Source organism: Bos indicus x Bos taurus, chromosome 12, assembly GCF_003369695.1.
Source record: "Bos indicus x Bos taurus breed Angus x Brahman F1 hybrid chromosome 12, Bos_hybrid_MaternalHap_v2.0, whole genome shotgun sequence".
NCBI classification, from domain to species: Eukaryota; Metazoa; Chordata; class Mammalia; order Artiodactyla; family Bovidae; genus Bos; species Bos indicus x Bos taurus.
The window spans coordinates 16,302,247-16,585,431 of record NC_040087.1 but is presented as its reverse complement, the minus strand read 5'-3'; the positions used below and the strand labels follow the sequence as shown (position 1 = coordinate 16,585,431).

Below are 283,185 nucleotides of genomic sequence, written 5' to 3'. Positions count from 1 at the left end.
TAAAATATACTCAAAAATAAAGGCAGTTTTGTGAATCTATTGCTATATCTGCTAAAGAGAGTTGCCTGAAACCTCCCAAGTGATCGGGCTGGGAGCTCCAGGTACCATCCAGGTATTTTGAGAGTACAAAGCCTGTGCTTCTGGAGCTCAGTCACAAGAGCTAGGACCCTCCCGGTTGAGTTAGATTTATGGTGATGGTCCAGTTTCTAGTTATCTGTAGCAGACAAATGCTCCATGTTTCGTCACCATATCTGGTCCCACCTGTGGGTACACCTGCCTGTGAGTACAGATATATAGGTGTACCCAAAGACATTCATCGGTACCTACACACACACATATTTTCACACAAGCTAGTTTCAAGAATTATTTAAAGTAGAAATGCAATACCATTGAATTACAGGAAAGTTGCTCTGATTCATCATTTCACCTCTGAATGTAGGGGAAAGGGAAGTAGGAATAGCAATGATCTTTTCCAGGTATTTCCAGCTCCATGTATTGAGAACCTATCTTGTGCCTGGCAGTAAGTTGTTTGCTTGGCTTGCTTCACCTGATGGAATCATCACAAGCCTACAGGTATGTATTGTTATTCCCTCTTTTTTTCAGATGGAGAAACTGAGATTCAGAGAGGTTAGTAACATGCCTTGAGGTCACACAGCTGGCAACAAAAGTGATGAGTGCAAGCCTGGGTCATCTGACTCTGAAGCAGAAACTGTCCCCTGCTCAATTTGGTGTAGGAGAAAGAACACTGGACTTAGAACCAAAAGATGCGTGTTCCCATCTTAGCTCTCTGTGCACTGATTATTTGAACCTGGACAGGTCATTCCCTGTGCCTCAATTTCATTGTCTCTAAAATGGAACTGCCAGTACTTGTCTTGGCTAACTAACCATGTTGCTTAAATGAGATCATGGCTATGGCTGCGCTTGATAACCTATGAAACACTATATAAATGTTGTAGATGTGTTGTTATTAAAAAGAAAAAAAGCCTCTATACATTATTAGCCATCAGAGAAAATTCTAGACAAAACTGGGGGCTAAGCAACATTATTATTCAACAGCTTCTACTATCCTTTCTCTGAATGCTTCTTATTTTTGACAACTATTTGTTTCTGTTTTGTTCTTACCGTAGTGGAGAATTCCCTTCACTGGTTTTCTTCTATTTACATCAAAACTTACTTATGTTATGCACCATTCCCTCTAGTTTCTCCTCTTTTCTGGAGCGCTAGTAAATAATTCTAGCAAGAGATTTGGGCTTCCCACGTGGCTCAGTGGTTAAGGAATCCACCTGCCAATGCAGGAGATGTAGGTTTGATGCCAGGGTGAGGAAGATCCCCTGGAGGAGAAAATGGCAACCCACTCCAGTTTTCTTGCCTGGGAAATCCCTTATACAGAGGAGCCCGGCGGGCTACAGTCCATGGGATTGCAAAGAGTCAGACATGACTGAGCAACTATAAACAACAACAAATAAGCAACTCAAGCTGATAACTCACTGTCTCTCACAGATCCCTTCAGCTGCCTACCATGAGGATAAACCAAAGGCAAAAATTTTTAACACTAGAGAGACAAGTTAGGAAGAAATCTGAGGGCAAGAAACATCCTCCCTGCTGCTGCTGCTAAGTCACTTCAGTCGTGTCCAACTCTCTGCCACCCCATAGACAGCAGCCCACCAGGCCCTGCCGTCCCTGGTATTCTCCAGGCAAGAACACTGGAGTGGGTTGCCATTTCTTCCTCCAATGCATGAAAGTGAAAAGTGAAAGTGAAGTCACTCAGTCGTGTCTGACTCTTAGTGATCCCATGGACTGCAGCCTACCAGGCTCCTCCATCCATGGGATTTTTCAGGCAAGAGTACTGGAGTGGGTTGCCATTGTCTTCTCCGAAACATCCTCCCGGTATTACTCAAATGATCCACAGAAAAACAGGTGCCTTCAGACACTCCATAATTTATATAAAGTTTTATAACTTAACGCTGACCTTTAATCCACAGTAACAACAGTGATTTTGAAAGAAACATCTGTGACTTTAACGATGTCATTCTAAAATGAGGACATTATAATATTACTAAGCTTTCTCTGAATGGATATTTTCCCCCGGTTGTTGAAAACAATTTGCACAACGTGAGAGTTGCATGTTAAGTTTTACTTGGGACAAAATGGACTGCAGCCCAGGGTACCGCATTTCAGATAGACATGAGAAACCGCTCCAAGGAGGTGAGGGGAAGAGTTAGGATGTACAGGAGTTTTGCAACAAAGGGCAGGTAGCTGGGAACATCAAAAAATTACTGTTAAATAAAGAAAGCAGATATGTCAAGTTAAGGAATTTAGCACTTTTCTATGTATTGGAAGATGCAAGAGTCTGGGCTCACTGAAATCCTTCCTTTGGTACACACCTCAGCTATCTGGGGCCAGTATCCTGTGCTTGCACATCTGAAATTTCCTCAGGGCTCAACATAGGGAGTGGCTGCAGCCTGATGGCTGCTAGATGGCTTATATTCTTTCCTTCCTGAGTTTCTTCAGGGCTCACCAGCGCACGGTAGAAGGCTGCAATCACTGATGACGATAACACCCTTGTTTATTGACATGGCAGAAAATATTCCTTTTCTCACAGTAAATATGCAATAGAACAGAACTTCTTTGTTAATTTTTATCATTTTTTAAATGATAAATGTTATCATTTTGCAGACAGTTTGCAAAAACAAATAGCTTTCCCATTTTCCCTTAGTGGCACTCCCATCATCTCGGTTCCATTATTTGTTTTTGATATTTAACACCAGATGTCCACCTAAGCCAACAATGTTACTGGGAGTTTTCACATCCAGTTGGAACCTCAGGATTTGCTGTGATTCCACTGGAGCAGAAGACTGAGTGAGACAGAAAACCTACATCTGCTGCTAATGTCTGACCTTGGTCTTAGTTGAAGCCTCTTTTCCCTCAAGTGTATAATGAATACTTAGAGTCAATGATCTTTGCAGAGTCTAAGGCTATGCTTCTCTGAGTGCTAGGGAGTCCAGTCAAGGCTTTGATGAACCAAGGCATAACTTCCTGTGCACAGAATATTCTGGAACCCACAATTCACACATTTTCTTAAATTCTTTATATTAATTTCAAATAAAAGACAGCTTTAACTTTTATATGGGGATCTTATGAGAAAAATCAAGCTGTTAATGATTTCAGGAGTTTCTAAGATATGAGACCAAGAGTCTGATATCAATAGGAAGGATTTCTGCTGTGGCATTTTTCTCAAAGTCAGCCCCTCTTTTGTAGTTACTAGCTGTTTTAAGATACCAAGTTACTCTTTTAAACAGCCCCCAGGCTCCCTGAAGAACAAATGTTCCCACTATTCAAGTCCTTGAAGGGTTAAAATTCAATGTCCAAACAGATGTAGAATGCACAATGCAGAGAAAGCTCTCTTTTTAAAAGCTAGATTTTTGTTGAAAATGAGCCAAGGTCATTTAAGTTTTTATTTATAATTAAGATTATGAGGCCTTAAAAGTGTGCTTATTCTGGCTTCTAGAGAAGAGTACGATTTGTACTTCCTTCTTACATTGATTTCAGATATTGAAAGGTAATAATATGCTATTATTCAAATGATCTTGTCTTAGTTGAGGTGGCCCCAAGTGCAGAGCTGCGACAAGGACTGGGATGCAAGTTGTTTATGTGCGAAATGATGCCAGGAAGCAGAAAGAAATAAGGAAGATATAAAAGTCTAATTAAGGGTATGGTATCAAGGAAACTATAGACAATTAGAACCCAATTCCACCAGCAGTAGGAGACAACTTGGAACTCTGCAATGCAGGCAACTGAAATCAAAGGTGAGCCAAAGACACCTGATCAAGATCTTACTTATGTGTTTTATTCAGTTTATTCATGGTCAGCTTCCCTGGTGGCTCAGCTGGTAAAGAATCCGCCTATAATGCGGGAGACCTGGGTTCGAGCCCTGGGTTGGGAAGATCCCCTGGAGAAGGGAAAGGCTACCCACTCTAGTATTCTGGCCTGGAGTATTTCTCGGACTATGTAGTCCATGAGGTTGCAAAGAGTCAGACACGACTGAGCAGCTTTCATTTTCAAAAATCATTATGCTTCCTCAATAGAAAATGGTATCATTATAGTCAATGACAATTTTTAAATAAAGATATCTTCATACTACATGATCACATCTAAATTTATTCCTGAGACCCTCCAACCAGCATGCATGTTTCATACAGAATCGATCTCAGAAGCACGCTGCAGATAACTCTTTTCAACTCTGCCAAGACAGTTATGGACAGTCATCATCATTCCTACAGGAGCTGTAGAAGATGTAAAAAAAAAAAAAAAAAAGTAATCTACAGTCTGGATATGTAAAAGAGAAATTCTTTGTATAAGTTACATTTGTTTAGCCCAATGTTTTGTATGAGTTCTATTTATTTAGCCTAAGTGATCAATCTAAAGTATTGAAATGGAAAGAACAGAAAGAAACATAGTCAATATATTTAAGAGCTAGAGGAGCCTAGACACCATGAGGTTCAGGCTCTTTATTAGCGGAAGTGGTGATGAAGAGTCAGAAAATTTAAGTAAATTATCCAAGGTCACCTGACCTAGTAGCATCCAAGTCAGCTATGGGATTCAGGCCTCCCAGTCTCTACTTTTCTCCTTATACGAACAATGGATCTAAGAAGGGTCCATTAGTTAATGGACTATGTGCCTTATTTGGTCATACCACTGAATATATATTCAAGTCAAGTTCAGATACCAGTGTTGCAAACTCACTTACTCTCTCAACAGGTTTATTAGTGAGGTCTACTATGAATGTTATACCTAAGACATCACTAAGTATGAGAAGACTAGGAATGGAATTACTTAAAAAAAAATAATAGAAATAAGACATTTCAAGAGGAATTATAAAATTATGTCTTCTTTATAAAATTTATGTTGATTTTGTGGAACTTACTAACTTGGTCAAAAATTGGCCTAGATAACATGTGGATAACTTGACCTAGCTACCCAGGGATGCCTCTCATGAGACTGCATCTGACAGAGGTCCCCTGAAGCAATGCTACCACCATTGGCAAAAGTGTTAAGAACAGCATTTGGAAATTAGTTTTAAAGGGAAAAAAATTAAAATTGGACAAAATGTTCAATATCACTATCTGCAGTTTCCACTACTAAAATCTACATCAGAAGACCCATGGTTCACAATAGAGTATATATAAAAAAAAAAAAAGAATATCCAAAAGATGGGAATCAAGTCAACATAGAAAAGCAAATGAAGAAGAATTTTTTTTAAATAAAAGGGAAAAAATTTTAAACTATGATAAAAATTAAAACTAATTTGCTCAGCATGCACACATTTAATAATTTGAAGTTGCCCCTTTGACCTCTAAAATGAGATATATAAGTATTTAATTTCCAAAAATGAGATGATGGTTTTTTTCTAAATTAGCAGGAAAACAGAAAATAGTTATTCATGAATGATTTGAGTATGACACATTTAGGAAAACTAAACATTTTCAAGAAAGAAGAGTGATTTGCATGAAAATGTATGTTATACTTCAGATCAGATCAGTCGCTCAGTCATGTCCGACTCTTTGTGATCCCATGAATCACAGCATGCCAGGCCTCCCTGTCCATCACCAACTCTCGGAGTTCACTGAGACTCATGTCCATCGAGTCAATGATGCCATCCAGCCATCTCATCCTCTGTCGTCCCCTTCTCCTCCTGCCCCCAATCCCTCCCAGCATCAGAGTCTTTTTTTTTTTTTTTTGGCTCCTCTCCCCCCAGAGTCTTTTCCAATGAGTCAACTCTTCGCATGAGGTGGCCAAAGTACTGGAGTTTCACCTTTAGCATTATTCCTTCCAAAGAGATCCCAGGACTGATCTTCAGAATGGACTGGTTGGATCTCCTTGCAGTCCAAGGGACTCTCAAGAGTCTTCTCCAACACCACAGTTCAAAAGCATCAATTCTTTGGCACTCAGCCTTCTTCACAGTCCAACTCTCACATCCATACATGACCACAGGAAAAACCATAGCCTTGACTAGATGAACCTTTGTTGGCAAAGTAATGTCTCTGCTTTTGAATATGCTATCTAGGTTGGTCATAACTTTCCTTCCAAGGAGTAAGCATCTTTTAATTTCATGGCTGCAGTCACCATCTGTAGTGATTTTGGAGCCCAGAAAAATAAATTCTGACACTGTTTCCACTGTTTCCCCATCTATTTCCCATGAAGTAGTGGGACCGGATGCCATGATCTTCGTTTTCTGAATGTTGAGCTTTAAGCCAACTTTTTCTTAGCCTTCAAATATAATCACCAGAGGACTCAACTATGGTTAATTCATCCCTGCAATTGTCTGAAGTAGAAAGTGGAAGCTATTACTCACAGTTGGTCCTCTACCCATTCACCAGATAGATCAGACCGAGTCCAAAAACCCATTAAGACCACTCAAAAGGAGTTCAAATCATAATCATGATGCAAATAGCAAGTTATCTCAATTTATATTAAGTATATAAATAAAATATTGAAGCTATGGGTGTACTTATCTAATGTTCTTTAAGAAATTTGTTTTAATGCCTTTGAAAGACAAAACTATTTTCCCCTTGGAGAAGAATACTTTTTACTTAAATTTAGTAACAGCTTCTGTTGCTCATGGCTTTGAGCAGTCCTACTTGGTTCTAAGAATCCAGATAAAGTACAAGTACCCACTTATAGGTAGATAGGTAGGTGTGTCTATAAATGATAAATTAGCAATGTTTTGACATTTGGGGGGGAAACAATGAAATTAAACCCAGAACCTTCAGCCTACCTTCCTTATTATAGGAGAGAAAAGCAGAAAGAAGATACAGATGTAAATATTTATTTACATTCTGACGACCATCTGTTTATCTCATCATAACCAATGAGGAAACTGAGTCTGAGAGGGAAATTAGCTCAATTTCACCAAACTAAGGAGCAGAATTCAAGAGCAGATCTGTATGACTTAAGTTTGTACTGTTTCCTGTTTCTACTATGCCGAAGATCAGAAAACATTTTCAGTAAAGAGTCGAATAGTATATATTTTAGGTTGTGTAGGCCATATAAACTGTCATGGCCATTCAACTCTGCTGTTGCAATGTGAAAGCAGCCACAGACAATAAGCAAACGAGAGGATGAGGCCCTCTTCCAGAAAGACTGTATTTACAGAAACAGGGTGGGTCCAGACAAATCCCATTGGCCATGGTTAGCCAATCTCTGAATTACACCATTCAAGAACAATAAAAGCAATTACATTTAATACTATGGGCTTTCTTGCTGGCTCAGTGATAAAGAATCCACCTGCCTAGGCAGGAGATGTGGGATCAATCCCTGAGTCAGGAAGATCCCCTGGAGAAGAAAATGGCAACTCACTCCAGATTCTTGCCTGGGAAATCCCATGGACAGAGGAGCCTGGTTCATGGGGTTGCAAGAGTTCGACATGACTTAGCGAATGAAAGACAACAGCAATACAGACTACAAACTTCATAACTATGTATTTGAGCCCTAATTGAAAGCCAAGTATTGTGTTATGTCTTTAATATATCATTTTATTTAATTCTCATAAGATAAAAACTATATGCTTAATACTACCATCATCTGCATTTTGTGTATAAGGAAACTGGAGATTAAGTGACATGCCCCAGCTCATACAGAGTAACTAACAGAGTCAGATTTTGAATCAATATTCATATTCTCAGTTATTTGCTCTATTTCTTCCCTAATTCAAAAATGCAAGAGTGGGAATTCCCTGGTTGTCCAGTACTTAGGGCTCTGTGCTTTCACTGCAGGGAGCATGGGTTCAGTCCCTCGTTGAGGAACTAAGATCTCACATGCCACACAGCACAGCCAAAAAAATAAAGTAAAATAAAAACTTAAAAAAAAAATACAGGAGCACATCACCATCAGGCCTGAATCTGCCTGGCCTAAGTTAAACTGAAAAATGAAGCTTAACAGAATTCTAATCTTGAGACTTTAAGCAAGCTCTGGGAGTTGGTGATGGACAGGGAAGCCTGGCATGCTGCAATCCATGGGGTTGCAAACAGTCAGACATGACTGAGTAACTGAACTAAACTGAACTGAGCCTTGAGAAGGCACAGTTTTTCCCAAAGTATCTAACTTACGATACAGGTTAAATTAGACTTTGCTGAATAAACATAATTTTAACCCATAAGGACAGTTCACCATCAACAAGATTAATTCTCTCTATAAATGATGGTTCTTGATTTTACATGATACAATCGTGATAGGTGGATTATTGTTTGTTCTCTTGGTTCATCTTCATGCCCACAAAATATAACATTAAGTTCCTCTTAAAGGGGAAAACAAATAAACCCTATGCCTTTTATTCAGTAAAACTATACCCCAAAATAACTTTCTTATATATCCATTCTATTTCTTGCACTAACAAATAAAACCTGAAGAGGGAAGATACTATTTAAAATGAGTGTTAGGCCTGCTAATTTGTTGAAAAATCTCCATCAAGTTCCTCCATCAATAAAGGAGTTTATGGTCAGGATACACACAGGAATGAGCAAGCAGGAATCACTGATGTCTAAGAGGCCCCACAGAAGCCCAGAAAGAAAAGCACAGCCAGCTCTGTACCAAACCTAGGGCTGCCTGAGGTCACACAGGGCCGAGTTCCCCACACCTCCATGGGATTCAGCTGCTCTCTCCCAGGCCGTTCCTCTCTGTGCCCCTCTTCCTTCTCCAGCTCCTACACTGACTTCCTTCACTTTCTCCTTCCTTTTCACATCCTCACTCATGGTCTACCATGACCGCGTTTGTCTTCTACACCTGCCACTCATTACTTAGTCTTTTCCATACTCCTCTGTTCGGATTTCTAAGAGAGGGTGAGTGGGTTGCTTGAGGGTCTCACTGTCAGGGCAGAGATTTTGTTCCAAGCTTCTCTTATAGCCTTCTCACCAGAGTTTGGCCAGATGCCCCAATCCAACCAGCTGTGGTGGGTGGTGCAGAGTGTTTCCCTGCTGGATCCCTGGACAAAAGAAAAGTTTTCACACAAGGATCTAACAAATGTCAGTACTGTGTCTGGTCAAAACCTTCTCCAAAAAAAAAGAGAGAACCTATTGACTCTGCTAAGGGTTGTTGTCTCTTTCAAATAGCACTGACTCAGTGATGCCATCCAACCATCTCATCCTCTGTCGCCTAATCTATAACAACAGAACATTCACACTTTAAAGAAAGTCATCAAAAACTGAGCCAGCCAAGTTTTCTTTAATGGCACAATCTGCAAAAAGAGTCATTGCTAAAAATATACAGAAGCTTAAATGTGAAGTTCAGGAAATACAATGGAAAGGAGATAAACTAAGCTCAATGATGCTTCTCCAACCACGGAGAATCATGGGGATCATGATTTGATGACCTCAACAAGCAATCATAGTGCATTGTGATTAAAATAGCCATGTTACAATCCAAAGAAAATTAGGCAATTCAGGAGGGAAAATCTGCCAAGCCTCAGGAAGGAGAAAGTCATTTAGTGTCTGAATTAGAAACATTCATGTCATTGGGGTGACATAGTCCTCCAACCATCTAGTCCCCTGATGTTTTGAAGAATTACCTAGGAAAGGAAAGGCATAAAATGATACACAGAACTGCAGCCCTCAGCCAGATACCAAATTTACACCTGTGAGTAGAGAAGAGCATGGATGTGATTATCTATAAACCCAAACTCTGAGGAAAAATGAGAGAATTAACTATAGGACATTAGTGAAAACAAGCTAATAAAATATTTCCCACTGCCATGCAGCAAGAATTGTTTGAGGTTGAGAATTAAGAACTCCTCAGGTTCACAAAAACAAGAATTTATATAACAGAGCTTGGGAATCTTGTGTTAGTGAATTTTGCAATGATTTAAAGTGCATGGGAAGCTATTAAGGGAAAAGTGAAAGTGAAGTCGCTCAGTCACATCTGACTCTTTGCGACCCCATGGACTGTAGCCTACAAGGCTCCTCTGTCCATGGAATTTTCCAGACAAGAATACTGGAGTGGGTTTTTATTTCCTTCTCCAGGGGATCTTTCCAACCCAGGAATCGAACCTGGGTCTCCCGCACTGCAGGCAGACGCTTTACCATCTGAGCCACCAGAGACTGAAGAAGGGAAGGTTATATTTTAAATTGAATGCTAAAAGATTTAGGAAAATGCTTGAATTTCATAGGCTTGAGAGTTACACAGATATTGCTTCCAAGTCTGCCTCTGCAGCGAATACACTGGAAAAATGAAAAAAAAAAAATGAAAGAATCATTTAACCTCTGTAAGCCTCATCTGTTAAATGGAGATGATAATGTCTTGTGGCGTTGTGAGAATTAGAGGTAGAGCCTTGAACAGGATTTTGCCTATTGCAGAACATGTGATGTCATGAACATTACTAGCTAAAGAGCAAGAGGTAACTGCTTGTTAGGAAGACCTACCTGACTATATCCCGCAGAAAGGGGGACAGAAATGAAGCTGAAGGTACCTCTAGAACTAACAAACTATGGGACTTCCCTGGTGATCCAGGGGCTAAGACTCCACGCTCCCGATGCAGGGGGCCCGGGTTTGATTCCCTGCTCAGGGATTTAGATCCCACATGCTGCAGCTAAGATCCAGTGCAGCCAAACAAAAATACGTTTAAAAACCTTAGGCAAAATTTCCACGAGGTCTGACAGCCTGTCAAACTAATCTATCCCCTTGTTGTTTTCCCTTGGTGTTCATATAATAGGGTGAGTTATCAAGGAAAAGAAAACCAACCTACTGTAATTTGGGGTTCTTTCAACAATGTGGACTTAAAAAGAAGGCATCTCCTTTTCTTACCTGCATCTGTCTCTAAAGGTCTGAGGCTCCTTTCCAGAGGGGGCTGGTCCACAGGGCTGCTTAAGCCACTGAGGCATGTCACATCAGATGCAGAGAGGCTGGGATCCAACACTTTAAACTGCAGTTGCGGGTGAGGGCCTATGCCAAGGTTTCCCTGAGACTCGGGGAACTAAAGGGATGAGCGCTCGTACAAGCGAGAAGAAGTAAGGCCTCTATCAGGCTGCGGCTGAAGGGCAGAGAACAGAAGACCAGGCGCCTTGATGAAAGAATCGCAGGCCTGATGCTGACATGGGGGGAGAGAACCTCCCAGCCGGCCTCCACTGCACAGCGCAGACACGAGCATCTTGCGGTTTCTGAAATTGAGGATTCTTGTTCCCAGGCATCAGTGACAACACTGGACTCTCACCAGCCTCTGACAGGGGAAATCAGGCACAGATTTCTTTTCGAAAAATAGGTGATTTTTTTTTCCTCCAGTGTCATTGTATAAGGCCTTCCCAGGTGGCGCTAGTGGTAAGGAACTTGCCTGCCAATGCAGGAGACCTAAGAGTCACAGCCTCCATCCCTGAGTCGGGAGGATCCCCTGGAGGAGAGCATGGCAACCCACTCTAGTGTTCTTGCCTGGAGAATCCCATGGGCAGAGGAGCCTGGCAGGCTATAGATCATTGGGTCGCAAAGAGTCGGACACTACTGAAGCTGTTTAGCATGCATGCAGGATTGGACCCAGGAATTTAAAGTTTGTATAAGAACTTGTTTCTTCAACAATTAGTCCTTGAGATACTTTTCAGAAAATACTGACCTGAAAGTAAGACTGCACAACAGTTAGTGAAAGTGAAAGTGAAGTCCGCTCAGTCGTGTCTGACTCTTTGCAACCCCGTGGCCTGCAGCCCGCCAGGCTCCTCCGTCCATGGGATTCTCCAGGCAAGAATCCTGGAGTGGGTTGCCATTTCCTTCTCCAGGGATCTTCCTGACCCAGGGATCGAACTTGGGTCTCCCGCACTGCAGGCAGACGCTTTAACCTCTGAGCCACCAGCACAACAGTTAACCATTCCTTCAATTACCTGTTAAAAACACACTGAGGTACTGCGTTAGATGCTAAGAATACAGAGATGATGGAGGCATGGTCCCTGCCCTCAGGAAGACCAGAGCCTAGTTGGAAACACAGACAGGTAAATAAAATCCGCAAGAGTTTCATCAGAGCTACGCAAGCATCTATCTAACACACTGGTGATGTGAAGGAGTGCTAGACTCTAATTCAGGAGGGCTGAGAAACTTTCACTGATGACATGTTTCATCTGCATCATAAACGGTACAGATGAATTCACCAAGCTGACCTCAAGGAAGGGCACTTAAATATTAGAGGAGCCCAAAGGTGGGAAAGTAAGGAAGTTCAGTGAACTGTAAGTCTTACACTGAGAGTGAAGGGAAGAGAGAAGCAACAGAAAGTGAGTGGAACTGTACAGATGGGGGTTGGGCCAAAGACACCCAAATGAAGTGAAGGGAAGTGAGAGTGGCTCAGTCGTGTCCGACTCTTTGTGACCCCATGGACTCTACAGTCTATGAAATTCTCCAGGCCAGACTACTTGAGTGGGTAGTCTTTCCCTTCTCCAGGGGATCATCCCAACCCAAGGATTGAACCCAGGTCTCCCACATTGCAGGTGGATTCTTTACCAGCTGAGCCACAAGAGAAGCCCAAGAATACTGGAGTGGGTAGCCTATCCCTTCTTTGGGGGATCTTCCTGACCCAGGAATCAAACCAGGGTCTCCTGCATTGCAGGTGGATTCTTTACCAACTGAGCTATCAGGGAAGCCCACTAACCAACTGAGCTATCAGGGACACCCTAAATTGGAAACTTTCACGTTGGGAATCTCTCCAGCGGTCAGTGGGGAGCCGTTGATGAATTAGTGAGATAAAATGTAATCAAATTTGCAACTCTGATCACTCAGGTCCCAGTGGGAGACCCAGCAGAGTTGAAGGTGGAGGCTCTGATGGTTGCAACTATATAGCCCAGGGCTTTATCGAAAGCAGTGGTAGCAGAGGTGAAGAAACACAAAATGTGGAAATTGTTTGCTAATAAAAGGGATGAAGTAAAGATGGGAGAACTGTAGCTCCAAGCCCTCAGGAAACCTTTATATAACAGGCTCACCACCTTTTAACCTGAATTCCAAAATTCTTTATCCTCAATTCTAAAGTCCTAAAGTTCTGGACATTAAAAAATAATTCTTAATAACAGATTTTGTAGCAATACCTGACCTGATCTAAAGTCTTTTGTGGCAAAATCTACCCTGAGTTGAAATGAGGTGGCATAATTTTTAGTTATCTGCTTGGTGTGACTATTCATATGTTTCACTGCAGAAATTTAAAGTATGTGATTCCTGAGAGCTGGTCTAAAACCTGTTGGAGATGTATGTTATGGAACATATTGGGTCCAGATCACCTTTCCAAAACCAAAACAGTCTAAATTCATAAATACTAGCAGCAGAGAGAAGACACCCAAAGACGTATCTATAAATATAGTGGAGAGAGAAAAAGAAAAAATTCATTTTGGGTTTGGGTTTAGGATAATAAAGATTATCACTATCCAGAATGACAAAGAAGGAGCCCCCCAAATTAAGGAATGTTCTATAGGAGTTTAAGAATTTTCCGATTCAAATTATTCATTTTTTATAACAGTGTTTAAAGGCACCATTATACATATCTAGAAATCTATGTGTCTGGCATATCTAAAACCTCTTCCAAAGCAGTTAAGTGAGAACAAACGCCATGCCTTCAAATCACTGTAGTGCTTTAGAGCTTATCAAGCAATTTCCTATAATTATTACACTGAATCCTCTGAACTGCAATGTATTTTTGTATACATGTGCTCACATTTAGCTAAATCTCAATTTTAAAAAAATCTTTCAGTTTATTTTTACATATTTTATGCTTCAAAAAATATATTCAATACCAGAAAAGCCTCTGTGCAGAGAAAAGCTTAATATTCTAGGGAAAAGAGTCCACAGAGCCACATGCATTCTAATTAGTTGTACTTGCATATCAATGTGAAAAATGTGGAAATATATACCGAATTTATCAAATAATACAGCACTATGGGATTGCTGTTGAAAGAAGGTAGGGGGGCAGCCTACACCCCTCTCCCTTCAAGCATTCTAACAGTATGCTTTGACCACTATTTTCTTTTCAATCAATAAACTTTTCTCCATTCTAAAAATAATGCACCACAATCTATAATCATACATCTGTTACCCTCAATTGTACTTACATTTCAGTCTCCTGAGTGAAAGCGAAAAGTGTTAGCTGCTTAGTCGTGTATGACTCTTTGCAGTCCCCCTGGACTGTAGCCCACCAGGCTCCTCCGTCCATGGAGTTCTTCAGGCAAGAATACTGGATTGGGTAGCCATTCCCTTCTCGAGGGGATTGAACCCGGGTCTCCTGCATTACAGGCCGATTCTTTACTGTCTGAGTCACCAGGGAAGCCCAATCAATCTCTTGAGGCAATAACAAATTTAACTGTTCCATTCTTGATTACATTGTCCTTTCTAATGCTTTATTTATCAAATGGTTCCATGGCACTATGCAGTGCCCTTGCTAACTGTAAATGCCAACTATTTCTCTTGGTTAATGTGCATCTCTGCAAAGCTCATGTTAAAATGACATTGTTGGTTGTTTTTTAGTCACTAAGTCCTGTCTGACCCTTTGCAACTCCATTTGGACTGTAGATTGCCAGGCTCCTCTGTCCGTGAAATTCTCCAGGCAACAATACTGGAGTGGATATTTCTTTCTCCAGGGGATCTTTCCGACCCAGGGATCAAACCTGCATTAGTAGGTGGATTCTTTACCGCTGAGCCACCTGGGAAGCCATGTTGCCTAAATGAAAAGAAACGTATCCTTAGTAAAAGCTGTCAGTCTTACCCACAACCTTTAAAACACTTAAGCAAGTAACTTAAGGCTATATTGTTGTTGTAAAACATTCAAATTCATAGCCACACACACAGCCAAATGGAAAGGCTCCTTTACAAAAGTTGAGGCTCTCCTACTTCTCGCCATTGATAATATTAATAGTTTGGTAAGTCATTTCACCATCTGCACCCTTTCCTATGCTCAGGTAGTTCAAAGGCAGAATTCAGTTGTTTTTCATATATAGTTTTCCTTTTATTATATATTTAATAAATATTATATTGTTATATAAATATATTATATAAATATTATATATTTAATAAAAGGAAAGGTACAAAGACGAGGAAAAGGAGGAAAAAGTACAAAGCTACAAAGGAAACTGATTCATTAATGATTGAATTCATGGCTGTGATGCTTGACCACTCATCAGCTAGCAATCCTTGATTAATCATCTCAGTACTATGGTAGATGCTAAGCAACACAAAGAAACATCAAGATGAGTTTGAGATGAGGGAATGTGACAAAATGTTCATTTTCATCTAAAATAGAAAAACAAGTGGAGAGTTATGTGGCACACACTTTCAGCAGTACAAGGCCATCTTTCCCTTTAGTCATAGTCCTTGATTCAACTATGAATGAACAGAACTTTTAAATAAATGATATATCTGTTTCACAGCTAAGCACATATCCACTCCCTATAATTTGTTCATAGTTAGCACACTTTAGTAGTGCTAATAGACCAGACTAATAGACCAGAACTTAATGAGCGAACAACATGAGGCATTGAAGACTTTGCATTAAATCATAAGGATAACAAGAGATGAGGGTCTGTGGGCCAGTGGTAGGCTGAATTCAGCAGGACCTGGGTGGAGGTCTGGCAAGACTGGGGTTCGTGAAGAGGCGATAATAGGACATCATAGGCAGGAGAAACAGAAGTGTGAAAAAGAAAATGATCACAACAGGAATGAGGGACACTGAAAAAGTCAGTTTGGCTACAGAACAGGGCTTAATACAAAGCAGTAGAAAATGAAGTTGCAAAAGCTAGACACAGGCATTTGGACTTGATGTGATAAGAATAGGGAGCTGTGCCAGATTTTTTTCTCATTTTATTTGGAAAATTTTCAAACATCAAAACTCAAAGAGCTGTATGCTAAACACCCTATATGCATCGTGTGGATTCTATAATTTACATGTCAGTATGTTTGCTTTATCCCTATCTAATCACTCCTGCATTAATCATTCCTATTAATCCATCTTGTGTTTTGAGAATTTTTAAAAATGTGGTAGATTTATTCTTCCAGATGAGTCTTGAATCATTTCCCAAGTTCCACAAGAATACTCTTGGAATTTTGATAGGCATTACACAAAACTTGTCAATAAATTTGAAAGGAATTTACATGTTTAATTACCTGGTTTTCTTTTCCGGAAAATACTCTCAGTAACGTTTTGTGTTTAGCATTTTGTATTTTCCGCTTGCATGGAAGTGGAAATTTGCCAATTTATGATTACACTTATTCTTAGTTGTTTAAATGGTGATGTGACTATCTTTCCCCCAGCTACCACCATCTTATGTTTCTAATTGGTGGCCCAGATCTTTCATCTCTTTTTCCTTCTTTTACCCAGACTTGGCTCATCTTGTATGTTTCTCTTATCCAAGACTCCATTATAACCTGAGCTCACAGTGCCAGGTTCAGGGCTGAGATCAGACGGAAAGACTATACTCACAAACTAGCATTCTTCTCGACAGTCCATCTAAGTTACTCATAAGAAAAGACATCTTTCTCAGTAATTATTGACTCTTTTGCTAACCTAATATACAAAAGAACAATTTATTCAGAAAAAGTTAAAGAGTCAAGGGAGTAAAAGACTTGGCAGCTGACAAAATTTCATAACCGCTTTCAATAATTGGTAGTATTCATTTCCTGAATCAACCATGTATTTTCTTTTGAGAGAGAATAAAAATCTGGGATATACATGTGGGTTATTTAAAAGCAAAGATAAAAGAGAGGGTATGTGAGAACATGTTCATTTTCATCTAAAATAGAAAAGCAAGTGGAGAGCTACATGGCATATACTTTAAGCAGCACAAGGTCGTCTTTAGTCACAGTCCTTGATTCAACTATAAGTGAGCAGAACTTTTAAACAAATGATGTATGTGCTTTATAGCTAAACACAGAATCTAAATGTTTTCATTGTGCTTTAAAATTAATTTTACAGTAAATATATTCAGGTATTTCAAAAATCAAATGAATATAATTAGGAATCTCATTGCTTCCTGTTCCCTCATATCCTCTATAATTTATTTACAGTTAGTACACTTTAGTAGATTTGTGCATTCTCCTAGTATTTCTTTCAGTTCAGTTCAGTTCAGTCGCTCAGTTGTGTCCGACTCTTTGAGACCCCATGAATCGCAGTGGGCCAGGCCTCCCTGTCCATCACCAACTCCCGGAGTTCACTCAGACTCACGTCCATCGAGTCAGTGATGCCATCCAGCCATCTCATCCTCTGTCGTCCCCTTCTCATCCTGACCCCAATCCCTCCCAGCATCAGAGTCTTTTCCAATGAGTCAACTCTTCGCATGAGGTGGCCAAAGTACTGGAGTTTCAGCTTCAGCATCATTCCTTCCAAAGAAATCCCAGGGCTGATCTCCTTCAGAATGGACTGGTTGGATCTCCTTGCAGTCCAAGGGACTCTCAAGAGTCTTCTCCAACACCACAGTTCAAAAGCATCAATTCTTCGGCACTCAGCCTTCTTCACAGTCCAACTCTCCCATCCATACATGACCACAGGAAAAACCATAGTCTTGACTAGACGGACCTTTGTTGGCAAAGTAATGTCTCTGCTTTTGAATATGCTATCTAGGTTGGTCATAGCTTTTCTTCCAAGGAGTAAGCATCTTTTAATTTCATGGCTGCAGTCACCATCTTACACACATACAAATGCCTATTTGTAATTTTTCACTTTAATACAAAAGCTAGCATACTACATTCATTGATCATTGATCTATGCTTGTTTTTTCTTTGGACTTAGAGGTCATTTTACATTTGTACAAAAAGAATTTTGTCATTCTTATAGCAGGCTGCATAGTATCCCATTTTGTGATGTACCAAAGTATATTTAACCAGTCCTTAACTGATGGAGATTTAGGTTGTTTCTTTTGTTTTGGTGTTATAAACAATGCTGCAATTAATGTGGATGTATAATATTTCACATATTTGTAGTCATATCATGGGGTTTATAGTGTATGTACTGTAGATAAAATAATAATAATGAGTTAAAAGGAAGAGGAGTGGAAAGATGGAACAATACTGGTTACAAAATTCTCACTTTTTTTTTCATGAAATGGCATAATATTAAATCAAGGTAGATTGTGATAAATTGAGAATATATATTGTGATTCCTAGAGAAGCCACTTAAAAAATATAAAGGTAAAACTGAAGAGCCAATAGAGAAACATTGACCAAACACTGAAAATGGAATACTGAAAAATATTTAACAAATCCAAAAAATATCTATAAAGAAGAATTAGAAAAATAAAAAAAACAGATAGGACAAACAGAAAATAAATAGCTAAAGACCAAAATCCAATAATATCAATACTTACATTAAATATATATAGACTAAACATCCCAGTTACTTTATAATGATAAATTATAATAATAATACCAAAAAGATATAATAATAAAGGTTTCCATGCTTAATATCAGGGTTTCAAAATACATGAAGCTAAAACTGACAGAACTAAAGGAAAAAACAGGCAATTCCACAATCATAGATATGTACTTTAACACTTTTTTCTGAATAATTAATAGGACACATTTAAGACCAGACAAAAATTAGTAAAGATGTGTCATATCTGAGCAACATTATCCACTAACTTGACTGCATGAATATTTAGAAACCATATAATCTACAACCACATGATACATATCATTTTCTTTTTTTTTTTTTTTGAAGCCGTCTGGACCTGGGCTTTTGTTTGCTGGAAGATTTTTGATTACAGTTTCAATTTCCGTGCTTGTGATGGGTCTGTTAAGGTTTTCTATTTCTTCCTGGTCGAGTTTTGGAAAGTTGTACTTTTCTAAGAATTTGTCCATTTCTTCCTCATTGTCCATTTTATTGGCATATAATTGTTGATAATAGTCTCTTATGATCCTTTGTATTTCTGTGTTGTCTGTTGTGATCTCTCCATTTTCGTTTCTAATTTTATTGATTTGATTTTTCTCCCTTTGTTTCTTGATGAGTCTGGCTAATGGTTTATCAATTTTATTTATCCTTTCAAAGAACCAGCTTTTGGCTTTGTTGATTTTTGCTATGGTCTCTTTTGTTTCTTTTGCATTTATTTCTGCTCTAATTTTTAAGATTTCTTTCCTTCTACTAACCCTGGGGTTCTTCATTTCTTCCTTTTCTAGTTGCTTTAGGTGTAGAGTTAGGTTATTTATTTGACTTTTTTCTTGTTTCTTGAGGTGTGCCTGTATTGCTATGAACTTTCCCCTTAGGACTGCTTTTACTGTGTCCCACAGGTTTTGGGTTGTTGTGTTTTCATTTTCATTCGTTTCTATGCAAATTTTGATTTCTTTTTTGATTTCTTCTGTGATTTGTTGGTTATTCAGCAGGGTGTTGTTCATCCTCCATATGTTGGAATTTTTAATAGTTTTTCTCCTGTAACTGAGATCTAATCTTACTGCATTGTGGTCAGAAAAGATGCTTGGAATGATTTCTATTTTTTTGAATTTACCAAGGCTAGCTTTATGGCCCAGGATGTGATCTATCCTGGAGAAGGTTCCATGTGCGCTTGAGAAAAAGGTGAAATTCATTGTTTTGGGATGAAATGTCCTATAGATATCAATTAGGTCTAACTGGTCTATTGTATCGTTTAAAGTTTGTGTTTCCTTGTTAATTTTCTGTTTAGTTGATCTATCCATAGGTGTGAATGGGGTATTAAAGTCTCCCACTATTATTGTGTTATTGTTAATTTCTCCTTTCATACTTGTTAGCATTTGTCTTACATACTGCGGTGCTCCCGTGTTGGGTGCATATATATTTATAATTGTTATATCTTCTTCTTGGATTGATCCTTTGATCATTATGTAGTGACCTTCTTTGTCTCTTTTCACAGCCTTTGTTTTAAAGTCTATTTTATCTGATATGAGTATTGCTACTCCTGCTTTCTTTTGGTCCCTATTTGCATGGAAAATCTTTTTCCAGCCCTTCACTTTCAGTCTGTACGTGTCCCCTGTTTTGAGGTGGGTCTCTTGTAGACAACATATGTAGGGGTCTTGTTTTTGTATCCATTCAGCCAGTCTTTGTCTTTTGGTTGGGGCATTCAACCCATTTATGTTTAAGGTAATTACTGATAAGTATGATCCCGTTGCCATTTACTTTATTGTTTGGGGTTCGAATTTAAACACCATTTTTGTGTTTCCTGTCTAGAGAATATCCTTTAGTATTTGTTGGAGAGCTGGTTTGGTGGTGCAGAATTCTCTCAGCTTTTGCTTGTCTGAGAAGCTTTTGATTTCTCCTTCATACTTGAATGAGATCCTTGCTGGGTACAATAATCTGGGCTGTAGGTTATTTTCTTTCATCATTTTAAGTATGTCTTGCCATTCCCTCCTGGCTTGAAGAGTTTCTATTGAAAGATCAGCTGTTATCCTTATGGGAATTCCCTTGTGTGTTATTTGTTGTTTTTCCCTTGCTGCTTTTAATATTTGTTCTTTGTGTTTGATCTTTGTTAATTTGATTAGTATGTGTCTTGGGGTGTTTCGCCTTGGGTTTATCCTGTTTGGGATTCTCTGGGTTTCTTGGACTTGGGTGATTATTTCCTTACCCATTTTAGGGAAGTTTTCAACTATTATCTCCTCAAGTATTTTCTCATGGTCTTTCTTTTTGTCTTCTTCTTCTGGAACCCCTATGATTCGAATGTTGTAGCGTTTAATATTGTCCTGGAGGTCTCTGAGATTGTCCTCATTTCTTTTAATTCGTTTTTCTTTTATTCTCTCTGATTCATTTATTTCTACCATTCTATCTTCTAATTCACTAATCCTATCTTCTGCCTCTGTTATTCTACTATTTGTTGCCTCCAGAGTGTTTTTAATTTCATTTATTGCATTATTCATTATATATTGACTCTTTTTTATTTCTTCTAGGTCCTTGTTAAACCTTCCTTGCATCTTCTCAATCCTTGTCTCCAAGCTATTTATCTGTGATTCCATTTTAATTTCAAGATTTTGGATCAATTTCACTATCATTATTCGGAATTCTTTATCAGGTAGATTCCCTATCTCTTCCTCTTTTGTTTGGTTTGGTGGGCATTTATCCTGTTCCTTTATCTGCTGGGTATTCCTCTGTCTCTTCATCTTGTTTAAATTGCTGAGTTTGGGGTGTCCTTTCTGTATTCTGGCAGTTTGTGGAGTTCTCTTTATTGTGGCTTTTCCTCGCTGTGTGTGGGTTTGTACAGGTGGCTTGTCAAGGTTTCCTGGTTAGGGAAGCTTGTGTCGGTGTTCTGATGGGTGGAGCTGTATTTCTTCTCTTTGTTCAGTCGCGCTGTGGGGAGGGAGGGAGGGATGCTGCAAACAAATAACACTGGCGTGCGCTCGCAGTGCCTCAGCCACACTGGGTCTGCCCCCGCTCACGGCGCGTGTAGCCTCCCTGCCCACACTGCTCGGGCTCTAGGTTGTTCCGCCGGGAACAATCCGAGGCTGGCCCTGGGTTGCATGTACCTCCCAGGTCCAAGCAGCTCAGGTTCAGGCACTCGGGTAGTCCTCAGAGGCGCAGACTCAGTTGGGCCTGAGTTTTGTGCTCTTCCCAGGTCCGAGCAGCTCAAGTGATGAGGTGTTTGGCGAGCGCCAATGCTGCGACTTATCGCCTCCCCGCCACTCGGTTATCTGGGTGTAAAACCGGCGCACCTTCTCAGGCAGATGTTAACCATCCAGACCCCCAAAAAGTTTTAGTTAGCAAAGAAGCCTGCTTACAGTTTTATAGATAATGTCTCTCTGGGGCTGCGATTGCCCACTTCCGGCTCTGGCTGCCTGTCACCGGAGGGGGAAGGTCTGCAGCTGGCTATCTCTGTTCAGTCCTTTGTTCCATGCATGGGCCTGGCAGTCTTAGGTTAGGGCTGGCTTTTCGCGTGGTAGATATCCCACAGTCTGGTTTGCTAGCCCAAATTATTTCGCTCAGATACCGCTCAGGGTATTCAGGCCAGATTCTTACTCTAAGCGATGCAGCCCACGCTGCGCCTCCCTGCCCAGCCCCCGCTTGCTAATGGCGCGTGCAGGCGTCTGCGCTGCTTCTCTGCTGGGGGAGTTACCGTAGGACTCGCAATCTTCGAGTTTTAATTGTGTATTTATTTTTTCTTCCTGTTATGTTGCCCTCTGTGCTTCCAAAGCTCAGCACAGATTTGGCAGTGAGAAGGTTTCCTGGTGTTTGGAAACTTCTCTCTTTTTAAGACTCCCTTCCCGGGACGGAACTCCGTCCCTCCCTCTTTTGTCTCTTTTTTTGTCTTTTATATTTTTTCCTACCTCCTTTCGAAGAGTTGGATTGCTTTTCTGGGTGCCTGATGTCCTCTGCCGGCATTCAGAAGTTGTTTTGTGGAATTTACTTGACGTTTAAATGCTCTTTTGATGAATTTGTGGGGGAGAAAGTGTTCTCCCCGTCCTACTCCTCCGCCATCTTGGCTCCTCCCTCGATACATATCATTTTCAAGGGCAGATGGAACATTTATGAAGATAGACACTATGCTGGGTCATAAAAGTATCTCAATACATTTCAAAAGATTGAAGTCTTTCACAGTATGGTCTCTGACTACAAGGGAATTAAATCGGAAATCAATGACAATAGAGAGAGAAGATGGAAAGGAGAATTACAAGTATGGAAAGATTATAATGGGGTCTCATTCAATAGGAACATGACCAATAGGAAACTAGATTGATATTCCCCAAACTGTGTTCCAGACAACACAAATCTATCAGAATGCTCTAAGACAAAAACAGTAGTGTATCACCAAGTGGGAGTTTCATAATTCATACCTTAAAGATTCCTTAAATCTTTAGTACCTTAAAGATTCAATGAAGTCCTTCATTTAGCCTAGCATTCTCATATTTAATCCTAGAAACATGAATCTAAATAAAATTCTAAGGAGTTAGAATTTCTCAGTGTCATTTGGAGAAATGTGGGGCCAGATTTATAAAGAAAGTCTGTTCATTAATCAAGCTTTGTCAAGTGATGATAAAATTTAAAGTGAGATAAAAATTGTTATGTAAGCTCTGACTTCACCTAAGTATATTCCTGAAACATCCTAGCCTATGATTTTATATAACTAGTTTATGGAAATTCCAAAAATTTGTCAGCTTTGCAAGAACAGTCTTTTGTATATCAGGTTATCCAAATATAACAATAAAATTATCACTGTTTTCCTGACCATTTCTAGTAAGTTCAAAATGGTCCTGGCTTTTCTTCAATTCTTTCATTTTGAATCAAGTTTCACTCTATAAAAATCTCTCCTATTCACATATTTTATTCTCTGATTATTCTTATTCTCCACTGACTCCTTTTTTTCAGAGTTTTTAAAACAGTGCTCTTCTTCACTTGTTGATTCCAACAAAAACATTTTTAGAACATTGTAAAGGGCACATTACCCCCCTACTCACAAGGTAAATTTCTATAGTGCTTGCATAACATTTCTGACTTACATGTTCTAGGTTAATTTAGTTGGAGGAAGACTGGAAAAAAACCAGAATTTAAAAGAATCAAGAGATACTAGCTATGTCTTCTTAAATCCAGCTGAGTTAGTCTGGGCTGAAAGCAACAGTCATTTACACTCTGGATTTCATTCTGTGGGACTGATGTTGCCTTTCTTGAAGACCCTGGTCTGCTTCAAGCTAACACATAGTACTAGAAAGATAAAATTCTAAACACAGTAATGTTTCAAAAATACAGAATCGGAAACAGATTATTTCAGAATGTCAATCTAAGGATGCTAGATCTATCACCGTGATAAATGCAAAATATTAAAATGTGCAGTTGTAACTGACATATATACACTACCATGTGTAGAAGAGATAGCTAGTGGGAATCTTCTGTATAGTTCAGGAAGCTTAGCTCTGGGCTCTGGGATGACCTAGAGGGGTGGGATGGGGGTAGGGTGGGAGGGACATTCAAGAGGGAGGGGACATATGTATGCATATGGTTGATCCACTAAATTGTAGAGCAGAAACTAACACAACATTGTAAAGCAATTATATTCCAATAAAATTGTCTTAAAAACTCTTCTACACTAGTTCTGTGTTGTAAAAGAATCCATTAGATGTTTTATTAAATACAGTTTATGAAATCAAAATTAGATCAAGCCTAAAATAAAGACTTTGATTACTTCCAGATTTCTATATTCTTTTGCTAGGCACAGAAAGGTGAAGAGCAAAATAACTCACACCCTAACTTTTAAATTGCTCTGAGCTCATAGTATTACGAAAATTAATACATAACTAGCCCAACCTCCAAATCATCTATATGATTAAAGATGTAATTTTTATCAACTGATTTAAAACCTGAACTTCCCTCTCCATCATCTAAAAGTTATTGAGGGTATATTAGTTGTAGCAAGAGCCAAACATTCCAAAAAAGAGACAGAAATAAAAATTAAGTAGAAGAAAACAAAATTTGTATTTATAAAAAAATTGATTAAAGAACGTGATAGTAGTTCAGTAAAACTTAGTTATGAACATCCTAAAAAACAGGCCAAAGAAGGAAATACAAAGCATAGCACCTATTAATGGACAGAAGTAGAGTAGTTTACTGGGGAAAGCAAATTTTTATTCAGACCCCTAGTGCTAAGAGAAACACTTTTGGGAGACTGTGTAAGAGGGTATTAAACTGCTTTATAAATATTATAAAACCATCTCAAATGTTACATGTTTTCATTTCAGCTATCTAAGAAAATGATGCCAAAACATCATTCTGAAACGTAACTATAGTAGTGCAGTCTAGGTATTGAGTTTTCTAATTTTTTTAAACACATGGTACTCATCAAAGAGACACTGCATTCATCAAAACATCTCCTTCATGCAGAATTACAACTAGACAGTTAATCTATGTGATTTCTGAATTCACATTGGGAATGTGTAGTGAAATGTGCTTCAGGTTGCACGCTATAAAATGCAAAGTGCCCCTCTGGTGAAGAACATTGCCTAACGAAAAGAGCATAAAGAGATGGAACACATAGATGGGAATGTAAAATGGCATAAGTGTTTGATATTTAGGCAATACATATCAGGAGGCTTAGGGGTTCCCTGGTGGCTCAGAAGGTAAAGAATCTGCCTGCAATCTGGGAGACCCAGGTTTGATCCCTGGATGTGAAGATTCCCTGGAGTAGGAAATGGCAACCCACTCCAGTATTCTTGCCTGGAGAATCCCCATGGACAGAGTAGCCTGGCGGGCTACAGTCCTTGGGGTTGCAAAGGGTCAGACACGACTGAGCAACTAACACTTTCACTTTCACTTCACATCAGGAGGCTTAAAAAGGAGAATAAATTTCGACGCAGAGATTCCATTTCTAAGATTCTGTCCTTAGGAAACAAGAAAGTCGCAGGGACTCCCCTGGTGCTCCAGTGGCTAAAACTCTGCTCCCAATTCCGCAGACCCGGGTTTGAGAGAACTAGATTCCACATGCCACAACTAAGACCCAGCATTGCCAGATAAATAAATTTCATTTTTTAAAAGTGGGCAAATTTCTTACAAAATATACATCATCAAGTTCTTTATAGTAACAAAAAATCAAGAACAATCTAAACATGCAATGAGAGTGGTAAAATACATTGTATGGAAAATTAGTCATCCATTAAAAACTCCTTCATAGAAAAATATTTTTTTCTTGGAAATATGTTCAAATATAAGTTAGTGTTAGAAAAGGGATAAGGAAATAGTTTCTTTCATGTGCTGAAGGCTGCATAAATTTGGTGAACTCTTATAGGAGTGTTATGAAGTATACTTATCAAAATTCTAAATGTGCATGCCCTATTTGTGGGAAACACTCTGCAGGAATCCTTGCTGTGTGCACACAGATATACGTATGTACATCTTTGTGTTGTGTTGTTGTAATGAACAAAACCATAGACAGTCTACATGTTTGTAACAGGTGTGGTGGTTTTAAAACACACCCACAAATTCTTTGGCTCTTCTCCCATCAAGAGGTGGGTCTAGATTCCCCTCTCCTGAAATCAAGGAAGGCTTGTGACTACTATTCAACACAGAAAAGGCTGTGCAGTTTCTGCCTGATTCTCTTGGGACTCTCAGCATTAGCGCCCTCAGATACCACGTAAAAAGTCCAACTACACTCTCGTTGTCATACTGTAAGGAAGTCAGACCACATGCGGAGGTAGGTGCTTTAAAGAGCCAAAATCAAGCAACAGGCATGTACGTAAAAATGTCTACTGATGATTTCACCCTAGTTACTGAGTCACCTCAGTTCTTAGTTCTCCCCAGCTGAGGCCCCAGACATCATGTATCAGAGACAAGACATCCCCACTGTGCTCTGTCTGAATTCCTAACCCACAGAGAGAGTGCATAAAAATGGTATTTCATATGACTAAGTTTTAGAGTCATGTTTATGCAGTATTGATAGCCAGAGCAAAAAGGCACGGGTTGAATAAAATATGGTATGTCCACAGAATGAAGCACTCTGCTGCTGCTGCTGCTAAGTCACTTCAGTCATGTCAGACTCTGTGCAACCCCATGCGCAGCAGCCCACCAGGCTCCTCTGTTCACGGGATACTCCAGGCAAGAATACTGGAGTGGGTTGCCATTCCCTTCTCCCATGAAGCACTATACTGCTGTTAAAAAGAAAAGATGAAGTAATTTTAGAACAATCATATGATATGACCCTAGTCTGTTTTTTATTTATTTTTATTTTTTTCCAATTTTATTGAGGTATAATTGGTCACTATGACCAATTTGTGAAAGGGAGAAATAAACACTGCACGTGAGTCTGATGAGCTTTCTAGAAACCAATTTTGCAGTATATCTCAAGAATACTAAAAACCTTAAAAGAGTTGACTCAATAATCCCTCTGGTAGGAATATATTTTAAATTTCCATTTAAAAATTCATACATAAATCTAAGTATTGTTCTTTGGAAAGACCACCTAAGAAGAATCATCTCTGAATGAAAAAACAAAGCTAAATGAGAATGAACACGAACGGTACTAACAAGGGGGAAAGTATGATAAACACAGGCATGGAGATTTTTATTTTTAAAATGAAAACACTGCAAAAAATATAAAATCTGGATAAAAGAGATTAACTTTTTGGAAAACATAAATTATCAAAATTTACCTGAAAGGAATTTTAAAATCTAAACAATCATGTTAGAAAGTGGAAAAAGGTTTCACTACTGCTTCCAAAAATTCATCAATCAGGCACAAAAGCTTTGCAGGCAAATGTTTTCAAACTTTAAATGATCGGATGACCTAGCAGAAAAATTGAATGAAATTCTCTCTTAAACAGTAGGATTATTGGTAATTTTATTTTTATTAATTTTTATATTTGTAAGTGCTCTTTTCAAATATATTCTTGTATCATTAATATAATTAATACTGTATATTTTAATGCAATTAAAATTTATTAAACATTGGGATGAAAAGAAATGAAATCATGAAAGCGGAAATATGTCCTTTTTACTTTATGAAACCTTTGAAATCAGTGAAAGACAAGTAAAATGAAAGTGGTATCAATTTGGGGATGTTGAGATAGTTAAGAAGAGAGGAAAACAGAAATGTAGCCTGCCTCTTAAGGCGAAGCTCCAGGACAGGCAGATCGGCCTCTTTCTCAGAAAGATTGGGGCTATGCTTCAGTCTGTGTGAGCATGCCCTGGGGTGGTGGTCTGCTGCTCTGACCTCCAGAGACAGGTGGTCAGTGGGCACGCCCTGGGCTGCAATCACAAACCCCAGGGCTCTAGATGTGTGCAGAAGCTCCCTTCCGGGAGATTCTGCCACTGTGGACTGTGTCAGGAAGAGCTGGAAAACAGTGCCCTCCACACCCCCCAGAAAACGAAAGAAGTCCAAAGTTAAAAATAAAAATGGCACCCACCAGCTTTAGTAAGACAGAGGAACAGCATGCAAATGGCCCCTGCCAGCACCCCTTCCCAGGAGAGCATCTCGACAGGCCTTGCCCTCCCCACTACCCCCAAGCCAACCTGCGATATTTTAAGATTAGCAAATAAATCTCTTTCACATAAAGTCTGAAAACTTTTCAACCACCGGGTGCTTCTGCCCTGAGCCCTGGAGCAGTTTAGCCCAAACATGCCCGCCCTTTGGAGGCTGCTTCTCAGCTCGCACAGCCTTTTGGGTCTCGTGGTTTTCAAAGCCAGACGATTCAGGGGGGCTCATTTCTTAGATGCAGGTCTTAAAGGTTGGAGTGCCTAAAGCAGGAGATGAACACTCTCTCCCACACAGAAACTCAGATTCTGTAAGGTCAGGTTTTGCGAGGTCCCTCCAGATTGTGGGCTGCCACGCACGAGTGGGATTTAGGGCGAGACTCTGTCTCAGCCTTTCCTACCTGCCTGGACATGTGCTGATGTGAAGGAGTTGCTCAGATAATTTTCAGGTCATTTTCAGAGTGAACTGTACCCTCAGTAGCTGTAGACTAAGTGTGTCCCTCGGAGGAAGTGAGTTGAAGCTTTTTCTATTCTGTCATTTGAACTGCCTTCCAGGACTCATTTTCCATAACTGGAAGTCTGGAAAGTCTAGGAATCTGGATGCTTTTGCTCATCCCCAACCCTCCATCCCCGAACCTGCACCCTCCCTGCTCCCCTCCACCACCTCTGGCAACCATCAATCTGTTTTTAATATCCAGGAGCTCTTGGTTTGTTTTTGTTTTTTTTTTTAAGATCTGACATATAAATGAAATCATTCACTATTTGTCTTTCTCTGTCTGATATATTCATTTAGCATAATGCCCTCGGGTTCATTTACCTTGTACCAACTGATATTTTCCTCTTTTTTAAGACTGAATAACATTCCATTGTGCGTATATACATAAAAATCTCACATCTTTTTCATCCATTCATCCATCAATGGATGCTTAGGATGCTTCAATGTCTTGGCTATTCTAAATAATGCCGCAATGAATGTGGTGGGTCCATACATATATCTCTTCAAATTACATATTATAAAATTATATATATATAGTATTAAAGAAGAAACAAATTTATTGAAGCTATAAATTATAGCTGTATTCATGTTGAGTAAAAGGTATTTCAAATTTCACTTGTGGTTATCATCACACTGTATCAACCCAAGAACCTTTCAATAGAAGACTTCATGTCACAGTTCTTAGGCTAGTCTGCACCCCACAGCAATCAATTTATCAAATAAATACCCTTAACTCTCCCCAAATATTTCCTATCAATTTTAAATAACTTGCAAGTTTGGGTATTCTATTTTAGTTGTGAAACTCAGTTTGAAGAAAATTCCCTTTTCAGTAATTTATATTAAAAAATAGTAGAAAGTAAACTGAAATTTTCATTTCAATGGTTTCTCAGAATATAAACATCATTTTGATTAAATAAATACTATCTTCAGCCTGAATTCCACTGGATCCACAGCTCCTCAGATTAGTTCAATCCACAGCTGACTATGGCCAAACGGGCCTGAGCCACTGGAAAATTGCTGACGGGTAATCTCCTGTGTGGCATCTATACTTATAACAACAGTTCCAATTACCACTCTTTCGTGAGCAACAGTTCACCTACCACTGCTTTCAGACATCATTTGCACTGAGTGCCTAGTGTAAAACGGAAATACGGGGGCCCTTTCAAAACTCATTAACAATGTGGCATAGCAATCAATTATACTAAGCGCAGGTCCCTTTTGACGTCCTGTTCCACTGGGCATGTTGCATGCCCCAAAAGCCAGCCTTGTCTTTTAGAAGATGTCATTAAAATTTCTCAGTCTAACTATTGGCTAAAAAAACTTTTTTTAAGCTTTTTATGTAATCATATTTAATTTCTTCAATGGGCAAAGTACACTAATGATCAATTTGGTTAAAACAAACAAGCAACAGAAAGAGAAGGTCAAGCAAGTATTTGTTGTTAAGTCAGCAACCAGCAACTTTTGTTGCTCAATTCATCTAACATTGAGAGAAGGGAGAAAACAGGACACTGGCGAAGCTCCTTCTATGTTTCCAGCACAGATTTTTTAAATGGCTCCGATTTCACTCCAGCAACCAAGTAGGTGAACTGGAAAGATGGGGATGGTGGGGGGCTATGGACTTGAAGTTATCTCCTGGTTTCTAAAAAAACTTCAAAAGATCACATGAAAACATTTTACACGAGTTAAGTGGGGGCCAGAGTTCAGGTTCACTCAAGCCTGGGCATTATCCTGCGTCCTCCGGGACGAGTCTGGAGGGAGGGAGTCGGGGAGGGTGGGGATAGGGGGAAAGGCCTGTCCTTGACGTGGGGGGCGTCTTATCTTACGACAGGGGGCTGCGGGCTAAGTTGCTTCAGTCGTGTCTGATTCTTTACGAACCCATGGACTGTATGGAGCCAGCCAGGCTCCTCTGTCCATGTGATTCTCCAGGCAAGCATACTGGAGTGGGTTGCCACGCCCTCCTCCACTGGCTCTTCCTGACCCAGGGATCGAACCCTCGTCTCTTACGTCTCCTGCATAGGCAGGCCGGTTCTTTCCCACTAGCGCCCATCTGGCAAGTCCTGGAAAGGGAAAAGCGGCTCACAAGCGCTGTGGGAGGGGCAAGTCTGAGGGAAGGGGCGGGGACAGGGGCGAGGCTTTAGGGCGGGGCCAAAGGGAGGGCGGGGCTGAAAAGAGACTCCGGAAACAGGACCCCAGGGTGGGGGGGCCCGGAGGGGGCTGGGCCGAGGCGGTGGCTCCCGCGGCCATATTTAGGCCGGGCACATCCCTTCAGGTGCAGCTGCTTTTCCCGCCGCCACCGTAGGTGAGCCTGGTTTTGGGCAGAGGCCTGGTTGTCCTCGGGCCGCCGGGGTCTCGTGTTGCACGGGTGATACTGGGGGTTCCGGTGGGGACGGACTCTCCTGAGCCCTTGCGGCGGGTCGCGTGTGTGCGATCGCGGAGAACGCGGCCCGTGGGCTTGGCCGCAGAGAGCCGGAGCTGGAAGCCGAGGGAGGGGCGCTGGCCGGAGGACTTTGTACCCAGGCTCGGCGCCTTGTCCCAAACCCCTGTTCCCCACTAAGCCCCCAAGAATTGTAACTCCGGGCGCTCGGGCCTGCAGTCTCTTTCTTTGAGCAGCTGCTTGTTTCTCAAGGGCCCACTGCGTTTCCGTAGCTGTTTCTGTGTGAAATTGATGTGCACCCCACTCATGGAGGAAGCAGACCCTAGACGTTCGCAGTCCCCACGGGAGGGGGAACCCGCTTCTCTGCACGCAGTTGCAAGCTCTTGGGAAGTCCGATCGTGTTGTAAATGCGCTGTCAGAATTGTCTCGGAGCGTGGAGGTCATCTCTAATGGGGTGGTCAGGGGGACGACATTTGCACGGACCTTGGAGGGCATTGGAGGTTGCAGAAATAATAGTGTGAGTAATCATAGCCAGCAGCGTTGTAAGTGCATGAATTAACAACCCTATCGCATTGGTCCTATTAATATCCCCATTTTATAGATGGGGAAATGAGGCATAGAAAGTTTGCCCCCAGACACTACCACGGCCAGAATACTACCAGGAAGTGGTACCTAGAGAAGCCAGAATTTGAACCTGGAGCGTCTGGCTCCACAACCTGCTTTAAAATCACTGTACCATGGCCCCCAGTAGAAACATCCAGACTATACTAGACTGATTGAACTTGACTAAAATAAACAAGCCCAGAAAAATAGTGTGGGACCATTGAAGACAATTTAAGTTGTCTGGAGTTCATGAATGCTCTTTTTTCCCCCAGGGTGGATTAAAAATTCTGTGGGCAAGCCATGTGAATTTTTATGAAGGAAAAGAGATTATGATTAGTACACAGTTAATAATATGACCGAAGTATATATGGCGTTTTATTCATCCTGCTCTTTTTGTCAGTTCATAGTCTGAATTTTGTGAACTTTTAATTGAATCAAACTTGAAAAAAATCGTATAGTTAATGCCAATGTCTTCTACTTCAGTGACATACTGGTTTTCAGCTACTGGCCTGATAGTTGGGTGGGATTAACTCTCTACACCTGTAGCAGGATCCTGGCTGTGGGCCAGCATTTGTCATCTGCTAGTTAATGTGAGCAAGCTAACCATGTTTTCAAATGGACAGACTATACTTAACACTATACAACTTAACACTATTGAACTATGCACTTAAAAATGGTTAAGACAGAAGACTTTATGTTTTTATCACAGTTTTAAAATAAAATTAAAAATACATTTAAATGATGAGTGATTCCAAGTAGACCATGTTAGACCTGACTGTGACTTGTGTAGGGCTCCACTGAGCAGTAAGGTAAATGGATTAAAGCCCTAGGCCTCTACTCAGGATCAGTTTTAGTGAGACATAAAAGAAGAAAACAGAGTAGGAAGCTAAGTTTTAATTTCTTGTATATAATTAGGATGGTAGTAATGGGAATTCAAAGAGGGGATTACGTTAAGACATTACAAACAGAATTGGGTAAGATGGGCATAGATGAAAAGAGAGCAGAAAGAGGAATAGAAAAACGTGATTTGAAGGTAGGAGATTGAACTTAACTTCAGCTGTGTTGAGTTTTGCTAGCCAGAGGCACATCAGGTGAGATGGGTTCAACAGGAAATTTAAATTCTGGCACCAGTGTTTGAGAACGATTGAGTGGAGAGAGGCAGATTTATATTCTTTCACACAAAAAATAGTTGAAACTTTGGGGATGGGAGTTAAGGAAAGAATGTAAACAAAAAAGGAAAGGAAGATGGGAGGAGAAACAAAGAATGGAAGAGAGCTCAGATCCTGTAATTTCGTTGAGGAAAAGAATTTTTACGAAGAAGTGCTGGAGAGCAGTGCCATAATTGGGTGATGTTGGGGAGACCTGTGCAGATCATTTAGAGCCAGTGGGGTGGGGACACATTGCAGCCAGAGAAATGGATCAAAGTCCATGAGAGAATGGGAATGGAAATCCAGGTAGAGATAGGTAGAAAACTTTTGATGCTCAGGAGAAGAATGAAAGAATGGGTAAAATACAAAGAATACAGATTTCTGGAGATAGATAACATTTAGCCTCAATGAGTAAAGGGAACAAAAGTAAAATCTGACAGTTTGGCCTTTTGGAGGAGTACATGCTTTGTGAATAAAGACACCTTTCTCTTTAATAGTGTTTACCTAATCGGCGTTCCATGTGTTGATACCATGCAGTGAGAGAACCTTTTTCTCTGAAGATTATTGAGGTACATTTCATTGACTTTCTAAGAAGATTGGCACTGTGGGTTTTTTTTTTGGGGGGGAGGGGGGTTGGTTTTTGTTTTGAGGTTTCAGAGAGGGGTGTTTTTATTATTCTGTCGCACTCTGTAATTTCATTTCTCCCCAAGATCTCTTCCTAGAACTGAAGTGAAGCGTCTGTCAGACAAATGTCGCTTCGTGTGCATCGCTGCACACATTTCTGTTGTTCCTGTGTTGCCCTCACTTCACCATCTTTCATAAGCCTAGTCAGTTTTCTCACCAGGTCATGTTTTCTAGCCAGTCAGCCCAGTGTCCTTAAGTTCTCATCTCTTCGCTGCTTTATCCTCCCTGCATGACAAGTTTGACCTGCAACTCAGGTGGATTTAGGCTTCCTCTTATCTTCCTCTGCTTTTCTAGTCTCCATTCCTGTTTTCATCACTCTCAGCAGTTGATCATATCTCATACTTTCAAATTACGATTTAAAACTTTTTTTCTGTTTATTTAAAAAGAAAAAAGAAAGAAAATAAAAAAACCTTTCTTCATTGGAATCTTATTCCAGGAAAAGTTTTTAACCAAACACGAGGCCTTGTGGCAAAGTAGATATTAAGGTTACTTAGACTATGGGCCTAGGTAAAGCGACGATGCTGTTCTGTCAGCTGGCCTTCCCATTCTGCCACACCCAGGGTGGATGGTCATCTACCTTAAGAAAGGAAGATAACTCTACTGAGAATGTATAGTGGAACTGTTACCTTTGTTGTAAAAAGTATGTCCCATTTATACATCATTTGGTCTTTTTTTCAGGATCATCTACCCTTTGGTACAGACCAAAAAGCAAGTAGTAATTGGACAGGTACATTAAACTTTATTTTTGATACATTACTTTTGAACTTGAATATAAATCTAGTAACTTGGCTTAAAATATGCTGTGTTTAGCTTAGGAAAATTTTAGTGAAAAGTGTAATCGCCTAGTATATCATATATTGAAGTATATCATATCTAGTTCTTAGCTTATGTCTTGATTTTTTTATTGAGCCTTTTTTCTTAATTCATAATTGAAGACAGTTTCTAAAATGGGTGGTTAGGGGGAAAAAGAACTTTAAAAGGTTTTAAAAAAAATTCATTCTACCAATTTAAAAAACAGTATTTTCACTTTGTCTTCTTTGCCCAAATGGAAAGTACTTGATTTTGAATTTTAATTAAAAGCATTCAAAGAGTAGAAGAAATAGACCAGTGATGAGTTACTAAAATAGGTGAATAGCAAAGTATAAAAACAATAGAGGTAAAGATTAAGTTAATTTTAAAAACGTTCACATAATTGGTAGCTAGAAGTTTAAAAATGTATTCATTAATTCAACAAATAATTTTTAGATATCTTTCATGTACTAGATATATGCTCGGTGTACCATGTTTTGGGAAAGCAGATATAGTCCCTGCTAGGTCTAAAAAATAGAAATTCCTTGCAGAATAATTCCACCAGGTAAATTTTATTCTTTGATCTCATGTGCATATATTTTAAAAGTGTATTTCTGTCTCTTAATTCATTGTTTAAGATAGAGTAGTGAACAAGAATGGCTGGTTAATATTCAGTAACTAATAACATCATTTTTTTCTAAAATTGGCCTTTTGAAGATTAAAAGCATAAACCTTTGAATAGAAGGTAATTCCTCTGTGTGTAATTGTAATACCCTAATGCTATCAAATTGTCAATCTTTTCTGGGGGAAAAAAAAAGTTTTTTTTAAGAGTATTTAGAAACCCTCTGGTGAGGCAGGAAAGCAGAGCAGCAGAGGGGCTCTGAGGTCAGACTCTCTGGGTCACACCCCAGATTTCCAGCGTGAAGCTCAGTGTTTGGATTTATCGAGGAGATTACCTAAAGGTAAGGTTGAAACTAATCTTTTGCAAAGACATTTCCCAAATAAGCTTTCCAAGATTATTTTTACATGTCTTTTTAGAGTAACTGTAGCACCACAGCTGGACTAGCACGCAGTAGAGCCTTTCACGGAGAGACCACCAGAGTGGTAATACCGGTTCCTGGGGTCCGAGGATTTTTATATTTAGTGTGTATGATTTACTGATTTATAATAAGGAGAGAAAGGGAATCCTTCCTTGAGAAATACAAATCAGAATCAGTCTGGTTTTTCTTTGCTCAATGGGTGCTTAACCATACATAAAAGATGGTCTTCCAGTTTTTTGTGGGGGTTTTTATTGGTATTATTATTAAAAATTAATAATGTGTGGTATTTTAACATTTAAGTTTAAAATTATTCATGAAAACTTTAAGATGTTTTGGAGAGAAAAGAATTAACCAAACTTCAAAAATTTTTTCTGTCAAATTCCATAGACTGAGGAGACTGGTAGGCTACAGTCCATGGGGTCGCAAAGAGTCGGACACGACTGAGCGATTTTACTTTCACTTTTAATTCACTTAGGACAGCCGTATGTTTTACTTGCTGGTTTGTTTTAAAAGGTGAAATGTTGATCTGAAAGTTGTACAGCACTTTCTCTGAAATACTCCGCTAGGATGAGTAATTTGACCTGGTTTAATGTATAGGAAAGTGCCTGTGCTGTAAGTGTTGAATACATGTTCTTTCTTACTATTATCAAAACCATTACTGTTACATCATTTTCCTCCCATTTTCTTACCAGCCATAATCAGTCATACCAGTGACTCTTTTGTTACAGTTGACAGCAAACTATTAACAATGTTTAATCTTCTTAGCTAAAGTAATCAGTTAATAACTTATTTGTATTCTCTCGCTTTCTTAAAGGAACTTGGGGCAGTCCACAGACATACACACCATGAAGCTTGTTAATAAGTAATGACATACCAGAGTACTTAAGTTTTCTAAAGTGAATATAACAACTCTAAGTGTACCTAATAAACTTAGTCACTTTCATAATACTATTTATCAGAAAATTAGCATGTGAAAAAAATTCGAGGTGGCAGACAGCCATATGTTTAGATACTTTATCTGAAAGCAGTTCTGTTGCAAATTTTTTAAGAGCTAATTCTCTGGAGATTGATGAGGTCCCTCTTCACTAGTAGGGGAAGAATGGCCCTGAAACAGGTTTCCAGCAGCAAGTGCTTTGGTGGACTGCAGAAAGTTTTTGAACATGACAGGTAAGTACAAAGAGGATACAATTTTAGATCTCTCTCTGCTTCCACCTACTTAAATCTTTAAATAAGCCCATGAAAGATCACGGTTGCATGAATAACTGTTCACATAGAAAACCTGTGGTTTTTATCAAATTTATCTTACCTAGTTTTGACATTGGTGATAGTAATAAGATATTTACTTGTAAATTACATATAAATTTCATATTTATACAAAAAGAGAATTAAGGATGTGGTCCATTTCAGTGTCTGTGAGCAAACATGTAGTTTAAGATCTTTAGATTTGTTATTTCATACATTTCTTTAGAAACAATTTTTCTTTTAAAAATTTTCGTGCTATATTGAGGGTATTACATTTATTCTTTTAATTCATTCTTCTCCAGATGACTGTGTACCATGTACAGCATAAGCTCAGGTTGATTAGTATGCTAAATTGGCCCTGTTCTTTCTTCAAGGGCTAGGGGCTATACCCTAAAATGTTGATGAGATCACTTATTCTGGACGTTAAATCACTTGTTTTACATTTCTTTGTGACTAATGAGGGGCAATTTTTTTTTTGATGTCTGTTAAAATTATAGTGTTGAACTGAAGTGCAAAATGAAATTTGCTGTCTATTTACCACCAAAGGCAGAAACTGGAAAATGCCCTGTGCTATATTGGCTGTCTGGTAAGTGTTATGCATTTGAGTTTTGTAAAGGGGTTTCTTTTTCTTTTTTCCTGGCTTATCTTACTCTTCCATCTTGACTTTTTGGTGTGTTTTCTTAACCATCTATAAAAAACTTTAGGAGCCTATAGTCTGCTCTTACTTTATCCTGAGAACAGTTTCAAACCTACTGAATTACATTTCTTTTATTACTTCTTTTTCATGTCTGTGTTGTTATTGTGTAATTGCTAAGTCATGTTGGACTCTTTTGCGACCCCATAGACTGTAGCCCTCCAGGCTCCTCTGTCCATGGGATCTCTGGGCAAGAATTCTGGAGTGGATTGCCATTTCCTTTTCCAGAGGATCTTCTCGACCTAGGGATCAAACCTGTGTCTCCTGCATTGGCAGGTTGATTCTTTACCACTGAGCCAACCAGGGAAATCTACTTCTTTTTCAGTTAGACCACATAATTTAGCAGAAAATATAAAGTTCTAGACTCATTGGCAAAAGCTTAGAAAACTTATTTAGTTTGTGCCTAAACCAAACATTTCTTAGAGTCTTTACCACTCAAATAGAACAATGTTAGGTAAAAGCAGGATACCTGTGATATGGTAATTAGAAACCACAGACAAGTAACTTCTTACAGCATTCTCTAGAATGTTTGAATTGGACCCGGATCTTCTCTGGCAACAGTCTGGAACATCCCAGAAGACTTCTTCTTAAACACTGGTGAATATCAGACTATCCAGTGGATTGTGAGAGCTCTTTCACAAGATCCTGGCACTTCATCTTTAGAAGCAAACATTTTAAGAGACTCATAGAAAACCAAATTATGTCATAGAGTTGTATTGTTGTTTCTTTAAAATTGCTTCTTATGACTTTGATTTACTAAATCCTCCCTTAATGTATGTTTTCTCACCAAATTATCAGTCTTTGAGAACTATGTTTCATTTTAAAAGGTAAAAATTAAGTACCTACATAATTTTAACTCAGCTTCACTTTCACTTTTCACTTTCCTGCATTGGAGAAGGAAATGGCAACCCACTCCAGTGTTCTTGCCTGGAGAATCCCAGGGATGGGGGAGCCTGCTGGGCTGCCATCTATGGGGGTCACACAGAGTCAGACACGACTGAAGCGACTTAGCAGCAGTAGCAGTTCTCTTCTTAGTACACTGAGAAATTCAAAGATGATTAGTCTAAATTTTATTGCTGAGAACTACTTGTATATAAAAATATCTTAGTATTATGATGACCATAATATTATCTCACTGTGAACATTTATGCTTTGATGCAGGAATAGTATTAACATACTTGATAACACGCCATTGGGATTGTCATAGCATTTGGTTTATGCACCATATTGCCATTCTACAGTTTGAAAAATTCTGAATTCCCAAACACATCTAGTCCAGAGGATTTCTGTAATTGAAATTGTAGTCCATGACTTTGAAAAGGCAGCTAAAGGATCATTTAACCTAAGACAATTCTTAGATTGATACTGTTACAAATTTTATGAGAAGAGAAACTTTAGTGTCTTTTTCAGCATGATTTCTTTAAAAAAAAAAAAAAACAAAAAAAAACCTTTTTAATAGTAAGTAAGGAGATCAGTCCTGGGTGTTCATTGGAAGGACTGATGTTGAAGCTGAAACTCCAATACTTTGGCCACCTGATGCAAAGAGCTGACTCATTGGAAAAGACCCTGATGCTGGGAAAGATTGAGGGCAAGAGAAGGGGATGACAGAGGATGAGATGGTTGGATGGCATCACTAACTTGATGGACATGGGTTTGGGTGGACTCCGGGAGTTGGTGATGGACAGGGAGGCCTGGCGCGCTGCGGTTCATGGGGTCGCAAAGAGTCGGACATGACTGAGCGACTGAACTGAACTGAGCTTATTTTCTTGTGTTGTTAAATAAAGCTTATAAGCCGTTTACAGTATATCATGAGATAACAATATTTTTGATCTTTAGGTTTAACTTGCACAGAACAAAATTTTATATCAAAATCTGGTTACCATCAAGCTGCTTCGGAACACGGCCTTGTCGTCATTGCCCCAGATACCAGCCCTCGTAAGTGTTCTTATTCCAGAGATCCTTTGTAAAAGTATAAATCTTGAAGACTAAGTTACAAGCAGAGTAACATGTACACAATTTATTTTGTATTTTTGCTATTTACTAATCTTTCAGGCAACATCATGACTCTAAAATACCATACTATATATTTTCCTCACTGAATTTTACTAACAGTTTTGCTACTCCCATTTTATAGATTGACACTTTAAAACAGAGACTGAGCAACTCAATTAATCTTTATCATCTTGGCACTAGTACCAAAATAACTTACAATGCAGAGGAAATAATTTTTTGTTCCTTGGGTAGCCTGTCTTGTCATGTAGTAATTTTCTTATTTCTGTTAGTCATCAAGCAGTCATGCAGCTAAACAAATATTAGTTTTAATACAAGTGATTATAATGTATACGTTAGAGAAATGAAAATATCAGGTATTTGAGAATTCAATCCATCAGATAGTTGAAACTTGTTTTGTGACCCTGGAAGGGTCAGGAAATGGAATTTAAATGGAAGCTAAAACTATCTGGAAGTTGAATGACCGGCCTTGGGAAGCAGTGCATTTCCTTTCACAGTCCCTATGATACAACAAGTAAAACATGTCTCACGGGAAATGTAATAAAATGTTTAATTCAGAAGGGCATCAAAAATATAAAATGTCTCCAGAATAAACTTTTAAAATAAGGTTTATTTTTAAGTAAAAACCATAAAAAATTCTTAATGATCATTAGTGGGAAAGTGCCATGTTCCTGGATGAGCAGAGACTCTTACAAAGAGGTCATTTCCATCCAATTACGTATCACTATGATTTTATTCGAAATCTCAGTGGTTGACTTTACTTTGCCAACAAAGGTCCGTCTAGTCAAGGCTATGGTTTTTCCAGTGGTCATGTATGGATGTGAGAGTTGGACTGTGAAGAAAGCTGAGCACCGAAGAATTGATGCTTTTGAACTGTTGGAGAAGTGTTGAAGTGTTGGAGAAGACTCTTGAGAGTCCGTTGGACTGCAAGGAGATCCAACCAGTCCATTCTAAAGGAGATCAGCCCTGGGATTTCTTTGGAAGGAATGATGCTAAAGCTGAAACTGCAGTACTTTGGCCACCTCATGTGAAGAGTTGACTCATTGGAAAAGACTCTGATGCTGGGAGGGATTGGGGGCAGGAGGAAAAGGGGACGACAGAGGATGAGATGGCTGGATGGCGTCACCAACTCAATGGACGTGAGTTTGGGTGAACTCCGGGAGATGGTGATGGACAGGGAGGCCTGGCACACTGCGATTCATGGGGTCGCAAAGAGTCGGACACTACTGAGCAACTGAACTGAACTGATGATTTTATTCGAAATCCCAGTGGTTGACTTTAAACTGCATGCAAGTATATAAAATAAAACCTAATTAATTAAAAAGGAATGTAAGAAAATTCCACTGGCGGGATGGATAAATAGGAGAAACAGGATGGAATGATTCCAGAGTATATAAGAAGACATTTTCACTGTCAGCTCAAGATAGCGAATTGAGCACAAGTGTTTGTCCCCATTCTCTTCTGAGATCACAGTGGTACAGAGAACAAAGAAGTGTTGGGGTAGTGAGGAGGGTCATCAGAGAAGAAATTTCAACACATTTACGAAGGATAAAAAGAAGGTCGAAACCCTTTGACAGGTAAAACAGAGTGAGAATATGTTCAGAACACTTAAGATCTTCTAACATCAACAAAGAAAGACAGTGAATACCCCAGCCTGGAGGACCATGTCCTCCTTTTCCTACCTCATTGTCTGGAACTAGTCATAGGACCGCACTCGAGGGCAAGGACGTATGTGCGCCAAAAGGCCAGAGAGCTCACAGTGTCCAGTGAACAGCTCTGATGCAACTGAATATTCAGGTTCATTTTAAAGTGTATTATTAAACGGGGGCCATTACTAACAGAGAAGATGAAACCATGAGACTTTTCTTTAATTAGGTGGCTGCAATATTAAAGGAGAAGAGGACAGCTGGGACTTCGGCACTGGCGCTGGGTTTTATGTCGATGCTACTGAAGATCTTTGGAAAACTAACTATAGAATGTACTCTTACGTAACGAAGGAGGTAACTTAATTTACATTGTAATTATTAATCGATGACTGTGAAAGTTTGATTTTGGACACAAGGTCCTTCTAGTCTTTTAAACTAAGGTATGGTATTGTTGAATCTGTTTGGTATATGTGATATGATGTCCGACTCTATGCGGCCCGTGGACTGGCCCACCAGGCTGCTTAGTCAATGGAATTTTCCAGGCAAGAATATAGGAGTAGGTTGCCATTTCCTACTCCAGGGGATCTTCCCGACCCAGGGATTGAACCCACATCTCTTGCGTCTCCTGTGTTAGCCACCAGTGCCACCTGGGAAGCCTATTTAGTATATATTTACTAATTAACCTTTGTAAAGATTCCCAAGTTTACTGGTACTATACTCCTATTTTCTCAATAGGAGAATACTCCTATTTTCTACAATAGGAGTATTCTCCTATTCTCAATAGAATACTCCTATTTTCTACAATAGGAGTATTCTAAATTCACTTAAGTACAATTTTAAGGAATTTAATAATTATTTTGATACCTGTTTACATTGACCAGGTTATACAAAGCAAATAGTATATGAAAACACTTCGCATTTCTCTGGTAGTTGGTTCATTCAGACATATTCACAGGGATTAATCATAATCAGAAAGGATAAGTGGTAAAGCATTGCTTCTATTAATAATATTTGTGTACAGTTTATGCATTTTTCTAAGTTTTATATGATTTTAACAATGTCCACATCATAAAAATTCAGAACTAATAGTATAAAATTTTAATCATGTGTAATTCTGTCACCCCAGACAACTATATTTTGGTATATTCCAGACTTTGTTTTATGAGTAGTTTTCATATAATTGTGAAACATTTTTATCTTATTCTTTTTTAGTTATAGAAAACAAATATTTTATAATATTCTGATCTATTTGTAACATAATTTTAAGAATTGGATAGTATTCCATCGTATGCCATGATTTACTTTTTTCTAATGGAGCTATTATATCTTTACATATGTTTTTTACCATAATGTTTATTACTGCATTGATTATCTTTGTGTATAACTTTTTCTACCCATAAGAACTTTTCCTGTAGAATAGATTCCAGGAAGTGAAATTATTGGATCAAAGTTTAGAACATTTTGAAGTTTCTTTCTGCATTATCGTCTTAAATTTGCTTTCTAAGTGTGATGTATCATATATTCTCCAGTGATATATAATCATTGTCTATCCTGCATTTTTAAAAAATCTTTACGGTGTAAACCATTTTAAGACTGTGATTTGGAAGTATTGATTTTTTTTATACAACTTTGAAAGAGTCTAAACTTCCTTATCTCATATCTTCTGTCCCACCATTAAATTCTCTCTAGCTTCCCCAACTTGTAAATGACAATTTCCCAGTGGACCCCCAAAGGATGTCTGTTTTTGGCCACTCTATGGGAGGCCATGGAGCTCTGATTTGTGCTTTGAAGAATCCTGGAAAATACAAAGTAAGATTACCTAAGCTTCTAGTGACAGATATTTCTCTTGAATAATATAATATTAGGAACTTACAGAGATTGAAATTAGATACTGTTGTTTAGTATTGGAACTAAACTTTTCTAGTGTTGGGAATTTCAAGAGATTGTGGGGGAAGACTATTAAATTGACCATACAATATATGCTGCAGACTCAAAAGAATAGGCCTTGTATCCCAGTGTTTTTTCATTGGTCTGCCAGAGGTATTATCAAGAAATTTTCATTGCTTCTATTCAAACTATAGTTTTCTAGGCTCTTTTTTTCTAAAAGTTAGTCTTGACTAATGTTATTATGGCAGTATATTATCATTTACCTATATTTTTACCAAGAATATTCTCACATAAAGTTTACTCTGATTTTCCATTGTTTTAAGTGGAAAAACTGAGTAGAAATTCATCATAAACTTCATTTGTGCCTTATTTAATGAAAATGTAATGTACTGCTTGGTTGCTTTAGCAATTATATTTTATTAGCTCTTTGAATAGAACACAAAGGATGATGGATCTTGGAGAGGCATATAATCTAAGCTCATAGTATAGCAGAAGAAAACTCGTTCACAGGGACTTTCATGACAAGTCAGAGTTTTTAAGCAAGTTGCAAATATCTGTGCATAGTCAACTTACAAAAATATAACTTGTTTGTAAATTTTATTTTATTTTTGTGCCTTAAGTCTGTGTCAGCATTTGCTCCACTTTGCAACCCAGTGCTCTGTCGTTGGGGCAAAAAAGCCTTTACCGGATATTTGGGAACAGATCAAAGTAAATGGGAGGTAGGTACTGGATGGCTGTCTTAAACTCATTCATAAGTTTTCAAATTTGTTGAAAAGCTGCACTACAGACATTCTATTCCTAACTTATTCAAGTAAGGATCCAGGGTCCCTTGCATTGCAAGCAGATTCTTTACCATCTGAGCCACCAGGGAAGCCCAAACATCCAGAGCTAAAACTAATTAACAAAAGTGAATACATATACCAATAACACCACCCATGAAGGATCTTTTTTAAATTGTATTGAATTATGGCAGATATTCTGAGGCTACATCTTTTTTCTGCTAATGATTAATTTATATGTTTATTTTCTAAATTAACATTATGAAAAATAGCCCCTATTACTAAATTTAGACTTATCTCTTAACTATGTGCTCGATTGTATGGTAAGAACCAGGAGGCCTGGGTTTTTATTTTGTGTATCTGTTTCAAAATCTAGTGTCTCTCAGGTTTAGATTTTTAATTCTAGGCTTAACAGCCTTTAAACATAGATACTGTGTATGTAATGTACATTTATGAGTCTATTTACAACAGCGAGATTGCTTTTTAAAGCATAAGAGCAGATGCTTCTAGATGAAAATAAACAGGCCCTTTTTTCCAAGACTGTGCAGAAATGGGCTATTTGAAAACTCCTGCCAAGAATTTGAATATTTTGCAAATGAGCTCATCACCATGCGCTTGTTAGCAAGTAGCAGATACTTGAGTTGGGGGGGTGGTGGGGAAACCTTTTTTGTCTCATTGCTGTTTATTCAAAATCATTTACACATGGACCCCTATTTTACTTAAGTTTGGTCATTGAAATTCTAACAGAATTGGAAAGTTAATCTCTTAGTCACTAGATTAAAGTTTTGTTTTGCTTAGGCCTAGGTTTTCATTAGGTTGGAGGAATGCCAAAAATTGTTACTATTAGTTACTTGGAGAACAACGCATTGACAATGCTTGTGCATCAGTAGTTTGAGTTTTCACCATATGCAGTGTTTGTGTGGAGTTTTGAAATCTTCTGTCAAGAAGGTGATGATCCTTTCCTGCCCACAGGGGCCTTATGGTCTAATAGAAGATTTGAGTGAAAGACCAACTGATAGAGAGAAGTAGGGGAGGGGTAGCCTATAAAGGAACGTGTATCGTTTTTCTCCAAGTGGCAGTAGATTTTACTGTCTTAATTATGGGGTGTTTAGGCCAGCATTTAATTTACTCTTGGAAGAAGGAGGCTATGCAGAATTATGAACTCATAGAACTTTACACTAGTTGGACTTTGTATGTTTCCTTTCACTCTCCTTTTAAGACTAAAGAAAGCAAGTCTGAAAAAGCATGATACTTTAGAAGGGAAAATCTTTTGTTTGTCTTGATCAATGCATCAGTGTGGTTAGTGAATATACATGGGTGATCAGCATTTAAAGATGGATGGTAAAATAGAAAATTGTAACTAGTGGCAGCTCCTCAGATACTAAATTTGAGTTGTTAACATGATTCAGATTATTCAAGTCTTCCTGAAAGTTCCTGGAGATGGTAGATATTTGGTGGTTTTCAGCAGATAGCAAAAGAGAGATTTATGTCTGGAATTAGTCAAAAAGCAGAAACAAAAATAGACTGCTTATTTGAAATAGTTAGAAGAAATAGTCAATTTGTGAAAGGATTTACAAAGGAAAAATATCAGGGTTTTTGAAGTTGAGAAGTGGTTAATAACCTTGATGATTTAGAAGAAAAAAGGTTACACAATGAAGAATACTTGAGATATAAAATCCTTGCTGTTGGTCTAGGACTGCTTGAAAGTAAGGAAGAGGCTGTAATGAGAATAGCATTCTGAAGACCTTATAAATAAAAACCAGACAAGCCAACTTAATCAGCCTTAGAGCTTGAATGACTTAAAATTTCTATTCGGTTCTAGTATAGGATATTCTGAAGAATATCTTTCTGGCGCTTGGGAATTTACTTTTCATTATTTCTCCTCTTTTTATAGGCTTATGATGCTACCTATCTTGTGAAGTCCTATCCAGGTCCTCAGCTGGATATACTAATTGATCAAGGGAAAGAGGACGAGTTCCTTTCCGACGGACAGTTACTGCCTGATAACTTCATAGCTGCCTGTACAGAAAAGAAAATCCCTGTTGTTTTCAGATTGCAAGAGGCAAGTACCAGGAAACCTTACCTTGCTCTAAATTCATTATTAAAAAAACAAGATTCCATAGTATTTTTTAAATTTTATTTTAGAATTTGAAAAGGTACCTCTAGTTAAGATATTTTCTAATAAGACAAAGTGAAAACCTTCCTATTAAGTCAATGATATCTAAGACCAGATTACAAAGAAATAGGAATGCTTTTGGCAGTGAAAAGGATTTACAATTTTCTGTCCTACTGTAAGATCAGTAAATAGCTCAAAGTTTGATGCTTGGGTGGTACTTAATCATCAACATTATCGGGTGTCTTTCTTTACACATGCAGCTGTTGTTGCAGTCAAATAAAAAGACAAGCTTACACCTTAATTTCTCTTCTCTTTAGGTACACATCTTAGCCTCGGAAGCTGTGTATTGTCTGACACACACATATGCACTATATATTGAGTTAGATACTAACCTATCTGTTGAGCTGCTTTCTCGTTGTTTGAGAACTATTACTGGATTTTGATTGGTTTGCAGATTTTCCTTTTTCCTTGGCTAAAATACTTTTGACTATTCACTACTCACCTAACTCTATGCTAATATAGTTATAATTAAAGAAATTCTGCCTTTATTTTTTAAAAAATTATATAATCACACACTTCAGAACATAATATAAACAAAATTTTTCTTTCAGGATGAAAAATGAACCCTGAAAATTATACATGGCCAGGCTTTTTAAAAAGATTTTTATTCATGTTTATGGGTAATATGCCATATGGATAATATGTTTATGGGTAATATTCCAGGCACATTGATCTAAAACTTATAATGATAAGTGTTACCTAGATCACTCCAGTGTTCTTGCCTGGAGAATCCCAGGGATGGGGGAGCCTGGTGGGCTGCCGTCTATGGGGTCCCACAGAGTCGGACACGACTGAAGCGACTTAGTAGTAGTAGTAGATCAATGTGTAAGCTTACAAAACTGTTTTCACAGCATTAACTCATTTTATCCTTATATGACCAGATGAGAGACCATTCCTATCCTGTCCACCTGTTTGGGTTTTTTTTTTTTTTACTTTTTTTCAGCTTTTTTTTTTTTATTGTGGTAAAATAACCACAATACCACATAAAATTTACTACCTTAACTCTTTTTAAGTGCAATTTCAGTGGTGTTAAATACATTCATAATGCCCTGCAGCTTTCACCATCATTCCTGTCCACAATTCTTTTCATCTTGTAAAACTGCAACTCTGTTCCCATTAAGCACTAACCCCCCATCCCTCCCTGCCCCCAATCCTTAGCAGCCACCATTTTACTTCCTGTCTCTGTGACTGCCCTGAGGATTTCCCATAAGTGGGCTCATACAGTATTTGTCTTTTTGTGACTAGCTGATTTCACTTAGCATAGTCCTCTTAAGGTTCATCCATGTTGTATCATGTGCCAGAATTTTCTTCCTTTTTAAGGCTGAATAATATTTCATCCTATACATATACCAGATTTTGCTTATTCAGTCATCTGTCAGTGAACAATGTAGGTTGCTTCCAAGTCTTAGCTATTGTGAATAATGTTTCTATAAACAGGGATGTGTAAATGTTTCCTGAAGATTCTACTTTTATTTATTTTGGTTATTATACCCAGGAGTGGAATTTATGGATCATGTGGTGATCTGTTTTTAATTTTTTGAGGATACTTCATACTATATTCCATAGCAGCTATACCACCTTACATTCCCATCAGCAGTGCACAAGGGTTCTAATTTCTCCACATCCTCCCCAACATTCCTTTTTTCTTTCTTGTGACTATCCATCATTTAAAAATAGAATTTTTTATTAATAGATTAATTTGAACATTTATTATCAGAATTACATGTTTTAGATCAATGATCAACCTTGAGAAACTTTATTATAAAGATAACAGTGTGTTTAATTTTATTAACTCTAGCTGTAAGTGATAGAACAAAGCGTGTTTTTCCCCAAATGACTTGAACTTCTTGGCAGTAGTGCTGTTGGTTGCCTCTTCTGCGTCCCTTGAGTTTATGCCAGGAAATTTTGTTGTTACCACTAACAGCGAAGTTTCAGCCTTGCTACAAAGACTGAAAAATTTCTAGAGTTTGTTATATAAGCAGCAGGGTTAGAACACTGATGAAATTCTTGAGGGGAAAAAATAAGTCAATTTATTTATTTCTAAAATGCCTATATCCCAAGCAACTGAAAAACGTAGTTGTCTGTGCTTAGTGAAGAGTCAAGACAAAGCATTCCTTTTCCTTTTTTATTTAAAGATGAGAAAGCATTGAAATCATCAGTCACAATTTTTAGCTCAGGCCCAGTTTTCTGTCCACTTTCCTTCCAGCATGGGCAGTTTGAGGGAACTGCACAGTGTGGAGCAGATCACGTTTAGGTTTGTTATAGCTGAATGAGCAGCACAATGTTCATACCTCGGCAGTGGCTCCAGAGAGGCAACTTTGCAGAGTTTGAAGCCAACTTCGGTTGACTTCAGACTACCTCAGGTCTGAGGGACTTACTATCTGCTTTATCGTTAGGGTTTCCCAGGTGGCTCAGTGGTAAAGGATCCACCTGCCAATGCAAGTAGACGCATAAGACACTGGGTCAATCCCTGGGTTGGGAAGATCCCCTGGAATAGGAAATGGCAACCCGCTCCAGTATTCTTGCCTGGAAAGCCTCATTGACAGAGGAGCTTGGTGGACTCAGTCTATGGGGTCGCAAAGAGTCAGACATGAATAAGCATACACGCATACCTATTTTCGATCGGGTCCATTTTTTTATCAGAAAACTGGCAGGTACCACTTGGTACTATGCTTTACAGGTTTTGTGGCCTAAAAATCATGGGCATATTTGACCTCTTAACAAGAGTTACATGGGTGCCAAGTGCTTGTCTCCTCCTTTCTTTATGTAAGAAACTGTCCTTCAGCTCTAAATTAACTGGGACTGGTCTAATCATTGAGTGATGTGAAACCAAATAATTCCAAGGCTCAGCCTTAATTTTGACAGCATTCCTGTCAGATTCACTTCTGCAGTTTGGCCACTGAAAATAGAAAACAGATGGCTTTTAAGTTTCTTTGATGATTTTAAAGTAGAACTCTTTATTAACTGGTCTACCCAAGATATGCTTTGCATACGGCTGGAAGTTAGAGATTGAGAACGTTTACTGATTCATCAAAACCTTAGGGATTTTACCTTGTTCCCTGAAATTCAGGTGATATTTTTTATTAGGCCCAGTTTTGTTTCTTCAATGCTTAGAAAAATTCATTTTTCTTCCAATCAGACCATTTGCTTGATCAGGTTAAACTTTCTTAGACTCTTATCTTCCCTGGTTTATTCTCTTTTATATTTTAATTGCCTCTGGCAGGGTAAGGGCTGTCCTAAAAATTACCTGGTTTTTAACACCTTTAAGTTCTTCCATTCCTATTTTTAATTTCTTTTTCCCTTGAAAGGTACTTACTTTGTACTCAGAGGACACCTTCAGGAGGGTTGCTTCTCCTTTTGCCACTGATCACCTGTCACTGATTTTATTTAACCAGATAGAAATCTGTTTCAACTCAATTACATTTTCTCTCTGCAGCATGGTAGTTTTTAAAAGTTTACTGACGTTTTACCCAATTTGGTTTATTGCTGAGAGATGTCAGCATTTAATTAATTATTCCTTTTTCCTCAGCTGTAGTAGGCTTTTACTGCACAGGAGGTCAAATTCTTAATGTGATTTATCATGGCCCTGTTTAACTTCCCAGGATAGGGCATTTGGCTGTTCACATGTTCTTTCCCTGTATTGTTTACATGTGCTTATTTTGTATCTTAGCATTTCCTTATCGGTGGTAGTGTGTTTCCTTTGGGATTTGGAACTTCTTGCCTGTGTTCCTAAACTCTCTAAATTCTGAGTCTTTTATGTCCTTGTTGATAGGACCACATGTTTACTCTGTGCATTTAATTAATGTGTTATTTCTTTTCTTTGCATATATTAATAGCATTTAGAAACTAGGCTATGCAGAATGTTTCTTTTTTTTTTCTTTTTACATTTTTGCTATTCTTTTTTCAGTGAAAATATTGAAGTACAAGTGTAATAAGCTTTACTTTGATTAGAAACCGTTCACATATGGTGATAGTTTAATTATTTACAAGCAAATTAAGTGACATGCAAGATATATTTAATGTCCCTTTACTGACTTTTCTGAATGGTAAATAAACATCATCTCTCTGTTTTGTCTTCTAGGGTTATGATCACAGCTACTACTTTATTGCAACCTTTATCGCTGATCACATCAGACATCATGCAAAATATCTGAATGCATGAAAAACTTCAGATAAGAGAATCTCTTCAGGATTATAAAATTGTAATAAACAGAATTGCAAGGAAATAAGATTTTAAAACTTTGGATTTCATAATGCTAAAAATGCTTCATTCTGTAGTTGAATCACTCACTGAATAAATATATCAAATCTGCTTCTGATTTTTAAAGTTACTTTACCAGTGTTCATTTGGGAAATATTTGATACTTAACAGCTTTTTCAAGATCATTTGGAAATGATTCAGAGGCATAGGCTGTCTTTTTCCGTATTGTTTTGTATCTAGTGTCTAACAACTGCTTGGCTTCTAGTGGTCACTGAGTTGAATATTTGTTAGTTGGTGAATACAGAAATAGACTCAGAAAGATTAAGTGAATTTCCCATCATTACAGTTATTTGTGGGAGAGCTAAGATAGAAGTCAGATTTCCAGAACCCAGTCAACTATATTTCTTATCTGTTGAGTCAAATGGATTTGTGGACATTGGTTTATGGACCTCTCTCAAGAGACAAGAATTAAATACTAGATTAGATCTGAAATTCGATAAGGAAACTTGTTTCATATGTTACTGTGAAAGATATTTTCCTTTAATTACATGCAGAAATGTAACTTGATAAACTCGGCCAAGAAAAGTAATGATTCTCCTTGTAAGTACCAGAGTGTGTTCCTTCGAGAACTTAATGGACACACTTTTGAAACATGATAGGTGAATTCTGGTTGTTTTAAAAGAAATATATTTCTCTGTTAAAGAGCACAAAAGTTATACATTTTAAACATTCAAGAAGAGTGCATATTACATGGTAATAGAGGAAGACATCAAGTTTTTAAAATTATAAAATAAGTACTGTGTAAATGTGAATTAGACTAAACTTTTTTAAAATTATCACTATTTAAATATCAGTATTCAAGATTGAACCCTACAATGAACTACACCCAAATGGTTCTAAGTCTTAACAAATTTGTGTCCTCTAATAAGAAAAAAATTTTAATTCACAAATTTTTTCATGTAGATAATTCCTTTATAAAGAAAAATAATTGTGTGATCCTAAGATCTTTGTATTTGTTGAGGATTTAACCAAAGAAGCAGAACTATTGGTAGACATGTACATTAAAAGACATTTTAGAAGGAATTTGCTGTGTCATTGTGGGGGTTGGCCAACTGAGTCTGAAATCCATGAGACTTGGAAGGGAAGGGAAGGGAGGGAAGTGCAAACAATGAAGTGCCAGCGGGAGGGGAATTTCAGGAGCAGGGACTCCGTGGGCAGGGCTGAGGCCATTGTCCACAGCTGGAGTTTCTTCTCTCTCAGCTTCAGCCCTTAATCCTGCTTTTATATACCTTCTGAGTAAGGCCCACCAGATAATCCAGAATAATCTTCCTTATTCAAAGTCAGTTAATTCGGGAATTTGATCATGTCTGCAAAAATCCCTTCATAGCAATAGCTAGATTAGCGTTTAAGTGAATTACTAGGGACTATTATCTTACAAATTGTCACAACATTATAAAAAAATCATCACTTTGCTGTTTTGCAGGGTAAATGCAAAACATTCAAATACTCAGTAAATAATTGCCAACATATAGCCAATGGTAACCAGTAACGACAAAACCCTTCAATTACAATACAGAATTGACCATTAAGGATATATGGGGAGCCAATAAATTGGAACTTGCTTTGATGTGTCACAAATACTGGCCGGGGGACGAATGAATGCTTATATATAAGAATATTCTTATATACTTGTATGATGTTTCCCCTACCAGAAAAAAATCCCAGTCTCTCATATAATAAGGAACCATTTCCATGACTTTATAATAGCAAATAACCTAAAAATGAACTCCTAATACTAATTTTGTGTGCTTCTGACAGTCACCTGACAGAAGGAGGCAAAGGAATTGACTCATTTCCCGGATCACTGTAAATGTAAAAGCTCTCTTTAATCTCCCTTTAACGAAACAAAACAATACAGTAAAGCCACCATTACTAGTAGAGGCAAGCCATGAAATGGGTGGAGGTGCTTGCAGAATGGGTATCTGACAGAACCTGAATCTAGAATGTATAAAGAACTCCATAAATTAATTATTTAAAAGATAAGCCAACAGAAAAGTAGGCAAAATATTCGATTGGGTACTTATCAAAATGGGATGTAAGTATGATTAATAAATACATGAGAATGTGTTTAACTTCATAAGACCAGGGAAATGCAGACAATGAAGTGCCACTGTACACCTCCCTGAATGGCCACAGTTGGGAGAAATTGCAAGTGTTGGCCTGGCGGTATGGTGGCCTGCTAATGGGAGTGTAGCTGGCAGAGTCTGCTGAGATCCAGCATAATGTCCAGTCATATCCAACTGTTCTCGAGCCCATGGACTGTGCACGCCAGTCTTCCCTGTCATTCACTGACTCCCAGAGTTTGCTCAAACTCATGTCCATTGAGTCGATGATGCCATCCAACCATCTCATCCACTGTCACCCTCTTCTCCTCCTGCCCTCAATCTTTCCCAACATCAGGGTCTTTTCCAGTGAGTCAGCTGTTTGCATCAGGTGGCCAAAGTACTGGAGCTTCAGCTTCAGCCTCAGTACTTCCAATGACTATTCAGGGTTGATTTCCTTTAGGATTGATTGGTTTGATCTCCTTGGTGTCCAAAAAATTCAAAGGGTCTTCTCCCAGGGGCCCCCCTGGTAGCTCAGGTGGTAAAGAATCTGCCTGCAATGCAGGAGATGCTGGTTCGAATCCTGGATCAGGAAGATCCCCTGGAGAAGGGATAGGCAACCCACTCTAGTACTATGGCCTGGAGAATTCCACGGACAGAGGAGCCTAGCAGGCTACAGTCCATGGGGTCCCAAAGAGTCAGACATGACTGAGTGAACTTCACTTTCACTTTCTCCAGCACTACAATTCAGAAGCATCAGTTCTTCAGCACTCAGCCTTCTTTATGGTCCAACTCTCACATCTGTACATGCCTACTGAAAAAACCATAGCTTTGACTATATGGACTTTTGTCAGCAATGTGATGTCTCTGCCTCTTAATGTGCTGTCTAGGTTTGTCATAGCTTTTCTTCCAAGGAGCAAGCACCTTTTAATTTTGTGGCTGTAGTCACTGTCCTCAGTGATTTTGGAGCCCAAGAAACTAAAGTTTATCACTGTTTCCATTTTTTTTCCCATCTATTTGCCATGAAGTGATGGGACCACACGCTATGATATTTGTTTTTTGAAAGTTGAGTTTAAAGTCAACATAACGGCCCTTCCCAACAATCCCACCAGAGGTGTACCCAGCACAAACATGTATGTAAAACCTATATGGGAATGTTCGTAGCAGCACTGCTCATAATATCCCAAATCTGGAAAAAACCCAAATGCCCATCTACAATAGTATGCATAAAATCGGTGTATTCATACAGTGGAATATTCTACAATGAGATAAACATAAAATTAGATGCAGCAACACAGTCTCAAACATTAAACACAATCTTTTTTTTTTTTGCCATACCACATGATATGGAGAAGGCAATGGCAACCCACTCCAGTACTCTTACCTGGAAAATCCCTTGGACGGAGGGGCCTGGTGGGCTGCAGTCCATGGGGTCGCTAGGAGTCGGACATGACTGATCAACTTCACTTTCACTTTTCACTTTCATGCATTGGAGAAGGAAATGGCAACCCACTCCAGTGTTCTTGCCTGGAGAATCCCAGGGATGGGGGAGCCTGCTGGGCTGCCGTCTATGGGGTCACACAGAGTCGGACGTGACTGAAGCAACTTACCAGCTTTCCAGCACATGATATATGGGATCTTAGTTCCCCAACCAAGGCTGGAACCAGTGCCCCCGGAAGTGGAAGTGCAGAGTCTTAACCACTGGACCACCAGGGAAATCCCTCAAACACAATCTTGAGTGGAAGAATCCAAGTACAAAATTATAAACTGTATATGTCATTATCTATCATTTCATATGAGAGTCCAAGCCAGGCAAATCTCATCTGTTGTGTTAGAAGTCAGGATGGGATTACTTCTAGCAGAAGGAGTATGGGGCCCTGGGCAGAGGTGGTTAGAGGGTAGCATACAAGGTCCTTCAGGGAACTAGAGATGCTCGCTTCATTTGGGTTAGTATATGAGCTTAGTATATGAGCATGTTTACTTGGCAAATTCATCAGGCCATACACTTAAGACTTATACACATTTTCATATGTGTTATACTTTAGTGAAGATTGTGTTAAAATCTCTTAAGTAGTCATGTTATAGAGATCATAAATATACTACTGCATGAAACAAAAGATTCTTGATGTTATACAAGAATGTTTATTTGGGAGAATACAGTTTTCAGTGGCCACATCATTTATGGAGTCAAATAATGTTATCTCACTTAGAAACCACTTAGAAGTGAAGGTGATGTGTGATGGCTTGTGAGCTCTCTGAATTTTGAATATGCAAGTGGAGCCCAGATAAAAATTATTTATTGAAATCTTACAGTGGAAAAATTCCAAACTGATATTTAAAAATATTTTTAATATGTGTAATAAACTGTGACAAGTAGACATGAATTTTTGTTTTGAAGAGTTCATAAACATTTCAAATTATCCAAACAGCTTTTTTACATATTCTCATCAGAAACAATGCTGTTCTTGTATTTGGCCCCAGTGAACATACACACTGGATGAGAGACAAGGTGGCTTTAGTTTTGATGGCTGCAGTCAACATTACTAACAAGAAATTTGTGCACATAGCATATTTTAAGTTGGAAAACATGAATTTTAAACACTAATGTTTAATAAATGTTGAAAGCCAGGAAGAAAAAACAGTGCTTACACCCATCCATGTCAACATCTTTATGAGTGTGTGTGTTTTTGGCTGTGCTGGGTCTTCATTGCAGCAAAAAGGCTTCTCCTTGTGGGGAGCAGGCTTCTCGAGTTGCAGCACACAGTCCTCTTGTTGCAGAGCACAGGCTTAGTTGCTCTGTGGCATCTGGGATCTTAGTTCCCCTGCTGCTGTTGCTGCTAAGTCGATTCAGTTGTGTCCGACTCTATGCGATCCCATAGACGGCAGCCCACCAGGCTCCTCCATCCCTGGGATTCTCCAGGCAAGAATACTGGAGGGGGTTGCCATTTCCTTCTCTAATGCATGAAAGTGAAAAGTGAAAGTGAAGTCTCTCAGTCATGTCCGACTCTTATCGACCCCATGGACTGCAGCCTACCAGGCTCCTCTGTCCCTGGGACTTTCCAGGCAAGAGTACTGGAGTGGGGGTGCCATCGCCTTCTCCTACCAGGGACCAAATCCACATCCCCTACGTTGGAAGGTGGATTCTTAACCACTGGACCACCAGGGAAGTCCCATGCACTTCTCACTTTCTTTACAGCCCTGAGAATTTAAGTTCTGATTCAAAAACACTTTAAAGATAGAATTATTATAATGATACTTTCAGAAAAAAGTTAACCTGATATGTCTCCTGCTTCCATAAGGTAACTTGAGCAGCTCATTTCATCCTTATAAGTCTGGATTCCTCATCTGAAAATGTGTAGACAACAGCCCCTTCACCCTCTAACTCACAGAACCGTGGAGCATAGGAAGATAATATATCCGTATGAAATCACTCTCATCCCACCCAGATATTAGTAACAAATGCACTAGTGTCAGACGGAGAAGGCAATGGCACCCCACTCCAGTACTCTTGCCTGGAAAATCCCATGGACCAAGGAGCCTGGTGGGCTGCCGCCTTTGGGGTCGCACAGAGTCGGACACAACTGAAGCGACTTAGCAGCAACAGCAGTGTCAGAGGAGTCCTGAGTGAGATGTCCTGTCCTTAGAGATCACCCATAGGAATGTCATAGAGCTTCTGCCTTTGTTTATTTTCATTTCATTCCCTATTAAAATGTATATATTTTTCTATATGTCTTATAATATACATGATGCATTGGTAAATTAATATAGGCAACTGTAAATAATAGTTCATATGCTGAGGATGCCTATGCAAATATGAGACCCTCAGAAGTCCCCAGCTGCAACCTTTTGTGAAAAAAGAATTTGTGAGGACCAACACAGAGTATCTGCTGTGCCATTAATTTGTTTTTCTAAAAATAAAATACCTCCCTCCAGGAAGACATAGTTTGTATACTTCTTCACCTCCTTCAGTAGTCCTGGCCAGTCCAGGAGAAAATGTCCTTTGGGTCTTAAGAGATAATAAAAGGAATTTGGTTGTGTGTTCTGTTTGGCCTGATTCCAGGACTCCAATCCAAGGGCACTGATGCCTCCTTGCCTCTTTGGCATCAGGTGTCAGTCTTCTGCCTCTGGTGATACCTGATGAGTGGCAGCAGGTGCCGATGAGAAGCCAGCTCTTTCCCTTTAGGACGATAGCAGCATGTCCTCAACCAGTTAAGTCAGTGAACATTTATCGTATTGGGTTTGTTGGACAAATTCAAATATGAATAGAAAACGTGCTCTGGAGGAGGGAACTGAGTGAGAACTTTTTTTTTTTTTTTTTTTTCAAGATCATATTTCAGAAATCTTTCTGAAATCTAGACAGGTGTCCGTGTGTGTTTTACCCCTGCATGCGGAGTTATAATATTGAGCTCAGGCTGCTTCAGTGGTGGATTCAAGATGCATTGCCTCTTTGGTCATTGCTGCATATGCACAATTTTTATTCTCAGAAGACTAAAACCTAGTCCTTCATGTTTTCTTCTAAAATCATTTCAGTAAAAACACTGCCACCTCGTGTTTTGATTAGGAGAAGCATGATAGACCATACACTGACAAAGTTTCCCAGAGTAAACAGCAAGTAATGGCACCCCACTCCAGTACTCTTGCCTGGAAAATCCCATGGACGGAGGAGCCTGGTAGGCTGCAGCCCATGGGGTCGCTAGGAGTCGGACACGATTGAGCAACTTCACTTTCACTTTTCACTTTCATGCATTGGAGAAGGAAATGGCAACCCACTCCAGTGTTCTTGCCTGGAGAATCCCAGGGACGGGGGAGCCTGGTGGGCTGCTGTCTATGGGGTCGCACAGAGTCGGACACGATTGAAGCGACTTAGCAGCAGCAGCAGCAACTCATTTTCTTATTTATATTCAAAGAAAACCTGACGGAGTATAGAAATTTCCTGTATTGATTGTAAAATAATTGTAGCTCATCTCTTGCTGCATAGTGCAGAGAGGCTGTCCCAGCTGTTGAAATTATTATTAAATATAGATTCTAAGGTAATTCTGCTAACAGCCCAGCTTTATTCAATTAGTCTGATCTGGCTCATTGCACAAAGTCAAGGCAGAGGGATTATGTAGGTGCTTCTCACAGGGTTGCTGTGAGATTTACAATACAAACATTTAACAGGGCCGGTCAGGTCATAACTATTCAATTTTGGGTGCATGCTAAGTTGCTTCAGTCATGTCTGACTCTTTGTGATCTGTTGACTAGAGCCTGCCAGACTCCTCTGTGCATGGGATTCTCCAGGCAAGAATACTGGGGTGGGTTGCCATGCCCTCCTCCAGGGGATCTTCCCAACCCAGGAATCGAACCCGTGTCTCTTACGTCTCTTGCACTGGCAGGCAGGTTCTTTACCACCTGGGAAGCCCCAAGTACTCAATAAACTTCAGCTATTGTATTTAATTTTCTTCGTCACTTGGATCTGTGACTACTCTGGTTATTAAGATTTCTATAAGAGAACAAATAAATTATTGTGAGTCTTATTATGTCCCTTTCCCCGCTGAAATTATTATTTGCCTAATATGAGCTTGATAAAAGACGTTTATTGGGAAGCAAACCTTCAACTACAGCAGAATGGGTTCTTTTTTCAGGAGTACCAAGGAGGAAGACATCATCTGGAGGGGGATGGGAAAGTTCACCGAAATGAAAGGCATTGACTGTCAGTCATCAAGCCTGGGTAGCACTCTGCAAAGTCAAGAAGAGATGAGAAGACATCTTAAGCCGTATGTGTAGCCTAGGAAACAAAAACATCAGAGCCCCTGGTGGTAACGGGACACTGGCGGGGCTGCGCCAAGTGATAAATTGCCAACAGGCTGGAAAGGCACACATGGCATTGAAACCTGTGAACAAGTAACCGTGAGGCAGTGAAGGTGTTTCTAGTAGGGAAGAGACATGCTAAGACTTGTGCTTTTTTTCATATTATGGTCACAGGAGAAGGTTGTAAAGATAAGATAGACAGGGAGACCAAATGGACCACTGACTACTCATCTCAGAAAGAGTTGATGAGCTGGCACTAAGGTGGTAGGGGTGAAGAGGTGGTGCTGGGGCAGAGAGATGTTTCTGAGGAAGAATCTACATTGTTTAGTGACCAACTGAAAGGGCCAGGGACACGTCAGTGATGACCCTACCGTGTCTAGCCGGGGAGACTGGGAAGGTGAGGAAACCACTGAATCAGGAGATACACGAAAAGACGAAGGAGTTTTGGGGAGGTATTAACAGTAGGGAGTCCAATTTCAAATACATTAAGGTTGAAGAACCTCCAAGTGGATGACTTTCACAAGGACATTCAAGTGAAGATACTCAGAGCTGCATTATTCTGGATCTCAGAAGGGAAGCAGGACCTAGAATTGTGAAATACGTAGATTTATACATCACTGCTGCTGTTGGAACCACCAGATAGATATCTTTCACATGAATGAAAGAGTGTCAACACTCCTTTAAAAAACAAGAAGAAGAAGAAGGTGGAGACTGTGAAGAAAATGGAAAATGAACACTCTGAGAGAGAAAAATAGCACCAGGACAGAACTCCTGGGTTTCAAGTAGCAAGGGCTCAACATCCCAAATGCTACAAGAGAGTCAACCAGAACAAGGACTGAAAAGAGGCCACTGGATCAAGCGACTGGGGTGGGATCCATGACATTATTATGAGCGTTTTCAATGGAGTGGTGAGGACAAGAGGGAAAATGAATGGAAAGTGAGGGCGTTGGTTCATTGGTTCAACAAACGCTTATCAAGTGCCTCCTAGATGTTAGACTGTCCCGGCCTCGTCCAGCAGGGAACAAAGACTCCTGTATTCATGGAGCTTGCACGCCAGCACTGTTCACAGAATACTCTTCAAAGAACATTCTCGAAGGGTCTGGGAGGACAAGAGACTGGACAGTTTTTTTGAGCAGAAAGGGTGGAATCAAGGGAATTGTTTCCCACAGGCTGGTGAGGCTGGAGTTTGTGGCTGAATCGCGAAAGATAGAGATAAGAGATTGGAGAAGATGCAAGAAGGAGGAAGTAAGAGAGAGAGACACAGAGACAGAGACCAATCACACAGAGCCCCCCGCAGCTGTGGAGCCGGCATTTAACCTTCAAAGCGTGAGCAGTGATTTTCACCTCCAAGACAGGAAATGATTCGACAGCTCACATCTGATGGTCTTCATTTTCCCCGTAAATGAAGAGACAAGCCGAGAGCAGAGCAAAGGAGACTTGAGACCACAATTCGAAGAACAGAAGCAGGAAGTAGGAAGAGAGCCAAAGGACACAGCGTCAACACTATTTTCAAGCAGAGTTGTATTCAGCTAAGCAATAAATATGTGGTGTGTCTGCTACTCACGTCTACACATTCATCCTCACCAGACGCTCCCCGGTGTCTTCCTCAGACAGAAGATGTGTCTTCCTTCTCTGTACCCAGCCCCCAGCTCTTGTGACTAGAGCAGATACTTATGTGGTGCTCACATTCCAAGAGATCAGATGCTTTCTTTTACCTCTCAAAGGAAAGCGAACATTGTTAGGGAGCATCTACCGGCCAAGTGCTCGATTTTATTTACTTAGGTCTAGTCGCAGTGGGGAAAAGGCAGCTTACCCCTACCTACGCTTTCTCCCCAATCCACCCCCACCTTACCCGATTTGATCCTGCAGAAATACCGAGTCAGCTGTCCTCTCTAAATCCTCAGCACTTTATTTTTCCATTAGTGTTGCTGTACCAATCAACCTTCAAGTCCAGCATTTCAAAACACAGAGGAGAGTCATAAGATGGATTTTCTACAGGCAACTACCTCCTGTTCCTTCAGTCTCATCACCTCTCTGAGTCAGAAAAGGCCTCTTTGCCCTCGGTCTGAGGACGTTCGTCTTGTCTTCTCAGTGACCTTGTGCTCAATGCAATGATCCTCATCTCCAGACCTGCCTGACAGGCCAGTGTCCTCCGTCCATTAAATGTGTACCTCTTAACACAAAGACTTTTTGGTTGAACACAGCTGTCCTAGATATATATTTACACAGATTTCAAGTACCACTTGCTGGAAGGTTCTCCTTAGCTATTCAGATGATTCTCCTCAACTGCCTTTTCCGAGTGATACTAATATAACTTTACTGGCTTTCCTTTTATTTATATTTGTGGAACACATACAAATCAATGTGTGGTCATTTCATTTTCAATTCGTGTCCTTATATTTCATGGTGTCTGTAAACATCATAGAGTTGGATTTTTAACCTGCCTTTTAGCTGTCTAGTTCTTTAGTATTTACTGTAATTGCTGATATATTTGGGTTTATTTCTACTCTGTTATTTAGGGCCACTCTGCTTATTCTGCTTCTTTTGCATCTTCTTCCCAATCCACTTCCTTCCTGTGACTTTTGGAAGAGATTTTTAACTTCATAGCTTCTTCTTTACTGATTTAAAAGCAATAAACTCTTTTCTTACATTAATATATCCATTATATATAAATGTAAATATATACATTAATATATTTATTAATATAGTAAGAGATTTTTAACTCCATAGCTTCTTCTTTACTGATTTAAAAGCAATAAACTCTTTTCTTACATTAATATATCCATTAAATATAAATGTAAATATATACATCAATATATTTACATTTAACACAATTAAAAATAAATCAACATCTCTACCCTCCACCAAAGAAGTACAAGGAATTAAGAGTATTTGAACTTCCATAATGCCTTCCTGGCTTTTGCAATAACCAGCTGGTACTTTCTTTCCACTGTCCTTTATTTAGCAACCTCCTACTCCAAATCAGACACCAGTGGTCATTGTCCTACGGCCAATGCTTATTCCAATGTGCTTACACAGTTTTATATTTATTTCTCAACCATACTTTTTTAAATTTTAGACCTTTCTTCTCCCTAAAATAATTAATTCAATGAAGGTGAATTGATGGTAATTCATTTTTTGTCTCAAGTTATGAATATTTATTTTCTCTTAGCACTTTAAAGAGGTTACTCACTGCCCATTGGCTTCTGATTGTACTATCAACAAGTCTATATTGTCCATCCAATTGGATTTCTCTTCTTTTTTGTAGGTAAGCTGTCTTCACTTTTAGGATTGTCTTTGTCTTTACTTATCCTGCTTGAAATGCACTATGCTTTCCCCATCTGAGCATTCGAATGCTTTATCAATTCTGGAAGGTTCTCAATCACCATCTTTATATATTGCCTCTCTTATATCTATTCTCTTCTGAATACTAAGAGAATTTTTTTTTAAATGTGGTTAAAAAAAAAAAGTTCAAATAGCCTCCTGACAGTTCAGATCAAGACTTGCCACCAGATAAGTTGCAGAAGAAGCTTTCAGGCTTCAAGTTTCAGAGCTAACTTTGTCACTTCGGATGGTAAACCCAGGCATGGTTGGGTATAATCCCGAGGAATTAGGGTCTTGGTGGTGGAAACCTTCCTTCAGTAAGAAACTGCTTTTTTATCTCTCTGGTATCCTGGAGTGTGACAAATCTGAAAAACTTTAAGTAAACATGCTTCATCTCGGGGTTTCCCACACTGTATCTGTGGTAAAAATTCAAATCTTAAACCTATGGAAGCTGAGAGCTGTAATGACAAAGTCACAGGAGATGATATTTCCCCAGCTACTCTCAGTCAATAATGGCTAGTTTCCTTTGCAGATGGACACATTTTTCCCCCCTATCCTTTCCATGACGAGGCAGCTTTATACAGATCCTAGCTTTGTGCAGAGATTTCACATCCAACTCAGGAATTACCCTTGAATGGGTCCATGTACTTATTTCTATCACAGAAGACCTATTAATAATATCTTTTCTTGGTCATCATCAAGATGGACAAAAGATCCCAGTACAGCCGTGGCTTCACCTTTGTCTTATGACTCTGAGCTCCAGCTCTATGGATTTTCTTATTTTCTTATAATAATCACAGCACTTCAATGTGTATTATTTATTTTTTAAGCATTTCTAGGCATGTTGTTGGAGGAGGTTTTTCTGGGCTGTGCATACTTCAGCTCCCTCCAGCGAGCTTGACTGGGATAATTCTGAAGTGTGAGGTGTTCTACTGTCTGTCTGTCCTCAGTCACTTCAGTCACGTCTGACTCTTTGCCACCCTGTGTACCGTACTGCCAGGCTCCTCTGTCTATAGGATTCTCCAGACAAGAGTATTAGAGTATGTTGCCATGTCCTCCTCCAGGGGATCTTCTCAGGGATTGAACCCGAGTCACTTACATCTCCTGCATTTGCAGGCAGGTTCTTTACCACTAGCGCCACCAGGGAAGGCGGGAGGTGTTCCATACCATTTCTCAAAGCTTCCTCCAGGATTGAGCTGGATTCAGTAGCTCATTGTGGAGCTGCTTTAAGGACGCACCCCCTAGTGGCCACTTTCTAGAAGGCATCCCTAGTGATCACCTCTTTCTCTTTTTTTAAATTTATTTTTAATTGGAGGATAATTGCTTTACACTGTTGTGTGGGTTTCTGCTGTACAGCAACATGAATCAGTTATAAGTATACATATATCCTCTCCCTCTTGCACCTCCCTCCCCTCCCCATCCCCCTGGACTTCCCCATTTTCTTGCAGGCTCCCTTCACCAAAGACCTAAGTGCCCTTACACTTATTTCCAAGTATGTCTGCTTCTTTGGGGCTTCCCTGGTAGCTCAGACAATAAAGCATCTGCCTACAATGCGGGAGACCTGGGTTCAATCCCTGGGTGGGGAAGATCCCCTGGAGAAGGAAATGGCAACCCACTTCCAGTATTCATGCCTGGAAAATCCCACGGACCAAGGAGTCTGGTGGGCTACATACAGTCCATGGGGTCGCAGAGTCGGACACGACTGAGTAACTTCACTTCACTTCACTGCTGCTTCTTTGGGGTGTCCCTGGTAGTTCAGCTGGTAAAGAATCTGCCTGCAATACAGGAGACCCAGGATCGATCCCTAGGTCAGGAAGATCCCCTGTAGAAGAGAATGGCAACCCACTTTAGTATTCTTGCCTGGAGAATTCCATGAACAGACCATGGGGTCACAAAGAGTCAGACACAAGTGAGCAACTTTCACTTTCTGCTTCTTTTAGGTATTGCCTGCCTAATACCAGGTGCTTCTAGGAACTAGACATGCTTCTGGGTGCTTCCAGAGGAAGCCTCTAAAATATCCTGTTATGCCTATTAGAGACCATAGTTTCTTACAGGGAACAATTCTATCCTGGAAAACGCATATGCTCTACCATTAACAAGGGCCGGGGTTGGGGCGGGGGAACCAGCATATAAGGTGGTACTCTGTAAAAATGCATAGGAATATCTCAAGGAAAATATTTTGAAAGTTTAACAGTTCCCTTAAGCTGGGATTACTGGTGACCTTCCCCAACATCTTTATACTTTCCAAACTTTATATGATGAAGATGTATAACTTTGATAAACAGAGAGAAGAATCCCCAAATTTTAAAAAGTCGTAGCAATATTTTATTAAATTGGGAGAGAAAAATGGCAAGGAAAATGGAGATTTGTTCTTAGACCTCATGTCAAAGTGAGGCACGTGTCCCCTCAGTGTGCTTCTCTTATAAATCTTTTTTTCCTATTCTTGTTCTGACCTTAATCTGTCTTAGCTAGCTTTTGCACTGGTCCCAACAGGCTCAGCTTACCAGGTTTTATTTTATAAATATACTTTCTTTTGTATCTCCAAATATCTTAGGTATTGTCGAGAACTTTTTTTTTTAACTCCAGAAACCTCACCTGGGTTAGCTCTGCTGGGAAGTTCTTCTGTACGGTGAGAAGGACATAGGCCTGAGATGGCTGAATTTGACTTTGCCAGGCTCTCTCACCTGCTGTGACCTTGAATGAGTTATCTGAATACTCTGAGTCTCAGCTTCTCCTAGTTAATATGCACTCAAATGATTACATGCAAAGCCATTGCCTCTTGAAAACATTCATGGGAGGTTTGCCAACTCAAGCTTCAGAAATACAGAACTCTTTACTACTGGATCAAGAAAGCAAAGAGCAGAGCTTTTTTGGTTACTTCTCCCTGCAGGTCAGTTTTATACTCTAGGTGTTTCCCAAGTTTCGTGTCTTCTGTCTTCAGTCACCAGGAAAGAATCTGAGTCCTGGAGGAGACTTATTAGTCAATTGTGAATAACGGGGCTGCTCCTGAACCAGGTGGGCAGCGTCAGGTAAGAACCACCAAGGACTGGGCAGTACGGTGGTTAAGGCTCTGCACTCCCGTTGCAGGGGCATGTGTTTGATCCTGGTCGGGAACTAAGATCCTGCATGTCACTTGGGCGAAGCCAAAAAAAAAAAAGAAACACAAAACCCTCACGGTATACAAGGCAAGGTTAGCTCCTAGAAGTATGTGGTATTAGGGGACAACCCTATGGGTGTCTGGGCTTCCCTCATAGCTCAGTTGGTAAAGAATCCGCCTGCAATACAGGAGACCCCAGTTCAATACCTGGGTTATAAAGATCCGCTGGGGAAGGGATAGCCTAACCACTCCAGTCTTCTTGGGCTTCCCTTGTGGCTCAGCTGGTAAAGAATCCACCTGTAGTCCGGGAGACCTGGGTTCAATCCCTGGGTTGGGAAGATCCCCTGGAGAAGGCTACCCACTCCAGTATTCTGGCCTGGAGAATACCATGGACTGTAGATCCCATGGGGTCGCAAAGAGTCAGACACAACTGAGCAACTTTCATTTCACCATGGGTGTCTACTGCAAGTCCTTTCCTTGTTGCATTTTGGTAAGAGATTTTAAGATAATATATGTAAAATTCATTGATTCTTCTAACTGACATCTCTCCAATGCCTACTGCACGATAAGCACTGTACTGGGCAATGGAGAACCAGCAAAGAACCAAATAGACAAGCAGCCGTGTTTTAATAGAGCTTATAGTTCAGAACCTTTACCAACAAAGGTCTCTCTAGTCAAAGCTATGGTTTTTCCAGTGGTCATGTATGGATGTGAGAGTTGGACTATAAAGAAAGCTGAGCGCTGAAGAATTAATGCTTTCAAACTGTGGTGTTGGAGAAGACTCTTGATAGTCTGTTGGACTGCAAGGAAATCCAATCAGTCCACCCTAAAGAAGATCCGTCCTGAATATTCATTGAAAGGACTGATGCTGAAGCTGAACCTCCAATACTTTGGCCACCTGATGTGAAGAACCGACTCACTGGAAAAGCCCCCGATGCTGGGAAAGATTGAAGGCAGGAGGAGAAGGGGACGGCAGAGGATGAGACATTTGGATGGCATCACGGACTCAATGGACATCAGTTTGAGCAAGCTCTGGGAGTTGGTGATGGACAGGGAGGCCTGGCGTGCTGACCACGGGGTCGCAAAGAGTTGGACACGACTGAGCGACTGAACTGAAAGTTCAGAAAAAATTCTGGACTCACAGGAGCCACTCCATAAATTCTGGCCATTTAGGTGGCCCATTAGCATGAGTGTGGGAAGTAGAGAGAGCTCTTTAGAGGGGAATCCTGCCTTACCCACAGACAAAGGGACCTGATCTCTGCTAGCTGACCTCCAGTGGAAGACAGAAGATTAGATAACCAGTCCCACTGGTGTCATTGCTGCCTAATACTCACCCCAGGAGAAACCAGGAAGTGCTCAGATACAGCAGGTGACTAGAATTCAGTCTCTGGGACAGTCCCCAGCTGCGGTCAGTGCCGTGTGGCTGAACTGCGTGGGTGACCCTAATGCAAACATGCCCTGCCAGGCTCCCCCCAGTGCTCCCACTTCCATCCTTCCCCTTGCCCTTCACACATTCCCAGTCATTCCAATAAACTTACAATGCAAAGCATCTGCAAGGCACTGGACTCCTGTAATGTGCAGGAGACCAAGATGGCTACGCTTTGGGTACAGTCGCAGCACTTGCAGTCAAGAGCCTCACAGGCCGGGCATAGCTCTTCCTGACTCGGTAGATACGGTCCCAGCCGTCCCTGCTCAGGCTGGGGTCTCAGCTCTTGTGTGTGGGTTGGGGCAAGAAAGCAGAAATGATCTGTCCCTGTTTTCCCCGGAATCCCTCAAAACAGCTGCTCTTCTCCCAGAGGGAGGCTGGACGTGTGGGGAAAATGGTAACACCGACCTGGACTCGTGGGAGGTGAAATCAGAAGTCACTGAGCTCCCTGAGGGTCGGACTCCTCAGTAGACAGTTGGGAGGGAGGACCAGACCCCAGGATTTCACAGCAAGCGCCACAGAACCTTCAGATTTCCTCACGGACACTTCTGGGGCCACTACCCAAGGGACGAGTGGAGAGGTCTGATGTACACGTGGACTCCAACTGCCCTCCCTCACCAACCCCTCCCAATCATAGCAACTCTGCTTTTGAGTGCTCATGTTCTGTGTGTTCCGGGGGAGATCTTAGTTTGAATAAAAACTGTCCTATCCTATATATGCACATTATTTTTATATTTCACAATACACAACATAAAAACATATACACTAGATGATTGCCACAATCTGTTTCATCAGTGACACTCTACGTATGATTTCTTTTCTGCATCTGATGGGGAAGTCAATCAGAAGATAGTCTGTACAGATTCAAAGTTTTAATGGCTGTTAAGTCATAAAAGGAAGGATATTTGCACTGTGCATATTCTGTCCACTTAGGGCACTGTCGGCCGGCCATGCACATCTTATTGCACGTGTAAGCAATGGACAAAGATCTTGAAGACACCTCAGCCACACAAAGGATTCCATTTTGAAGAAAAAAAAAAAAGCGCATTTTATAAAATATTGAAGCCATTCATATTATACAGCCAACTGCAAGAAAATACTGAAAATTAGTATCAAAAGAAATATTTTAATTCTGAAAAAAAATCTTTCAAAACAAGGATTACAGAGTTTCATATTGCCATATATACATGTTAAAAAAAAATATTTCAGGACCCTGCATTCTCAATGCCCATCAAGGTGCAGCCATCTGAATTCCTATTTCTATCATCAACCTTTGACTGTGGCTAACATTGAATACGCTCTTTGTTCAAAGTGTTTTCTTTTTTTTTACATTGTTATGCTATTTGACAAAACAGGTATTTGTGCAGTACAGGAAAACATTAAAATATATTTTCAATTAGGTTAAAGTGCACAGTACATTTGACAGGAAGTAACTGCTAGCTGCCAATCCAAACGACTGTTTTCAGCATCCCCTCCCCCCTTGCCCAGACAGGAGGGCAGCCCTGGCATTGGCTGGGTAAGTCTGTGTTCAACGCACACTGTCCTCCTGGTCTCTTTGTGTTCACATCTGTCTTACAGCTTGTGGCTGCCGCTGCTCTAAAAACTCAACAATGGCTTTTCACAGAGGCAAAGATGCAGTCAGCATTCACAAGACTTGGAAAGACGAATTCCTGGGAAATCTGTACCTGCAGGGTGAGTGCACACGCTTGTAACTGCCTAAAATAGGCTATGTGTCTGTGAAGTCTTACGTGACTCCCTCAGACCAACACGGATCCCTCTCCTTTGCTGGGTTTTCTCAAGTCATTGTTTTGTTTGAACTTGCTCCCTCCTGGGCCCTTCAGGCTCACAAATACTACTTACTTCACCTTCTCCTGTGCCCACCTTGGCGTGGCATCCATCTGCCCCACCAATTCACTGACTCACGTCTGAGGTTTCACACCAGGCACTGTGAGTCTTACGGTGTTTTATGGGCTACTCTGAAAGCCACCAGCTAAGCTGCAATAAAATAAGCACGTCTACATCTCAGAATTGTTGCCTCTTTTAAAACGGGCAGCTGTGGAAAGTGCTGGTTTCCTGACCTAGGTCCTGTATCTCAAGTTATTTCTTAATCACTTTTCAATGAAGCTGACCTTAAAACACTTTTTGGTTACAGAATCATCTTTTCTCCTCTCCCCTCTCCTACACCACTTCCTTATTACCTACCTTTGGTGCTCGACTTCTACCCAGGTTACAGTGCAAAATTACACGACAAGACACACGAGGCCAACACTCGTCACTTCTTTGTGTTAAAACGTGAATGTTTTGTGCATAGCAAAATAAGTATGAACCCAAAAAAAGAATTGTTCACATTTTTATATTCAAGTTTAATATGTCTTTTTTCCATCACAGCTATTTACAAATAACTTTGGGGTGCTCTCTCGATTTCAGTCAGTTCATTATATCAAGGGACAACAGGGCTGCTGGAATGTAGGAAGCTGGATGGAATGCAGAAATATAAATAAGACCAATGTTCCATAAACCAAAGTGTAAATAATGGCTCCCCAGAAAACAGTTTTTGTCACAGAAGCACCTGTTTTTTTTTGCTTAAATTTTTTTTTGAGTCATATACATCAGAAAACATAACTATGGAGACCTAGAACTACCTGCACACCAAAGAGGATAGAAAATAACTCAATATTTATAATATTAAAATAAAGTGTTTAACCACAAAAAAGCAGTAATAAAATAGTTTCCTAGTTTACAATTTGCATCCAAAGGATGAATAACAACTCACTAATAAATAATATTTATATAAATATTTTGTATGTCGAAAATAGTTTTTTGTTTTTTTAAAGGCAATGGTCTCAAGAAACTTCTTGAAAAATTTGGTGGCGAAAAACCTGATTGAGTTTCATTCCCTCCACCCCCCTCCCCCACGAAATATACAATGTGTTTGGTTTTAATAAAAACAAATGCATCTTGCCGCAAAACGGTTGTGCTCGGTGTTTTGGTAATGGCAGTGGGTGAGCATGGAAGGGAGGAAGGAGGCTGCAGAAGGCATTGATGTGCTGCTCCGCTCTTCACAACCAGCTCCCTCATGGGCTTTAGGTAATTACTTGTCTCACCTTAATGTCGGAGTCAATTACGAAAGGTAGGAAATCTTCTCTCATGTCCTTCCGTCAATTCAACTCGAGTTGGGGAACTGACGAGCAGGGAGTGGGAGGGTGGAGGGGACAGGCGCTGAGAGCAGAGTCCAGGGTCTCTGACTGGAAGAGCGTCTGAGCCGACCAGAGAGAGGAGTCGGTCTCATGTGAACAGAGCCTTCGCTACAGTCACATCTAGCAATGCTTGAACAGTAATGCCCACTTTGACCAGGCCTTTCTCTTCAAGAATGTGATGGGGTAGACACAGTTTTTCCTAAAAGGAAGAAGAACAAAGCATTGATTTTTAGATGACTGGAATCTAAGGATAAAACCTCAAGACACCACTGATAGGAGTTAAGTCAAGCTCTGTTGTCTGCCTATTTGATCACCTCAGACTATGCTTTCTTCCTAGCTTTCAACCATTACAAAGACCTGTTCTGTGTTGGCAAAGAAAACAATGATTTTTTCCACAAGTGAGGGTTGCTCTAGAAAGACTTCCAGTCATCCTGAAATGTGCAAAAGATCTAAACATTAAAAAAAATCCTTGACACTAAATAACTGAGCTACATACAGTTGGAAACCACCCACCAGGAACATATTAGCTTATATTCTTACAAAGCAAAGTTGCAGACAGCCTCTCACACATTTTAAGAGAACTTGAATACTCATTTATACAGACCACACAAGGTTCTACTGACCATAAACCTTTACGAATCTTTTTTTAAACTGGCCATTAGTCTTGAGTTAGTTCATTTTATTTCCCATGATCTCTGGAATGGAGGCATCTTTTCTCAGTTTGCAAACAGCCTTATAAATAAGTAATTTTAACCACAGCCTTTAATAGCCTCCTTTTCAAGACTCTTTTATAAAACCGTCAAAGACACAAATGTCCTGCTACTTTCTCGCGCTGTATTTTTGCTCTTGGGAAATGTCCAGCACATACTATTCAAGAAAGATAATCAAGGCGACTCACTCCCTGTGTGTGGCACCCTGCATGCTCAACTGACGGTTTACAAAAGAGCAAAGACAAAGTAATTTTACACTTCTGTTGTCTGACCCTGGGCTAATACCATACAAGGGAATCTCCTTCCAGAGACTGTCTGCTTGAGAGGGAAATGACTCCACAGCAAACTCTCCCTCTCGTGTACCCGAAGATGGTGTGCTCTCCACAGTCCAGTAACCACTTTTCCCCCAAACTGGAGTATCATTGCATTACAGTGTCGTGTTAGTTTCTGCTGTACAACAGAGAGAATCTGCTGTATGTCTGTGTATATAGCCCCTCCTCCCACCCTCTAGGTCACCACAGAGCACCAAGCTGAGCTCCTCATGCTATACGGCAGACTCTCACTCGCTATTTTACACATGGTAGTGTTTATACGTCAACCCCAATCTCCCAATTCATCCCACTCTTCCCTTCCACGCAGTGTTCACATGTCCCTTCTCTGTGTTTATGTCTCTATTCCTGCCCTGCAATTAATAGGTTCATCTGTACCACTTTTCTGTATTTCACATATATGCATTAATATATGCATATTATTGTTTTTTTCCTTTCTCAGTGGCCACCGTTTTTAAGAAGAGTTGAGATGAAAGCTGCATTAAGCTCCAGGTGGTGGACGCAGTGTTTAACTTGAAGCCAACTGGGGTCACTGGTCAGAACTGCTTCCTTTCACGTGACTCTTGCTGGAGGAACCAGATCTTCCTGTTGCCTCAGTGCAGGAATCTCCATAAGTTATCCCAAGTACAGGCATTCTGCTCTTAAAAAGATCTTTAAAAGACACATGCAAGAACCTGTTCCACAACCTCGAAATGTCTGTAGATTCTAATCTCGCAGTCTTAGCATCCCCCATCCCTCCCACTTCCCCAACTTATAGACTTCAGAGTGTTTCAAACTCTGACTCCGGGCCTTAAGTAATGGCCATTTGTCAATATAAAACAGCTGATTCTTTTAAACACAGTTTGAACAGTTATTTCAAGTGGCTGCTGCTGCTGCTAAGGCACTTCAGTCGTGTCCAACTCTGTGTGACCCCATAGACAGCAGCCCACCAGGCTCCCCCAGCCCTGGGATTCTCCAGGCAAGAACACTGGAGTGGGGTGCCATTTCCTTCTCCAGTGCATGAAAGTGAAAAGTGAAAGGGAAGTAGCTCAGTCGCAACCCCATGGACTGCAGCCCACTAGGCTCCGTCCATGGGATTTTCCAGGCAAGAGTACTGGAGTAGGGTGCCATCGCCTTCTCCATTTCAAGTGGCTGGTGTGTATCAAACAGGATTATCTTGTCATCAATGGTGTGTTCGGTGGAGAGGCAAGCTTATGCTGCTCGCCAACTTAGTAGCCCAATGTCAACTTGAGAAAGAATAGGAGGTTCCGTCCAAGTTATGAACTGGGCCCCAAGCCACAGGGGCTTCCTCCTTGTGCTACAGCCTGAGGTCAGTGTGTACCCAACACCTGTTTGCCATGGCTTGTGAATCTCATTTCATTGCTAAGACTAATACCACAGGGACAGGAATGTATTTTCCTCATTCTTATGGTTTCCACAGAATCCAAGTAGGAAATTATAAATGCCTACTAACTATGGTTAAGCTCCTGGTCCAAGGAATTCCTTGGGGGAAAAAAAGAAATCTTCACTTTATACCAGATGCCAAGAACAATTTGAGATGAATTGAAGTTAAAAAGAAAATCCCCAAACACCCCTTCCAATCAAATATAGGTATGTATTTAATATTTTCTCTGAAAAACAGATGGGGATGAATATGTGATATCAAAATTACAAAAGATAAAAACAATTGATCACCTGGAAGTGTAAAGCTCCTGTGTATCAAAAAACAAACACTCAATTTAAAGATAAACCACCACTCAATTTAAAGATAAACAACTAAAAAAATCAGCTGTATCAAATTACAAAGGGATTATATTGACACATAAGCTCAACAAATCATTGCAAAAAAAACACTAAGAAATCAATAGAGCTCTGAGGAAGGAACATGAATAGAAGTTTAAAAACGAGGGATTTGCCCAAGGCATTTTGAACAAGATATTTTGCATCTTGACCTCAGCGTTCACCTATGTGTAGCAGCAAACATTCTTGAATTCTACAACTAATAGGTGGACAAAGCCTAACCTCTGTATGCAACATGGCTTTGACAGGGCTGTCCTGAGTCCTGCTTGAGCTGTATGTCTCCATCAGTGACTGCCCAGTCCCACCGATTAGTGATGGCTCCAGTGGTCTGCAGAGTTGAGTTTCCAAAATAGAAGTCATGCTTGGGCAGGGCTGGGGCTCCAGGGAAACAGGATGGCAAGATATGAGGCCTTGGCTGCCTGCTGACAGGACACTGGAGTTGTCACATACCAAGGGAGCTCAAAGTCCTCCCACAGAGTTCCAGATTCTCCCTTCCACCCTTGCAGCTGGTGACAAGGAGCAAACAGCATATATAAAAGGTACCCCTTGCATCCTTTCTGGCTTTCTCTTTGCATTTAGACTTCCTAAGAATCCCCGAGGTGTCCTCAGATTACATTATGGGGTTGGAGGTACCTAGGAAGACAAGCATCAGATCATAGAAACCTTATAAAAACAATCAGAAGTTGTAGTTATTCTAGTACAGGACTAGGAGGACATCTCTGATGGGAATTACAACCTGAGGTGCTGGTTGACAGGACGAGTCTGCCAGAAATACGGAGGCGCTTCAGGGGTGGCCAGAGGCCATTTCTGTCACGCAAGTCCTGTCATTGCATATCCCACAGGGAGGGAATCCCTATAGAAGTTGTGATGGGAAGGAACTGCTGTGAATTTACAGCTGGATGGGAAATGATTTTACCTCACCTGTGTAATAAACTTAGAGAGGTGAACATTTACACTGGGTTTAAATGCACAAAAAATCTCCTTGTTAGAGGAGATGAGTGATTTCCATTGAGAAAGTAGTAGTAGACTGCTCTCCTTTGCTGTTTCTTTTTAAAGCACAGAGCAGAATCATAAAGTAGTATCCTGCATACAAAAACTCTGAAGAACTCGTCCTATCCTTTGCATTGTTTCTCCAATCATGAAACAATTATTCACTCTTATCCCTTCACCCATCCCTCTTCTGAGCCACAACAAGTAGGGCTGAAAAAGGCAGGCGAGCCATAAAGATTCAATTCCAACTCTGCAAGCCTTCTGGGGTACCTCCTATAGGTCTGGTCCCAATGCTATAGATTTACGTTGCTTTTTTCCTTTCTTCTTTTTGACAACTCTGAGAGGTATTGGGTTTTTCTGTAATATCATATGGGAAAACCTGAATGAACTTTTTGGCCAATCCAATAAACAGAGTATTCTGTTTTAGAGAGGAGAAAACGGAGATGTAGAGAGCTTAACTTCGCTACAGTCACACAGTAGGTAAAGTAGGATTTGAACTTGTGTCTCATCTTACAGCAGCAGCCCCTTCCACGACATCATGTTGCTTCCTGCGAGGTCCTTGACTGAGAAATGAGTACGTTCCTTCTGTGTCCGGAAGACAGGAAACGGCCCCTGGCCCCTTGGAGTTCTCTCCAGGTAAGTCCCACCAAATTCAGCATCAGGTGGGCATGAGAGAACCCTCAACACAGGAAAGGCGTTAGCTCTGCTGGTTAGCTCACTTAGTTTCCTTTGTAGTGAGGGGCAGACGTCTTGTTCTCGCAGAAAATGCCTCGTGGGAGCAGGCGGATCACTGTCCCTGCCTGACTCTCCTCTTTATCTAGCTTCTTATGCTCCCCAAGAAGCACGCTGCCTCCTGCCAGGCCACCCACTAGACAAAATGAAGTCACCCAGGCAGCACATTTCATGTGGTTCAGTCTGTTGTCTAAAATGCAAAGTCCTGGCCCTAAACTGATTGAACCTTGAAACTGTCTGCATGGGAAAGAGAACTTCAGTTCCTGCTCTGCCACATGAGAACTCAGGGGCTGCTTCCTCCGATGCGAAATACAAATCATGTCAACCTCTTCTAGACCAGGAGAATTTGTCAAATCTTCATTTGGTTCTCTGTTTTCCAGCCCAGCTACTGTCTAGAATATTTGTTTTCTATACATATCTACCCCTTCTCTCACCCTTCTAAACCATACCCCCTTCACCTGGCTATTCCTACACATCGTTAAGGCTTCAGTGTAAACATCATGGTTCTAGAAAGGCTTCAAAGACCACACACTCTCATGAGGGTCAGTCCTGATTGTCCATGTGTTTCACATAGAGAATCTTGTAGCTGACCTATCACAGAAACTTATCCATTGAATTCCTCTTTAATTGTCCACTAAGTCAGCTATATAAGATCCAAAAACCTGTAAGCCAGTCCAGCCCGTGGTCTGTTTTTGTAAATAAAGTTTTATTGAGACACATTTATGAGTCATCCGTGGCAGCTTTCATACTATAGCAGCTGAGCCGGGGAGTCCTAAAGGTAGGTTTTAGCCCACAGAGCCTAAAATATTTACTGGCATTTTGTAGAAAAAGTTTGCCAACTCCTAGTCTAGAATGTAAGTTTTTTTTAAGACAAAATCACATGTCATGGTCACCCTTTTTATTGCCAAGGTGGGGTGCTGCACAAACAATCTTCATTCAATATTTGAAGAATGAATGAATGAACACAATCATAAACAAAATCCAGGGGAAAAGCCACAGAACTGGATCCTGATAGTCTTAAGGAAAAAAGCAAACATTCTATATACCTGATTATTTATTGAGAACTAATTTCAAAATCTGAAGCCGAATTTTAAAAGCCTAACCTCCTGGGACTTCCCTGGTAGTCAGTCCAGTGGTTAATATTTCACTTTTCAGTACAGGGAGTGTGAGTTTGATCCCTGGTAGTCAGTCCAGTGGTTAATATTTCACTTTTCAGTACAGGGAGTGTTGAGTTTGATCCCTGGTGGGGGACCTAAGATCCCACATGCCACGTGGCCCAAAAACCCAAACATAAAACAAAAATAGTATTGCACAAATTCAATACATGTTTTAAAAAACTTAAATCTCCTGAAATAAAATCCCATTAAAATACTTTTCACCTAATCCAGAACCATTTTCAAAATAATAAAATTTTAATTTACTGTCCATTACATTTACCCTGTAGGTAAAACATCCTTTTTCCTTATGATAGAGACCAGCATGGAATTTAGAGACATAACTCTAGCCACCGTACACTAAATTTAATTTCTTACTCACAAATAATTGGCCTTTATTTGTGAGTGCCTTTACTTATCTACTCCGTGATGAAAATCCCACTCAGTGGTCTTGTTTTTGAGTTCTGTGGGGCCTTTTCATCAGCACCGTTTTTAAGTGTTTCTCCCCAAGGGCAGTGAGCTACCTAGGAACCACAAATCCATAAGTAGAACGAACTAATAGAACTCAATGTCACAGATTTCGGAAATCCCGACACTGAGTGGCAAGTTGCCACCGACTGAAGAACTGGAGAAAGAGAAGTTTCTATTTCAAATAGATCTTTCTATTTCAAAAAGAATGTGTAAATAAATACTTGATCATTTTTATCAGGTATTAGAAGGAAATAACTAAAAAAAAAGTCTTTCTTGTGAAAGGAAGATTTAATATGCATATATAAATCACAACTAAATCCCCAACCACCTCTCAGATATCAAGTGGGTTGACCAAGTATCCCTAGTTACATGGCAGTGGCAGGCACCATGCTAGCATGTGAGCTGGTGCGTGGGTACCTGGGGGAGGAACCACGGGGAGGTTTAATAATGTTCTGAATAGAAATGAACAGTAATGGGCAAGAGAGTTCATTCTAAGTTTTGCCTAAAGGGCTAAATTAATTGTGTTCTGCTTGTTACCAGGCTATTTGATGAAAAAAAATACCATCCAACAGATCCCCAGAGGAGCAGCACATTAGGGTACAGATGCATTAATGACACAAGAAATAAAAGTGGATCCAAAAAACTACTCCGGAAGCCAGAACTGAAATAGGAAGGCAGCCAAAGAATGATGTCAGGTCAGCGTTGAAAGTTAAATCTGTTCTCAAGGCATTGTGCTAGTTAGTTTTTATTGACAGCATTGTCTTTCAGATGGCCACCCAGTAAGTCATCTCTCTTCTTCCTCTGTGCCCCCATCCTAATTAAGAAGAAAAAAACCAAATAGCTATGACCATGGAAGGGAAGTCTCAATGCACTGCAGAGCTGGACATAAGTGCTGAGTGTAATTCTGGGGGTGCACAAATTAATGTATTGATGGGCTGATAAAAACTTGGATTTATCACCCAAAATGTATTTATTAACAACTTATGGCTCATGGTGCTCGTTAGACATTGTACAAAGGGATTTTATTGTGTTACAAGTTAATGAGTACAAGACAGCACCCAAGGCAATTCAGTACATCTGCAGGTTACTTATTACACAACTGATGTGAATTAGACAACTCCACACACCCTGTATTTCACCAATCAACACAAAATCAGGAGGGAAAGGCTCAGTTAACTCAAGATATTACCATGTAAAGACTGTCTCCTGTTAGAAAATCTGATCTGATTTACCAACAAAGCATCTTTATAAAATACATTCTTCTAACTATGTAAGTTTTCCACATTCTCAAGTTCCCCTAGATTCATGGAAATGTTCAGAAAAATAAAATTATCTTCTTAGTAGCAATCTATAAATACTGCTTCCATCTGAGTAAATGAGAAATTTATCTTGAGGAAGTGAACTCCATTCTCCCCCTCCACCCAACCTAAGAAAAGATATTTGGCAGCCGGATGTAAATCGAACTGGGGAGTCTGTCTTCACCTTGGAGTAGGGCCTTCTCGTATTATAAAATGACATCCCAAACCACGAATATCTTGGTCTAGATAGGATCACAATGTCCTTTTCTTTAATTATAAACTGATAACATTCTTCTGAAAGCAGATATAATAATTAACATATAATCCTTTAAGTTTATTAAATATAGAAGTAGCTTGCTAATGTCACTGGAAATCAAAGGTTAAATGGAAATTTCAAGTCACTGGAGAAACTACATTCTTCTAAAATAAAAGCAATCTCATTGGCTCCTACCATAGTAACCCAAGCCCCAGGACCAAGAATGTTCCATGACTCATGGCTTTATTTGGAAATAAATACTGTCAAATCCATCACATTCTAGACTTGAAGTTACGATGTGATGTAACGAAAAAAAAAAGCAAAATGACCCATTATATTATTTAAAAATAGAAATCCCTTCTGGAAAATCCTTTCTAAGAGCCTCAGAGTAGACCAAACAAGGAAATAAGTAAAAATATACAGAAAGAGTGGTGGGCAGTGGATCCTCCAGGGGGCGCTCTGACAGTGTGAGCCCCCTTCTCCCCATTGACCCTTCAGCACAGCTCTCATGCAGCAGGGCAGAGGGTCACCCGCCCTGATGCCCTTCACAGCTCCCGCTGCAGGAAGCAGGGAGGAAGCCAAATGGACAGCCAGCAAAGCAGTCATTTTCCAGATGGTAATTTTCAACTTGGTCAACAGTGGTTATTATTAAAGACCAAATTGGACCCCAAATGCTTGCTTTCTGTCTTCTTGGCAAGGTGGCCCCTCTACAGTTCAACTGCCCAATCCTGAATTAGGATTCAACTTCAATACTGACCCAATAGAAAGATTTTCATACGCTAAATCCCCTTTGCTCCTGTTCTGGAAACTTCTGCTCTACCCAGGGCAGCAAAGCTCACTGGGAGAGAGAAGAGGCCCTGCATAGCTGGCACTGCTGCTGGCACTACGTGGACGAGGAAACGAGGTGTGCGTACACCCAGTCCTCACTGTTCCTCAGCAAGTGAAATTATTTAATGGGAACCGCAATCTATAAAGTTTGTGCTTCTGGAAAATCTGATGTATAAACGTTCAGCTTCAAAACTTGAGAGATTACTGAAGAGATGACAGGGATGGAAGTTTGCAAGGCAAAGGCTCAGAGGGAGGAAGGACCCTGTCACAGAGCAGGGGACAGACCAGAGCGTAAGGATGCACATGCAGGCGTTACGGAGGCAGAGCATTCCAGCGGTAAGTGATATAGATCAGCACTATAAAGAGAATATGGACAAGACAGAAGCTTATAAGGTCCCTGGAGCGGAGGGCAGAAGTTGGTTGTGGGGGTTTCTCCCCAAGTGCCAGCAGAGTGTCAACAGTCTTTCGAATGTGACGAAAATCCAACTGCAGGATGTCATACGGAGAGCAGAGGTCAGCCTATTCCAGGGGCAGCCATCAGGACAGAAAGAGACAGTGCATACAATTAAAAATACACAGAACAATGGCTGGAAAGAAGAACACATTTTTACTTACTAGCAAATGGCAAGAGTAACCCCTTATTTCAAGCAGGTAAAAACCGTTTCACCAAAGTTTTTTTTTTTTTAATTAATTACAAAATAAAAGCAGCATTCCCAAAGACTTCTATGCAAATAGGACAAAGAAATTCTTTACCCCCAATCTTGCTAGTGAGGAAGAGAATGTTCTGTAATTTATATGTCCTTCTGGTATTCAAAGAGTTTTAATATTCAAGTGTTCTCATGTGTCAACAATGGCATTAAAATAAGAGCTTTTCACCTGGGACACATTTAGGTCTTCGCCTTACTAAAGGGAAAAATATAAACTTTAAAATTTAAGCCATTATCCTGGTCTATGAAGACTGAATATAAAGTATTTCTCTCTGAAAGGTAATGAATGCACCTAATTTGTTTTTCTTTTAGAATTTTGATAAACTCTGGGCCTTGCTAGGTCTAATTATATCCCTACATGTGCCCCAAAAGTACATTAAATTTCACATTTTTGCTACTGACATAAACCAAAAGTCTAGCAGAGCTTCTTAGATCTGCAGTTAAATAATAGTACATTCCTGCATAGCATTATTATGTAGATTTCTTCACCTCTCAACAGGTATGGTTTGGGCATGGACCTTCAGGTTTTGTCTACGTGAGAGTCACCATGCAAGGAGGCAGAACTCTTCCTTTCTCAACTAAACGCAAAAATTAGGTGCTGAGTCTTGGTTGACCTCTGGATGCCTAATGCTCTCAAGAAAAAAATGGTTTTCTGATACCCTGAATTCCTGACCACAGTTTCAACTTAAAAATTATAATTGATATGTCAGTATAAAACCAAAGTTCTGGTTTTGTTTCCAAATTGAAAAAGAAAATATTTGAAAATATTTGTAATATCTTTCATAAATGCAGCTTTATGTCCAAATTAGGCAAAGCATTTAAATATATATATAATATATATTTTATGATATACTTTGCAACAACATTGCCCTCTGTTTTAGCATCACTGCTAAGCAGAGGCAAATCACAGAGCAACTGAAAGATGATTCTAAAAGACTATGTCTTTCTCATATATTCTGAAGTTAGCTTGATGCCCCCTGGTAAGGAGGCAAACTCAGTGTAAATGGGTTGAATAAGATTATAAACCTCCCAATCTTAATTTATGAAGGTAGAGATACTCTTAACAAAAGACATTTAAGGGAATTAACAAATCATGTTATATCTATTCAGATCATGCATCTTTTCTCAGTGCATTAGGAGGAATCAAGTGAACACTGCTATTTTCTCAAGAATTAAAACAGCTACTGTGTGTGTGTTACTTGCTCAGTCATGTCTGACTCTTTGCAACCCCATGGACTGTAGCTCGCCAGGCTCCTTTGTCCACGGGATTCTCCAGGCAAGAACACTGGAGTGGGTTGCCATTCCCTACTCCAGGGGATCTTCCTGACCCAGGGATTGAACCCAGGTCTCCCGCAATGCAGGCAGATTCTTTACCATCTGAACCACCAGGCTACTAATAGAATGTATTTCACTAGGACAGTGATGGACTCAAGAATTAACAGATGGGGAAACATCTAGGAGAAGTAGCTTCCTATTGCAATAACAATTTTCTATTGCAACGTTGTGCTTAATCAGTGAACTCTGAACAAAATGAACATAAGACAGAAGGCATATGCACACTGAAATGTGATTGTCACAAAAGGGGTATTTCCATGGGTAAAAGCAGTATATATCTCCAGTATGTATTTCAATACATTTCCCAGAACCCTATGGAAAATGTCTGGTCTGCTTTCCTGCAACTCCATCAAAGAACTCAGATTGTCTATGGTTTCCAGTGTATTTATCCAACAGTACACTTCTCACATGGGTAGGCAACACAGACCATTCTTCTCATTCTGGAAATAATTTTCATGATGCCACAGATTCTGGGTTTTATTTAGATTACGGTGGATAGAACTGTTTTTAGCCAGTCCATGGCGGGTGGTTTAAATTAAATCACAATCTCTGAAGAAAAAGGCATGGGTCTAAGATTGGCTGACAGGCAAAATCATAATGGGTGGAGTACGGGCACCTCTGCTTCCACCCCAGTTACACAGCTCACAGCCATCAAGTCAGCCCCTCAAGGATGCCGTGACGGGAACCAGGGCTGAAACTGCCAGGAGAACCTGGGGGTTTTCTGATCCTTGTGCTTCCCCAATTTCAGTCTTAATAAGAAGGACTTACAGATTATGCTTTATTTTTTCTTATAATTAAAATCAGAAAACACTACAAGAGAAGGAAATTTTAAAAGGCCAAACTTCACCATATATTTACAGAGCACTAGTAATTATTGCAAGGTGTTTGAAAAACATAGTTAATATACTTAAGAGTCCCCAGAGGCAAGTGCAAATTCTAATTTCCGTTATAGTGAACAGAAATCACCATTACTAGAGGTTAACTGGTTCTGATACAAGGCAACATGTGTGTGGCTAAAATTACTATTAAAGATTAACTCAGGTTCCCCCAAATACTACAGATACAAATAGATATATAGATGGATCTGGCAAAAGGTTTAATTTACAGGCATTCTGAGTGTAATAGACTAAATTCTAAGAAATTTAGAATATACTGTTTATTTACATTTAATTTTAAAGGCAGTATACTTATTAATACAAAGTATTTTTAGCACAGGAACGCTGATGGTTATTCTGAAAATTTAAAGTCTTAGTTGACAAGGTATTATTTGGCAGAGTGAATTAGGAAAAGGTTTCCAGAGTTTCCCCCAGATATGATAACTAATCACCAATTTTATGCACTTAGAGAGTAACTCTAATATTGGTATGATAATTTATCTGGAAATGTAATTTTAAGCTTTTGGAATAAAATATTTATTTTTAACCATGTATATCTGAAAGGCTGTCAGAGCACTGACTAGACTTTGTTCTGCCACCAGGAGACACCCAGTGGGAGAGGATTCTTACTTGAACGGTGATAAACACCTACTAATTATTAAGGGATGACTGGTTTTCCAAGCTAGAGATTAGCTCTATTTAATAAATTATGAATTTAAAAACTGATTTTAATATAATCAGGTGTATAATCAGGGACCTGGACCTCTGGTTATCCAACCTCAGAGATAATCAATGCAAATACAAACATAAATCTTGTAATAATCTCACCACCCCTTAAAAGTGTTTATTAGTTAGGATTTAAATTGACACTAAAGTCATTGATTTGGGGAAGAAAAGAGGCATTGGGCTCAAAGAGGCAAAGGAACTCATAACCTCCTATTTTAAGATTAAAACAAACAAAAAAGGTAGCTTCAATATATAAAATGTGTTTCAATTAAAATTTTCTGATCAGTTTTATATGTATAGTGTCCTAAACCCTCAAAAACGGGTGTAAAGTAGGAAAGGTTTTACAATTATTTTCAAAAATAATACCTCATATAAAAGAAAAAAAATACAAATATGAAAGGTACTGACAAGAAGATTCAATCATAATTCCATTTGTATCAACACAGTCATCGTTAGCTTCTCAGTGCATTTTAGGATTTTATTTTTAACTCATCTGGCTGATGCAGAGGATGGACACCAAGTGACTTGCCTTGTGGACATGGAATGAAAACATTCCCCTCCCACAGGCCAGCAAGGACCCCTCTCTGCCTGCCTGGGCAGCACAGAGGCCCTGTACAGTACATGGAGTTGCTGCCCTAATCCTCTTGCCTGTTTTCTACCTGGAGTTAGTAATGAATAGGAAGGGCTAGGCAGTTAGAAAACGAGGTGCATTTAATTCCAAGTTCCTTCTTCCTCTAAAGAGAACCAGGTCTGTTAAATGAAGGACCTTGGTCCACAAAGAGGTTGGAGGCCAAGGTTTCTCATTTAAATTGGAGAGACAGAGAACAAGGTGTCCATTCTCAACAGGACCAAGGGTTCCCTCCTCAGACAGAAACCTGGGTAACTCCTCTCAGAAGAAGACCAGGGCAATCCCCTCGGAAAATTTGGTGACTTCTCACAAGAAAGACCAGGGAGTCTCACCTTGGACAGACACCTGACAGAGACCTGTTCTTTCCCAGGAGAGAACAGGGTGTCTCCCCTCAGACTGAGACTTGAGCTATTTCTCTCGGAAAAAGAACAGGGCATCTCCTTTCAGTCAGAGATCTGAGTGTCTTGACCCAGAGAAAGAGTGAGTCTTCTTTGCTCAGAAATGTGAGTGACTTCTCTCAGAAAAAGATCAGGGCTTCGCCCCCCAAACAGAATCCTGAGCAACTTCTCCCAGAGAAAGACCAGGGTGTCTCCACTCTGTCAGAGACCCAAGCACTCCTTCAATTAAAAAAAAAAAAACAAAAAACAGGACATCTCCACTCAGAGACACCTGAGAGACTTCTCTCAGAGAAAGACCAGGGCATCTCCCCTCATACAGTGAGTTGGGCGACTTCTCCTAGGAATGGCCAGGGCTTTTCCCCTTGTCAGAGACCCAAGCAGCTTGTCCCAGAGAAAGACCAGGATGTCTCCCCTCAGTCAGAGACCTGAGAGACTTCTCGGAGAAAGACCAGGGCATCTCCCCTCAGACAGTGAGTTGGGCGACCTCTCCCAGGTATGACCAGGGTTTTTCCAATTGTCAGAGACCCAAGCAGTTTCTCCCAGAGAAAGCCCACCAGGGTGTCTCCCCTCAGTTAGAGACCTGGGAGACTTCTCCCAGAGAAAAACTAGGGCATCTCCCCTCAGTCAGAGACCTGAGGGACTTCTCCCAGGGAAAGACCAGGGTGTCTCCCCTCAGAGACCTGAGGGACTCTTTCCAGAAAAAAAAAAAGCAGGGCATCTCCCTTCATGAAGAGATCTGGGTGACTTCTCTCAGAGAAAAACCAGGGCATCTCCCCTGGACAGAGAGTTGGGTGACTTCTCCCAGGAATGACCAGGGAGCCTCCCCTCAGAGACCTAAGCAACTTCTCCCAGAGAAAAACCAGGATGTCTCCACTCAGAGAGAAGCCTGAGTGACTCCTTCCAGGAATCACCAGGGTTTGTCCTAAGGGATTTCTCCCAGAGAAAGACCAGGGCAGTTTCCCTCAGAAACCCAAGCACTCCTTCCATAAAAAAAGCCAGGGTGACTCCACTCACAGAGACACCTGAGCAACTTCTCCCGGAGAAAGACCAGGGCTTCTCCCCTCAGAGACCTGAGTGACTTTTCCCAGAGAAAGACCAAGGCTTCTCCCCTCAGTCTGAGACCTGAGCAACTTCTCCCAGGAAAGACCAGAGCTTCTCTGTTTAATCAGAGACCTAAGTGACTCCTTTCAGAGAAAAAACCAGGGCATCTCCCCTCAGACAGAGAGCTGGGCAACTTCTCCCAGAGAAAGACCAGGCTGTCCCCCTCAGAGAGAGACCCACGTGATTTCTACCAGAGAAAGACCAGGACGCTTCTCCCCTCAGACAGAGACCTAAGTGACTTCTCTCAGAGAAAAACCAGTGTGACTCCCCTCAGACAATGAGTTGGGAGACTTCTCCTAGAGAAAGACCAGGGTGTCTCCCCTCAGAGAGAGACCTAAGTGACTTCTCTCAGAGAAATACCAGGACATCTCTCCTCATAGGGAGACCTGGGCAATTTCTCCCAGAGAAAAACTAGGGTGTCTCCCCTCAGACAGAGACCTGAGCAACTTCTTTAGGAAAGACTAGGGCGCCTCTCCTCAGAGACCTGAGTGACTTCTCCCAGAGAAAGACCTGGCACCTCCCCTCAGAGACCTGAGTGACATCTCCCACAGAAAATCCACGCCATCTCCTCTCAGTCAGAGTCCTAGGCAACATCCTCCAGAGAAAAGACCAAGGCATCTCCCCACAGAGACCTGGGTAGCTTTTCCCAGAGAAAGGCCAGGGTGTCTCCCCCTCAGACTTCTCCCAGGAAAGACCAGAGCATCTCCCCTTATTCAGAGACTTAAGTGACCTTTCTCAGAGAAAGACCACAGTTTCTCTCTCAGACACAGACATGGGTGCTTCCCAGCAGGCTGAGAGACTAGGGCAATATCTTTCAGAAAAAGACAAGGCTGTTTCCCTCAGACAAAGAGACCACGGGATCTCTCTCCAGATAAAGATTTTAGTGTTTCCCTCTCCACAACCCCCACCCCCCAAAAAAATCAAGGTGAAACATTCCCTGGTAAGAAAAAAAATATTTTCTAGTATTTTTGATGCTTCACAAATGAGAGATTTCTCTTGACCTGAGACTAATAGGAGTCCTAAAACAGCCCTAAGTTTGGATAAACTTGAGAACCCTCCAGTAGCCAACTGTGAATTCTCCACATCAAGGTCAGAGACCAGGAATGACCAAGATGACTCAGAAAAGGCAAAGAAAGCCTCAATATGTTCACAAAATGCCTCATGACCCGGAGGCTTAATTGAAGTCAGATTTTTGGTGATTGAAACTATATTCTGAAGAACTTGGAAGCCCACCAAGGGTATGCCTGTGTTCAAGATCAAGTTAACACTTGCACCAGAGGTCAGAGACAGCACACAGTCTGACTGGCATCAACATTACTGGTGTCTTTGGGACGGAGCCAGCAAAATCTCCCAATTCCCAGATTTCCATGAGGTAATTTTCCTGCAGCTGAGCAGCTGATGGTGGAAAGCAACTGGAACAATTCTGAAATCATGTGGCTGCAGAGCATCCATGGATTATTGGCTAAAAGAAACCTTAAGGGTTCAGTGATTTTCAAACTATAATTAGCAATAGAACACTTGTCCCCCAAAGGAAGTCTTAACTGGAAAGTCAGTATATGCCACAGGCAAGGGAGAAACTGCTGTAGCTGAAGCAAGGCGGCAGTTACGATCTGTAACCTCCCCATGTGGCTTTCCTCGCCTCCTGGGTGGGGCCTTGGAAAGATCCAGGGCTCTGGAGAATGTGGCTTAATCTATCGCTTAAGTCCAACACCTGCAGTCTGCAGAGCAGGGGAACTCCATCAAAGAGACCCTCCATGTATGCCAGAAAGAAGGCAGGCGCTTGAAGCTTTTGAACCCGACAGATCTGGGTTCAAAAGCCAGCTCTGCTGCCTCCCAGCTGCAAATGTGAGGTTAGGAAATTGTGTAACCTCTCTGGACCTCATTTTCTTCATTGTATGGTAATAAAATACTTCTAATCCTCAACAGTGAGCATTCAAGAAGAGGAGGCAGGTGTAAGAAGTTCTCAGCGAATGGCTTTAATGGCTCTAGGCTGCCACAGGCTCGCCTCCGGGCACATAACCAGTTAACGACACAGGTGCGGCTAATTTATCCTAAACCCCTCGTGTCCCTCACTCTGCTCACAGATCCTCTGCACTCACCCTCACGCCCTGCCTTCCAGGTGCTGTCCCTTTAGTTGGGGAATTGGCCCCAAACAAAAGAAAACAAAATCAAAAACAAAAACCTAAGGCACAGGGAAGCAGGAAGAGAAGTGACCCAGGCTGAAATAACTACCTGAAGAAATATTAACTCTGCCACCAGGAAAGAAACTTGCCAGGGAGGGACATTTCCAATTTGTTTTTAAGGATCTTTCCTTGGCATTCTCATTAGCAAACCTCTACCTCATCCCAGAATCCCTCAGAGACGGCAAATATGCCAGGTGTAACCCTAATAGAATTTCTCCAGAACTCCAACACCAACTACTTTCTGTGATGTCAACTCCTATCATTGGCATCAATTGTGCCAAATCCTAACTGTGCCCTAGACTCGGAAACGTATAGGTCCAGCCTTATCCAAACGTCACAAATAACAGACGTCTAGAGTCACCATACACATCTACTACATACTCTAGCCTTCTGCAGAGATACTAGGCTCACGCTGTCTGCAATTCTGAAGGCAGCCAATTTGAAGAAGCCACATTTATAGGTAAGCCACTCCACTGAACACACAATAAAATGCTTCATGAACCTTGACCAACCCTGAGGCAGATACTTGGGACTGTGGTCCCTGGAGACTTCGAAAGAAAATATAATAAACTATAACAAGTGGAACAGTTTAAAAATTGCTTTCTTCCCACTGTATTGCTTTATGTGCAATAGTTTTAACTTCTCAGCAACCACATTCCACCCAGATGAACCTAATAAAAGTGAATAAGCTGCCGACCCTGACTCTGGTTTGTAGTTTCAAACTGTAATTCTATTACAAAGGGCAACAAACTCGGGCTAGAGCATAGCTGTGGCTTTTCAGTCTCTACAGGATGGTTTATCATTGCCAATTAGATATTTAGCTTAAAAAATACAGAATTCCCAATCTTTGTGACTTCTGGGTATGTTTATGTGGATAAGTTATGAATGGAGAAGAGAGGACAAGCTTGCACATTAGGAGGAATTCATTAAGCTACTGGGCAATCAGTGAATATTTTCTTACCCAAGTATTAAGTTTGAAATCAAAAAGAAAACGTAATGTTAAAGGTCCTCTGCTCTTAAGTACCGGCCTTTTAAAATACCTGATTGCCAGGGGAAATTTCTGCAACTAGATTCGGGATATAACTTCCTTTTCACTATAAATCATGAACTGCAGTGTGCCACATACACACTGCAATTCATCAAATATCTTAAATAGTGGAAGAAGGATCCTTATCTAAGTGGGAAGGAGTCATTCCAACCCTCCCCCAACTTAGTATCATATTACTAGATGAAAACATTTCCTTATTTCCAATAATTTATTCCTCATTCATTCCAAGAGATGAAAACATGTTCCTTTATGTGTACAGAAGATCTGCCAATTGCCCTCCAATTGGCAATTTCTGGTTTCCATCAGAATATTCCTCCCTCCCTTTAACATATCTTATTAAAGAAGTACAACTGCTAGCCAGCCAATAGACTTTTGCTAGTAGCAATGACCTTAATGTATTATTACTCCAGTTACAAGTAAAATGCTGTTCAATTATCCATCAGGATGGATATAGATAGATGTATACACAATCACATACACACATATACCATGTGAACTTGAAAATCATCTCAAATCTTAAAAAAATAATTTCAAAAATAGCCTTAATGATGCATTTCTTACTAAGCATAGTTAAGTGAAATGCTGGCAAAAAAAGACGATTTACTCCTTGCAGTTCAATCATCTCAGGAATTATCAGTTGCCTGTTAGTGCTAGCGGCATAATTCAGAAATTATGATAAAATTTTCTCTGCATTTTGATGCTAATTTAATTTCCTTTTCCTCACTTTAAAAGGAAACCATAATTATCAACCTTTACTCACAATAAATAGTTAAGGGCATTCCCATTTCATTTTGTATCACTGTAAGCCAAGAAAACGCTGATGAGTTTTAAAATATCACAGGGAATTAGGTGATAACTCATCAGTGCTTTTGAGTACAGACACGAATAATTTACAGTCTGAAACTTGGTATGATAATTTTGATTCACACATGGGAAATCTTATTAACCCATGATGGAATCAAATGATTAAAAGAGGTACATGTATGAGAATTTCACAAACATTTGTAGCCAGGAATGTATGTGCAATAGTAAAATATACACATACAATATGGACACACAGATTAACACTGCTGAAAGACATCTGGATAGATCATAAAGGCATTTAGTACATTATATAAAGATTATACTCTTTTACAAAATGAATTTGCAAGGTTCTTTTAATTGATACAGTTTTGATTTAAAGATGCTTTAAAATTTTTCCCTTTTTCCTCACATAAGATTAGAAGCCCACTGCTAACCCTCACCTTCAAACCTCACCAAGTTGAAAAATAGGAAGGAATAAAGGGAGGAAAAGGGAAAAAACCCTAATTCCAATAACTAACTGTTATCTCTGAGTAGAATTACATGAAAATATAATTCCTTCACATGCTCAAAAATGTTCTAGCATTTGTAGTTACTTTATCCTGGAACATTTAAGAAATGTAATTTCTGTCCATTTCTGTTTATTACAATGATGAAAAGTCTGTCAAATTACACCCAAATTGAGTGGACTGGCTTTTATCTCCCTAAGAAATCATTTTATGCTACTTTAGTGGACTAAAGGGGAAAACATAAGTGCAACAGTTAACAAACTATAAAATAATATACAAACACTTCTATTATTAATGGTAATGATTAATGATAAGAACAATAATTATAATATTTTCAATTAATGCTGATTATTTTGATCTACATACCCCAAAACCACAGGGTGTGAAAAGTCAACTACAGATCTGCTCTGCTTAAGAACTCTGGATAAGGAAAAACATCATCTCCAAAATTCTACCCTATGTAACCCCACAGAAGGCTCCCTGAAGCTTCAGCAATTGCTGCTCTCTGAGTGGAGAATCATGCTAATCATTTTTTAAGTTTGGAATTTCTCATTTATTTCAAAACCTTAATGTTCCCCTTTTCCTCAGAATTGACCATACCATTTTAAGCCATTTTTATTTCACTGCAATAGAGTAATTTCAACTAAAATTTTATAACTTATTCGTATCATTCCTCAAGAAAGACTGACACAAAAAAGGAGGGACAAAGGAGTATTCCTATTCAGTGGGTTCAAACATACATTAAATAAAACCGTTACTAAAACATAGTGATTGGAACTAAGTTTGATGTTACCTCTGGTACTCCTAATTTTCGGCAGGCTTCCAAAAAGTTTTCCACGTTTCTTCTGCATTTGGCCATGCTAAGTTTAGGCTATAAATGCAACATTCAAAAATAATTAGTTATTAAGAGGAATAATTGAAATAACAGGTTAAATTTTGAGCTTTCTAAATGCCACAAGTAATACGTGTTTATTGGAGAAAAATAATACATAAACAAATAGAAGACAATAAAAAAATTATCCAGGAACAATCCACCTGAACAGCTGTTAATATATGGATTATATTTTTCTAGACACTGTGTAGGTACATGTGTGATATAACAGGTGTGTACACATACAGATATGTGTTTATATGTAGACTTTCTGCATATTTGCATACATGTGCAAAATTTCTGCACATGTATGTGAATGTATACATGTGGATACATACACACACACGCTATTTTTATAAGATCATACTGCTGTGTAACCTGCTTTAGTTTACTTAAAAGCACACCATGCTGCTGCTGCTAAGTCGCTTCAGCCGTGTCCAATTCTGTGCAACCCCATAGACAGCAGCCCACCAGGCTCTGCCATCCCTGGGATTCTCCAGGCAAGAACAGGAGTGGGTTGCCATTTCCTTCTCCAATGCATGAAAGTGAAGAGTGAAAGTGAAGTCGCTTAGTCGTGCCCGACTCTTCGCGACCCCATGGACTGCAGCCCACCAGGCTCCTCCGTCCATGGGATTTTCCAGTCAGGAGTACTGGAGTGGGGTGCCACTGCCTTCTCCAAAAGCACACCATAAACATCACCTTTTCCCATGAGCAAATATATTTCTAAATTAAGGGTTGATTCACCAGGCTAATGACTATCTTTCTCCTCAAAGCAACGGGTTTTATTAGAAGGCTGCTGATGCCTCAAGGTGAAGAAATTTAGAGGCACGGTGGGGAGCAGCCTTCTAGGTTAGAAAGAGCAGCTTGTGCAAACACGGGAGTGGAGAGTGAAGGCACAGAAGAAGCAGACCAGGTTCTACGGCTACAGCACAGCTGGGTCTGGTCAGTGGGGGCTCAAGATGCTCAGTGAAGAATTTCTAAGAAGTGGACTAAATTCAGAAACATTTCTAAAAAGGAAAACTAAAGAATCCTCCAGCAATGCAGGAGACCTGGGTTTGATCCCTGGGTTGGGAAGATCCCCTGAAGCAGGGCATGGCTACCCACTCCAGTATTCTTGCCTGGAGAATCCCCATGGACAGAGGAGCCTGGGGGTCTACAGTCCATGGAGTTGCAAATTGCAGAGAGTCAGACACGACTGAGCGACTAAGCACAAAACATTTTACAGTTGTTAAAATACATGGTTATGAGGAACTTTAATGACTCAGGGAGATACTTAGGTTTCCATAAATTTTAAAAACTACTAAACAGTATATATGTGAAGCTCACAATTCAAAACAACTTCTATGTTGGAGGAAAGCCAAGACATAAACAGTGGTTGTCTTTAGGGAGTGGGATAAGACATTATTTATCTTCCTCCTGCATTTCTCCATTATCTCTTTTTTTCTAATCAGGCATTATTTCACATGACATTTTCAATTGAAATTTTTTTATTTGGGAAAAAAAAAAAAAAAAAAGTGAAAACCAAAGAATGTAGCATTTTTTTCCCCTGAAGAACTGACAAAATATATAAATGTGTATAGATACATGATTCATAGTGTCTCTTATACCTTATAAAACAATTATTGTATATTTAAATTGGGAGCTGAAGAATGATAGTTTCTTTCTTATAATTTGAGGAAAATTACTGAATGAGAATTTGGTACACAGTTCAAACTTTATAGCTGTCTGGACTTGAAAACTTTTGCATATTAGATTACAGGACAGAATTTACTGTCCAAACTAAGGCAGATAAAGCAGATTTAAGTCATAAGACAAATTGGTCTGTTTTTCCCCTGTGTTTTCTGAAGCCAAAATGTGGTCAGTCTTTGGGAAGCAAAAATTATGTTTAACTGTATAGAAAGAAAACTGAGAGGTGAAACGGGATCATCAACTTATTTTTCCTACTGCGAAGAGAAAAGAAAGTAAAACCAATAGTGCCACTGAGACACCTTCCTTGAGGCGTCGGGAGTGGGCAGCCTCACATGAGGCTTTCATTCCACACACTCCTTGTGTGACCTTTTATGAACACTGTGCCTTGAGGTTGGGAGCTCTGACTTTTGCAAATCTGCTCACAAACACTAGTGATCACAGTGGCTTGCATTCATTCCCGTGTTTATCATGTACGGGACCTCGTTTCATCCTCATGAGAGCACTTCTGTGACAGAGAAGAGCCAATCAAGTTCAAGAGAGGTTAAATAACTTTCCCAAAGTCGTGTGGCTCATACCCATGTGGAATTGGAATCCCAACACTACAGTCTTAGCCCCTAAACTCTTCTGCTTCATCTAACAGCAATAGTGTGGATAGAAGTTCTTCTCTACTTGTCCAATGAACCCTGCGTGGGCTTCAAAGACAAGCTTATCTTTGATTCCTCTCTTCTTGATGGTAACATGCTCAATGAAGTACAGGGAAAAGATTTCAGTGCTGGCTTTATCTCCTCAACAGTGAGACAAGGATTTTTTTTCACTCACTCTTTCTGATCTTTTCCGTTTCCTTGGTATCTCCAACCGACCCTTGAGCACAGCTAGCAGTCAAGGAATTACTGAATTAATGACCAGCTAACCAACCTCTGGCCTGACAGGTTACTAATGATATTTTACTCAGAACCTACATCTTTTCAGAGTGATCCTAAAATCCTCAATAATTATAAAATAATAGATTCCATTAGAAGAGAACCTACCAACCAAAAAATGTTTTCCGAAAGGACTTCTCATTGCTTAAATAAATGCTTGTGAGGAATAAATCTCTGTCTCTACAGTCTTAAAGTTAGTGAGCAGAGCACTCATTTAACGTGATTTGCTTTATATTTGAAACTAGTTCATTGTCTCTCATTTACAGATTTACTTGAAATAGTTTCCCTTTTTATAGTAAAAGTGTTGCTTCATTCGGAAATGCTATCCCTGGGATTCTCTAGCAGTCCACTAGTTAGGGCTCCACACTTCCACTGCAGGGAGCACAGGTTCAATCCCTGGTCAGGGAACTAAAAATCCTACACACCCTACAGCATGGCCAAAAAATCCCCAAAGACAAAACAGACACGCTATTCCTTTTCTGCTCTTTCAAGTTGTTTGGGGCCCAAAAGAGAGGATTTGAACAGGGTCCTGGTGATCCCCATCAGTGTCTCTAACCAGCAGTCCTGTTCCAAAGGAGTTTCTTTTATGTAAGAGTTAGTTTTCCTTAAATGGTGTTACTTACGACTGCCGGTGAGGGGACATGGATGCTTGCGACGGATCGCGGGCGGATGTGGTTGACCAAATGGCAGAGGACAACGCCATCCATGAGGGCGGCCCCCAGGTCTTCGTGCAGGCTGACCTTGAGTCTCATCTCGATGCTCTGAAAAGAGATCAAAAGGAAGTCAATTGCTCTCAGGCAACTGAGGATAAAATACAGTTATGAGTATTTATGAACTGAGGTTTAAGTTTCACTATAAAGGATAAGAACACCTGGAAAACACTGACATGATTTAAACCTTTCAAAAGATATTAAATAAAAATCCCTCTGTAGAAAAATAAATTCAGTTATGCTAAAAATTTTTAATCAGTTGAATTTTTAAAATAATGGAATCACTTCTTGAGTTCAATATTGCCTCAGGCTTAGCAATTAAAATAGAAAACCAGAATAAGTTGACAAATAAAAGCCAAATCGGTGGTGACTGTTTTGCAATGTACAAAAATAGCAAATCAATATGCTGTACACATGAAACTAAAATCATACTGTAAGTCAACTATATTTTAACAAGAAGTAAATAAAATAAGTAAACATAAACAAAAATCAAATGAAAAACTCAAATCCAACCCAAACTTATTTCGGATAATGTATCTCACGTAGCCTGCAGAGGGCAGAAGAGAGATTAGGGGTGTTTTTCTCAGATTATGCTTTCATTGAAAAAGCAATTTTTCTCCCTTCTTAAAAAAATGCAATGTTTTATTTTGAGGTCATTATGAATTCATATGCAGTTATAAGAAGTAATACAGAGAGATCTCAGGTACACTTTACCCTGTTTCCTTCTAAGGGAGCAACCTGCAAAAGCACCTACACAGCCGGGACACTGACATGGATAGAACACATCCCTCACTACAGGGATCCCTCGTGCTGCCCTTTTGCAGTCACACCCACTTCCAACCCCTCAAGAACCTCTTTGTCCCTGCTCTCTTCTCCTCCCCTTCCAGGACTCCCAGGACAAGAATGTAGATCATCTGTTACAGTAACTCCCAAAGGTCCCTGAGGCTCTGCTCACTTATTTTCAGTCTGTTTTTTCTCTCTCTGCTGCCCAGACTAGGTAATCCCTGTTGTTCTCTCCTACAGTTCACTGATGCTTTGTGATGCTGTTGAGCCCATCCCCTGGGCTTCTCACTGCAGATAATGTATTTCCCAGTTCTAAATTTCCATTGGTCCTTCTTTATGTCTTCTGTTTCTTTGCTAAGATTATCTATTCCTTTGCTGAGGCATTCAATTTTTTCCCTTTGTTTCAGCCATGTTCATAACTACTTGTGGAAGAAACTTCACGGTGAGTGCCGTAAAATCTTTGTCAGATAATTCTAACATCTCTGCCGTAACAGTGCTGTCATCTACTGATTACCTTTTCACATTCATTTTGGTTCTTGGTACAATGAATGATTTTTTTTTTTTTTTTTCTGGTTGAAAACTGGACATTTCTGGTATTACGTTATGAGACTTTGGACCCTATTTAAACTTCTCTTTTGGCTAGCTATTTTGGACACTGCTCTGGCAGGGAGTGGGAAGGCACCACCTTGCTGCTGCTGTGTAAACGCAGATTGCCACTTGGTGTCAGTTCACTGGGACTGGGAAAGAAATCCAGGCTCCCCGTGTATAGGTTCCACGGTCACCGTGGGAGGGGATGGGATTGTTTTTAGTTAGTAGGGATGAAATTCCTGGCTCCCAACTTGGCCTTCTCTGATATCATCCCTGCAGAGGTGAAAGTCAGCTGCCTATTCCATCTTTGCAGGCATGGGTAGGGTTGGGGCCACAGGTTTCCTGTAGCTGGAGTAGGGCATTTATTGTTGTAGATGTTGTAAATGTAAAAATTGTAAAAGTTTTCTGTCTCCCTAGGCTGTCCTTTTTCTGGTCCTCTGAGTAAAGTAAGCAGGCTTTTGTTGGGACTTAAAAAAAAAAAAAAAAACCTGTTCCCATGATCATTTCCAGTTTCCAGCTACTTCAGCTCCAAGTCTGAGAAAGATGAAGCAAAAAAGAAAACCCACTGGACTCAGCACCGAGTCATTCCTAGTCCCAAGGAGCCCAGCTGGTCTGAATTATTCTCTCCACCTTGCAGAGTGCTCTTATGCTTATTTTATATATAATTGCCAAGGGTTTTAGTTGTACTTGGTGAGAGGAATGGGGAAAAGTACATCTACTCCATCTCCTCAAAAGCAGGAAAATCCATTTTTTAAACTTCAAATACAAATTTCTCCTTTACAGCAAAAGCTCCTCATAATTGGGTAACACTGTAAGAAAGGATGACTTAATTTGGAGATCTGCAATAAGTAAAGCACTTGAAAATCAGTGCCTGTAACAGTGCCTGATAAAATCAGTGCCTAATTCTCTTTCAAAACTGTCCTGTGTCTAGACACCTGATTTTTTATTTCTAACCTTGCTTTCAGTCTCTAATTAAATTAAAACATAAGCTATCAATATGACCCAGGCTTTAAGATAAAATCATATCACGCTTTGAGAGGCTTGTCTCAACTTCTCATCTTATTTTTACGTATCTCTGAAAGTTCGCCTCCCAAGTTTACAGCACACCCAAATACTCGAGGCAAACGACCGAGGTCTGACTTGTCCGATGTGACTGCTGAGTCAACCACAGCGGCTTAAAGTGGTGGTGAGGAGTTTCCGGGTTTTTATCTCTTTCCTCCGGACTACCTGCTATATATATACTTTGGGGGCTTCCCTGGTGGCTCAGAGGATAAGGCATCTGCCTGCAATGCAGGAGACCCAGGTTCGATCCCTGGGTTGGGAAGATCCCCTGGAGAAGGAAATGGCAACCCACTCCAGTATTCTTGCCTGGAGAATCCCATGGACAGAGGAGCCCGGCGGGCTACAGTCTACGGGGTCGCAAAGAGTCAGACACGACTGAGCGACTTATATAACCATATATATGAAGTATCATCTACAACAAAAAAAGATTCTGACCTTCCTTAAATTCAGCTTTAATTTTACTTATAGAATTCATTGCTCATTTGTAAAACTCACTGTTATTTGAAGTTGTATATTTATTTGTTTCCTTCTTACTTATTCTCTCTTCTCAATAGACTACAGGCCTCATGAAAGCAGAGACCTTTTTGTTCTTTTGTCTCTCCATCACCTAGACTATACGGCCTGGCACAGAGCAGCAGTCAATAACCATTTGCTAGTGGAGAAGGAAATGGCAACCCACTCCAGTGTTCTTGCCTGGAGAATCTCATGGACGGAGAAGCCTGGTAGGCTGCAGTCCATGGGGTCGCACAGAGTCAGACACGACTGAAGCGACTTAGCAGCAGCAGCAGCAGCAGTGAAAGAAGAAGATATAGTATAAAATCCACCTCTTCAAGAAGCTTCCTATATTCTTCTAATTAATGGCTATGGTACTTCTCTTTGAATATAAAAGAACTTATGTAGTAAAGCATGATATGCTGCCTTTAATAACTAATATCAGTGAGTTCTTTGGTAACTGATCCTTGGCCTGCCATTTGACCTTCCACATACTTACGTGAGATCCTCCTAATTAGACACAAAGACCATGAGGGTAGACAAATATATACACAGTTGCCACCAGGAGCTGTGCTGGGGATAGAATTACAATATGGAATAAGACAGCCATGGCTCCTGCCATCACCAAGCTTAAAAGCTCCCCTAGCGCCCAGCACAAGGCTTCACTCTTGGTAGGAACTCAAATGGTTTGCCTATTATATGACATTGGAAAATTCTGCCTAGTAGGGATAACTATAAACATCCTTTAATAAGTCACTTTAATAAGTGACTTTAATAAGTCACGTAATCTTATTAAATAAATTAATAACAATGCATTTTTACAAGTTTTAACTTTTATACATAGGTATTAAGTACTTCTACTTATATTACCTCATAGATTCCTCACAAAATCCCACAAAGGTAGATGGGAACTACTGTTTTAATATATGAAAAAACTCAAACTCAGAGATGTTAAGTGACTTGCCCAGTAGCAGACAGTCAGTAGGCGAGTTGGCTAGATTTGAAACCAGGTCTGTTTGAAGTATTTCAAAATCTACTTTTTAAAAATACGGAATGCTGCTTCAACGCTGGAAATTATTATTCAGTAATACAACGTTTCCCGGTACCTCTCGGAGTTGTTCCACCAGTTCTTTTTCTTCTCTCATCTGTTCCATTTTCCTCCGAATCGTAAACTGTGGGTCTATAGATTCCAAATTTCTCTGTGGTCTTAGAAACACTAGAAGAGAAAGGGGGAAAGCCTTTATGGAGTGTCTAGTACAGACTGCCATATCGGGCTGCTCATGTTTGAATCAAATAGTTTATTTATCCCAAATAATTCATTCACCACTCACAAAAACAGGAAATTCTGACTTTACATGAAAAGCTTGATTCAAATATTCTAGAGAAAATTATGTTTTCAATTATTCTGCATTGTGTGGACGAATGATCAGCTGAATCCAGGAAAGGGCTTGGTCATCCTTGGTATTATTCCAGACTCCTCCTCTAATTTTTCCACTGCTTCTATTCCAAGCTTTCATCTACACTCCAGGTTTCACAATCCTTTCATTAAACTTGAATACTCTGTTTCAAGTAACAAGACAGAATTGCTTTACATGGTATAAACAAGCACAGGTTAATGATTTTGTTGGCTGCGGTTTTTCCATCAGCCTGGATTAAGAACTAAGTGATGATATGCACTACCTACTCCCAAGCGTTATCTATCTGAGCGTGGAGGGGAAATTCTGGCTTCTATCATGTCACTGAAAGTGCATCCCTAAGTCAGCTCTTCAAAGATGACCGTAGATTGCTTTCAGAAAAGCTGTCAAGATGGGAGGCAGTCTTAAGAGATCATCTTTGCCTGCAGGTCCTTAAAATTACAACCTTCCAGGAATAGCAACTCACAGTGGCAACTCAGGAAGGAGTTAAGGCTCTGGCTGCAGACAAAATGAATGTTCTCAAACTTTGAAGGATAACATCTCTTAAAGACTATCAGGAAAGCACGAAATATTCTGCCTATGGGCAGTGATTCTAGCAATTTGTATCAGGATACAAAGCACAGGGCAGATTTAAACTTGAATCTTTTTCTGCCTTTAGATTCTTATTAAGACTATCAACTTTCCATGCACACAGAGGGAGCAAAGAGTGGTTAAGAGCTGTCGTTGGTTCTCTGTGTCCCATAGATTTTCAGATTGGGAGAGGTGGGGATGGGAGGATGGGGGGTGGGGGGGGCAGGGCTTCAGAAAATCTGGGGCAGAGAACTCCAGTTTTAAAAATCAGTACCACATAGAAGGCTGCACCGACATACTGCGATTCTAGTTGCTTCAATCACCATATCTTCAATAATATAGAATAAGAAGATTATGCAATGTTTATTCTATTCTGACAAACATTCTCTGAGCCACTTTAAAAGCTAATTCAATTTATTTATTGTTAAATATGGTTTACAAATATACTTTGAATTAAAAACTGGGGCCCACCCTATAATCAATTATCCTACATTCATACAACTATGTCATTTTAATCCTAATTTGTATCTTTGAATCAAAACACCTTAATGAATGTCTTACACTATACTTTTCACATTTAGGTATTTTCTTTCTAAATCAGTTCTAGGATATTTGAATCAGCATTCTGGCGCTCTACAGAGGACCAGAAAGTTGACACATCTTAAGAAATCCTTGACTTACAGAAGTTAATGGAGCAACGGGATGACTACTGTACATGAAACACCTTCTGGAACTTCAGAGAGAAGTCAGCCTGGGGCCTGGGCTTCTGTCTCAAGCCCCCTAAGGAAGTCACAGGTGGAAAGAGCCAAAGTCTTGTCACCAAGACCCACAAAAACCAAACCCCACAGGAAGTGAGACCAACTGTTTCAAAAATAAAGGCAAGGCAGGCCGAGGAAGTAGGGTAGACCAATCAGCAGGGAGAGATGAGATAAAGCTGCCTTTGCACCATATGGAGCCCAGTCAAAAAATCTACCTACTTAAACTTAGTGATCAGAAGAGAGATACATTAAAATGGAAAGTCCAGAAAAAATCCACACCCTCAAAGAAAAGAAATCAACCAAATTTACCAAAAAAGTCAAGGAATGTGGACTTAATTGAGTAATACACATACTGGTCCGCAAGGGGGAGCCCCAGCTCTGTTTAAACAAATCCAGTGTTTTCTTTGGAGGTTTTATTTTCCTTCGGCTTTTTTTCTGGGGGCAATCTTATCTAATACTACATGTTTAATATTTCCAATATGTTTTTACTGGCAGACTTCATTCTGAATACGAAGCTATCAGGCAGTTAAATTAACTGTGAGCTTTTGGTTAAGAGGACACTCTTCAAGTATCTATGCCCTGTTAGAGCCCTATGTGAGATAACAAGATAACACAATGGTGTCTGGGTTTTAAATACATGGTCTTGCTTTTCATCTTAAATGCCCATACATCTCAAAAAATACAAAATGCATGCTTGGGTATTTGCTTTATGAATATAAGCAGTTAAAAAATGTTAAAACATATGTGAACTGTTATTTTTTAAATGAACACTTCCAATGTATATAAAATTATTGGAAATTTGACTACTACGAGTTTTCTAAATAGATTAATTATTGTAGAATATATGAGAATTTACAATGAATTATTTAGACTGATAAATCTACAGAGCACATGTTTGTTATGACAGAATTAGTTTTCATAGGATCATTATAGGAGCTCTGATTATACTATCTACAATTTTTTTCTTTTCAAGCCATATTTAAATAATAAATACAGTGACCAGTTTGGTCAGAGCTTCAGGAAATTGATCTATGGAGGAATTATTCTAGTTTTCCTTAATTTTCTGTCACTACATTTAAGAACTCCCCTACTTAATTCAGGGGAATAAAAGTTAACTTGAGGCTACAAGAGCCGCCTTGTTATAGTAAATATTTTTCAAAGCAAATGCCACACTGATTAATGTAAATAAGAAGGAAAAAAAGCTGGGACAAGAGAGCAGAGGGAGTGTGTATATGAGGGAGTGAGTGTGTGTTTATGTGTGTGTGTGCTCAGCTGTATTCGACTCTTTTCGACCCCATGGACTGTAGCCCACCAGGCTCCTCTGTCCTTGGGATTCTCCAGGCAAGAATCCTGGAGTGACCTGCCATTTCCTCCTCCAGTGGATCCTCCTGACCAGGGATAGAACCATGTCTCCTGGGGCTCCTGCAGGCAGATTCTTGACCACTGAACCACCCGGGAAGGACGTGTGTACACACACGTATATATGCCTAAGGGGCAGGAAAAGCCAAGGAAATAGGAGAAATAAGATGCAGGGAAAAAATGAGTCCTGCTTCGCTGGTTAGTTACTATGTATCAAATAACATTCAAAGAATGAAAAGGATGGTTTGCTCATACTTGCAGTTTTGCTCATACTCAGAAATACAGAGACAAATTTCTAAGCAAAAATTCTGCAGGGAATGATGAATATGCTTAGGAAGAATATCAAATTCATTCTGCAGGTACAGGTCAAATTCTACTACTTTCCCCTTATCTCTACCTCCTCCTCCACTCTCTTCATCGTCTTCATCCCCGACCTGGGAATGGTCTGTCAGCTATGAATGCGCAACGTTCCTTATCTGCGCCTCTCATGGTACTCATCACCTTCTGTCTCACAGTACAGATCTGATTTTCTCCATAGGACTCTCTAATACAGAGTTTATGTCTGTTTCCAATTTAAACTTCTACCCCTGTCCAAGAAAGCAGCTTGTTTGATGAATAAACAACAACAACAAAAAAGTGTTTCAAAAACTCCCTCATTCAAAGATCAGACTATCTGGGACTTCCCTGGTGGTCCAGAGATTGAGACTTCCCCTTCCTATGCAAGGGGTGTGGGTTCGATCTCTGGTGGAGGAGCTAGGATCCCACATGCCTCATAGTAAAAAAAAAAAAAAAAGTAAGAAAGAAACATAAACAACAGAAGCAGTATTGTAACAAATTCAGAAAAGACTTTTAAAAATGGTCCACATCAAAACACCTTAAAAAACAAGCAAGAAAACAAAGATCAGTCTATCTGGAGAGTACCTTGACACAGATTACCCTACCCTGATATAAGCAGTCACCTGAGAAATCTCCTAAAGCTTAGTTTCCAGGTTTGAATGCCTTAGACTGCAAAATAAAAAGTTCCACAAAGGCAGAGATTTAGTCTGTCTTTTTCAGAACTGTGTCCACAGTAAAGTGCATCATGCCTAACACACAGTAGGCACTCAACAGATACTGGAACTTCCCTGGTAACTCAGCTGGTAAAGAATCCACCTGCAATGCAGGAGACCCCGGTTCAATCCCTGGGTCAGGAAGAGTCCCTGGAGAAGGGATAGGCTACCCACTCCAGTTTACTTGGGCTTCCGTGGTGGCTCAGACAGTAAAGAATCCCCCTGCAATGTGGGAGACCTGGGTTCAATCTCTGGGTTGGGAAGATGCCCCTGAAGAAGGGATCGGCTACCCACTCCAGTATTCTTGCCTGGAGAATTCCATGGACAGAGGAGCCTGGCAGGCCATAGTCCATGGGGTCGCAAAGAGTTGGACACGACTGAGCAACTTTCAACAGATATTTAAGGATGTGCACAAGAAACTATTTTTTAAAATGTTATAAAAGTACCTTTCAGTTAAGCAAAGAAAGCCCACTCCTCTAAAAATTCCCTGAAATGCTCTTACAAGAAAAGCATTTTGCATAGAAATTATTAGTGGATATTATTAACCTTTATTATCTAAATTTAACTCCAGATTTCTTCTCTGTGGACACATGAGGTTTGGAATTCAGCTCTCCACTTCCCCTTGGAAACTAAAAAATCTGGACAGGGTGTGATGTTAAAGACATACCAATTCAAGGGCAACAATAGGGTGGCTTTGAAAAAGTATCATGAGTTGTAGATCCAGTTAATGTGAATCAGAAATCTGATTAATACATTCATTTATTCCCTCTGGTGCCTAAAAATGAATTAGATAAATTCTCTGCCCTCAGAAGGCTCAAATTTCTTCTCTATTGTCTTGGGCAGTTTATTTAACCCAGGGGTGTTTACCTGCTTAACAGAACATCAAGTCAGCAAAATAATCAGTGCGAAGACTCCATGGTACACCAAATAAATTAGCGTCTCTGAGTGTAGGGCACAGGCAGCCATTGTTTGAAAAATGCCCAGGTGATTCTCATATAAAGCCAGGGTTGAGAACCACAACCCCTCCCAGCTTCAGTTTCCTCATTTTTATAATGGGGAAAAAAATACCTAGAAGTGCAAGATTATGGTAAAAACATTCCAGAAAATGTCTGAAAACTGGCCCAAGATAGGTATGTCCGTCCATTCATTCACTTTCCAGTGACAGTTTAAAGATCAATTTTAAGTATAAATTAGCACCCACCAATTTGTTGAAAATGAAAGAGAGAAAATACTTCAAAGGAAGGCAGGAACAATTTTCATTTCAAAATGAAGGGGGAAAGGAAAGAAAGCAGCAGAGTAGTAAAAGAGCACAAGAGAAGGAGCGGAAGTGAAGCTTTCAAGTTAAGAACAACTTGAAGTGAAGCTGCCCTCTCCAGCCCCAGGGGGCAGACATAGAGACACAGGTCCACATCCTTCTCCAGCCATTTTAGGAGGCAGGACTTTGAGGACTGTAGAAATTCAAACTCCCGAGGACTTCCTAGCCAGTTGTCATTTTTATTTCTTTGAAGAATGAGTTTAGGGAAGATATGGGAATTTGAAATGACATATATTTGAAACAAAATATTAGAAAGCAATATTTATTATTTCAAATGTGTTTCTTTAAATAATTTTACTTCAATAGTCATTTTTAAAAAGTGGGAATTTTAATATAAAGCATGACAGTGAACAAGAAATAAACAAGCCAACTTTACCAAAAGTAATTAATAAAAATCATAAATGAAAGGCAAGTTGCATCATGCTGGGTAGAGTGGGAATATGATGCCATTTATTTTCACAGGTTGAGATAACCACAGATACTGGACAATGGAGCAACTATGAGGAAACAAAACTGATGGGGTAATCAGCTTTGAGATGCCATGAGGGGCACTGAATGGGATCTACTGTTTCAGAGTAACCAGGAAGAGCAACATAAAAGTAGGCTATTTCCCTCTTCCAACTTTAGCTCACATACTTGGGGATGCATACAGTGTTTCTTCATTAATTAAAAAACACTTACAAAACAGAAAGAGAATGTGAATGTATGGCAAAAACCACCACAATACTGTAAAGTAATTGAATGAGTGAGTGAAGTCGCTCAGTCGTGTCCAACTCTTTGCGACCCCATGGAAGAAACCGGATAGAGACTCACAGACTTAGAAAATGAACTGATGGTTGCTGCGGGAGGGGAAGGGATAGTTACGGAGTTTGGGAAGGTCATGTACACACTGTTATATTCAAAATGGATAACCAACGAAGGACCTACGGTATAGCACGGGGAACTCTAGTCAATGTTAGGTGGCACCTGGCTGGGAGCAGGGTTTAGGGGAGGGTGCACACGTGTGTATGTATGGCTGAGCCCCTTTGCTGTTTACCTGAAACTACCGTAATGTTGTTAATCGGCTATATGCCAATACAAGATAAAAAGTTTAGTTTGAAAAAAACTTTAAATGTATTGGAAAATGTATTCAAATCAGAAGGCAACATTTAGCTCAAAGAGAATGAAGATTGTATTTGAAAGGTCAGATTTGGGAACCTACACAAATATTTGAAAAGACTTCTGCTGCCAGAAAATTATCAGATAATTAACAGAAAATTATCCCTTCCCTAGGGCATACTGTAGGCAAATTGCAAAAAGGGGAAAATAACAACTACCCAATGTCTGACCCGGGTAGATTAATACTGAAAACAATCCCTTTGTTATTTTGTGTGTGTGTGTGTGTGTGTGTGTGTGTGTAGTACACTATAATACCTACATGTGAATCCCTAGAATTTTCACTCATAGGAAAAATATCATATAAGTATTGGATGGTTATTTTATTTTCAGGAAGATTTTCACAGTGATTATTTTCTATGGAAATCTTAAGACTTTATCTGGCACAAAGTATCTTGCACAAAGAATCCTCAATAAACAGCTGTAGATGCGAAGGTAGAGATGGTGGAGAGGAGACTGGACCCTTGGGCATGGCCCCAGCTCCCCTTCTATCTAGCAGCGTGAGCTAGGCAGGTCACCCCACCTTTCTTGTTTTAGTTGGTTCATTTATAAAGATAGAAATTTTACTGCTACATCTAAATCTTACCTAGCTTTAAAAAGTCTTTTTCAGATATAATTCCTAAGGAAACACCAAATCACACATAAATCTTTCATTCTAGGCTTTATTCCCTTTAAACATCATCAGATCCATAAATAGCCATGCTTTCTGAGAAATGAAAATGATTCTCTCCCCTTTATTTTTAAGTAAAGGAATAGTTTATCAAGAAAGTTTCCACTTAGCCTTCCTCAATTCCCAGGATTTAAAGTGGGGTGATACAAGAAGGAACTTTGGTTTCCTTGTTATTGTTGTTTAATCACACTTGCTTTTGGTTTGAAAGTTTAGAAATCTATGAAATAATAAAATTCCTTTTGTAACTGCTGCTGCTGCTAAGTCACTTCAGTCGTGTCTGCCTCTGTGTGACCACACAGACGGCAGCAGCCAGGCTCCCCCATCCCTGGGATTCTCCAGGCAAGAACACTGGAGTGGGTTGCCATTTCCTTCTCCAAGGCATGAAAGTGAAAAGTGAAAGGGAAGTCGCTTAGTCATGTCCGACTCTTGGCGACCCCATGGACTGCAGCCCACCAGGCTCCTCCGTCCACGGGATTTTCCAGGCAAAGTACTGGAGTGGGGTGCCATTGCCTTCTCCAGTACTATCAGATAAAACGCCTTCTGCTACAGAGGTCTAGAAAAAGGAAAGATATAGTGATAATATCAGGAAAGATATAGTGAGTGCATGTGTGCTCAGTCATGTCCAACACTTTGCAACACTCTGGACTGTAGCTCACCAGGCTCCTCTGTCCATGGAATTTTCCAGGCAAGAATACTAACCTGCCAAAATATACATTATCCTTCTATGTAATGAAGTCTGAAAAAAGCATTTTTTGGTTGAATTTCGACCAGAAATCACAACAAATGTTTTACATATATGGTTTCTATTCATTACATGTAACATATTGATATTGAGATTAAAAAAATAACTTAGAAAATATATCTTCTTGTGTTTGCAGTGGTTTTACCCCACACATCACCTCTCTTCCCTATGAATCATATTCTCTATTTCTTTCAATATTACTTTTATTGCTTTGTATCTTGGAGTAAAATGCCTAAGATCTGAACTAACAGATCAATATGGAGATTGAGATATCTGTAGTAAGTGTATCTAAATAACTATATGTATTTTATTTTCATCTTTTAGGCTACTTTAGATATACAGTGGCACAAGATCAAACAATATCCACATTAATCCTAGCTGGGTGTCCTCAATTTTTTATTTGCACATTTGATTCTCAAGCCAATTTACCACTCGTGAATATTTGTTGTTGTTTAGTCTCTAAGTCGTGTCCAGCTCTTTTGCAACCCCATGGACGGCAACATGCCAGGCTCCTCTGTCCGTGGGATTTCCCAGACAAGGATACTGGATTCCACTGCCTTTTCCTTTTCCAGGGGCTCTTCCGGGCCCAGCGAGCGACCCCACATCTCCTGCGTTGGCAGGGGGATTCTTTACGACTGAGCCACCAGGGAAGCCCTCTTGAATATTATATAGATGAAAGGGCTGAAGTTATCAAAAGTCAAAATGTGCAAATAATTTTCAAAGAAAAAAAAAAAGCAAGTGATTTCTCTTCGTTTTTAGAAATTCCTTACTTCTAACCATTCTCAGTGCACTCCTTTCAGATCAGTCACAGTGTATCTTAATTACTTTAAAAAATCTCATTATCGGAAGCCTAGATAATAAAAGATTATTATTTTTTATTATTTATTATTATAAACTCCAAAAGCATTAGTTCAGAAGAGATTATCCAAATGTACAAAAACCCAAATTTTTATAAGCAAGCAAACACACCAAAAAAAAAAAAAACCCCAAGCAGAAAGAATAGAGAAGAAATTATTGTACAGTCCTTCCAAAATTCAGAATGTTCAAGATAATTAAACATAGTTTAACAAACTGCCAGAGAACAATGCACATGCATTTTTCTGGACTTTCCAGGTTTACTGTTATCTCTTAAGTCAGGCATGCAGGAGAACGCATTCTATCTTCAGCTGCACAGAAATGAATGTTCAGTACATTCATTCACTGGCTTATTAATGAGCACATTGAAGAACAGGTACAAAGCCACCTACCATTGTCACTGTCTCCTGCAGAGGGAACACAGTAGCTAGAGCTGTCCCATGTTTGTGCCTGTGTAAGTTTGTTGAAGGAGATAGGAGGAAGAGTGAGGGCTGGGTCTGCAGGAGAGCGAGAGAGCCAGTCCGCGTACAGTCGCGCAAGGACCAGGAAAAACCAAAGGGGCGGCAGCATTTCACAAATGGCATAAGGGTTGTATGGAAATGAAGCGAATTTCAAATTATGGGATTTAATTTCAAATGTACAATACAGCAGGAGAATGAAAGATGGCGCATGGAATAAAAAGAACGATAAAAAACTGAGTGTTAGTACTTATCAATCATAGACTTTGCATGCAGTTAATATCATTCATCGTTAACAGTTCTCAAGCCCAGACTTAGAGCACTAATGAATCATGTCAGCGGAAAGAAGGGGCCCCCATAGACTATGCAGATAAAAAGCAAAAGCCCTACCAGATACCTTTCCCGAAGACCTTCTAAATAATTTTAGCAAATATGACTCACCATAAAAGCTGGCTATGCAAAGTTTAATATGTGTAAATATGTCTATTATTTATAAATAAAGCTATTATAGAATCAGCATTTACAGTTGGTGAATTTTTTTTCCCAAGGCAGTGTAAAATTTCTCTTTAAAGACATCTATAATGATAGCTGAATCTAGTCAACTCTGCTCAACCCTTGAACCATTGTCTTAGATATTGATCAGTATAAAACCAATTTTGGACACTAGTTGAGTCTCCTTAACAACAATTAACCAATAGATATCCATCAGTTCAAAGAACTTCTAAGTTGGTCATTTATGAAATAACATCTCTTTTGGGGGCACTATTCATATAGTAGTTTCTGATATTTAGAAAATACCTACACAATTTTTATTCAATCTTAAGGCAAGGCCGGTAAAATACATGGACATGTTTCTAGGAATGACTATTTGGGTATATATACATTTGTCTTTCCTTGGAGGAAAACATAGAAAAAAATTTCTTTTGGAAAAAACTACCAGCCAACTTAAAGAATCTAAGTTTCTATTCCAAATTTCTGATTTGAGAAGTCTGTTTTTATTTATAACACAGAAATCACATGAATTCATATACTTAATTTTAACATAAAAATCACTTTTTAAAGATCCAAAGCTACTTAATCAAAAAGAATGATATGACCTTCAATTAAGATTACTATATATTTTCCAGAAAATGTCAAAAATACATACTGTAATATTTTAAACTTAATAAATAAAATTTTAAACATTCCCAATAGATGATGCTAGTTTCATAAAGTTCCAACATGCCATCTGATGTTTCTGAAGAAAAATCAGTATTATTTACAACAAACTCCACAAAGCTTTCAACAGCTAGCACAATTTCCACACTGGTTAGTCAGCATTATAGAAAAGCTGGAAGCTAGGAGGGGAAATTATCTTTGTTTCCTGCTATTCAAAATGAATACTTCACTTAGTTTTCACCACTGCAAAGAATCAGAAATGGTTCAACAGTGTGGGCACAAAGTTGATAAGCTGAATTTGGACCCCATAAAAAGAACTGGAAAAGTCATGGAGACAATTTTACGACTAAACTACAAAGATGCACATTTAAAAGAATATTATTCTGTGGAGATACGTTCAACTTTTGATTTGCTCAGTTATAAGAACTTTTAAAATTGTCTAAAACTGCCTATAAGGGACAGGAGAAAGCCTAGCCAAATATGAGGCCCTCGGTGTGTAGAGAACATTCCTGGTAGATCACCACTCAAGGCATGGGTGCCCCCATTCCTCCCAGCACAACCCGAGACCTTGCAAATTGAAGCCCAGCCCATATCTGGCTGTATACACTCAGGTCTGTAAATGGTGAGGCTAGTCATTTGAGTCCAATCTCAAGTACAGTTCGGCTCTCCATAAAACACTTCCTAAGCCCCACCACACACCCAAGCATGTTCTCAAATAGCTTTGTCTTATAGTCCATTCAAAATGCCAGGAAACCTTTACACCTGGCCACACGTTACCCATCAACCAACTTCCTCCAAAAATGAAAAAACATTCCTTTATAAAAGAATTATATTTTTTTTTCCTATGGGTAAAAAATTATACATATGTGTATCTGCAACTGCTGCCAAAATGCTTTACTAATAAACCCAAGAATATCTAAGTTCTTTACTACCTTTTGCTTAAAGAATCTGAGTGCCTTCTTAGCACTTAACTGAAAAGCATTGGTACAGAATATTTGCAAAAGACCTAAGAATGAAAAATATTAAAACAAAGAAGCAACTACTAATAATAAGTTAAAATAAAGTAGGTACTATAACCAGAAAAGACCTTTAAAATCTCTCTGACCACTCACGTGAGTCTTGGAATGACTGCCCTGTCACAGGAGTAATCACACAGACCTCTCCAAGGTCCAGAGAGCAAATGAGGGGTGTCTCACAAAGAGTCACCATCCTTCATGCAGCAAGGTACCAGCAGCCACCGAGGCAAAGGGGTGGCTATTTTATCCAAAAAGCATTTCTTTGCCACTTACATGCCCCAACATTTTTCTCTCTTTGCTCTGTTACTGATAACACAGCCTTAAGAGGAGACACACTGACAACAGAGCCTGAAAATCTGGCCTCGCCAAGCTGTAGCAAGGTTCTGATGCCAGGATTCAAACTCACCAGCATTAACAAGGCTGCTCCCACTATAACAAATGCACGCAAAAGGCTAAAGAGAAACTCCGGAGTTGTTTCACGTGGGCAAGAACACTGAGGTTTCCATTTACCTGATCGAGGTTTCAGACCAAACAGAGCTGTGCTGGTGTTGGTCGGAGAGCTGGCGGGGGAGTTCTCTCTCATCTGTGGTGTTAGAAGGAAAGGACACTTTTTAAAGAACTGGAGCAGAACTATGCATGCTTCTCCAGGATCAAGGGTTGCAACAAAACCTCGACCTCCTTGCACTGGCTGCTGTGAGGAAGTCCTGACTAAAAAACATGATAACGGATGCATCTTCACATTGCAAATTCTTGTGGTAGAATCAACAGAATGTTATTTGGGGGCAGATTTATTCAATTTTTATATGTTCATTATAAAAGAGTTCATAATCGTGTGATACTGGTAATCCTTTTCTGCTCCAGAATAGATGTGTGCATTCAAGTGCACGCATGCACGTGTACCACACACACACAAGCACACACATACATCACCTCACAGAGGGCACATCTGATAAAGAATCTCATAACACAGTGAGATGAGAAAACAGATGACACTGAGCAGATGTCTCAGCTATGTGGAAACCCCATGGATCAGTTATGGTTAACAAGACATTCTAAATGTTGCCTATTTGAGCTATTTTCACTCTGCTTTCTATAAAAACGCTGCTATATTTAATTTTCAAAATGTATCTTATAAAATGAGTCTTTAATTATGGATAGGGCTGGATCAGGCTATGAGAGCTAATGAGAGATTCCCTCCGAGATTCTGCAATACAATTAACTCATGAATCACAACAGTCTCAGATTACAGATTTTTGTAAAAGATATTCCAATTCAGGTTTCACAAAACACCTCAGCTTTCATTAATCATCAGGAAACTTACCTCATTGGGAGAATACTCGCTCCCATTACTCTGTAATGTTAGGTCATTTTGCGCCTAAAGGAAGAAAAAAAATGCATGGTATGTTCCATCAGACTATAAACTTTTTAAGGCAAGAACTGAGTCTGACTTCTATCATATCCCTGGCACACAGGGATACAATGCCTAATACATAGAATTAATTTGTAGTTAAGTAGGCCATTCTTACTGTACACTTTCTAAAAACATGCAGCTATATTCACAGAAAAATACATCTAAAATATACAAACTAAGAAAAGGGATTTCCCAGAGTAAAGAGCTCAGCCCAAAGTACCTGTGAACATCAGCTTGCCAGGTTCCCCAGTAACCTGCAGGCTCCCACGTGCTGAGAGCATAAGGGTTTTCAGAAATGGCCCAAGGCAGTAGTTCCCAAATACACAAAATCTCACTGGGAGCTTTTTAATGAACGAACACGCCTGAACCTAGGAAAGTCCTATGCTATCAATTCAACATCAGTTTGTTTTGACAACCAATGAGAAAACTCAATAGTTTATTTTACCCAGATCTGCCTTTTTTATAAGGTAATCAAGAACCCCAGGGAATTCCCTGGCGTCCAGTGGTTAGGACTCCACACTTTCACAGTCGAAGGCCCAGGTTTGATTCCTGGTCAGGGAACGAATGGAGAAAGAAATGGCAACCCACTCCAGTGTTCTTGCCTGGAGAATCCCAGGGAAAGGGGGAGCCTGGTGGACTGCCGTCTATGGGGTCGCACAGAGTCGGACACGACTGAAGCGACTTAGCAGCAGCAGCAGGGAACTAAGATACCATAAGCCTTGCGACATGGCCAATGACAACAACAAAATCCCATTGATCCGCCCTATAAAAAATTTGGTGATAACTAATATAAACATGTTCATACGTATCACCAAACTAGTAAAAATTTAAGATGTCTATTCCTATTGTTGAGGACTGCTATTAAAAAACATTCCCAACTGTGACAAATTCAAGGGAATAACATATTTTTAGAATAAAATGTCATTGATTTCCCTACCTAATTAAATGTCTTAACTGCTAACAAGTAAGTTGCAGTTTTGATTCTCTATCAGAAACTCTGTTCTCCAATTTTCCCTGTGCTCCTCCACCATCCTTCCCCACTGGACATTTATTTATGTATAAGAGTATACTTTGTAGTTCTTCCTGGATGGATGCCAGTGCTACCCACACTTAATGGGGACAGTCAACTAAAGTGTGTTAAAAGGAAGAGAATGCGGTGTGCTAATTACAAGGCATTTCACAATCTTGGTCTCACCAATGTAACTGGGCACCAGCCTCTCTCGTGGTGTTTCTACGCTTCATGCTGATTCCGTCATGGCCACGCTGTCTTGCCCAGCACGGCCTCCTGGGACCCATCCAAATCCAAATCGCCCTTGAAATCTAGATTAATCTCTCTCTCCTTAAACTCTTATCCCTTCCCCTACTATCCCAGAGTACCTAAAACACCCAGGATTATGGGCCATCTCACAGTCATTTCTGCTTTCTCAATATCTATGGCTTCTTTCCTCCACAATTTTTAAAATGCCTTAAAAGTGAGGGCAACTTCATCTCCTTCCTATTCCAGTCTTGGGTGCTAAAAACAAGGCCACATCCAGCACAAGGACTCAACACAGACTGGCTAACTGATTGAAGACTCTGCTTATGAAACTGATTTCTTCCTGAATTGGGTGGAAGAAATAATACAGAAATAACCAGACCATAAAGGAGGGGCCCACTTAAGTTCCACATATCATGGGTACTGGCCTTGCTCATCCACCACTTTCTTCTCCATTCCTCCTTCTTGTGACTTTTCTTTTTCCACCGGAGCCAGAAATTCTCCCTCCCTTTTTAAAATCATGAAGACATATCTGTCATGGACAGAGAATTGCCCAAAGAAGGAAGATAAGGAATAAGAATTCCTTACACCAAACATGACTCCTTGTTCCACCAAAAAGGAAAAAAAAAAAACAAATTAACACTGTAAATCAGAGATGGAATGGAGATTTTTTTCCCCTAGAGGCTTGGTGTCTTCCTGATACTCCTAAAATCATGCACAGAGGAGGGCATCTATTTTACTGGTTCTGCAGGGTCTTCCCTGGTGGCCCAGTGGTTAAGACTCTGTGCTTCCAATGCAGGGGGCGTGGGTTCAACCCCTGGTCAGGGAACTAGGTCCCACATCTTAGTGAGAATCTCTGTGTGCTATGCGGCACAGCCAAAAAAAAAGATTAAAAAAGTGGGTCTGCAGCAGGATTCTACCATGGTCTCAAAGTATCTCTTCTCTGACTACTAGTTGCAAGGGGAAATAAAACAATACTCAAATGGTGGAGAAATCAAGTTCCTCGTCCACTGGGTGATCAAGTTACCATCACCAGTGAAGCTCAGACATTCACAATGTGCCTCTGAAGGTGATACCCTGAGAAGGACACCACGTCACCTGGGCAGCATCCCAGACAAGAACACAGAGACTCAATCTGATCATGAGGAAATATGAAGGATTTCTGTCCCACAAAATAAGAGGCAGTTCATTCTTTAAAAAAGAAGAGCACTATATTCTTTAAAATTTTAAGGTCATAAAAAATCAAAGAAAGGTTATAGAAATATCCAGAATAAAGGAAACTATAGGTACCTGACAACTATTGATTCTAAACTGGATCCTACTAAAGCGGAAAAAGTGCTGTGAAAAACGTCATTAGATCAATCTAAATATTTGGACTATGGAGAGCATATTAGACGAAACTATTTTATCAGTGTAAATTTATGAAGTTGATAACTGAAGTCGAGTTACATAGGATAAAATCCCTATTCTTAGGAAAGGTACATTGAGATGTTTAGGGAAAAGGACTATGACGTACAAAACTTATCCTTTAATTTTTAGAAAAAGAACTCTGGGGAGGAAGAGAGAGACAGATACCGCAAAAGTGGTAAAATGTTAATTACAGAAAATGTGGGTAAAAGGTTATAATTTTTTTGTAACTTTTTGCAGACCTCTGTAATTTTTTAACCTTTTATAATTATTTCCAAGTAAAAAGCCAAATACAAAAGTAAGTCTGAACAGAATCAAAAGGAGCATGTCTCAAAAGGAGGGCCTCATGAATTAGACCCAGGACAGCCTTCACCTAAGAGGCTCCCTGATGTCCCACTCCTGGGTCATTGAGTGACTCTCCACTTGGGGAGGAGGGAGTGCAGTGACTCTAAGGACAGAGCAGAGGAACAGTCACAGCTAAAGTCAGGTGTCCTGAGTTATAAGATGGATCCTAACTTACAGAAAATCAAGGAGAAGTTAGAGAGGTAGCCCACGCGAGTCCATAGTTAGCAAGCCTTTGAAATGGAAAGAAAACTCAATGTAATCCCAAATCACAATACTCAACTATGAAACCATATTCTCTAGGAACATGGGTTTTTAAACTATAGCTCTTTTCCTACTTATTTAACACAGAGACTTAGCTACTTAAGAGTGTGAGACTGCTTTACTATGGTACCTGTTCAGATAGCTCAAGCAACATAAGTTGGCTGTATTGAAATTAGCCATCCTAAACCCATTCAGTAAGAAGGGATGAAACAGGCTGTAACCAATGTTTTACTCCCATGTCACTGACTCAGACCTCTCTCTCTCCCCCCTTTTATCTTTGGGACCTTCCAAGCTTATCTCTAGTTTTATGTCAAAATTGCTTTCTCTGCAGCCACCTGAATTTTACCCTACATAGCTACCTAACCTGCCTTAACCTGTCCCCAAATTCCCCCATCAGTTTATCTTTGCTAGTCTCTTAATCCTCCTAGATGTTTCTCAAATCACTTACCCTTATCTTTAAAGTCTTTCCTAGTTTACATTCAGCTGGTCAGTTCATAGGCTGCTGGCACTGGCTGGTACTACCTCCAGTGTCCGACAGAGCCAGGTTTCCCTGTGGGTCTTATTTGCCATGGCCTGACTTAAAACTGTCTGACATAAAGACTTAGAGAATTCAATGGAAACAGTCAACTCTCATCTTCAGTGGGAGGTGAAATAGAATTGATAAGCAGGAAAACTAAAGAAGCTAAAAGTATAAAAAAATTGAAAACCAGATCTTGAACAAATCTGAATACTGATCTCACTAATGAAAGTTCTTGTTCAGTCACTCAGTCGTGTCTGACTCTTTGTGACCCCATGAACTGCAGCACACCAGGCTTCTCTGTCCTTCACTGTCTCCTGGAGTTTGCTCAAACTCATGTCCATTGAGTCAATGATGCCAGGCAACCATCTCATCCTCTGTTGCCCCCTTTCCCCCGTCCTTAATCTTTCCAAGCATCAGGGTCTTTTCCAATGAGTCAGCTCTTCGCATCAGGTGGCCAAAGTGTTATAAAGAATGTTCTACCCCATGATACATCTTGACAGAATATGGTAGCCACTCTTCAGCGGCAGAATACTGCACCAGAACTCTGGTTCATCCAAGAGCAGCCTTACCTCACATTCTGGAGACCTCTCCAGCTGTATTTTACCACTGTAGGAATTACAGAATAAAAAGATATAAATATAATTTAAAGCAAAAATATTTCAATGTAAAAAGAGAAAATATACTGTTATAGAAAAGTCAACATACTTTAGTGTGGAGTCCTGTAATTCCAAGTCATCTGCTGGGTCCACAGGGTAAAAGTTTACAACGCTTCTCTCTGTAATATCTGTGCTTAATCTAAAGAGTAGGGGAGAAAAAGTGTTACCAAATTACTGAACTTTAATAAATCCTACTGCTTTTAGTTATATACTTAAAAGTTGTGTTTATCATTAGAATTGAGTAATAAGTTTTATGGTAGAAATTTCAAACTATATAGTTTCCTCACCATGACTATATATATATTTTTTAAATATAATTTTCAATCTACTTTGGTATCAAAATCCAACTTATTTGAAATACAATAGTAATTTCTGATGAGGTCATAAAAGTCATAGGTAGCACACACTAAATTTTATTAAGAACTTAATCAGTTTGTAGAAACAAGTAAAATTTCTCTCTACTATATTGTACATACACTATACTACAGATATGTCCCAAGGGCATTTGTTTAATAGGAATATTAAAATAAAAAATTTCAAAATCAATTTTAGGTATGCATTTTATCTCTGAAATTTTCTTACAGTTTCTGAATTTCTGTAATTTTAAGAGCTGAATTTTTTTTAAGATCTATAAAACCAGGAATTTCTAAAAGTCATATAAAAGTTACAAAGCTATTTTAAAAGGTGGGTATGCATTCATAGTATACAATCCTATTGAAAATCATATCTAACCAACAATCAGAAATCCTTGAGAGAAGAAATCAACAAAGGCAAAACAGGAAAGCAATATTCAACTAAATTTTTTGATGTTAAGGTCGCATGAAAGGTAAAGCTCTAAAATTTAATCCTATGATCAGTGACTTGATTAAAACAAACAAAGCAATCTGGTTCAAGGAAATGAGATAAAGGGAAATCTTAATGTGTATATAAACTTTTTATGACTATTATTCAAGCAGCTAGAAATAACTGACCTCTTGAAGTGCCCTCTCTTTATCAGAAGCAAAGACAGGGCTCTTTCTTTATCCCTATTACACCGGCTCACAGACACATTATTATCAAGTCAGAACTGTAGCAGCAGAATATCTATTTCAGGACGCACAACAAAGATCTATAGCAGCCAAAGCAGTCGATTGCTTTAGGAGGTCAAATCCATAAAAGTTTTACAACATAATATAATTTTAAAATAACAATCCACAAAGATGCAAATCAACTATCCCCGGGACAGTTACTCAAGGCTATTTTCCTCCACACCCACCAACTATGCCGACTGGCTAGACATCCTTGGCAACTTATTGCCTCAGACCTTTCCAAGCTGGAGTGGTATCTCCAGATCCTCAGCTCACCCACTTCTCATGAAGGAGCCACACCCGCCAGGGCACCCCGATCTTACTCTGGGTTCCAGTCCCACATTCCCTGGCCACTGCTATTTCCACCAAACGAAGCCGTTCTTTTTCACTTTGGGGCTCACGTATTCATCTTGAATTTGTAAGCAAAGTTTACTGGAAACGTGATACAAAGTGTAAGAAGGCAGAAATATTAAAACAATATAAAGTTTGAGCCCAAGTGGGGGTCTTCTCTCTGCTACATCACGTCTTTGAGGCTCTATCTTGGACTCAAATTCCTTTCCCGTTGATAGGCTCACCCTTGGGAACTCCATCCATTTATAATACTGCTTCCATTACAACATATCTTATGAAAGTAACTTTTATTGTACTTTATTTATTTTTAAAATTTATCTGGCTGCACTGGGTCTTAGTTGCAGCATGTGGGATCCAGTTCTCTGACCAGGGATCGAACCCTGGCCCCTGCCTTGAGAGCTCGGAGTCTTAAACACTGAACCACCAGGGAAGTCCCTGAAAGTAACTTTTAAGTCTAAGTCTTGGAGCCCCAGACCTAAATATCTAGCAGCTGAATGGACACTATCACACTGCCACCTTGGATTCTATGCAGCAGGTCCTAAACTGATCCCAATATCCTCCTTCTCAAACTGGCTGCGCCCCATGGTTCTCCATCTCAGATGGAGACAGGAGGGGTCAGGTCTAAAACACCCTGGACTGTTTCCCTCCATCCTCACCCCCACTTCAAACAATCACCAAAGAACTACCACAGTATCTACTGCTGAGTATCTCCAATGTTTAAAAGTATAAATAAAAACCATAATTTAGAAACACTCAGAGAAAACTTCCATCTTGATATATTTGTTTCTAGTTTTAATTGTTAATGGGACCTGGGGCTTCCCTGGTAGCTCAGCTGGTAAAGAAACCTCTTGCAATGCAAGAGACCCTGGTTCAATTCCTGGGTCAGGAAGATCTGCTGGAGAAGGGATAGGCTACCCACTTCAGTATTCCTGGGCTTCCCTGGTGGCTCAGCTGGTAAAGAATCCGCCTGCAATGCGGGAGACCTGGGTTCAATCCCCTGGGTTGAGAAGATCCCCTGGAGAAGGCAAGAGCTACCCGACTCCGGTATTCCAGCCTGGAGAATTCCATGGACTGTATAGTCCATGGGGTCTCAAAGAGGCAGACACGAATGAGCAACTTTCACTATCCACTCATTCTACTTATATCATTGGGATCAAATTTTATGTACTTTTACACTTTTTAAAGTTAACATTATATAGTGAGCAACCTAAAATACATTGGAAAGTTTAAAAAAACGTATTGGTCACATACTTCATCTTATTAGGGACCATAATTTAAGTATCTCCAAACTGTTAGATCATTGCCTTTTCCCCAAATATTTGCTAGGAAAAACACCTCTTTCCCCTCACAACTGCTGTTCATGTCTCTCTGTCCCTTAGGATACATTTTTGGAATTAATTCAAAAGCTTTCTGTCTATTTTTAGGCTATGGCAGAAACTACAAGGATGCCTTCTGGAGAACGGTTCTGCCAGTGCACCTTTCCACCAGCAGTTATTTATTATTTCAAATCCTCACAACATGTACTTATAGCACATTTTACAGATGAGAAAACTGGGGTACAGAGAACTTATGTAACTCATCCAGGGTACCTGGTGCTAGAGCCGGGATTGCAACCAGTGTCTGGCTGACCAAGGCGTGTTCTCCTCCAGCCATACTATTTCCTCGCTCCATATAATTACTCTCTCTGTGTGCCTCTCTCTCTATCTCAAACTCCCTCTCTCTCTCTCACATACACACACACAGAAGCTCTCTTCTCCCTGTTTCCACCTTTCTCACTGACTGCTCTGAGTTAGAATGTGAAACTCAGCTTTTTAAGGAACACACCTCGATTAGGTGCTTACAAATAAGCCAGACTCTGAGCCAACCATGAGGGAAAATGAACACGCATCATCACATGTTAAAGCCACCGCTGCCTCCTACATATGAAATTAAGTCTCAGCTCCTCAACCCTGAATTTGAAGTCACAGCTGCATCACTCCGAACAGCTCCTCTGTGAAGTCCCACTCCTGGCTGCACATCAGAAGCACCAGCAGAACTTTTTAAAAAATGAAAATGGCCAGGCTCCCCGCACCACTGGCAGTGTCAGGCAGAGTGCCTGTGTTTTGAAACTTCTACAAATGATACTGAAGCACAGCCAGCATGGGAGATCACCTTTTCCGCTTGAGATTTTCCAAGTTTGTTCCACTCTTCTTGACCTCCATGCCTTTGCATGAGCTTTTAATTCATTCAGTCCAGAATTCGCTTTCTCCTTGAAAGTGCTAGCTGTTAAAGGCCCAGGTGAAATACTCTAAACTTCAGAAGGCTGGCTGAGCCACCTCCGCTTTTCCATCCGGAGTCAGGCATTCATTCTATCGCTTGTTTCCTTCACGTCAAGCCCTTAAATCCATTACACTTATAAATCACTACTCAAGGCAATGTCTGTTGTGGTCGTTTAAGTTCTTGGAAGGAAGAGCTGTGTCTTGTTCATCCTTATATCCCCCAACGTACACACTGCACATCTTTCCATGCTCTAAGCACTCAACTAATGTCAGCAGAATTGAAATGCTTTTCAAATCAATTGCTGAAGGTTTCCAGCCATGCTCAGCCTGACCTGTGAGTATTCCTTCAGAGCCAGGAACAGTGGTGGTGCACTCTCCCTGGCACTCTGGGACTCACTAATAACTCTTTCCATAAATTCTCAGAACCTGGTGTGATTTCTACACCCACCATATTACAAGACCACATCACCTTCACATTTAAATCCCCATAAACCCTGAACAGTTTACCAGGGATAACCTTTGGATCTATTTCTCCATCAATACTGCATTACTGAAAAATATTTTGTCCATGGGCATTCTATTATCTTCAGCTAAAAAATCAAAAACTATGCTGATTGCATATAGTGCCTATTATTGATAATGACTAATTCAATTAAAAAATTATCCCCCAAGTCTTTGGAAATATTTAATTTAGTTAACATACACTTGGCACCATATGTATGGATGACTGAGTCACTGTGCTATACAGCAGAAATTAAACACAGCATAGTAAATCAACTATACTTCAATAAAAATTTTTAAAAAGAAATAAATATGGTAGCACATGATAAATTAATACTTGCCCTTTTTAGAAAATCTCTTATATTTCTATATTCCAGGGGTTTAAACTTCATTAATATAAAATATGCACTTTGACTATTTCTGTTGTCTAAACATTATACAAAAATCACCCTATGAATTGCATGAAGGATGAATGAATTTCTAGAAACGACGAACAGGGGGTAGTTGATCTCAATCCCTCCAGAAGTTTGACTCTTTTGTTTATGCATCTTGGGAGAACAGACAGTTAAAACTAACTTTTCTTTCAGTGGTTAGTGGTGAGCCCATACTGTGCATTACAGATACTTAAAAAACTGAGAGAATGCACTCAATAAGTCAGTGTACTTCATGGACCCATGGAACCTGGGCCAGGGCAAGACACACATACCTGCTGGGATCTTGCAGCAAATCCACCGCTTCCCTCAGCTGTTCAATCATTGCTATATCGAGGTCCTGGTCTTTGGATGCACTTATTCTGCAGCATGAAACCAAGCGTGAGACTGAAAATGACCACTAGATCACGGATAGCACCTGGGTTTTCAAGAGCAAACTTCAAAAATCCACCTCACATCGCAAAAATGATTTTGACACACTGAGCATTTTAATGGAGATGTGTCAGAACTCTGTGGGGTGGGCTTCCAGAGTTGCTGGGGTGGGGGGCCAGCTTGGCTGTAAAACATATCAAAGTCTCTATGCCCCTGGGCCCCCATCTGCTCAACTGTGACACGAGGGCAACAGACAAGCTGAGTGGTTCTCAGTCCAGGCTCTTTAAGCAGTAAAATCATCTCAGGTGCTTTAAAAAAATGCCAGGTGTGATAGTCCCAAGCAGGCTGTCTAGGGCTTGAACATTTTATTAAGGTTTACAGATGATACTGATTTACAGGCAGAGTTGGGAACAACAGATGTAAGATTGAAAATGGGGTTTCCAAAGATTTACATAGTTTAAAAACTCTTTCTCTATAAAATCCATTTCCCTACAATTCTATGACTCTATAATCAAGCTAGTCCTCCTCCTCCTCCTCAGCATATCCAATGAATAGCTGGCTGTACTAGACAGTAATTTGAAAGGAACTCCGCAATATTTTTAAAAGGCAAGAGAGATTTGATCATGGTTACTGCTTTCCACTACAGAACATAAGTCAATGTCTTTCTATAAGTGGAGAAAGTTTTAATGATGAAGTAAATTCTCACTAAGAGGAAAACCCTCATGAAGTTTGATGGAAGGTCCAGGCCTATATGCTGGATCATGGAAAACAAAATCCTGGGAACCAAAAATCTACCCTATGCCATATGGTCCCAACTCAACCCCCTGCAAAAGGTTCACTGTCTTGACAGATCACTCATGCCCTCCTGCGTAAAGCTAGCCAAGTAAATCTTTATATGCAGTAGACTGGAAGGGATGGCCATCTGGCGTGAGATTCCTTGGGTTCAATCCTAGCCCTCTGTAACCCTGGGGCAAGATGATCAGTCTCCCTGTGCCTCAGTTTTGTCATCGGCAAAATGAGGGATAAAAACAGAATTTATCCCATAGGATTGTTGTCAAGAGGAAATGAGTTACAACCTGTGAAGTACTCAGGACAGTGCGTGGCATGTGGTATTTAACAAACATTAGCTAGCGCAACTATTAGACTTAAGACCAAGATCTCAGAAGTATATCGTTTTCTCAGGCCTTGAGGACTCTGGTGAAGGAAGCAGGAACAGGACCATATATCATTTTAAAAGGTCCATCTGTTGGTTGGTTCAGACAAAGGAAAGTAAGCTGAAATCTTTAGTCCAGCAATTCTATCTCATTTCCTGAATCACATTCTACCCAGAGCCTCATATCAGATAAAACTCACGGCCAGGGAAGGGGTATGACCTAGTACTGTGTGGTCCCAATACTATGACAATAAGCACCCATGGGTAAACTTGCACCCTCTGATCAATACCATTGGATAGGACTATCAGGTTGCCCAAAGAAAAGTGGCCCACAATTCTATCATGACAGAGCTGCTGTTCCACTTGTCACGTGCACTTTACAGGATGGAGGCTCATCCCCAGCTCTGGGTACTCACGTCCCCTCGGAAGGCCAGTGTGCGTCCTCTTCTATCCGTAACAGTTCTTCACAGGCCTCAGTCTTTTCCTATGGGACAGAACACACGGGTCTCCTGAAAGCCACTGGCTCTGATAGTCAGCAGTCTAAACCTGCCTCCGTCCATGTTCATGGCAGCACTACTCACAACAGCCAAAAAGTGGAGACGACCCAAGTGGCCGTGGATGGATGCATGGAGAAAATGTGGTCTAGACATACGATAGAATATCGTCCAGGCTTCAAAATGTAGGAAATTGTGATACATGTTACAACATAGATGTCCCTAAGGACAACATGCTAAGTGAAATTAATCAATCACGAAAAAAAAACACTGTATGATTTCACATACATGAGGTCCCTACAATAGTCAAATTCATAAAGACAGAAGGTAGAATGGTAGTTGCCAGAGGAGAGGGGAGAGAGATTGGGAAGTTACTGTTTAATGGGTAAGGAGCTTCTGTTTTACAAGATGAAAAGAACTCTGGAGATGGATGGTGGGGATGGTTACACAACAAGGTAAATATACCTACCGCTGAATTGTACACTTAAAAAAAACGGCTGAGATGGTAAGTTTTAGGTCATATGCATTTTACCACAATTAAAAATAAAAGACATGGAAGCCTGGTGTGCTGCAGTTCATGGGGTTGCAGAGTCAGACACGACTTAGCAACTCAACAATAACAACAATAAAACATTAAAATTTAAAAAAAGAGAGCCTGACTCTGGACTCTGGATAAGAGTCAGAAATGCAAAGCTTAACTCAATTCCTCATCGCCCTCTTAGCACCTCCTGATGTTGACAGATTCCTCCACTGAGCTTGTCAGTTACATGGAAATATGCATTCTACTGTTTGTGAGGACCGTGTGTGTGTGTGTGTGCGCGTGCGCGCGTGTGCCTGCGTGTGCTATTAAGAAAAAGGGAAGCATAAAGACTTAACGACAGAAAATGCCTCAAATTGCATCTGATGGTTTTCATGTGTAAAACATCCAGATTTCACTGAAATGCACCCCTCTCCTCTGATCCCAAAGAAGCGCTCTGGTGGGAATCTTTAGAAAGGCCTCTCCCCCTGTTGGAACTTCCATGCGCTGCTCTCCACTTTGATCTCCAACACAGAGAAATACTGCTTTAACTCAGCTGACAGCTAAAACGGAAGCCATCCCTGAAAGTGGGAACATTCCCCTAGCAAGCAAGGTACAACAGACAAAAGGCTGGTTTTCTGTGTCAAAGTTCTGACACATTATTAACTAACTCAGGCCCAGCCAACTCTCCAGATGTGTCATGGAGAACAAGTCTCATTCTAAGGAGGGATCTAGCTGCTTGATGTCAACCACTGGCTTGAAAAACACTGGACTCTTTTTTTTAAAAAAAAAAGAAAAACACTTAGATTTTTTCTATATTGATTACACATTTTGTGCATAATAAAAATCAATATATAAATTACTGCACCTCTATCCAAGTGATAGTGAAATTTATGGGTGAAAATACACAACCAGAAATAACTAAGAAAACATATTCTTGTCTCTTCCTATTGGGTTTCAACTATAGGAGCCATGGGTATTTCCTTCCAAGTTTCAGTTTCACAATAAAAAGTAGCCAATATAAAACAAAAAATGTATAAAACATCTATTTCAGTACTTTGCTAAGTTAGATGGCTATACAGTCAATAAACATTATTCACTGATTTGGTACTTATGAATTTATCTACTATCTGAAATCTATTTGTCACCCCAAAATCAATACTTGTGGTGATTTTGTAGACACATGCAGAGCCTGGTGAAAAACCAGAGTCCCCAACCCCAACATACACTTCCGCAGTTGAGGCTGAACAAGGGGAGGTCACCCATGCTTTTTTGTTTCAGCTTTCAGACTGTAAAAAAGAGTCCTTTTCAGAGTCTACTTAGTATCACATTTTCACATTTTGACGCTTTTCTTTGATGATTTTGCATTTAAAATGCCCCCTAGCGTAGTACCAGAGTGCTGTCTTATTATCCTAAGCATGAGAAGGCTATGATGTACCCTAAGGAGAAAATACCTGTGTTAGGTAAGCTTCCTTTTCTGCATGAGTTACAGGGTCTTTCTTGGCTGCAAGTTCAATGTTAACAAACCAACAATCCACATTAAATAAGGTGTCTTGAGGCAGGAACACACATAAAACCAGGTTATGTACCAACCAGCTAACAAATATGTGACTAGAGGCTCGTAGGAACCTAATCCTGTATTTCCAATGGGAGCAACAGTTCAGGATTAGACAATTCAGTGTTTGAGGAGACTTTATATAACAGAACTATGTGAATGAGGATCAACTGTAGTTACAAAAGCACAAGATGCTACTTCAGTGAAGGAGAGGAGACACGATTATACAAAACACAGAGCTCTCGATGGTCGAGGGCTGAGTAATTCAGTACACTGGATAGCAGTCAAACACACTCACACTTTACAACGGGCCTGATTTCGGTGTACAACTTTTCACTGTAGATTTAGGTTTTGTTTTACTGTTAGAGTTCTCCACCTGCCAAGAGAAGCCTCCTGCAGGAGTGTTTACTCGGGAAACATCTGGGGTAGATTTCTACACTCAGCTTTGTTCCCCTAGACTCCGCCTACAGGACCCATTCTGTACAGAAGCCATTTCCATGGGCCCGGTGCCTCCCGAAACCTCTAAATCTAGGAAACCTGCTTTTCTGAAACAACCTGCTTTTTAAATTTTATTATCACTTTGACTGTTTTCTTTCAGGGCTTCCACCATTAGACCCTTAACTTGAACTGTTTATAAAAGAAAGACCAAAGCCCATTTTTCCACATTTTTGTGACAGACTTGTCTCAGAATTAACAGACAGGCATCAAATGTGGGAGTGTCCTGTGAGAGCCACCCGCTGGAGAGTCACAGTCTGAGATTCTCACTTTAGGAGAATGCCTGGCAGGGTGGGATGCTGGATGCTCAGCAGGGGTTGGGGGACTCCTGCTGTCATCCGAATAAGCAGTGATGAGGCTCCACTGAAGCCACATCAGAGCAGGAGGAGGACAGAAGGAGGCAGTGCGGGTGAGAGAATTTGAAATAAGAGCTGATGGATTAAATATACAGAATAACGAATTAGGTTTTCTGCAAATGTGTGTCATATGCCAGGATCACTGTGTTGGCTTTGAGCACACCCAAGTCTCCTACAGTGTACCGTTCAGCTGTTTTTCTCCCAGTTCCCTCGAAGGTGATGCTCGGAGACATTCGTTTAGACAGAGCCCAGCCATCCTAGCACCATCCTCAGGAAATAAGGACCAGCACCTGAAGACCCCAGGCCTGACTTTAACACGGCAACTCAGAGACCACCGTCTCTCACAACCCACAAGGTATCTGAACTAAACCAAAAGGATTATCTTCGTGATCCCTGGGTGCCATGACCAAGGCCAAGCACTGACAGGAACAAACCAAGGCACGTAATCCTGTCACAAAGTGGAACCTTAACCGCCAGCTTTGTAAAGGGCTGGTTTTCCCCCCATTGTTGCCGCTCCTCTGATGAAGGTTCGTCTGACAATTTAGTGACTTCATCCAACCTTTCAACATCTCAGCGCCACTAACCCTGCTCAGGAATAAGTGACCTCAGAGAAACCTTCCTAAAAAGGGAACATATTCCTCTAAAAGTCTTCATTTTTTCTCCTTTTACTATAAATACGCTCTCAAGAAAAGCATTTTCCTAGGATACATTGAAAAGCACGTGAAACTTCGTTTTAGCTTTTACTGGATGGTCACAGCAATTCTGATAAATTTCCTGATTTACCTGATGCACTGACTGCTGGAAAGCTTAGTAATTTCCGAATACAAAAGAAAATCATACATAAACACAGATAGGCATGGATGGCAGGGATCAGGTCCTCATGTCAGCAGACAGACACACAAGGCATTGAGAAGATGGTACAGAGGCCTGAGGAAGGTGGCAATAAGCTGAGAGTGAAGGCGATGGGTTGGAAACCTTGAACTTAAACTCTAAGGCGCCAAACAGAACTCAGTAAGTTAAGAAATTATTAACAGTTGATCCTCAACTTGCCTTCCCGTAGTTTATAAATTCCGAATGGAGCACATCTGTTCCGTGGGAAAACTGGCCTCTGTCTTCTCCTAAGTTGTCATTGTTACTTACAAGCGAAGGCACTGGCTGAAATTCCTGATGAAATCCCCCTGTTAGGAAAATAAAAAGAGAGAGACAAAGCATGATTTAATAAACAGATGAACTAAAACACAGATGACTCTAAAATACATCATCTAGCTTCCCAATCTTCTCCCCGATCTCTTCTGGAGGCATATGGTGACCCAAGTTTTATCTTCCCTATCGGATGTGAGGACAAGGTGAAAAAAAGAGAAAGAAGGGGAATAAAAGTAAAAGAAATAGAAAACCCCAAATCTAATCATCAAGGCCTCTTGATCTAAAGCAGTGGGATGGGTGGGGTGGGAGGAAGGTCCAAGCGGGAGGGGATATAGGTACACGAATAGCTGATTCACTTCGTTGTGCAGCAGCATCTAACACAACTCTGTAAAACAATTATCCTCCAAAGAGTAACATTTTTAAAAGTCACAGCCTCTTTATGGTTTAGTTTCGTATGACAGAATCTGCTGTAATTTTTTTTAAGGAACAGAGAAGACAAAAACATAAAAGTGGACTTTTTTGCACTCTCAGCAACATGTGACAAGTAAGTATTTCAAATTCAAAATTCAGTGAACAGTTACTGAGCAACTACTAAATAAACGGCAGGTATAATGCTAAACATTCTAGGAATTTGAAAAACTAGTGAACATGGTAAGAAAGTGTGGGAAAGGACAAAAGTAAGGACCCAAAATCATAACATGAAAAGTGACTATGATGAGGGCCATATGGAGGGGAAAGCGCTGTCTGTCAGAGCTCATCCAACCGGACTGGGCTCTAGATGCTGCAGGACAGGAACAAGGAGCAAAGGTGGATCTCTTCCAGCTGCTCTAGACGCTGGAAAGAACCAAGGAGGACCACATCACCTTCAAGGATTTCTGCCTGCCTGCTAAGTTGCTTCAGTCGTTTCTGACTCTTTGCGACCCCAACGAGTCCTAGCCCACCAGGCTCCTCTGTCCATGGGATTCCCCAGGCAAGAATACTGGAGGGGTCGCCATGCCTTCCTCCAGGAGATCTTCCCCACCCAGAGACTGAACCCATGTCTTACGTCTCTTGCATTGGCAGGTGAGTTCTTTACCACTAGTGCCACCTGGGAAGACCTCAAAGACTTCTAGCCAGCAAAAAACAGCCACTTCTAGAACAGAGGGAACAGTTAGAACTGGACATGGAACAACAGACTGGTTTCAAATTGGGAAAGGAGTACATCAAGGCTATATACTGTCACCCTGCTTATTGAACTTATATGCAGAGTACATCATGCAAAACGCTGGGCTGGATGAAGCACAAGCTGGAATCAAGATTGCCGGGAGAAACATCAAAAACCTCAGATATGCAGATGACACCACCCTTATGGCAGAAAGTGAAGAGGAACTAAAGAGCCTCTTGATGAAAGTGAAAGAGGAGAGTGAAAAAACTGGCTTAAAACGCAATATTCAAAAAACTAAGATCATGGCATCCAGTCCCATCACTTCATGGCAAATAGATGGCGAAACAATGAAAACAGTGACAGACTTTCTTTCCTTGGGCTCCAAAATCACTGCAAATAGTGACTGAAGCCATGAAATTAAAAGATGCTTGCTCCTTGGAAGAAAACCTATGACAAACCTAGACAGCATATTAAAAAGCAGGGATATTACTTTGCCGACAAATGTCCATCTAGTCAAAGTTATGTTTTTTCCAGTAGTCAATAATGGATGTGAGAGGTGGACCATAAAGAAAGCTGAGTGCCAAAGAATTGATGCTTTTGAACTGTGGTGTTTGAGAAGACTCTTGAGAGTCCCTTGGACTACAAGGAGATCAAAGCAGTCAATCCTAAAGGAAATCAGTCCTGAATAGAAGGACTGATGCTGAAGCTGAAGCTCCAATACTTTGGCCACCTGATGCGAAGAGCTGACTCACTGGAAAAGACCCTGACGCTGGGAAAGATTGAGGGCAGGAGAAGAAGGGGATGACAGAGGATGAGATGGATGGATGGCATCAATGACTCGATAAACATGAATTTGAGTAAACTCCAGGAGATGGTGAAGGACAGGGAAGCCTGGTGTGCTACAGTCCACGGGGTTGCAAAGTCGGACACGACTGAGCAACTGAACTGAACCGAACTTCCTCAGCTATAGATAGAGTGCTTAGAGTATCCATGTCAGAGTTTTGAATTTTAAATGAGATCACCTTCACAGATTAGCCAGTGCCTGCTGCATATGAAATGCTCAATAAACAGTAACTACTGTATTATTGTTGCCATATTTCTACATATTTTAAACACAGCATTTGGAACTTAAAAACAAGCACTTTCGCCAGACTTCCCTGGTGGTCAGTGGCTAGGACTCCATGTCCCCAATGCAGCGTCCAGGGTTCGATCTCTGGTAGGGGAAATGGATCCTGATGCCACAACTAAGAGTTTATATGCCACAACAAAATCCTACATGCCACAACAAAGATGGGAGATCCCCAGGGTCCCAACTAAGACAAGTGCAGCCAAATAACTGAACGCTATTGAAAACAAAACAATCATTTTCTTCCCATCCTTCCTTCTCAGACCTTGAACTGGGCTAAGGCGATGGCAGGAGTCCTCCTTCATTTGCTCTTCTTCCATGATGTTTGACATTGGCACATTGAGACTAACGGCGTCTTCATCAGAAGGCTGAAAAGAAACGAGGCACTGTCTGATTCAAGGGAGAAGTGTTATCAAGGCAGATTAAGAGAATGTTTTGTGATCAAAAAAAAAAAAAAAGTACTGTGATTCTCACAAATGTAGTACTGATTAAAAGAGACCAAAGGACAATGCCACTAAAATATAAATTCAAAGACCGGCAAAATTAATCTATGGTGTTTGAAGTCTGGATAGCGGCTGCCCTTGGGTTGGGGGTGAGTGCATGAGGAGGTCTTCCTGGGTGGCTGGTACAGTTCTCTTTCTCTAACTAGGAACTGTTTGTATGAGTGTGCTCGCTTGTTCAAAATTCATCAAGCTAACACACACATACTTCTCTGTACGTACGTTTTGATTTGAAAATTTTTCAGGTACCTAATGATATTTTCTAATCTAAGAGTCAGGACGCTGAGAAGGACTGGATAACACCTGATAGAATAAAGAAATAACTGGAAATCCACTACCAAGCTAGCCCTAAGTCTAATCGATCGCTATCATGGTAACGGTGCTCTGAGATCTGACAACACTGATTTACTAAAAGCACATTAAGGTTTCATGAGGCCAAATACAGAGAGCAGGCAGCCAACCCCTGAAACACCTCATTTATTCACAGTGCATCTTACACATAACATCAAGCTTCAGTTTATTTCCCTGTTTAGGTAGAGGAAGCTGTTTTAAATATAGTTTAAATATAGTACTTAAAAGGAACATGGGTTCTGTGCAATTTTCAGAATAATGCTTCTATTTAGTAATCAGACTTGGTTCTCCCTTGGGCTCTTGTTTCCCACACTAACTGATGAAGCTTGTTCAGATAATCTATGATTCTGTCACACGTGAAACATGAAGCCTCATGTATTTTCCTATGTCTCCACTTTAGCTTCACTATTTCGTGAAAAGCTTTTCCAATCACAGGGATCAGGAACCCCCACAACTTCAGGTGACTGTGGCTTGCTCCTAAACTCCCGAGGCTGTGACTTGTACCACACCGTGTTCGTCTTACTTTTGGACACACGCACAGACTGTTCAGAAACTGGCAGAAAACAAATGTGCATTTCATTCCTTACCCAGCTCCTTACTGGGCCTCACATTTGTTTTCTGCTTGTTTATCTGAGTAACAAATGTTAAAATTAATCGGACAATGGCAACAGCCAAAGAGGGGATGAGGTGTGAATTCTGAACCCCACAAGGAGATATTAAGTAGGGAGCAAGATTGACTGACCACAGATGATAACATATTCGCCAAATAAAGTGAAAATAGAAAGTTATATAGAATAATTCAGAACCTTTATCCGTGTAAAACACACATTTCTTGGAGGTGTTCTCAGGTAATGAGACTACCATGTGCAATAAACAGGAAGACAAAAAGCTAATGAGAAATGTGCACACTTTATTCTATTGAACATAATCTTTTCTGCAGTCCTTCCTTCTAACCCTCCTCCCACCTTTAAAAACTTAGCAAAATTTCAAGATATGCATCTAGTTAAAAAGGAGAAAATAAACCCTTGGCCTCCTTTTAGAATATTAGCATCCTACTTATACTAAGTGGGAACAAAAGGATAATGAAGTTCTTTGTTTAATGTTTTATTAATGAACTTAATTATCCCTAGAAGACAGACAAAGGATAAAGCAGAGTCTGTTTTAATTTAATAGAAAATAAGCTCGGGTGAGTAATTTCTGAAACAATGGGCTATTTCAGGGGACTTATGAGTTTTAATACAGCTAAGGGAGCTGAATTAAATAAAACTTGCAAAGCAATGTGTTGAGTATTTTTTCCCCCACGGAACCACAGTAAACTACTCATGTAGGTTCATAAGGGTAATTTCACATGTAGGTTCATAAGGGTAATTTCATTTTATAGATATTAGCCTTCTTTTTCTGCCTATAAACTCTTCTTCCTTTTGAAATATTCTATATTAGAAAAATATTAAGGCATACTAATTTTTAATATATTGCCTTATGAAATATTTTGTGGGAAATAAATTTAAATATCTTAGCTACATATTAAATCTCAAATGCCTAAAGAGAACAGGGAAAAGGCAATTTTCCTGGATTTATATATACAAAGAGTAAAAATTCAGATTTCTTAGAGTAACTGAGATACTAATCACATCTTAAAAGAGTATTATCAGTCGCTAAATCGTGTTTGACTCTTTTGTGACCTCATGGACTGTAGCCCACGAGGCTCCTCTGTCCATGGAATTCTCCAGGCAAGAATACTAGAGTGGGTGGCCATTTCCTTCTCCAGGGGATCTTCCCAACCCAGGAATCAAACCCATTTCTCCTGCATTGGCAGGCTATTCTTTATCACTGGGCCACCAGGGAAGCCCTTAAAAGAGTATTACAATGGTTCATAATTCAATAACCACAAAAACTCAGTGTGTGAGTGTGTATGCATGTGTCGCTCAGTCCAACTCAGTAAATTCCCTCAAAAAGGGAAGGCATCATGATGTGTGTGTGTGTGTGTGTGCATGTGTGTGTGAAGGCATCATGATACATCCACCCCTATCCCAGCTGTCCCTCTTAGGTCTGCTGGTCAAGAAACCTCATGTAATTTATTAGTGAAAGGGTTTGGGAACCTAACAAACTATATATACATAAAATGTTCTAAATGAGTTATTTATAACCACTTTACAAAACTCTAGTGTGGGAGGCCTCTTAAGTCACAAATCACCAAACTTTTATCAAATACTATCTGAAAAGAACACAATTTAAGAATTTCCGAAAAACAAATACTGCTGTAAAAATTATGGCTACTCAAAAATGCACTTCCTGTGGGGAAAATGCAATGTACATTTGATTGCTTAACATTTATGCAGGCGTATTAACAGCTTTTTCCTAAGTTACTCTGTCATTTAAAAACAAACACTGATATTTATAAAAATACTTCCTGGGTACTTGCACACCACTTAGTCATTTTATAATATTTATTAAGCATGCAAGAATATTCTGGACAATGTAAGGAGGGTGGGAGGAGGGGAAGGAGACATTTACAAAATACTAAAGATGCAGAAAAAACTAACAACAGTTAATATTTATAGAACACTTGGAAAATTTCAAATAACTTTCACAAACTTTATCACATGTTCTCAAGCAATTGCCTTTATCCAAGAGTCCAGTGAATGCAAGTAGATATACCTAGAGGCACAGAAGGAAAAGAATCTGATCCCGAACTTTACCTCTGTGGCAGATAATCGCTTGTCTCCGTTATCACTCCCAACGCCCGAATCAGAATCCTTCTTGCTGGGTTATACGCCATCGATATTGAATTCATTTAGAAAAGAATCAAAATGACAAAGTTCAAAACAACATATATCAACTTATATCAAAATAATGACTTTGCTATATAAATTTTTATTATTATCCAAAGGCAACAAATCAGGTGAATATTAAAGGATATTAAGATAAGGCCCAACTTGGGCTTCCCTCATAGCTTAGTCGGTAAAGAATCTGCCTGCAATGCAGGAAACCCGGGTTCGATTCCTGTGTCGGGAAGATCCCCTGGAGAAGGAAATGGCAACCCACTCCAGTATTCTTGCATGGAAAATCCCATGGACAGAGGAGCCTGGCAGGCTACAGTCCCTGGGGTTGCAAGAGTTGGACACGACTTAGCAACTAAACCACCACCACCAAGACAAGACCCTAATGAAAACCAGATACTTGAATGGTCTGTTGGACAATTTTTAAATTAAATTAATTAGTTAATTTATTTTTGGCCTGACCACTGACACATGAGATCTTAGTTCCCTGACTGGGGATTGAACCAGCAACTCCTGCATTGGAAGAGCAGAGTCTTACCACTGGACCACAAGGGAAGTCCCTGTACTGTCTAAATAGAATGTAAAATAAATTCCTTGTGTCCGGAGTTTCATGGATTTACATTCTACCTGAGCGGCCCATTTTTTAATCAGATAACAAATTTTCTTATTTTATTAATTCTAGCATATAAAAAAGTAAAATCTGTCAGTTGCTCTTACCTCTTATGTTATGAAATGTCCTAACTTTCAATAATTCTGTAAACTTTTATCCAGTGACTAAATAAATTTGATAGTATGTTTAAAACAATAAAATAATACTTCTTTTAAGCATTGTATAAAGGTATCATTAAGGTAGGCTGAGATCTTAAGTCACTGTATTTACTTTTTAGTAAAAAGTTCAGGAAATATTTCTGCAATGAATACATCTCAAAAACAACCTGCATGTCTACAAGTGTGTTCAGTATGAGAATTCTGTTCTCTGAAAATTCAAGGCCCAATTTATGCCACAAAACGGTCAAGGACACACGAAATGATTCTAAAGTTCCCATTCTAAACAGAAAATGGCAAAAACCATGCACAGTGCATTTTTAAAAGACAATTAAAAAAATAAAGCCTGCACTATTTCTGAACAATGTTACAGTAGCACAGTAAAAATTAACTTAGAAAACCGTGTCTCAGTTTGATACATCTGTTCGAACTGCTAAGTAAAATATACATACATTTATATTATAGATCCTATCTATAAGGCTATACATAAACAGATGTGTATATACATGTGCGCACACACATAGGCAGCACTCAAGAAGGACTGATTATGGATTAGGAGAAGGTAGATGAGATTGAAAGATGACAAAATATTATCAACATGATCAATTTTCCCTTTCTTATTCCAAAAGTGGCTGAGATCTGACGTATTTTACTGGGAGTGTGTTGGGCTAAACAAATTCTAAATGGGGCTTCCAGTCGAGGGTTGTCATACTCACCCGTCTTCCACCTGCTGGTGTAAGTGTGGCCTTTCCATGGTGTGGAGATAAAGGGAGTCTGTTGTCTTAATCTGGCATGCTTGGATGCTCAGATATTTGAATATATGCACTTTGCCCTTGGTGCAAATCTAAGGAAAAATTAATAATAAGTAGCTCCTTTTTTAAAGACAAAACAAAATGCAAACATCAGACATCTCACTCCGTATGTCTTAGTTTTTGCATTTTCACTTTAAGTAATATGTCAACAGTGATCAACAAACTTGATGTCTCCAAAACAGGTAAGATTTTAAGGCAATCATCTCCTCAAATTCTACCTGAATAGCAAACTGTGCTCAAGAAATTTCTTGTTTCTTTGCACTAAATTGCAAAATTTTAACAGAAATATATTTATGTAAAAATAGTGTAAAATGTATGTATGTCATATGACTGACCTAGAAATGTTCCAATTCTGAAAGCATGTACATTTAATTTTGTTGTCACATAGTTTAATATTTGAGCTTGAATCTTGTCTCTAAATAACTGACAGTTGTATTTTAAAATGGTCAAACTCCATTTTTCAGCTAACTTTAAAGACTCTATTACTCCTTTCATAAACCATACACTCCATGAAAAAAGTTTCAAACGCACGCACAAATGATCAATACAACTGAGTAAGTGAAATAATCAAACATCATAATTCTGGAGTTGCAGTGACCAGAACAGCGAGGTCAATGCTGGTAAACAATCTGATGTCAAGAAGATGACATATTGTAGTCAGATGTACCCGAGGTTTCAGTTTTTAAAACACTGTGACTGTTTATGATCATGTCTCACACATTAATTCTGCAGAATATAAAAAAAAAAATGGTTCTGCTGAGAGTTGCTTAGATGCTACTGATAGCATACCCCACTGCCCCCAGCAGCAACAACTTTGCTGTGAGACGCCTCACCTGTGCTGGAGGAGACTGCAAAGGGTTATTCTCAAGCAGTAATACTTGCAGCTGTTTCATCTCTCTAAAACAAATGGGAATCACGAGCACTTTATTGCAGGAAAAGTCAAACTTTACCAAGGGAAGATCTACTAGTTCTAAAAGAACAGGGAAAAAAAAAGAAAAGAAAAAAACTCAGAAAGCAACAAGACTAAGTGGCTGAACATTCAAAAAAGTTTCTGCTTATCAGGAAATATATCATTTAGCATAATTAAAATCAAGTTGTGCATGAAGAATATACATTATGTTGATATTGCATTGACCAAAAAGTCCGTTTGGGTTTAAGCAAAACTAAAAAACATGCTTTTCATTTTCATCAAGAACTTTATTGAACAACATACTCAGGAACCAAACCAACTTTTTGGCCAGCTCAATATAACATTTTACTAAAGAAGAGAGGAAAGCTTTCACTGGGGGCCCAAAAGTTTTAATTTATTGTTAGTTCTGATAAGAGCTGCAAATGCTATACATGTACAACATCTATTGTTTAAAAAGGCCTTTTTTCCAGCAAAACAATCACATAAGCCACACCACACCAAGACATGCTTATGTTTTAACTTCCAACTGTTTTCAAACAGCTTGCTAGCTTATGAATAACACGCTAATTATAACATATCCTTATGTATTCTGTGTATGTGGGTTGGCAGAATCTCAGAACAAGTTACTAAAAATATGTTCATGATTGTTTAACACCACTTTAAAAAATAAATGCTATCAAATTTGGAATTTTGCAACAGACCCTGTAATTCTGATTTGATTAGGCTTTATTCTACTGCTTTAAAAGAGGTCTTCTGTAGCTCCACAAACAAGACAGAACATTATATTTAGCATAAAATCCCCACCCAGTGGCATAGCAAACACTCAGTAATTTCAAGCATTCCAACCGACATTGGCAGCTGCAAGAAACGAACTCAAATATATTCCATAGAGCAAAGAGGCTGAGCAATGCCAGACATGTAGGGTGACACGGGGCAAATCACTAAGATCTCTGTACGAGAGGCGACAGAGGGTTCATTTCAGAACGGGCCTCACCACGTTTGTTATGAAATCTGGTAAGGGATGATACGCAGTGCTTTCAAATACTCAAGGAGTTCTCAAGCAGATGAAGGTCAGGGACTATAGGAAGAAGAGGAACCAAAGGCAGGACCTTGAGAAAGTATTCCTAATAACACTATCCCTCCACTCCCCCTGTACTGCCTGAGGGTTTTCACATTACTCAGCTAGACTACTTCATGTTCCACCAACAGAAGCTTAGCAACCCATCCCTTTTCTGAAGTCAGCTTGCTCTGGGTGTGGAGGGACATTCCCTCTTTCATACCTTAGTGAACTGCTCTATATTAAAGAAAAGTCATGAGACTGAAATGCTGGGACAGTGAACAGGGTCATTGCTCATCAGCTCCCAAACTCAGGTCATGATAGGCATGCAGTTGTGTAAGAGAAACCCAGGATGTGTATGTTTTTTAATTGGAATATAGTTGATTTACAACGCTGTATTTCAGGTGTACAGCAAAGCAATTCGGTTATACATACATATGTATGTATGTATAAGACCCTGATGCTGGGAAAGATTGAAGGCAAAGGAGAACAGGGCAGCAGAGGATGAGACTGGTTAGATAGCATCGCTGACTCAATGGACGTGAATTTGAGCAAACCCTGGGAGATGGTGGAGGACAGGAGAGCCTGACATGCTGCAGTCCCTGGGCTCACAAAGAGTCAGAAATGACTTAGTGACTGAACAACTACTATATATATTTGTTTTTTTCAGACTCTTTTCCTTTATAGTTTATTGCAAGATATTGAATATATCTTCCCTGTGCTATAGAGCAGGGCTCTGTTGTTTATCTATTTTATATATAACAGTGTGTATCTGCTAGTCCCAAACTCCTAATTAATCTTCTGGTAACCCTAAGTTTCTTTTTTTATGTCTGTGAGTTTATTTCTGTTCTGTAAATAAATTCATTTGTTTTTAGATTCCACATATAAAAGCGTTATCATAAGGTATTTGTACTTCTCTGTCTGACTTCTCTAATCTCTAGGTTCATTCATGGTGCTGCTAACAGACATTATTTCATTCTTATTCGTGGCTGAGTAATATCCCATCATATATATGCACCACACCTTCTTTATCCATTCATCTGTTGGTGGACAGTTAGATTGCTTCCATGTCTTGGCTATAGTACATAGTACTGCTGTGAACATTAGGGTGCATATATCTTTTCTAATCAGAATTTTTGAAATCTAATTCAAGCTGGATGTGTATTTTTTTAAATTGCCCCCAAGGAATTCTCTGCTCAAACCCATCTCTCTGATCAATAGCAGGATAAGTGACCTTCCCCAGGCCTCACTTGTCCCAGCTGCTTTGATGAAGTGCTTGGACAGCAGTGGGAGGTAGGTAGGAGGTGAGCCCTGGGACTGCATGGAATCATGAAACTTAAAAGGAAGAGCTCTTTCCACTTCATAGTTTGTTTCTAAAAACAGAGCTGAGAATTAGGGGGACTATATATAAAAAGAATATCTCTTTGCTGTAACTTCCAGTAATATGAATCCATCTCTCCAATGGTTGACTCGACTCTCATCAAGTTAGCTTGGCAAATCAGGACGAAGTTTAACCGGACTCTGGCTCTTCAACAAATTGCCACTTAAAATGAAGACTTTTAAGCAAGAGTAGGAGAAGGAAATGGCAACCCACTCCAGTGTTCTTGCCTGGAGAACCACAGGGACAGGGGAGCCTGGTGGGCTGCCGTCTATCGGGTCACACAGAGTCAGACACGACTAAAGTGACTTAGTAGCAGCAGCAGCAGCAGCAGAGAGAAGATACAGCAGAAGGGGAAAGAAGGTAACTTAAAGTAAAAGATGGGTTTTATAATGACTATTCCTTTTAGTGCCTGTTGGGGACACAATTACCATTTTAGTTTAGGAATGCAAGAACCCGACAGTTTCACAAGGAAATGGAAGAGAAAATGTTAACTCTGCTCAGAAAAGGTCAAAAGAATAGGAAAAGGGGTGGTAAGAAATAACAAAGAACACTGAATCCCACTGCTCTCTGTCCACTGCAAAGAGAAGCAATGAATGACTGCCTTAACACTCTGTCTGTTCTGGGCCCGGAAAGTACAAAGTCAGAGTCTCCCCGCTGCATTAGGAAAAACACCATAAAACTGATCTGGGCAATAAGGCCACAAACGTTTCCCCTCCTCCTCAGATTGAAAGTATATGAGGAGGGATACGAAAGAGGAAAAGTGAGTGAGTAAATACTAAAAGTCTTTAAATTCACTGCCTCAGAGCATTATCAATGCTCTTTTGTTAACAGAGTTCTCCAGAGTGAAGCAAAAAGACACTTGATATTCAGGAAATTATTTTTTAAAAAAAGATTTTCCAGTAAACTAAAGCTTTAGCTCTTGGTGTTTATTAAAATATGGAACCTGAGAAAACACAATTATGGAAAGCATAGGAATTTGTAACCGTTCTTTTTAGAAGGAGTGTTTTTAAGTTAAGAGAGAGCAAGGAACAGTGTCAGAAACAAATCTCTTGATTTTACAGATGCACTTTCTTCCCTCATGTTTCTATTACAGAAAACTGTTAAATGATTAAATTAAAAAAAAAAAAGAGTTCAATAATTAGTGATGATTTCTCAATAATTAACATAAGAGCTTAACTTTAAATGAAAGTTTTCCTTAATGCTATGAAAGGTTATATGCTTACAGATTTGCTGTCTATATAATAAGTTTTTCCTTTGTACTTGCTCAAACCAAGGAAACAATTTCATCCATTGAGAAGTAGAACTGCATAATGACAAAATGAAAAATCACTGTTTTTATGCCAAGTCATCTCAGGTAATAAAGTAATAAATCTTTATGCTTAGTTTCTAATGTTCCTTCTTTAAAATACTAGTCAGGATGAGAAAGGTGAAGATGGAAGATAACACTAAAAGCAGATGACATTTTATAAAGTTCTTTCTCTTTCATGAGCTCCATTTTCTTGCTTTGAATAATGAAGCATTTCAAGCCAAAGATCATGAAACAGGAACAGAATAATAAAAATCAGGCAGTTCTAAAATAGCTGTGTGAGGGTCAGATTAACCAAATGCTGTTTCCAAATAAACATTTTAGCTTTGAGGTATATTTGCAAATGTAAATTTGAAACTGGGCATGGCTAGTGTGCTCATATGAAAAATGACAGAAATCAGTGTCATCTTGGAAAACTAGAATACGTTCTGGAGAAACCATTCAACATCACATCGTTCATCAACTCATCCCTGACTCAGGTCCAAATGAGGATCCCCAAATGTGAAATTCAGATCCAGTACCACCTACAAGGCTGCTTATCAAAGTTCTTAATGGCCTAACACTTCTGAACATATATATATCTTTTTTATTTACTTTTATTATATTGAAGTAAAGTTGACTGACAATTTTTTTGTATTGAGTATCTTCTTACTTGAACTTCAACACAACATCATATCAGAGGGCATAATATGGAAGCCCAGAGACGCAGAGAAACGTTTGCCTGAGTCTGTCTCCTAGGCGGTGCTATCTGCAGGGCTCTGAGTTCGTGCTGTGTCTTTGGGGACCTGAGTCTCTAGAGCCATCCTTGTTCCAAGTTTCAAGAAATTCATCAAAACAACCAGAGCTGAGGGTCCAAATTTCACTTCAGGGGGCACACCCTTGCCTGAAGCATGGATCCAAGACATCCTTGCTCCAGGCTTCAAGAAATTCTTCAAAACCACCAGAGCTAGGGGTCCAAATTTCACTTCAGCAGAGGCACACCCTGGCCTGAAGCACGGATCTGAGACACAAGGTGAATCCTGGACCTGCAGGACCAAGCACAGCAGCTAACTGTTGGCTGGACAGTTGAGGACATCACACGTCCACACCAACAGCAACTCATGCTGCCTCCTGATAGTAGCTGGATTCTGTGCCCCCCAAACTCCTATGTTGGAACCGTGACCCCCATCCCAAGTTCCTCAGAATGTAACTGTATTTGGAGGCAGGCAGGGCCTTTAAGGGGTAAGTGAGTTAATGGGGTTATCAGGTAAGAAGGGTCCTAACCCAATATGATGGGTGTCCTCACAAGAAGAGGAGGTTAGGACACACAGAGCGGGAAGTCGGCATGAAAACACAGGGAGAAGATGGCCCCCTGCAAGCCAAGGAGAGAGGCCTCTGAAGAGACAAAACCAACCAACACTACGATCTCAGACTCACAGCTTCCAAACTGCAGGAAAATACATTTCCATTGTTTAAGCCACTCAGTCCTTGGGACTTTGTTATGGGAATCTGATAAAATTAACACCACACACACACACACACACACACACACATGGCTTTATACGGGGGGGATGATTTTGTTACTGAAACCCTTGACTAAAATTACAACGTGAATGTAACTTCTCTGTTATCTACACATGAAATTCAAATTATAATTAATAGGTACATACAAACATGACTGGATTTACCTTCACAGAGGTTATTAAAAAACAATAAAAGGCTTCTGTTTGATTCCTTTTCCCCTCTATTTTTTTTTTTTACCTTGTGGTAAAACTTTAAGGTAATTCCTTCTGACATTCAGTTCTCGTAGGGATTTCAGTTGCCCTATCTGCTGAGGCAGGGCTGTGATCTCATTGCAGCTGACGTCCTGCATCGCAAACAAAAAGAGAAACAATAAAGGCCTTTCGCTGGGAAATCAAGCATTTCAGGGGAAATCTCCTTAAGGAATTTAAATATTAGGATAACTGTACAGGTACATTTATATATTGGTCTCCAGGTCCGAGGCCAAGTGAGGCTCATCACAGAGAAAAAGAAGACAGTACAATGTTTTTATTAAAAACATCCTCTGGGGAGAGAAAAGGTGAAAAGAGGCATGTTAGTAGCCTTTTGTAGCTACTCTTGGGCTGCTGCATTTACATGCTTCAGTCTTACTTAATTCTCACAACAAATCCATAGGACAGTATTACTGGCCTAATATGCACAGATCAGAAAAATGAGGCCCAGGAAAGTTCTGTCAATTGTCCAAGGCTTGCAGAGTAAACACTCAGAACCAATTCCCAACCCACTGTTCAGCCACTACCCTACCTCACCAGAGGCTCACAATTTACAGTGTATAACTATGTATATTAATGCATTGTTTAGATATGTTATTTATTTTAAATGTAATTCTTATCAGAAGGCTGAAAACTTTGGACTGGAACATGTTTATAAACATTTACAAGCAAGACTGTGGAGGATGGAGACTGTGTCTTCTCTGCCTTGGAAAAAATAATACTCCACTGGTAATCAACAAAGGTCCATCTAGTCAAAGCTATGGTTTTTCCAATAATCATGTATGGATGTGAGAATTGGACTATAAAGAAAGCTGAGCACAGAAGAATTAACACTTTTGAACTGTGGTGTTGGAGAAGACTCTTGAGAGTCCCTTGGACTGCAAGGAGAGCCAACCAGTCAATCCTAAAGGATATCAGTCCTGAATATTCATTAGAAGCATTGGTGCTAAAGCTGAAACTCCAATCCTTTGGCCACCTGATGCAAAGAACTGACTCATTGGAAAAGACCCTGATGCTGGGAAAGATTGAAGGCGGGAGGAGAAGGGGACAACAGAGGATGAGATGGTTGGATGGCATCACCGATGCGACGGATAGGAGTTTGAGTAAGCTCCAGGAGTTGGTGATGGACAGGGAAGCCTGGTGTGCTGCAGTCCATGGGGTCGCAAAGAGTCAGATACAACTGAGCAACTGAACTAAACTGAATCATTGATTAGAACCATCTCGACACATGCAAAATGGTGGCCATGATATCTTTAATCTTCTATCGTATTATCATCCCTAATCCCACTCTTCCTCTTGTCCCTGGCAGCTCTGCCCTGCTCTGCCCTGCCCTCCACCTCCCTCACCCCAGCCACCCACTTAGTCCAGACTAGCAGCATCTCTCAGCCAGACACTATAATGGTCTCCTGGTTGTCTGCAAGCATCCAGCTCCTCCTTGGATCCATCCTTCACACAGTGAAGATTTACAGCCTGAACTTCACCGTGTCCTCCACCAGCTCAAACATCTGCAGCAGCTCCTTAGAAACTTTAGGATAAAGTACCAAGCTCAAAACCACTCAATTGTTTGCCTCCTCCTGTAAGCCCGCGAGCTCCTAGATGGAAGAGACTATTTCTTAGCCACTTTGATCTCCTGGTGCCAAGCAGAATGCCAGGTAGAAAGTACAAGATCAGTAAATATTGGATAAAACGTCTTAAACCGCTTTATGTTGATGCTCCATGATGCTGCAGTTTATTCTGTCTCTGGCTGGGAGCCCAGGAGGCCCCAATACACACACCAAACTTCTTGAAGGTCTTGCTTGGTGTCACAGAACCATAGGTATATTTGGACTACAAATGATCCCAGTGAGATCAAGTCTGTAAACATCCCACACCACTGCTGAATCTATAAAAAACTCCCCCTTCACTCTTCCTTTTAGAAGGAACAAAGCCTTGTTTCATAATCACTTATATGAGAGGAACTCATTGACCAGTTCCCTGAAACCCCCAGGCTCTGTGTAAGAGCAGGGCTGCACAGAGCACAGTGGATCGCTGTCCTCTGATCCCATCTCTTTTCAATATCCTCAGGTGACCTGCCAATCTGTCATGGTCATGAAGGTGTTACATGGATATCACTTGATGAAAAGGAATAACATCACTCCTACTGAAGGCATTTAAGCTGTGATCTATGAAGTCTGGGCACACACACTGGAATCAGCCCACTCAGCAGTCTGACTTGGGGTAGAGGTGGGGGGCTATCATGTGATAGGTTAAGGACATTAGATGTTTGATGGCATCACCCCCAAGCTGGCTGTTGCTGCATTGCTTCTGGCCCAGAAAAGTCACGCCAAATTTTATGAAAGGCTTCCCTGATGTTTAAAAAAAAAAAACCCACAAGCACATCTGCAGAGACATAAAAGTCTAAGGAAGTTAATTACATAAAGGAGGTCTAGAGATTGGCTCAGTCACTCTTACACCCTCACTGAGTCAGTAAATTATTCTGCCTTTCTGAATATACTTCCATGTATGAGAAGTAAAAAGTGAAATGCCATCTTTTCCCGATTACTACAGCACCTCATCAGCCATAGAAGTCAATAACCAAACCCGTGTTTTATCTTTCTTTGCTTCAACCAAGTTACAAATTCTCAAGAAGTGCCATTTTAAAATCTAAGAGCCTTCACACAAATGGCACACAGGTGAGCCCTAGAAATATATGAAATTAAATTATTTTATTGGACTCAGGATCAGGCACAGTCAGATTGTTGATGGCTGACAGGAAGGGAAGGTCATGGAGGAAGAATTAGTGAGATTATTTTCCACCTTTAAGGAGAATTTATGATGACAGCTGAAATGTTTTTATAAGTCTGTGAATGATAGCATGAGAAAGATACTTTTGCAGAATATGGGAACTGCAGATTTTTCTATGTGAAACTGATGACTTTGAGGTTTCAAACACATGATTTTAAAAAAATCTTTCTCTTAAAACAAGAGAGGTGGGAAGGGCAAGCCAAGAGAAACTAGATATATTTAGGCAGCATTATGAAATAGTCTGAGATAAAATGCATTTTTATTCAACTTTTTTTCTGTATACTATATTCACCTTGCACATTGTTGATTGCCGCTGGTTAAGTCATGAAATTAAGAGTCTGCTGTTTCCCTAAGCTTCCCTAAATATAATTTAGGGAAGGAAATTACTTCCAAATATATGTTGGAAGTAATTTTTCCAACATATATTTCTAAATGGCTTTATCAAAGAAAGTAGACTCCCCTCAGTTATATTTAAATACTTACTTACCAGCAGGGGAAATGCTTTCTTAATTTATTTTTTTAAAGAACTTCACATAATGTTAACAACAAGCTTTTCCTTCTAACTTACAAGACAGGACATCTGTAGACCATTAGAAACACAAAGTCCAATTGTCCATTCACATTTTGAAGGGTATATGGTGAAGGTCACATTATTTTAATAATACTCTGCACTGCCACCAGTTACTTCCTGTTCTGCCAAAATAACGAGGGGAAAGCGAGAGAAAGACTTTTCACTCTTGTATGATCTATACTGCAAAACCGTGCTAACCTCTTCCTTCTCAGCTACTAAACTCTGCCCAGTTTTAAAGAGGTTATGAATTCTGTCACAAAAGTAAAACCACATAGGTAATTATGTCTTAATTAGTTGGGGAATGAGGAGGAGGACAGAGAGGAAAATAGTCTAGATGTTTTTGGATAAGATACTTCAGGTTAGAAACTGAAAAAGCAACATTCCTAGAATAGCTTGGTTCTTTAGAACATGTCTTTCCCCACTTGGTCTAAAAGAAAGTATGTTTTTTGTTTTTGTTTTTTTAGGGGGGAGAGTTCATTTTTAAAAGATATGATTTAAAAAATACATTTAAAAAATAAACATTAATGCCCCATATTGCTTCAGTAGTGATAATTTATCAAGTTATAAGTTCCAGATCCAGGAGCTTCTTCAGCTAATCAAATGAATCCCTTCTGAATTGCCTCTTAGCCCTAAGCTATGTCTCGCAGAATAATTACTGCAAGCTATAGAGAAACCATATACTTAGCATTATAATATTGAAAATATACAGAAAGGCCCAAAAGCAAGAATCTTAAATGTGTCATAAATACTTAAATCTATTCTTTTTGAAACAGAAATGAATCTAATCATTATGTATTACATAATCACATAAACACTCAAACTCAAGTCTTATGGGCCAGCCAATTTTCTCATTTAGATTAAAAAAACAAAGAACATCAGAACTCCAGCAATGACTTAAAATACACGTATTTTCCGCTGGTTTAATCAAAATGCTCCGAAGCAACCCAAAGAAAGACTTTATAAGTTAAGATTCTCATTTATCACAACCCTTCTGGGCAATTACCAAAAAAGTCTCTAGAAGGGTTAGAAGCATGTTCAAGATTAATACATTTTAGCTGACTGACTGCTAGTTGCAAACTTACCTTCAGAATGCAAAAATGACAAGGATTTAAAATATTAGCATAGGTTCAAGATTATTAAAGCAGGAAAGGTTCATTTTCAGAATATAACATTTTTAGAAAGACTAGACCTGTTTTTTCAAGTTGTAACTTTTAATGAAAGCCAATATAATTAAGTGTGTCAAGACGATTTTTGGTTAGAAAAGGTTTCCTGGGAGACCAGGCTACGCTGCAAAACTACTTGTGGGATTCTCATGAGCTATCTCCCCGACTCTTGGGTTTTCAAAATTTTAGTGTTGTTATACTATGGCTTAAGTCATATTTTAAAATCTTGCTCTTTATTTAACAGAAGAAAATGTGAACATCCTAACAGGAAATACAAGCTATTAATATTACTGGCCTCCCATGATGTGGCCATGTCTTTGGTGTGACTCCCACTGTGCAACTTGAGGGCAGTATCTTAACCTCTCTGTTCCTATGTAAAAAGAAGAGACGAGATTATAGATCACTCTAGTTTCCTTACAACATCAGGAAAATCCTTCTACCACATTAGAAATAATGAAGAAATCTGTTGAAAGATAGATTACTTAACTGACTTAGGAGTAATGTCAATTTTGATTTTTTAGCAATCAAAAATCTAAAAGCCTGTAGTAAGAACTTTTTAAAACAAATTGGTATGTTCATTTAAATTCAAAATTTTTTCAAGCAACCTCTGGTATGATAAATTATTACCTCTCAACACTTACCGAGAGTCTCTTTCTAGTATAAAATTCTAGTTCACACCCTTCCACGTTCCCACAAACACATACCTCACCCCCCGGCTCTCCATAAGAAATGCAGAGGTAGAAGCTACAGAAGGGACCTTGAACAGGCCTTGGTTCTCCAATTCTCTAACAGAAACCAGAGGGGCTGGGAGGCATCTGCAGAGACTAGGAAAGGACCTAGGATTTGATTAGACGTGAATTCCTGTCTCCATTACATCTACCTCAGAGACCGGCATGCTGCACAGAAAAACAATAAAGAAGAGATTTTCCTTAGAAGCTGCTCAATACATCCTGTGTCTACTCTATTCTTGAATTCCAACTCTCCACACAACCACACATTTCACACACAAAAAAAGAGGGGGAAAAAAAACAATAGTGTGTCTAACTCAGGGCCAGAAAATGCACCATCTAGTCAGTTATTACCTGAGTCAGACCCTGAGAGTTTTGGGGTTGAAAAAGCAGGTTTCTAAAACAGTGGTATTATGTTCTCTTACGTGAAGCTAAGCACAGGAACACAACTTTCACCCAGAGCATGGAGACAGGACTGAGGAAAACCAAACGAGAGACGGACCACCTGTGGACCCCAGTGAGCCAGCACAATCGGAGAACCAGCGAGACCAAAGTGAAAGTGACAGTGAAGTCGCTCAGTCGTGTCCAACTCTTAGCGACCCCATGGACTGTAGCCTACCAGGCTCCTCTGTCCATGGGATTTTCCAGGCAAGAGTACTGGAGTGGGGTGCCACTGCCTTCTCCAGGAGATCTTCCCGACCCAGGGATCGAACCCGGGTCTCCCGCATTGTAGGCAGACGCTTTACCGTCTGAGCCTCCAGGGAAGATAGTGACCTTTGACAAATACCCCATAAAAGGTTCTCAAATTATTGTGTTCTTAGTGTGCCTGTCTTCTTCAGAGCCATCTGTTAATTATAAAATGGCTTCATACAATATTTCCCACCAAATATTTAACACACCTTATCCTTTAGGTATGATCTGACAAGTAAACACACACACACACACAACAAAAGACAAGTTTGAAGGATCTTTAAGAATAAAGTGATGTTTAGCCAACTCAAGAGAGGTCTATTGACCCTTGTGCCTGGCTTGTGGCTCCTCAAGGAGGAAACTCTCACAGACACTGTCCATTTGTACCACACCCTGTTTTGTAACATTTTCCCTGCTGTTCATGGCCTGCCACAACTTTAACGGGAAAACCACTGCAAGCTGAAACAGGGAAGCTCCACAGAAAGAAACCACGGCTTCTCTCCACGAGAGGTTTGCAATCCAGATGAGGGCCCGGTGAGCTCAGCCGCCGTTGTGCCGTGCAAAGGTTTCAGTTTTCACTCCTGCTTCACCACATCGTAGCCCCATGACTTTGGGTAAGTAATTCTGAAACCCAAACTTGTCTGTGAAAGGGAGACAGGATATCCACCTTGCTGGGCGATTGTCAAGATCGAATGAGAGAACACATGTCAAATATACCCAGCGAAGTGTGTGGCATACAATGTAAGTGCTCAGTAAATGCCAGTGCGGTGTATCTGTCCCTGATAGAAAGAACACGCAAATATAAAGACTTAACAAAGGAACAGAGACAGCTACAGCTCTAAGGAGACAAGCAATACAGAAGTAATGCAGTGCCCAAGGAGGTCAAAAAGTCCTACATCAGTCCCATCAGTTTGTGCTTCAAACTCAATAGAGCTTAGGCTCAGGCTCCCTAAGTTTTCCAGCACCTGAAACGATGCGTTAATCCACCCTGGCCTCTCCTGTGGATTTAAGAAAAAAAAAATCTCAGAAGTACTTCTTAATTGAAAGTCTTCAGGGAAGGAGGAAAAATTGCTTATCCATATCTTTGCACAATCACTAAATGCCAATGCTTTGTGTTTTAAGATTCTTAGGTAACTGATATATTCAGGAAGGTAAGATACTGTATTCCAACTCCAACTCCTCTCAAAAATCAGAGAGGGCACCTCCTTTCTTACAGGTGGCCACAGTGCTATCATTTTTGTCTTTTAAGCCAACGATGACTCTTGAAGAGAAGAGTTTACAACTCAGTTTAGGATACTCTTCGAGTCTAACATGAACATTTCAAAATATTTCTTCCAAAATAGTTAAACAATGCTCAGAGCCTAAAAATAAACTGTGAGATTTTTATCAGCACTTAGGTGGCTTCATGTAGCCTGAATGCTTGGGGAGCTCCCAAAATTTTCTTCTTCTTTTTTTTTTTTTTTTGCAAGTTGGTTACTATGTAAGGGAGCCTCCCATGCAATTCCAGAATCATTTCAGGCTCCCCAGGGAATTTTTTTTCCCAACTGATAGCTAAAAATCCTCTGATGTGGTTACCTGTAGTATCAGTACTATTTTAAGCAAAGAGATAGGAAAGATAAATAAGAACTGATGGCAACCAGTCATTTTTAGTCTGTGACCTTAAGCAAGGCCAGTCACCCTTTGTGATTAAATAATGGCAACTTATTAAATATTCATCAACTTTGCAAATAAATGCTTTTTGCAAAGATCATGCTTGCTCATAGAGCAGAAAGAACACGGAATACAGGGTTGCCCATGAAGGGTGACCATGAGCCGCATGTGGCTACTGGCCAAGAGAAGTGTGGCCAGTCCAACCTATGATGTGCTGCGGGTGGGAAATACACAGTTGACCTTAAAAGCTTAGGATGAAAGAAAGGCTGTAAAATATCTCATCCATTTTATATTGTAGAGATGCTGAAACAATATTTTGGCTATCTAAGGTTAACTAAAATATGCTGTAAAGATGACTTTCACTTGCTTCTGTTCTTTTAATGTGGCTACTAGTACACTTAAAATGACATTTGCAGAAGAACAAATATTGTGTGATATCACTTATATGTGGAAACCAAAAAAAAAAAAAAAGGTATAAGTGAATTTATTTACAAAACAGAAATAGAGTCACACATGTAAAAAACAGTCTTATGATTACCAAGGGGGAAAGGGGAGGATGGATAAACTGGAAGACTGGGACTGGGATAGGTACACACTACTAAATATAAAATAGATAACTAATAAGGACCTTCTGTACAGCACAGGGAACTCTACTCAGTACTCTGTAATGACCTATAATAGGAAAAGAACCTTAAAAAAGAGTGGATATATGTATAGCTGATTCACTTTGCCATACAGCAAAAAGTAGTAAATCAACTATATCCCAATTTTTTTTTTTTTTAAGGCAAAAACAAAAACAAAAATGACATTTGCTGCCTGCATGGTCTTTTCACAGAACCGTGCTAGCTGAGTGCATTTCTGTTTGGGTTGTAAGTCAGTTACGCCAGGGTGACGTTCCAGGCGTCGCTCACCATCTCTCTGCCTTGGATTTCTTCTTCTGCAATTTGTTGAAAGTCTGGACTAGACGTCTTTTAAAAAACCCCTATGGCTCTAACATTACAGGGCTCAGGCGTTCAACAGTTTATTGCTAGTGGAGAAAACACACAAGGAGGGGGTTGATGACGGTGCTGGATCCAGGAAGCAGAGCAGCCTTCTCTGGAGCTGGGGTCTGGTCAGGGAGCAAAGAAAAGCCCCAGAGCACCCCTTACAGCCAGCCAGCAGCTCATGTGCCCCGAGGCTGCAGACGGTGCTCTTCCACCTCTGCCGCACGCCAGCCCAGCAGCTGACAAGAGTGTCCAAGGAAAGCCCTGCTCCGTGTGGGGCTGGCTCCAGGGCTCAACACGTGTGCCCCCTCTTAGCGGATGAGCAGGCTGGTAGCCGCACAGCTGAGGGCGGGCACGCTGTCGGCTTAAGCCCGGGTGCAGCGGGACTGAAACACACGCTGGCTGCCAAACACTGACCTCACCGACGTGCCATCCATCCTCTCCATGGGAGCCTGAGCAGTGGAAAAAACCCAACTCCTTATTCACACTGGATCGGCAAGACCTAATCCAAATTCTAGTAAACTGAGATTTGAGTGTTCATCACACTCCTAAAAGAAGCATTTTTTTTTTAAAGGCATATAACTCTCAGTTTCATCCAAAGTGTTTTTGGTATACTTTTTGTTTTCTGGAATCAGTTAATATGGAAACTTCTGAATTAACTCAGACTGAAAGACAGAGTCGCCCCTTACTGGCACGGCACATGAGGGTCTTCCCAATCTATCCCAAGCCACCTTCTTGGCCCACTCTCCCCGACCTAAATAGTAGCCCTTAGCAATCATGTTTTGGGGATGTCAATCTTGTGTCAGGGGCTTCCCTCGTGGCTCAGTGGTAAAGAATCCTGCTAACATAGGAGACGTGGGTTTGATCCCTGGGTCCAAAGATCCCCTGGAGAAGAAAATGGCAATCCACTCCAGTATTTTCACCTGGAAAGCTGCATTAACAGAGGAGCCGGAGGGCTATAGTCCATAGGGTCAGAGATAGTCGGACGCAACTTGGTGACTAAACAACGTCTTGTGTCAAGCACTGGGATACAACAAGTAACACGCTGATCCAGTGCTGAAGCAGCTTTCTGGGTTTAGTGGGTACTGACCTAGAGAACGCCAAGTGAGAAGACAAATGTGGTTCCACGAAAATTCAGTGCTATGTAGAGTGCTGGCCTTAGGAGCACCCTACTCTGGCTTGGAGAATCTGGGAAGGATTTTTGGAGGAAGTGAAATCTGGCTAAAAATTGACCAAGCAAAGAAGAGAAGGAAGAAACAGTCCTTGCAGAAAGAGTGATGTGCTCAAAAGTGCTCACAAGTCTGTCCCTTACATGGACTTATGTAAGGAGACTCTCAAAGGTCTCTTCTGTACAAACCATTCTCAACCCAGGACTGAATCAATCAGTCCCCAGGCCAAGCACTTACTTCTTGTAATAGAGACTTTGTAGGAGGAGTGTATCCGCCCAAATTAATATCTGTCTTCTTTCGGAATCATCCCTCTAGGTGGCACTCAAGCAGCCACGTCAGAGCAGTGTGGCCGAAGGCCCTGGGCATCGCTGACCCCGAATCAGGAGAAGACACAGGATCCAGATCTCGTCTCTCCAACTCAGAAACCAGGGCTGAAACATGCTAGCAGGTCCTGCTAAATGCTTTAGCTGAAGAACATTTAACCTTGGGATCTGTGGGCGAGGCAACCTCTCCACCGTACAGAAAAGTATGGAAAGCTGAGTAAGAAAACCAACGGCCGCCATGCTTCTCAATACCTTTCCAGTGTCTTCTGCCGGTCACTCATAATCCCTGACCAGATGCCGTGGTACCAGTGATGTGACGACCCCTGTATCCTTACGACTCATCCCAGCTCTTGGTGTGAGCTAGTGGGCATGAGCTTCAGATTCTGCTGTCACAGAAAAAGGCACTCTTTGTAGAGCTCTGTTGTCTTTACGCCACAATTATTTACTTCTTTCCTAAAGTCAAAGTGGATACGTACGTGACGTGGGTACTGTTCCTTTCTGAGCCAATTCCAGACGCACACCTGACCATGGAGTCCCAGCACACTCTATCTGGGCCCCATAAGCCATCACCCCAATATTCCAGGTAGTCACAAAGAAATGAACTGGAACTGGCACGCAAGAGAAGAGTTATTGGCCATCAATGTCCTAGACCGGGAGTCTGTTTCAAGGAAGGTACTGTGTCCTTTTCGTGGTTGTAATCAGAACATCCTGTTTTTTGCTTAACACAGGGACAGCTGCAAAGAGTCGGCCATGACCGAGCGACTGGACAACAACAGGGACAGTACTGAAGGATGCTTGTTGGAGGATAAATTGTGATGATTATGGTTGAGCCCAGTTGCTTGTTCTTGCCTCTTCGTTCACCCAAGATACCTTAGCTCAATGGAAGTCGAGAAAGAACTCACTTTTTTCCCCTTTTAGAAACAAGGTCAGTAACTCAATTAGTGGTGAAAGAGCTGACCTCTTGGCTTCAGGTACGTACTTCCAACCCATCTCTGCCTATTTATAATTTGCTCTTCTTTCTTATCCCTGGGGTTATGGTCACATTCTAAAGTTACATCAATTTGGGGCAATGGTTACTAAAATCCTTATAGAATCAGAGCATGCTGTTCTTTCTGACTTAATTATACACCTTCACAAAGTGTGGCCTACTAATTAATTTGCAGATTATTTTGCCAGTGTATCCATATTTCATTACAAACTTACTTATCCAATCTGAAAAAAAAAAGTGATCTAACTACCATAGGATAATTTGTGAACCTGAGGAACTATAAATCCTGCAAACTTCAGGAAGTGTAAACTACAGGAAACCTGTAAATTTCCAGAACTCCTTGTCACAGCAAAGCCATGATTATTCCCTTCCCCACTTAATGTCTTTATCATATACAGACCTCCAACAACATGATCTTCTCTCCTTGACCCCCTGTAGGAAAAAGTCTTTCTGATTACCTTGATGGGCTATGATTAGCAAACAAACAAGAAGGGCATCTGAAAAATCAGTAACATACCAACTCCATTAACTGTTTGAGCTGACCTATCTCTTCAGGCAGTGATCCAAGTTTGTTGTTACTTGCGATTAAGACTTTGAGAGGGAGACCACACAGGCAGGCCGGCAGGGCGGACAGCTGATTCCGACTGCAAAGAAACATAAGAACTTTGGTAAACATGCAGGCTACTTCATACTGTTTGTGAACATATTTGTTTTTAATGTCTTTCCACTCGTACTGTCTTTTTTAAGATTTTTTTTCCCCTTGATATGGACTATTCAGCTTTTACTGAATTTGTTATACTATTGCTTGCTTCTGTTTTATGTTTTTTTTGCTTTTGTTTTTTGTTTTTTTGGGGGGAGCCTGTGGGATGTAAGCTCCCCAACTAGAGATTAAACCCACACTCCCTGCGCTCGAAGGTGAAGTTTTAACCAGTGGACCACCATGGATGCTCCTGTGAACATGTTTTTAACGAGCAAGGAGAAAGGTGTGATCTAAGAAAACATTTTGCAAATACAAAAAATCCAATAAACTTTCTATATGTGTAAAAATTCAAATCCCCAGTGCATAAGGATATAAAAGATACTAAAAGACAAGAGGCAGGAACTTCCTTGGCGGTCCAGGGGTTAAGACTCTGCACCCCCAATACAGGGGGCACAGGTTCAATCCCTGGTTGGCGAACTAAGAGCTCACATTCTGCATACTGCAGTCAAAACAAAAATAAAACAAAAAAATTTAAAATAAATAAGTGAAAAAGAGAAGGGCAGGCAGTTCTGATGCAAGCAGCTTTTCTCAGCACAAGGGACCCTATCAAGCCCCCTGCAGACTTGGCCAGCCCGAAAGCAGATGGACAGCACAGGCTGTACCACCAACAGCAATGGGAAGCTGGTGCCAACTGTTCCCTTCCCAACAGCGTGAGCAGGAGACTCAGCGACCACCAAAGCCCCCAGCTTTTCAGTGCAGTGAAGCACCATCGCATCCATCTTCGTCGTGATGGGGAAGATCATTTTGCTGCAACTCACAAAACCACCGGGCCCATTTCCAACATTTTGATTCCGCTTCCTTTTGTTAAAGCAAGAGCTCTGTGGTTAAATTCTGCTTGGCTATCTGTGAGAGAGCTAATTAAAAAAAAGAAAAAGGAAAGTTGGCCTTTTGGTAAAAGTGAAGCTGGAGCCAAAAGGAGTTCAGTTTCACGGAGGAGCCGGAAAAATGTGAGTACAGGTCTCACCCCTGCTCTGCATGAAAAGGTCTCTACTTAATGCTCTGCATTAAAAAGTCTTTACACTTCCTACCATCAATGCTAGGAGAGAGAAGGAAAATACTGAATAAATGAAACCTATGAATCACCCATAAGTGTATGTCAGCCATCTATTTATCCCCTCCTTCATAAGCAGCTCTTTTCCTGCTATCGAGTTAGGAGACAGATGGTTTTTCGTTTCCCCTTATATCTTGGCTACTCTGCTGAGGAAGCCAACCACCGGACAGTTAAGTATCTACAAATTTGTAGGTCGTGTTATTGCAATCATTTGGGACTTCTGTGTTTATTCACACACACGTGTATGAAGCTTCAGAGGTTGTGGGACCGTGTGTGTATTTATGGACATGCATATATATCTTTGTGTGTGTAAGAGAGGAACAGACAGGCTGGAAACACACCAAAATGTTAATCAGTGATCATTTTATGGGGAGTAGGTACAATGTATTTGGAGAAGGAAATGGCAACCCACCCCAGTGTTCTTGCCTGGAGAATCCCAGGGACGGGGGAGCCTGGTGGGCGGCCCTCTCTGGGGTCGCACAGAGTCAGACACGACTGAAGCAACTTAGCAGCAGCAGCAGCAGCAGCAGCAGGTACAATGCATGGGTTGTATTTTCTTTATTATACTTTGATGTCTTTTTCAAAAATTCCTACAAATTGCTTCTATTATTAAGGAAGAAATCATTATAAAAGGAAACTTCACTAGGATACTGGTTACATGGGTGTTTCTACTTGTGAAAATTCATTAAGATGTCATTTTGATGTATGGCAAAACCAATACAATATTGTAAAGTTAAAAAATAAAATAAAATAAAATAAATTAAAAAGAAAAAAAAAAGATGTACACTTAGATTTGTGCACTTTTCCGTATGTTATATTTCAACTGAATCTTTTACTTCCTCACTCTACCATATGAGGGGGTGGGTAGCTGGTTAGTCAAAGGGTGTCTCTAACTTATGGGCTCAGAAAAAGCAGGGGTTGTCTGGGTGCCCTCCAGCGACCACCCTGACCAGGTGCCCAGTGCCAGGTAACCAGGGTTTAGCAAGAAAACGTACAGCCATATCTTCTCTCCACTGCACAGGCCTACAAAGAAAGCTGTTTCCAGAGAGGGGGACGGCTTTCTCTAGGAGGGTCCAGCAGAGAGGGGAGGAGAGTGAGAGCCTGGGGCTGTATCCTGGCACCAGAAGGACCGGAGAGCTCTTAGCTCCGCCGGCAAGGATAACAGGCTGGACTGGGGTGGTGGGCTCGCACTGACACTCTCTCCTGCTGTCTGGGGGCAGCTGACAAAGGGACCAGGGCTGCCAGCCTGTGATTCTTGCCCTCAGAGCCCTCCTGCTGCCGTCGCACAGCTGTAGGAACCCAGCGGGGTTCCTCTGGCTGGAGGAGGGGGCCTTCCACGCGCCCTGCTGGGAGAGCTTTCTTCAAGCTTTCTTCACACTCCTGGAAAGAACTCAGTTTATTACAAGGCATGCATCCACACTCAGCTGCTTAGTCGTGTCCGGCTCTTTGCTATCCTATGGATTATAGCCCGCCAGGCTCCTGTCCATGGCATTTTCCTGGGCAAGAATCCTGGAGTGGGTTGCCATTTCCTTCTCCAGGGCATCTTCCTGACTCAAGGATCGAACGTACATCTCCTGTGTCTTCTGCATTGCAGGCAGAATCTTGTACCACTGAGCCATCCGGGAAGCCCCTTCTTAAAAGGCAGCAAGTAAATATTTTGGAATGCAATTTGTGGTTTAAAATATTTATTAATATATAATTTCACATAGTGAGGATTGGTAAATTAAAACATAGTAAGCTAATCCTTGCATTTTGGACTCCCCTTTGAAGACAGGATAAGGAGAACAAAGGTAAGTGTTTTTAGAAGTTTTTATGCTCCTATTTTCCACAGAATCAGCAATTACAGTTGGAGATCTTTCCTGTGTTTGTCTGCCTGGAAACTCAGATTTACAGTATTCCCAGTCTCACTACCTCAATGCAGGCATCTAATCAGATTATCAGGCATTGCACTGGGAGAGCATCTATATACCATTTAAGCGATGCGATGAAGGCTCTGCTCCTTCAGACACGGGAGCATTTGAAGTTACATGGGACTATTCCCACTGGCGTTCTTCCAGGGTGGGTAACTAATTGAAAATAAAATTTAGGCTTGGGAGAGCATTTGTGGTTTCTTTGATGGGGATGAATGCTTTTTCTGCTAAAAGCAGCTGATGGAAGAACCTATGTATTTATTTATGCCCTACACATTCCTCTATTTATACTGTCGTTAATCACCTGTAAGCAAATCAAGATGCCAGGACGAGTCATACTACGGCATGCCACAGGCCCGGGGCACATTTCCTCTATTTCATCCATCCATTCCCTCAGACTGTACTCTGTATATTTTATCACAGGATGTCCCTGTATTACTGGTAATTTCCCCAATAGAAAAAGGAAATACACAGGCACACAAAAACCCATTAGCTCTCCAGCAAATATTTATAAAGAAGAGGAGAAACTGCACTCCCTTTAATCCCCTCCCTACTAGAGACCACATCAGCAGCCAGAGCTTTCTAAAAACCACTCATCTGGCAGCAATTTTTCTCAAGCAAATAAGTGCCTCAGGCCACAACCCACCCTCCCGGCCCCCACTTGTCTGCGGCAGCCCTCTGCACTCCGAACAGGCCCTCGGAGGAAAGGGGGTTTAAAAATAAGGCCCTAACAGCATCCGATAAGGTAATGGCCAACATTTATTTTCAAATCCAGCCTGGAGTCACATCTGAAAGCAATATTAAAAAAAAAAAAAGATTTTTTAAACTCACTCATTACAAAAGAGTAAATTAGTGGAGGAAAAGAGAGCCACTTATTCAGAAGTAGAAATTACAGACTCGGCCATGGTGGCCTAGGCCTTGCTGCCATCGCAAAGCAAGGGCTGCCCAGCACCTCCCGTCTCTCTCCCTGTCCGGGCTGGGTGGACCTGGCGTCCGAAATGGAGATGAGGAAGGTGGATGATGGTGTGAGGAGGGGCGGGGGGGGCGGGGGGCGCGGGGCAGGAAGGCGGTGGGCCCTGCGAGTCGGTGACTACTGCTAAGGCTTTGTCGTCATCTTTCTCAGCCAAATGACTTCTTCCCAGACTTAATGATCTGTTTCCCAGTTTCAGGATGAAAAAAGGCAGCTCACCATAATCTGAATGATTTTGATAGCCTAAGTCTGCAAGCTAAATTTCCCTTCAAGTATCACTCCCTTCATTTAATTCCTAAATTAAAGAATTCACAAACCAAGTCACTTCTGTATGGTTTCTTTTAGAGTCTTATTTTAATACATTTTGACTATGGCCTTCCTTATTAATATCAATACGTTCAGACCTAATTTTGGTATTTGACAATATTTATTATTGGTTTACCAGTTATTTTCCTTAGTGTGTGTGATGTTTTAAACATGGCTATATACATGTGATTTTATTATCAGGTAACATATACATTTTTTATTCTACTGGAGTATCTCTTTTTTGTAAGTGAATGGGTTCACTTCAAAATGAAACATGGAATTTTCACTTAACAGAAAATAATTTATAGAAAGATTTCTATAACAGATTCACCTATGCAATTGGTAAAGAGGTCACTAACTGTGGAGAAAACCTGGGTTCAAATCTCATCTCTACTATAATCGTCTCTGTAACTTTAACCTCTCTGGCTTTGTCATCCATAAAACATAGATAATAATACTTACCTAATATGATGTATTAGTTTATGGATATAAAAGTGCTTGGCCCAACACCTAATCTGTACATAAAGGTTAAACCATACGCAACAGCACTAATGTGGCAAAGCAATGGGAGGGATCAAAAAGAACTTAATTAGGTTTTAGCCATGTATTTTATTTCCTGATTGCTAAAATTTCAGCCACTGGTAAAATATGGCTTCTTGTTTATTTTTTAGAAACGTAAGCCAATTAAAGATGACCATTCAAAGGCATGCTGTGGAGAACCAGGCCGGGCTATAAAATTTCATGCCAAAACAAACCAAGTTACTTGTTCTGGTCTGGAGAACCAGGACTAAAACATGTCATCACACAACTGACCTTTTCCCTCCCATCTTCTCTAAGATCCTGCCATTTTTCTGGAAAAACATGAATACTCAGGGATCATCATCTCTATTGACTACTTGGCTTCCAGGGCTTCCCAGGTGGAACTGGTGGTAAAGAATCTACCTGCTAATGCCAGGAGATGCAAGAGCCACGGTTTCGATTCCTGGGTCAGGAAGATCCCCTGGAAAAGGAAATGGCAACCCACTCCAGTATTCTTGCCTGAAAAATTCTATGGACAGAGGAGCTTGGTGGGCTGCAATCCATGGGGTCGCAAAGAGTCGGACACCACTGAACACACACACATTCCAAAAAGGAACAGAAATAATGATGTGAAATCACTAACCATCACAAACCTAGGAAGAAAATGTCACAGATTGCAGTGAAAGGACACAAAGAAAGCAGGGTCGGTTTTATGGTGATAACGCCCCAGGCTCACCAGACATGAGTCTCCGTGAAGGAAAGGAATAAACAAGGATGCAGGAGTTACTGTATAACTGCTTCTCTGAATGCACTGTCTGTGCCTGAACTGCAGTGAAGAACAGCTACTTCACTTGAGCCAAGTAAGCTTCCTCTTGCACAGAATACCTCTCTTAATTTTATGTTCTTTCTGCATACCCTGTTCCCCTTTCATCAAAGGCAGAGTAAATTTTTTTTCTGTTGTGCATATGACACTTGACTGTTAATTGTCTTCATGTCAACACAACAGTGAACAATACCCATAGAGAACGATTTCCTTTTTCCTGCTTGGTTCATTCTGAAAACCCACCACAGCAAAATTTCTCACCCTCACTTCCCCAAGTGACTTAATACTTCCCCTCTTTGCCAGCCCGCCCCCTTCATTCCCACCATCCTCATATGCCTGAGAAAATGACCAACAACAACAAGATCCTGGCTTTAAGTTGCCTGGAGATATCTTGGTCTACTTTAATTTTAAAAATATAAATTCTACAAATATAATTTAATTTTAGGAATATTTTATATGGTATTTTTAGATAGAAATTTGAAACTTTGTATGTGCATAAAATCTGGGAGTCTATATTTACATCTAACTTTGAAAGGAGTTCTGCTACCTACCACTTGAGGATGACAATCATTTGAAAACTTAAAATGCTGCAAAACTAGAAACTCAGAGTCACGGTTTCAAGTGAATCTTAAACCAGTTCTTGAACACTACACCAATCCATTTCACACCCTCCACATAAGGGCCATGCTTTGAGAAGGAAAAAGTGAACTTTAGTTAAAAGAAAAGGAAGAAACAAAAAACGAGCAACTAACGCAGTTCAAAATTCAGGCAAGTTGCTGCACCAGCCATTTCGCTGTGCATTTTTGCTGTGCATACCTGCACCATATTTGGCTTCTGCAACTGAACTGGTTTCCCACAATAACAGCCACCAGTCTCCTTTTGAGTATAAATAAACCCTTGCTTAAAATATTCTGGTTTCTGACACCCCTAATGGTTAGCAGCCACTACCGATGTCTGTAATTAGATTTCAGAGTACAGTTATTGATAAGTTGTCCCTTTCTCAGTTATATTTCCTCTCCTTTTTTCTAAGAGTTCTTCAATTCTAAAACAACAAGGCTCTAAAAACTATTCCTTAAAGTTTCCTCTATAATATTGATCGTGTCCTTCCTTCATTCTAAAATGGAGCTAAATGTTCAAAACCAAGGAAGCTTTGAATTTCAACGAGAACTCTACAACCTGACACTAGCAAGAACATTAATTGGCTGAACACCACCAGAGGCAACAACGCGGATTTGAGGTTTTAAGTATTAAGACTATAGAGGCCATAGCCTCCTGTAAAACACTGTTGCTGGCAAACGGGAAAATGACCCCTAAGTGGCTGGGAAAGATGTATCGGCACTGAAGAAAATTCTCCCACTTTCGAGAACCATCTTCCATGCAGAATGGACACCACCTTTCTGCTCCCAAGAAGGTGCGCCTCATTTACCTGCCTTCTCCTCTCTGCCACTCCACACCAAAACCAGGGAAATACATATATTTTTTTACTTTAGCATTTTTCCCTATTAAAAAAGAAAAGGCTATTGACACTGATTTAAATGAGAACTCCCAGATCAACTTTTACCCAGAGTTAACAAAACATATTCATAATGAAGTTTAAAGTGCTTGAACATCTTTATCATTTGAAGATGTGTGCCTCTCTATTTCCAGGAATTTTTGAATGTTTGATACAGGTAGACATGTAGGAATGTAAGTCTCTGTACACCCTTTTCTTCCCATGTGTCCTTCCAAGGAAGTGAGCCTTCAGAAAGCTTCCCTCATGACAGCCAATAATAATACAGTTTCACTTAACTGTTCTGCTGCTACTGCTAAGTCACTTCAGTCGTTTCCGACTCTGTGTGACCCCCATAGACAGCAGCCCACCAGGCTCCCCCTTCCCTTGGATTCTCCAGGCAAGAACACTGGAGTGGGTTGCCCTCTCCACTACTACTCAACAAATCAGTAACATAGCCTCATTACTAAAAATACTATAAAATCCACTTACTTTACTCAAATACTAGACCTTTACTACTATTTTTCTTAACCCACAATGGAACTCATTAGACAAAACATGCTACAAACTTCATTCAACAATTCAATGGACTTTTCTTACGCGGTTCTTACGGATAAGGCATTGTGCTGGGCAGGACAACTATCATCTTATCTATATTCACAGTAATCCTATAGTAAAAGTATCAAATCCCCTTACTTTTCAGACGGGGGGCTTCCCCTGTGGCTCAGTGGTAAAGAATCTGCCTGCCAACCCAGGAGACAAAGGAGACACGGGTCTGATCCCTGTGTCAGGAAAATCCCCTGAAAGAGAAAATAGCAACCCACTCCAGTATTCTTCCCTACTGCTGCACTGCTAAGTCACTTCAGTCGTGTCCGACTCTGTGCGACCCCATAGACGGCAGCCCACCAGGCTCCACCGTCCCTGGGATTCTCCAGGCAAGAACACTGGAGTGGGTTGCCATTTCCTTCTCCAATGCACAAACGTGAAAAGTGAAAGTGAAGTCACTCAGTCGTGTCTGACTCTTAGCGACCCCATGGACTGCAGCCTACCAGGCTCCTCCATCCATGGGATTTTCCAGGCAAGAGTACTGGAGTCGGGTATTCTTCCCTGGAGAATCCCAAAGACGGAGCCTGGCAGACTACAGTGTATGGGGTCGCAAAGAGTCACACACGACTGAGCAACTGAGCACATGGGCACACACTTTTCAGATACAAAGAGAATTTAAATCACTTGCTTCAAGGTGTCTAACTAATGAGTCACTCTGTGCTAAGAAATGAAATCAGGCGGGCTGGGCTTCAGGTCAAAGTCTGTGGTTTTCCCTCAACACAATATAGTCTCTGCTCATTTTACTTTGGAATAAAAAATAAAGGCAAACCACAGCAAAAGAGGCACAGATGTAAAGAAGAGACTTTTGGACTCTGTGGGAGAAGGCGAGGGTGGGATGATTTGAGAGAATAGCATTGAAACATGCATATTATCATATGTGAAACAGATCACCAGTCCAGGTTCAATGCATGGGACAGGGCACTCAGGGCTGGTGCACTGGGATGACCCAGAGGGATGGGATGGGGAGGGAGGTGGGAGGGGGGTTCAGGATGGGGGACACATGTACATCCATGGCTGATTCATGTCAATGTATGGCAAAAACCACTACAACACTGTAAAGAAATTAGCCTCCAGTTAAAATAAATTAATTAAAAAATAATAAAGGCAAACCAAGAAAGCAGTAGGAAAAGGCCTCTGAATTTTAAGCAAGATGGAGTGAGGTGCTAGGCTGGCGATTCAATAACTGGTTTTATATAAAAAGCAATGGAGCAAAGGGTCAAAGATTGTCTCTGAGATTCCAAGCTGGTGGGTGGGGGACTGGAGAAAAGCTGTAGGAGCATGGCCAGGAACCAGGTTCCAAATACACTGATTTGGGAAAGAAAAGAATAGGCTCAGTTTAACACATGTTGAATTTTGAGAGATGTCAAAAGACATCTAAGAAAAACTGGATTTTAGTCAACTGGGAAAATGAGGACTAGTGTTAAAATAAGTCAAAGTGACACAGAATGTACTGGACACACACACATAAGGCATGAGGTCTGAGAGACAAGATTCAGGGACCAAAGATGGAGTTTTGGGGAATCCTAGCATTTAGGTGCAGGAAGAGAAAGAACATCCAGACACAGGAATAGAGAAGAGATAGAAAGGAGGAGAAGAGTGGGCAGGAAAGCATGTGACCAAACCAAGGAAAGAAGATGCTATGGTGTCCAATGTTGAAAGGAATCCGGTTAGTTTCACACCTACTGAGTGCTGTGCTGCCTGAGTGCACTGATAAAATGTGAAATGTAAAGGAATCTTGAAGCGCAGCTCCTACCAAGACAGGCCACATCCTCCTGAGCTGTGATCCCCTACCTCCGACTTGAACGTGGATCAGGGATTTTAAGTGTTGGAGCAACCAATATTTCTTACTGCGTATAAAAATTCAGTGACTCTTAAAAATTTTACTGGACTATAGCGGCTTTACAGTGTTGTGTTAGTTTCTGCTGTACAGCAAAGTGAGTCAGCTATATGGATACATATATCCAGGCTTCCCAAGTGGCTCAGTGGGTAAAGAATCCGCCCACAGTACAGGAGACGTGGGTTCAACCCCTGGTCAGGAAGGCCCCCTGGAGGAGGGCATGGCAATCCACTCCAGTGTTCTTGCCTGGAGAATCCCCATGGACAGAGGAGCCTGGCAGGCTGCAGTCATGGGGTTGCAAAGAGTCAGACGCAACTGAAGCGACTGAGCATGAGCACAAGGAATAAAGAAAGCGAGACATCCTGTATAGGTCTTATCCTGTAAGGGGGAATGAAGGATTCCAGACTGGTGGTGATAACTCTTGAAACAAGTGTCTGCAGATTTGGGCACCGCTGTCAGATGCTCAAAGGCTGCCTCTGCCAAGGCCCTAGGCTGTTCTCTCCTGATCCTGAGGTCACAGGGTCTCTTACTGAGACTAACGCACCACAGGTATCAGTTTTCTCAAACTCCCTGAAGATCACCCATTTACATGACTGGCCACACAAAAGTGAAAGCAATGTGCTGCCTTCAAAACATTCCCACTATCTCTTTGGTCTTCCTCACCTACTACCTGCAAATGGCCTCTCACAGTCTAGAATACAGGATGTGAAAGAAGAAGTTTCCCAATCCCTACTGAACATCTCTTTATTTTTTTTCTTCTACCTATGAGTGCATGCATGCTCAGTCACTACAGTTGTGGCCTACTCTTTGCAACCTTCTGGACTACCAGGCTCCTTCGTACATGGGATTCTCCAGGCAAGAAAACTAGAGTGGTAATATAAATGCTTCAATGTTACTCTCTCAAATCATCCCACCCCCACCTTTTCCTACAGAGTCCAAAAGTCTGTTCTTTACATCTGTGTCTCTTCTGCTGTCTTGCGTATAGGGTCGTCATTCAGTTCAGTTCAGTTGCTCAGTTGTGTCCGACTCTTTGTGACCCCATGAATGCAGCACGCCAGGCCTCCCTGTCCGTCACCAACTCCTGAAATTTACTCAAATTCATGTCCATCAAGTCAGTGATGCCATCCAGCCATCTCATCCTCTGTCATCCCCTTCTCCTCCTGCCCCCAATCCCTCCCAGCATCAGAGTCTTTTCTAATGAGTCAGCTCTTCCCATGAAGTGGCCAAAGTATTGGAATTTCAGCTTCAGCATCAGTCCTTCCAATGAACACCCAGGGCTCATCTCCTTTAGGATGGACTGGTTGGATCTACTTGCAGTCCAAGGGACTCTGAAGAGTCTTCTCCAACACCACAGTTCAAAAGCATCAATTCTTTGGCACTTAGCCTTCTTCAGAGTCCAACTCTCACATCCATACATGACCACTGGAAAAACCATAGCCTTGACTAGATGAACCTTTGTTGGCAAAGTAATGTCTCTGACCATCTTTCAAAAACCACCACAATATTGCAAGGTAATTAGCCTCCAATTAAAATAAATAAATTAATAATAATAAAAAAGAATACTGGAGTGAGTTGTTATTTCCTCCTCCAGGTGATCTTCCCGATCCAGGGATTGAACCTGCATCTCCTGTGTCTCCTGCATGGCAGGCAGATTGCTTACTGCTGAGCCACCAGGAAAGCCCCTCTTCTACCTACAGTCCTGTTCAAATAGTTCACAGAGTGACACAGTTCTTGCACATGGCAATATAAATTACTTGGCGTATCAGAAAAAACTGTAAGTAATTTTGATACAGACATAAACTACGTGGGGGGTCTTGTCTAGCACATCCTTCCAGATGACCTCTGTCTTTCACTGACTTCAAGTTATTTTAGAACTCTGCAGAAATGATCATAGTGCAAATCATTTGCTCATAGAAATATAGACGAATCATGATGAGTGCAGAGGAGCTGCAACTGACTTCTGCCCTCCGGATACTGCCCAGCTTCGGAACTACTTGTCAATTCATGTCATCAAGTCCACTAGAGTTTGTGTGTATGTGTGTGTGCACACACTGAATTTTCCTTTAAACAAAATATAACGTTCAATCAGTTCTCCATCAATTACTGGGTTAAATAGAATCTTTCACAGATGTACATTTTACATTTGTATGAGAGTTATGATTTTATCTTTTTTTTAAAGAATTATCTTTAACAGGTGATTAGTGTTAACGAGAAGAAGTCTGGTGGTGTTTCACCAATAAAATCTCAGTACAGACAATTCAATTTAAAGACACAGCTGCTACAGACTTTTGGTCAAGGTGATTCTTTTCCTCATTATGTAATACAGAGCTCTCAGAAACTGAAAATATCCCCCCACCCCACTCCAGAGAAAGTTCAGTCTTACTAAGGAGCTCAGGAGAAGGAAACAAGCTTAAACCTGACTACTAGTGAGTGATGCACTTTTCACTCTTTGCACTTTTCAGTACTTGTTTGTTTCTCAAAATGAATTGCCTATTTTAATTAATCATTAATAATAAATACATACATATTTAAAATGTGCTAAATAAAGAATAAATCAGCCTGGGTGGCAGCTCTGTGAACACACTGTATGCTATAGTGTTTCCCAGGGCCTTTCTCTTCTCCACTCACATTTCATCTTATCTTTCAACATATCCAGTCCATACAGATTCTTTGGCCTCTGAACAAGACATCATTAAGGCATATGCTTTTTAACCTCATTCTCTTTGAGGCATGAGGTCAGTTCCTAAAGGGTTCTCTAGGTGATACAGCATTCTGCCAAATCAGTGTTTAGAAACAGATGTTCTGAACAGCACTTTCTAGGAGATGCTCATACACAGACCTCACCAAAGAAGGGGGCTTCCCTACAGCTCAGTGCAGGAGACCTGGGCTCGATCTCTGTCGGGAAGATCCCTTGAAGAAGGAAATGGCAAACTACTTCAGTCTTCTTACCTGGGAAATCCCATGGACAGAGGAGCCTGGTGGGCTGCAGTCCATGGGGTTGCAAAGAATCGGGCACAACTGAGTGACTAACACTCATCTTCACCAGAGAAAGGAGAAGAGTTCTGATAGTACGATACATGGACTTTTCTTAAGTAGGCGTACCTATTACCATCCAACAGAAGATTTTCCATAGAATGTATTTTTAGGAAATGCTGGTGGCTGAGTGGTAAAGAATCCACCTGCCAATGCAAGAGACGTGGATTCGATCCCTGGGTCTGAAAGATCTCCTGGAGTAGGAAGTTGCAGCCCATTCCAGTTTTCTTGCCTAGAAACTCCCAAGGACAGAAGACAGTGGCCAACTACAGTCCATGGGGTTGCAATGAGTCTGACACAACTCAGCGACTAAATAACAATCTTCTACTTACACCCTGATGGAGCTAATGGCATTCACTGTGGTTGGAACTAAGTAACTTCTTTTCTCCTAGGGAATTTGGCAAGCAGATTTTCTCTGGTTCTCTTATTCTCTTTTTATGAACAGAAGGACTACTCACTCAGTAGAATGGATCAATTTTCTTATATCATTTTCCCATCCCTTTCTGCGAAGGTTTGCCAGTTGCCAAATGGAGTTTCAGAAAAACACTGCCTGATTCCAGGAGGATAAGGTAGATAAACTGAGATTAAAAGATAACACAGTTCCACACAATCCAACTCTCAAAATGACCCAAAGCTTCTAGCTATTTGGATCTCACCATTCAGAGAATAAGCATAAGAAAAAAAGCAAGGGAGTTCCAGAAAAACATTTATTTCTGCTTTATTGACTAGGCCAAAGCCTTTGACTGTGTGGATCACAATAAACTGTGGAAAATTCTGAAAGAGATGGGAATACCAGACCACCTGACCTGCCTCTTGAGAAACCTATATGCATGTCAGGAAGCAACAGTTAGAACTGGACATGGAACAACAGACTGGTTCCAAATAGGAAAAGGAGTATGTCAAGGCTGTATATTGTCACCCTGCTTATTGAACTTATATGCAGAGTACATCATGAGAAACGCTGGGCTGGAAGAAGCACAAGCTGGAATCAAGATTGCCGGGAGAAATATCAATAACCTCAGATAGGCAGATGACACCACCCTTATGGCAGAAAGTGAAGAGGAACTAAAAAGCCTCTTGATGAAAGTGAAAGAGGAGAGTGAAAAAGTTGGCTTAAAGCTCAACATTCAGAAAACGAAGATCATGGCATCTGGTCCCATCACTTCATGGGAAATAGATGGGGAAACAGTGGAAACAGTGTCAGACTTTATTTTTTGAGCTCCAAAATCACTGCAGATGGTGACTGCAGCCATGAAATGAAAAGACGCTTACTCCTTGGAAGGAAAGTTATGACCAACCTAGATAGCATATTCAAAAGCAGAGACATTACTTTGCCAACAAAGGTTCATCTAGTCAAGGCTATGGTTTTTCCTGTGGTCATGTATGGATGTGAGAGTTGGACTGTGAAGAAGGCTGAGCGCCAAAGAATTGATGCTTTTGAACTGTGGTGTTGGAGAAGACTCTTGAGAGTCCCTTGGACTGCAAGGAGATCCAACCAGTCCATCCTAAAGGAGACCAGTACTGGGTGCTCATTGGAAGGACTGATGCTGAGGCTGAAACTCCAGTACTTTGGCCACCTCATGGGAAGAGTTGACTCATTGGAAAAGACTCTGATGCTGGGAGGGATTGGGGGCAGGAGAAGAAGGGGACGACAGAGGATGAGATGACTGGATGGCATCACTGACTCGATGCACAAGAGTTTGGGTGAACTCCAGGAGTTGGTGATGGACAGGGAGGCCTGGAATGCTACGATTCATGGGCTAGCAAAGAGTCGGACACGACTGAGCAACTGAACTGAATTCAGAGGGATCATCTCATGGCATCTGTTCTGACAGTCCATCTGTTCCAGAGAGTATAAACGTATTCCAAGAAATGACAGAGGACGAAATACAAAGCCTTACAGAATAAACTGCCCTCTTCATAATGAGTCCTCCTGAACCCTAAGCACCCAATCCCTCAACTCTTTGTAGATAAAGAACTACAGAATACATATTTTTCTTGACTTTATTTCTCATCCCTGAAAAAAATGTCATTTGAGACTATTACATACGCTGAAACTCTTGGCTACATTATTTTATCAACATTTCTCCTTCCTAAGTTCTCACAGCACAAGCATTCTGTTCAGAAATAGGATAATATTTTTAACACCATATTCTGCAATGTTTTAGCCACTATAGCATACATTTTATTACTTTTGAACACAAAGTGATGCATTTAGACCTGGATTGGGAAGCTGAGGAAACCAATACTGTGTCTCTTTTTCTCAAAAACAACTCTTAACAAAAATTTTATTTATCCAGTTACTGTAATTGTTACTGCAAGCAAGTAAGAACGCAAAGAGAACCAAAGTGAAACCCTGGGTTGGCCACTAGACCTCCAAACTGCAGTCAAAACCTACTTCCTTAAAGCCCTAATTTCAGGGAAGAAAGTATGGAGGATGCCGAAAAGATTAAAAAAAAAGGGGGGGGGGAGGACAGAGTTCAACAAAGACAAGATTGAAGATTAGGAAGTCAAATTGTCACAAACTTCAATATAAAGCCAAAAGGAACAAGACTAGTTCTCATCAAGTTTTATAATTAAAAAAAAAAAAAAACTCAAAGAAATTCAGTACCATAGAGTCCTCCACAAATGAATGAGTTTTGTTCCAAAAGTGCATTCCTGAGTCTAATTTGTTCCTAAGACCAATAAAGTTAGCCTGGGTACCCAGCTAACACAATTGGCTATATGGTACTGCATTGTAATAGGCTTGCAGTACCTTTCACATAAATAATACATAAAAAACAAACACAAAAAAGAAAACATTTTTAATCTTACAGTACAGTACCTTGAAAATAAAGGAGTACAGTACAACAGCTGGCATACGGGGGCTGGCATCGAGTAAGCAGGAAGGAGGAGCTACAAACTTGAGGAGGGGAGGAGGCGGGAGATGCTAGTACCGTACTCTATACAACACTGAACAGTACACAAAATTGCAACCATCTGTAGAGGATGCACGCACGTGACAATGTACCCCAGACACACAACCGATTTACGTGACTGAACATGCGAACACAAGTTCATACGCTTGAAAGTTTGTAACTTGAAGTTTTGCACTTAGGGAGCTTACTGTATCGATTTGTTTTTAGGCAACCAACAAAGTACACCACTGGAAGCAGAAGACAGTGCATCAGGTTTCACTAATGAGTCAAAATGCACAGTTCTTATGCCATGCATCTCAATCACTAAGACTCTTTTCCATTACGGAACCTCATGGTGCTACCATTTTTCCTGCTTTCACAGTATTACTGCACTTTCACTCTTGATATGTTAAAGGCATATTCATGCTTAAAAAATATTACCCAAATATAAAGAAATGAGAACTAACAAAGAGACTAAAAATGTGAGAGAATGAGAGGTCTAACATATAACCAACAGGGAGTACACTAAAAAAATAGAAGTAACAGAGAAATAGAGGAAGGTGCAGTATTTAAAAAGGTAATAACTATTTTTTGTTTTTAGAATTGATGAAAGACATGAATCTTTAGACTTAGGAAGCAAAATTAAGTGTACAGTCAGATAAATCAAAATAATATCTCTGTGCATATCATAGCATAAAGTGCAGAAACACCAAAGACAAAGATATGAGAAGAAATCAAAGGAAAAAATATAGAAGATTTTCTACAAACTTAAAACATAGTAAAACAGAGGCCAGAAAATCTAATATCTTTGAAACACAATAGAAAACAGCTGTCAACTTAAAACTTTATATTAGTACAAATGAAAATTTTGTACAAATAGTTGAATCTTAAAAATGAGTAAAGAAAGCCATTTCAGAAGAAGACTGCACTTATATCCTCTCAGTGAATGCACTACTGAAGAATGCACGTTATAAGAGGAAACCCCTAAATAAATGAGATGCAAAAGCAACAGGAAGTTACACTTAGTGGGTTTACTAGAATCCAGTCCATAGCACTTAGCATACATTCCTTCCAAGTTCATGTGGAATATTTACAAAATTAACTATGCGTGGGCTATAGAGCAAATACCAACCAACCTAAAGAAACAATGTCAAACAAAACATCCTCCAAATGTAATGCAATTAAAAATCAATTTTAAAAGCCAACTATTAAAATCTGCTCTATAGAAAACTCATGGGTCAAAAATGAAACACGGGAAATCAGAAATGATTTAGGAGTGATTTTTTTAAATACTATATATCAAAACTTCTGGGAATCACCAAAACTTTAGTGCTAAAACATTAAAAACAGAGAAACCCATGGCCTTAAATGCTCCTATAAGAAAAGAACAATAACTGGAAACTCCATAAATTAAAAGACTAAAGCTATTAGAAAGTAGACCAAAGGAAATATGACAGTATCAGAAATTCATGGAAAAGAAAATATCAAAAGAGTTGGTCATTGAAATTTTAAAACATACACAAAAAACAAACTTCTGAAAATAATAAATAAAGGGAAAAAGAAAGGCACAAATTTATAGGCATTAAAAAACTTTAAAGCATGGATATAGTAGCATGAATATTTTTAATTCCCTTATTTAAATATTTAGGTTGGCCTACTGGAAAATTCTCTATGTTTTAATTCATAAACTATGTTTACAATTCTGAAATGGTCCAAAGGGCATGGACTGCAGCAGAGCACAGTATCAAACAAGATGGCAATGGGGGAAGTGCTGAGCAAATAGTAAAGGCCACAGAAATAAGCTTCCCTAATTCCCACGATTCTTATTTACGAAATAATGTGTTTTAGGGATGCATCACTTTCCTATTTCCCATCTCAAGTAAAGAGCTATTGAAGGGCTCAAATATGACAGTGTAACAGCTCATATTTAGCTATTAAGAATTGATGAGGTAGAGGTGATGATGACAATGGTGAAAGTTTTTCCAGACTTCCACACCTCCTTTCACATGTTTACGTTCTGTTTTTCTTCCTTTTCCTCTCTTCATCTACGACACTTGTTTTAAGACTTGGAAAACTGTAACATTCTTGGAGGAACTATAAGCTTGTTGTTGATGAAATGGCAATGTTTCAAAGAGCTTTGGTCCATCCAATGAGAAATAGAAATGTAATTTGCAGCGTGTTCATTTGGGGCTTGCAGGAAAAACGTTGAGAATGAACATAAACAGGAAAATTTATACAGTACATTGGGAGAGAGTGTTCATCCTATTTTCAGAAAGCAAATCTGCAGCACAAAGATCTTAGAGGTTTTATTAAGATCAGAAGCAGAACTGAAAACAAACCCAACAAATTCTGACAGCAGTCTAGCTGTCATAAGCCATAATGCCCCTTTTGTGTTCCTCTGGTTTTTTTTTCCATACAAACACTGATCTAAAACCACGTCTGTGATCAGGCGATACGTAGAATGGAAAAATCCCTTATGGAAGTCTTGCCAAGCTTAGGCTATACTAACAGGAATGGAGTCTGATAAGAAACACCTATTATGAACATATTCACACTTAATAAAGCCCTTCAACTACCAATGCTAATAACTTTCCCGGCACAATAATTTATAAATATGAACTAAAATTTTTAAGGGCTGTTGCCTAAAGGTTCCACCTTAAAGACAAATGCCCAGTAAGCGCATTAGAAAAGGCAAGGCTTCAACCCCAAGCTGCTGCTCCTGCGATGGGTAACTCTGATGACCACTTTCTACTCCAGCAGTCTGTGGAAAATAGTTTCAAATTTTAAGATGATACTTCCAAATTCCAACACGGTTTATTGTATTTTGGTGTCTTCCTGATGATCAGTCATTTCACAAAGCACAACCTAGTTACCAAAGGCAAGTTCCAAATATATACATATGCTATGCTGTCACTTCAGTCGTTTCTGACTCTGTGCGACCCCACAGACGGCAGCCCACCAGGCTCCCCCATCCCTGGGATTCTCCAGGCAAGAACACTGGAGTGGGCTGCCATTTCCTTCTCCAATGCATGAAAGTGAAAAGTGAAAGTGAAGTCGCTCAGTCGTGTCCGACTCTTATCGACCCCATGGATTGCAGCCTAACAGGCTCCTCCATCCATGGGATTTTCCAAACAAGAGTACTGGAGTAGGGTACCATTGCCTTCTCTGAAATATATATATATATACACACACATATATGTGTGTGTGTGTGTGTGTGTGTATACACATATATATGTGTGTGTGTATACGTATGTATGTATGTGTATATATATATATATATATATATATATACACATACCTAAATATTCTCCTTTCCCCTTTGAACCAGATGTGATTTTCGTAAAAGAGCAATACAAGTCTGAATGAGGAAAAACTCCTATGATCTTCATAAAAGAAAGAGTGATACAAGCTTGAATGAGCAAAACTCCTCTCCTTTTTCCAGTTTAAGAAGACATCACCCATTTTCTCTGTTTCTAGAAAGACAAAAATACTATCCTATAATTGAGAGATTCTTCAGGAAGGTCAATGCAAGGAGAAGCTGTGTTTCTCAGGGATAAAATTAAGATTCTGAGAAACAATGAAATTAGTTTTTGTTCATAACAAAAATTATAAAATCTATGCTTTCTAAGGCAAACCTAGGATGCAGGATGCTTCCCCCAAGTCCTTCAAATAGAGAGCTACAGTCTGAGGATTAAAGATTATTCTCCAAATGAGCCCCCAAAGGAATGTGGGGATACAGGTTATATACAGCCATCAGGAAGTTGGCTCTTTCTGCACATTGTTAAGCAGCCAAAAAGGATGCCAGGCTTCAGAAAAAGCAGCCAATAAAGATTCCTTGTATGGCGTGATAACATTCTGCTCAAGAGACGGCCCCCCTTCTTTACAGGCAATACCTAAGATGCTGGCAGAGAAAGGGGCTTCTAATGAATAAACCAGCTCCTGGCTCTGCACGTTTCACCCCAGAACAGTAAAACCACTAACCAAGAGTTCTGGAAACGCTATGATCAAATGCTGTGAAGAATGTGCCTTTTGGGGGCAGCTTCTGCTCCCCCAAATCTCTGAGATGAAACGTTGAAGCTAAGCTCCCTATTCTTAGTTTCATTCACAACACCCAGACACTTGCCAAAAGCTTTTCTGCTCTGTGTTCTTCTAAAAACTTTCTAAGGTACATTTTCTTCATGAGTCTCATCAACAACAACCTCTCCAACTGCTTAAAATAGGTCTTACACTTTGTGAGGTCTTCCCGTGTACCAGGTTCAAAGTGTTTGTTCCGATATAGGAACAAGTCTTGTTTAATCACTGGTATTGTTCTTGGCCACATTTCTTGGATTAAGACGCTTTCTAACAGGAGAAGACACAGTGGCACGTACATTAAATCAACATAACCTTCTGTTGTAAACACCAAGAAGAAAAGATTACAAGCCCAGTTTCTTCAAAGGACACTACATAAACAGCAATAAAGTAATGTTTTCCACAAACAGGACATTTCTACGGCGAGATCAAAAAATAGGAAACGCTGAAGTGTTTTTAACTGTGTTTTACAGTAAAGGTTTTCTTTCCATGTATTAATTAAACCCATCGCTAGTCTAAGATGGGACTGGGTTGCTGGCACCAAACAGCCATTTGACATTTAAAGATAATGTCGCTGAGAGATCCTACCAGCCAAGAAGCTGCAGATGCAGTGACACACCACCATCATCACCTCTATTGTCATCATCACAACACCATCAAATATCTATGACTGTTCACTCGGATGGAATATGCAATGCATCCCAGAGGGCGTCATCAATTTTGAATGGTTCCCATACATTCAAAGTGGCTTCACAGGACACGTCTCTTGTTTTAGAACACACAAAAATCAGCAATTTCTCCACGTGATTTATTTTAAAAAAGAAAACAATTAAAAATACAGTGAGACCATGTCTAATGTTATGCACAGCAACATGAAATCTGTGGAATCTGAAAAGCAGCTTCTCTGTGCTATTTTTTTGAGCAGCACTTTCTTTCTAGTCCTAAGTGTACTATGGAAAAGAAAGTATTTGGGGTATTTATTGATATAGTCAGCTGAACTTGCCTATCCGTTAAAGCTATTTCAGACCGTCCTACATCTGACCCAGTCTACAGTGTGCACTCAAAAGTAATTTACAGGATTTTCTTAATTTTCTGAAATGTATACTGACTTCCCCAACACATCTAAATTAGCTACAGTTTAGATTAAATGCTTAATTTGATTAAATGCTTCTATCTAGAATATATCTTTTCAGATGCTGTATGATACCACTTGTATGTGGAATCTAAAACTAGGGAACATAATGAAAAAGAAACCAATTCACAGATACGGAAAACAAACTAGTGGTTGCCAGTGGAAGAGGGCATGGGGAGGGGCATTACGGGACTGGGAGATTGAGAGCTACCAACTATTGGGTTGGCCAAAAAGTCCGTTCAGGTTCTTCTGTACCATCTTGCAGGAAAACCCAAACAAACTTCTTGGCCAACCCAATATTATGTATAAAATAAATAAGCATGACTTTCTCAGTGGTCCAGAGGTTGAGACTCCAAGCTCCCAATGCAGGGGGCCTGGGTTCAATCCCTAGTCAGGGAACTATACCTCACGTGCCTAAGAACCCGCACATGGCAACAAAGATCCCGTATGTTGCAACCAAGACCCAGCACAGCCAAATAAACAAGGTTTAGAAAATAAAAAAGCCATGAGGATATATTTTACCACACAGGGAATATAGCCAATATTTTATAATAACTATAAATGGAACGTAACATTTAAAAATTGTGACTATGTTGTATACTTGTAACATCTAATACTGTACATCAACTATACTTCAACTAAAAAATAATCAATTAGATAGATGGCCTATTAAAAAAAGAGCTTTTCTCGTTGGCATAATATTCAATTTGTAACTATCACACACACACACACAAAAGCCTGGACTGAAAGGGGATCAGCAGCTGTCCTACAAAGCAGTACTTTGTGCAGCATCCTGAGCATCTTGCCTCTTTTCCTAATATGTGGATTGGCAGCTTCTCTCTGAAGGCCAGGAGTCAATAGAATCCTACCATGCCTCTTCACCACACCCATTCATTTTATTTTGTTGACTTAAGTTTTCAGGAGAAAGACACGAAAAGGCCACAGTGCCCAACCCTGGTTGTTGTGAAGGGGACATCTGTCATGATCACAGACAAACACAACATTCTACATTCCTTCTGGTTACCAGCTGCCTTCAGAGTCGGAGTGGTGGTGGCTGGGAGTGGAGATGGTAGCCTGAAGACAGGGAGAACTCACACAAACAACACTATTATCATGGGATGTCATTACTCAACATCTCTTAGAAGACTTACAATTTAACTAGATGCCACTGGCATCTTCTATATATTATTGTATTACACATTTATAGATAAACAGATGTGACAGTCACCCACCATTTCAGAAGCTACAAATAAACCATTTAGGCAAATTTAACATTCTACCTCAAATCTCTCCCACAAAGAAAAACTCAGTACAAAGGTCTTATTCCTAGAATTTTCATTTCAAAAATCTAATAATCAAACAGGAGTTAGAGGCCTTATAAATGAATAGAAAAGATGACCATCTCCTGCTCACTTTAAAAATTGCCCTGTGTTGCTATTTTAGGTGACATTCTTAAAGTAAATGTGATAGAAGTCACCAAAGATAATCACATATGTACATATAGCACCATTTTAGATGAGACACATACATTTTTCATATACCTTGACATATTAAGAGTATCTCTGAAAAGTAAGAGATATATTTTTTCTTACTTTCATCCATTTATTTATCAATTCCTTTGAAGAGCTATGATTCAACACTAGAGAAAATGTCCTAAAAGATGGTAATATTAAAGTAGGAAATGTGAGCAAAGAAAACCAAAACAAAATAAAAATGACCTATATAAATGATTCCTGGGTTGGAAAGATACCCTGGAGAAGGAAATGGCAACCCACTCCAGTATTCTTGCCTGGAGAATCCCATGGACAGAGGAGCCTTGTGGGCTACAGTCTATGGGGTTGTAAGAGTTGGACACGACTTAGTGACTAAACCACCACCATATAAATGGGACCAAAAATAGAGAAATTAAATCCAGTGAGAAATGAAACCATTATCAGAAGAAAACGAAGTTTAAAAAGTTGGGTGCTTAATGACCCCTTTATTTCTTTTCTTTCTTTTACCTAGAAATACGTCACAAAACTTTGTTTACAATATGCCAAACACAACTTCAACCATTAACAGTTCCAATAAATTCTCTCTGTTCTTAATTGAAAGACTCCTGAGATTCATATTCCATACAGTCTTTCTACCATCTGAGAACAGTAACATTATTCTACCTTCAACTAGCCTCAACATAAAAATCATCCTATCAAAAACAATTTTATTACTGCTTTTAAAGCAAAATATAAATGCTGAGATTAGATTCCCTAGTATTTGTAGAATTTTATAGTTTATATCATGCCAGAAGAAATACGTCATCTGTTACCCCAAGGTTTCTCAGTGTGTATATATATATATATTTAATACTGTACAACAATGCAAAGTTAAATCTATTTAATTGTTGAAAGCAGGCTGCTGGCGGTGAAAGTATCAGGAGTAGGTCAGTAAAATAAACAGACCAACGACATATGCTCTTGGGTTATTTCCCCTATGTGGGCTGGGACTAGAAGACAGATGTTTTAGGGAGATAATAAGCCATGTCTATAGACATCACTATGCTGGCTCCATCAGGCAATTCCAGGTAATTAATACTCTGCTGCAGCAGAAATGGTATGAATGGTTCTTACACAAGAAAACTCAAATGAACTAGAAACCTGGAAAAAATGAAAGTTGGCTCTGTTGAGCTTCTAGTAGTAATAATAATAATAGTTTACATTTTATTTACCAAAAATGAAATAAAGGCCACTTAAAAACATGGCTAGGATTTATTTTTCACTCCCAAGGGAAAAGATATACAGTCCTAATGAAATGCAAAGGAAGCCCATTTTTGACAACAAAGAAAGCTGCAGAAGATTTCTAACCATCAGTGGTAAACCAAACCAAACAAATAAAAACCCTAAAATATAAATGACATTATTCTCTATCATAAATTAATACTATACCTGGTTTACTGGGAATCTTGCACTTTGAAGGCTGCATATTTGTTTCACAGCACAAACCCTGCTAGTCAGGCGCTATCCTTTGCAGAGTAAGATAATGCAACTGACAAGAGTGATGGCTGCTCAGGCTTGAACTCTGCAACTTTGTTTTAATAGTAGAGACAGACTTGATAGAACAGCTCCCCCTCTTGCCTGATATCCCAGATGTGAGCCAGGATTTAAGTATCAAGGAGTCAAAATCAGGCCAGAAAAGCTGACAGTCACAGCAGCGAAAGTCTAAAAGCTAGGCCTTAAAACTCTTAGTTTTCTTAACTTCAGGGCTACTCAGTACATTAATAGGTTACACTGTGTTGTGGTTAATCAGAGAGTCAGTACAGACCACTGACCCAAACTCAGCAAACACTGACCTAATTTAATGGGCTAAAGACAGCAAAGTCCTATCTTGCTAGAGTGGCTCAGTGTTCCTCCTCAGCTTTCTCTAGTGACCTAAGGTGAACAGGTTCAGTCAACTGTGGGTAGCAAATCCAATGTTTCCAATAATCTCCAAAACCAGGAAGGTCCTAATCTGCCTCAACCATCAATCCTTTCTCACTTCCTTCAGCCTTCCTCCTCCAAAATCTACATCAATATCCGAAGAAAACAGACCAACAACCTTCCAAGTATCAAACAAAAAGTATAAATGATGCTGTATCAATTATCTTAAGAAGCCAAACATCTTGCCCTATTGACATTGAGAAGTCGAGCACCAAAAACAATAATAATGGCACTATAAATGTATTATAAAAGATATTTCTTCAATAATCTTCATGTGATTTATTTCAAAGGGTGATCAGAAAAGATCAGAGAGAAAAAAACTGACAGAAATGCAAGTGATCTTTTTTCTTTTTTAAACCTACCTTAAATTTAAGTAAGTCAGCATCTGTAGATTAATGATGGCCTCCGGAATGACTCTGATACAATTATGATACAGATTAAGAATTTCCAGTGATACAAAATGGCACAACTCCATTGGAACTTCAACCAGTCTGTTTTTAGATAAATCTAAGAGAAAAGGAAAGAATATTTTGTCAATATATCTTCAACATAATCCAATACAATCTTATCAACTATCAATACCTTTTCTTTAACAAAGTTTAAAATAAATATTATAATCTAAATTTAGATCAACATTATTTTTTGTACCACTCTTACTACAGAGTTGTGATTCCCATTTCCTAGCATTATAGCCCAATTCATATAGAAGAACAAAAATACTACTGAAACAGTTTTAGCTCTCTATATCAGTTTGTAAATTCAGGCCAGGTACAGGGTAACTGAATCAATATTTACTTTTTTCTCCATCTGAAAATGGTTTCTCCCCCAGATGAGTATGTAAATCGAATCCTTTAATATATCTGAATACACATTTGCCTTAATATTTAAACTATTTAATTCAATTTTGCATTCATAACATATTGTCTCTGAACATGTCTTTTATACCTTTTCCAAACACACAGTAGATACTAAACAAGTATTTCATTCACCAGAATTACTAAGTACCTCAATGTACTAGACAACTCTGTTGTCTGTTAAGGATGGATACCGTGTCTGCTGCATGATCTGCGGTAAAACTGGCTCCCTTGGCCAAGTGTACCAAAGACAGTACCAGTGGGGACTTCTCTGGTGGCCCACTAGCTAAGACTCTGTGCTCCCCATGCAGGGGGCCCAGGTTCCACCCCTGGTCAGGGAACGAGCTCCCACATGCCACAACTGAGAGTTCACATGCTGAACTAAGACTCCACGGAGCCAAATAAACAAATGAATAAATAAAGAGCATCTAAAATAAAGAGTAATAACAGTCTACACAGTAATATAAACATACAATTGACAGCATCACCATCTCAACAATAAAAATGTGGAATAGTCCTTAATGTCCAAATCTAGGAATGGTATACATGACTGTAAAATGCCATAAAACACTGAATACAAACAAGAACTGCCACTCTTGAAACAGTAATCAACAGTAACAAATCACCTCGCCCTTAGTTAGGCAGGACTTAATCAGTAAGAACTGAAAATGTTCAGTAAATAACATTTCAGATTTACTTAAGGAATCACACTATATGTTGTGTATACTAATGAAACACAAATCAAAAACCTACCTCCCCAACTGACCTTCCAATAGATAAACACATAAATAAACAAAAGCAGGTTAGATGTCTTCAGAGGAAGAATTCTGGGAAAATTTTAAGGGACAATTCTGATCATATTTAAACCATTTCAAACCATGTGATAGGAAAGAAAGTTTTCAAATTCTTATTTAAATAGTAACAGATGATACTGATATAATCATCTAACAAAAAAGTACACAACAAGAAAACTACAGATGAATCTCCTTTCTAAATACATGTGTGAATCTAAATTTAAAAAGAGTCAACAGAATTAAACACTTACCTAAAAAGATTAACATATTAGGTTCAAGTAGGATTCATTCTAGAAACATCAGTATTTTCTAAATTATCTAAACATGTCATCAAATAAAGAGTGATACATGAAATAGTATATGATCACCTCTCCTCTTAACTTCTTTCTTTCCCTTCTCCTATGAGTCACATTACAATAAACATCTTTTAAGGTCTCTGAGAGTTTCAATAGGAAAGTCACATGCAAAACTATTAGCTGTCCAGGATCTGGCCTACAGGATCACCCTAATCCTTTAACTGAGCTATTCTGGATTTTTCCAGTTCTTTCTTTTGAGAGTATTATTGATTATAAATAAAGGTATAAGGTGTTAACAGTGAGCACATGAATGCCCAGACTACAATGAACAGACCAAATGAACAGACCTCCGTGTCCAGAGTTAGTGAGAATTTACCTATGTAACACGCCCTTTTCATCCTGGGTTTGGGTTCCAGTTTCTGCGTTAAAAGGGAAGAAATAACAAAACCTACATGGAGCTTAGACTCTTTCAATCCCTATAGAGAAACAGTTGCCTAGGTTAATTTAAAACAAAACTGAAATACAGAAAAATTACAAGTTTTCCTATCCTATTTGTTTAGATTCACTATCCAAATGATAAATTATTGACGGATTCATCAAAATTTACTAAGTACATGGTTTCTGCAGAAAAGAAAAACACAGAGGACTACTTTTTTTTTAAGTTTATAATTTGATAGATAAAAGGAGGCAAACCCTCAACTATAAGGTAAAAGGTTCCAATTGGGCTTAAAAAAAAAAAAAAAAAGATAGAAATAAAGAGGTAAAATCCAGGTGGGTATTTGTTATCACCCCTTTGAGCGCTCCCACTGAGCCAGACACCGTATCTGGAGCTTTGCGTCTAGTAACTCATTTAAACCAATGCAAGGAGCACCACCAACCTACAGATGAGTAAACTAGGCTCAGAAAGCTTCTGTGACTTGCCCAAAGCCACAGAAATCAGTAACCATATTCACAGCTAAGTATGTCTAACTCCAAGGCTGACCAAGTTCCCCACCCTTTCTCCTTGGAGCAATGGCCAGATCATGTATCCCACAGCTAGATTATTAGGAAGATATGGCGATTAAATCTTCACTGCATTTTCATTTGTCCAAAATACAATAAAAATCAAGTCAACAACATGTTCTGTGTAAAAACCCAGAGGACAAGAAAGTTAGAAACATTACATTCAAAAAAGAAAGTACTGAAAACAATGGCACCTGATGGACTAAATTCTGGAAGTGGTTACAGGAAACTTGGTGAGTAGAAACTGGCTTAAACTGCCAATTATCCTAATCTTATATAAGCACTCTGTTTCACTGAAGGGTTTAGAATGAGTTTTCAAATACGTCACTTATTTTTTCCTACTTGGATCTGAATATCATCTCAGTTCAGTTCAGTTCAGTCGCTCAGTCGTGTCCGACTCTTTGCGACCCCATGAATCGCAGCACGCCAGGCCTCCCTGTCCATCGCCAACTCCCAGAATTCACTCAGACTCATGACCATTGAGTCAGTGATGCTATCCAGCCATCTCATCCTCTGTCGTCCCCTTCTCCTCCTGCCCCCAATCCCTCCCAGCATCAGAGTCTTTTCCAATGAGTCTCAACTAGCTTTCTTATTGGAAGAAAGAGGGTACAAAAAAAAAAGGAACAGGTTTGCTTTCCTATGATTTACTGAGGCTCCTGCAGACATTATTTTGTACCCTTGGGCATCCACTAACTCACCATGGGAAAGATGCCCAGAATGGCTGGGAAAGTCAGTCTGGATTAAGACATTTTGACTTTGATAATCCAGAGTGGATAATCTGATTATAAACAATGGGGAAAAATGTCATACAAATTGGTTCAAAAATTTTCCTGTCAGCTGAAAACAAAAATAAAATATGGTCTGAACCGTCTTTAAAAACAAAAGAACCAAAAACAAACAAAAACAAAACACACAAGAAGGAAGAAGAGAAAGAAATCCAGGATTTAGCTGTAATTAAAGTCATGAGCAGACAGTTCAGGGTGCCCACACAGACGTGAGTGTCTCTAACTGGGACTCTTAGAGGGCAGATCCTTGCCGGAGGCAGAGAGAAACAAAGCAGGAGCCAGGCAGTTGTAGTAATATTTACAGACAGACGGGAAGAATAAGAGTTCACAGATAACAGGCAAGTGTTAAGAATGCAATTTGTATCTTTATTTTGAAATACAACCCAAACCAGTTTGGGCAAATGAATCAGGAGCTGTGAAAAGTCCAGTAAGTTCTGAATGATAGAAATATGTCAGTTCTTAAACTCGAGATAAACAGGGATGAAGAATTTGTGTTTATTTTTCTTGTGTGCTGCTCTAATTCTGTTATAAATACATGGAGCTATGAATGAAGCCACTTAAGAAATCTTTTCCTAAATAAAATATCTTCCTAGTATATCTCAACTGCGTTAGTATACTGGGATCACTTAGAAAGAAGGCTTTTAAAAATCCTGAAGCCTGGGGTCCATGGCCAGAAGTATCAGGGTGTGATTTGGGCATCCCTGGATGGCTAGTTGATCCCCACTATCCCTTTATTTTCAGACTTTATTTTCTTGGGCTCCAAAATCACTGCAGATGGTGATTGCAGCCATTAAATTAAAAGACGCTTGCTCCTTGGAAGAAAAGCTATGAAAAACCTAGACAGCATAATAAAAAGCAGAGACATTACTTGGCCAACAAAAGTCCGTCTAGTCAAAGCTATAGTTTTTCCAGTAGTCACGTATGGATGTGAGAGCTGAACCATAAAGAAAGCTGAGCACCGAAGAACTAATGCTTTTGAACTGTGGAGCTGGAGAAGACTCTTGAGAGTCCCTTGGACTGCAAGGAGATCAAACAGTCAATCCTAAAGGAAATCAATCCTGAATATTCACTGGAAGGACTGATGCTGAAGCTGAAGCTCCAATACTTTGGCGACCTGATGCAAAGAGCCAACTCATTAGAAAAGACCCTGACTCTGGGAAAGACTGAAGGCAGAAGGGGACGACAGAGGAAGAGATGGTTGGATGGCATCACTGACTTGATAGACACGAGTTTGAGCAAGCTCCAGGAGATGGTGAAGGACAGGGAAGCTTGGTGTGCTGCAATCCATGGGGTCGCAAAGAGTCAGACACGACTGAACCACTGAACAACAGTGATCCCAAGGCAAACACAGGTGATCCACCCTCTCAGCTTCCTATCTAAACCAAGACCCACCAACAGGTGGCGCTCTCCTAGAGGCAAGTGGTTGGGTCTGGGAAGAGTCTGATTTAGACAACAGTCTTGGGAAAGAAAACCGCACCAATTCAGTTTGATTAGATTCTTAGTCTAAATTCCAGCTCAACTAGTTCCAGATATGATTGGAGCGACAAAAATCCGATCTGCAATGGAGTTTTACATATCATCATCAGTTGGCTATGATCATAGAAAATTAGGATTTTTTTTTTCTTGTTGAATCTTCACCATAACCTAAGAAAGCAGGTGCAATGATCACTCCCAGTATGTGTGGATACTGAGGCCCAGAGAGGTTATGCAATTTGCCTCAGGACACAGAGCTAGTAAGTGGCAGAGGCAAGAACTAAACCAGCAGGCAGGACACCAAAGCCCTGTTTTCAAACATCACTGATTCAGCCTCGTAGGACTGCAGCTAGGGAAGGTCAGTTGTTCTTGTGGGGTATCTCTAATTTAAAAAATAATAAAAACAGATCCATTTTTTTTCTTTAAAAAAAAAAAAAATCCATTTCTGATACCTGGTGAGGAGGCATGAAATGATGTCAAAGCTCTGGACTAGAAGTAAGTGATTTTGACCAGGTCCTAATATCTTCTCCAGTGAGATGAGCCTGTGTCATCAGGGCCTGGTTGCCCATCCCGAGCCGGATTCAGTCCGTTCTTGCTGGAAACCTGCCCAGGGGCCTCAGCCTGCCCTGGGGAGCGGGGTCGACTGCAGCTCTGGGCAAACGGCCGGGCAGCAAACCGGAACCCCAGAACCACGTCCTCCCCGCGTCCGCTTCTTAATTGAAGCGTTCACATGAGAGCAGGGCAGCCAGAAATAAAACAATACGTTTCGCTCGGGCCAAAACAAGCTCTGCGAAGCCCTAAAATAAAGTAGCCAAATGAATAAAAATAAGCAGAGGAGCGTAGGAAAACAGTCAATGGAATCTGGTGTGCAGTCAGCACCCTCGGAGGCACGGTGTTGTTTTTGTATAAAAAAGGAAAGTTGTGCCTTGGGAGGGGCTGGATGACCCCCCCCCACCAGCCGCACCCCTCCAACAACAACATCCTGAGTGATCAGCCACCACAGCCACGAGCAGAAGGCTGACAGACCAGGACAGCTGGGAACCTCATTTGCAACATCCGTGCTTTCTGGTCTAAAGGAAAGGCCTGTTGGAGTCCAGTCATGCCCAGTTCCAGAAAAACTGAATGATCCATCTTTTAAGCTGAGAGTAAATATGTGATCACGGCTTCCCAGGTGGCGCTAGTGGTAAAGAACCTGCCTTGCCAATGCAGGAGACGCAAGAGACACGAGTTTGATCCCTGGGTTGAGAAGATCCCCTGGAGAAGGGAATGGGTAACCCACTCCAGAATTCTTGCCTGGAAAATTCCATGGGCAGAGGAGCCTGGCGGGTTACAATCTATGGGGGTCACAAAGAGTCGGGCACAACTAACAAACTGGAGCACAGGAACAGGGAATGGAAGTTTAATTTTAGCATATTAGCACTTTCCATGATGCCTCAGTAACTGGGTGAAGTGTGTGTCCTTCACACATAAATCTAAACCCCTGACCCACAGACAAGCATACAGGCCCCACTGTCTTCCTAATACTGACGGGACCCTCTGGGCCAGGCCACCTTCGCCCTCTTGCTCGGTCCCTTGCTGGGTCCATAGTTCAGAGACAATCCTTGGATGGAAGGATGGTCTGAGGCCACTTGCCCTGTCTGGACAATCTGTATCCATTCTCCCCTAGGCAGGCAGGGGTCTCCCCAGAAGAATCTCAGCGATATCCTTCTCTAAAGAACCACTGCACAATGTCCCAGGGGTCTAATCACCCCTCTTTCCCCACTCCAGGACAGACACCCCACCCGGCCTCACGATTCAGCACCCACAGCCAGCTCCCCAGACACCTGCACATTTGGGAGTACTCCGGAGTAAGAGACTTGCTCCAGGCAGTGAAGCAGAGCCCATGGGCTGCCTCATCCTTGACTCGGGAGATAAAACCACATGTCACTTCCAGGGTTAAACAGGCAGAACTAATAAACAGATTCATGAAAGTTTTGAATGAGTCAGTCAAGATCTCAGGCTACATCTCTAAGAGATCAATAAAAAAAAAAATCATCTTATCAAACACTAGAGACTTGTTAAACAGTTCCTCTGTATGAACCATGAAGTTTTCCCTGATTATCTACTTAAAATGTCAACCTGTCTGTCTTACCGCCCCTTCCTCTGTTCTACATTTTCTTTTCTGTCTTAGTGCTTGGATAGCCTTCTAATATAGCATACCATTTATTCATGTATTTTGGTTGTTCATTTTCTCTCTTCCTCAACCAGAATGTAAGTTCTGTGAAGGCTGGGATCTTTGCATTGTTCACTGGTATACAGTAAGAGTTTAATGAATATTCATTGAAGGAAGGTAGTAGGAAAGGAGATTCTTTGGTCAGACAGCTTGAGCTCAAACCCTGATTCCACTACTTGGTGTGTGCACTTGGAAATGATTACTTAATATCTCTATGCCTCAGCTTCTTCACTTGTAACATGAGGATAGTACTAGCACTGGCTTCACTGAGTTACTGGAAGGACTACATGAGATGATACACACAAATCCTTACAGCAGCATCCACACAGAGGAGGGACTCTAAGAATAGTCTCTGTCATTATGTTAGCTAATGCTGGGTTTCGAATACAGTATTTCTAGCAAGAAAAAAAGGCCTGGGCTGGGAAGGAGTTTAAAATCTAGGCAACAAGCACAAGAAGTACACCATATGTACAAAGGCTTCATAACACTAAATCAGAGATGAAACAATAGACAAAAACAATGGTGCATTATGAGCAAAAAAGCTGTAAGTTAGTTTGAACGTTACCCGTCCCAAGCAGAAGAAGGAAATAAGAAATAGAAGCTAGTTTTGGTAAATGCCAAAAAAAAATATGACAGATCCAGACTCTTGGTCTGGTGAATTTATTAACAGTAGATACCTACTTAAGCCCACAAAATACTAAAGAGGTAATTACATATTAGGGTTTCCCAAATGGTGCTAGTGGTAAAGAACCCACCTGCCAATGCAGAAGACCTAAGAGATGCAGGTTTGATCCCTGGGTGGGGAAGATCCCCTGGAGGAGGCCATGGCAACCCACTCCAGTGTTTTTGCCTGGAGAATCCCCATGGACAGAGGAGCCTGGTGGGCTCTAGTCCATGGGGTCGCAAAGAGTCAGACAAGACTGAAATGGCTTAACACGCATGCATGGCCTTTTACAGAACAAATGCATTGTTGAAATGTTGATAGCAAAAATTGATTTCTTTATGGTACCTCTCCTATCCAAAGCATTGCCAAAAAAATTAGGAAATAAAATTGTAAAAGACCACCATAGATAGAATTGGTGGGGGAAGGGGTTCCTGTCCCAAAGTATAACCATTTTACTTAATCTCTAAAAGGCTCACTCAGAGGCTGTTTACTCTTCAACATAATTCTAACAAATGATATTATTGCCTGTTTAGCACCACTGTGTTTTAGAAGCAACAAACAGATTCTACAAAGAAAAGCAGTCATAAGAAAGTGTGCTTCTAACAACAACAAGAAAAAAAATAACAAAGAGTAAAATATACATACACATTTTAAAATTTCAGTATTTTAAATTCAAAAATTCTAAATGTAATGGTCAAAACCCTTCTAAATATTATAGAACAATGGAGTTTTAGCACCAAAATAATACTCTCAATGTTGAATAATCTAGGACTAGTTAACACATTCGAAAATTAAACTAACTTTAAAATGTTCAAGAGAGCAGAGCAGTATCTATTTTTTTTAATGTTTTCATGTAAAATTACTCAAAACAAAACATCTTAAATGGTTACAGCTTCTGTGAAATGACCCATTCCCTAGTGATTCTGTTTAGCTAATGAATCATTTCCCACTTCCTTTAAGAGAATTTTGGCTCTGAGACATAATAAAAACAGCTCATCTTTAAAATGAGAAATACCAATTTAAAGGGAAAACACTAATTTTCTTATGAAACATGAATGCTTTAAGTAGTATTATTGCAAAAGTCAAAAGGTAGAATTAATTCAACTCTTCACCAAGGAATGAATGGAAAAGCAAAATGCAGTCTACACATACAATGGAACAGCGTTCGACTTTAAAAAGGGAGGAAAGTTTGCCACGTGCTACCACATGGGTAATCACTGAGATTATGCTAAGTGAAATAAGCCAGTCACCAGAAGACAAATACTGTATGCCTCCATTTACACAAGGTTCCTAAAGGAGTCAAACTCATAGAGACAGAAAGTAGAACTATGGTTGCCAAAAGCTGGGGAAAGGCAGAATTGTGTAGAGGGAGAGAGTTTTAGTTTCGCAAGGTGAAAAGAGCTCTGTGGATGGATGATGGTGACGGCACACACCAACGTGGATGTACTTAGTGCCACTGAACTGGACAGTTAAACATGGTTAACAGGGTAAATTTCATGTGACATGTTGTTATTTTATTACAATTTTAAAAAATGAATGCTTTTAAAAATGATCATAAAATACAAACATTATCCTGGAACCTGAAATTTCCCAGAGTAACAGAAATTACTAACCCTATCAGGTGGGAGGCATAAGTAAAAGGGACAGCTCTGGGAAATCTCACAAGGACAGACAGCACATCTACACTATAAATGCTATTAGGCAGCTCTACGACTGGGCGTGCGTGGGTGCTCAGTCGTGTCCAACTCTGGGACCCCAGGGACTACAGTCCGCCAGGCTTCTCTGGCCATGGGACTCCAGACAAGAATACTGGAGTGGGTTGCCAAGTCCTCCTCCAGGGGAACTTCCCAACCCTGGGACTGATGACCAAGTACCACTAACTCAGCAGTCACCTTACCCAACAGTGTTCTCTAGCTCCATCCATTGATCTACATAGACAGATACCCTCACTCATCACAATGCCAACGACTGCACATGCTGGATACACTTGGACCTCATAAATGATGGAAAAAAGAGTGAATAGCAGTGCCTGGAACTCAACGGATGACAACTGAGAAAAGAAATAAATTAGGGCATGGCTTCAGCTTTAACAATCTAGCAGAGCAGAAAGGAACAGAGACAGAGCCTGATGGTTAAATTCTAGGCAGACATGGGAAGAGACACAGTCACAGACTTTCCCAGGAACGGGGTCTCCCAGGGTGCAGAGGAGCCCAGGGGAGACATAGCAAGGGGCTCTAAGGAACAGGAGATAGTGTGGGCCAGTCCTCTGGCAGGTCAGACCCAGGGCAGCTGCTCAGGTGTTGTGAGCAGACCTTGGGTTCTCTGGAATGGCAAGAGGGAGAACAGGATCTCCGGAGCTTTCCCTGGGAGGTTCTAGAGCTCAAGGGGCCCTTCAGTAAATCACGTGATTGCTGCTGGACTAAAGCTGAGCAGCTGATGACAATTACTCACCAGCCAGTTCATGGACAGTCTCTGTTACACGGTAATTGCAGGAAAACTAGTTATTAGTGATTAAGGGATCTGACAAGTGCTGCAAGATGAGTAATATGGGGAAGGCAAGGAAGGTGAGTCCCAAGGGCCCTAATGGATCAAACTCACATGATTATACTGGAGTTAAAGGAAAGGAGTGGACTTGCTGTAAACAGAGCAGGGAGCAGGGAGGAACACAGAGCAGCTACCCGGGAACTCCATGGCCTCAGCCTGGCTGGAGCTTACAGTCACTCCAGGTTTACTACCAAGAATGAAACAATGCACTGTTGTGACTTGAGTACATAAATATGAAAACTCTCAACCATAAAAGAAATGTTGTTTGGTGGAAAGAAAGCCCTTTATAATAAAAATGACCTCATCATAAATTTTTCCCAGAATTTTTACATTTGTTAGCTTTAGAAATCAAATATACTGTAAAAGAGTCTGTGTGTGTGTGCTCAGTTGTGAATGTCAGATGACCATAATCATCAATAATTAGATGATGATGATATTATTATTTAATATTTTCTTGGCCATGCAACACAGCATGTGGGATCTTAGTTTCTAGACCAAGGATCAAACCTGTGCCCCCTGGATTGGAAGCCCACAGTCTTAACCACTGGACTGCCAGGGAAGTCCCAGATTATTTTACTATAAATTTTTAAAATAGCAAATAAAAACATTAAGAAAGTTAACATTACCCCCACCAAAAGTAGAGAGGATGGAATGTTTTTATAGTTAAACAGCCCCTTCACATATATTATTGATTTGGTCTCTCATTAAAAGGAACCCTTTTAGAGGCAAATCAAATATCATTTTTTACAGTCCTATAAATAATCTCAGGCATGAGACCATGTAAGATCTTTATCAAAGATAAAATTATTGACCTTCCAAGAGACTTTCTAAATGGCAAAAAAAAAAAAATTAGTACATTTTTAAAGAGTTCTAAGATAAAGAAATAAATTTTTCCTTTTATTAATTCTCAAGTACAGGTCCATTAGCCAGATAATTCATTATTCAAGTTTCCCCAATACTTGTGTTAAACATTAAGCAGAGTGTGGGTAACAGCCATCACTTTGAAATAGAAATCATACAGAATTCAAAGTTTATATCATATGGCATCAATTATATCAATGGTGATTAATCTCGAATGTGGCAAAATTTTAAAAGCTATCCACAAGTCGTGAGCCAGTTTCACCATATTGCTTATAAGGTCAAAGAAGGAATTATTACCACAAACTTTATTTTTGACAGAAAAAACCTTAAAGATATCACCAGTGATGTTTTTAAGTAGATATGATTCAGAAAATCTAAAGTTAAGAAAGCCAATCTTATGCACCAGTCCATTTGAAAATCCATACTACCTCCTTATACATAATAGAAATACTGTTTTTTTAATCACTAATGACATTTTATGTGTACAAAAGTGTTCAGAGAAGGCTTAAGTTATTATTTCATTTTCATGTCTTTCTTTGAAAATAGACACAGTGTTTGGGGGAATTTTAAATTGAGCTTTGTTATCTTTTGGATAAAATAAAAACTTGAAGTTTCTGCTGAAGCCTATAGTTTTAAGAGAAGGAAACAGACAATTTATTGTGCTTTTCTGTTTGAGAAAGCTCCTTCTTGACAGAACCACTCAAAATATACTTTTGAGCATCCATACCAGGAATAGTTCTGCATGGTGGGCAAACAGCAGTGAATCCTGGCAAAATTCCTGCCCTCCAGAGCTTACATTCTAGTGGGATGATCTACGCAAAACTAACAGGGATAATACATCGCATGTTAGACGGTGGTCCGCGCTAACGAGAACAATAAAGTAGAATAAGGAAATAGGAAGTATGAGGCAGGGGACCGCAAATTTGAACAGGATGATCAGGAAGAATTCACAAATAAAGTGACTGAGCAAACAGCTGAAGGAAGGAAGATAGGAAGTCATGGGAACATCTGGGGGAGGCACCTTTTCCAGGAGGAACAGCGAAGGGGAGAGTGCTGAGGTAGGAGAAAGGCGGGCCTACAGCAGGGACAGCAGGGGAACCAGCGGGGCTCACGAGGCTGATGATCTTCAGAAAGCAGCCTTCCGCGGGACCACGGACTGTTCCCCTCCAGGAAAGGACAGAAGGCAGCCAACTGAGGCACAGATGCAGATATCTGAGTGGATGGGGTGGTGGGCAGCCACTGAAGTTCCCATAACGATTGCCGCCAAGCCCAGCTGGGAGGGAAGGAGCAGGAGATGGTCAAGGTCTTAAGATGAAGTGTGAAGCAGTCGATAGGACAGAAGGAAAGTGGCCGAACCAGACGAACGGAGACTGAGTGCCGGGTGATTTGAGGACTGGCTGTGAGCTGAGAGTGGGATGGCCAGGATGGCCAGGGTGCGTACAGATGCCCAAGAGAAGGCGCACACTGCCTGTGTCCCTCTGGTCATGTCCAACCTTAATGCCTTTGCCCATCAAAAAAACTCATCTAGAAATGAAAAAAAAAAGTATTGACTTATCATGTGTAGCTCTGATCCCATAATACAACGTATGTAAGTGAGGAGAGCCAAGCAAAGTCCCCAGGGGTGAGCCTACTCAGCAGTAAGTCCCAGATGCTGGCAGGGGTGAGCGAGGAGGTAGGGGCAGTCCCAAGGCTAAACGGCATCTTCCCTAATGCTTCCCGCCGCAAGGAAGACCATCCACACTCAGTCATTTATAGGAGGCCTCTATAAGCTGGGCACATTATGCAGCTAGTGTATAGAGCGACAAGAATTTAGGACTCAGTTCATAACCTCAAGTACAGAGTCCAACAGGGGAAGAAGAGAAATCAAAGAAAAACGTACAATGAAAATGTACGATACATACACAAGATCTATATTTATCAGTATGGTTAAATACCAACTTGTCTGACAGGCTGAGAAAGACTTCAGAGAGGCATTGACCTGTAAGCTGAGTCTCTGGACGGTGTCTGGGAGAGCACCAGGGGCAGAACAGACAATTCACTCCAGACCAACAGGTGCTGCCCAGGTGAAGAATGGAGGAGGGGGTAGCTCACTGAGGAACCGTCACTGGCATTATGGTTTTGGTACATGGGGTTGATGCTCAGCAGGCATGCATGGAAACAGTAGTTACAGAGACTGGACACAAAAATCCAGGTGAGAAATGAGAAGGGCCAGGAGTAAGGTGAAGTCATCTGCAATGGAAGAATGAACATCATCATACGAGGGAATGGATCAGGGAGATATTTAAGAGGTAGAATTGGCAGAGTGATCTGCCAGTTAGTGATCTGTTAAATATAGAAAGTAGAGAGAAAGAAAAGCTGAGGGCATCTTGAGGTCTCTGGCTTGGGGAAATGCCCAGAAGCATGCTACTTGAAAAGGAATGCAGGGAGGAAAAACCAGATTTGTGGGCAATGGTGGGAGAGGAGAGCCATGATGAGTTTAGTTTTCAATACACTGATTTAATATTATCTAGGGGGCAACCAAGTAGAGTGGTCTGTTAGCCATGAGATTTGGGGTCTGGAGCCCATGATAAAGGTCTTGGTTAAAATGTAGATTGGAAGACATCAGCATGTAAATAAGGGGTGTTCATATATGACATCATCCTAGGAAAAACATGAAAACTGAGGAAAGAAAATGAGCTAGCAAAGGACTTTCTAGCAGCTGCCTCCATAAAGCCAATGCTCTTTCCCATCACAGTTTCTTGAAACCTAAAGGCTTGGTCCCATGGCCCAAGGGCCATGATGAATTCTGGAACCCAGACTTAGCGAACCAAAATCCAATGTTATTTCCACTCCTGCACTCTGCCCTACATGTTATTACACAGTTCAATGATAATGATGGTTTTGTACTGACACCTGGACCAAGTGTGTGTAATATGATGACAGCATCTAATTGCTATATTATCACTCACTTTTTAGGAAGTAATCAGGATCCATGCTTTAGAAATGAATATCCTTTCAGTTACACTTAGAGTCACAATCAATTCCTAAAACAACAAAAATACTGTAGGCTACACACCAAGGGAATTGAGAAGTTTGACTCCTTCCAGAAACACTTCCTTGGGCAATTTTTCTTTTTCTTAATGCTAAAATATGAAACAAAGCACGAACTGTCTACAAAGTGCCTGATTTCCAATTTTTAAAGTTCACATTTAGCTAGGGCAGCACTGATAAGAAAGGCATGTTTGTGACGGTGTCTGAATATAGTATATTCCATTGTAAGAACATGCAGTTTTTAAGTCTAGAAATAGTTTATTTCAGATGGTTTCTGTATCCTTTTTCACAGATCTAGCTGGAAGCTTCTTGCTGAACTAAAATATAATAAGATTGTTCATAGAAACTGTTTCACATTATCACTTACTAGCAACTACAATAGAAATACAGTTTATATTATTTAAGAAAGCATGTTAAACTGGCATATTATTTTCCAAAATATGGTTTCTGAAAGCATGTAAACAACACGCTTATTTTCGTGTGACTTCTCTTTCTCCTCTCATTTTGGTCACATGATTTACTTCATCTAGAGTTCAGGCATAACAAACAACTGTTGCTCACATCTAATTTTTAAAGCAAGAGCTCTTATCAAGTTCTGAAAAGAGCTAGTGTGCATGGAATAGATTTAGAAGTCTACCCTCTCTAGGTCTCTTGAATTATGCCTTAAACTTGAAGACAAAATAGATTTTATCTTTTCACTATTAATGGCTTTGCAAACAATTTGAAATCCCGATCTGAGAAAATGTTTTTGTCCTCCTGAAGTTCAAACTGCATGTTAGACCCATGCTAAAGTGGACACAAAAATGATGTAAAATGACCCAGGTTTGCAATGAGAATTCTCTAGTCTTCACACTGAGTCAGTGAGCAAAAACTGCCCCATCTAAACATTTTTATAGGTGCACCACACATATGGCACTAGTTCTGACCAGCAAACTCAGAGCCTGCCAGGACTACAAGTCACCATGACCACAAATCATTACTCAGCACTTACTGTCTCCCAGGCACACAAAGTGTTTTCCAAATACTCATCATCTCGTAAAAACCTCACAGAAAAAAAACATAATTCAAAAAGATACATGCACCTCAGTGTTCATACCAGAACTACTTACAGTAACCAAGACATGGAAGCAACCTAAATGTCCATCAACAGAGGAATGGATAAAGAAGATGTGGTATACATATATAATAGAACATTACTCAGCCACAAAAAGGACAAAACTGGGTAATTTGTAGAGATGTGGATGGATCTAGAGACTGTCGTACAGAGTGAAGTAAGTCAGAAAGAGAAAAACAACACAAATATGTGGAATCTAGAAAAATGGTGTAGATGATCTTAATTGCAAAGCAGAAGCAGAGACACAGACACAGAGAACAAAAATATGGATACCACGGGGGAGAGGATGGATGGGAGGAATTATGAGACTGAGAATGACGCATGTATAGAATAGATAACTAACGAGAATATTCTGTATAGCACAGGGTACTGTACTTAATGCACAGTGGTGACCTGATGAGAATGGAATCCACAGGGAGGGGGTATACACATATGAACGGCTGATTCGTTTTGCCGTGTAGTAGAAACTAACACAACGCTGTAACACAACTATACTCCAAAAAAATCTAATTTAAGGAAAACATTTAATGGAGATGTAGGGATAGTACATAGGGATAGAGACAGGGATACCTACTAGCAGATAAAGAAATTGAGACAGAAAGAAGTAAAAATAACTTGATCTATAACATACAGCTAAAAAAGTTGTGAATGTACTTCATGCCACTGAATGGTATATCGAACAGTGGTTAAAATGGTAAACTCTGTATTATGTAATATTTTACCCCCAACATCAAATATTATTTAAAAAAGAATAAATAGCCTATCTTGATTCCTCATACTAAAGTAAATTTCAGGTAGACTGAAATTTTAACAAGAAAAAGAAACAATAAAAGTACTAGAAAAAAAAAGTTGCAAAGCTGGGATTCAGAGTCCAGGCTCCATGCTAATGGTCTTCCACAAATTGCTATTTTACGGATAAAAACTACCCAAAGTGCAATTTTAAAGACCACTCTGATCATCATCAAATTAAATTTCATAATCACTCAATAGCACTGCATGGCTTGCTGGAAAATACAATGCTTTGGGCAGGTCCATCTCCTGTTGAGGAGCAAACCCCAACACAAGGTTGGAAGCCACCTTTTATAAAGCCTCAAAATTGTATCAAGTTGTTGGTCATGGAGACAGTTTCTCAGTGAGAGCACTTCAAGGGAGACTGCCAAGTGCACTAGAGAACCCACTTTTGAAACCTGTAGTTTAGGGGGAAGTGTTTGCTATGGAAAGGATGCAGAAAATAATCACACTCGTGTTTTAAGAAACCACACGCATACAGCGGAGAACAAACACAATTACAGTTTTCCAAAATACCTCAGAGTTGAAAGCTTGCAAAAAGCCTCAAAACTTGACTGCAGATCTAAAATAGAGTTCAGAGAGAGGAAGGAGGGAACAGATCCTGGTGCTGAGGTCTCCCAGTGGCCTTTGGACAGAAGAGTCCCAAACCTAGGGAGCAGAACTGCAAGGCAGCCAACAGAAAACCGGAGAAAACCAGAACTCCCCAAAGCTTGCAGTTTCAGAGTGAAGTTCATAAAAGTCTTCTGTAAAGAACTGCCCATCTCGTTTATTTTACCATGTTTCAAATATTGAGTTAATTAGAACTTTCTCATCATTGTTCTGAGAATCAGTCTAACTGCACTTGACGAAGGAAGGAAAGTCAAAACGCCCCTCTCCCCAAGCATTCAAAGCCTCAGTGCTGAGTATACTTTCCATTTGACAAACAACATGGTCCTTTCCCACTCCCAACTTCTTAATGTACACAGAAGCCAAGCAGAGAAGAAATGAATGAGAAAACAGAACAGGCTTCTGGGTGGAGCGCTCGTCAGATTGTGGGACTCCTGAAAGGCAGTATTAGACCAACGGGTCATCTTATGATGACTGGCATGCAAGATAACACAAAACACATTTCCACAGGATTAATAAAAAATAACAAGTGAGCTATGAAAAGTAAAAGACAGACATGGACTACAGATCCTGAGAAGACAGCTGTCGTCACTACTGTTTTATTAAATGGGGAAAGATTTCTTTCTGTCCCTATGAAGGATCCTCTCCTGGTCTCCCAGTTTGCAGTTCAGCTCACTGATTTTACCACAGGTTCAAAACCCCCAAGAAGCTCTGCACTACAGCCTTTGGCCTTTTTTTGTTTCCATAGTTTACCAGGAACATTGCATTACATTTCTTGAGAATACCCAATGAGATATGTTTACTTTCTGGTGTTGGGGGATATTTAATGCAGGCCACTGTCATGTTCAGAATGAATAAACATTCAAAATGTTTTGTAAACATTGTTGTTCATCTGCTAAGTCATGTCCGACTCTTTGTGACCCCATGGACTGTAGCACGCCAGGCTCCTCTGTCCTCCACGATTTCGCGCAGGTTGCTCAAATTCATGTCCATTGAGTCAGTGATGCTATCTAACCATCTCTTTCTCCGCCACCCACTTCTCCTTTTGCCTTTAATCTTTCCAGCATCAGGGTCTTTTCCAATGAGTCGGCTCTTCGCATCAGGTGGCCAAAGTATTGGAGCTTAACTTCAGCATCATTCCTTCCAGTGAATATTCAGGCGTGATTTCCTTCAGGATTAACTGGTTTGATCTTGCAGTGCAAGGGACTCTCAAGAGTCTTCATTACTCTAAGAGAAATCCAACGGGTATGTTCAGTGACGTTTAGCGGCATCAGTAACACTAGGTATTGTCCGTCACTACCCGACATTTTCTGTCACACGGGTTAGACAGGCAGCAGGGGACTGGCTGCAGCATAAAACAAAAGCCACACTGTTCTTGCACGTTGCCCCCATCACGGCATTGTACCTGGAAGTGACAGGAGCTGGACACGGTGTATCATGAAGCTGATGCTCCATGCAGCACATGGCCCACTGCCAGATGCCCCCGTGGTCTGAGCATGTGGAGACCCATGTCTTAGATGTGCCCTGACCCTCTATTTCCTATAAACCATATTCTTTCCAATGTGTGATTTTGTGGGATGGGAGGTTTTCAGGTATGTGTGTATCAAGCTTTTACCGAGATGCCTGGCATGGTAATTCGGTCCATGGACATGGAGAGAAAGAGAAAATAATGCAGGTACTTCAAAGATCTCACATGGGTCTCAAAACTACAAATGAAAAGGAAAACTCAGAAAAAAAAAATTATTAATAGAATTATCCCTTTAATATAAGCTATTGGAGGAAGTGACCAACAAACATGGGCCATGGGTAGCCAGGACTGGTACTAGCAGTTTCTATTGGAAAGGAGACTGGACGCTGCATCCTTCTAGACCTTTGCTCTGTGTGTGTGTGTGTGTGTGTGTGTGTGTGTGTACACGCACATGTGCCTACACTAATGAAAGGTGGACCAGGTTGAGAAGGAGGAAGAAGGAGAGGGGAAGCCTGGGAAAACAGTATGACAGGCAGCAGTCTAGCTATACAATGGAACGCTGGACAGACTGCCTCTCACTCCACCCTGCTCCCCAGCTCTGCCTCTCACATGTTACAAGGACTTGCATGGTTCACTCAATCCTCTGGGCCTCAATTTCCCAATCTGTCAAATAAAAATCCAGCCTTATCTAAAGCTCCATGGTAAAAGCAAAGAGTCAGAAATAGAACCATCCCTTCTCACTACCTTACTTTCCAGGAAGATGGACCTGTCATTACATTTACATTTACAGATACCAGTATAGGAGGAAGCACGCTGAAATCCAAAATGTGACTTTCAAATTTCATATACACACATGTACTTTCAGACACGGGCTGGTTGAGATGAACTGAATCTTTCCAGCTGGCCAAGAGAGATTATTATTATTTCTACTTTCCCCCTTCTTCTAAATAGTATGTGTACAAACCAATTCTTTGTAATCTTACAGATCGAAACCCCACACCCCCCGCTCCAGGCTGCCCTGTCTGTGGGATTCTCCAGGCAAGAATACTGGAGTGGGCTGCCATCTCCTCCTCCAGAGGATCTTCCTGACCCAGGGATGGAACCCACGTCTCTTATGACTTCTGCATTGGCAGGCATGTTCTTTACCACTACCCCACCTGGGAAGTACTCCAAATGGTATATTTACAAGTAAATGACAGAACCAAAATGCAAACCTAAGCCCATCTGACTCCAAATCCAAGGCTTATCCAATTTTACCACATGTCCATATAAAAGATGTGTGCTGCTGCTGCTGCTGCTGCTAAGTCGCTTCAGTCGTGTCCAACTCTGTGCGACCCCAAAGACAGCAGCCCACCAGGCTCCGCCGTCCCTGGGATTCTCCAGGCAAGAACACTGGAGAGGGTTGCCATTTCCTTCTCAAAGGCATGAAAGTGAAAAGTGAAAGTGAAGTCGCTCAGTTGTGTCCGACTCTTAGCGACCCCATGGACTGCAGCCTACCAGGCTCCTCCATCCATGGGATTTTCCAGGCAAAGATGTGTGAGGCAGATGAAAACTCCCAACCAATTCCTCAAACATTAATTTGAAGAACACATATGAAGAAGTTAAAGGAAATACTGCTACTGGAAACACAAGTCCCTGCGCCCCACACACGGTGGGGCCCAAGACCCCTACAACAGCGGAAGTCGGGTGAGCTGGGGGCCCTCAGGGAGCAGGCAGGGCCCGCCCTCACCTCCCTCTCCAGCTCAGGACCACCACCCCGCGTAGTCTGAATCCCCCCTCACTAACCGTGGTTGTTAGTGGTCGGGACCCACTGCGGCACAGGACCACTAACGTTGGGTCTTTGACAGTTGGTTGCCAGTGGGCGGGGACCACCAGTGGGTCCTGGGTGGACCCAGTGCCTACCAATGGTGCAGGGTAATGATGTCCACTGGAGGAGGGAACGGCGAACCACCCCGGTATTCTGGCTGTGAGGACGCATGAACAGTACGATAAGACACCGGAAGATGAGCCCTCCAGGTCGGAAGGTGTCCAATATGCTGCTTGGGAAGAGCAGAAGGCAACTGCTAACAGCTCCAGAAAGAATGAAGCGGCTGAACCAAAGCGGAAGCGACACTCGGCTGCGGATATGTCTGGTGGTGATCTGAAAAAAACTCCGGGAGGTGGTGAAGGACAGGGAAGCCTGGCGTGCCGCAGTCCATGGGGTCACAAGGAGTCAGACACGACTGAGCGGCTGAACAACAACAATGCACAGCAATGGCTGCATGCTAAGGACAGCGCTTGCTCCGCTCTATTATGATAAACCTTGTGTTATCTAATTTACAATAAAACAGAAAGTCAGAATATTACAATCACGTTCACTTTTGTTTTGGGGGGATTTCTTTTTTTTTTTTTTTTGCATAAACCCACTTACAGGGGCATTCGAATAATGAAAGAAAACAACGAAAAGCAAGAGTCGCTATTAATTTTGTATTTAACACATGTGCTCTTTTCCATCCATGTCAGCACACAAAAAGGGCTAAAACTTATCTAATGAAAATTGAGTCTAACGTCACACGGTTTGGCAGTCATTATCAAGGTTGCCAGGCTTAAAATGAAATTAAGCAGAAACTAACCAACAAAGGAAACGACTACTTTACAACTCCTTGAATTACCCAGAAAATTTCTCAATACAAGACCGTGTATTAAGCACAGTGGAAGACTATAATGATGAAAAAGTATTAAAACATAGCCTTTTTAGCTCATCACCCATTTCCCAATTGCAATTTAACTCAACTCAATCTGTATTTAATAAAAGCTGACTCTGTGCCAGACCCTAGCCAGTAGGTCTATCAAAACAACAGCACAGGACTTGGCACATTATGGGATGGCCCCATCTTGAGTATGACCCAATATGGCCCTTGTCAGGCTTCGGAAATTAAAACCTCCCACCTTCCACTTAGAGTAGCTATCACCAATCCTTCCATCCATCTGTCCACCCATACATTACTCATCCGACAAATACTTCTGTTGCCTATGCTGTGACCTAGGGATTTAAAGACGGAAACTCACTGTTCCTGCTCTCAGGTATTTCTAGTCCAAAGAAAATGACCTCAAAAGACAGAATGAACGGTAACAGCTTGGTGAGTTCAAAACACGTCTTGCACTGCATAACCATGTTCATAACAGCACTGTTCACAAGAGCCAACAGGTGGAAGCAGCCCAAGTGTCCATGAGCAGAGAATCCACACAACACCGTATATGCATACAACGGATACCATTCAGCCTTAGAAAGGAAATTCCAATACGTGCTGCAACTTGAATGCACCTTAAGGACCTTGTGCTGAGTAAAAAGAGCCTGACTCAGAAAGGCAGCCACTATGTGATTCCACTCAAGAGACATACTCAGAGTACTCAAGTTCATAGAAACATAAAGCAGGATGGTGGCTTGCAGGGTCTGGGGGACAGGAAAGCGGATAGCTGGGTAGTTTAATGGGTACGGAGTTCCAGACTTGTGAGATAGGAGCCCTGTGGGTGGATGTGGCTGCTCAACAACGTGAATATGCCTAGTATCACTGAACTGTGTGTGTTTAAAAATGGTTGAGGTTGTAAATTTTATGTATATTTTCTCACAATTAAAAATAAAGACATGTTCCCTCATTCTAAGATACTCCTCCCATTAAGACATGCGGTCTATGTACCCCTACCCCCTTTGTGACCCCCTTGATGAATTCAGTGTGGCAAACGTCACTCTGCGTGACTTTCAAGCCAGCCAGGTTCTCCCAGGCTCTCTTGGGACACTGATTCCAGGAGACTTCATGCACCACAGAAATCTAGCTGTCCGAGGCAGCCATGTGGAGAAATGATACTGAGAAAGAGAGGTCCCAGAATCCCCAGAAGTTCCAGCCCCCAAGGGTGGGAACTTCCCCACTCCCATACCATCCCTGCAAGCAAAAGAGCCTCTTTGGTGAGCAGCCAGCACTCTCTGACTGTGACCACGTGAGACTCCAGTCACTAACCCCCAGGTGTGCCCAGTCAACACTCTAGGTTGATGGGCAAAATAAATGATGGCTGTTGATCTAAGCTGCTGTTTTAGGGTGACCTGTTCACAGCGCTGGACAGCTGGAGCACAGAAGTAGCAGAGGACGTGAGAGGCATTTGAAAGCAGGCGGTCCTAACAGGGACCGAGGGCGACGGGGATGAGGAGACACTTAAGCTTAAGCCCCACATGCACACAAGGCACCACTGAGTATGTGGGCAGGGAGAAGGCTGCGCATCCAGATAGGCAAAGCCGGCAGGTATGACCAGAACCCGGTTAGAAGAGGGGTAATGGCAAATATGAGGGTGATTGTCAAGGCTCTCTATGCACATGACCCAGAGGCTGCTGAAGATACTGAAGGTTTCTTGGTTTTTGTTTTTCTGGCTACAAGGCATGCAGGATCCTAGTTCCCCAACCAGGGACTGAACCCATGACCCCTGCATAGGAAGTGTGGAGTCTTAACCACTAGCCTGCCAGGGCAGTCCACTACTGAAGGCTGTTAGGTAAGGAAGTAATAGGAGGACTTCCATACTGGTCCAGTGGTTTAAAATCCACTTTCCAGTGCAGACGACATGGGTTGAATCCCTGGTCAGTGAAATAAGATTCCACATACCAAGGGGCAACTAAGCCCGTGTGCCACAACAAAGACCCACAGCAGCCAAAATGAAAAAAAACAAATCTAAAAAGAAAGTAACAGGAAGAGTTTCAGTGGGAGGAAGACCACTGATTGTAATAAATCTTCCTAGTATAACATTCGACTCTACAAGTAAATGCTGTTGCAACAAAGGTTGAACTGTTCCTTGAAAAAGTAATTCACAGATTTGGAGTGGCTGTATTAAGCTCACAACATTGAGATTTTTCCCGTCAATAATATCCCCAGGTCACTCCAAAGGTGTTAGTAGTGTTTTCCATTCTGTTTTCCTTCATGCTGGCTAAAACAGATTGTGCCCCCAAGATAAGCAGCAGAATTCTAACTTTGCAAGGAATTCCCCCCCAACACCCTCCCCGTGCTGCACCTGTTCTGAGACTACTCACAGCAGAATCCCTTCAGGCTCCACCGATTCCCTGCAAGACTTTCCAACTCGGTGGATCTCCTGATATCCAAACCAATTTAAGAGGCAGTTGTGTCCTCTTACCAAAGAAAAAATGAAAAATCCCATTGAAAATGGCAATGTATCAGCGAGCAGGGATGGGCTAGGAATGGGGAGAAACTGAGGGACTGCCAAGGGGAGGTCATTCTGAAACTCACTTTGGTGGATCCTGGTGGGTTCTCAAAGTGCTTTCCTTAATAAGGTGCAGAACACATCCATCCTCAAACTCCACAGCAGTCAAACCCAACACCAGAGAACGAAAATGAACGAAAGGAGCTCTTACAATGGTGTGCTCTATTTTGCCCACACAGATTATCTTATAATCTTACATAAACTCAGCCTGCAGAAAATGTTTTGCAAGTTAAAAATAAAGTCATGGTTGCATTAATTATTCTTGGGAGTCAAGGAAAGGAGGTGGGGCAGCAGAAGGGAAAAGAATGATCAAATTGGCACAATCACTAATGGAAGATGATGGGATTAATTAAACATATCCCTGGAGAAAAAGGCTGACTCTGAACAACAAAAGGAGTCACCCTCCAAAGGATGAAGTAGATTTTTATAAAGGAAGCTAGAGATTGGACACTTTGCCTTTCTGGTACTGAAAAGCTATCACTTTATAAACATTTTGAAAGGCTGTTAGTCATGTATTTGTGGCTTTCCTTATCCAGAAGATTTGCCTTCTCCTCATCACTATCCTTTTATTAAATGTCGTCTTTCTCCCACCATTAACCATCTTCATGCCAAAGCCCCTACTTAGTCTGGACATTCTAAATAACCGCAAGCATTACCCTTCCCCAAGAGTATGCATTATTATCATTATTAGGGCCCAGAAATTGCTCCCAAGATGAGGCAGGATTGCGCGAAACACACCAGATGACAGGTCCCCAGCTCACACAGAATCTGCAGCCCTTCACCAGCTGCTCTCGGCGAAAGCAGAATATAAAGCCCCCTCTAAAATCTCGTGCTCAGTTTCAATGGATGCAAATGACAGACCGGCATCTTTTAACTACACTGAGAGCTTCCAGCCCCGCTTTCTCTGGGACACATGCCAGGGGGATCAGCTATGACACCCTGGGTCTCTCTCCAAATTCTGTTTTCCCAAAAGGCTTAGGCTCAATGAGCAGTACGACACAAGAAAGCTGCTTCACTGAAATTACTAATTGCAAACTTTTTTTTTTTTTTTAATAAAAATGAAAGGGAGTGGTAAAGGATCTTGACAGAAATGCCAGCTTTACCATGGCACTCTTGAACATGGCTGGAAATTTCTGCAGGCTGTCTGGTTGTTCAAATTCGGAAGTACATTTTCTTAGCTTGAGTCATAGCATAAATTAATTTCAACAAATTAACAACCTGAGAATTTTTATTTCCCTTTCATGTGACAGGTTGTCTGGGTCTTTGACAGTTCCCCTGGGGTTTATGAAAAATCAGCACTGCCTGAGCGATGTACTCACCGGATGCCTTCCAGGACGAAACTTTCATGGCAGCATGAAACAAGCGTGGAATCTTCACTGATCCTGGGAACACGATCCACTTAACAAGGGTTCTGCAAGTTGGTGCCTGCTGCTAGAGACACTGGCAGGACTTGCACTGATTTTTAATGAGCTTCTGCAGGCAAAACACTTGCAGATGCTTGTCTGTTAAGAAAGATGCAAATCACACCCACCCAAGCTGAAGAGAATGTAAATCTATTTAATGGTTGAGACTGTACAGCATTGGATGGTTTACATCCTTTGGAGGGCTCCAGTGTCACTGAGTTGGTTAATGATACACTCTCTTATGGAGAAGGCAATGGCAATTCACTCCAGTATTCTTGCCTGGAGAGTCCCATGGCCAGAGGAGCCTGGTGGGCTACAGTCCATGGGGTCGCAAAGAGTCAGACACAACTGAGCGACCAATACACACACACTCTCTTAACCAAGCAAATGGTTGGCCGACTAGAATTCAGTCAACACTGAAGATACAGGATACCCTGCCTTGGGAAGAACCATAGAAATGAAAAGTGTGCTTATTTAGATTTCAGTGTTTTAAAGTTCTTTATTTCACAAAAGTGTCACCTCTTTGTTTTACTTAGTTTTTGTAGAGTATTTATTTTTATTTTGGCTGCACACCATGCGGGATCTTAGTTCCCCGACCAGGGATCAAACCCATGGCCCTGCATCGGGAGCACAGAGTCTTAACCACTGTATCGCCAGGGAAGTTCCCATCCTAGGGCTTCTTTAAGTAGCAACTTCTGTTAGCACATTCCATTTAATTCAATTTACTCAGGAATGATCAATACACACATTGCATGGAAATTTCTATTACCTAAGGAAGAATAATGCAACATTTGCTTTACATTTCAAGTCCAATGTCTGGAACACAAGTAAAATAAGCCTGCATCTTATCCACCTTCTAAACCTTTCCAGTTTCTAAGAGCATAAATAAGTGAAGTGAAATCAAAGTTGCTCAGTCGTGTACAACTTTTTGGTGACCCCATGGGCTAAAGTCCGCCAGGCTCCTCTGTCCATGGGATTTTCCTGGCAAGAATCCTGCAGTGGGTTGCCATTTCCTTCTCTAGGTATATGGAAGGGATTAGATGAAGTTCTGCGGGATTCATGAATGCAAACTTCTCAAAGCAACACTCCCATCCACTTGATGAGTTTTCCTATTTTACCATCAGAAGACACTGTAAAAAATATCAATTGTTTAAAATATAATATCCTTTTTGCAACTCTGAGGGATGGGATGGGAAGGGAGGTGGGAGGGGGCTTCAGGATGGGGGACACATGTACACCCATGGCTGATTCATGTCAATGTATGGCAAAAACCACTATAATATTGTAAAGTAATCAGCCTCCAATTAAAATAAATAAATTAATTTAAAAAAATATTATCCTTTTTGAGTATAAAGTGGTGACTAACTCCCTATATTCCCTTACTATACTAGGCTATAACCTTATATTATGAAGGGTATTATAATATCAAACTTATTGTATACATCTAATATAAGGTTTATCTCTTCCTGAGAAATTTAGTTAGAGCAATGGGAAGTAAGTACTGCAGAACTCCATCACTGCTCATCCAGACCTTGTCAAAAGTCTTACCCCAACCTCTCCCCTCATCTAATGCCATGAGAATTAACTTAAGAGGTCACACATGGAAGCCTGTCACTCTCCTGCTCAAATAACCTTTTATGGTTTCCTACTTTGGCTTCCAAACCGAAGTCAGAATTTGCTGTCCGAACTTGTGTGTATGGCATTCACCCACCTACGCTCAGAGCTGACCTCTGGAGAGTCAGCTTGGCCGCCATCCACTCAGCGTGCACGGCTGGAAACTGGAGCACAGCCCTTGCCCTGAAGCCACTCGGGGCCGAGTGGGAAAAGGACAGATGCAGAGGCCACACCGAACCTGCAGTACACCCCCCACAGGCTGGCAAATGCCATTTTGCCGGTGGAGAAATATCTGACTGACTGCACTTACCCTGGAAGACCTTCTGTCTGGGCTGAGGAAGTGGGGTGAAAAGGCTGCTAGGTCCAAGAAAACATGCTCACAAGTAGCTCTACTCTAATGACCCCCCAAATCTCTTGGGTTCTGAGGTGCAGAGCATGAAGAGGAAGGTCTAGGGGAGAAGGAGCGTGTGTGGGCGTTGGCTGACCAGGACACAGAAGCTCTTCTCAGAGCCCAAGATGCCAGAACCAGTTCCCCTTAAATGCTGTCAGAACCCAATGAATCATACATTTCTTACAAAAGCCAGGAAAGACAGCAAGTTTCCCCACAACATTTCAGCATGCAATATAAAGTAAAGGGCTTCTCTGATGGCTCTGTGATAAGGAATCTGCCTGCCAATGCAGGAGACACAAGTCCAATCCCTGATCCAGAAAGATCCCACGTGCTAGGGAGCAACTAAGCCGGTGCAGCACAACTACTGAGCCTGTGCTCAAGAGCCCAGAAACCACAACTCCTGAGCCCAAGCACCCTAGAGACGGTGCTTTGCAACAGGAGAAACCACCACAATGAGAAGCCTGCACAGCCAACTAGAGAGTAGCCCCTGCTCGCCACGACTAAAGAAAAGCCCGCACAGCAATGAAGACCCAGCACGGTCAAAAATAAACAAAAATTATCATCAGCTAATGATTTACTCAATATCCCTGCAAAATGGGGGGGGGGGGGGTGGGGAGTGCAAACTGAGTATAGTCATGCACAGAAATGCCCAACACCGCTATGTTCAAAATGGAGAACCAACAAGGACCTATCGTATAGCACATGGAACTCGACCCGGGGTTGTGTGTCAGCCTGGATGGGAGCGGGAGAGAATGGATTCATGTATATGTATGACTGAGTCCCTTCCCCGTTCACCTGAAAATATCACAACATTATTAACTGGCCATATCCCAACACAAAATAAAAAGTTTAAAGTTTGAAAGAGAAAAGAAATGTCCAATTCCAAAGGCAAAATTAGGCAAAAAGTTAAGTTTCCGTGGCCTTCCCTTGGTGGCTCACACAGTAAAGAATCTACCTGCCATGCAGGAAACCTGGGGCCACCTGATGGGAAGAGCTAACTCACTGGAAAAGACCCTGATGCTGGGAAAGATTGAAGGCAGGAGGAGAAGGCGGCGACAGAGGATGAGATGGTTAGATGGCATCACCGACTCAATGGACATGAGCTTGAGCAAGCTCCGGGAGATGGTGAAGGACAGGGAGGCCAGGTGTGCTACAGTCCATGCAGTCACAAAGAGTAGGACACGACTGAGCGACTGAACAACAGCAACAAGTCCCTGTAGACTTCAGCAACACAACTCATCATTGTTCTAGAAAAATATGGCAGATTATCCACAGATCACTTCCCTGCTACACAGCTCCACACCTGATGAGTTACCTGAGCAAGGTTCCTATGATGATTACAACCCTGTCCTTGGGGTCCCACACCTGTTTCTGCTGGAGAATACTACAGACTCGCAATTTACTCTACACTTGTCATTTTTTCCCTTAGGAGTTTACTGAACATAAATGCATATACCATAAAAGAGTGAACACAGCATGTCATCATTAGTGTAAAAACAGGAAGAAAATAATAATAACCTTTCCTATTTGTTGGTACCTAAGTAAGGATATACGAGAATGTGGTAACCTGGTTGCCTGGAAGGAGGTGAACTGGGTGGCTGGAGACAGATCTGGTGAGGAGTTTGCACTCTGTACCTCTTTGCATCTGTCAAATCTGAAACTGTGGAAATGAATCCCTGAGACCAAATAGTTTACCAAACCAACACAGATACCAAAATTACATGATCTCCATTCATAATTTAAATTGTAATTGAACCAAAAGGAAATTAAATATACTCTTTTCCTTAAAAATATATTTCATTTAATATTAAGAGAAATCAAATGCAATTCTAGAATTCTGGAAAATGTGTTACCAGTAGTAATACTAGGACTGAGTAGCCAAAAATCCCAAGAATCTGGTAAGATTTTCCTAAACATCTTTGTAAACTGTGAAACACCATCCATATAACAGTTATTAGTTCACCTAATAACATGCACTAAAGTTAATAAAACCCACACAGGGATAACATGACTGAGGAAGATCCATGGAGGCAGTGAGTTTCTACATGGATCCTAGGAGAATTCAACTCTGCACCTCCTCGTGGCCAAAACTAAAATTAAAAAAACAAAAACAAGCATGACTGATGAAGTAGGAAATGAGCAGTTACAAGCGGGAAAACCCTATAAAGTATTCAGGGTACACTAAGTTTTGTTGTTGCTGTTTTGTTCTTTATTAAACGCAGGCTTTGAAGAAATGCCCAGTGAGACATTCCTGAAAGGCTGCTGTAGTCTCATGTCCCAAGTCCTCAACATCAATCCCCACCACAAATGCAGAAGACACCTCTATACTTACGATTTGGGGCAGCAATTTGTCTTTATTCTTGTAAGTTTAGGGGAAAATATCAAAGCAAAATTCAGTGCAGCCAACACAAGAGAATAATTTTCCTACACACCAGGCTCTGCTAAAATTCGAAGTAGCTATAATTTGGGCTTCCTCACAGCTCAGTGGTAAATAATCCACCTGCAGTGCAGGAGCTGCAGGAGACGCAGGTTTGATCCCTGTGTTGGGAAGATCCCCTGGAGGAGGACGTGGAAACCCACTCCAGTATTCTTGCCTGGAGATTCCCATGACAGAGGAGTCTGGTGGGCTACAGTCCACGGGGTCACAAAGAATAGGACACGACTGAAGTGACTTGGCACACACAAAATTTTAGTAGAGGAACACTCATATACATGGCCCATAGGATACTCTGAGGGTGTCACTAGCAGGGTGTAAAGCTTCCAGAAGAGAGGGGCTATGTCTGATTTATCTTTGTGTCCAACTAGCTCCATAGACTCTGAAAACTACTTAATGAATATCAAACGAGGGGGATTTCCCTGTGGGTCCAATAGCTAAGACTCCACGCTCCCAATGCAGGGAGCCCAGGTTAGATCCCTGGCCAGGGAACTAGATCCCACATGCTGCAACTAAGACCCACCGCAGCCAAATATTTATTACTAAATAATAATTAGTTATTATTAAATAAATATTTTAAAATATCATATCACTTCTATGTGCAATCTAAAAAATAAGATACAAATGACTTATTTACAAAACAGAAACAGACTCAAGGACACAGAAAACAAAATTATGGTAATCAAAAGGAAAAGGAGGGAAGAGGTAAATTAGGAGTCTGAGATTAACATTCTCGTGTGCTAAGTCGCTTCAGTCCTTTCTGACTCTTTGCCACCCCATGGATTGTAGCTCACCAGGCCCCTCTGTCCATGGGATTCTCCAGGCAAGAATACTGGAGTGGGTTGCCATGCCCTCCTCCAGGGGATCTTCCCAACCCAGGGATTGAACCCACATCTCTTATGTCTTCTTTACTGGCAGGCGTGTTCTTTACCACTAGCGCCACCTGTGAAGCCCTGAGATTAACATACACTACTATATAGAAAACAGATAAACAACAAGATGCTACTGTATGGCACAGGGAACTACATTCAATATCTTGTATAATGGAAAAGATATTAAAAAATGTGTGCGTGGGTAGGCGTGTGTACAAAATGGAATCACTTTGCTGTGTATTTGAAGCTAACATTGTAAATTGACGATACTTCAATACATTTTTCTTCATCTAAAAAATGAAAGAATAAGTGGATAGATGAATATGATGTGAGGAAATGACATCTTTTGCCACTTTTTTCATTTTTTTAGTTGAAGGATAATTGCTTTACAGGATTTTGTGGTTTTCTGTCACACATCAACAAGAATCAGCCACAGGTACACCCATGTCCCCTCCGTCCTGAACCTCCCTCCCATCTCCCGCCCCATCCCACCTTTCTAGATCGTCACAGAGCCCCTGCTTGAGTTCCCTGAGTCATACAGCAAATTCCCATTGGCTATCTGTTTTACATATGGCATTGTAAATTTCCATGCTACTCTCCATACATCTCACCGTCTCCTCCCCTCTCCCATGTCCATAAGTCTGTTCTCTATGTCTGTTTCTCCATTGCTGCCCTGAAGAAAATGGCAATTTATCAAGTTGGAAAAAAAAGTCTATAGGGCCCATCTCGGAGGAGAGCTTTTATCTTCTTTAAGGAACTTTCTTAAAATGATCAATTTCTAAGGAGAATCTGAGCAAGTAAGTCTAAGACAGTAAGGCCACCTAACTGCAACAGAGAGCAGGCTTGAAGTCTGCCTTTTAAAGAGAAGGGTTAGGCACATCTAAGACTATGGAGCCTGTGGGGAACCTGAAGTCCCGACTGGCCCTGCTAGGACCCTGCCCCTGTCACACGGCCGCCTCTCTCAGCCTCCCCAGCCACACAGGAATGCAGCTCAGATGACCCTTTGTGACTTCCTGCTTCAAACGTGTGAGCTCCAGCTCACAAAAACACAGTGTTAGAGGCGACCACACAGAGGAGCCTACACCCTGACTTCACAGAAGGAAGCAGGGAGGCTTGGACAAACGAACTGACTTGCCCACGCAGCTAGTAGGTCACTGGTCCCGGGATGAGAACCAAGTTCTCCTGGCCCTGGGTCCAAAGTTGTGTCTAAATTTGCCGCAGTCCTCTGCCTGAGAGGATGACCCCTTGACTTCCCATCCAAAGCATTCTAGTATTAATACAAACAACCCCAAAGACATCTGCCCTCACCCAGAAGCCCGCCTGAAAAGCTGTTCACCTGACAGACCGTCTAACCATTTCATGATACCACCTCTGAAAAACGTGCATAAGAAAGAAATTTCAGATCACTTACTCTCACAACAGAAAAGGAGATTTATTCTGGGGTATTAAAAAAAAAAAAACAAATGGCCACAAGTCTGTTTTCCACATCTGCACTCCATTCCTTCCCTGCAAGTAGGTGTATCAGTACCATTTTTCCAGATTCCATATAAGCTTTAATATATGATATTTGTTTTTCTCTTCCTGACTTATTTCACCCTGTATGATAAGCTTCAGGTTCATCTACCTCAATACCACTGACTCAAATTTGTTCCTTTTTATGGCTGCGACGAATGGAGAAAGTAGCATTGACATATACACATTATCGTGCATAAAACAGATGGCTGGTGGGAAGCTGCTCCGTAGCACAGCGAGCTCAGCTCCAGCTCTGTGATGACCTAGAAGGGCGGGATGGGGGAGGGAGGGGAGGCAGGCTGAAGAGGGAGGGGATATATGTATAATTATGGCTGTTTCACCTTGTTCTTCAGCAGAAACCAACACAACATTGTAAAGCGATTTTCCTCCAGTTAAAAAATAAATTAAAAAACGATAGTTCACTTCTGTTTTTCAATACAGTACCACTTAAAGTTCTCTGGGAGGAACCTGGAAGTGACTTAAGAAGTTACTCTTACTTTCATTTTTAGAAGCTCACTAAATAATAGATGAACATCAGCCCCCTCCCAACATGCACATGCACCACCTTCTCCCTGTTATTTTTTTACAGGCCAGGCTTAGAACCAAGGACAGGGAGTGGAAGGATGCTGTCATCTTAAGGACAGAGGCAAAGCTGTCTCTCAGACCATGGTTCTGTTCTAAGCTCATTTTGAAGGCAAATAAATTCTTTTTATGGAACGGTAACATAAAAACTTAGTTTATAGGGCTCGGTTTCTGTCTGGTGCCATTTACTTTCAAGTTTTATTTGGAAGTTGGTCTTAAGCCCAGGTAGACTCTGGGAAAAAAAAGTACTGTCATCAGGGTACAAGGTCCAGTATTGTTCCAATTGGCTAAATAAAGCCAGTTTCCTTATCTGCAAAACTGAAACTCACTCCAGGATATTTTTCTTTTCCCAACACACAATTAATTCCTCTGCCAAATGCATTACCGCAACTGAATTCTAAGTCTCTTGTTTACATTTCCAAGAAACGATGTTTAATTACTCCAGGAGAGAAATATGAGGGAGCTACTCAAATTGTTCACAAACCGTTAGGACCAGGGTTGCCTCACAGGAGGTACAACAGAGAGGGAAGGCAGGAAAGAGACCAGTATTTGGTGTGCTTCATCTAATGGGTTCTTCTCACCGGCATTCAAAGCAGGAGGCTTCCTGGGAAGTTTTTCCATCAAACCCTTAATAATAATAATTCCTTTTTAAGACAGTCCACACAGACTACCATAGTTGGGCATGTCTGTACACATCAGAAATACTTGTAGAAAATACAACTGAAAAATATTCAATCTTGGGGACCAAAACATTCCTGAAACTCTTGGGCCTAAAGCTCCTTTTTGTTCTTGGATAACAATAAGACAAAAGCCAGTCTCCATACATACCCACAAGGAACGTCTGGATGAAGGAATACACGGAAGTTGAAAGCTGGATTTTAAAAAAGCAAAAATTGCTAGAGGTGCATTTGAGGCCACTTAGCCAAGGAAGAAACATTTCTAAGAGCAAGAACCAAATCATCAGTAGTGATAACTCGGGTTCATTGCTATGCAATGAATTCATCAGTGTGGACAAGAAACCAGTGGTAGCCCTAAAAAGAATGGCACCCTCAAAATTAAATGTATAAGGAGGTGGGGCAATGGAATGAGGTCAGAGTCCCAGGTGCCCAAATGCCAGACGGTGATTTCCAAATGGTCTCTTACAATGTCATTCAACTCCAACAGGATTTTCTGAGTCACCGTCGTCTCTTCCTGGGACAGAATGTTTTGAAATTGCACTGATAAACAATAGAGGAAGTTCTCCTTACATCATTACTCATCTTGACTATCATAATACCTTTCATCTGAGTGTGGCAGGGAAAGTTAACACAATAATACATAAGGGAGTTGAAATAAGGAGAATCCACCTGGAGGAGGGCATGGCAACCCACTCCAGCACTCTTGCCTGGAGAATCCCATGGACAGAAAAGCCCGGCAGGCTACAGTCCATAGGGCTGCAAAGAGGCAGACACAACTGAAGCAACTTAGCATGCACTGACTATTCATTTTCAAGGGAAAAAATGAACAAAGCTGTCAACCAGAACATATAATTCAGGGTAAAATTTTAGATGTGATTGAGAAATAGCATTTACCACCAGAGATCAGATTTTATCAAGACTCTCTTTTTTAAATGTTTTCTTCATCGTACATGTTTTTCCCTCTAAGAACATTTTGGTTATTTAGCCTTTTATGAATTCAGCATTGCTTTTTTTTAAACATATTTCCCTTATGTGGATTTGTTTGGCAGATGTTTATGACTTTAGTTTTATGATTTGTTCACAGATCATCTTTAAGCTCTTTTCATATTCTGCCCTCTAGTCTTTATCAATTTCATCTCTCTGGAACCAGAAACAGCTTCCCAGAATTCAGGGACCAACAACCATCACACTATGTTACCTCAAAGGTGTCATTAATGAAGTCAGTGTCAAGAGCTTAAAACACATACAACCTGGTTTACCTAAGAAAGTGTTGATGAAGCAAAACAACCCACTAATGTTTTCACGCTGGAATAAAAGTGTGCTTGGCCCAAACCACTTCAAAAGCCTAAGAGTGGGAGGTAGGAATTCAGAGGACATTGAGGAACATTTCAGAGTTGAATGATGATTCTGTGGTCACCTTACTTATGCTGTGTCAATTCAAATGCTTTCAGCTACAAGTTACAAAGAACCCATTTCAAGGGCTTAAGCCATGTCCTACCCCAGACCAGTAAATCAGAATCCCGTTGGGCAGAGCCCAAGCATCTGTATTTAAAGCTCCCAGAGCGATTCTAATGAACAGAGTTGAGCAATGAAAGCTCTGGCCCATCATGTTTCAGCCCTCAGGCCTCATACCACCTACCTAAAGAGCATAGACGGAGAGGTCTGAACAAAGTTGGCATTTTATCATCATGGAAGAAATGATGGGGGTGGGGGAAGAGACGACTGATAGGGAAGGAGCAGAGAGTGGTAAGTAAAAATTTAGGGGGCTTCCCTGGTGGTTCAGTGGTAAAGAATCCGCCTGCTAATGAAGGAGACATGGGTTCGATCCCTGATCCGAGGAGATCCCATATGCCACGGAGCAACTAAGCTCGTGCGCCACAACTACTGAGCCTGTGCCCTAGAGCCTGGGAGCCACAACTGGTAAGCCCATGTGCCAAAAATACGGAAGGCTACACACCCTAGAGCCTGTGCTCCCCAATAAAAGAAGCCACCACCACGAGAAGCCCACACACCACACAACTAAAGAGTAGACTTTTGCCGCAACTAGAGAAACTAAATAAATAACAAAACAATGTAGAGGCTCATGTGTGTTTTTCCCCCCCCAAGGATACAGAAAACCTGACGACATGTATTATGCCGATCTGAAATACTAATGCACAAACAACAGGTTTCTGCAGCTTTTCAATGGCTTTTAATAATTACCTTATCCATCAATGTACATACATGTATATATGCACTTAACCAGAAAAACTTAAGATTACTTAAGCATGATACTGTATAATTTCAATAGGTCAAAATGAAAGTGGCTTCCTTATATTATGATTCTTCATAATTGAACAAGTGCATAAATAGCAAATTACATTGCCTTGGAAATGAGTAGGAAATACTGGTTTTCACCAACTTGTGTGATCCACCAACGTATATATACTCTTAACCAGGCACCTTCAAATTACTTAGCCACTGCAATCTGTGATAGGTAAAAATGAACTTTTTTCTTCCTTAAATTGCTGTTCGTAACTGACCAAATAAACAAGCAAAAAATACACAGCCTTAAAGATGAATAAGGAAATAGCTTTATTCTTCAAAACAATATTGTACTGTTTCTTAGAAATCATCTGCTTATCTAGGAAGCCATGCATAAGTAGTATAGAATTTTTCTTTTTCTCTGATCTTGCTTTGAAAACACAAAACTAAACCTACTTAAAACAAACAGTTCCAAATGCTAGCCTATTCATTTTCTCCAAAAAAACTCAAAGGTTAAAAACAGAGTGGTTCTTGGAGTGATCTGCCTGGTCTCTGGCAGAGCGGTGCTTCAAAATCAACACATACAGACCCATCTCTCTCTTATGTGGTAAGAGTTTCAGCAAAACTGTGGGCTCTTTTTATGAACTTACACATACAGCCCAATTCTGTAACAGATCCAATTCCAAAGCATCATGGTATGTCAAGTGACTTCTTTCTTATACAACTTAAAGCTACAGAATAGAAATATAATGTTGTTGTATGTCAATTATACCTCAATAGAAATAAATTAAAATGTTTTTAAAAAGAAGAGCAAATCATAAACTGATGAAGCTGTGCTTTATTAAATAAAAGGCTCTCCTCTCGAAATTTTTAACTAAAAAATCAAATATTTTAAGAAGTAAAAATAAAACCCTACAAGATAGAAACAACTGTTCATAATTATTCACTTCATTAATGTGTTCATACCTTTACTCTATGCTTAGTTGCTCAGTCGTATCTGACTCTTTGCAACCTCACAGACTGTAGCCCACCAGGCTCCTCTGTCCATGGGGATTCTCCAGGCAAGAATACTGGCATGGGTTGCCAGGCCCTCCTCCAAGGGATCTTCCCCACCCAGGGATCGAACCCAAGTCTCCCACATTGCAGGCAGATTCTTTACCGTCTGAGCCACCAGGGAAGCCCAAGAATGCTGGAGAGGGTAACCTATTCCTTCTCCAGATGATCTTCCCGACCCAGGAATGGAACCAATGTCTCCTGCATTGCAGGCAGATTCTTTACCAGCTGAACTACCAGGGAAGCCCTGCTCATACCTTTATAAACATGTATATAAAACACACACATTTTTTAAATTTATTTTTTAATTGAAGGATAATTGCTTAAAGAATGTTGTTGCTTTCTGTCAAACCTCAACATGAATCAGCTATAGGTATATGTATAGTCCCTCCCTCTTAAACCTCCCTCCCATCTCCCGCCCTATCCCACCCCTCTAGATTGATACAGAGCCCCTGTTTGAGTTTCCTGAGCCATACAGCAAATTCCATTGGCTATCTATTTTACATATGGTAATGTAAGTTTCCATGTTACTCTCTCCAAACATCTCACGGTCTTCTCCCCTCTCTCCATGTCCATAAGTATGTTCTCTATGTCCGTTTCTCCACTGCTACCCTGCAAATAAGTTCTTCGGTACCATCTTTCTAGATTCCATATATATGCATTAGTATACAATATTTACCTTTCTCTTTCTGACTTACTTCACTCTGTATAATAGTCTCTAGAAAAATACACATCTTTAATGAAGGTATTCACTTTAAAAAGCAGGGAACATAAAAGCTGTTTCTTAAAAGACTTATTTCATTCTCTAACAGCCAAAGGAGGCTGAAGAAAGGAGCTATGGGAGCTTGACATATCAAATAGGATAAACCAATGTGGGCAGGCTGCAAAAGGCGGAAATGGCAACCCACTCCAGCATTCTTCCCTGGAAAATTCCATGGACAGAGGAACCTGGCAGGCTATAGTCCATGGGGTCGCAAAGAGTTGCCAGCGACTGAGCAACTGAGCACATTAGTCTAAATGGGTGCTCTACAGTAAGGCCCTTGGAGGACCCACACGGGCGTTCGGAGACTGGAGGTCTACCTCATTAGGTGACAGCTGTAAAGCTGGCTCTGAGAGGCAAAGCCAACAGAGGACAGTGGGTCCAGAATCTGATCCTAAAACTTCCTAAAGCATGAGGTGGTTAACTGAGACCAAAACTCTAAGGCTCCTGGACCCAGCATCTCCAGAGCAGGTTCTATCCTTGGCTGTAAAACTGCCTCCCGGGGGGGGAAGGATGAGGGAAGGGATAGTTAGGGAGTTTGGGATGGTCAGGTACACACTGCTCTGTTTAAAACGGGTAACCAACGAGGACCTAGCGTATAGCACAGGGAACTCTGCTCAGTGTTGCATGGCAGCCCGGATGGGAGGAGAGGCTGGGGGGAAGTGGGTGTCTATAGTATGTCTATGGCTGAGTGCCTTCGTTGGTCACCAGAAACTATCATAACATTGCTGACCAGCTATACACCCATACAAAATAAAAATTTGTTTAAAAACTGCCTCCCAAATAACGTTTTAGAGTCACATCTTGAATATGTATGTTAATAGGATCAGTGATTTACGAGGTAAATTATATTCCATGTCATTTTCCTAAGCCGTTTCCAGTCAATTCTGTGAACACTGCATACCTAAATGCCTGTGGTGAATGGCGTAGAGCGTGTCAGATAAACCCATATCAGAAAAGGTATTGTGTTATTTCTCAGGATGCAGATTTGGTAGATTAATAAAATGTCAAAGATTTTACAGAAAAATATAAATATGGTGACTATATATTTTCACAAATTAAAAAATAACAACACAATGATACAGTCTGAAAGAGGCAGGATAAATCAATTACTACCCTAGGAAGCATGCCTTTGAACATAAAACAATAGGGGGAAAAAAGTGAATACAGCAAAGTGTTAAAAACAACGTTTAAATAATCGGATATCCCAAGGAGGGGATATTTTGGATTGCCATTTCAAACTCCCTCCCAAATGAATCCATACCAGGATTTAAAGTAAAGCCTAAGAAGTGAGCATGTCACTTCCTCTTCTTTCTTATTTTGTTTGATGTGACTGTGGAGCCAGTGAACAGTACAAAGATCTAACTGGCAGCCGTAAAAAAGAGGGGAAAAGAAATGGACATCTTGTCAAATTGACTCCTGGGCATTCTGACAACCACAGCTCACAAAATATCACCTTTTCTCCTTTCTTCACTCAACTTCCTTCTAAAAGGACGCTGGCTTAAGACTTCAAGAGGATCCCTCTTCCAGGCTGCCAAACCTTGGGTAGACCCCACTTCCCTCCTCCTTCTTCCAATTAATCCCCGATCATCCTCTTAATCTGTTCAAACATCCACTGTCCCCTTCCCCCAGACTAGATCTAGTCCCTTCCCCTCATATGTTCTTAGAGCTCCTTAACCTCTCCTACAGCGGACTTGCCGTAGTTTGCTTAAGCTTCTGATTAGAGATTTTTCTTCCCCAATTACTTGAATATTGTCCATCACCCCCTAAAGTATGAGCTCCGTGAGACAGGGACCACCGCTGTGGTGTTCAACGTGTAATAAGCATAGTTCCCAGCACAGAATCCTCCACCCAGTGGGTGTTCAACTAAGTCTTTCTGGTTGAATGAATTAATTGGCTATTTGGTGCGTTCATCTAAGACCTCTTTTCATTCTGAAATTCTAAAACTCTCTGTGAGACCTTCCTTACATAATGCTTTCACCTTCGAATAAAAGAGAAAAGATCAGCAGCTGAGTGTTTATAAAAATACATGACTTTTTCCCCTTGTTACTCTTGTTGCAGCTTTCTCAAGATGCAGTTTTTAATCTTTAAGATTACTTATGAATAGCAAGGGGATGGTATGAAAACTCGGGAAAAAGTGATGTCCAGGTCTTGCTGGGAAAACCGTCCCTCTCTAAGGATGAAGAGTGTAGTTGTCTTGTTTAAGGCGACAGACCTAGACCTCCAGTCCAGAACAACATCAAGATATGGGGAGGGCTTCCTTGGTGGCTCAGTGGTTAAGAATCCACTTGCCAATGCAGAGGACATGGGTTCGATCCCTGGCCCAGGAAGTTCGTATATGCTGCAGAGCAACTAAGCCGGTGCCTGTGCTCTAGAGCCTGGGAGCCACAACAAGAGACACCACCACAGTGAGAAGCCCTCACACCGCAACTAGAGAATCGCCCCCGCTCACTGCAACAGAGAAAGCCTGCATGAATCAACAGAGACCCAGCACAGCCAGAAATTTTAAAAAATAAATAAATCTTTTTTAAAAAAGAAAGAAGTGAGGAAAGGTACACAGACTTCACGCCTTACGCTCATGCCCAAGTGTGGGGCATGTAACCAAATGGCCAACCTCGGCAGACAAGGCAGGGCTCAGTGCCCTCTCTATGCAGAAATCATTGACTTGTTTTAAATTATGGTGACAAGGCAAAGGTCATAAACAACTAACCTGAAGCCAATGTGGCTCGGTGGACACTAAGAAACCATAGGGAAGAGGCTGCTTCTCCCTGGTTCACTCAAGAGGGTTACGTGGCTGGGTACACACAATTACATGCTACACCATTCCTTTTCGTGGGATGAGTGAGTGAGGGGGACACCAAGTTCAAAAGAGAGAAGGACACTGCATTCTGTCCATCTTGCTCAAAAGACATATGTATTCAAACTGTGGCACTGGAGAAGACTCTTGAGAGTCCCTTAGACAATAAGGAGATCAAATCAGTCAATCCTATAGGAAATCAACCCTAAATATTCATTGGAAGGACTGATGCTGAAGCTGAAGCTCCAATACTTTAGCCACCTGATGCAAAGAGCCGACTCACTGGAAAAGACCCTGACGTTGGGAAAGACTGAGGGCAGGAGGAGAAGGGGACGACAGAGGATGAGATGGTTGGATGGCATCACCGACTCAACAGACATGAATTTGAGCAAACTGAAGGAGACAGTGAAGGACAGAGTGAAGGACAGAGAAGCCTGGTGTGCTGCAGTCCATGGGGTCGCAGAGTCGGCCAGGACTTAGCATCTGAACAACAACGACATACAACGTGTAGTAACTTCTCGAAGAACTTAAATCACTAGACCATAACTTCAAGAATTACCAATTGTGACAGATTACGGGGAAAACTAATCTGCCCTTAAAAATCCACTGCATATGGGGAATTCCCTGGAGGTCCAGTGGTTAAGACTCCCCCTACCAATGCAGGAAGTGCAGGTTCAGCCCCTGGGTTCAATCTGGAGAGCTAAGACCCCACATGGTCAGAGTATATCCACCAGCAACTCCCGGAAAGTAACTCATCACCTTCCACTCTAACGATAAAACTAGCACCTCATCTCTTGACTGCTCCAGAAGCACAGGAGAGGCCCTGCCTTCAGCTCTGCTTCAAAACTAACTAGCAGCTGGACTTCCCTGGTGGTCCAGGGGACCTGTGTTCAATCCCCGGTCAGGGAACTAGACTGCACAAGCTGAAAAATAAATAAGCATATTAAAAAAAAAATAATCAGTAGCCTTCTCCCACGGCCAAAGGTCTTCATTACAAAAGGGAACCCCACCTCTCTGAGAACCCCAGGCCTTTGAGCCCTTTCCCACCCCACCCCTCACTTGCACAGAAATTGCTCACCTGATTAGCAGACAAGAAATGACAATCATTTTCCTAAGGCATCTGAGGACATTTCATAACATACTTTGAATAATACTGATAAAAGTGTTTAACATGCCAAACATCATTTAAATGTTTGCGTGAAGAGCAGACGTTTTAAAAGAGAAGGGCTGGGTTACTTCTGACAGAAAATATCTAATGCGGACAGTGTACATAAAAGGTTTGGGGTTTGGGTCTTTCCTTCACCACAGCATCTTTCAGAATCTGGGCAGCATCTGCACAATAGAGGCATTCAGCCATTAAAGTCAACTGAAACATACGTTCTTTCTCTCAGTCATTTCCTCTAAAGTGCAGGCGTGCATGTGTGTGTTTGTGTGTGAGAGAGAGAGAGAGAGTGTGTGTGTTGCTGCAGAGCATGTGGGGGAGTTTGTGTGAGAGCTCTTCCTTTGATCTTTCGAGACTATGCAGAAATCAAAAGTTTTCAAGCTTGGGACCATGTGAGATTCTCTTCTTTTCATTCAGTCCAAGCATCTGGGGGCACTCACAGCCCAACAGGAATAGGGAGATTATAAAGTTCTTCCGAAGCTGACTGTATCGGTTTCTAGCTGCTGCTGTAACAAACTACCACAAACTCAGCAGCTTAAAACAACATACATGTATCTGTTCCCATTTCTGGAGGTCAGAAATCTGAAATGGGTTTTACTGGCCCGCAAACGAAGGAACTGGCAGAGCTGGATTCCTGGCTCATTCCTTGTCTTTTCCAGCTTCTAAAAGCTGCTCATGGCCCTGCATTACCCGAACCTCTGCCTCTGTCCTGCCATATCATCTCCTCTGACTGACCCCACTCCACCAACACCTCCCTTTATAAAGACCTTTGTAATTATGCTGGGCTTACTGGGAAAACCCAACATCATCTCTAGAACTCAATATCCTTAATCACGTCTGCAAAGTCCTTTTCGCCACGTAAGGTAATATATTCACAAGTTTTGGAATCAGGACCTGCACATCTATGAGGGGGTTGATAGCAGTGGGTGGGAGAATGTTATTATCTGACCTACCACATGAACGAGTTACATCTCAGTGTTATTCATGAACGCTTTGGCACTGGGGATTTTCATTCAAAGAAAAATATCATTTCTGCCTACTCATGGATAAGAGTAAGCTGATATCTTTTTGATTCAATGTTTTTCATTATATGTCCTTGGTCACTTCAAACTCCCTTTCTTTGCCTCAGTTACTCTACCTCTAAAATGCAGAAGCACCCCCATTGGATCCAGAAATGGTGAGCACGGCCTGTCTGATGCCTTATAACATTTTATACATTCAGACCAATTAACGGGTATCACATAGCTTCTTACATTCCAGGAGTCACTCAGCAGACAACGTCAACTATCAAGACAACTCTGACATCCAGCAGGTAAGAAATAATGGCCAATGACAAGCCTATAGATGTCACTCGACAAACACTTACTTCCGGCCACAGACTGAGCACCCCAGCTCAGCACCAGACACTAAGGGGAAGACGTAAGACGACAGAGGACCATGCCTCAGAGAGAAAAGAAAATGCACACGGAAAAAAACCAAAGCAGCAAATATCATATGAGAAGTACAAAGGCTTCCCCGGTGGTCCAGGGGTTAAGAATCCACCTTGCAATGCAGGGACAATAACTAATAATAAAATAATAATGATGATAATAAAATAGCAATAGAATTATTAAGTTCTGGAGTTTTCCATTTAATATTTTTGGATCCCAGCTGACTGCATGTAACTGAAAACTAATGAAAACAAAACCTCAGCTATGGGAGATGACTTTAGTCACAGACGCAAAGGGCATCTAGGTGTTAAACACAAACAATAACTGATGTTCAAAAGACAATGTTGGTAACAGTGAGACTGAGAAAAGATTAAAGTGCATGCTACACCGTCCATTTCAACTTCAGAAGATCAAGTATTTCAGAAAGACTTCTACCAAAAACTGTTAAAATCAGAGTTTGGGCATTTGAGTATTTTAATTTTAATACTGAACTTTTTCTTCAACAGCTGGGAGAAAGCTCTGCCGTGTTAGGCAACCCAGGTACCTGCTCTCAAACTTTGCCACTAACTTTGCTGTGTGACTTTCGGGAAGTCACTTCACATCTCTGAGTCTCTATTTCCTCTAATGAGGGAAGTGTTAAGACTAGATCAAATGTAAGATTCCTCCTAGTTCTGCCATGTTATATTTTATGAATGAACTGTCACTATTAAACTTAAAATGGGGCTTCCCTGATAGCTCAGTTGGTAAAGAATCCACCTGCAATGCAGGAGTTCAGTTCAGGCACTCAGTAGTATCCAACTCTTTGCAACCCCATGGACTGCAGCACGCCAGGCTTCCCTGTCCATCACCAACTCCCAGAGCTTGCTCAAACTCATGTCCATCGAGTTGGTGATGCCATCCAACCAGCTCATCCTCTGTCATCCCCTTCTCCTCCTGCCTTCAATCTTTCCCAGCATCAGGTCTTTTGCAATGAGTCAGTTCCTCACATGACGTGACCAGAGTATTGGAGTTTCAGCTTCAGCATCAGTCCTTCCAATTAATATTTAGGACTGATTTCCTTAGGATGGACTGGTTGGATCTCCTTGCAGTCCAAGGGACTCTCAAGAGTCTTTTCCAACACCATAGTTCAAAAGCATCAGTTCTTCAGTGCTCATCTTTCTTTAGAGTCCAACTCACATCCATACATGACTACTGGAAAAGCCACAGCTTTGACTATTTGCAATGCAGAAGATCCCAATTTGATTCCCGGGTTGGCAAGATCCGCTGGAGAAGGGACAGGCTACCCACTTCAGTATTCTTGGGCTTCCCTTGTGGCTCAGCTGGTAAAGAATCCACTTTTAATGCGGGAGACCTGGGTTCAATCCCTGGGTTGGGAAGATAAGATCCCCTGGAGAAGGGAGAGGCTACCCACTCCAGTATTCTGGCCTGGAGAATTCCATGAACTGTATAATCTATGGGATTATGGGATCGCAAAGAGTCAGACATGACTGAATGACTTTCATTTCACTAAACTTAAAACTTGAATTCCAATCACATGTTTTAGTCATTATCATCAGAGATACTTTGTTTTTGCCTCCTAACAAGAAATGTAAGATTTTTAGACAGCAAGGAAACTGAAAGAAAAAAGAAAACTCAAAGGTCAAAACTCTTCAAATCTCTCCTTAAAGAATTTATCGCATGAAGAAATACCCTACTTCCCCATCAGGATGTTTAGAAATCAGTCAAAAATTTCCAATAAAAATATTTACAAGCACATAATGAGGAATAATATCCTTATGATTATTTTTTTTCTTATGATTATTTAAAAAAAGAAAAAGAAAGAAGGCTGAGGGGAGGGAGGAAGGGGAGGCGGGAGAGGAAGGAGCACTGGGAAAAGAAGGGGAGAAGGGAGGAGGGGAAAGAAGGGGGAGGGGGGTCCCTCGTCCTCAGCACACAGAGCCTCTGAACATAAAACACTCCACAATTTCTGTATGTCTGCTCCTGCAGGACCCAAATATGTTTTCCAAGTGGCTATGAAGGGATAAAAGGCACAAGAATGCCGTAAAATAAATACATAAAGTAGCATGGAAAGAACCCATTATTGTTCCAGAGTCAGGAAGCTTTGGAGCCCAGCCCAGGAAAACATTCTGTAACCTAAGGTGTGCCCTTCCAAGTCTTGGCCATTTGTTTATAAAGGACTCAGAGATAATTCCAGACACGTGTGTTTTTTATGTCAATCCAACTTTCCTGAGCAAAAAAAAAAAAAGTGCTTTAAACTCAGAAGAGTTGAGACTTGAAAAGGGTAGGTTGGAATTACAACTTCCACACATTTCTGGGTGCTGCTTTGTGCCAAGAAAGCAGAGTAAGCCTTTCTTATCTAAGAAACAAATGGGTCGATTTCTTGTTTAGAAGCAATAAATTTTTCAGCATTTAAGTATATCCCAAATATTGCATGGGACATACTTAAACTAAACACATGTTTCCTTGTTTCACTAAAATTCAAATTTAACTCTGGCATGGGACATAGTTATACCAGAAAATTTCATTGTTTGTATGAGATTCAAATGGGATGAGGTGTCCTGAAATTTTTTTTTTTTTTTATGGCCAAATTTGGCAACTCCTTCCCCAATCCTTTCACTATTCCTCCATGGTAGTCTGCAATACAAGAATAAAAAGTAGTTACTGCCAGTGAAACAAACAGGGAGGCAGGATCAATGAGCTGGTTAGAAAAATAAATGAATAAATAAAATTTCAACAGTAGCAAGGTCAAACGATTTTAGACGTAATCCCTGTAATCACTCCTGGCCTCCAAAATCTCAATCTCATGGAAATTAAAGGGCTTCCTATAACTATTTAAAACAAACAAGGCCCTGGGGTCTGCAGAACATAACCTCTTTGAATATCAAATCATCTGATTAAAAAGCTGAAAATAGAAAGTGTTTTCAAATGCTTAAAATTCACCAATACTTAAAAAGTTTTCTAAGGCAATTAACTAGGTTGTCTATGGCAGATCGAATTTTCAAATTTGTTGATGGCACTCAGTGTTGGGCTTCCCTGGTGTCTCAGATGGTGAAGAATCTGCCTGCAGTGAGGAAGACTGGGGTTCAATCCCTGGGTCAGGAAGATAACCTGGCGAAGGGGACGGCTGCTCGCTCCAGTATTCCTGCCTGGAGAATTCCAAGGATAGAGGAGGCTGGCGGGCTATGGTCCACGGGGTGGCAAAGAGCTGGACACAACTGAGCAACTAACACTTTGACACTGTCATTCAGTGTTAGCACCCAGCACTTTCCACGTCCATTACTCACTCTGGTGACACAAATGGATCCCCAGCTCCACCCCAAAGTCTTTTGCTGGACACAGAACACCTCTGCGGACCTCGGCCTTAGAAACCCACGTGGGTTATGTAAGGTGGGTGGCTGATAGAAAGAGAACGGGGATTGACAGAAGATTTCAGGGAAGACCTGAGGCAGGGTCAGAGGAGGAAACTGGATGGGTTCCCAACACCTCAGATCTCTGCAGTGCGGCTTTGTTCCTCCTTGAGTGATCACATACCCGAGCCCAAAACACAAAGCCACGCCCAAAGAGGAGGAGTCAGGAGACTGTCCGCATCTCTGTTTGATGCCAGTAATGAAAAAGAAGGAGCCTCCTGCCTCCTAGACCATGGGAAGTGCAAGAGGTACAAATCATTTAAAAGATGGAGCTGCAGAATGCAGACATTCTGTTATAAAAATACAGTCATTTAGGGACTTCCCTGTGGTCCAGTGGTTAAGAATCAACCTTGCAATGCAGAGGACATGGGTTCAATCCCCGGCTGGGAAACTACTGATAAGGTCCCATATTCCTCAGGGCAACTAAGCCTATGTGCCACAACTTGAGAAAAGCCTGTGCACCCCAATGAAGACCCAGGATGGTCAAACAACAACAACAACAACAAAGCCATTTATTCATCAAGATAAGACTATTTAAATTTATTTAAATTTACTTACTTATTATTAAAGAACTGAGCAATGCCTATCAATAACCGACCTTCTGATAATGCAGAATTTCAGCCTAATATCCAGAGAAGCACACTAAGGGATCAACAGTAATGTCCTTTGATTAAGAAACCATAATGATATTGAATGCTTTCTGGGTGCCGTCATAGTGCTGAGAGCTTTGCATAAATTTACCTCATTCAATCTTCATCACATGCATATGAATTTTCTTTTAAAAAAAAAAGTATTCTTCTATTTAATCTCATAGGAAGACTAAGTGCAAGAAGTAAGTAGCTTGTCTAAGGTTCCAGACACAGTAAACTGAGGGGATAATTCAGATCCTTGGTGGACCAATCCGAGACCCAAACTCTTAACCCTGAGCAGACACCCCGTCCCAGAGTCAATGTGTTCTGGGTGGTAATCATGACACTACCACTGACAGAGGAAACGGAGGAAACACACTTAAATGTCTCAGACTCTCAGTTACACAATGAAACTAGATCATCTTCAAAGACTTCCCACATCCAGAATCCAGGCTCTACTCAATTTGATCCCCAAATTCATTGGATTCAAATTATTGGTTCAGCAGTACTAGTCACATGTCATCTTCCTGACACCTTTAAGGAGTGAAGAGGTTAACCCTTCCTCAAGGCTACACAGCAAGAACAGAAAGAAATGAGACACAAATTCCGATCTTTTGGATCCACATTCAGGAGCAGTCACCATTAAACCACAGCTGGATCCATCATCTCTAATTTACATGACAATGGTGCAAACTGGTCAACATAAAACATCCAACCTACAAATCCAAACACAACACACCAGCTATCAATTCCCAGGTTTATCTAACAGACTCTTTCCTCCCAGGAAAAAAGGAAGTACATGAAAACTCTGACTCACAGCTGGATTTCAAGAGTTGGAGCAGTGCTGATGCCATGATGCAAGCCTAGCTTATGGCCCTAATGTCCTAGGCCCTGTGACCTTGCCAGGAACCTGCCACTCCATGCCCCAGCCCCAAACAGCGTGACAGTCCTACTGGACCTTGACAGGAGGAAAACAAACTCAACAGGGCTGGGCTTGACAGGTACTGGAGGGGGGGGCCACCTGAACACTGCCACGGAAATCCAATTAGCCTTAAGGTTTTGTGATACCTCATATGGAGCCAAGCCCCACCTAGATTTAAAAGGACTGGATAAGAAAATTCAGATTGCAAGAGGACACTGAATCAACCTTAAGGGACAAGTCATTTAACTTTTTAAAAGCCTCTATTTACCTATGATCAATGAGATAACTATTAACCATTCTCCTGTATTCACTACCACATTTTAAAATGTTTCTAATCTTACTTTTTCTTAATTTATAAGGGTCTTTTGCTCCAGTATGCCTCAAACATAAGTTTTCACATACAGGCAGTCTCCATCTCCCAAACAAGTTGCCCCCCAGGTCATACCACATTATTTCTTATTGTCCATAATTCTGTTTTCTGCAGGGAGGAAGAAAAAGCACTGGAGAAAAAAGAAGACAGAGAATGAAGAGACTCTACCAGATGTGAGGCTGATGCATTTTCTCCACCCAAGTCACCATGCTAAGGACTGTTGATAACAGAGAAACCAGACACAGCACCTCTGCTCAGAGTATCCACGAAGTAAATGATCGTAGGCAATTACAGATGATTGCAGGTGACGCAAGCAATTCCTAGCGGCCAGGAACTACACTTTGGAGGGCTAGAGTGGGCTGACACATGATCTCCTTCCTGCTGAGTCTTCCTCTGGGAATCCTGCCCTTGCCCCCAGGTATAAAGCTGTTTCTATGGAAAGTCCGATCTGCTCTGAGAGTCCCACCTCCTGTGGAGCAGCGCCTGCGCAGGTAAAACTGAATGTACAGCCAGAGCCGGATGATGTCGACAATCAAAGTGCTTTAAGGGACTGACAGCATCCCACAGCAACAGGCTGTCAGTCACCCGCAGAAAGACTGGCTACTGCTGTAGAATACGAATAGCAAAGGTCTATGGCGCCAGGGCTCAGTGTCTGCCAAATTGTACGACAAGATAAATCAATTCAGTGACTGGCATGTTATGTAAAGAAAATGAAAACGTATATCCTTAGGAAGACCTGTATGCCCTACAACAAGTACTTTAGGTTCACTTGTGTGTGAAACTGGTCAGGACATACAATGACAGCTTGGAAAACTCAACTTGGGGTAAGTTGGGGCAGCAAATGAGACCCAAGAAATGGCAAACAAAAATGAATTAAATACTTCCTTTAGAAGGGCTGACCATACAGTTCACAGTCTGGACTCTATTATTCTTGGCCCGATGGAATCCAACTATCTGAGAAAACTACTGGAAAACACCTGAAAGATTTCAAATGCAGGTGTTTAGAAAGCACACACAAAGGATCGCATCAAGTATTAAAAGACAGGAAGCCACATGCCCAAACCATAAAGATACTCCTAGAAAACAACTGTTTATGCTTCTACGTTTAAGAGCCTGGTGGTGCAGACAATGCATGCTGAAGAAAAGCATGCAGATGGCCGCCTGGGAATGCCACAGAGATAAACATCACATGGGCAATGTCCTAGTGTGGGGAAGCAGAATGGAATAATTTTTTAAAGCACCAGCATATTTTATATTTAATATAACTAACACATGAACACATTTAACACTGGGTTACGTTTATAACTGTGTGTGTGTGTCATTCGCTCAGTTATGTCTGACTCTGTGTGACCTCATGCGATGTGGCCCACCAGGCTCCTCTGTGCATGGGACTCTCTAGGCAAGAATACTGGAGTGAGTAGCCATTCCCTTCTCCAGGGGATCTTCATGTCCAAGGGATCCAACCCGGTTCTCCTGCATTGCAGGAGGATTCTTTACCATCTGAGCCACAGGGAAGCCTTGGGAAACGCTGGGATCCGTTTACTAAAATTCTCTTTTAAATCTATTAAACGTGTGCCTTTCAATAGTTAAAGTGAACATTTTTATGTTTTTGAGACAGCCAAGGAGCTAAAAAGAAAAGTATCATAAATCTTTTCCAACTTCAATATGTATCTCCATGACAACACAGCTCAACGGACTTCACGGTCACTGGCATTCCTTTTATGGAAGTTCACTGAACATCTATTAGGCATCAGTCACAGTTCCACAGTAATACAAGGTAACCTGGTTCCATCAGGCTCATTTTCACCCTACATAGGAGAAAATTCTCATGACATTCGATCTGGCAATAATTTCTTCAATATGACACCAAAATCAATGGAAACCAAAGAAAAAAATAGGTAAACTGTACTTCATCAAAACCAAAAACTTTCTTACCTCAAAGTGTACTATTAGCAGAATGAAAAGGCAACCCAGGAGATGAGAGAAGATATGTCATATTCATTTATCTGCAAAAGGTTAATATTCGGAGTATATTAAAAAAAGAAAACTACAACTCAACAACAAACACAACAAACCGATTAAGAAATGGGCAAACGGACATTTCTCCAAAGAAGATACACAAGTGGCCAAACACACACATGAAAACACGCTGCTGCTGCTGCTAAGTCGCTTCAGTCGTGTCCGACTCTGTGCGACCCCATAGACGGCAGCCCACCAGGCTCCCCATCCCTGGGATTCTCCAGGCAAGAACACTGGAGTAGGTTGCCATTTCCTTCTCCAATGTCTGAAAGTGAAAAGAGAAAGTGAAGTCACTCAGTCGTGTCCAACTCTTAGCGACCCCATGGACTGCAGCCCACCAGGCTCCTCCATCCATGGGATTTTCCAGGCAAGAGTACTGGAGTGGGGTGCCATTGCCTTCTCCGAAAACATGTTCAACATCCCTAATTATTCAGTCAGTTCGGTTCAGTCAGTTCCGTCGCTCAGTCATGTCCGACTCTTTGCGACCCCATGAATCGCAGCACGCCAGGCCCCCCTGTCCATCACCAACTCCCAGAGTTCACTCAGACTCACGTCCATCGACTCAGTGATGCCATCCAGACATCTCATCCTCTGTCGTCCCCTTCTCCTCCTGCCCCCAATCCCTCCCAGCATCAGAGTCTTTTCCAATGAGTCAACTCTTCGCATGAGGTGACCAAAGTACGGGAGTTTCAGATTTAGCGTCATTCCTTCCAAAGAAATCCCAGGGCTGATCTCCTTCAGAATGGACTGGTTGGATCTCCTTGCAGTCCAAGGGACTCTCAAGAGTCTTCTCCAACACCACACTTCAAAAGCATCAATTCTTCGGCACTCAGCTTTCTTCATAGTCCAACTCTCACATCCATACATGACCACTGGAAAAACCATGACCTTGACTAGACGCACCTTTGTCGGCAAAGTAATGTCTCTGATTTTCAATATGCTATCTAGGTTGGTCATAACTTTCCTTCCAAGGAGTAAGCGTCTTTTAATTTCATGGCTGCAGTCACCATCTGCAGTGATTTTGGAGCCTAAAAAAATAAAGTCTGACACTGTTTCCACTGTTTCCCCATCTATTTCCCATGAAGTGATGGGACCAGATGCCATGACACTAATTATTAGGGAAATGCAAATCAAAAACACAAAGTAACACACATTGGCAAAGATGTTGAGAAACTGGAACAATTGAGCACCGCTGGTGGGGGCAGCCACAATGGAAAACAGCACGCCAGTTCCACAGAAAGCCAAAAAAAAGAATCATCATATGACCCAGCAATTCTATTTCTGGATATATCCAAAGAAGTGAAAGCAGAGATTCACACAGATATTTGTACGCTCATATTCATAGCAGCATTATTCACAAGACTCAAAAGGTGGCAGCAACTCAAGCGTCCATCAACAGGTGAAAGACAAAATGTAGTGTACCTAGCTGAGGGAATATTACCCAGTCTTAAAAAGGAAGGAGATTCTGACACATGCTCCAACTTGGATGAATCTTGAAGACATTGTGCTACGTGAAACAAGCCAGTCACAAGAAAATACTATATGATTTCACTTCCATGAGGTATTTATAGAGAAGTCAGATTTACACAAACAGAAAGTAGACGGTGCTTTCTTAGGTTGGAGAGGTGGGGAGACTGGAGCATGTGTATGAGCTTAGTTGCTCAGTCGTGTCTGACTCTTTCCGACCCCATGGATTATAGGCTCCTCTGTCCATGGAATTTTCCAGTCAAGAATACTAGCGTGGGTTGCCACTTCCTTCTCCAGGGGATCTTCCTGACCCAGGGATGGAACCCATGTCCTGACCCAGGGATGGAACTCCTGCATTGGCAGGTGGATTCTTTACCACTGAGCTACCTGGGAAGCCGAGGAGAATGGAGCGTTAGTATTTAATGGCTACAGAGGTTCAATTTTGCAAGATGAAAATAACTTTGGAGACTGGTGGCATGACAACATGAATATACTCAGCACGGCTGAGCTGTACACTTAAAATAGTTAAGATGGTAATTTTTTAATGTATTTTACCAAGTTTAAATAAATAAATATATATATAATCTCTGGGGGCTTTGTGCACCACAGTGTTACCCATGATTCTGGGTGCAGAGAATAACTTTTCAAGTGTCCTGAGGCAGGCCGAACCTCAGGCTTCACAGCTGCACACACTTCCTTTCCCAAAAGCCCATCCAGGAAGTTCTGAGTCTTTAATTCATTGTCTAACCAAACAGCCTCACAAAACCATTTCCTCAAAACACAGAAAAGGGCCATTTTGTGTCTTTTTTTTTTATTTCGGGGGTGGGAACGGGGTGTGAGACTATGAAAGAAAAAGTCCTAGGGAGGCTAAAAAGGCAGACAACTTTTTCCCTTGAATTTTCTGAAATCTGTGTCTTTTAAGAGCTGGTAGCATATCATCCATTCCGATGCAAAAGCTTCCAAAAATATGCAACCATCTCCCTCCCCTAGACAGACAAGTTTCTGTTTTGCCTATTTTCACTCTGATTGTACACTGAACTGGGGAACCATGGCTACAAGACGACCAGAGGAAACCACCCCAGAGATGCTCAAAAGAGGCCATTTTACACATAAAGAAATAGCGGTGTTTCTTGAAACTGGGGAGGAAAGAAGGCACTAGATACTGACTTTGAAACTGCCTCAAAAACTGTGAAGTTGGAATTCTGTTGTGATTTTACCATACCTGTGGTTCTGAACCAGCACACCAACATCTATCCACACTTACAGTGATAGACCAACTATAAAATGGTATCAAGAACCTTGCAGAGGGACTTCCCTGGTGGTCCAGTGGTTAAGAATCACCTTGCAATGCAGGGGACACGTCTTAGAGCTCTGGTTGGGGAACTAAAATCCTACACGCCTCGGAGCAACTAAGTCCGAGTGCCGAAACTATTGAACCCAGGAACCTCAACTAGAGAGTCTGTGTGTGCCAATGAAAGCTCCCGCATGATGCAACGAAGATCCCGCATGATGCAACGAAGATCCCGCATGACGCAACTGATAACTGACAACGCCAAACAAATCAATAAGCTTTTCTAAATGGTCTACATCAAAAAAAAATAAATAAATAAAAAAAAAAGAACCTCCTCGAGGTTCCCAGAACTTTGGGTGCTGTTGATGAGGTCATATGGTTTATGATCGGACTACATTCATATAAATTTTAGAATTAACAGGGCAGCAGGGGAAGGAGAGGAGCTCCTACATATACCTAATCCTCTGTATGCGTGGTAGTTCTGTTCTAGAAAAATCACCTTGAACACTGAATTACCAAATACCAAACTATTATCACCGGAGGACTCAGAAGGACTAGGCTCCTTGAATACCACATCTCTGAGCATCACATTTTAGTTAACTGATCTTGTTTTATATGTGATTCGGTTTAAAAACATCTTATCTGATATATGATGCTGATTCCTTACCACTGAACTCACAGCCAACAGCACTATTTTGGAGTACAGATTTGGGGACCATAAATAAATCTCAGCAAGCAGGAGAATTCACAAAGAGAATCCTTGAATAAGGAGCATCCACTATATTAGCCAGGCTTCCCTGGTGGCTCACTGGCAAAGAATCCACCTGCCAGTGTAGATGAGGATTTGATCTCCCCTAGGTCGGGAAGATCCCCTGGAGCAGAAAATGGCAACCCACTTCAGTGTTGCTGCCTGGAGAATCCCCGTGGTCAGAGAAGCCTGGCTGCCTACAGTCCATGGGGTCGAAAAAAAGAGTCGGACACGGCTGAGCGACTGAACAACAATAACAACTGTATCAGCCAACTTAGGAACGTTCCTAGTCTTCTGGTGATAAATACAAGGTCTTTCAACATATTAATGGTGGCCCTTATAAAAGTCATTTGAAAGACTTCGCTTGTAGTTCAGTGGCTAAGACTCTGGACTCCCAGTGGAGAGGGCCTGGGATTCAATCCCTGGTCTGGGAACCAGGTCCTGCATGCCTCGACTAAGTTGGCATGCAGAAACTAGAGACCCCACATGCTGCAACTAAGACCCGGCACAGCCAAACAGATAAATAAATACATTTGAAAGTCACCTGAAAATTCAGGTGTTCTGACCTGCATATACGTCACACACCTGACTGCCTGCCAGAGGCAGTGACAATGCTCCCCTGGTTCCCTCAAGTTCAGCAGGCCAAGCAAAGCACCGATCACTGGACCTAACAGTCTGCCCACCAGCATCTACCGCCACCACGTCTGAGGGACTCTGATCCAATCACCAGCCGCCTGTCTGCCCACAACGGGATTTCCCACCGTCTCCAGCAGGCACACCCTCAAAATCACTCCCTTTGTCTATTCATGCTTCAAAGTTTCCTCTGAAAATAACTCCCAGTTAGAATTCGCTGGCGTTCTTTCACACTCCAACAAAGATATCTCTGTTGTTTGGGATATTTCATTTCCATACATATGCTTAAGACAAAACTCAAGATTAAAAGATGCCCAGTTTTTTCCTATTTACTCTTCACAGCCACACCACGTGTCTTCCATCAAAAAAAAATGGAAATCTACAACAGACAGAACTAATTCAGGCTCCTTGCGAAATAACACGCGATTTTTTATCTCTCCAAAGTAATGACTCTAAACTGAGCATCGTCGTACCAGACTACACCAAGCTGTGCTGCCTCTGAGGTTGAAAATTTTCAGGGGGCATAAGACAGGGTCACGGTATTTCTTCAGAGCCGCAGGTAAAGTATAAAATTCACCAGCCCAATAAATGTAAGAACTCAAGACTTTCTTCAGAAAAGAAACCCATGCTTCTGTCTCAACCCCTGGGCTTCCCTTGTGGCTCAGCTGGTAAAGAATCTGCCTGCAATGTGGGAGACCTGGTTCGATCCCTAGGTTGGGAAGATCCCCTGGAGAAGGGAAAGGCTACCCACTCCAGTATTCTGGCCTGGAGAATGGGTCACGGAGACAACTGAGCAACTTTCACTTTCACTTCAATACCCCCACCCCCATCACCACTGTTCAGTTTTCAGCTCCGCCCCCTTACAGTCACACTAAAAAAGGAAGCCCAGGTCTCCAAAACTTCTGCTTTTTAAAAAATCTCAAAACCCGTTACTTCTTTAAAGTCTTTTCTTCAAACAAAATTCACCTTCATTCTATTCCTGTGGAATCTAATAAATCATTGGTCAGGAGAAGATGAAGTCTCTCAAAAAGCCTAGAAGGAGAAAATGACATCCTGTTTCCAATAATCAACAATTTGACACACCTCACGGGAGAAGTTACGCTGGTTTTTAGAGTCTTTTCTAAAGTTGTTTAAAGACTTTTTCACATCACAACTAGAAAATCTTTTTTAAACTTTTTATTTTATACTGGAGTAGAGCAGTAAAGCAGACAATGTTGTGACGGTTTCAGGTGGACGGCTAAGGGACTCAGCCATACACAGACACGTTTCCATTCTCCCCCAAACCTCCCATCCAGACTGCCACATTATACGGAGCAGAGCTCCCTGTGCTGCACAGTGGGTCCCTGTTGATTATCCACTTTAAAAAAGCTTTTGACGTGTACACCTGTGGCGGATTCATGTTGATATATGGCAAAACCAATACAATATTGTAAAGTAAAAAATATATATATAAATAAAAAATTAAATTATTAAATTTTAAAAATAATAAAAATAAAAAAGCTTTTGAGCATTAAAGTGATGACTTACTATTTTAAAGACATGCTTATTCTTACTTTCCCCCTTTAACATCCCCTTTCCTACATAAAATATTCAAAGAAAAATTGCTGAGCCATAGTTTAGCTTTCACGATTTTGCCCGTCACCAGCAAAATTCTGTGTCTGGATCAACCAGTATGTGCCTAGGGCTTTTCCTGTTCTTTTTGTTTCCTTGAGTCAATTCCTGTCAGGTCCAAACACTCCAAAAATAGAGAATTTTGGACATAGGAATTCACCTTGAGTCATAGCAGGAACCCCGCTTTCTCTCCTGAGTTCACCAATAAAAACAAACGAAATCTGAAATTACATCTAAAGCAAAAAGGCAGGTGAAGTTTCAAGTGCACGTGTGGCTTCAGCACCAGCTGGGGATGTTCAGGCAGAACGGACGTCAGTGATAAACCTCAGAGAACAACAAGGGCTGCTTTGCAGCCATCCCGTGTCCTAGGTGAAAATGCTGACTCGAATCTAAAAGCGGATCCCAGTTGCTTCCTACCTAATCCGCCTGTGCAATGTGGAGAGAGACACAACCTGGACCAGAATGCAGAAATGGGATGGAGACACAAAGCGGGTCTTTGGAGAGGGAGTGAGCGTGTTACACAACTGGGGGCAGCCTTGCAGGCAGCACAATCATGGGGAAAGCTACGGCTCCTCCTCACAGCTGGTACCAGGCCCAGTCATCCTCTTCGCTCCCCAGACAGAGAAAACGTGTTCCATTCACTCCCATCTGCCATAAGGGAATACGGTTATATGGTTCTTATGGAGGCTGGGGGAGTTGAGAGAGCACAACTAGAAAAGATCAGAGATGGTATATTAAACCTACAGTGAACTGGGTTGGGGGGGGCGGGGCGGCAAACCCAAAAATAATCATCATGAAGACTGTAATTAAATGAAGACTACAAGTTTAGAATAAGGTTGGGAGAAAACTCAGAAACTGCACAGCTAGAGGAAGTTAATGCAGCAATACTGAGAACAGTATGAATGGGACTCAGATAAAATCTGTTGATGAGACTTTCTTGCCCGCTGTGGACTGGGTGGCCACAGAACCTGGAGGCAAACAGGTTTTCCGAAATGACACTCTTGTTATTTGATCTCATTACAGTCTTCACGTTTCAGACAAGATATGTTTTATTTCTAAAAGGTGCCAACTTGAAAGTAGGGCTGTCTTTTTTAGAATGTGCAGCCGCATGATTTGGTGATTTTATTATTCATCAAAGCTAAGGGAAGCAGTCACTTATGAAGTCCTATGGACTAATTCAGTCAACTTGAGAAACGTGAAATATTAAATTCTCCTGTAAACTCTGCTGGAAGTCAGCTCTCCCTCTACCTGGCCCATGGCCCTAAGCATTCTCAGCCTCAAGGAGAGAGCACGATAGTGGCTTTAAACCAAAGGGTCTTTACTTCTCTGGGGAGATTTTTTAAAAATCACTTGCTATTCCATCAGGATCCCTTCCCTAAATTTTTCTCTGGGTAAGTAGCACGCGTCAGATAACAAGGGTCCCATACTCATCCTATGATTTTCTTAAAAGCCTCATCCGTAAATATACTTCTTGAACAATTCCCTATTAGCTTGGAAATTTACGACATCCTGTGCTTATTTTGCTTAACTGTTAAATGCAGACTTTCCACTTTTTTCCCTGAAATGAAGGAGGGGTCCAGTGCCAAACAGTAAGACTATCCAGGCAAGAGAGGAGAGTCGGTGAATGTCTCGACTTGCTCCCTGGAGTCAGACTGCCTAGGTTTAAACGACAACGCCGCCACTGGCTGGCTGTGTGATCTTGGTCAGGTTAATTAAACTCTCTGTGCGTCCGTGAAGATACTAATAGCCACGACCTCATGGGATTCCTGTGAGAATTAAATGGGTAAACTAAATATGTAAAACATTTACAACTGTTTCTGTCATATGGTAAATACTAGAAGCGGGTTAGATCATCATCATTATCAAATTCTATATCATTTGAAGTTATACTACTTAATTCATAATATCTTTATATTTTACCATGTCAAATTAAAATCAGCTTTATGCAGGCATATCTCTAGGAGACATGTGGGGTTCAATTCCAGACCAGTACAATAAAGCATATACCACAAAAGTCACAAGTTTTTTGTCTTCCCAATGCACACAAAAATTATGTTTATTCTATCCTGTAGTCTATTAAGTGTGAAATAGCATTGTCTTAAAAATGTGCATAACTTAATTAAAAATAATTTATTGCTAAAAAATGATAACCATTATCTGAGACTTCAGTGAGTAAGAATCTTTTTGCAATAGTAACATCAAAGATCACTGATCACCATAACAAACATAATAATAACGAAAGTTTTAAATACAGTGAGAATTACCAAAATGTGACACAAAAACACAAAGGAACAAATGCTAAAAATGTGCTCATAGACTTTTCTCGGAGCAGGGTTGCCACAAACCTTCAATCTGTAAATAAATCAAAAGCAGTAACATGAGGTATGTGCAATAATAGATGATAAAAATACCTAATCATTATGGTGAGCCAACTGAACCAAAACTACGACAATAAACAAGTACAAAATCAGAGCAAGGTGAGTTTACATTTCAAAAGGGCAGGAGTAGAAGCTGATAGGGGTTGGGAGTGATATATGGTTTCCCAAGGAAATCCCATGCTTCCCTGGTGGTTCAGATGGTAAAGAATCCGCCTGCAACTCAGGAGACCTCGGTTCGATTCCTGGGTTGGGAAGATCCCCTGGAGGAGGGCATGACGACCCACTCCAGTATTCTTGCCTGGAGAATCCCCATGGACAGAGGAGCCTGGAGGGCTACAGTCCATAGGGTCGCAAAGAGTCGGACATGACTGAGCCACTAAGCACAACAAGGAAATCCCATGCTCCCTAGACTTGATACAGTGGCAGCGCTGGCCTGACCTCAGGGCCTCACCAGCTACAGAATGGTCCCCACCAGGGTCATGTTCCTGGCAGGGCCGCAGGCCTCAGGTGCCCCCTGCAAAAGCACAGGTGTGCCCACTGGCTCCCAAGGCAGCACCAGAAAAACTAGCCATTTGGATCAACCGGCAGAACCAGCTTCTTCAGAACACGGCCTCACTTATCTGAGATTATGCTTAATTCAGACCACAATAATGATTCACCAAAGTCACTTTGGTTTCTCCTGGTTCTAAGATCCAGCAACTCTCTGGGCCGACTTTTCATTTCTGCCTTTCTATTTTGAGCATGACCTAGTCAGCTACCAAGTACTGAGATTCCCAGAAATGTTTGAAGAATGGCATCTTCCACTTAACTACATCTGTCTCATCAAATTCAGGTCTTAGGAGGATGAAAAAATAAGTAAATAAAGCAAACCCCTAAAGTAAAGTAAACCCCTAAAGGAAAAACAAACATCGCTGTTCCAATTCTCATTGAAAAAGTGTTTGAAAATACATTGATAAACTTTCATATTACATAAATGTAAGTCCAGAACATTGTTTAATTTTTCTAATGACTTGAATTCTAAATAAACTTTCTGAGGCTTTTAAGAGAGCTATAAATATAGAGTTAGCAATTCAGAGAAGGATGACAGTATTTCCAATTTGGAAGGAAACAAGAAAGGCTATTTGGGGGCACAAGTCTCAAAAAGGACTAGAGAATCTGAGGAGATGGCAACTGGAGGCAGGTTAGGGGTTAGGGATCAGAGGTTAGAGTTAGCCTTAGGATGGTGGGGCGGGGGGCTGAGGGCACAAGAACTCAAGTGATGAGGGAACTTCAGGTGGAGCAAAGACACAGACTTAGGGAAGCCAGAACTCCAGCATCGTGTTCAGCACAACTGGTCCAATGCAAGCAGGAAGGGGAGTCTGAGTTTCGAAAAGCTGAATAGGGCCAGATCACAGGGAGCCTCAGAGGACCCACCAAGGAGTTTGAACTTTAGCCCACGTGCAGGAGGGAGTCACCAGAGGTTCTTCAGCTCTAAGACCAGGGATTGGGAAGAGGAAGGATGTGATCGAATGAGTGGTTTTGAAAAATAAAACTGACAAATGTCAATAGAGAGTAATGTTAAGTACCATTTGTAGCATACTTGCTCAATGCTTGATGGACTCTAACAATTTAATCTCATTTTATAGATAAGAAAATGAGACTCTGAGGATTAAAATATCCAGATCATAGTGACTCCAGAGTCCTGCACTGACTGTCACAGGGAACCCTCATGTCCCTATGGAGGGCACAGTGTCCCTCAAGGTACAGAGCAAGTAACAGAGCTCTTCCCTCCCGTGTCCTGCCTATTCTGAACTGGAAGGGTAAATCCAGGAATGAAAGAGATAGAACGACAAAGTGCCATGGACCACCAGGACACATCACAGGCATCACATAACTGGTGGCTCAGTCTCTAAAGAATCCGCCTGCAATGCAGGAGACCCAGGTTCGATCCCGGGGTCAGGAAGATCCTTCAGAGGAAAGTATTCTTGCCTGGAAAATCCCATGGACAGAGGAACGTGGCGGGCTACAGTCCACGCAGTCGCAAAGAGTCAGACGTGACTTAGTGACTAAACCACCATTGCCAAGTGATTAACTGAGGATACAATCTCCCTAAAACTGCTGCCTCTGAGCTGTGGCTCACTCTGAAACAGAAACACTCCTGTTTATAATATAAATTAGCAATCCCAAATCAGGAGACCTTCATTCTCCACTTATGTGAGGCTTTGACGAAATCGATGATACTCTTTAAAAATTTATCCAACAAAAAATTAAAAAAAAAAAACAAACTTTTAGATACAAAAAAAAATGTCCATCCAATGGGTGCACACCAGTCGAAAGTTTTGAGCGGCCTCATCATGGCACTGCTGCATTCAAAGCAAGGACTGAGCCACGAACAGCCCGGCTGGGTGGGAACTGTGCCTATTCTGACAGTTTTTAAAACAAGAGTCTATTTTTGATTCAAATACCACAAGATGCTGGGGAAGCCTTGAAAATCAGGGACAGTTTTCCCCCAATTCCATCCAAAGTTCAAGAAGGACTCCATGGAGAAGACTTATGCTACCAACAGATGACTGAACTCCTCTAATCTCTCAAATTATCAATATTATTTTCCTTGACGTTAGCCTAATGACTGAATGGAAAATACAAGTATTCTTAGAGAAGAAAAAGTGCAATAAAAGAAGACATCCCAGGCTGCAGTCCCCTGTGAGCCTTCATGTTTTTCAAAGAACATTTGCCTTCAAATTCTTACCTGAGAACAGGAATTAATATATTTCTGGCCTAAAGGGAAAGGTCTTGCCCTGCTGGTTTTCTCTGGCCCCGTTCAGCTCTAAGAACTCAATTTTTTATATACATATATTATACACTTGCTAATTTATAAGAAGGAAATGAAATGGCTTTGTGACTTCATACTTAAGAAACAGACATTGAAGCAAAAGTTCCAAATGAAAACTTGTAAAATGAGCTTTGCTTAGTTGTCCATTGATTAACACACATCAGCATAAAGAATGAAACTACTAATCTTAATTCTGAATTTCACTTATGATAAATATATGCTAAATTTCCTGTACATTCCCTCTTAGAACCACGCATCCAGATGAATCCAAAGAGATGCATGCTTCTAAGGACTCAAATTTAATTAGGTTTGGGAGACTAAGAACTCTGTAATATCCTGACTCCCTTCTTAACTGCCTTCTGGAACCTGGGGCCTAGCCTGGAGCCCTCGCTGAGAAAACAATATTTCAAAGTGAAAGCCAAAAGCCACCTTTCCTATTGATCAAGTGCACATTCAGATAAATCTTCCTTCGAATTTGATTAAAGTATCCATTTCATTATGCCTCTCCAGAAGGGAGGTCACAATGAAATCATCATAACCCTACTGGAATCATTTCCATTCCAACAAATTAGATATTAATGAAGGTTTATTCTTACAACTGAAAAAAAAAAAAAGGAACTAATTCATTATGAAAATGAATAGCACACATGCATGCTTATCAGCGGCCCATAAAATAAACATTTTCATATGAAAACTGTGTTTTTAGATCCTAAAATTATTTCCAGCCTTTGGCCTGTAGCCACAGCAACTCAGTAGCTTTGCCATTTATAGCAAAGCTTAGGCTGAGTTTCAGGGCACACAGAAAAGGGCACTTACTTGACATTTTAAGGCCACAGAGCCAATCGGACTGTCCATGCAGGAAGGAGCTTCGTCCAACCAGGACAAGTGAAAGTTAAGTCCACGTGTTTTCACAGCTACAGCTGGCAAGGCACTGACAGAAAATAAAAGGCCACAGGCAACAGAAAACTCTGTTCTGAGAAGACACACATCAACTCCTGAAAGCTAGCACATCCACTGATAAACACATCTACTTATCACTTCACGTGGGAGCAACCGAAGACTAGAAACATATATATTACCTCTCAATGAAGCCATTATTCTCCATCCTACTCAACAGCACAGAGGCCTGGGTATGAGGGAAACTTACTCTGAACAGACAACCTTCGCGTTTTCTTAATCTCCTCCATGCATGCCAGCCTGCTAAGTCGCTTCAGTCGTTTCTGACTCTGTGCGACCCCATGGACTATATCCTGCCAGGCTCCTCTGTCCATGGATTCGTCAGGCAAGAAAGCTGGAGTGGGCTGCCATGCTCTCCTCCAGGGGATCTTCCCAACCCAGGGACTGAACCCAAGTCTCTCACATCTCCTGCATTGGCAGGAGGGTTCTTTACCACTAGTGCCCCCTGGGAAGCCCCTAATCACTTCCCTACCCCCAAAAAAGAGTAAAAGAAATAATAACCTTCAAACTTTTCCCAGTCTGCACGAAATATGGGGGCGAGGGAAAACTGAATGGGCCGCAGGGCAACAATCCATCAGACGCATACTCAGCGTGGAACATTCTCCACAGCAAGTGGCCTGGTCTCTTTTTAAAAAGGCAGTGTCATAGAAAAAAAATATGAGAGCTTTTCTAGACTAGAAAAAATAAGGCCTTAGGGCCATACCACTGCAATGCAAGAATGCTGACTGGATCTTAGTTCACGGAAAAAATAAACAATCATAAAAGACATTCTGGAAACAATTGGGGGAGAGGGGTGTGAATATGGACTGGCTATCGAGAATCATGAAACAATTATGGTTAATTTTCAGATTTTGAAATATTACCGTGGTTATGTAGGAGAATGTCCTTATTTTTAGAAGATACTTAAGAACGTAGGGGGTGAGTATCTTAATGTTCGCCTACCCCTGTTTGCCTCAAATTGTTAAGCAAAAAATATGCATATATGTATACATTCACACACACACACATACACACAGAGATAAAGCAAATACAGCATAATGGTTAACAATTAAGGAACCTAGGCATGTTCAATGTATGTTCAAGGTACTATTTTTTCTATTTCTCTATGTTTGACATATTTTATAATAAAAATCTAGGGGGGCCAGGAGTAGGGAAAATGCTGCTAAGACCTTAAATATGTGAAAAGAAAGTTAATCTATCTCTGAGGAAACTCAGAAGAAATAACAAGGAAACATATATGACTTATCATGTAACTACCAAAAACATTTAATCAGACTAATAGGTAACTTATTTATCTCTGAAAGTTGCTACCACTTTCAGTATCTACCACTTACTATAAGCAATCCCAGATTTACTATGTACATAAAAAACATTTCAGGACTGCAGACGGTAGTGAAACTGTATGGTTCTGGTTTTCACGCTTTCATACACAGCATGTTGTAAATGTGAATTACTTCAAGACAACTCAACCAGGAAAGATCAAATAACTCGGCATTTACAATTCTAACAGAGCTATATGACTAGATTTACCCGAAAGAGAAAAACACAGCCTCAAGTTTGCACATTCCTTTAATTTCCTCATATCAAATTATACTTAAATATCCACATAGCACTAATAATTACAGCCCCACCAATTCTTAACTACTCAGTGGTACTAAAATTGAAACAGAAATGCTAAGATTAATTTCAGCAATTGACATAGGGAAGGAAGTGAGTGAAGTGAAGTGAAAGTCATTCAGTCACATCGGACTCTCTGCGACCCCATGGACTATATACCATCCATGGAATTCTCCAGGCCAGAATACTAGAGATGGGTAACCTTTCCCTTCTTCAGGGGATTTTCCCAACTCAGGGATCAAACCCAGGTCTCCCACACTGCAGGCAGATTCTTTACCAGCTGAGGAAGGAAGGAAGCCCAAGGATACTGGAGCGAGTAGACTATCCCTTCTCCAGCGGATCTTCCCAATCCAGGAATCGAACCGGGGACTCCTGCATTGCAGGCAGATTGTTTATCAACTGAGCAATCAGGGAAGCCCGTATAAGGAAGGAGAGCGATTATTAATTTCATACACAATGCCTAATAATGGAAGTGATATATATATTTTTTACTGTTTCTCACAGCTCTCTGATCTGTGCTAAGGTTATAGTTTTGAGTCTTTATTATCACATACATTAAAAATAAGGCAGATTTGTTTCAACTTTTAACCGACAAAACCAGTGTCATTTATTGAAACTTACCACTAAGACTGCTATAAAACAATGACAATAACGATGCACTCCTCTAAAATGTGTCTCTGTGCCGTGCCGTGCGTAGTCGCTCAGCCGTGTCCGACTCTTTGCAACCCCACGGATTGCACCCCACTAGGCTCCTCTGCCCATAAGGATTCTCCAGGCCAGAATCCTGGAGGGGGTAGCCATGCCCTCCTCCAGGAGATCTTCCCGACCCAGGGATCGAACGAACTCCCGTATTGCAAGCAGACTCTTTACCATCTGAGCCACCAGGGAAGCCCAAAATTTGTCTCTAATTCCCAACTAATCAAAACTACCAAAGAAAACACAAGCTGAGGACAACCTAAAATTGAGCTTCAGTGAAATACTTTCTCTCAGGGACCCATAATGTGCTCCCACTCCCTTATTTCCTTCCGATCCTTCTTCTTAAATGTCTTTAACATACTGTAAGTTTATTAAAAGTGTCCTGAAAGGCTGTCTAATCTGCTTTAATCCATCAATGCCAGAAATCCCTTGCCAGCCTCAACACGTTTTTCACTTAATCAGCATTACAACCTGCACATTCTATGAGCAGTGCAGCCTATCTGGCTCTTGTGAAGGCACAGGGCAAACTTGAGGATGGGGTTTCATTTCAAGGAATTACTATTCCACTGACTAAAGGAAGTGTGGTACACAGAGCCAAGGACTGAGATGTCGCTGAAGGCCAAACTTCCACTTCTCTCTTACTGTTCAGTCGATAAGTTATGTCCAGCTCTTTGCAATCTCATGGACTGCAGCATGCCAGGCTTCCCTGTCCTGCACTATCTCCTGGAGTTTGTTCAAACGCATGTCCACTGAGTCGGTGATGCCATCGTACCATCTCATCCTCTGTCCCCACTGTTCCTCCTGCCCCCAACCCCTCCCAGCATGAGGCAAAGTGATTCCTCTGCTTTTCAATACACCGCCTGTCACTCCTCCCGACAACCAGGCCAACTGGAGATCCGAAGCTTCACCTTCAGCAGGCAGCTTCCTCAGGGTGCTGTGGTTCGAGCATTTACGACTTAAGAAACTCAGATGGGTAGAGAAAGGCCTGCATCTGCAAGCCTCTTCCAGGATCCGTCATGAGCTGTTTAATCCTCAACAAGCCACATGACATCCCAAGGATCTCAGCTGGAAGCCACTGCTGACGTCGTTTAACGGCCAACTCCTCATCTTCCTGATAAAGAAACTGAGATCCAGTGAGAGCCAGAATCCCTCTGCTGAAGCTGAGACAAACCACATCATACACAACATCCAAGAGAGATCCAAGGTTTCTTCTTGGGAAGATTCAAAGTTAGGAAAACCTGCTCAAGACAACACAATATGGAAAGAACTATCCTGACCCCCAGCACTTACTCCTACAGCTGTATTATAATTCCTGAGCCCAGGGAGGAACTCAATCAAAGCTGGCCAAATGAAGAAACAGATGAACAGAGTTCTCCCCGGCCTTTGCTGGAGCTGTCCTTGGCTGCTGACCACATGCAACCGGCAACCTTGGGCCCTGTGTGTGGCCCTTCCTCAGACCTTCCTGGGCAACAATTACAATGTTGAGTCTAGCAAAATGTGTCATCTCTGTGGTCATACCCACTGATCTTTCCCTCTGTCTGTCATTCTGTCTTCCCATCTCTGTTTTTGCAACCACTGACTTTTATCTCCTCTAAGTCAAGCTATTTCTAGATGCTAGACTGGCGATAAACATGTCATCCTGGTGAGAAGAATGCACAATGCTTTTAAGGTTTAAAAACTCAAACTGAAAAGTCAAAATAACTTTGAAAGTGCAGTTTTCTGCCCAGGACTGGACTGACTCATGCCTGAGAACTGGGAGATCACAAAGTCAAAGAAACTAAAATCGGACACCTACACAGCACAACCAAGTCTAACTGTATGGTTTAGATTTAACAGGGGGAAAAATACATTTACAAAGACTTAAACCACAGTCTTCATGGTTTGTTCCTTCAGCTGGAAAGGATTTTTTTAGTACTGTAATTACATTTATCATTCCTAGGGGGAAAAATGACAATGTTCATTCTCATCCCCAGTAAATCCAGTTACAACCAGAAAGAGAGAGATGTAATCTAAAGAACGAAAATTACTTATGTGGGTAAAGCATGTTCGAGAACACTCATTTCAGATAACACTCATTTCTACAAAACTGTTGCAAATTACAGAAATGCTAAAGAAAAAAAAAAAAAAATGCTGAATGTATGCTTATGAGTAGCAGAAATACAAGTGCCAGCGCCTTTTAAAACATCGTACTTAACAAGTAGATCCAAAATGTTTTGAAATATATGTCAGGAACGCTACCAAGTTGTTCCTGCTCATTTCCAAAACCTTACTAATCATGAGAGAAAAAGACATCTGTTCATTTTAAAAGCTGGAAATGTTTCCAGTTACCTATGAAAAATGCAGTTCTCTTAGAGAACTACTTCTTCTCAATGTCACTATTACCCCATAAATTTCCTGTAACTTTTCAGTAGTGAAGCAAATTGCGAATTCCCTGTGCTTTTCATGGCTTCGTTGCACGGAGGAAGTTAGAGGAAGGAACTTTTATAGCAGACCAAAATATACTTCTCCATCAGTTCCCAAATGAGGCACAAATTCCATCCATATTTTACCTATAGCCTCATCTCAAGAACATCCGCTTCTTTTCGTAACAAGTGGTGCTTTATAAGACATTATTAAATACGTACCATGTGGGCTCTGACTATAAAATTGTCACCCGACTGAAATACCGTATTAAAAGTAAGAAATAAAAAGCTTAAAAGTTCAAGAGCACATGAAGAAATCAAAGAGACAAAACATTAAGGGGCAAAAACTCACAGGGGCACAGCTACAAAGCCTAACAAGAGAAACATGAGCTACAGGAACCCTCAGAAGCCCCAAGGTGGCAGAGGGCATTGTGAGAAAGAAAGACTGGGCATCTCAGCTCTCTCAACAGCAGAAGCTACGAAACCCTGACTAGGCAGGAAATCTGCTTGCCATGTGATTCCAAACACAGTTAACTTTGGTGTCTTGAGAGATGCTTTTCAGATTTTAAGATGCACTTGAATCAAAAGGGGATCTTGTGAAAAACATAGACTCTGGGAATTCCCCAGTGGTCCACTGGTTAGGACTCCAGGCTTCCACTGCAGGGAGCACAGGTTCGATCCCCGGTCGGGGAACTAAGATTCCACGTGCCACATGGCCAAAACAAAACAAAACAAAAAAACCGACTCTGAGTCCGGAGGTCTGGGGTGGGGCCTGAGTCTGCATGTCTCTGGGAGCTCCCAGGTGATGCCAATGAGGCTGGTCCAAGGAACATACACTGGGGAGTAAGATCTTAAATGTTAAAAAAAAAAACAACAGGATTAACACAGCAGGACACTATGGAAAGAGATGAGGCTATGAGGGTAAAGAAATTTAGGTTTCCTGGAAGAAAGGCACTCTATAACTAGAATGTGAACTCCACCAGTGATGAACAGACAACGATTTAAGCGTCTTAATTATTCTCATGTCTTTGAATACAGGTTCCATTGCCTAAGATTTCGGAATCATACATACTTCAGATAAAGGAATCGATTAAGTTTTACTAACAAATGTAATGTGTTTCCAACCTTATGTGGTCTGATAGTTAAAATAAATTTATAATGGAAGGAGTGTGTTCCCCCGAGATACTGGAAAAGAGTTATCACAGTTTCTGTATTTCTTTTTTCTGGGCTTAACATCTGTTTTCTTCAACTACTCTTCGAATAATAAGGTTTTGATTTATTTCACTATTTTAGTTGCTCTATCCAGAAAATCGTTGTGTTGTTCTACATGTGTCAGTTCACTATTAAAAAGCTAAAAAAAAAAAAAAAAAAACATGAATAGAAACAGTAATATGAGTTCCAATATGTTGAATGTTGACTGTCAGGTACTTTGGGTGGATTATCTCACTTAAGTCTCTCAGCATCCCTTTGTTACCCTCATTTTACAGAACAGAAAAATAGGGCCCAGAGATATTAAGGAATTTGCCCAAGGCCACACAGCTAGCAAGTAGTCAGGCCAAGATCTGCATAAAATAAGGAAATTTCACAGATCTTATCCTCAGCCACTACCTACATCATTTCTACAGAATACCTAGAAATTAGTCTTCCCTTTCCACAAAGGGAAAACATGTGAAAAATAAGTTTCCTAACTTCATGGAATTTAAAATCTAGGTGACCAAAACAACAAGAAACCTTAGTTGAAACATGAACAAAAGTACAAGCCAATAATTAAGGGCAAAAGTGTTAGTCACTCAGTCATGTCTGACTCTTTGTGAGCCCATGGACTGTAGCCCACCAGGCTCCTCTGTCCATGGGATTCTCCAGGCAAGAATCCTGGACTGGGTTGCCATTTCTTTCTCCAGGGGATCTTCCCGACCCAGGGATTGAACCCTGGTCTCCCACCTTGCAGGCAGACTCTTTACCAACTGGGCTACCAAGGAAGACAAGGTCAAAAGTCTGTAGTAATCTGGTTGGATCAAATCACATCACTAACATTTATTCTATTAAATAGAAAAGAAACCTAGGGAATGTAGTTATTCTCAATTACCCCAAAGACTAGAAATACCCCAAAGTTAGAATCAATACTGATGTTTGCGAACACAGGCAGAAATCTGAAGGCGTCTTTTGGAGTCAAAAGTTCATGCCGTAGCCTCTGAGTTCAGGGGCAGAAGACTCCAACGAAGACAAAACTACCCCACCATACTTCCAACCAAGACCTCCAGTGCGTGCGAGAGGTCATGGACTTAATCCAGCAAGGAAAATGCCTTGATCCAGTGAACCTCATTCTTTTTAATTTGGCCAGTATTCTCACTGGCTACATTCTATAGAATATAGAAAAGGACAGAGTAGTCATGCTTTTCAACATGGGCGTGTGGCTGCAGCAAATTCCACCAAGATCTTTAAGGGAAGCTAGAACTGGTTTGTCTTCGCAGTGATCAGATGAAATGCATAATGTGAGAACCAGTAGCTTTTATAAGATGGGGGACTTCTCTGGCGGTCCAGTGGATAAGACTCCAAATTTCCATTGCAAGGGATGAAGGTTCGATCTCCGAATCCCTGGTCAGGGAACTAAGATTTTGTATGCCATGTGGTTTGGCAGAAGATAAATAAATAAAAAGGTTTTTCATTTATTTTTTTGACATTAAGATCCGTCCGTGGATGTTTATGTACAGCTGTGTCTCTTCGCTGTTCATCTGAAACTACCACAACATTGTTAACCAGCTATACCCCAATACCAAACAAAAAGTTTAATGTTTGGGTGGAAAAGTTAATTAATTAAAAAAAAAAGATCCATCCTTCGAGAATCTGTGGCAGAACAGTCCTTGAGACAGCGGGTCTCAGGCCACTGGATGGTCTCTGGCCTGGATCAAAGTGGAGTTTTGGGTAACACCTTTTTCAGAAAAATGTATTAGCTCCTGTTTCCACCTCTTATTGAATACAACTGCCACTATTTTTCTTTCCGAGAGCACAAGGCTTTGTGATGTACGGTGGTATGAGAGCTGGGGTAGGAGCCACTACTGGATTCTGAGCCTGAAAATCTCTGGAAGTGTTTGGGAGCAATTATGGCTTAATTCCATCAAAAGGCAACAGGCTCACCCCTCAGGAAGACATCCAAAGGAACTCAATGCAACCACGGAGAGTCTTGTATTGGTCACAGCCACTGGGAGGATGAAATGGCGCAAAAGAAGACGGCAAGAGTTGTTTTCCCATTGGTGGAAAAACTTGGCGATAAGGGTCCTTTGTGGGCTTCCCTCGTGGCTCAGATGGTAAAGAATCTGCCTGCAATGCAGGAGACCAGGTCGCTCTCTGGGTCGGGAAGATCTATTGAAGAAGGGAATGGGTACCCACTCCAGTATTGTTGCCTGGAGAATGCCATGGACACAGGAGCCTGGCTTGCCATGGGATCACAGAGTAGGGCACGACTGAGTGAGCAAGCACACAAGCAAGGATCCTTTGTATCTTAAGCGCACTCCAATTTTTAAAACTGCCAGTGTCCCATGGAACGAGCAGTTTCTAGGTGTCTACTATACTTTCTTCAAATAATTTTTAAAATTCTTTTGGATTATATAGAGGGAAGGCATCCGGTCTTCTAAGATCATGGCATCCGGTCCCATCACTTCACAGCAGATAGATGGGAAAACAGTGGAAACAGTGGCTGACTTTAGTATTCTGGGCTCCAAAATCACTGCAGATGGTGATTGCAGCCATGAAATTAAAAGACACTTACTCCTTGGAAGGAAAGTTATGACCAACCTGGACAGCATATTAAAAAGCAGAGACATTACTTTGTCCACAAAGGTCCATCGAGTCAAGGCTATGTTTTTTTCCAGTGGTCATGTATGGATGTGAGAATTGGACTATAAAGAAAGCTGAGTGCCGAAGAATTGATGCTTTTGAACTGTGGTGTTGGAGACGACTCTTGAGAGTCCCTTGGACTGCAAGGAGATCCAACCAGTCCATCCTAAAGGAGATCAGTCCTGGGTATTCATTGGAAGGACTGATGTTGAAGCTGAAACTCCAATACTTTGGCCACCTGATGCGAAGAGCTGACTCACTGGAAAAGACCCTGATGCTAGGAAAGATTGGGGGCAGGAGGAGAAGGTGAAGACAGAGGATGAGATGGTTGGATGGCATCACCGACTCAATGGACATGAGTTTGGGTGGACTCCAGGAGTTGGTGATAGACAGGGAGGCCTGGCGTGCTGTGGTTCATGGGGGCGCAAAAAGTCAGACATGACTGAGCAACTGAACTGAACTGAAAGGGAAGGCAACTGATTATGGAGAGAATGGGAAAACAAAAAGAAGGACAGGAGTACTTGGGTTTGAGAAGACGGAAAACTAATGGAAGAGTGGAGGCTGGGAGAGGCGAAATAATCTGAAAAATCCCCACCTTTAGTTGTGATTTTCATCCCACCCTTTGTTGACTCCAGTGTAATGGTGAGGGGTATGAACAGGAGCCAAGACTGCTGTGCTTTGATCCCTGAAAGGGCTGCTGAGAAACTGAAAAATGACTTCCTTTCATGCTGCAGATGCCTCCTATCTAATACAAGGATGAGGGATTCCCTCACAGTGCAGTGGTTGGGACTCTGGGCTCACACTGCCCAAAGCTGGGGGTTCAATCCCTGGTCAGGGAACTAAGATCCCCCCACAAGCTACAAGGTACTATCAAAATAATAATAATAATAAAACAAGGATGATAATGATAACTGTTTAGGATACTAGTGAGACAGAGATGACCACGCCTGGCACGTGGTACCTGTTCAGACGATGCTGGGGAGTCTTACCTACCCCGACCACTCTCTTGGGCTTCCCTGGTGGCTCAGATGGTAAAGCGATTGCCTGTAATTCAAGAGACCTGGGTTCAGTCCCTGGGTCAGGAAGATCCCCTGGAGAAAGAAATGGCAACCCACTCCAGTACTCTTGCCTGGAAAATTTCATGGATGGAGGACCCTGGTAGGCTACAGTCCATGGGGTTGCAAAGAGTCGGACACGACTGAGCAACTTCACTGGTCACCACTCTGTTCATCTCGCCCTCCAAGTCCTCCGTGCTCCATTTCCTTCACCCCAGCTCCCACGGCCCTTTTGCTGCTGCTGTTGTTGTTGCCTTGCCTTCCGTTCTGTCCCTGGCCTTCCCACACTTTCCCTCAGATGGTTCAGTGAAGTGAAGTGTTAGCTGCCCAGTCGTGTCCGACTCTTTACGACCCCATGGACTGTAGCCTGCCAGGCTCCTCCATCCGTGGGATTTTCCAAGCAAGAATACTAGTGTGGGTTGCCATTTCCTTCTCCAGGGGATCTTCCCGACCCAGGGATAGAACCTGCCTCTCCTGAATTGCAGATGCTTCAGAGGCACAGTTAACACTGTATTCCAAGGACTTCCCTGGTGGTCCAGTGGTGAAGACTCCATGCTTCCACCGCAGGGAGCACGGGTTCGATCCCTGGTCGGGGAACTAAGATCATGCATGCTGCACGGCACAGCTAAAAACACACATACACACACACCAAAAAAACAAAAACAAAAACACTGTATTCCATTCAGCCCCCAGAAGATTGGGAGGCTTGGATGGGGATTAGGGGAAGGAAGTAAAAGGTATCTAGCTGCAGTGGGGTTGACTGAGACAATGAGAGAATCAGCAGACAAAGAAGCAAACACAGCCCCACCAGCAAGATTCCAAACCTCAGCAGGGAGCTGACACATGAACCCACTTTCTGGTACAACAGTGCCATGGGGGATGTGTTTTCCTTTACTTCATTAAGCAAAGTGCATGCTTATTAGATACTTACCAGTGATGCACCTATTAACACGAGGATGGATTCCAGCTACATACCTCAGTATCCCAAGTGTCATGAAAACATTACTGCTGCTATTAATAATAATAATAATAATAAAGAGGCCTAGAGTCAGACTTTGTACATAAATTCCCTTTCCTAGAGCTTCATCAGAACTGACCCAGTGCTAAAAACTACAAAATTCTTAACCAATTCTCTTTGCTCTCTGCTCTTTTTCGGTAAAAAGAACTTTGTCCCCAGAGCTCTGTCACTTCTGCTCTCATTCCCATATATTTAAGCTTTTCCATCCTAATCCACCCTGCACATCAGGAAGGTTGGACAGGCGACGGTAGCTTTTATCACCATGTCAGCCCTGATTAACTCACATTATAGAATCAAAAATAGCAGAACGCGAAGGGACGCTTTTTCTGGTCTCACAAACAAGTTCGTCTAACAAGCCCCACTTCAAAATGTGAAGTAACAAGTGATTTACCAATTTAACAGATTTGCGCCAGGCCAAAAAGTCCCCAGTTCCAATGTTAGTACCCCCTGAAACAGAAAGCAGGGTATGCTAACAGTAACCACTGGCGTTACAAGACACGGCTTGCTTTTTTCTTAGTTTAGCTAGTGTTGTCTCAACTGTCGCGTAGGATGCAATTGCAAATTACACTTCGGATAATTTCATCTCTTCACTCTAAAAACACAATTCTGGGAAACAAGTAAGAAGAGAAGAGCCCTATAAGAAAGAGTGAAATAAATGAAACCCTTTCAATGATTTAAGAACTTGAGATACTGTCTAGAGTCAGCTTATAATTTGATGACAAGTGATAGAATGAGTTTTAAAACTCCTTCTTTGTTGAAAATAGTCCTATAAAGCTTTTCCAGCACTAACTCACAATCAAACAAGAATGGCAGTTAGATGGGACTTGATTTTTTTTTTTTTTAAATTGGAGGCAGTTGGAGGAGGACCTGGCAGAGGAACAAATGCTATAAAAAGGCCTTGAGTTAGAAACGCAAACAGATGTCCATGCCAAAATGCTCCGGGAGCTTCGCTGGCCCACCCCGCTTGCCTGAGAGGTTTCACTCCTTGGTGAAGCCTTCTTCTAGACCTGCCTCGCCAGGTACAGACTGCGAGTCTTCTCAAATTACCCCGAAGCCCCACAAGATTAACAATGTTACCACACTCTTTATTATTAATTTTTATTGGCATACAGTTGTTTTGCAATGCTATGTCAGTTTCTGCTGTACAGCAAAGTGAATCGGCTACATGTACACATATATGCCCTCTTTTTTTGGATTTCCTTCCCATTCAGGTCACCACAGAGCACTGAGTAGAGCTCCCTGTGCTAGACACTGGGGTCACATTAGTTACCTGTTTTATGCATAGCATCAGTAGTGTATACATGTGTGCATATATGTCAGTCCCAATATCCCAATTCCTCCCTCTGCCCTCCTTCTTCCCACTTGGCATCCATGTTTGTTTGTGCTCTATGTCTGTGTTTCTATTTCTGCTTTGCAAATAAGATCATCTATACCACTTTTCCAGATTCCACACGTATGCCTTAACATACAATACTTGTTTTCCTCTTTCTGACTTACTTCACTCTGTACGAAGGTCTCTAGGTCCACCCACACCTCTACAAATAACCCAATTTCACTCCGTTTTATGGCTCAGTAATACTCCATTGTGTAATGTACCACATCTTCTTTATCCAGTCCTCTACTGATAGGCATTTAGGTTGATGCAGAGCCTGGCTATTGTAATTAGCGCTGCAATGAACAATGCGTCGCATGTGTCTTTGGAATGGAGGCTTTCTCTCTGGGTTTGCTGGGTCATATGGTAGCACTATGCTTAGTTTTCTAAGGAGCCTCCATTCCGTTCTCCACAGTGAATACATCAATTTACATTCCCACCAATAGTACAAAAGGGTCCCCTTTTCTCCACATTCTCTCCTCAAAAGCACCTCATACTTTTGCATTTTAAGTTGCCAGATGATGAACAACTGGACAGCTATTTCTGAAACCGGATCTTCTTTAACTGACAATTATTTCAATATTCACATTGCTTCGGTATGAAAGGGACAAACCAGCAGGCAACTGCCTTTGGATGAACCTACAGAAAAATTAACTGTGAAATATATGAAGGTGGTGAAAAGATAATTTAGCGAAGAAAGTACAAATTATCTACTTTGTTAGCCTATGGAGGTGTTATTACCTCCTTATTGATCACATCATCAGATCCATAATGATAAACCCCAGAAAAGAAGCCAACCCTACCCTCTACTCAAGTTGGCCAGAAAGGGAAAATCATTTTTTTTCCCACTAGCTAAAAGTTGGCATATGTGAAGAAACTGTTACCAAGAAAGAAAAAAACAATAATAGGCAAAAAGACATAGGGCACATCAATCCATCTGAGATTGACATCTTGTTCCATGGAATTCTAGAAGGCTACATGTATAGTCACTTTCCATAGTGATAAATACTTCTCTGATGAGCTAAAGAAATGAACACTGATGAAGGCTGGCAGTTAAGTTATGCTCTGCAGGTTCACATTAGGTGGCCATTCGGGCTGCAAACGCAGCCCATAATCAGATGCTGCAGGCAAGCATACAACTTTCCTGTTCATCTGAGTCAACCAGACCAGGGTTTCAAAAAAACAGTCCTTTGGTGTACTTTGTTTTTTATTCTAAGTTCTACATACAAATTGTTGAAAACGCAGTCCTTCTCCTGCACAGGGCAAGTCCCCCACCTTCATCCTAGGGAAAATGTCTCAGCATACTCATGAACAAGGGCATTTTCACCGGCATTAGGGTTTTGTCCCTGCAGAGTTGGGAGGGTGCAGTGTGGCTCCCTCGATTAAAATCACTAATAAAGTGTAAGTGTCAACCCCTTCTTCCTGGGGAGCTCCCCCGGAGTGTGCTTCCCTTCTGGCAGGAGGGCCAAGCCCTATGCTTCCAGCTCCCAGGATGTGAGCACCTGACTGCATACTTCAGACGTTCCCAAAGCCAACCGAGTGACTGCTAATTCTGCACCAGTTCGTGGGGACCAGCCACCAAGCTACTTCAGTTCTCAAGGGAGTCCAAAGGACTGACATATTAATGCTGGAAGCGAAAGGAGAGTTGAGAAACAGGGGTAGGTTATCATGAAGAAGAATGATGTGGTCCTTCCAGCAGAAACGCTGGTTCTTACCATCCAGAAAAGCACTCAGAATGTATCCGATTGTTAATCAGATGAGACAAAGACTCTCTTATGTTTGGATGTTACCAGACTCTAGCCTTCATATATTTTCCTCCAAATTTGAATGAGATCCTCCAGCTGTTACTAATGTGTCATCCTTTAGCTTCTGCAGGCACTAAAAGCAGCCATGTTTACACAAGGTGGCACCCACGCCTGGGAACTGTCAGGGAAGCAGGGCCACTGTCTGCAGAGGAAGCTTCTAAGGCTGGGCAGAGCGGTATTAGATCATGGAGACTCTTATGCCATGTGGGCACCACGCAGCACACACCCTTCATGCTCCTCCAAATTAAACACCGACGACCACAGTTCAGTGTGATTTCTTACAGCCAACTGATCTGAAATGAAGCCAGGAGATCTGAAGGGAAGGCTTTCTTTCCACACCTAATGCATCTCACAGCCCAGGGATTCCAAGGGGATACAGCATGTGCATGGCCTTCCCCCGTCGCTCAGATGATAAAGAATCCGCCTGTCAATGCAGGAGATGCAGGTTCGATCCCTGGCTCGGGAAGATTTCCTGGAGGAGGAAATGGCAACCCACTCCAGTATTCTTGTTTAGAAAATTCCATGGATGGCGGAATCTGGCAGGCTACAATCCATGGGTCGCAAAAGAGTTAGACACAACTCAGCGACTAAACAACAAGAAGAGCACGTGCATGTGGTTAGAGGGGATCAGAGAAAGACTCACATGCATGCGTGAAGTCGCTTGAGTCATGTCCGAGATTCTCTAGGCAAGAACACTAGAATGGGTTGCCATGCCCTCCTCCAGGGGATCTTCCCGACCCAGGGATCAAACTCATGTCTCCTGCACTGTGGCAGGTGGGTTCTTTTGAATTCATCGACTGGAAGGTAATCTGGAGTGGCCTGTCTTAAACAGGTGATGCCTTTAAAACAGGGATTTGGACCCTTTTTCTCCCCCTAATATTTATTTATTTATTTTTATTTAGCCCTAATCAGGTGATGCCTTTAAAACAGAGACTTGGACCCATTTTTCCCCTAATATTTACTTATTTATTTATCTGTATTTATTTCTTCAGCTGGGCCGGGTCTTAGTTGCAGCATGTGGGGTCTTCAATCTTCACTGCTGCACACAGCGTCTTTTTTAATTGTGGCATGCAAATTCTTAGTTGTGGCATGTGTAATCTAGTTCCGCAACTAGGGAACGAACCAGGACCCTCATACTGGGAGCATGGAGTATTACTCACTGGACCACCAGAGAAGTGCCTCTCTTAAAAAAAAAAAAGCCACTATGAGTTCTATAGTTCTGCAGCCTCAAGGAACTGAATTCTGCCAATAATCTCACGAACCTGGAAGACGAGTCGGAGACTCAGATGAGAGCAGCCTCAGCCGATACCTTGATTACAGTCTTGTTGGACCCTGAGCAGAGGACCTTGCAAAACATGCCCTTACTCCTGACTCAGGGAGGCTGTGAGATAATAAATCCATGCTGTTTTCAGCCACTACGCTTTTGTGACAAATTCTTATGAAGCAATAGAAAACCGACACAAATGCCCATGTGGGCCTGGCCCTCGGCTGGGGTGTTGGGACAAAGAAACAGAGAAGGGGAACAAAGGGAACATGGATATTTATATATATGATAAAGGGTAAGCACAGAACTCAATGGGACCAGTGAAGGAGCCTCTCATTCTGGTTTGGGAAAGTAGAGAACAAGCAGGCTGCTCCCAACTTTTCCAAACTTTAAAGTAAAAGTGTTAGTTATTACTCAGTAGTGTTTGACTCTTTGCGACCCCATGGGCTGTGGTCAACCAGGTTTCTCTGTCATGGGATTCTCCAGGCAAGAATATTGGAGTGGGTTGCCATGCCCTCCTCCAGGGGATCTTCCCGACCCAGGGATCAAACCCAGGTCTCCTACATTACAGACAGATTCTTTACCATCTGAGTGACCTGGGAAGCTTGACAACCTCCTAAAACTCAGAGTTCTAACCAACAGCAGCCTTGTGACCATGCAGCGAAAACCCTCTTGGGTCTCAAAATATAGAGAATATGCATAAAAGAATACAATGATTCCTGTCAAGTTCAACACCAACCACAACTTCCAGGTTATCAGAAGGGCATTTAAAGTAACCTATCACTGGGGAGCTCAACATTCAGAAAACTAAGATCATGGCATCCGGTCTCATCACTTCATGGCAAATAGATGGGAAAACAGTGGCTGATTTTATTTTTCTGGGCTCCAAAATCACTGCAAATGGTGATTGCAGCCATGAAATTAAAAGACGCTTACTCCTTGGAAGGAAAGTTATGACCAACCTAGACAGCATATTAAAAAGCAGAGACATTACTTTGCCAACAAAGGTCCATCTAGTCAAGGCTATGGTTTTTCCAGTGGTCGTGTATGGATATGAGAGTTGGACTATAAAGAAAGCTGAGTGCCGAAGAATTGATGCTTTTGAACTGTGGTGTTGGAGACGACTCTTGAGAGTCCCTTGGAATGCAAGGAGATCCAACCAGTCCATCCTAAAGGAGATCAGTCCTGGGTGTTCATTGGAAGGACTGATGTTGAAGCTGAAACTCCAATACTTTGGCCACCTGATACAAAGAGCTGACTCATTGGAAAAGACCCTGATGCTGGGAAAGACTGAGGACAGGAGAAGGGGATGACAGAGGATGAGATGGTTGAATGGCATCACCGACTCAATGGACACGGGTTTGGGTGGACTCTGGGAGTTGGTGATGGACAGGGAGGCCTGGCGTGCTACAGTTCATGGGGTTGCAAAGTCAAACACGACCGAGCGACTGAACTGACTGATCATTGGGGAATTCTAACAAGTTTTACACCGACAACCTGAATCCTACAGAAGAAAAAAAACAATGTTCTCATTTAAAGCTGACACTAAGGAAGCACTATAATTAAAACAGGCTGTTGTGCATGAGAACCTCACTGAAAATGCCTTTCAGTTCTCATTTCTCCAGCTTAAGGAGAAGTTACATGAACACAAAGTGAAAGTGAAAGTGAAGTCGCTCAGTCGGGTCCGACTCTTTGCACCCCATGAACTGTAGCCTATCAGGCTCCTCCGTCCATGGGATTTTCCAGGCAAGAGTGCTGGAGTAGATTGCCATTTCCTTCTCCAGGGGATCTTCCTGACCCAGGAATCAAACCCAGGTCTCCCACATTGCAGGCACACGCTTTACCGTCTGAGCTACCAGGGAAGCCCTAATGCAAAGACATGAACACAAAGTCCATGGTAAATGTCTAAAACCCAGATGGCCTTCCCCTGGTCGCTGGCATGCCTCAGACTTCAGCCAAAATCAGCATGTGGGCAGTGGTAAAGAATCTGCCTGCGACACAGGAGACGGGGGGTTCGATCCCTGGGTCAGGAAGACCCCCTGGAGGAACATGTGGCAACCCACTCCAGTATTCTTGCCTGGAGAAACCCATGAACAGAGGGGTCTGGCAGCCTATAGTCCATAGGGTTGCAAAAAGTCAGACACAACTGAGCGACTGAGCACGCAATCAGCATGTGCTTCAGGAATGCGGACTAATTCCAATCTTTGTCCAGGCTGAACATGGGAGGTAAATCCACTGCCAAAAATAAAAACGCATTCCCAAGTCAAATATTCGTCACTTTCGATGTCATACTGTTCTGTATCACAGGGGTTTTCCTCCTTCAACTTCTGCTAATTATCCTTGCGCCCTCTGAACTCCCCTGCAGATTTCCTGCTATCTCACCAGAGGCATGAGCTCAAGGGCTTAGTAGTCAGCTTCATTCTCTAATTTCAGCCAGAAGGGGTTCCTGCAGGCATTTCAAGAAAAATGTAAATAGAAAGAAAATATAAATACCCAAACATGCTAAGTCACTTCAGTCGTTTCCGACTCTGTGCGACCCCATAGACGGCAGCCCACCAGGCTCCCCCGTCCCTGGGATTCTCCAGGCAAGAACACTGGAGTGGGCTGCCATTTCCTTCTCCAATGCATGAAAGTGAAAAGTGAAAATATAAATTTACCTAAATATAGACCGGGCAATGGTTTCTGTATCTTTCCATTTAAATGGTTTCAATCTTTCAATTCAATTTAAATGGACTCCCTGAGCACAAAGAGATTTGCAACTGTTCCAAGGCATAGGGCAGGGTTCAAGAAACTGTGCTGATAGTCGACACAAGCTGAAAATCACCAGCCCTGGGCAAAACTGAAAATCCCTGCCTGATGATTTTTACACACAGGACTGAGACGGCTCTGTACCCGTCTGCCAAACATACACACGCACAGCTTTCTGTTCTGCAGGTCTTGCTACAGAGCAATGTCTCCTCCAGCGTGGAGAGAGAACCTCTGTGTGCAGGGCAGATGAATGAAAAGCTCTCCCCAGCATGGTTCTTTCTTTAGCTAACCGCACACACGTCTCCTGCTTGCGAGAAGCTAAGCCATACAATGGTCACTCACACCAAAGTTTGGGGTGCAGAGCTGAAGCTAGCCTCCATACCTATAAAAGTACTGGCTGCAGCAGAGAATTCTGTCCTTCTCGCTGGCGGTAATGGAGACGCAGCGCGGAGCCAGCGCTTCTACTGACTCTCTGCTGCCCACCGTCAGTCATTCCCAAGGTAGGACAGGAATGGAAGAGTCCACCCTAATGGGGACCCTCATCTAATAAAAGAAGATGGTTCCTGCCCATCAGGCATATTTTGGTTTAATGTTTTTCAATTGTCTCACTATCTACTGGCCAAAAGAACCTTTAATGCTAACATTCAAGAATGTACTTGTGGGCTTTCCTAGTGGTCCAGTGGCCAAGAATCCACCTGCCAGTGCAGAGGACAGGGGTTTGATCCCTGGTCTGGGAAGATTCCACATGCTGCGGGGCACGTAAATCCACGCACCACAACTACCACGGCCTGCAGGCCTAAAGCTGGCGCTCCGCAACAAGAGAAGCCACGGCAGTGAGAAGCCCACTCACCGCAACCGAGAGTAGCCCCCACACACCACAACTAGAGGAAAAGGCAGAACAACGACGAAGACCCAGTGCAGCCAAAAGTAAATAAAGTTTTTTAAATTCAAAAAAAAAAAAGAATGTACTTGTAAATATCTAATGTAAACTTCACCCTAAGACTAAGCAAAATCTTTATTATTACTGCACCCAGAAAGAATTTTGCTAGCTGAATTTATCCAAACAGACAAGAGAAAGATGAAGGAAAACCAACAAATATCCCATATACCAAAATAGAAAAAAAAAAAATAATAATTCCAAGCAACCAAAAGTAAACAAGTGAGTGAGTGTTTCATAATCAGTTTTCAGTTACATGGGTTGACTTTTAAAATCTCTTAAATCATAAAAGCTTGTTTGTCATCCTTTTAAAAACTTTAGAACATGCAGATAATAGTTTATCTGTTTGAAGAGAGGGAATAATTGAGTAGAAATGCTTTACAAGTCAGGAAAGGAAGCCACAAATGATTATTTTAGGTTTCCAAATGGAGGAAGGGAAAAAGAGGTCCCGTTTATTAATCAACCATGCGTGCGTGCGTGCGTGCTCAGTCCCTAAGTCGTGTCTGAAGCCCGCCAGACTCCTCTGTCCATGGGATTTCCTAGGCAAGAATACTGGAGTGGGTTGCCATGCCCTCCTCCAGGGGATCTTCCGGACCCAGAGATCGAACCCGGGTCTCCTGCATCGCTGGTGTATTCTTTACCACTGAGCCACACACAACATAGTCTGAAGATGCTACTTCCTCCCTGACCACATAATCCAAAATAGTCCACCTAGGCCTCAGCCTGCATGCCCCCTGTCACCATCTGTTATTATACACTCCAATTTCCCTTTCACTATACTAACCCCAGCTCCATGAAGGCCAGCACCACATGTGGGTCACCAGTGTAGATGGAACATCCAGCCCAGCCCAGTGTTCATTCATTCATCCATTCACTCATTGCTTGAGCTCGAATATTTACTAAGCTCCTACCATGGGCAACCCACTCCAGTGTTTTTGCCTGGGGAATCCCATGAACCTGTAGCCACAATAAATTCCAGTTGCTTGCAATATATAGTTATATGGGGCTTCCCTGGTACCTCAGCTGGAAAAGAATCTGCCCACAATGCAGGAGACCCAGGGTTTGATCCCTGGGTCGGGAAGATCCCCTAGAGAAGGAAACGGCAACCCACTCCAGTATTCTTGCCTGGAGAATCCCATGGACAGAGGAGGCTGGCGGGCAACAGTCCATGGGGTCGCAAAGAGTCGAACACCTGAGTGACTAACACTTTCACTTCACTTAAGGGAGCCTGGGAACTAGGGACACTAGTTACAACAGGAAAAGAAAAACGAAGTCTCTCCCTGCATCTGATGACAGAGTGAGGGAATGATAAGAAAGACGGGAACAAATAAAGAAGAATCAAATAATAGCTAACAGTGATTGTTCCTCATGCCAGGCACTGCTCTAGGTACTTACATGTTCCACTCCCTCGGAAACAGGTGCTATTATCATTTCTAGTTACAGATGAGGAAACCAGGGCAGAGAGGGATTATGGAGCTTGCCCGAGGTCACCAGACCAGGAGGTGGAAGAGCAGGAACCTCAACATGGCCGTGAGGTTCGAGTCATGGTGTGGGTCACGGTTCTCATCACATAGGGACGTGAGCAGAAGGAAGGGACCAGCCCCTCCACAGCCCACGTGCCCTCTGCAGCCCACATGTGCTGGATAATAAACACTTGCTGGATGAATGAATGAAGAAAATAGCACAGCATTTCTTACTTTATAAAGGTTAAGACTCCATGCATTCACTGCAGGGGATACAGGCTCGTTCCCTGGTCCCGGAACTAAGATCTCATAATGCTGTCTAGCCCAGCAAAACAAACAAAAAAACTTAAAAAGCCTTTTAAAGTCCTTGCGAACTTTTACTGCCTCAGTTCACCCTCAGATCACTGGGACACTCAGCGTCCCAGTACATCGCCTTCTCATTCGGCCTCCTGTACTCCCCCAAAGGTTGGAAAGATTTTACTCTTTTCCTTTAGTCAATATAATGAAAATAATGGTCATAAATATATGTTTCTCACTTGGCCTCCTGTACTCCCCCAAAGGTTGGAAAGATTTTACTCTTTTCCTTTAGTCGATGTAATGAAAATAATGGTCATAAATATATTTTCCAAACTATATCCCTGCGGATGAAGCATCTTCACCCTAAGATGTTCATATTTCTAAGCAGAATTGGCCTTTACGTCACCCTCTCTCTCTCTTGCTCACTTACTCTCTCCCTTTCTCTTTCCCTCCCATTTTACCTTTACCAAGAGCTAAGACACCACGCCACATTACACGCTGGTTCTCAAATTAAAGTCACAGAGCTTACAGGAGACCCCAAATGGCTCATATAAGATGATAAATGTATGTGGTTAGGGGACCACAGCCTCAGAGGAGCTGCAGCTACCCAGGCAGCCAAGTGCAAGACAGTCCAAGACCTTCCAACAAGCCGGCCAGCACCAGGCTGGGCGGGACCACTGACACCCTGTGTACAGCAGGGAGTCCCCAGGCACTGCCTGGGGACGGGTGCAAAGAGGACTCGGAGGACTGGCAGAAGGGAGGTTGTATCAGCCAAGAGGTATGTTCCCAGACTAGTGACAGAGACAGATGCAGGTCCTCAGCTCGGACGAGGGCTGGAGGCAGTGAGCAGATCACTCTTGTCTAAAAATAGCTCCTCCAGTGGGGCCACCACAGCTCAAAACACAGCTACTACTAATGTCTCACACACACACACACACACACACACACACATGCCAAGTACCATGCGTTGAGAATTTGTTCTTTGAATCATCACAGCAACCCCAGGAAATAAGTTTTAGTATTTTCCTTTGACAGATAAAAAATCAGAGCTCAGAACTGGCCCCAAGTCACCCAACTAGTAACTGACAGAGCAGAGATTTGACCTTGATCTTTGCCTAAACAGCCATAATCGTTTTAAACCTCATGCATGGTCACAGCAAGCAAGAGATGGAAGCCAGTGACAAAGACATGGTGATGTGAGCCCTTGGTGGTTCATTATGGAAGAGCTCCTACCACATACAATGCTAAGAAGCTCACATCCAGCCCTGGGAGATGCCACCCCTAGCAGGCTTGGAGAAAACCCAGAGACACGGCCAGCATTTCTCCGGTTACTGAGAGTACAAAGGGCCATGTGTGGAGGGCAGATCGGGTGCCCATCGCTCAAAAGTCCACACTTGAGTGTCCTCTGTCCCTCAGGCTAACACACATCTCTGTGAATACCACCACCAACTGCGCCCTTGGCATGCAGCACAGTCAGCAGAAAGCAGAAACACTGCTGACAAAAACAAACTCCAAGACCCAGGAGCTGCATCTGCTGCAGACCCGTCCTCTGCATGCTGGGTTACTTATATTAACACCAAGAACCGAAGAGCTTTAGCTATTCCCCTCTGCAGGGGATCTTCCCAACCCAGGGATCGAACCCAGGTCTCCCACATTGCAGGCAGATTCTTTGCCATCTGAGCCACCAGGGAAGCCCCAAACAAATAAGAACTAACCACAAGATGTACTGGGTAGTCAGAGGATGCCTGTTTTGATCAACAAAATTCTAACATATCGTAACGTATTTTTAGAACATAAATGGATCCTTTTTTGTTTAGTTTTTTAATTGTTAATTAATTTGAAAGGTGAGCTCTAGGGAGAATTTCAATAGTCTCCGAATCTACCAGTGAAAGAAACCAGGGTAACTGGCCACTAGCGTTTGATTCTGTACTTGACAAGGGCAGGAAGTCAGCTGATTAGAGAAAGGTAACAACACAGGATCTTCCGAACAAAACCTTGTGCACAACTGTTCACAGCAGTGTTACTCACAACAGCAAGGGGTGGGGGACAAGTGAAGTATCCATCTGCTGAAGAATGTTATCCGTGTGGGGTATGCACATAATAGAGTATTATTCCACAATAAAAAGGAATGATGTACTGATTACGTGCGACAGCATGGACGACCTTGAAAACGTGATGCTCAGTGCAAGAAGTCAGTCCCAAAAGAACACGTACTGTGTGATTCCATTTTCTGAAATGTCCAGAAAAGGCAAAACTCACTATCACAGACTAGTGGTGGGTTGCCTCGGGCTGGTGGGGACGGACTTGGGAGGAACGGGGAGTGACTGCTAGTGGAGACAGGGTTCTTCGGGGGTGATGAAGATACTCAAACATTGTGCCCATTGCTTCACAACTCTCAATATGCCAAATACCACTGATTACACTCTTTAAATGAGTGAAATTGTATGGAATGTGAGTTACATCTCAAATAAACCTGTTTAAAAAAAAAAAAAAATCAGAACAGAAATACGAAATCATTCTCTCCCATCCTTTAATTTCAGACAACCCTGCTCCACTAGGGTAAAATTCAGGAAGGTTTAAAATCAGTCTCTTGAGATAAACAAAATTCTACAGTTGCACCATGCCATCTGAGAAGCTATTCCACCTCACCTTTGTTATTACACTGTCCCTTCTCTAAAACTAACATTCCTTGAGGTTTCACTCTTCCCCAGCGGACTATTTCTCACACGCTCCCTTCTAGCAGAAAAAAAGGAAACGCTGCTTTCGGTCAATCAATCTAATCAAAAAATTTCACTAACATCCTGCAGAGAATAAAAAACGGGACATCCAGTAGGAGTTCATCATGCACAGAGGCGGTATTTCTAGGGGACCAATGACCTGCTTTAATTTTGATGTCTCACTTATTAGCTCCTTGACCTTGAGGAAATTATTTAAACTGAGCCTCAGTTTTTGGAGACCACAATATCTCATTTTTACCATGAGAATAATACAGTAAGCCACCTCTAGAATATGCCATACTAGAGGCACAATAAGAGTCCTCCATTTTTTCTCTTTTCTATGCTCGTCAAGGAATTTTTGAGGGGTCACTAAAGGGTGAGATGGAACCACACAAGTCAAACTGGATTTGAATCCCAGTTTCTGGGCTTCCCTAGTGGTTCAGATAGTAAAGAATCAGCCTGTAATGCAGGAGACTCGGGTTCGATCCCTGGGTCTGGCAGATCCCTTGGAGAAGGGAAAGGCTACCCACACCAGTATTCTGGGAAATTCCATGGACAGAGGACCCTGGTGGACTACAGTCCATGGGGTCACAAGGAGTCAGACACAACTGAGCAACTAACCCTTTTTTTCACTTTTCTCCACTTAAGTAGCTATGGGCGGCTATTTTTTCTGGGCCTCCATTTTCTAATCTGTGAAACAGGGAGAATGCATGTACTTACATCCTAAGATTACTTGGGGGATTAAATGAGAGAAATACTTAATACAATACCTGACTAAAAAAAAAAAAGCTATTATCATTCTTCTTGTTGTTATCAGTAACTGGAGAGAAAAGACATGAAGTTAAAGAACAATTAAGGATCAATTCAATCACTTGTACCAAAACCCTAAAGTGCAGAAAAGCCAGGGGTGAGTGGGGAGAGGGAAGCCGTGGTTGGGGACATCACAGAAGAGGCAGGTGTTAAGATCGTGGGGTGACTGACAGGGACTGGAAATCCGGAGTCTGATTTTTTGATTGCTCTATTTTCTGTTGTGTTTTGTTTGGCACATACAGAGAGGAAAAGGAGGGAGTGAGTGACAGTCGATCAATTATGTCTGACTCTGCAACCCCATGGACTGTAGCCTGCCAGGCTCCTCTGTCCATGGGTTTCTCCGGGCAAGAATACTGGACGGGGCTGCCATTTCCCTCTCCAGGAGTAAAGGGAAGAAAAGATCAAAGGCAAAATAGAGAAACAGAGGTGCTAAACCTGGAACATACGGGACTGAGACAGAGGCAGCTGAAGCCACAAAGACTGGTGAGGAGCGTGAGGGGAAACCCAGTGGCTAAGGAGGGGCACGCTGGATCCCAGAGGCAGATGACATGGGAGCTCTGCAGGGAGAGAGCCTCGAAGGAGGCGGGGTGGGGAGCAAGCCGGCTCAGGGCCGTCACAGGGGAAGACCACGGGTGATACAGCATCACAGGGTCCTAGGCTCCAGGGGACAGGCAGGGAGTCCGCCAAAAGGCCCCGCCTTCCCCACAAAAGGCAGTTCTTTCTAAAGATAGTGCGCGTGGTGGGAATGGCAAACACTTTTAGAGTCTGGTGGACGGGTTACACCCTGGCTTCTAGAATCCTGGGCAAGCCGCTGAGCATCTCTGGGTCTTGGTATCTGCGCTCCACAAAATGCAAGGTAAACACCTTTCCCAGGCCGAGGGGAAGAATGAGATCAGGTCTGCAGGGTGGCTGGCACCCAACAGCTGCACAGCAGTGCTCTCAGATCCTGGAGTTCGTTAACCAGCACGATCCCGAGGACGCCCGGAAGGTTGGCTCAGTTTCAGTTTTTCTATCAATAAACTAAAATGCCACTCATAAAGAGAATTAGAATATTTGATTTAGTGTGACTGTGTGGACAGTTGCGCTTCCCTGATAGCTCAGCTGGTAAAGAATCCACCTGCAATGCAGGAGAGTGGAGAAGATATCCCTGGAGAAGGGATAGGCTACCCACTCGAGTATTCTCGGGCTTCCCTGGTGGCTCAGACGGTAAAGAGTCTGCCTGCAATGCAAGAGACCCCGGTTCTATTCCTGAGTCAAGAAGATTCCCTGGAAAAGGGATAGGCTACCCACTCCAGTATTCTTGCCTGGAGAATTCCATGGACAGAGGAGCCTGGCAGGCTACAGTCCATGGGGTCGCAAAGAGTCAGACACAACTGAGCGACTTGCACAGCACAGCACATAGACAGTTAATAAGCTGTTTCAAAATAAAGAAAATGAAGGTCAAAGAACGGAGAAACGTCAGTCTTCAAATAGTAGGCAAGAATTCAGCCATAAAGCTCCAGTTATTCTGTGTTTTAAAAAGGCTTGTTTGGACTGCCCTGGTGGCCCAGTGGTTAAGGCTTTGCCTTCCAGCGCAGGGGGTGCAAGATTGATCCCTGGTAGGTTAGCTAAGATCCCACCCACCTCTTGGCCAAAAAACCAAAATGTAAAACAGAAACAGCGTTGTAACAAATTTAATCAAAGTGAAAGTGAAAGTTGACCAGTCATGTCCCACTCTTTGCAACCCCATGGACTATACAGCTTATGGAATTCTCCAGGCATGAATACTGGAGTGGGTAGCCTTTCTCTTCTCCAGGGGATCTTCCCAAACCAGGGATTGAACACAGGTCTCCACATTTCAGGCAGATTTTTTACCAGCTGAGCCACAAGGGAAGCCCATTAAAGACTTAAAATGTTCCACATTTAAAAAAAAAAAAAGTAAAAATGTTGAAAAGTTAAAAAAATAATAATGAAACAGCTTGTTATTCAGGGATAGTGCAGCAAGCAGAGAGCTAAAGAGGAATTGGTTGTTCTACTTCTCAAGTTGGATAAAACCACACAGAAGCAGTTTTAGTCTACCTTATTGAGGTACAATCAGTATATAACAAAACGCAACCTTTTTACGTGTAGAGTGTGATGAGTTCTGACAAATGCATACTTACCTGTGCATTCACCATTAACCCAAGACAGAAACTGTTTGCATCAGCCCTTGTACCTCCCCAGGTCTTCATGTCCCCACCCCAGTCCCAGCTTCCTACCTGCTGTCTGCCCCTAAGACAATTTCACTATCATCATTGAAGCCATGTTTACACTTTGTATAGATTCTTCTATGTATGCTATACTTCATGATTTTAAAATGAGTGGTGTATTTGCCCACTAAAATTAATGACAAATGCCAAAGACCTTCCTGTGAGGGTTCCTTGGTGTGAAAGTTAAAAAGAGAAACCAGGGACTTCCCTGGCGGTCCAGTGGTTGGGACTTGGTGTTGCAATTCGACGGTGAGGGTTTGATCTCTGTTCAGGGAGCTGGGATCTCTCGTGCCTCGTGGTCAAAAAACCAAAAAAACATAAACAGAAGGCAATAGGTAACAAATTCAATAAAGACTTTTTTTTAATGGCCCACATTAAAAAAAAAAAAAAATCTTAAAAAAAAAAAAAAGAGAAACCAGCCAAGCATTGTCATTCCCCGTCAAAGGGCAGCAGTCTGGGCAGGTGATGGAGATGACCAGAATAAATCGCTCAGATCCTAAACCTGATCTGAACTCAGTGACCAGAGGGCCTGAGCAAGTCACTTACCTCATCTCCATTTTCAGTTTATCTTAATACATGGTGCCTATGGTTCCATGAGTAACGAGATCACAAAATTTATCATCCAAATCAGGATGCATTATAAGGAGGTGCTATTATACATTAAGGGACTTCCCAGGTGTCGCTAGTAGGGAAAAGCCCACCTGCCAATGAAGGAGATGTAATCCCTAGGTTGGGAAGATCCCCTGGAGAAGGGCATGGCAACCCACTCCAGTATTCATGCCTGGAGAATCCCACGGACAGAAGAGCCTGGCAGGCTACAGTCCATAGGGTCGCAGACTCTGACACGAGTGAAGCGACTTAGCAGTCTTTATACATTAAGCCAGGGCAAATGGTATCAACCAGACTGACCCCAGAAAACCTGGTCTATAGGATACTTAGGAGCGCTCCATAAGAGCACCTCTTGTGATGTCCACAGTGACCTAAGGCTCTCTTGAGAAACGAGTGTTGCACAGAACTATACAAAGTGATATGTTTGAAAGCTGAAGTCTTTTGTCCTAAGGTGATGGGGTTCCCAATGTTTACAGTGGCATTATTTACAACTGCCCAAGTATGGAAGCAACCTAAGTGCCCATCAGTAGATGAAAGGATAAAGAAGATCTGGTGTGTATATATATATATATATACACAATAGAATACTGTTGTTCTAAGGGGCTAAGTCGTGTCTGACTGTGATCCCATGGACTGTAGCCCGCCAGGCTCCTCTGTCCATGGGATTTCCCAGGCAGGAGTACTGGAGTGGGTTGCCATTTAGTTCCCTGGGGGATCTTCCCAAGCCAGGAATCAAACTAGAGGCTCCTGCATTGGCAGGAGGATTCTTTACCACTGAGTCACAGGGAAGTCACCAGCAGACTACTCAGCCATAAAAAAGAATGGAATTTAGCCATTTGCAGCAACACGGATGGACTTGAAGGGCATTATGCTAAGTGAAATAAGTCAGAGAAAGACAAACACTATATGATATCACATGGAGAATCTAAAAAGTACAACAAAATAGTGAATAAGACAAAAAAGAAGCAGAGTCCCATTGGGGAGAGGGAATACAGGGGTAGGGAAGAGAAGGTTTATTATGGAATTATATGAAGTCAAGGGTATGAAAGTTTTGAAAAGTGTAAAGCACTACAGAATTTAAAGAATCTTTCATTCAATTAAAAAAAAAAAGGTAATGGGGCTTATCCAACCCAATTGTGTTAGGAGATCACAAACAAGGAGACCTGGCTGATAGAGAAGAGGAGGGTTCTAAAAGAACCTCTGAGGCCACTGAGACCAGAGGCTGTGCACACTGAAAAAATGAACCAACCTTAGAAAGACCCTGGCAGCCTGATGGTGAAAACACTGAGCTGGGCTAGCCTGTCTTTGTCATTCACTCTCTAAAAACGCAGACATTGAGGGCACTGCCAAGGCACATTACCTTGGAACTCCCACTGTGTAAATTTCACATTGAGAAATCAAGTCTTCATTAACATAGTGATTCCAAGGACTTTAGGGGTTAGGGGGGCGAGGGGGAGCAACAGCAAGTCTTCACAGCTGCCAGGTGAATTTCATAAAATAGATCGGACTTTGGCACATTAGCACTCATAAAGTTACTGCATGGTGCCCTTCAAAGTACGGCACAGACGCAAGAAAGCATTCATTGCAAATATCTGAACAAACCACGGCGGAAAGTTTATTACAAGACGATAGCCACTGGAAGGACTGGTACAACTAAAATTAACTTTGATTTATCCAGGCTTTCTAAAGACTGAAAACTACACATAATTGCCTTAAATTGCATGCAGAGATTATCATCCTCACCTCTAAGGGAACTGAACAAAGAAAAGATCTGTTTGCCTTCAATTGCACAATCAGATTCCTTTGAATTAGATCGATTTGCATTAACAAAAAATTTTGGTTATTTAGCCATACATTGTGCTGCCATTTTCGTCAAAATGGGCTGCTGTGTTATTTCATTTATAAGATTATAAAAGCAACTAATTAATGCATTGAAGGATCTTCATTACAAAATAAAATGCATGTTTAGAAATCAACTCAACGATTGTTATTTAAAAAAAAAACACAGAGAATATAAGTACTCCTACTGCAGAGGGAACGCTCTAGAAAGTATATTACTTGATGACTCACTCAATGACCATTCATTTCTCACTGGAGGGAATAAAATCAAGTAAATTTTAAATAGGCTGTTCAATTAAGTTACGGACTACAAAGTCTAACAAAATTTCATAACAAAACCAAAAATCTGAAGGCGTACTTAAATTTTTAAATAACATAAATGTTGGAGGATTTTTTTTAATGAGTATTGGTGCTTGCTGGAAAGCACAGTTCTTAGAAATGGAGCTGGTAATTGGCCACTGGAAACTGGTGAGTATCAGGACTAGAACTCCCCAGGCATCCACCTGGATCCTCTGTATCCATTTATTTTAATGGGAGACATGAGTCTGGAGTGGAATTTAACTCAACAGTCTCTGAGTCACCACAGGGACTACCTATCAAAATGCTCTGGGCTTGATTCCCATCACAAACTCTCGTCTACGGATCCATAGCTCCAGCTCTAAATATGTAGAGAGCACAGTACAGGAGAAGAAAACTTAATTCCTTCTTCCCTTCTAGGTTCTTGGTTGGCCTAGTAACTAAACTGCTATCCAACAATGGGAAAAAAACTAATTTCCTACATATAGGAGCTCATAAATATAAGATACTGAAAGAAGTAACCAAAACAGACCGCTTTTATATATATTTTAGACCCACCCCCTCTCAAAAAATAAAAAAATAAAAAAAACGGTAAACCTCCTAAAAATTGACAAGACAAATGAGTTTGGACTTGGGGTAGGAAATGAGTGAAGAAATAAAGTTTATTTACACAGCCATCTCCACCCTGAATTCTTCTATTCCCTCTTTGGTATGGAGGGTATCCCTGTGTCTCTTTTGGTATCTCTTTCACACGAGGTATTTAGTTTCAGTTTTCAGGGAGACTAAAGAGGCCAGAATGTTTTTAAAGTAACTTAAGTTAAAAACTGTGGTGCTGGAGAAGACTCTTGAGAGTTCCTTGGACTGCAAGGAGATCAAACCAGTCAATCCTAAAGAAAATCAACTCTGAATATTCATGGGAAGAACTGATGCTGCATCTGAGGCTCTAATACTTTGACCACCTGATTCGAAGAGTCAATTCATTGGAAAGATCCTATTGCTGGCAAAGACAGAAGGCAAAAGGATAAGTGGGCAGCAGAGGATGAGATGGTTAGATAGTGTCACTGACTCCATGCACATGAATTTGAGCAAACAGTGGCTCAGAAAGTAAAGAATCTGGCTGCAATGTAGGAGACCTGGGTTCAAGCTCTGAATCAGGAAGATCCCTTGGAGAAGGGAATGGCAACCCACTCCAGTATTCTAGCCTGGAGAATCCCATGGACCTAGGAGCCTGGTGGGCTACCAGTCCATGGGGTTGCAGAGAGTCAGACATGACTTAGCAACCGAACAACAACAGCAAAGTTCAAAATAATCAATATGCCAAAGTGGCCTATTCTGGGGGTGGCAGATTCTGCTCCTACTAATGGCAAGAGACTCCAGCACTTCTTCAACCCGAGTTCAGATTCCAGCTTCAGCTCTGGCTCTAGTGGCTCTGCAAATGTACTCAGGTTTGCATAACTGATGTTTCCTTCTGGGCTGCAAGGAGACTACCTGCCTTGCAAGGCCGTTGGGAGGACTGAAAGAGGAAATAGCCTGAAGGACCCTGGACCCAGACCGTCTCCCCTTTTGGTTCCCTTATCAGTAACTTCGGGGTGATACTGAACCTCTCAGCAGGCCTTGGATGTAACGCCTTCTGATTAAAGTTCAAACCAAATGCTGGACACCAGGAAAGTAAGAAAAGCAATCACATGTTGAAATCTACATATTTATTCTTTAATCTCTGCATCCTCACAGACATGTTCTCACTCCTTGGAGAAGTATTTGAGGAATGAATGGAAAACACATAAAAACTCAGAAGATATAGTCTTGGCTCAACCACTTGGTAACACAACCCAAGGAAAACCATTTCGCCATCTAATCCGGGTTTCCTTACACCTAAGATCTGAATATTTAGCTCTGGAAGAATAAATAATACCTACTCTCTGTGTGCTAAGTTGCTCAGTCATGTCTGACTCTTTGCCACCCCATGGACCGTAGCCCGCCAGGCTCCTCTGTCCAGGGGATTTCCCAGGCAGGAATGCTGCAGTGAGCAGCCATTCCCTTCCCCAGGGGATCTTCCCAACCCAAGAATTGAACCCAGGTTTCCTGCACTGCAGGCAGATTCTTCTCTGAGCCAGTACCTACTCTACCAACTTCCAAAGACTGTCAAAAGAATATAAATAATGCTTACACACAGTGCCACCAGGTATACTGAAGCTTTCTGGATATCACAAGCATTTTATTAATGTCACAATATTTCTAGGAATTTAGTCTTTCTGTGCCTTAGAAGACTGAATCTCTTTTCTAAAAATAACGGACTGTGATAATAATAATGGCAAATGTCAGTGCCAAGCATTGATCTGAGCACTTTACACATATATTCATTCATTGCCTCTGCACAATAATCCTAGGATTATGATCCCTCATTGCAAGACAAGGAAACTGAGGCTCAGGGAAGTTAAGCACTAGCTGTGTTCTTGTGAAACCAGGACTGAGAGCCAGCCATGTGCGCCCTTAGCCACTATGCCAATGACAGGCTGATGACACCCAGTTATTTATCGTACTGAAGACAAACTATGACACGTCAACCCTTGGGAATCTAGGAAAGCAAGTGACATCTACTGATCACTCACTTAAGCCAAACCCAAATTCTGCTCTGGGGACTGTATCTCAGCTCCTCGCAACAGCCCTGAAGGTAAAAGAGTATTTTTTTTTAATTAATTAATTTAATTGGGGGCTAATTACTTTACAATATTGTGGTGGTTTCTGCCATACATTGACATGAATCAGCCATGGGTGTACATGTGTCCCCCATCCTGAACCCCCCCCTCTCATCCCCCTCCCCATCCCATCCCCCTGGGTTGGCCCAGTGCACCGGCTTTGAGTGCCCTGTTCCATGCATTGAACTTGGACTGGGGATCTGTTTCACATATGGTAATATACATGTTTCAATGCTGTTCTCTCAAATCATCCCACCCTCACCTTCTCCCACAGAGTCCAAAAGCCTGTTCTTTATATCTGTGTCTCTTTTGCTGCCTCACATATAGGGTCATCGTTACCATCTTTCTAAATTCCATATATATGTATTAATATACTGTATTGGTGTCTGTCTTTCTGACTTACTTCACTCTGCATAATAGACTCCAGTTTCATCCACCTCATTAAAACTGATTCAAATGTATTCTTTTTAATGGCTGAGTAATACTCCATTGTGTATATGTACCACTGCTTTCTCATCCATTCATCTGCTGATGGGCATCTAGGTTGCTTCCATGTCCTATTGTAAACAGTTCTGCGATGAACATTGGGGTACACGTGTCTCTTTCAATTCTGGTTTCCTCGGTGTGTATGCCCAGCAGGGGGACTGCTGGGTCATATGGCAGTTCTATTTCCAGTTTTTTAAGGAATCTCCACACTGTTCTCCATAGTGGCTATACTAGTTTGCATTCCTACCAACAGTGTAAGAGGGTTCCCTTTTCTCCACACCCTCCCCAGCATTTATTGCTTGTAGACTTTTTGATAGCAGCCATTCTAACCGGAGTGAGATGGTACCTCATTGTGGTTTTGATTTGCATTTCTCTGATAATGAGTGATATTGAGCATCTGGAAAAGAGTATTTTCACCATCAACAAATTACAAACCTGGGGACTTGCCTGGTGGTCCAGTGGCTAAGACTCCACACTCCCAGTGCCAGGGGCCTGGGTTCGATTCCTAGTCAGGGAACTAGATCCCACACGCCACAACTAAAGATCCTGTGTGGCACAACTAAGACCCTATGCACCCGAATAAATAAATATTAAAACAAAACAAATTACCCACCTGAAGTTCAGCAAGACTCAGCAATTTGCTTCAAATTCTAAAATTAATAACCTGGGGGAATAATATGTAAAAAATACACCAACTAGGCAGAGCAGCGTTTCCATCCCTGCCTGTCTCCTGCACGGGGCATTTCCCAGACCAACGCGTCTCAGGTCTGGATGCCTCACTGAGCCCCAGAGCTGGCCCCTGACTTATGCCCACGTGAGGTTCCTGGGTTGCTCAGGGATAAGGAATCCATCTACCAGTGCAGGAGACACGTGAGTTGCGGGTTCAATCCCTGAGTCAGGAAGATATCCTGGAGAAGGAAATGACAACCCGCTCCAGTATTCTTGCCTGGGAAATTCCATGGACGGAGGAGCCTGGGGGGCTGCGATTCACGGGGTCGCAAAGAGTGGGACATGGCTGAGTACACACGCACAGCACAGCAGCTGGCTCCCCGCACCGGGTGGAAGGGACACCCAGTCTGCTGGGCCCGCTGACCAAGGGGCCTGGGAGGGAGCTGGGCTTTCTGACATTGGGTCAGAACGGCCTCAGGGAAGAGAGCAATCGCCCAGAGGCAAGAGTTTCACATCCTGATGCAGAATTCCATGTCAGAAGGGAGTCTGCATTTTTCCAAAGGCCCAGCTCTGCCAGGGTTAAAGGGAGGGTTGGCGGGGGAACCAAACCACCACTTACTACTTTATTTCCACAGGAAAATGGATTCCAAGTGCTGAGAAAAGTCTTGCTCTGACAGGCGGACCTCCAGGCCTGAGTCTGGGTGGGACTGCCCCACGCGTCTGTCAGTACTTTGGGATCCAATTTACATGGAGCCCAAGCATGTCCTCCAAACCACATGCTGTAAAATCCTGAACTAACACGTTTAATCTGTAACTGCGCTTCGTTTCCTATCTTTTTCTCCCCAGCTTTGGACCACATGTTATTAAAGGTTTCACAGTATTTTTTTTTTTCTTTTAGAGTCCTTCCTCCTGCATGGTCTGGGTGGGGCTCCTCCTGGATGGTCTGGGTGGGGCTGACCTGAGAAGTCTAAGGAGGGAGGGAGCTTCCTGGCTGGGAGGTGTCCACCACCCTGCTGTGTGACCTTGGGCAAGTGGCTTAAGCTCTCTGAGCCTCAGTGTCCTCAGCCATTAAACGAGGGAGAGATGTGAAGGGGTGATTTCTAGTTATAGAGAAACTCCCTCTTCAGGCTACAGTGGTCAAGAAAGGCATTTCAGAGGCAGGTGGATTTCAACTGGATATAGGAAGTTGGGTGGAACCCAAATGGCAGTTGGGAAGGTAAGGAGATATTGAGCTCCTATTACAGTTAAAACAGAACACTCAGCAAGAATTAAATGAGGAAATGTATATATTACATATATTTAATATATCTGTTTACATATAAAGGACATGGAACAATGCCTGACACAGGAAAGAACTTGATAGTGTTGTTATCATAATTATAAGCATTGTCCTCACAACACGACTCAGTATCCATTGTGCCCATTTTACAGGTAAGACATCAGGTCACAGGAAACTGATACTCCGAGTTTAAGTTATCAGGTCAGAGTGACACAGTTAACAATCGACAATACCAAGATTTGGACCCTGGTCTTTGAGGCTCAAGAGAGCTGATTTTTAACCTCTAAGCTACACAACAGGGAAGACAGTCCCTTAGGCTAAGGACTAAAAGGCTTTTTCTGAAAATGACACTTAAGTTACTGAGAATACAGTACTTTCGGGGCTTCCCAGATGGCTCAGTGGTAAAGAATCCACCTGCAATTCAGGAGCCAGGAAGATCCCCTGGAGAAAGAAATGCCAAGCCACTCCAGTATTCTTGCCTGGAAAGCCCCATGGACAGAGGAGCCTGGTGGGCTGCAGTCCACTGGGTCGCAAAAGAAGCAGACACATCAGCAACAAAACAACAGTCTTCCAAATACGTTACTTGAGTCCTACCCAATTCTGCAAAATCTACAGGGACAACTATATCTCTATTTTTTTTCCTCGTCCACAGTGCTAAGTGCTCAAAACCTGTTTACTCACTTCAACTGTTAACTTCAAGCGACATTTGATACAATAAAACTCCCACCTGTCCCTCTCAGAAGTCATGACAACTCGACCTCTGGATGTAATCTGGCTTATCAAACACTTGGCAAATGTTGAAGAAAGTACTCTTACCTGTTGAGAAAGAATAACTCTAGGGACCCACCAACCACCAAAAACAAGATTCTAAATTTGAGCGAGGTGGTGGGGAGAAGGGAGACCCAGACTTTAGTCAGAGTCACCCATTTTTAAGTGTGTATGTGGCCCCTTCCTTTTACAGGACATCAGGTACTCAGAAACATTTACTGTGGGGAATAAGACAGGCCTGGCCCAGGCCTCCTGGGAGGGCAGGCTTACACAGCACAGTCACTGTATCCAGGCCAGGAGGAGTGTGTGCTGGGCTGAATCGAGTTCCCCTAGATTCGTGCACTGAAGCCCCAGTTCCTCAGAACATGATCTATTTGGAGATCAGGCCTCTCAAGTTGTATAACCACTCACAAGGTTATACGAGTGGGTTATGGGCGGGCACTAATTCAGTGTGACCGGTGTCTTCATAAGAAGAGGAAACACAGACCCACAAGGAAACAGCAGGGACGCTCAAGGACAGAGGAAAGGTCACAGGAGCACAGGGGCAGGCTGGCCACCAACAAGCCCAGGAGAGATGCCTCGGGAGAAACCAGCCCCGCCGACACCTTGACTTTGGACTCTCAGCCTCTAGAACAGTGAGGAAATAAACTTCTGTTAAGACACCCAGTCTGCGGTATTTTGTTACAGCAGCCTGAGCCAACTAGTAGAGTGGGGTGATGGCTGAGAAGCAAAAAGATGCCGTGTGGGGAAAAAAAAAAAAAGGTGAGGACCAAAAAAACGGCATCAGATCAGCAAACCGTGCGTCGTGGCAGATCCAAGATGACGGACTGAAAGTGCAGGGACTAAGAGACGGCTTCGAGTAGGAAAGAGGAGAGGAGCAGTGCACTGATAATAATCTAGCACTTTCTGTCCCTTGTATGGAGGGCACACACGAAACTAAGGGAAAATCCCTGCCGAGCCAGACCTCACGGGCCAGCAAAGGAAGAAAGAGTTTAAGCATGGGGAAAGTACCAGAGATGAAGGCACTAATTCACAAAAAAGCACCATAAGGAAATAATGCCAAAGTGTCTTAAAGCTGCGCCTGATTCTGTGCTCAGATCTACATGGAAGGGCTGCCAGGGAGCCCCCTGTCTTGAGGAGGCTGGGGACTGACCAAATGGGAGCAGGGTTAAGTAGACTCGTCCAGGGCAGAAGGGCTTCCCTGATGGCTCAGGCAGTAAAGTGTCTGCCTCCAATGCGGCAGATCTGGGTTCGATCCCTAGGTTGGGAAGATCCCCTGGAGAAGGAAATGGCAACCCACTCCAGTACTCTTGCCTGGAAAATCCCATGGATGGAGAAGCCTGGTAGACTACAGTTCGTGGGGTCACAAAGAGTCAGACACAACTGAGCAACTTCACTTTCATGCTTTTCCAGGGCAGAAGGTGGGGAGGTGGAGGGGTGAAGCGAGGGAAATGACCTGGAAAAGGGAAATGCGGGCAATGGGAAGAAAGGCCAAGTCAGGCAGTCTGCAAGGGGAGATGCTATCTTTGAACTCATCACAGTTGCCTGCAGAGAGAAAATGCAGTAAATCAGAGCCAGGCTGACGGAACCAGGTAAGATGTACTGATGCTACTTGTAAGGCTGTGCAGCTTCAACATCAAAAAATAGGGAAGAACACTGGAGGATGTAGAGAATGGACATGTGGGCACGGGAGGCAAAGGGCGTGGGGACGCACTGGGAGAGCAGCACTGGCATATACACCAGACAGCAAGTGGGAAGCTGCTGTATTGCAAGGGGGCTCAGCTCAGTGCTCCCTGAGGACCTAGAGGGCTGGGACAGGGGTGGGATGGAGGCTCAAGGGGGAGGGGACATATGACCCACAGACCTGACTTACACTGTAGTACAGCGGAAACCAGCACAACACTGTAAAGCAGTTATACTCCAATAAAATAAATACATAGAATATTTTTTTTTAAAAAAGGAACATTGGAGGAATACCTTGGGTGGCAAAACTCCATGGCCAGAGCTGCAGAGGTCAGCTGTCAAAAGCAAGACCACAGGAGAAGCCAGAGGATTAAGAAAACCAAGATGGGGCTTCCCTCTGCCCCTCTGGGGAGAACAGTCAAGGGGAACCTCAAGGCTCACTGGGCCAGAGAGATACGGACTGTGTTTTGAGTCACAAGCTCTTAGGGCCCCTCCAGCAAAGAGACTGAGGAAGCACAGCAGAAGGAAGAAAGCAAATATCAAAGAAGATTTCCAAAATTATAAAGCCTGACCCCGGAACATCCTGGAAGGGTTCCAGATACCATAAATTAACCTGGCTCAGTATCAATCTCCTATGAACATAGGAACAATAATTTCTCAGCAACCCCAAATTAAAACGTTTCTATGATGCAAACCAAACACTGATTGTCTCCAATTTTTTTTTTTTTTTTTTTTGGTCCCAGTATCCCTCCTTTATGACCAATGGAGGACCCAGATAGGAAAAAGTAGGAGCACACCCAGGAATCTGACTTTGAGAAAGGCATCTCACTTCTACTTGCTTGCAGTAAAAGCAAGAGAAGCCAAATTCTCACAGTTCTTCGACTTTCTATCCATGTAAACAATCTCACTCGATTTTTGAATTACTTTGTGGGAACAGATGGTTTCCAAATGTACGACTTCTTACTACAGTATATGGAAGCAATACTACTGAACTCTGAAATTAAGATGAAGAGAACACAGACACGCTTCAGGCCTGCATCTCTATTGGCAGGCCTAAGGCTTACATGGAATCCTGACCATTCTTATTTTTTTTTCTTTCTTTTCTCTCTTGCCTTTTTTCTTTTTTTGGTTAAACAATTCACACCACATACACACAAAAACTTCTCTGAAATATCATAGCAACTGAAAATTCTGCTGCAAAAACCCTTCCACGCCACACACGAAAAATAGTAGCAATAAAACAGAAGCCTCTTGACTTTCTATAAATTATACATCAGCTATGTAAATATAGTTGGGTTTTGGGTCTTACATCCTTAAGCCTTTTACGATAGGGACTTCCCAGGGGGTGCTATTGGTAAAGAATCTGCCAGGGTGGAAGAGACGAGGGTTCAATCCCTAGGTTGGGAAGATCCCCTGGAGAAGGACATGGCAACTCACTCCAGTATTCCTGCCTGGAAAATCCTCCCATGGACAGAGGAGCCTGGCGGGCTACAGTCATGGGGCCACAAAGAGTCAGACATGACTGAGCACACACATAATTTTATATTTGAAATAAACATCACAGTTAACTCCAAATCACCTGAATTCCAACAAGTGACGCCGTCACTGAAAGAGCTCGCAAACGGTAATCGTGGTGGCAGTACCAGACCTAAGCCCAGGCCAGCTTTCCCCAATGCCTTTCTAAGGCAGAAGTCTAATCTTCCAAAAAGCTAAGCCAGATCTGGCAAGTAGCATCACAAACAGAATTCTATGAGGCACAGACAAAAGTTCAAGTCATGTGACCCAACCGACAACCCCATAAGCACCTTAAGCAGAGTTCATAGCATTTCTGCCATTTAAATCGCCAAGTCTCTGGAAAAGCAGACTCAACAAAGCGCCAGGAGGAGATGACTCTGGGAAGATATTAAGAGAAAGTAAATGCTGCCCAGCATAAATATAAAAAGTCTTTATACCTATTATCTCTAGCCAAAGAAATTTATATAGCAAATGAAAAATTTGGTGCCACAGAACTTTCATACAACAAGAAGTTTGTAGCAATAGTAAATGCCTCCACACTACTTATAAACTGTACATAAATAAAGGCATCAGGTATGTAAATATAGTTGGGCTTTCTTTTTTGGCTAAGCAAGTCACACACATATAAATGTATATAGATGTAAGTATATAGATCTGTGTGTGTGTGTGTGTGTGTTAGTTGCTCAGCCATGTCCGACTGTTTGCAACCCCATGAACTGTAACCCGCTAGGCTCCTCTGTCCATGGGATTTCCCAGTCAAGAATACTGGAGTGGGTTGCCATTCCTTTCTCCAGGGGATCTTCTCAACCCAGGGATTGAACCCAAGTCTCCCACACTGCAGAGAGATTCTTTACCGTCTTGAGCACCAGTACATCCAAGTATATAGATATATACCAATTAATACAGGTATATAAATACACCTATAGGTATAGGTAAATAGTTATATCTATATAACTTACAGACATCATAGTTATATCTATGGATATAGGTCAATAGATATACATAGATATGTAAAAGGGGAATAATAGAAAAGTGCATGCAAAAGGAAGCAACTTGTGTTTAAATATTGATAAGTAATGACGAAGTTGACTAACAACTTCTAAGCCTTTGTTCACACCAGCAGAGACCAGCTGTGTTCACACACAGCAAGAGCAAAGGTAATTAACCTCTGCACCAATCAACACTAACATGGATTTCAAATGTTAGTGTTTACATTTTAAATGCTTACCTACCCTTTAAATGCTAAAACCAAAGAACTGCTAAACCACAGCATGAAAATTTTAAGTTGCAACAGAACTCAAAAAAAAAAAAATTCTTAGTCAACAATTGAAGTTAAAATTTTTAAATAGTGAGGTTATGCCAAAATTTTGCCTAATAACAGACACTCACCAAAAAAACAAATAAGATGTCACAGTGACTAACAAATTAGCCGGTGGAATACTTTCAATGATGGTCAAACCCTGGGCTGACCTTTATAAACTGGCACAGCTCAAAAATTCCCAGAGGTTTTGTGGCCTATGGTTGCATGCTGTTATTCTGGAAACATGATTATCGTGCTCTTGCCTTTTCAATAAAGAGCGGCCCACGATGCAAGCAACAAGAATGCAGGTGTGTTTGTGGAGACTGTTCCTGCCACACACAGAAACGTGGGAGAGCATGCGTGGCTGTGGTGCAGAGACACCATGCACACGGAGGCCTGGCAGTGCTAACAGCTTTGACTACTAGAAGTCCTCTAAATGGCAACCCACTCCAGTGTTCTGGCCTGGGAAATCCCACGGACAGAGGAGCCAGGCAGCTACAGTCCATTAGGTCACAAAGAGTTGGACACGATTGAGCGACTAAACCACAGTGAAACCTGGCCTTCCCTGGTGGCTCAGCGGTAAAGAATCCGCCTGTCAATGCAGGAGACACGGGGTCAGTCCCTGGTCCTGGAAGATCTCCTGGAGAAGGAAATGTCAACCCACTCCAATATTCTTGCCTGGAGAATCCCATGGACAGAGGAGCCTGGCAGGCTACAGTCCATGGGGTTGCAAAGAGTCAGATAAAACTTAGTGATTAAACAACAACAGTGAAACTGATCAACAACAATAATAAAAGGGAGGAAAAGCTGTGACTCCTTGTTTTTGAAGTATTAATAGTCAGAATATATGTGATGAATATAGCCATTTAAATGAGAGTGACTACAACTATAAATGATCGTTATAGCACAGTGACTAATCAATTCAATAGCAGAAACATAATTTGAAACAAAGCATAACTACAAAAGAACATCATGTTCTACAAAAACAAGTGTGATTTCAAGTTTCATTACATTCATAATGAAAAATCTTTACGGCCAAAATTATGGAATAGTTTTTGAGACCAGATAGATTTCATCAAGTCTTGGGTGCATCCCAGTGACTAAAGGAAGCTAATATCCCAAGGATTCAGTTGAGACAGGATGGGAGTGTGGCAGGGAGACTCAGGCTTCAACAGAGAAGCCACAAATCTCAGAGAAGAGTCTTTGCCTCTGTAGATATTTGAGAGAGGTATCGCAGGCAGACCAGGGCCTTAGTCCCACAGGCTGACATATCCCAGGCCCCAGTAATCCGCGGTGCCCTACAGGGTCCTAAGAGCCCTGTGCCGCGTCACCCCATTGCACGGTGACGGCCTGAACACCCGTCTCACTTGTACGCACAGCAGATCTCAGACTGTCAGGCACACCCCACATTCACACCATCTTTCCAACCACAGAATGTGCGTGCGGACTTCCATCCAAAACCAAGCCAGCCTACAAAACCTGACCCAAACCTCAGGTTAGCAGAGTCTTTCCCAGCCAGTTTAACTAAAATGACCTTTTTTTCTGAATTTTGCAGACAATGTCTATCTGTGCCACCGGCGTCGCACCTTGAGGTCCCCACGGCTTCCCGGTTCCCGTGGCCGCCCCAGCAGCAGCAGCCCCGGCGGCCTGGCCCACCTGCTCCCCTTTGCTGATGTCCAGTGGTTTTATTTCCATCCTTCTGTCTAAGGCAGGATACCAGGGCCTCAAACCCTGTTCCTTCCCACATGTGACAGGGGGAATTAAAGGCTGTGTATCGTGTTTTTCATGTTTTGTTTTGAAATTAAAGGATGCAAAATAAAGGGGGCATCCCTGGTGGCTCAGTGGTTAAAAAAAAAAAAAAAATCCACCTGCCAATGAAGGAGACACAGGTTCGATCCCTGATCTGGGACGATCCCACATGCCTTGGAACAACTAAGCCGGTGGGTCACAACTGTTGAGCCTGCGCTCTAGAGCCCGGGAGCCGAAACAATGGAGCCCGCATGACCTCGCGCCTGTGCTCTGCCACGAGAGAGGCCACGGCCAACGAGAAGCCCCCACACGGCAACTGGAGAGGAGCCCCCAATTGCTGCAACTAGAGAAGAGCCTGCGCAGCAGCCAAGACCCAGCCCAGGCAAAAGTAAATAAACACATAAATAGAAAATTACATATATATATACACGTATATATTTAAAGAAGATGCAGGGATTTTATTTTAAAAAAAGATCACGTGGCATCTCACGTGTGCTCCTGTCGCATCTTACTCTCTGCACCTCCTCCAGCACCAGCACTGGCACTTACAGGACCTCACTGAGTACTTTTCTCATCTGTATTCCTGCCTGGGCAAGCCCTGCATTTCCCATATCGCCTTTCCTGCTTCCAGCCACCCCAAAAAGAGATATCAGCAATAACATACCCCACTCTCTTCTTAATGTGACCAACTTTCAACAACTGTTCTGTACATCGGATCCAAGATTTTCCTTTTCATTTTCCAGGACCTCCAGCAATCAGCCTGAGACAGACTCTTTTCTTACTCCTCTTTTCAAGTCACTTCATTTCAGTCATACAAACACCCTTTGGAACTTCCTTATCCCCAAATGACACTATTTAATAAATCAGCACTAGAACAACAACAACAAGTTTGCTTTCCCAATGAACGTATTTGTGTACTTTTTTCTCAGACCTGACTTTCTGCATCAGTTCGTATTTATTACTACCATTTGTGCTATTTTACAAGCTACTGCAAGTCACCTTTAATACGAGGCAGAGTGTATATTTCTAAACCAAGATAGCGTACATCTCCTATAAGTCTTCCCAGTTCATCCTTCAAAATCTATTTCTTCAATTATCTCCACCCTCACCGACAAGGAGAATGAGAACTCTATCAGAAGAGGTCAAGGGAGTCTCTGTTGGTCTCTGCTGTATCCTTGGTACCTAGAACAGTGCCTGGCACTAAGCAGTGCTTGGTGGGTACTTGCAGAACGAATGTTGGTTGAATGAGTCTCCAGGTACCCTCCTGGATTTTACTCCTCTCCACCCCTTCCCTGTGTGCGTATATGCCAAGTTGCTCCAGTCGTGTGCAACTCTTTGCAACCCTATGGACTGTAGCCCTCCCCAGGCTCCTCTGTCCATGGGATTTCCCAGTCAAGAACACTGGAGTGGGTTGCTGTTTCCTCCTCCAGAGATCGAACTCACGTCTCTTATGTCTCCTAAACTGGCAAGCAGACTCTTTACCACTAGCACCATGGTCAAGAACACACACACTAGAGTGAACTCATCAGGGTTCCATCCCTGGTTTAGCATCTAAGTAGAGCGATGACCTTGAGCATGTATTACTCAACTCTCCCCAGCTGTACAGGAGGATCTGAACGTGCTTTTCACAAGGACCCAGCAGGGTGATGCAGAGCCCAGTCCAAGAGCTCATAGTGGCTCTTCCATTCAGCCAGGGTCACCTGTGCTAACACACAGCCCTTCTTTCCCCAGCTCACCAGCCAGAAGTCTGGATCCTGACGACCAAACTGTTTGCACTCAAATATGAGTAAATTGATTGGCTCAAAGAAAGGGGGAAGGCCTAAGAGTGTTGGGTTTTTTCCTATGAAAGGGATGTATGCACTTGATTAACAGAGCTTAAACATCTATTGAGCAGCCCTGGGCTTCTATATTTCTATGTTTACATCTGGGTTTTCAACTCCTGGCCAGATAAGCTACATTACCCAAGAGGGCAGTTCTGCTTAGGGTGGCTGCCAGAAGAGTTACTTTTACAAGGCATAAACCAAATGGCCTGAATTATACAACTGAATGGGGAGATAAAGCTTTCTCTGTCACTCCCTGTCTTACAAAATTTATGAAAAAGTCCACTTTACATCTCGGGTCTTCAAGGATCTTTGTGTGTCCTTCTGATTTTAAGAGATGTTCTGTAAACTAAATATGAACCCCAGAGAATCCACTGTCTCTATTGTATATGTTACTATTCAGACACTCCACTCTTCTAAAACTCTTACATGCAGGAAATGTCAGCACTGTGCACACTGGAGGTAGTTTTAACTCTTGCTTTATTTCGAGTTTTGCTCTTCCAAATAAGGAACAGTGCTCTGAGTAAACAGAGCAAAGGGCAGAACACAACTGGTTTACACCCAGCTTTGACCTGAGGCAAAAATGTTTTTGCAAAAGCAACTCTTTAACACATTTGGGTAATGAAATTTCATGTAAACGAGCTGTCTACATTGAATACTCTTTACTTCAAGAGTTGTCCTAACTTCCTACAAACTCCAGTGTCATTCCTCCTCCCATAATTAACATTGCCTTTATCCATAGGGAGTTAACCCTGACGGCTCAGATGGTAAAGACTGTCTGCAGTGCAGGAGACCCAGGTTCGATCCCTGGGAAAGGGAATGGCTATCCACTCCAGTATTCTTGCCTGGAGAGCTCCATGGACAGAGGAGCCTGGTGGGCCCAGTCCATGGGGTGTCAAAGAGTCAGACACGACTGAGGAACTAACATTTTCAGTTCACTGTCACTAAGGTTAAGCCTCCAAGATTTAACTAGTTAGAATTTTCTGCACATAGAACATGTGCAAGTGAGGTTTCGAATTAAAATCTTGCAGAACTCACAAGCACAGCTCACCACAAACAAGCAAAGAAAGGACAACGGAAATCGTGTTTTAAACACCACCATGCTTCACACAGTTAGGTCTGAACTGAAAGAGGTGGTCTCTGCTTTTAAAAGCACCGGTCTTCTCCAAGAAACACCAGTAGGGCAAACACATCAAGTTCACCCAACTTTGAAATAAACCTCAGAAGTAGAGGAACACTATTCATTGCCTCCTTCTGAACTTACAGACACAGATTATTATTGGTCCTGCAAGCTCCATGTTCATATCCAATGAAATGAATATCCTGCCAGCTACATTTTCAGCAGTCATATCCAATCCTGCCATAGCTCACCTTACAATCTGCCGCAAAAGGGAAGTCCAACTTAACAACGGACTTTTTTCCTAAGTTAATGATTCAGGCAATTCTTGGAATAACTTCCACTTGAGAAACTGCATCTAAGTGGTCCAATCAAGAACCTCCCCAGCTGTTGACAACTCAACTCTGGAAATTCCCTCCTTTTTGCCCATTCCTGACTATCCCTAGATCCAAATTGCAAAGTTTAATGACCCCAAAGAGTGCTTTCTGCCTCTAGTGAACTCAGAAGTCTTGTCTGAATATTCATTAGGACTCTTAATAAACGTGCATTGAATTAAAGAGGGGAGCGCTGGAATCTAGCTCCAAAAGGCCACTGTCTGTCCCCTCTCCCCACCCCCACCCTCCCGCAGCGGAGGAAACAGATCTGGAGCTGACAGTCAAGCCATCCAGGATCCCAGGGGTCTGACACTCGGCCTGTGACGCAACGACAGCCAGGAGGTCTGGTTGGTGGTTCCCAAATGGGGTACCCACTGCTCTGGGAAATGCTGGGAGGCAAGATACAAACCCTCCTCCAAAGAACTGAAACCCGACGGCGGGGAACCCAGGCAGTTCTACCTGGATCCCAAGGCCCGAATCGCATTCCACCAGCCTCCTTCCTGTTTATAGATCCTGCTCCAGTAACTCCCACTACCAAAGGGAAAGCCGACCTCTCAGAAATATGTCAACACACGACATAACTTGAAAACGCTGTATGCTCATTGGCGCGAGTTACAACTTGTCGGGCTCACGGGTGGAAACCAGCGCACTTTAATTACTTTTTTTTTTTTAAATATACCCTGCCGTCTCTTCCAGGGCCCCCGCAAAGATCGGATTACTGAGTACAAGGTAGCTTCAGTGGCAGGACCAAACCGCGTGGGCGGTGAGCTGGAGGCAAAGAACCAGCGAGCGGACAGCCCGGCGAAGCGGCTGCGATTTGGTTTCGCGACCAGAGCCGCCGCTCCCTCACACAGACGCAGGAAGAGGAAGCCGCGGGCACAAGTCGCCCGATCGCTCGGTGGTGTCGCCGAGGGGGGCCCGGCGGAACTGCGCCGGTGCCCTCGGGTCGGCGGAGGGCGCGCCACCTTTGTCTAGAGGCTTCCCAACCCGGACGGGCGGCGCCTCGGCGCAAAGAGGGCTTTGCCCGGGTTGGAGGCGCAGACGCGGCGCCCGGGTCCCCAGCCCCTGCGCCGGGCCCAGGAAGCGGCCGCAGCCGCCCGAAACCTCCCACTTCCACTGCGCGCACGCGGCGCGCCCGTAAGTCCCAGTCCAGCGGCCACTTCCCAGGCGCAGCAGCGGCGGGGGGGACCCACGCGCCCGCGGGCTCGGCGGCCCGGAGCAGCCCGGCTCTCCTCGGGCCGGACCGCCCACGCGGGTCCCTGCCTCGGAACAGCACGGGCCGCTGGACCCCCAGGTCAGGCCAGATCTCAGACTGGCCACCGCGTCGGGGAAGGCACGACAGCCCGCCAAACACCCACACCCACCGCCCGCCCTCGGCCCTCTCTCACCTGCCTGCACCGTGTCCGAGAGGTCATGAGCGGGGGCCGCGGTCCTGGGAAATTCCTTCAGTTTCCTGGCACTGAGGTTCAAGCCCCCGGAGTTGGCCGCTTCCTCCAGCGCGCGCTCCAGCCCCCGGTTCAAGGGCAGGTTGAAGCCCCCGCCGCCGCCGCCGCCGCCGCCGCCTCCCGCGGCCCCGCCGCTGGCTCCGGTTCCTCCGTGGTGGTGGTGGTGGTGGTGGGGATGATGATGGGGGTGCAGCGTAGCCACCGACAGGGCAGGCACGAAAGGTTGGGGTTCGCTTCCCGGCGTCGCCATCTTCTCCCGGGCCCCCCCGCCCCGCCGCGCCGCTCCTGCGGGGGGAGGTCACACCTTTCCCCCCCGGAACGGGAGACGACAGCCCGGGGCCGAGTCCCCGCGGCGCTCCGCCGAGAGATGCCGGAGGAGGGGCGGAGGGTGTGGCAGGCGCGCGGAACCGGGAGCCGAGAGGCGGAGGCGGCCGTGGCAGCGCGGTCTCGAAGGTTTCCTGTCCCCGGGAAGCTAAGGACTGCGGCGGCGGCGGCGGCGGCGGCGGCGGGCAGCGCGCATGTGTCTCCTCCCGCCCCTGCGCCCTCCTCCCGGCGGCTCTCCCCTCCTCCGCCGCCCGCTCTCTGCTCCGCCTTCCCGCGGAGCCGTCAGTCCAGCCCCGAGCCTGCCTCCGCCGCCCCGGGCGCGGGCCCCGGCTGCTGCCGCGCGCCGGCGCCGGGCTGCCCCGGTACTCGCTTGGGGCTGGACGCGGGGAGATCACGGGGTAGGCGAGAGGCTATCTCAATTCTGCGAATTATTCGGATTCTTTGACCTCCAGTCCCCTCCCAACCCCCAGAGGCAGTGTTTCACGGTAGGATCAGGCTAACAGACGACCCCCGCCCCTAGCGTTTGGGCACCTCCAGTGGGCCAGACGCTGGTCTCCGTTGTCGGCGTTCGTGATCTCAGGAATCTAGGGGACCCCGTGAGCGGAAAAATTGTTTCCCTCAGCCCACAGAGGAAGTGAAGAAACCCGTCTGAGGTCACCCAGGCAGTCAGAGGCGGAGCTGGGTTTGAAAGGAGAGCCTTCGGACTCTAGGCTTGCGCTCCTGTAAACGCCGGGGCTGGACGCCGCTGCGAACAGCTTAGGAGTGGAGCAGAGCGTTTTCTGAGCGATGGCAGAAAACTACAGGCACAGAAAGGAAGGAGTTTTCAAGATGCAGGTCGTTTCTATGGTGGACAGAACCCACTGTCGTGTGAGGAAGAGGGGCTGGCTGTGGCTGGCTGAGCCCGGAATTGGGTGGAGTTGGAGGGGTCAGAAAGGCAGTGACCCCAACTATAAAATAACCCGGTCCCGGTTGGAGCCTGCGCACAGGTGTTCGTCAAGGTGACCTTGTGAGCTTCTTTTAACCCCTGTTCACCTTCTGCCCAGACCAACACCAGGGGCATCAGAACTTCTGACAGCCTAAGAGTAGAACAGTTGGAAGGTTAATAACGTCCCCCTCCTTTCTGAAGTTTCGGTTCCAACTCTCTAAGGCTCTATACCCAAGTCTTGAGCAGCGACCTTGTGAGGGACTTAGCTAAGGGAAGAGGATGCAGGTCAAATAAGAAAATAATTCAACCCTTGGTGGAGGGGGAGATGGTGTTTTAAGTGGTGATGCGGAAAGGTGATGATCTAAAGTACCGCATGGTCGATGTCACTTGCACTGACTGAGCGCTGAGTAAGTACCTCTTGATTCCCTCAGGAGTCTAGGGTGAGTTCAAAGTTCTAACCTCGGAGGAGGAGACAAGCGCCACCTGCTGGAATCCTCCGCCAAAACCTCCTCTCACCAGCTCCTTTTTCGCCCCTCTGCCCCTCAGACTTTTTTTTTTTTTTTTTATGTATTTGGTTGTGCCAGGTCTTAGTTGCGGGCATGTGGGATCTAGTTCCCTAACCAGGGATTGAACCTGGGACCCCTGCCTTGGGAGCTCGGAGTTTTAGCCATTGGACCTGCAGGGAAGTCCCAGGCTTTTAAAAGCCAGGCTTGTGGATGATGATGATGATGGTGAATGTGCAAGCATACTTATAAAAAT

At 41.6% G+C, this 283,185-nt stretch overlaps 2 protein-coding genes across 10 annotated transcripts; one reads left to right on the top strand and one right to left on the bottom strand.

The window, feature by feature from the left end:
• The first annotated feature begins 29,803 nt into the window (after positions 1–29,803).
• On the top strand, positions 29,804–50,681 carry ESD (esterase D). Of its 5 annotated transcripts, none has more exons than XM_027557230.1 (11): positions 29,804–29,902; positions 32,948–33,019; positions 33,813–33,861; positions 36,013–36,130; positions 36,703–36,791; positions 38,736–38,834; positions 40,785–40,909; positions 42,245–42,364; positions 43,063–43,161; positions 45,116–45,283; positions 49,479–50,681. In XM_027557230.1, the coding sequence occupies exons 4-11, from the start codon at positions 36,033–36,035 to the stop codon at positions 49,557–49,559; spliced, it is 879 nt and encodes a 292-aa protein (XP_027413031.1). In that variant the 5' UTR covers positions 29,804–29,902; positions 32,948–33,019; positions 33,813–33,861; positions 36,013–36,032; the 3' UTR covers positions 49,560–50,681. The 5 variants fall into 5 exon arrangements, with proteins under 5 accessions (XP_027413031.1, XP_027413033.1, XP_027413034.1 ...); XM_027557232.1 differs by lacking the exon at positions 29,804–29,902 and adding an exon at positions 30,488–30,624 and having other exon boundaries at positions 36,053–36,130; XM_027557233.1 differs by lacking the exon at positions 29,804–29,902 and adding an exon at positions 30,517–30,624 and having other exon boundaries at positions 36,056–36,130.
• A 15,513-nt stretch (positions 50,682–66,194) lies between these two features.
• Positions 66,195–281,553, bottom strand: LRCH1 (leucine rich repeats and calponin homology domain containing 1). 5 transcript variants are annotated; one of them, XM_027557226.1, is made up of 20 exons: positions 198,413–198,455; positions 173,726–173,870; positions 149,025–149,151; positions 137,448–137,553; positions 131,887–132,023; positions 130,958–131,085; positions 129,396–129,459; positions 126,111–126,213; positions 123,483–123,610; positions 119,432–119,499; positions 117,766–117,852; positions 112,932–113,021; positions 112,796–112,832; positions 108,349–108,402; positions 107,538–107,610; positions 104,788–104,892; positions 95,614–95,723; positions 91,496–91,633; positions 88,186–88,263; positions 66,195–68,733 (listed from the first exon to the last, which is right to left on the bottom strand). In XM_027557226.1, the coding sequence occupies exons 1-20, from the start codon at positions 198,438–198,440 to the stop codon at positions 68,623–68,625; spliced, it is 1,917 nt and encodes a 638-aa protein (XP_027413027.1). In that variant the 5' UTR covers positions 198,441–198,455; the 3' UTR covers positions 66,195–68,622. The 5 variants fall into 5 exon arrangements, with proteins under 5 accessions (XP_027413027.1, XP_027413025.1, XP_027413026.1 ...); XM_027557224.1 differs by lacking the exon at positions 198,413–198,455 and adding an exon at positions 281,121–281,553 and having other exon boundaries at positions 66,435–68,733; XM_027557227.1 differs by lacking the exons at positions 66,195–68,733; positions 198,413–198,455 and adding exons at positions 73,958–77,600; positions 281,121–281,553.
• Between the last annotated feature and the right edge of the window lie 1,632 nt (positions 281,554–283,185).

Coding starts and splice junctions, on each gene's coding strand:
- ESD (XM_027557230.1), top strand. CDS start 36,033: ATGAGGTCCCTCTTCACTAGTAGGGGAAGAATGGCCCTGAAACAGGTT. Junction 36,131..36,702: donor AAAGTTTTTGAACATGACAG/GTAAGTACAAAG, acceptor TTAAAATTATAG/TGTTGAACTGAAGTGCAAAA. Junction 43,162..45,115: donor CAGATCAAAGTAAATGGGAG/GTAGGTACTGGA, acceptor CTCTTTTTATAG/GCTTATGATGCTACCTATCT.
- LRCH1 (XM_027557227.1), bottom strand. CDS start 281,427: ATGGCGACGCCGGGAAGCGAACCCCAACCTTTCGTGCCTGCCCTGTCG. Junction 126,214..129,395: donor AGCGATTATCTGCCACAGAG/GTAAAGTTCGGG, acceptor GTTTCTTTTCAG/CCTTCTGATGAAGACGCCGT. Junction 113,022..117,765: donor TTGCTGCAAGATCCCAGCAG/GTATGTGTGTCT, acceptor CCTACTCTTTAG/ATTAAGCACAGATATTACAG.